At 43.4% G+C, this 206,947-nt stretch overlaps 11 protein-coding genes and 1 long non-coding RNA gene across 31 annotated transcripts; 5 read left to right on the top strand and 7 right to left on the bottom strand.

Annotated features, from left to right (window-relative positions):
* Positions 1-7,689: 7,689 nt before the first annotated feature.
* Positions 7,690-44,121, bottom strand: IFT122 (intraflagellar transport 122). Of its 4 annotated transcripts, none has more exons than XM_059715940.1 (30): positions 44,103-44,121; positions 43,263-43,329; positions 40,906-40,990; positions 40,094-40,172; positions 37,360-37,436; positions 36,759-36,825; positions 36,352-36,498; positions 35,066-35,251; positions 33,818-33,893; positions 32,050-32,241; positions 30,517-30,655; positions 29,706-29,908; positions 29,092-29,229; positions 27,434-27,598; positions 26,420-26,617; positions 25,595-25,735; positions 23,675-23,728; positions 21,578-21,739; positions 18,592-18,758; positions 17,914-18,085; positions 17,474-17,576; positions 16,120-16,260; positions 15,030-15,127; positions 14,333-14,433; positions 13,057-13,222; positions 11,942-12,053; positions 11,301-11,429; positions 10,399-10,478; positions 8,958-9,122; positions 7,690-8,244 (listed from the first exon to the last, which is right to left on the bottom strand). In XM_059715940.1, exons 7-30 carry the CDS (start codon positions 36,462-36,464, stop codon positions 8,155-8,157), a joined length of 3,291 nt encoding a protein of 1,096 aa, XP_059571923.1. In that variant the 5' UTR covers positions 36,465-36,498; positions 36,759-36,825; positions 37,360-37,436; positions 40,094-40,172; positions 40,906-40,990; positions 43,263-43,329; positions 44,103-44,121; the 3' UTR covers positions 7,690-8,154. The 4 variants fall into 4 exon arrangements, with proteins under 4 accessions (XP_059571923.1, XP_014460996.1, XP_014461000.1 ...); XM_014605510.3 differs by lacking the exon at positions 44,103-44,121 and adding an exon at positions 43,932-44,031; XM_014605514.3 differs by lacking the exons at positions 35,066-35,251; positions 44,103-44,121 and adding an exon at positions 43,932-44,031.
* LOC132244528 (uncharacterized) lies at positions 38,406-41,715 on the top strand. Its single transcript, XR_009456091.1, has 3 exons — positions 38,406-38,449; positions 41,143-41,227; positions 41,451-41,715. It is a non-coding gene; the product is annotated as an uncharacterized LOC132244528 (long non-coding RNA).
* Positions 44,122-44,264: 143 nt separating the features above from the next.
* On the top strand, positions 44,265-51,647 carry MBD4 (methyl-CpG binding domain 4, DNA glycosylase). Of its 2 annotated transcripts, XM_014605496.3 has the most exons (8): positions 44,267-44,395; positions 45,452-45,700; positions 46,259-47,127; positions 48,591-48,665; positions 49,394-49,528; positions 49,843-49,992; positions 50,500-50,603; positions 51,350-51,647. In XM_014605496.3, the coding sequence occupies exons 1-8, from the start codon at positions 44,358-44,360 to the stop codon at positions 51,425-51,427; spliced, it is 1,698 nt and encodes a 565-aa protein (XP_014460982.2). In that variant the 5' UTR covers positions 44,267-44,357; the 3' UTR covers positions 51,428-51,647. The 2 variants fall into 2 exon arrangements, with proteins under 2 accessions (XP_059571926.1, XP_014460982.2); XM_059715943.1 differs by lacking the exon at positions 48,591-48,665 and having other exon boundaries at positions 44,265-44,395.
* Positions 51,648-55,637: 3,990 nt separating this feature from the next.
* Positions 55,638-64,921, bottom strand: SEC13 (SEC13 homolog, nuclear pore and COPII coat complex component). The gene is made up of 9 exons (XM_014605492.3): positions 64,813-64,921; positions 64,693-64,737; positions 61,215-61,330; positions 60,350-60,501; positions 59,374-59,507; positions 58,967-59,100; positions 58,073-58,193; positions 57,051-57,197; positions 55,638-56,514 (listed from the first exon to the last, which is right to left on the bottom strand). The coding sequence occupies exons 1-9, from the start codon at positions 64,813-64,815 to the stop codon at positions 56,404-56,406; spliced, it is 963 nt and encodes a 320-aa protein (XP_014460978.1). The 5' UTR covers positions 64,816-64,921; the 3' UTR covers positions 55,638-56,403.
* A 3,625-nt stretch (positions 64,922-68,546) lies between these two features.
* Positions 68,547-97,475, top strand: LOC102561116 (cullin-associated NEDD8-dissociated protein 1). Of its 3 annotated transcripts, XM_019499618.2 has the most exons (16): positions 68,547-68,774; positions 72,688-72,834; positions 73,080-73,223; positions 77,201-77,355; positions 78,712-78,835; positions 79,469-79,725; positions 80,312-80,417; positions 81,142-81,293; positions 82,223-82,515; positions 87,183-87,324; positions 89,482-90,987; positions 91,479-91,574; positions 92,281-92,450; positions 92,670-92,834; positions 93,902-94,009; positions 95,828-97,475. In XM_019499618.2, exons 2-16 carry the CDS (start codon positions 72,791-72,793, stop codon positions 96,053-96,055), a joined length of 3,690 nt encoding a protein of 1,229 aa, XP_019355163.1. In that variant the 5' UTR covers positions 68,547-68,774; positions 72,688-72,790; the 3' UTR covers positions 96,056-97,475. The 3 variants fall into 3 exon arrangements, with proteins under 3 accessions (XP_019355163.1, XP_014460961.1, XP_014460974.1); XM_014605475.3 differs by lacking the exon at positions 72,688-72,834; XM_014605488.2 differs by lacking the exons at positions 68,547-68,774; positions 72,688-72,834 and adding an exon at positions 73,876-73,942 and having other exon boundaries at positions 73,134-73,223.
* Positions 97,476-97,955: 480 nt separating this feature from the next.
* RPL32 (ribosomal protein L32) lies at positions 97,956-101,804 on the bottom strand. The gene is made up of 4 exons (XM_059715696.1): positions 101,725-101,804; positions 101,238-101,338; positions 100,857-101,038; positions 97,956-98,137 (listed from the first exon to the last, which is right to left on the bottom strand). The coding sequence occupies exons 2-4, from the start codon at positions 101,331-101,333 to the stop codon at positions 98,008-98,010; spliced, it is 408 nt and encodes a 135-aa protein (XP_059571679.1). The 5' UTR covers positions 101,334-101,338; positions 101,725-101,804; the 3' UTR covers positions 97,956-98,007.
* An 18-nt stretch (positions 101,805-101,822) lies between these two features.
* On the top strand, positions 101,823-110,687 carry GHRL (ghrelin and obestatin prepropeptide). 4 transcript variants are annotated; one of them, XM_014604571.3, is made up of 5 exons: positions 101,823-101,971; positions 106,904-107,047; positions 107,470-107,580; positions 108,131-108,239; positions 110,309-110,687. In XM_014604571.3, exons 1-5 carry the CDS (start codon positions 101,921-101,923, stop codon positions 110,326-110,328), a joined length of 435 nt encoding a protein of 144 aa, XP_014460057.1. In that variant the 5' UTR covers positions 101,823-101,920; the 3' UTR covers positions 110,329-110,687. The 4 variants fall into 4 exon arrangements, with proteins under 4 accessions (XP_014460057.1, XP_014460079.1, XP_019355355.1 ...); XM_014604593.3 differs by having other exon boundaries at positions 107,467-107,580; XM_019499810.2 differs by lacking the exon at positions 101,823-101,971 and adding an exon at positions 104,609-106,691 and having other exon boundaries at positions 107,467-107,580.
* On the bottom strand, positions 109,372-120,031 carry TATDN2 (TatD DNase domain containing 2). Its single transcript, XM_059715683.1, has 6 exons — positions 119,865-120,031; positions 117,808-118,299; positions 115,641-116,555; positions 114,863-114,990; positions 113,321-113,504; positions 109,372-112,679 (listed from the first exon to the last, which is right to left on the bottom strand). Exons 1-6 carry the CDS (start codon positions 120,000-120,002, stop codon positions 112,539-112,541), a joined length of 1,998 nt encoding a protein of 665 aa, XP_059571666.1. The 5' UTR covers positions 120,003-120,031; the 3' UTR covers positions 109,372-112,538.
* Positions 120,032-122,894: 2,863 nt separating this feature from the next.
* Positions 122,895-153,594, bottom strand: IRAK2 (interleukin 1 receptor associated kinase 2). Its single transcript, XM_014605463.3, has 13 exons — positions 153,213-153,594; positions 151,349-151,528; positions 137,613-137,777; positions 137,052-137,152; positions 134,530-134,721; positions 133,914-133,978; positions 133,295-133,409; positions 131,938-132,047; positions 129,593-129,788; positions 127,071-127,133; positions 125,931-126,131; positions 125,290-125,788; positions 122,895-124,913 (listed from the first exon to the last, which is right to left on the bottom strand). The coding sequence occupies exons 1-13, from the start codon at positions 153,403-153,405 to the stop codon at positions 124,795-124,797; spliced, it is 2,199 nt and encodes a 732-aa protein (XP_014460949.1). The 5' UTR covers positions 153,406-153,594; the 3' UTR covers positions 122,895-124,794.
* LOC106737530 (uncharacterized) lies at positions 129,724-191,962 on the top strand. Of its 10 annotated transcripts, none has more exons than XR_002094159.2 (18): positions 129,724-129,797; positions 168,861-168,975; positions 170,413-170,794; positions 172,136-172,215; positions 172,896-173,013; positions 173,901-174,064; positions 174,814-174,887; positions 176,717-176,793; positions 177,289-177,372; positions 179,463-179,533; positions 180,032-180,109; positions 181,972-182,032; positions 182,126-182,198; positions 183,643-183,704; positions 184,791-184,925; positions 187,793-187,999; positions 189,136-189,170; positions 190,697-191,962. XR_002094159.2 is itself a non-coding variant. In XM_059715692.1 (18 exons), coding segments are annotated over exons 2-17 (1,590 nt in total). In that variant the 5' UTR covers positions 129,724-129,797; positions 168,861-168,904; the 3' UTR covers positions 189,137-189,170; positions 190,697-191,962. The 10 variants fall into 10 exon arrangements, 9 of the variants coding, with proteins under 9 accessions (XP_059571675.1, XP_059571672.1, XP_059571674.1 ...); XM_059715692.1 differs by having other exon boundaries at positions 187,793-187,851; XM_059715689.1 differs by having other exon boundaries at positions 187,793-187,907.
* On the bottom strand, positions 164,262-168,038 carry VHL (von Hippel-Lindau tumor suppressor). 2 transcript variants are annotated; one of them, XM_059715695.1, is made up of 3 exons: positions 167,858-168,038; positions 166,739-166,861; positions 164,262-166,266 (listed from the first exon to the last, which is right to left on the bottom strand). In XM_059715695.1, exons 1-3 carry the CDS (start codon positions 168,021-168,023, stop codon positions 166,082-166,084), a joined length of 474 nt encoding a protein of 157 aa, XP_059571678.1. In that variant the 5' UTR covers positions 168,024-168,038; the 3' UTR covers positions 164,262-166,081. The 2 variants fall into 2 exon arrangements, with proteins under 2 accessions (XP_059571678.1, XP_006264857.1); XM_006264795.4 differs by having other exon boundaries at positions 167,737-167,984.
* Positions 188,220-199,602, bottom strand: THUMPD3 (THUMP domain containing 3). The gene is made up of 9 exons (XM_006264794.4): positions 199,373-199,602; positions 197,689-197,766; positions 195,839-196,351; positions 195,034-195,164; positions 194,230-194,299; positions 193,677-193,792; positions 193,384-193,494; positions 192,674-192,797; positions 188,220-190,791 (listed from the first exon to the last, which is right to left on the bottom strand). The coding sequence occupies exons 1-9, from the start codon at positions 199,541-199,543 to the stop codon at positions 190,660-190,662; spliced, it is 1,446 nt and encodes a 481-aa protein (XP_006264856.2). The 5' UTR covers positions 199,544-199,602; the 3' UTR covers positions 188,220-190,659.
* Between the last annotated feature and the right edge of the window lie 7,345 nt (positions 199,603-206,947).

The raw sequence follows: 206,947 nt of genomic DNA, 5'->3' as shown, positions 1-206,947 counted from the left end.
TCCAGTATCTGAATTGTAGCTTCTCAAAGACAGGTGACAGGGATGAGTTGTGAGCCCACATCTGGGAACAGGAGCTCCTTTCTGTCCCCTTGCTTTAAGGAATGTGTTACTATAATCTAACACCTCAGCATTGTATGCAGCAGGTTGAGGGAACTGGTATGGAGAATTGCAGCCTTTGGACTCTGGGTCATATACTGTAGGTTGGCCCAAGACCATTGTTACAATCTGAAGCTGGCCTGGGTTACATGCGAAACAAACAGGTGGTCCCACCAGTTGCCACCACAATTGGTAAACCAGGTGGAGCCTGAGCAGGACAGAGGTCAAGGACTGAATGAGTTCTGTAAAGACTTCTGCCACAGTGCTACCAGCTCTTGCTCACAACTGCCACAGACCTTTTTTGCCCTAGTATGTACCTGTGAAAGATACATTAACCCTGCTTCTCCTGTTGGGTCATCCTCTCTGCTCATCTATTTGCCATCTGTACTGTGTTAACCATAACATCAACAGCCAACAAAGAGTCATGCTCATCTTCTCCCCTGAGATGTGCTCCCTCATACTGTTCAACACTGATGGGTACATTGGACAAGGCTGATACTAGGGTTGTGTTTAATCTGCAAGAAGACTGGAGCCTTAAAACTCTCAGGTTATCACTCTGGAACTTGTCCGAAGCATCCAGTTCAACTTATTAAATGGATAAGACAGGTATAGCTACAGGTGAAATGGCTGTTTGAAACTCCCACAGGCTCTGAACTTCTTTGTGTCCTCATCATCACTTAAGTCATTGTTTGGAACGAAGATCACTGGCCAGTAGCTTGCAAGAAAATAGGACAGCAGGTATAATGGAATGAAAATACTGAAATCAGTAGCAGACTATCCTGTGGAGAAGGCAATTTTCTTAAAAAATGATACACCAGCCCTAGTCTTTTAAACCCTAAAGATTTTTTCCCCCTTTGCCCTTTTATTACATCTTGTGTTACTAGTTAAGAACTTTAAGGTATGTAAGGGCTGAGCAAGTCTGAACTTATTCTCACATCTCCCCTGGGAGCTGGGATAGTAATCGACACCATTTTGAAGTGAAGGTTGAGAAGAGGTATGACTACTTCAAGGTCTTGCAGTTGGTTGTCAGGTACAGCCAGAACACCAGGCAGTGCCTGTCCAGCTCTAGGCAGTATCTAGTCTGTTTGCTCCATACCACGCTGCTTTTGGGCTGGGTTACCATAGTATAGGCAGTCCAGTTAAGAAAAATGGACATAGTTATATGACAGCTGCAGCCACCCCATTCTTTTATTGGGATTCGGCTGAAACTTTACATAGGAGCATACAGAAGACAAGTCTTCAGCAAAGAACAACCCTGGAACACGTCAGTCTGAGAGATGAATGCTTCATAAGGTTTTAAGTGCTTGAAGACAGGATTTTATCACAAGAACCGCTGTGGCTGACAAGAATACGGGAAGACTGAGCCATTTATATATAATAGAGCACTTGAAAAAGTAGGACAATAGGCACTTTGAACATTTGTACAGATGAAGAGACTATTAGTTTTAAACACACATTTTTATACAGTATGGTAACCTGAATAAAGACACCATGGTTCTTGCTAGCACACTACCCACATCAAAACTCCAGCTTAATTAACTTTTCACACGTGTTCCCAAGGCTACTTTCCAGCTGCACTGCAGTCATCTAATTGCAAATGTAGCTGTTAGCACATATATCCAGGCATACAGTAGGCTTAAAGGTTTATCTTCCGGATACACAAATGTGTCACATTAAGCTTTGATGCAATAAGCCATTGCTGAGGTAGCAACTGTTGTTCAGAGCTTAGCGCTTGAAGTGCATCACAGGTAGCAAGTTTCAGTGGAAGAGGCAAGCAATAGGGTAAAGGAAGTATGGGACAAACTTCAAGATGTGGTTTATGCTGTTATCCACACCATAGTGGATGGCAGAAGGCAAAGCAGCAAATGTCATCTATGGTGGCAGTCTTTAAGCTTCACCAGACACCTCCAAAAGTACCCTCTTACCATGAAGTTATGTAAGAACAGCCTCAATGTCAAAGGATAGTTTGAAATGATCAAAATCTTTAAAAAATTCACCAGATATTATTACAAACCCAAGGTCACATCTTGGTGTATTTTTATATAGCATCTTTCTCCCCTGTGGATCCAAAGGAAAGGAGTTCAGGATCCTGAGGAAAGGAAGGATGGAGAGCAGCAGAGTAAGGACCCTGGACTTCAGAAAAGCAGAATTTGACTCACTCAGGGAACTCATGGGCAGGATCCCCTGGGAAGCCGGTCTGATGGGGAGAGGAGTCCAGGAGAGCTGGCTGTACTTCAAAGAAGCCTTACTGAGAGTGCAGGAACAAACCATCCCAGTGCAAAGCAAGACAAGCAAGGATGGAGAAGACCAGCTTGGCTTAGCAGGGAACTCTTCAGTAAACTAAATCACAAAAAGGAAGCTTGGACAAATAACTAGGGAAGAATATAAGAGCATTGCTTGGGCATGCAGGGATGAAGTCAGGAAGGCCAAAGCACACTTGGAGAAGGGTAACAAGAAGGGTTTCTACAAGTATGTCAGTAGCAAGAGGAGGATTAGAGAAAGTGCAAGTCCCTTATTGAATGGGGCAGGCAACCTTGTGACAGAGGATGCAGAAAAGGCTGAAGTGCTCAATGCCTTTTTTTGCCCCAATCTTCACAGGCAAGGTCAGCTCCCAGACTACTGCACCGGGCAGCACAGTTTGGGGAGGAGGTGAGCAGCCCTCAGTGGTCAAAGAACAGGTTAGGGACTACTTAGAAAATCTGGACGTGTACAAATTCATGGGGCTGGCTGGGATGCACCCGAGGGTGCTGAGGGAGTTGGCTGATGTGATTCCAGAGCCATGGGCCATAGTCTTTGAAAACTCATGGCAATCAGGAGAGGTCCTGGATGATTGGAAAAGGGCAAACAATAGTGCCCATATTTAAGAAAGGAAAAAAGGAGGATCCAGGGAACTACAGAGCAGTCAGCCTCACCTTAGCCCATGGAAAAATCATGGATCAGATCCTCAAGGAATCCATTTCTAAGCACTTGGAGGAGAAAAAGGTTAGGTTAGATTAGGAACAGTCAACATGGATTCACCGGGACAAGCCATGCCTGACCAACCTGATTGCCTTCTATGATGAGATGACTGGCTCCATGGATGCGGGGAGACCGTCAGATGTGGTGTACCTTGATTTTAGCAAGGCTTTTGATACGGTCTCCCACAACATTCTTGCAAGCAAGCTAAGGAAGTCTGGGCTGGATGAATGAGCTGTAAGGTGGATAGAAAACTGGCTGGAGCATCAGGCTCATAGGGTAGTAATCAATGGATCGATGTCTAGGTGGCAGCCGGTATCAAGTGGAGTACCCCAGGGGATGGTCCTGGGCCCGGTTTTGTTTGGCGTCTTCATCAACAACCTCGAAGATGGCATAGAGAGCACCCTCAGCAAGTTTACAGATGACACCAAGCTGCAGGGTGCTCTCTATGCCATCTTCGAGGTTGTTGGACTAGGATACACTAGAGGGTAGGACTAGGATTCAGAGTGACCTAGACAAATTGGAAGATTGGACCAAAAGAAATCTCATGCGGTTCAACAAGAACAAGCAGAAAGTCCTGCACTTGGGATGGAACAATCTCATGTACCAATACAGGCTGGGGGCTGACTGGCTGGGCAGCAGCTCTACAGAAAAGGACCTGGGGGTTACAGTGGACAATAAGCTGAATATGAGCCAGCAGTGTGCCCTTGTTGCCAAGAAAGCTAACACCATACTGGGCTGCATTGGTAGGTGTGTTGCCAGAAGGTCAAGGGAAGTGATTGTTCCCCTCTATTCAACACTGGTGAGGCCACATCTGGACTATTGTGTTCAGTTTTAGGCCCCCCGCTACAAAAAAAACCATGTGGACAAATTGGAGAGTCCAGCGGAGGGGAACAAAAATGGTTTGGGGCCTGGGGGATCTGGACTTATTTAGTCTAGAGAAGAGAAGACTGATGGGGGAATGTGATAGTTGCAGGCTGCGACTACCTGAAGCGGGGTTTGAAAGAGGATGGGATTTTAAGAAAGGGAAAAGAAAGGGAAAAAGGAGGATCCAGGGAACTCCAGGTTTGAAAGAGGATATTCAAATTTTGATCAGGAATCACCGAGACATGAAAAAACACTGAGACTGTTCTCAAGAGTGACAGATAACAGAACTATGAGCAATGGTCTCAAGTTGCAGTAATGGAAGTTTAGGTTAGATATTAGGAAGAATTTTCTTACTAGGACAGCAGGAAAAAACTGGAACAGGTTACTCAGGTGGAGGAATCTCCATTCTTGGAGATTTTCAAAATCTGTTTGACTGGGATAATCTAGCTGGAGATGGTCCTGCTTTGAGCAGGGGGTTGGACTAGATGTGACCTCCTGAGATCCCTTCCAACTCTAACTTCCTATGATTCTATAAAAACCTTTATGAAATGTAAAATGCATTTACAGTGAGGAAAAATTGTTCTTTAAAAAAAAAATAGAACCTCCTTACTCAGTACATCTTACTCCTGTATTGTTATAAATTTTATCCATTTCTTCTTGCTATTTCTCACTCTTGTTGGCTTTGCAAAGCTGAGATAGTTATGGGAGAATAAGCTGAATTCTGTACTGACTCATGTATGAATGCCAATTATACAGTATTCATTGCAGCCTGTGATACAGGAGGCAGAAAAACGTAGCTAGACTTAAAGATCAGTCCCAGTTTACAAAACTGGTAGTCAGAACAGCATGTGGGGTGGGGGTTTTTTTAAGTTGCAAATAAGAAAATTTTGATCAGGAATCAGAGAGACATAAAAAACCATTATGTCATTCTTACAGAACTTTTCAAAGGAGTTTAATGCACATACAGGAATTGCTGCAATCACTTCTGAAATGCAGCTGCTTTATAATAGTTGTTGAACAGAAGACGGGAACACTGGCCAATAGTTTAGCACAGTAAGCAAAGTATAGCATGGCCCAACTGGAGAGAGAGACTTCTGCTAAACAGAATTGTAATAAACATGAATGCTGAAGCTGAGTATTTAAAATCTGCTTAAAATATTGAGACTTATCACTTCCAGGTGCTTAGCTATCCACAGCCGAGACCATCTGATGGCTGTTCTGCAACCAATTTGAGTTCAATAGTCCAGCAGTAAAATAATCCAGTACCCACAGCATTAAAATCACCATCACAATTAATCCAGATTGGCAAATTTAGCAGAAAAACAGGAGGTCTAAACTAACAAACAGGTGAACTTCTTCCTGACTTCCTAACATGGCTCTCCATGAGTTGGAGTTGAAACTTGTGCGTGCCGGGTCTGACCCCGGGTTGCTTTCGTCGCTCTGCACGCGGGCTGTGGCCAGCAGCCCGGGCAGGCCGGATCGGAGAGGGCGGGTGCCGAGCTAGAATTAGGCACAGACACGTAACGGTTGATTTTAAGATTATTTTACTTACACCGAGATGGTCGTGGTGTAGGCTGAGAACTTGCTTGAGTTGCGGTTACAACAGAAAACACGAACACACGTGGAGGTTGCAAGGCTCCACGCAGACAGAACACGAACAATCACGTGGAGCTTGCTAGGCTCCACGCGGACAAACTCCGGATGTCCAGGACAAGCGCGCATTAAACTCGTCGTTACGTCTTATAGTAGGCTCCGTTCGAAGACGGGAAGAGGTGGGCGGTGGATCAGGCCGCCAAACCCCTCTGAGCGACACACAGGGTTTCTATTACCCTGCTGCGCACACCCAGAGTCCCCACGAGATGGATGCGGAGTCCTCTTCGGCTTGGGCGGAAACTGCTCAAGCCTCTTATATGGTTAGCAGGCCAATCGCTAGCCGCCACGTGTGAATAATTTAGAACTAGCCAATTGCGGGGCACAAATTTCCATACGACGAGCGGGAACTCTTTGCACCGTGCATTTCTGTGTTGCAAAGGAAATGCACCCTGCAAAGATCGCTGCAAAGTGGCGGGAACACTCCCCTGCACGCGGGTTCTCTGCGCAGCAGAACTCCTCCGTGCAACGAAGCGGTAAACCCACGGGGATAATTTTTAGTGCCGAAGCGCACACAAAAAAAATCAGACCTTTGGGTCATGACAAAACTCACTGTGGAATAGCATCAAGAAAAAATAATCATAGAAAATCAGAGTTGGAAGGGACCTCAGGAGGTCACATCTAGCCCAACCCTCTGCTCAAAGCAGGACCATCCCTAATTAGATAATCCCAGCTGGACCTTTATCTAGCTGGGTCTTGCTGAGGGTGCACTCTTTACCATCTTCCAGGTTGTTAATGTAAATATTGAACAAAACCGGCCCCAGGACTTAACCCTGGGGAACTTCACTTGATACGGCTGCCAACTACCAACTAGACACTGAGCCGTTGATTACTACCCTCTGAGCCCAATGTTCCAGCCAGTTTTCCGTTCACCTTACAGTCCGTTCTTCCAGCCTGTACTTCTTTAGCTTGCGTGCAAGAATGTTATGGGAGACCATATCAAAAGCCTTGCTAAAAATCAAGATACATCACATCCACTGGTCTCCCTGCATCCACAGAGCCAGCCACATCATCATAGAAGGCAATAAGGTTGGTCAGGCATGAATTGCCCTTGGTGAATCTATGCTCCCTGTTCCTAATCACCTTTTCCTTCAAGTGCTTAGAAATATATAAAGCAACTAATTTTTAGGGTACGTCATTACTGCAGGGTTTACATGACCGATCAAGCTAAGATCAGATGTGTGCAACCACATTACAAAACCAGGCCCTAGTTGTTGGATCAACATAAAATGCTGCAGGAGCCTCCAATGGTGGTGGCAGGACTTCCAGGGTATTATCATCATGCTTCTTAATGCTGCAGTGAGTGTTACTGCTTTGCCATACTTGATAGATTGTGAGGGATAGTCTGTTCTTCACCCAGGTGGAAATTGTGAGATGGCCATGGAGGACCCAGTTTAGCCCTTGTCCCACTGCACAGTGGGAAGGTAACCAACCCATTGTAGGCAACACTTAGATTTGAGCCTATACTTTAGGATAGTTTAGCTAGCATAGCTTGAAAGCTCTACTACAGAGGTCAGAGGGTTGCACTTGGGAACGAGGGCAAGATTAGTGACAAATATCCTAGTAAGAGCCTGTGCCAACTCTGCCATGAAGACAAGCTGTTAACATAACAATTCTGTGAAAACAGGTCTTTGGTCTCCCTCCCTATTAACCCTGCATGTTTTATGAGTACTTCTAAATATTCAATTCTGTCCATTAGTCAGCAACCTTTTCTTCACTAGGAAAATCAAGTGAGTTTTTCAATAGCTGTTGGCTAACACAAAATCCTACCACAGACAAGACAACTTGCTTAGCATGTTAGCTGGTCTGGGCAGACCCCAGTGAATACACTAGGATTTGCCTTGAGCAGCTGACACATTAGAATTACAATTTATTTTGTTTGCACTAAAATTTTATCATCATGTTTATTAAGGAGCATTAGGCAACACAGATTAGAAAAATCACACCTTTAGGCTTCCAATACCTATAACTTCAAGAAATATTTCAATACTAATGAGGACAGTGCCTATTTAGATCACAAATGCTGTTCCCTGCCTATATTTTATTAAAAGGTGCAATCCCTAGGGCATTTCCATTTCAAGGAAAAGACTACAGCAAAATTCTCAAAGAAAAAACAAACACTGATGAAAAAAGTGCCCCTTTTATTTGAAGTTCTTTCAACAATGAAGTACACATTAAGGACCAAATCCAGTCCTACCATAAACAGATACAAAACGAATCATCTCACGACTGAATTTGACCCTGAAATATTCCTGTCAAGTCTGTGGCACTCTGGCATATTATGAAAAACAGGCATTTGAGAGGCCTAGTATTTGCCTTTAAAAATATATATATGTATATTTTTCCATTTAACTCTGATTATGTACAAAGCAGAAAGCAATAAATATAAATTCTGTAATACATCATTAAAAAAAATAAACATTTCGTTTGGAGAAGACAACGTTTGATATTTAACAGCTCCTCTATGTTTCTTAAGTAGCAGAAAAAGAGGGAGAACAAACATAGAACAAGATAACTCTACAAATCTCACAAGTATGTCTCGTAACAGTAGAGAAGTCACTGAGATGGTATGAACATTGGCCTTTTTCACTGGTTTGACTCGTCTATTCTCCTCCGACAGAATGGACAACAGTTATGCTGAAGCACTAGGAGCTCATAATCTTCAGAGTGAAACATCTGTGAATTAGGAAGATTTAGTTATACCCACTTATATTGCAATTGGTTCACATATGGGAAAAATTGAAATCCAAGTCAAGCCAATGTCATACGCTACTGTTATGATGGGGTAAGATTTTCATTCCCAGCTGTCTGTAACAGCTGTAATTTGAAAAAACAGGGGCAAATATTTAAAATAAAGTGTACAGACCACATAAGTCAGTTCACCCAAGGAGTGCAAACCAACTGTCCTCTGAAGATGGGCAGAGTTTAGAGGCTTTTACTATTATTACAATAACCCCCCACACCCACCAATCAGGAATTTTAAAAGAACGTGTCTCAGGAAGACGATGAAGATGAACTACAAAGGAAAAAAAACAAAACAGTCATTTTACTTGCTGGATGCCCTCATTAACCACTCAAGCAGGCATCAAATAAACCCAGAAAGAGAAACTGCTGAACTTCCTTTGATTCTTCAACTTTAAAGCCTGGTTTATGAGGGCATCCAGTATGTAAAATGACTATTGCTTCAGCTATTCCAAGCTCTTCTGAAGACATCCTGTTTTCTCCGAAAGTGGTTCAGACTGTTTTTCTATTTTACTTTTTTTTTTTTTTTTACTTTGAGACTCCAGGAAATAAATGACCAGGGTTAGAAATTAGTGTTTGGAAGTCATTTCAAGTAGTTTCACAGGAAGAATGATTTTTGAGGGCTTCCATCAAAGCATTACTCATACCTGAAAGCAGGATGGACACATGGTAATGGAGGCATCTGGCAGCAAGGACCGGTAGTATTGCCACCGTAATGGCTTTGGCCAGCGTTTAATCAGGACATCCCTCCGGCTCATTGAATGGAGAACTGCACGATTCACCACGACAGGAACAAATTCTGAGCCTCCTTGCTGCAGCAGACCATACCAAAGAAAGAAATGATGGTTACCAGTTGTAAGGCATTTTGAAAATTAGAGAACTCTCTGTAAAGTGAGTGAGCACACAAGGATGAGCTAGTGGTTTTTCCTTGGCCTTTTTAAGAGTAACAAAAAAGCAGCATTTATCAAAACTTGACAGAAAATGCCTCTTTTCCAGACACACTGCCCACACCCAGCCCTGTGCAGGAAAGAGACATCACTTTGATGTTATCAGGCTGCAAGTGGCTTCACCCCTCTCCCAGCCATGTGAAACTGCGGTAGAAAAGCTTTTGGAAGGAGCCAGCCAGGAACTTGTGCTGACAGGGAGATAAGCAGCTGTGCCAGGGACCAGGGGTTACAAATATTCAGTACCCCACTGATTCCTACAATTTTTTACACTTGACATTCTCTTCCCTCGCAGATGAGCTGCTGCTCCAGCCTTCCCAATCTCTTTGCCTCCACCTACTTTAAGTTCTCTTTCTCTCATATTCCTATTGTAGCCTGCTCCATTATCCCTTCCCATTTCCTGCTTAATTTTTTTTCCCCAGCAAAACCTCTTAAAAATATTGTGAAGCTAAAATAATACATGTAGACAATCATACTGATCCCTCTACTTGCATGCTACATTACCTCCCTTCCACCCTTTCATACATCAAATTTTTGGGGGCAAGGACATTCTATTATTTGCTCCGGTACAAATGCCACCACAATGAAGCCTGTGCGTTGGTCCCTACACAAGACCTTGATACAAAAAAAATACTACTTCCTCTGAATTAACCATATCCTCATCCAAATATTCAGTTATTCCAGTGTACCTTGAAAGTAACTTCTGTGAAATTTTAAATCTGTTTTTGCAGCGAGGGGTAGAGATAACCAATGGTGAAGGGACCAGAGAGGGAGGATTTATTTTAATACATTCAGATACAGCAAGGGGCTCTTTTGTTTTCTCTTATAAAGTGGTTGGTCCACAGAAGGTCACCATTTCCCTCAACTTCCAATTCATTCACTTTCCTTCATCTGTGATCTACAGAGCCTGGTAAAACTTTGTAAAGGCCTTGCAGATGCTACATTGTGTCAAACTAAACTTGTTAACAATCTGATCTGTAGCAAGATAGGAACTATGGGATGCCACTTGAACTGAGATAAAAGAGTGTGATGTAGAGGTGTTTGTGCGTTGTAGTATTGTTGCCTTCTCAGTCTTCAGCACCAATAACAGCAACATTTGACTGGACAAATGACTTATCTTGAAAAAGGCAAGAAAGCCTCCCACCTCAAAGCTCAATTTTGCTGTAAAGGGATCGTCTTCTTCAATAATGTCTGTGTTGTCATCCAGTCTCAAACTTTGAGCATCTAGGCAGATTGCTAAGGAAGAAACAAGGACTCCTCTAAAATCAAGATGCGTTACCTTGGTACTCACAGAATTTGTCCGATGGTTTAAAGTAAGGTCTCTCACCCCATAATTTCTCACAGACTGAGGAGTCCAGAGTGTTTAGATATCACTAAAGCAATACCTAGATTATACTAGATAGTGCTGTGGAAGGACCTTGCCCTGATCCAGGAAGAACAGTGCATCACTTACCTAAATAGCAATTGTTATGGAAGAGCTGAGCCCAGCAAACTATGAGCAATAACTAATCTACATAACTACGTGTGACCTTAGCATTACCCTCCTCCTCCAGTCTCTTACTCTTCTTTAGACTGCAATGAGCGAGCGTTTCAAAATGACATTCTAAACAATTTTAGAGCAGAGACACTGTTGTCTTGTGCATCTGTAAGGGTATAAAAGAATAATTTATTGCCACATACTTACCATCCTTTATGGAAAATACAAAGCAGTTACATGAAAAATATGTAAAAAAAAAAAAAAAAAGTTGTATTATTTTTAACCTAGAAATACTTGACAAGGGTATAAAACAGATTTTCCTAAAGAAAGGCTTTTAAAAAATCCTGGGTTTATTGTGGTTTTTTTTTTTTCCTTTTACTGCTTTTTTCAGTTGTTATAGCAACTTGAAAAGAAAACACATAATGGAATTATACTAACTTATGGCAACTGTGAATCTGTACCATACTCAAGAGACTAAAGTAGATTATGAAAGAACATAGAAGTGTTGCCTTGCAAGTTGCCATGCTTTTTCTAAAATCACCAAAGATAGTTCTGGATTGAAAGGATACTCTCACTTGTCATCTCTTGCCATTTATTCTCTCTCTTACTTAGTCTTGGTGCTTCAAGATCAATAAGAGCTACAGCTTCTTCATCTGTGATCCCTTCTTCCAAATAGAACTCAACTAGATGCAATACTTCTGAAGGACGTATGAAAAGGGAGAGAGCAGTTACCCACAAGAACTTAGAAAGGCGTGCTAGGAAATACCATGTCATATAAAAGAGATACATAACCTCAGACTTATGCAGTGGGATTCCTTGACCCATTCAAATTAGTGTACAGAAAATATAACTTCAGTTTGAATTTGGGTTCAAGCATTCAGGATGCCTCATCACAAGCAAAGCAGCACCATTTTGCAGACAGCAAACATATACAGCCTTGGACACCAAAATGTGTTTTATTCAAAAACGGGATACAGCTTTCAACCTCGTGCTCTATAACCCACCAATGAAAGGGCAACTCTCTAGGGTGGGACATAGCACTTTCTGAATGGTATCAATACCAAAGGAAAAGATCGTTTTCTCCAAAAAATGCTACATGGGAAATGCTGGGGAGGCAGAATTTATTGGCCATGGAACTACTGATTCAATGTTAAGAAAACGTACAACTAACACACATTTGTCCCCAGTCAAGGTTTATATTCCAACGCACCATAAGACGAAGCAGAGAAGACAAAAGGCTGTCTACAGTTAATGCAAACATTCCCCAGATTATTTAGCAAGGGATTGTTGGTAGAGCACCTATAACACAAGGGCACAAGCTCCTGCAAAGACACATAGAAAACAGGATAAATACAAGCACATCAACATATTCTGAATGCTTTCAGCCTGATTCAACGCTAGACTGCTTCAGCTTTCTATCAATGGAGTTACAACCAACATAATAATAGAACTGGAGTAAGAGAGTGGTGAAATCAGGCCCTTAAAACTTTCGCAATAAATTTCCACCACAGTAAAACAGCAAGTTTTCCCTTTAAAACTAGCTGTTACCTCCCTGTTGGGCTACAATCTTCTATTTGCTTCTGCTGTAGCAGAAGCAGAATCCTGTACCCTGTACACCAAAAGGATGTAAAATAAAGGTTACTGAAACAATATAATTTTTGCTTGAAGGTCTGGTCAAGTTTAGGTTATACAATTCATTCATCTCTATTCTTTTAAACTACACAATTATTTTAGGCACTTCTGTACATCTTAAGATTGTGTTTCTATTATTTCAGGTGGCCAGATGCACATTCATTTTCAGTTAAACCTTGGCACAATACAAATTTATTTTCAGCAAGCACCCCATCTGACAGGTTTTTTAGAACACTGCGGAGACAGACTTCGACCCAAAAAAAGTATTAAAAGTAAGATTTAAGGGAGGAAAAAACAAATCATTCAAAGCATTGGAGGAAGGGAGCTGTACTAGACAGACCAATTGAAAAAGTGACCTCCAACAGGATACAGACTCGGAGAAAGACCCAAGCCAACCGTGCAGTATGCTGATATGGAGTTGAGAGGGAAGGTTAAGCTAAGAAATGGAGCGAGCAAGGCAGGGTGGCAGGTGGCTGCAAGACAGAGACACAATAGGACTTGCCCATGGAAAGAAGGTTTTCATTTAGGCTGGAGAGAGGCAGAAACTCATGCATGAAGAACAACAAGGAATGTTTCCTGCAGAAATATAATTGCTGACCTCCGATTAATGTATTGTAGGCTTATTTGGACATGAGAATGGAGCTTCTTGCACTAGACCACAGAGTAATAATTAAACAACACAATATAACTTACTTCACTGTCATGAAATGGCTTGGATCGGATTGTCAAGCTGCCCAGCTCAATTGATTTCTGAAACCTAGCTGGGATCTGCAGTCCCTGCAACTTGTCATAGGCATGACGAGCCAATTTATATGCGCCCAGAGCTTTACTCTGCTTTGCCAATGCAAATAATGTATTGCTATAATCGAATTAAGGAATAAACACACATATGGCACTTGTGAAGAAACAAAGTTACTTTTAATCAGAGAAGTTGTGCATTGAAGCACAACCAAGCTTAGTTCTCTAGAAGCAGCCTTAACTAAAGAAACCTGTTTACATAAGTGTATTTACATAAGCATATTGGTTTAATTACCACAGTTGATTGGAAGAAGATAAAGAACCAGCCCATGGATAATGCAACTCCTACCAAGAGGAGCCGGACTTACCTCAATGTCTTTGGCCAACAGGTCTTTTCTCCCTCCCCCAAATGTGTAGCAGCTAACAAATAAAGCAAGCAACATTTAGAAAGGTATTTAACCATCCCTCTCAAAGCACTATATAAAGGACAGTGTTATTGCCACCAGCTTAGAAGAGAGGAAACAGGCACAGGGGAAGCTAGTGACTTATCTAACGTTATGAAACAAATGAATGGGGGAGATGAAGTGGAACCCAAGTCTCCTGACTCCCTGCACAGTCATATCCACTGGGCAGCACTGCTTCTTGATGCTGTTTACTGCAGATGCAATTACAGTTTAGTAGAGTTGTGTATACAGCTTGCAAAGCAATTAAAAAAAATGTAACATAAATGGATTTAGCAAAAAGAGTCACATAAAAATTAGTTGTTTAGATGCCACTCAGTACTGAATTGTTTTGCTAAATTCTCTGGGGTCTGATTTTTGTGTCTTTTTCCCATTTCCCTTTCAACGTGTGAACAGGGAACGGTCATGTTCATACCCAATCACTTTGTTTTGGTGCTTTGGGATGTCCAAGATGCCATTTTACAAAAGCAAAACCAGTCTAGATGGGTGGCACAGAGCAAGATTTGCTATCCCATGAGCCTATCCTAATGTACACAGATATGACTAGCTGACCTCAAGTGCGTGATTGTTTGGTAGTACTGATCATCCCCATCAGGGATTAAAGGCAATCCACCATAATATTACCGTTAGGTGATGGCAATGGGACTCTGAAACCAGGAAGCATACATATTGCAACACTGGGTCTGCGTATCGCAGATCAATGCCAAACAAATTCCTTTAATTCAGTTTACAAAATAACTTTTCGACATTGTTTTGTATTGGAAGGATACACTTTAGAGATGCCCAACGGAGTCTCCTTAGTTAGGTTATGAAGTAAAAACCTGGATATATTGAAGAGTGTTTCTGACAAATGGAAACTGAAGGGTTCCTCCTAGAGCATTAAAAAAAGAAAAGTGGGTTTTAAATTAGAGAAGCAATACTTCATAACACTAAACTTCAAGTTACTTCTACCATCTCCCATACTTTGCTTTATTAAAGCAACACAACCATAACAATAAGGCCTGAGAAAAAAAGACAAACAGCTGGATTTACATTCCTTTTATCCAATGCTCATACCCTGTCCCTGAAGAAAAAGGGAAGAGGGCTTCACTCAACAAAAGTTATTTACAGGAAAACCCTCATTCCAACCTTCATGGAAGAAGAGAGCCCAAAACAATGGAACCAGCATATTTCTACTAGCAAACAGAGCTCAGGATGGAAAGCCAGCTCTCTTCCTGCACACCGAGATGAGAAGCACAGCCCTGCCCAGGCTGTTTCTGCACCACAGAAAGACAGTTTTGGGGGTGTGATACTGATAGGGCCAGGAAAGTACAACAGAAAGTAAAATGAGAGCCAAATTAGATAGCTGCACTTCGGGAAATCTAAACATTAATGTAGGCTAGTAACAATGTTTCCAGTTATTTCTGAAGTGTCCACAGCAAATTACTAAGTAAATGTAAAACATAATTGCAGGTGTAAATATCTTACAGTGTATCTCTGAATAGAGTGATAGACATGATAGAGTTCTGCCAGGTGCTGAAAGTGATGAAACTTCTGTAACATTTCAGTCTTCTGCTGTTCATTTGCTATAGAAGGGAAAGGCATTAGTACAACAACCTTTGATATTTCTACAGTCAACGGTAAGAAGAGTTACTCCGCTAGGGAAATCATAATATAAACACAATTCTTCCAAAAGATTAATTTACCCAACTTACTAAGTGTGCTACAAAATATAGTTATGTAATTTTACCATTTTTATGTGCAATTTTCTGCTTTAAAAGCAAGCCTGTTAAGATCCAAGGCAGTTATGGCAAGCAGCTTTGATACAGCCAGAGGTTAATGGCTTAACATACTGCCAGAACATGTTTATCTTCCATCACTAGACACCTAGCCCCATCTTTAGAGGTTAAAATTCAAATCAGTTTGATGGTATTTTTCTTATCCACGTTAACAATCTAGAAGAATCTGCAGTCTCTGTACAGTACAAGAGGGACTTGAGAGCAGCACTACAGTGCATTAGGACAACTGAAGAGATGCTTATTCAGTGCCAGGCAACAGACAGTATCAATTCCTGTCCTCATTATCGCTACACAAGTGAAATAGACTTAAAATACTAACTTTCTTATTTGACTGGCTGAAGTGATTTATTAAGCACCTCCCCAGTTAATCTCCTCCACATTTAAATATCAGAAGTAGCTTACAATTTTATCTTTTATTAATTAGAATTTTTGCCCCCAAGTCATCACTTTAGCCAAGGTGGTATGCTGAGAGAACAGGCTTGAGGATATATAGTGGTCTTATAGGATGCGACTGTGATTCCGTTTTAACTTCACTATGAGGCTTGTACATAGTTTCTTTAAAAAAAGATAAAAATAATAAAGCAGCACAGATGAAAGACTAGAAAGAAAAAATTACAATGCAATCTAATTTTGGATTACAATAAAGCATAAACTCAGATTTATAGACAGAGCAAATAACAACTGAACAAGAGGTTTTAATTAAGCTATCACAGTTCATTAAGTGTTTGCTTGCATGCATGGAGCAGGTAACAAATGTAAACCGTCTTGCATTTACTTACCTTGGGCTATATCTAAACACTGCATGGAGAGCATCCAGTAATAATAAGCTGCGTCGTTAAATCGGCTTTCCACCACAGCATTGTGAGTTAGCTGCTCCAGCACTTTTACAGCTTCGCTCTGCCTGCCAGCCTTGTGGAATGCTACAAAGGAGGCCAAAACAAAGAAGTTTTAATAGCGTGATTATACCAATTAACTGAAATTAATTTTTTTCAAATTAAAAACAGTCAATGTAGTAAAACCAGGACAGGATGAAAGGGATTCTACTTCAAGGCAGCGATACTAATGGAACATGAGAGGCATCTGTAGGTACTTTGTGGCTTTTGTACCGTCTTGGAGGACTTGATATAGAAACACAACTGCTGCATATACGTAAGTTGTGCAAAGCCAGTTGTTTTTCTAACAAAACACCATTCTGATGACTAGACATTTGGATGAACAGGGGAAACTGCTGAACTCCATGGGATCAACTCAACTTTCAGATGTTCTTTGGTAACATTTCAAGGCAACACTTTGGTATTATAGTGCTGGGTATCATAAAGAACTCGGAGATAAAGAAAACCTCAGTAAATGCAACTCTTAAAATAGAGTTTCTTTACACTAGCCCCTGTGCCATTCAAGTTCAATCCTGAACTCTCAATATGTAAAATATGTATTTTGCAAATTCTGTATACTACTAGTTGCATAAGTGACAGAAATCCACAAAACAAAGAATTCTTGCAAGCAAGGATGAAACTTCAATTCGTATAAACTTCCCAAATAAAAAGGCAGAGATGGTGCCCCTTCTTTGTGTGTTTGGATAAAACCCACTGTGTTCTGAATATTACTGTAATAAAAAATTATTAATAATGCAATACATAGTACATCAGATCACTGTTTGGGCTCTTGTGGTATAGACAGGAAAAAATCTAGATGTTCTCTGATAACCCTCTCCTTCGCATTGCAAAAGCTCCGATTAAAAACCCCCCAAATCTGTCACTCCCCAACCACAGGCTCAATGGGAATGCTTGCAGCAACAGGGAGCCAGCACCCCTCCTCCAAAACAGAACTCTGCCAGCCTGAAGGGGAAACCCACCATTTCCTGTGTTGAAAGGAGAAAATCCGGGTTTTACTGCGTTTTTCTGTGGAGAATGGAAACCCCAGATCCTCAGTCATTAGGCTCATTAGGTCTGGTATAACAAAGCTAATACATAGTCTTTTAAGATTAGCATGAACACATTCCTTCCCTTTATTACACCCTTTGCCCATATTGTGTTCTGAAATTACAAGTGATCCAGGACAAATTGCCATTTTTGCATCTCCAAAGCATGTAGCACATTTCAGTTACTACCACCATATCAATAGGTGCATTCCTACCTTTTTGGGCTTCTTCAAATCTATCATTCTCTGCCAGCCACTGAGCATAAGGAACATAGACATCATCTTTGAATTCAGGATGCTTTTCACTTAAAGCAAAGGCCTGAAATACAGAATAAATTAATTGTTAAAAACACCATGCCGTCCCACTGGTTAAATCCTTTAGTTTTAAAATACAGGTGAATTAGAGTACAATTTAAGAGCCTAAAAAAAATATTTTTTTTCTTTACTTTGCTAACTGAACAGTCAAAAAGACTTAAGTGCAAGATCTTCATAAGCACCTATATGGTCTAGGAAGTGCTAGTGCGTTTTGAAAATGTAGGACAGTAGCTTATCAAAACATGCTCAAGTGATATAGGCATTTAGAACTGGAGGAATCAGAAATCATAATAAAATGGCAATTCTAAAATAATTCCGTTTGGAAATAAAGATATGCTTACTTCTTCCCAGCGCTGTGTTTCTACGTGGAGCTGTACCAGGGCCTTCAGGTCACCTATCTTCACATAGGTTTCTGCTGCATAACCATGGTTTTCAAGTTTCTTAAAATAATGGGCACATTTTGACAAAGGCTCACGCTCAGCTTTATCCAGTTTCCGTGCAATGTCAATTAACCTAGAAAAAGAAAAAAAATCCAGCTGATTAAATTGCTGCCTTTTCCTGCACGCATGTTTCACTGAAAACAAGAGAAGAGGGGTAACAATGCAACAACTTATCCTTTAACAGTTACCATGATGATAATGTTATAGTATGCTTTGCTTAGCAATCTTTCAGTGTGTATTCTAAGGGTTTATACCAAAAAGGCCAGTTCCTACAACCTTTACTCATACATGAAAGTTGTTATTCCTGTGAGCAATTACTACAGTAGCACTATTCAACTATTTATTCATGTGACTAAGAACTTGGAAGTCGGGTCTTACACAAGCCTTAGGCAAAGTCCAAATCATTAGAGACCACTATTATTCCAATTTTACAGTTCCTCAAATGGAGGCAAAGGAATATTAAGTGACTTGTTCATGTCTGCACCCTTTCCATCCAAGTCACCCAAATTAAAAGAGATTTTAAATTTCACATTGTACAGTGTGCACTGTGATAATATCCAAGAAAAAGCTAAAACCTACATATCAACCCAGCCATGATCCCCACTGATTTCTATGGCCTTCATGTGCTCGCCTGCAGAAATGTACATCTCCACTGCTGCTCTTGGTTCATTGATATTCTTGGCCCAATCTGCTTGTTTTGTGATTAGCATCTTTGTGTCTTTGGGGTCTCCAGACCCAAGGAAATCCTGTGGATGGGCAGAGACAACATTCTGGATTAAGGTTTTTTTTTTGGCAGCAATCATTATGTCATGTTTCTAATGCTAAAACAAGCCAAGTTATTTTTTATTAAGCCAAATATGCTTCCTCAGTTAAAAAATACAGTAAACAGAATACTATGCACAAATGCAAATGCAGGAATAAATCACTAGCTAATGATCAAGTAACACTGAAATCCCCAATCCAAAGAGTGATTATGCAGTCATGCACTGCTGTTCCAATAGCTACAGAGCATATGTATGTGCACCCATTTGCTGTCCTGGTAAATTCTCTCACTCTGTCCACCTTCTCACAGACTTCAAAAAGGAAGTATCTAAAAACAAGTCAAGGACCAGTTTCAAGAGTTCCAAACTTTTTTGGCTAGCCAAGAAAGGAGTAGCCTGTTCTAGAAGTTAAATTAGTCCTCTATTGGATTAGTGATGGCACATCAACTTCCTTGCATGCATCTAGTCTTGGGATGTGCAGCCACAAGGCTCTCAAAGAATAGGATCTTCTCTCCAACAAATACCCCTTATTCCTCTACAGAGACTTAGTGTTTTAAAGAGGCTCCTTTACATAGACCTTATGGTGACTACTTAGAATTAGTTGGATTATGACATTCTAGTCTAGTTGAATCTGCTGCATAATAATACAAATGTCAACTCTAAATACTATGTGTAGACACTACGATGAATACCCTACATATATTTATGGTAGAGTAAGCAATCTTTTCTGCCAGTAATAAAGCCCTAGCACAACGTGACATAGCACAATATAATGTTTCACATCTGTTGACATTAATAGGCTAGATAAAAAAAATACTCAGAATACCAGAAGACAGATTAAAAGCATTTCCAGCCATTAACAGAACAGGCTACTACATACTGCAACAGGCCTCCATCAATCAGAAATATCATCCAAGACTGAAAAACTCAGGAAGTCAAGAGGGCAGGAAAAAAAAAGGGAGAAAAGACAGAAAAGTCCTTTGGCAGATTTAGAGGTAAGTGAAAGCAAACAAACAAAAACCCACACCCCAAAGAAAAGGGAGAATTCTGGTACAATTCTTCACCAGGACTGGATATCCAAAAGGGACGTAACTATGACTTTAATGTGGCTGCTAAAAGACATGGAAAACAAACAAAAACCAAAAAACCCCAGCACTACTTTCAGCTTGGCACACCTCCACACCGAGCAGCACATGCCAAGAAGAGGAATTGCATTAGTTTGACCCAGCTTGTCCAATGTCTGTATAGATTGCACATTTCAGTGGGGCTTTTTGGCATTTATATTTAATAGCCAATTAAACTGAATCAGCTTTAGATAAACGTGCCAAAAAGCCCCACTGAAGCGCCCAATCTATACAGATGCTGAGGAGCCAGGTTGAACGAACATGCTTCCTCCCTCAGTAAAAGTGCTGTTTTTTTTCCCCCTCCCCCTCCATGTCTGTTAGCAGCCTTTGTGATTATAACGGAGCCAATAACGTTTTTCACAGGTGGATTCTGCTTAGGCACATCTATGATTCAGCTGAAGACAAGATCATCCGATTTTGTTTGACTGTCAAGTCAAAGCAAAGAAACAAGTGAAACAATTTTGTTTTCTAACTTAGACTTTTGAAATTCACTGTTTGGATAGATGGGACAAGACTTTGCTCCAAACTGGTTAAGAGGAAGTGATTATTGCCAAGAATAAAAAAAAAATCTCATAGAAGTAGTGATGGGAAACTTTTTAATCTAGGATTTAGATTTATGTTTCAAAGGAGCCAAAATACTGCAGCTTACAAAGATCCTGCAGCCAAGAAGAGAAGAAGTCAGACTAACATGAACAGAGCCCTGAAGTGTTTATTTTAGCATAGATTTCATAGGCTCCGTAACTCGAGTTACAGAAAAATCTTTTTCCATAAGCTTAATAGTGTGTGCATGTGTAATGGTGAAGCCTTTGTCTAGTGCTAGACAGAATGAGGCTGTGATGAGTGATGAATGAAATTAAACAGTGCATGCATTTTCAGGCATTTTGATAAGAAATATTACAACACTTAAAAGCCTAATACTGCTTTCTTATCGCCATATAAAAACGTCACTTTTTTTCAAACTGTGTACAATTTATTACTACATGGGAATGCAGTTAAAAATGCAAAAACAGATTAAATCTTAAATCTTTGTTAAACAAAATATCCTAGATTAGCAGTACATAAGACATACTAAACAGTAGTTAGATTCAAAATGTGAAAGAAAAATGGTTAATGAAAATATTTTTTTCAGAAAAGTAGTCACTTGGGTATAGTCCCCTTTCAATGCTTGTGGGTAACACAATAATTACCCTTGAAAGGAGAAAAGAAAAAGATAAAAAGGGCCCTTTGTAGTAAGATAACATGGAAGGAAGCAAAAACCACCAAAAGTAAAGCTTCAGTTCCAAATAACTATACTATCTAATCACAAGGAAAAAGGACATCCAATTAACATGATGTAAAAAACATCCACTAAAATGCTAACGACTCCATGAATGTAATGTTTGATATATACAACCTATACCCCTGCAGCATGTTTGATATATAGCTTTTCTCTGTACCTTCTACACCAGAATCTAGAGAAAGAAGCCACAGTGCACAAACAAGCTTTTCTACAAGAGATATCCATCTTTTTCACTTGTAAGCCAAAACTAATTTGATTCAAGTTACTAAGAGCTGGAGCCACAAGTTTACATTTTACCTAGGACTTTTTCAGAGTAGAATCACTCTTTGGAAACTTCTGCAATTAAAATCACCATCACATTAATTTTTGTGTTTTAATACTCGGCTGAAAACCAGGATTACCTTTGCATAGTCAAACATGCGTAAATCAGTGTACATATCAAGAGCTAGGTTGTCATGTCCACTTTTTTTGTATAGTTTAGCTGCTTCATGGAATTTTCCTTGGTAGGCATAAACATCTGCTAGAAAAAGCTCATTGTTGCTCTCTCCCCGCTTCTTCCTTTCCTGGAAAAACAAAGACAAGAATGGCTCTAGATGATCACAAGCAAGATACAAGTTAGAACTGGCCACAGAAAATGAAAAGTGAAAATTCTCAGGTTTATTTTATTAACAGATAAACCTGTAGAGTAATTATATTTTCCCTTGGTGTTGGGCGAATATACTTTACAAATAAAAGGAATAAAATTCATCATGATTAATATTAAGGAAACAAACAACAACAACAACATCATCAAATGGCAGCTGATGGAATTTAATTTCTGATGGAAGACCATGAAAACAACATATTATTAATACTTGTTAACAAACACTAATACAAGCGAATGAACCTTTGATAAATCCACCTCTTTGTCTACTAAACCAGCCCAAAGAATCTGGCCAAGCTAGCAGCGTTTAAGCAGAAAAGCACTAGCAGTAATTAACAAAGGTGTTTTTAGATGTTAAGTAGCTCAGGAACAGTCCGTCAGAAAGATAATACATCAACAATGCTTAAGAGCCTATTATTCAATACAGATATTTTTAATAACTTTAAAAACATCTGCATATATTGTCCTGCCAATTAAGGTACCAATTTAATGGAGTATTTAAGCATACGTTAGAACTTCCTAGTAATTACAAACTTAAAGCAGGGCCAGATTTAACTGACCAAGATGTACTGTTCCACTTATGCAACTTGAATTGAAAGGAGTTGTTACAAACTCAGTCTCTCAGAATTCAAAGTAATCTTGCCATAGAAATTTGGCACTTGCATTGCTTACTGTCACCAGTTAGACACAGGAATGTGTCAAGAGTGTGAGGAAAGCTCCATATTGATGCAACATGTGCTTAGTTGCCCCTTACCAACCTACCAAGGAGTCCCTAGATAATAGAAGCAGAAGTGAGCAGCCATGGAGTGTTCTGAGCTCTCTCTCTCTATGAAAGAATTTTGTCAAGGAATCCCAAGGAAAGTCTGTTTTCATTTAAAAGAGGAAGTCTGCTAGTCAAATAAATGAAGACTATGAAGGCTGCAGTACCCTGAACAGGACCAGCAGCAGCATGTAGAAAGGAAAGAGGATACAGCTGACCAGGGAACATGTCCCTTTTTCCCGGTGAGACTCTGGGGTGGGGGGGGGGGGGGGGAAGTAGGCTCCTATTGCAGTAGTTTGTTCTATGTCAGGTTGTGAAATGACACGTGGCATTGCATCACAGCAAGGATAGCTTAACAAAAAAACTGGAAGAAGTGGGGAGGAAGATGTGCTTTCCTTTCTGGAGACATACCTTTCAATTAATATTTGGATGTGTAATTTCTTTTATGACCTACAAACATTGTATCATTATAAAATCCTAGAGGAAGTTCAGAATAGCAACTGAGATTCTTTATGTACGCATATAAACACAGCTATTGTATAATTAAATATATCAAGTAGTCGGAAAAGAAGGCAAAGTAGTGATTAGAAAACAACGAAGTCAAGAATTCCAAATTCTACTTCCAGTTGTCACTGACTTGTCATGAGACCTTCAGCACATCATTTTATTCCTCTGGGCTTATTTGCCTATCTGCAAAGAGGAGATAATTATAATTACCTACCTCTGGGGAGGAGGTGGAGCAAGGTTTAATTAACTCATGTTTGTAAAGTACTATGAACAGAGCTGCAGGAGTCTATACTATTATACCAATTATTAATTGAATATTGAAGTATATTTTTCATATTTTCCTTTAAGAAGGTTTCAATATTCCCACACAATTGGTTAACTTCTTGATATTTTTTCCAATCAGAATTCAATCATAAGGTCAGCAACTTGAGTCACTACTTCAAATCAACATTTTTCACATTGAATTCCTTTGTCATTCCTTTAACAAATCAGGAATATTGTTCTGCAGAAGATCTTTCCAGGAACAACTTTCTTTAGCTTAAATGCATTTCTTACATACGGGTTAAAATTAAATATTTTTTGTTTTACCTCGATGCTGCTGATCAGTTCTAAATACCGAAGCTCTCGTACTCTGGTAAATGCCTGTTAGAAGGAAAAAGAAAAAGTAGCAACTCGATGGGTCTGAAAGTCAACTGATTTTTTGGTGCTTTATATGGCCCCCCCCCCAATAATAATAAAAAAAAAATTGGGGAAACAACAGCAGAAAAGAAACGAAGAATAAATTCACCTTCACGTCTACAGAGTGGACACAATATGCCGTTTTATTTCTACAGTGTGTACGCTGGTGAATTCTGACTATAGTAGGTGCTCCTAGGCACTACAATAAGCAACAAAAAAGCACTGTCCAAATTGTTCATTAAATAGAATAGCACCGAAGGAGTTCAACAGGCTTAAGTAGGTCAGTCCTCCACAGGATAGGAAAACACCAAGTAAAATATTGTGTATTTTGACTGGCTATTTTAGGGTCTTTCCATTTGAACAGCTAGGCATGCACACAAACAAATGCCAACATGAATGAAGTATACTGCATATGCTTGAGGTACTAAATCAGTTTTTAAAAAGTTGGCTATAAAAAAGTAAAAATATTAGAAAGCAGAGAGAAATGAAAGGAAGGATAGGATATGATAAAAGTACAGAGATAGTGTAACAGCATTTGCAAAAAAATAAATGTGCAACCAAAACTCCCAAATGGCAGTCATGCAAGAGTTAAGAGTGGTTTATTGGCCAGAAATAATTATTAAAACCCATAAATGTAACTGTTTAGACAGTAGCATCCTTCAGACCTCCAACTAAATAAATGCTTATAAGGACATACATATGCTGCTTACACCAGATCAGACTAGGAACTGTGAGAGTCTTTAATATCAAGAAGCTTCTTTTGTTCATGTTAATCTGCTCCAATTCTAAAAGGACATTACTTTAAAATTCCAACAAGGCACTGAGAACTTCTTCATTTTAAGGTTAGCAATTTGGATAGTCATCTACAAAGCTGCCTAGAAAGAATTTATGCCAATGTCTCAATTTGAGAAAATAACAAATAAAAATTACATTTAGCTTTCTAAAAAATCTTCTGTAATATAAAGGATGTCTATTGTTATATGCCATTTCTTATGCATTTTAAACAATTTTGTTTTTCATATAAATATTCATGGTGTTTTAAGTTCACTACTTTTTACTTTGCAGAATGTGGTGTATAGAAATGGACCAATAGTTTCCCCCCCACCCCATGGTAAAAAATGTTCTCTAATATCTAACAATTCAGCTGCCACACACCAAAACAGGGCAGTCTAGCCAGAAGAGAGGAAGTTGCCCTGCTTCACTAGTAACAAAGAACTGAAATAAACACTAAGAACCTCCCCCCTCCCAAATCTCTACATGCAAGATATAGTCTAGATAGGGGAAGAAAAAAAGATTGGGGCAGCATTAAGCAGCAGGGTATTATGGAAGGACAAGAACTGGGAGACAGATGCTACAGTTCAACTGAGCAATTCGTTGCTGCCACCTAGTGCTACACCTTGTAAAATACAACACTGAAATGACACTGAAGGCAAAAATTCTTGTGGGTGGTATCTTTTATTGGACCCATTGCAGAAGTATTCTAATTTATTAACACATTTACTAGTTTATCAAGCTGAAACTGAAAATCATTTGTATTCAGGAGCTGAAATACTGTAAATTATTTTGGTTATTTTGCATGATTTGATAGGAACAAAACTGAAGTACTGTAATTTTTCACTTGTATCATATGCACAAGGTCTAAAAATAACACTGTTAAGAAAGAAATTACAAAAAAGGTGATGTAGATATATGAACATCAGCTTCTAGTAATGTAACGGAAGAGCTAAATACTAGCAGAAGTTATTAATGTAATGTATGTTACTTTTTCCTCCACACATGGATTAATACAAATTACAAAATTTCTGCTATTCATCCAAATAAATGCTTTACCTTTTTAGCAGTTTCAAACTCTAGCCCTTCTAAAGCCTCCATAGCCAGCTCTTTCCAGTCAGTGTCAGTTACTCCCAAACAAGCAATCTGGTAGGCTTCTTTGAACATTTTCCGCTCCAGGTACTGATACATAGGTGCAGACTGAGGATTGCCATAGAGAAATATTGATCAAAAGCACAGTATTGAGATACACTAGTAAATTCTTAAGACTTACTAGATGAGGTTATTCGTTTATCAGTCCTACTATAATCCCACTACAGAACCTATCTACATTTTCTGCTTTAGAAGCAGAGTCTATAACATTATGAGAGCTTTGAAAAATAATATGGTAGTCTCTTAAATATAAACAGGGAACTAGATAACTGAATTCCAAACCCTATTTTCTTGTGAGCTTTGTTAGGTTCAGAACCAGTAAATATCTGGATTATTTTGCAAGAATATGCCTAACCAAAACCTAAGGAGGGCAGAAGAACGACGAGTAAAATTAGTTCCTACAATAAAATATATTTTTTAAATTAAATACATCTGCAAGCAAAAGTTGGCGTGTGGGGACAACTATGTTAACAAGGTCAGAGAACACCTCAGCAAGAGAGGAGGAAGAAGGTGAGATTCATTTAGAGTGAATGAACTTCAATAGTTTTAAAAATGGCTCATATTATACTAGCCAAAGTGCAGAAATAGCAATGAGAGATACAAATATCCTGGGACTTTGGAGAGCATTCATTCTGGTAAAATGATAAGTTCTTTTTAAAAAATACACTTTCCTTTTTTAAAATCTTCATGTTATTAAAAAAAAAAGAAGTGAAGACTGGCTTAAATGATTACCTGTGGAACTTCAACAGCTGACATAGAGAAAACATGAAGACAGAAGATCTTGGATCCATTGTATCCCACAACAAAGCCTTGAAGTTTTTGCTGATGGACAGGGAAGTTACTAGCTTTGATGTTGAGGTAACCCCCTCCAGAAAAGCAAAGCATGTCCTCACATTGTGTATTCCAAGCAACGCTATTAGCATTGGGTTCCTAACAAGCATATTACAAGAATAGTTAAACTGCTGTCCAACAGTTCTTCCCTAATATACGGCCTTCCCCCAGGGCATTTAATTATGTTATACCCTACATATGCAGTTCTTTTAATTAATTTCTGTATGATCTGATGTTTAAACTTAGAACATTAAAAACAGTTTCACTGTACTAACTTTATGTTTATTCAGTAGCAATAATTTTGCTCGTTATGTTTGTCATATACTCTGCTGATCACCCGTTTGATTGAAGTCTCTCTGCAATAAAAGGCTGCTGAGTACTAGAATCATTTAACCTATGGTTCTGTTTTTTGGCAGAAAAAGAATTTCATAGGGTTTTCTTAAAGATGTTGTGCTCTTTCTACCCAAGATCCTCTCTGAAGAGCGCTTTACTAACATTAATGGATTAAGGCTCAGAGAGACTGTGTTAAATACCCTCTGAGGAAAGTAGTATCGTCCCTTTGGGTGGGGAGAGGGGGCGTTACATGTAATGCTGCACAGCCCTAAAACCTAGTTCTCCCATATGGGGTACAGAAGCATGTACATATGGAACCATTTCAAAAGGGAAGCAGCTGTTATGTTCTAAGAGTTGTGTGTGGTCAAGCCAGGAAAAAATGTGGGAGAACTGGGTCAAAAGCACAAGTCTCTCTCCTCCAATCTCTTCTTCACTCACTAGACAATATATTATGTGAAGGGAGCATTTTGATAAGACAACTCAATAGATTAAAACCAACCATATTTCACAACTCATCAGGTTATGTTTATTCTGTGCTAACAAGTTTTTCTTTCCTTTTTTGTAATGGTTTTGAATTCTTACTTGGAACAGGAGCTCCTTGGTGTGAATATCATACACCAGACAGGTGTCATTTTCATCTACCACTGCCAGTTTGTTTCGGGATGCGCTCATATCTAGACAACGCACAGCCGTAGATTGCTTCAGAAGGACAATTGCAAAGACATTGTCCACAAATATCTTCAGAATCTGGATGCATTTTGAATACAGAGTTAGTCAAAATTACAGTTAGTAAAAACTAGCAATAGAATAGCCGGTACTAATGCTGTTGTTGAAAACAGACCTGTAATTATATACTCTATTGAATATTAAACTATCAAGCATGCATAAGAATTAAAGGCAATTTGAGAATGAATTAAAACATTTATATCCTTGTTCTGCAATATTGGCTTGTTTACAAACTAATGTAAAACATAACATACTCTACACGTACTCACGGCCCTAGATAATGTATTGTTCTACCTATAGAACAAGTACATTGATGTATTAATACTACAGGGACAAGCACAGAACAAATAATATAGGTCATTACACTTAGGCCAACAATCTATACACTTAAATAGAAATTTTAGTACAGCCCTTATTTAAGTTCTACTGAATAACTACATTTATAAGAAAGTTTCAACTGCTGCTGGCATGGTGTGACATTTTATAGTTTGAATGACCGTGTAGATGACAGATGACATCTTTGATAAACAATTTAGAATTTCTAATTGTACGATTCATTTACCTTCCCTAAAGTTGATACAGTAAAAGCTCTGTTATCCGGCATCCCCCAGGAACAGGGGATGCCAGATAACAAAATATGCTGGTTAACTGAGTGGCCCTGGCCACCGCTTCTCATGCCATGTCTGGGGCGTCCCTCTGCCCCTCCCACGGCGTCATCCTGCACAGCCCGTTATGCTCCTGGGCCGTGGGGGCTTGGCAGCACAAGCTGCTTTGCCCCAAGCAATGGGGGCTCGGAGAAACCGGAAGTGGCATGGCAGGCACTTCCGGTTTCACTTTATCTTACAAACCAGCATGCAGGTTCGTGGAGCATGCTGGCTTATAAGATGCTGGATAACAGAACTTTTACTGTATTAAAAGGGTAAATATGATTTATATACATTAAAAAAAAAAAAAAATCAGACAAGATTGCATGCAATTCTCCACTACAGTCCCATCAAATAGAATAAGAAAAAAAAAATATATAGTTTTCCTATTCAATATACAAATACAATTTTCAAATATAAATTTTCCCTATTCAAATGTGACTGTAGCAGAAATTACATGCAATCTTGTCTGATTTTGACACTGGTTATTGCTAGATTAGAATAAATGCCAAAAGGCCATTCTCACTAATGGCAATATTTATAAGGAGTTATCAGTGAACTGTGTATGAGATCTAGAGTCACCTAGGAACCATGAGTAATAAATAAAGAACAACATTTTTGTATTCTATGATAACCTACCAGGGCATAGCTAAAAATCAAGAACCTAAGCCCATAGGCAAAGGATATAAATAAACTAGGGTTTTGTTTTTTTTTCAATTCTGGATTAGACTCAATCCAGGCCTACAGTATCCAGGTAATACAAGATCACACTGCTTCCATGGTCAGCACTAAATATTTTTAGTCTCCTCAAAAGACTATAAACAGATTTTGTTTTGTACTTGGAGAGGTAAATCAGTTATAAAGAATTACCTGGCCATTCTTTAGACCTACTAAGAGGCCTTCTCTTCCAGGAGGTCCTCCAATTACTTTAATGTAACGAATAAGAGACTCCATCAGCCACTCTCGCTCTTTAACACCACTAAATGAGAGGCACTGTAATCTTTTCTCCTGAAAATCCAAGAGCATACTGTAGATCACATGACGATAAACAAATATAGAAGACTACCGTGTAATGCATATGTCCAGACATCTACTATACATGTAAAAATCAGAAATGGACAGATACACAGTACATCAATGTAACAGACTGAAAATAATTATTTTAAAGTCTTCTCTTGGTATGATGCAGAAAATACTAAAACCTTTTCAAGCAGCAGACATCCCTCAGAACTTTACAAACTGATCCCTAGGCTGTAGGGCAATGAAATACAGACCCCTGAAAGATGATACAGCTACTATTTAACAGTCTACAGCAGCACTGCAGATTACATTACTCCACACATCAAATTGTCTAATAGCATAAGCCGTTAAAGATTTTTTTCCAAGATACTAATCTTACCCTACTGCTTATTACGACCACTGCCTTCAAGCATGAATGGCACACTCTTTCTCACCCAGACTTCGTTCAATTTTCAAGCACGTACCTGGCATAAAATAATATGATCTGAACAAACAACCAACAAGTTGCACTCAAATTTCTTTACTATCTTTTCCTTCACACGGTAATGCATGTCTGAAGAGTCATCTGAGTATAACTCATAAATCAGGATTCTCTCTGGCAGCTGGATTGCTAGTCTGTTTTTATATATGGCAATTTTCTTTACAAGCTCTCTGCATTTTACTCTAACTGAAAAGAAAAAAAAATAAAAAGCATGGTGAAGAGAAGGCTGAAAATAAGCCAGTTTAATATCATATTAAAGACTAGTTACATTAAAATTTAATCCTGATGAAATACTTCTACACTGAAAAGTAGTGACCCCTATGAGAATAATCTTTGGTTCTACGTACACTATATACATAGCAAATCACACATTCTTTGCTGATTCACAAGTAATATCAGCTGTTATGACACACATTCCAGTTTTCATTTCCTGACGTAAAAAGCAGATAAAAATACTAAAAAATATATAAAGTTAGCACAAATCTGAGACTGTTAATAAGACCAACGGTGACAAATGTAATGTACCATAACAGCTTCTCACACTTTCAGAGAGGAAGATTTTATCTTAAAAGGTCCCTCCCTTTCTTAATGTTCTTTCAAATCCCTAGGTCTTTCACTAAGCCCTTCAGTGCTGATCCTCCAGAGATATAAGCACCAGTTTGTATTTGCATTTTCATCCTGTGAATTGTGTGCTTCAGCTTCCCTACTGTCAGGAAGCTCTAGGGGATACAGCTTGCGAAACATGGGACAGCTCTTAAAAGATAATAACAACAGAAGTGAAGCTGAGACTTTACCTTTTTGCTCAGTGATGAGGTGCTGAACAATAACATCAGTCATGCTGTCCCTATAAGCATAGCGATCCTTGTAAAGACCATGCACAGTGCTGAAAATCAGCTGATAAAAGGAAATTGTTCCATCCTGGCACCCTACTGCCTGAACAGAAGGAAAAAGGTCTAAAAACACATGATCACCTCTATGCATCTATTAATGACAAGCAAAAAAGACACATGACACTTCTACAAACAGAAGTTAACATTTACATAACGCTTGGATTCATGTTTTCAATAGCATAACTCTCAGACCTTTATAATGTAGGATGAGGGTTTACATGAGCAAGAATCATGCATGCTGTTTGTTAGCACACTGGCTAGGGACAGAAGTTACAAATAAACCGACTTAAGTGATCAGAAACTGGTTTAAACCTGTAACAGAACAGAAGCTCAGTGCATATAAACCAGTTTCAAAATGGCTGAAGCTGGTTTAAGATAAACCTGGTTGAATGTAGTATGAGATGTAACCGATCTGGGTCACACCGGTTTATGAAACTTGTCCTAGACCCCATCATGGTTCAAATTAATTCATAGTCCCCCAGCATGCTTACCAGCCCTGGGCTGGGCTGGCTGCTCCGAAGACAGCTGGCCCCACCCCTCTCTTCCCTAGCTGGAGCAGTGAGGGCTGGCTGACAAGGGGGTAGGGGACAAGCCTGGCTGGGGATGCATCCCAGTCTGCAGGAAGGGGAGGGAACTGCCCCCCCAGGCAAACCCCGGCTTTAGTCTGGGGCCAGGGAGGGGTTTTAAATTCTTCTTCCCCTGCTCAAATTTACTGCTGGCTGCAACTGTGGACTACAAATCCCAGAGGCACCTAAAAGCAGGAAACGGAAGTGATGAGCAACCCTGCAGAGTCCTGTTGCTGTAATTCTGGACTGCAAATCCCAGAGACCTCAGGGGCAGCATGAAGAGGAAATGAACACACAGCCAGAAAGCCATGCTCTATTGCCCCCTGGCTTCTGGTCTGAGCCACTACAGGCATGTGGCTGCATTTCCTGAATCAAAGGGAAATGTCTGTTCACTTCTGTTTCAATTTAATCTGTGCAGTTTTGACTAACCTGCAAAGACTAAAATTGATTCAGCCTCAGGCTTTTTGACTGTCTGTACCTAGCCACTGGGTCGGCTGATGTCAACATGAGTTCTGCCATACAGAGATTATAGGGTATACAGTCCACACATTCTCCACAAGGTTTATTACTAAAACTTTGAAATGCAGTGCATCTACGCATCTACTTCTAGACACAATGTGACAGTCACCCTATCACAAGAGGCTCCACATTTGTTTTAAGGCAATTAAGATTTTCAATCTAAAAAAAAGTCAACCAGGCTGCATTTCCCTTGACCATTTTAAACAGCAGTCAGTATTACAGTTGTTTACTTGATGCCTTTTGTATTTAGCGGTGTCATTATGAATTGAGATACCCGGATTTGAGCACCTTAAATGGCTAAACAGTTTCACAGAAAACAAACAAAAAATAAAAGTGAAATGAGTCTTCTTACCACATAATTGGAATCTGGTTTAACTTTACATGTCCACAGCCAAGTGCTCTGCTCCCCTATGGTACCGAGACGTACTCCATCCTTTGTGTACAGAGAGACTTGTTTATCTGAGCCTCCCAGTAATATATATTCTCCCTTAGAAAAATAGCTAACACAGCAAGGGTCAAAATTAAGCACCCTGTCCTTCCCAATCTGCAAGAGAAAAAGATCATAGAAGAAACAGTAAAAACAGGGGATAAATTAACCAGATGAGCTCCAAGGTACATGGGAATGTTCAGATGGCACACAGCTGGCCTTCATGTCTCGATACAACTCCCCTCCCTTCATCCAAGCTGGTGATGTGGTTTTTTTACATTCCCCAAGCATTGGCTGTTATAAATGATGGCTTAAAAATGGTATTTAAAGGCTTGCTTTTTGGGAACTGGCTTATAGGTGTAGAACAGGCAGCAGGGGTTAATTGATTTCTAAAAGCCTGGGTCTCGCATGCAGTTTTCCCAGCCTTCAGAAGCAGACAGGCTAACACAGCAAGACCAATGGATACACACACAGCCTGAGAAACTGGAGGCATGTACCACATTGTTCCATAACATGAATAAAGTGGCATCTGCTCACAAGACCAAAGAGGGGGGCCTGAAATTCCCATTTTGGGCAGGGTGTGCATGCGATGGGCTTGGAATATGCTGACGGAACAGAACAGAACGTAGACAGTGTGACAAACAGAGAAACCAATCAGTGATAGCCATGGATGAAAAGTCATCAGGAGTCGTCAAGAGGGAAGGAGAATACAAAAGTAGAGACTTGAGAGTAACAAAAGGGCCCAAGTCCTTCTCTCTGAGGCCACCATGGACAGAGGGCACACCACCAGCCTGTCTCATCCACCTCACTGGACAGTGGGGTGTGGGCCTCAACATCCCACCTCCAGACCAGTGACATGCTGACAGCTAAGAGAACCTCAGGGTGAAGCCTGCGTCCTGGCGAGATGTACTTTGACTCCGATGACAGCCGTAGAGTCAAGGGGGTGGGGGGAAGCTGGGATGGAGTGCCACCACCTAATGCCCCATGCTGCAGCTGTTCTGCCTCTTGCAGCGAGAGGGGTGGGGGAGCTTCGGAATCATGGCGGCGCTCCCCCACAATTGGAGCACACTTGTTTCCATCAGCCAGTCAGAGCACGAATATAGTGTTACAGACAGACAGACAGACAGACAGACAGGCGTAGGCTTCTATAATATTAGAGTTGCTTGATTGCTTGCATTGTTTCTTTTCTGTTATCACTGTGCATCAATAAATTTGCCCATTATTGCATGGAAAGTCGTGGTTGGTCTGAGGGTGGGTGTGTTCCATCCCCTCCCCCCCACCCCCCAAACAAGGCATCTGGGGTCCTAAATCCAGAACCGACAATAAAGACCCTTGAGAATTATTCCAAGTTACACCTGAAAATCAACTCCACCCAATAGATGTCTGTTCAAAACCATGGTGATCTTTACTGCAGTCACATGTCCCACACTGCAGCTGGATCTGGGACAGAAAATTACATTATAAAACTGAAAAAACTAAGCACCTATGTCTGGTTGGAACCAGAGCTGGAGGGAAGGATATTTCAATGCAGACTTAAAACAAGACTTAAGAAACAAATTGCAAAAAAAAACACCCAAAAAACAAAACTTATCATTGCATTTGACAACACAGAACAGGAACAAATATATCCTTCTACCCTTGAGTGTAAAAATTACTTCACTTTTCTGAGGTATTAAAATAAAAATCAACTTACCTGTTTGCCACTAAGTTGATAAAAGGAAAGCCTTTGACCCCAGTCGGCTACAGCCAAGATGTCATTGTGTTCATCTCTAACACGGATAAGAAACAAGTTAACAAGATGTGCAGTGAGATAAAGCAACTTCATTAAAAGAACTTCAACAACTACAGCCCCAGAAAGTAGAAAGTTAAAAAGCATAAACATTGAGGACAGCAGACATATGTCCTGGCTAATACAGGTACTCTTCACTTAACGTTGTTCCAGTTAATGTTGTTTCATTATAACGCCACTGATCTATTAGAGAACATACTCGTTTAAAGTCGCACAATGTTATTAGGCCACTGCCTGCTAAAAGGTAACTACTGTAATGTAATTGGATGCACTTAACATAGTTTCGCTTAAAGTCATGTTTTTCAAGAACGTAACTACGACATTAAGCGAGGAGTGGCTGTAATAAACATTTACAGCCAGGGAACTAACAGTTTGGGTGAGGGGGAAAGAAAGGTTCACCATTTCCACCACATCTGTCATTATGTTTCTGATTTTTTTCCCCTTGAAAAGGAAAATTAACAGATCATTTTGCATACTGTCACTGCACTTAATATCTGCTGAAGTGCTCAAGTTAACAGTCCCTACACTTACAGCTGAGGCCAGATTCTGATCTCCCCTAGAGTAGGACATATCCACAGCAACACCAAAGTAACTGTGGATGAGGGAAGTTATACCAGATTGCATACCAGCATATCTGAGAATAAAGTCTGGCCCTTCAATTCTTGAGGCAGAGCATTGTCTTAGAAGGTGCCTGAACCCTGGCTGGTCTGACCACTTTAGTCCTTGGTCATGCCCTCTCTCTCCCCCCACATGTACCTGCCTGGGGAAAGGGAAGATGCTACTCAAGCGAGAATTTGAAATGTGTAAGTGTAGTATAAATAAGGTATTAGAAGTAAGACAAAAAACAGTCAATAGTGAGCCCAACCATCCTGTCTACTGAATGCAAGAGAGTCCTTCACAAAAAAAATACCATGTAATTTATGCACCTAGAGATTATATCATAATGCATATGCACAAGGGAGTGTGAAGCAAGGTTACACAGAAAAACCAAATTCTGGAATTTACCAACTTTGATAGCTTGATTTTGCAAGCCTAATTATGTTTTTTATCATAGTGGCCTTGTTTGATGTATGGGCACATATGTCTGAATGTTAACATAAATATCTATGTTGTCTTTAGAAAAAAGTTTTGTTCCCTAGAAGTTTCACTCACAAGCTGGTGTCCCTAGGGCTCTCTTCTTCCTCATGCTCTTCTTCCTCTGTCTCACTACTCTGACTACTGCACATGCTGGACTTTATAGCTGGTATTTCCTTTATATAGTTGTGGATTGACTCGTCTTCCTCCTCCTCCATTTCCTCCTCTTCACTTGCTCTAGCATTCCAGAAATTCTCCCACCGACTGCAATATTAATTGTTCATTCATTTTCCCTAGAACTTACTGAAGCTGTCTTTAAATGCCACCCCCCCACCACAAAATCCTACTATTTTGAGATAACCGTCCCTCTCTGTAGAAACCCCCACAAAAAAATTCCCAGAGATTTTAATGGATTTTGTACCCTCTTTTTCTACTTATTGAACCTGACAGTAAGGCTGAACAAGGGAATGCATCTGCTATTAATGCATTCAAGGGTATCGGCTGGTATGGTTAAAAGTGCACCCCTAATTAACATATGTTTAAGAAAAATGAAAAAAAAAAATCAGGCACCCTGGTGAAATACAGCATAGGGCTTATATGGTAGAAGTGGGTAGCTCTAGAAACCAACCTTGGGAATTTCATCTTAGAATTTCTTAAATTTGTGTCTCTGTCTTAAATACAAATTACTAAGTATCCCCCCACCTGCAATTCTGGGTTAGAGCTTGCAGTAGGGAAAAAACAAAGGGGTAAAACAGAAAATAATAAAATTGGCCTCAAAAAAGTTACTAAACCTTCACCGCTGGGCTAGTCACGGAGGACATGTCTATACTGCAAACTCTTTGCACCAGGCAGCGGTCTGCTCAGACACAGCCCATGTTCTTCATGTGCTACCCACAGAACTGGAAAATGCACAGCCACGTTAACAGAGTACCAATGCCTAACACTGGCTGTGGTGTAGATATATTCAAAGGTATGTTCAAAAGGGACAGAAGGCAGCACATTCAAGTCTCAAGAAAAAGGGCAAAGCTTTCTTCAATCAGCAGCAGCCTATATGGAGATTTTAGAACATTAGGAAGGGATGCCTATAAAAGTGCCATGTAAAGGAATGTTAATGTTGTGGGGGGAGGAGGGTGGAATCTAGGTGTAGTTTGCTTTTCATTTACACCACTAAATCCACAGTATCTGCACTGATTTCTATGAATTCCAGATTTACACACATTTGGAAATGGAAACTGGCTACTAGCAAAGGCCCTCAGGATTCTGAAGAAAAGCCTGCAAGGACAAAGAATAAAATGATTTCTGGAACCAGTAAACCAGGGCTTACTTGTCCATTCCTCTTTTTTTGTTTTTCGCACTGAACTTACCTTGATGGATTCCAGCAAATTGACCATATTGGCGATAAAGCTCCACCTGGACGTTCTATTTTAACTTTTTCTTCACCATTTTTATTCCTTATGCTTACAATGCCATTGAACATCCCCAAAGCAAGGTACTGGCCATCATTTGTCCAGCTGATAACAAACAAAAAAGTATCACAGAGGATTCATTTGATAGCCATGTAGCTTACTGCACTACCAGCAACTACAATGATATTGCCTATGTAGGTATAAAGATTGTACATCAATCAATGGAGAACCTAATTCCCAACCCCTAATCACTGTCTCTGCATATTTAACTAATTACACAGACTCATGTTTTAATGCTTTCATATTCTTGTGATTAGAGAAAAAGACGTTTTAATGTGAATGTCAATCGATTCCTTAACACTTACCTACAGCAGGTGATTTTACTGTTTGATTTATGTTTGGAGACTGACTTCTGTTCAGGAGACCACAAACCTTTATAAAAAAAAAAAAAAAAACCACCAGAAACCCCCCACCCCCCACATTAAAATTATATTCCTCATCATTAAAACCACCTTTCAAACTAGTAAAAAGGTGAGTGAGCAAATAAAACCTCCCTTTCGTTGCAGTGAGACGAGAATTTCCCATGTTGGGGAAACTTATTTAAATAAATGCTTTTTATCTATGCATGGGGGGGGGAAAAAAGTAAACCTCTAAATAAAAGAAGTAGAAAGAAGCATCTCTAAAGGGTGGCAAAAGAAAAACTGCATTGCCACAAGACACACTTTGTTTTATGCCACTGAAGTACACAGCTTTTTTCCAACTGTGGTTAAGTGTTACTTGATATTAAATAAAATATTTTCTAAATTTTCATCATACCCTACATAATGGAGTAGCATCATCTTAGGTCTACATTTATCATTAGGAAAAAGAAAAACTGCACCTGTATGTTGTTCACGGATTATTAATTGCCCCATTTTAACCATACTCCCTAGCTTATAAAAATCATCTAAGAAGAAATAGACTTACCAAAATCACTGGAGGAGCAAGATGCTAGTTGGTGAGTAACTGGGTTGTATGAAACACACTGTATAGAGTCATTATGCCTAAAAACAAAGTAATCAGCACAATTCAATAAATCTTTTTTTAAATACCATATTTCTAACTTTTAACAGCAGATCTGAAATCCAACCTAATCCTTATGTCCCTCAGCTGATTAACTGCTTTGTTTACTCTTTCTGATCACCTCAATCCACCTTTCCCTCTCTGAGCAATGCCCCCTCCTTCTATTCCTTCCTCCATGTTCTTTTATCCATTGTATTTAAAATTACTTTATTCCTTTCTATTTAGTATCCTTCCTCTCTTCTAGTCCATTCATAACATCTGATAAAGTAGCATATTGCTTACAAAAACTTATGCATTTCTGAATGAGTTAGTTACTCTAAGGGCATGTGCAGGCAAGCAGGAATGTGAGTTTCCCCAGATATAAGCAGCAGCACACCTTCTGCTGCTGCTACTTGTTCCCAGGGAATGCCAGAGCCATACGTGCTCTGGCACGCGGCAAGTTATCCTGGGTGGCATAGGGGAGGCTGGAGCGGGCAACTATGCTGGCCCCAGCAGCCTTATCTGCCGTCCTGGGGGCTTCTGAGCTGCAGCCATGGCACTCCTGCAGCAGGAATCCTGGCCAGTAGCTGGAACATGACTCCGGCTGGCCAGAGCCTGATTTTGGGTGGTGTGTGCTGCTGTCACATGCTCTGCCCCACCTTCTTTTTTTGACGCAGGTTGTTTTGACCCCAGGATCTCCCGGAATCAACCTCCCATCCCCACGCTGCAAAGTAGCAGCATTGGAAATGGCTGCATGTCGATGTGTGGCACTGCAGACAGGTCTGCAGCACCACATACTACACAGCCACACTCATCTGGATGCAACCCTAAGGTGCCTGTGGCAGAGCACAGGGGGTGTCTGCCACTTTAAGGGCCTGGAGCTGGCAGCCGCCAGGTGCTTGACGAGGGCAGCCATTTTAGAGGCAAGGGCTGCCTATATAAACAGTGCAGTTTAGCTGCTGGAGGGCAGGCAACAACATTGTCTGGCTGAAGGGCTGCTGAGAACAACCTGGAGGTAAGGGGGAAGCTGCAAGGGCATGGTAAGGAGGCTCCTGGTCCTGGGCATAACCTGAAACTGCACCCTGCCGGGAGTGGGTGGCCTGGTGGGGCTCTCAGTGGCATGGGAGCCCCTAGGAAATGCCAGGCCAGTTACCGCACCAGTGAAAGATGGGTTGGGGGGCCTTAACCCCTAGCTCCCACCACCACTAGGTGGGTTCCCCTTGTGTTTGTTGGGGGGCCTGGAGGGCCAGTGTTGTGAGGGGCCCAGAGAGGGCGGATCCCGAAAGCGTGATTGAGTACAGGACGTGGTGCTGCGGTTGCCCCTAGGAGAAAGGGAGTAGTGGCACGGTGAGACCTGAGGATGCGAGTGAGCAGCTAGAGACCCAGCCCGAAGGGGAGAGTACCCTCGACTGGCCCAAGCTGGGGCCAGGACTACAGTAGTCGAAAGGGCTAGGGGCCCACCGCGAGGGACGCCCAAGAGCCGGAGGCCTGGGGTCCCGACCGGCCTGGAGGTGGGCCAGGGCAAGTGGCCGAAGGTCCCAGGGGGACCACACCCGAGAGGGGAACATGGCTTTGGGGGGGGGTGAGGTAGCCCGGATGACAGCGGAGTGGCTGCCTGATTGGAGAGGATCAGAGAGGGGTCCTGTGTGGATGATTCTGGGGCCCAGTGTGGGGCCGGTGATTGTGAGAACACCATGATGCCATCTGCGAGGCTTGGGCTGCGGTATTGGGTGGTAGGAGCCGCAGAGCGCCCCCTGGCATTGGGGCGTTACAATGGGCAGCCTCCCGCTTAATTGACATCAGTTTGAATCAATTATCATCGAAGGCATGGTGGACAAGATAGGCGGGAGGTTGCTCACAGTGACAGGTGAGCGGGCCGCAGACCTCGGCCCCGAGTGGCCCCCTGTCACGGTGCCATCCTGCCCCACCTTCTGGCAGGACAGATACAGTACCACTTAGTTCAATTATCTGCAGTATCACACTAACCTGCAACTATATTCACTTGAAAAGAAATGCTTACTATGTTAAAGATAGCACTCAGTCCTTAAAACAGAGCTTTCATCAGACTACATCAAGAATTACTTAAAACAGAGGTAGGCAACCTTCTTTGGATGTGGGCTGGAATGACCCATCCTGGGTCAGAGGCAGGTGGGCAAGTGCTGCAACACAGCCACTGCCACCACTCATCTCCATGGAAGCACCCTGCTACTGAATGTTACCAAAGCCCCAAGTGTGTTGACTAGATCCAATACAGCCAGTTAATCATGTTTTACAGCATGTTTTATTAATCTCATTTAAGTGTGATATGCCAAATTTGCACAGCAATATCTCTGTGTGCATCTTGCTGGCTTTAGAAAGTATTGTGTGTAGTTCTTTAGAGGAATTTGGCCTTGAATATGTAAAACCAATTACATGTGAACCTCTTAATAAATAGTAAATGCCACATTGATTACATGTATGCATACAAATCAGGGCAGAAGTCAGAACTACTCGGGAGGGACAAGTACCAGCCCTCATCTCTGAGCTGGGCTTTGAACTATAACTATATTAACTTAACAGTCCTCCATCTCTCCCAGCACCACTCACAGTCATTAAGAGCAGAAATCCACAACCAAATTTTGTAGGCTCAGAAGGCAAGGAAGTGAAAGGGCTCACTTACGTGTATTTCAGAATGCCTTCTAACTTGGAAGTCCAAATGATCACGCTTTTATCAGCAGAGCCAGATGCAAAACGTTTGCCTAGAAATTTAAATATAGTACTGAAACCCACACTTTTAAGAATAATTTCTCCAAATACTCAGTTTAACCAAAGTGAATGCAGGAAGTTCTTTGTAACAGTTTGAGCTCTAGAGCTCAAACACTAATGGATGCAATCCTTAACTGATTTCACATTGCTGTACTTCTGCATCCATATGAAGCTACCCTGATCTCAATGGGGCACTGCAGACATGAATATTATTACTCTCATGCAGAGCCCCACTTAAGTCCCCACTCAACTACAGAGACATTATGTTGAGACCTATATTGGTAACTTTCTTCTGCATCTAGGGTTCATAAAGTACTTTGAAACCACAGGATGAAAGGCAGAGTATGACTATTAGAACTCTTTGGTATTTTCACTGCTCAGTTTGCAATACAAAGAGGAAGAAACCAATTACTTTTCATTTTTATAAATTAAAGCATGTAAGGAAACAGCTATATCTGCACCAGGCAGTGCCATGCTGCTGCATATTCAATGGTCCTTGCTCACCAGGTCCTAAACCAGAATTGGGAGCAGCTGCCTTAGTTCAGGCTGCAAGTGGGCTCTTAGCTTTATTAAAACTATTTTCATCTGCTGCTGAATGAATTAACCCACCTGCTAAGACAGATACACTACTTGTGTTTCAGGAGATGATGTACACAGAGCAGCAGCTGGCACAGGAAGTTACTGGTATTGAGCATTCCCCAAGAAAGCCAGAAAGGTGTCACTTACCATCTTTAGCATAAGCCACACAGTACACTGTGTCTTTATGTCCTTTCAAAGGCTGAATTAAGGTTCCATCAGATGTATCATATACCTATATAAATAATAATAATAATAAACAAAGAATAATATAAGGCCCTAGTCCTCCAAGGAGCTCTGTGGAACTGGGGCCTAGAAGTATAAGAACTAAAGAACTAAACAAGAGTTTAAAATTTTCAAAGTGCATGTTTTTTTTTTTTTTTGCAGTTTCCCCATTTAGTCAGTTTCCCCCTGTTTGAATGAACCTTTTACATAGCAAAAAGAGACAGATCTTACTTATATCTACAAAAACGTAAGTAAGACCTTATTCTAAAATCTTCATACCAGATTTTAGTTGTGGTAGCTACAACTACTTGTCTTTTGAAAATGGCTAGCATTTAAGTAGATGCTGCCTTTTAATATACTAGAGCAGGGGTAGAAAACCTTTTCCAGCTGTAGGCCAGAAGGATTCACCCCTAGCCAGAAGCTGATGAGTGCTAGGGCCCAGTCACAACCACCACTTCTGTCCCTCTTAGTGACACAGGGAGAGGACCCACAGTCAAACATCTTCATGATTGAATACCAAAGCCCTATGTCTGTGGACCAGTTGCAATGTTTCCAGGTTGCTGACCTCAAGGTTAGAGCACGCATTTATTTCTAAGCACTGACAGCCAGGTATTATGTCATGGGAGAATAAAGGTTAAAGGATCATATAAACAAAGGTCATTTATCTAATGCTCTCAGGCAGCTAACTTGGATAGTCTGTTTTATACTAACCCCTTCCCTCATGTCATCAAAATCTTTTTAGGCCTAAAGCAGGGTCGAGCGAAATACAGCCTGTGGGCCTGATCCAGCTCAAGCACTGTCATCTGGCCCCTGGGGCCCCTCAACACATTGTGCCCCACCCAGCCCTTCCACCCACAAGGATCGGAGCGAGGCACTCGCATGTACACAGACCCAAAAATGTACCCTATGGCCTCGCTTCCACCCTCGTGACCAGAAGGGCATGGCAGGTCAGCGTGCAGTTTCCATGCAGAGTTGCTGCTGCTGCAGCTCCCCCCAGCTGCAGGTAGGAAAGCAGTGGGGGCGGGGCTTCAGCTGGGAGGGAGCCCCAAGCATGGGGCTGGTGGCAGTGCGGAGCCTGTGCCCAGGGGGTGGCAGCAGCGCAGAGCTGGGGTGGGCAAGTGTTTGGGTGTGAGGGACAGTATTGGGTGTGGGGGACAGTATTGGGTGTGGGACCCCACCCCTGCCACTCCCTATAGTGTGCAGCCCTGGCAGGCTGAGGGAGCAGCAGCAGGTGGGGCACTTAGGGCACAGGTGCCCAGCGGGACATGGCTTTGGCCAGTGCAAGGAGTGGCACAGCCTCCGTGCACCTACCTGTATAGCCAGTGCTCCCAGTCACTCGCTTGCAGCCCCTGCATTTGCACAGCAGAGGAGGAAGCCCCACGTACTGGAGCCAAGTGCCTTCCCTGTTGGGGATGCTCAGCATGGGAGAGAAGTTTCAGGCTCTGGATATAGGCAGCTGGGTGGAGGCTGTGCCCCTTGCTGTAATGTACAGTGCTGGCCAGAGCGATGACCCATGGGCAGTGTGGGGGGGGTCTCCACCCCCACCCTCTGCACCCACACCCCCCCACATACACACAACCCAACATACCCTATGCTCCTCCACACAGCCATACCCCCTCACAACCTCCCAAACACACATCCACACCCCCCCACCCCATAATGTTCAAAAATAAGGTTTTATTTATATGCAATATATACAATCGCCTCTATATACACACAACACAAACCCAAACCATGACAAAAATATTTTTTGTAGTAAAGTTAAAAGATGCTATAGTAGGCATTTGACTTCTAGTGTATGATTTTGGTTTTTTTTCTAGTTCTAAGATGGCACCCCACCTCCCAAAAGGGGGATTTCTGGGGGGCAAGGGGAAGGACTTCCAGTAGGAAAGGTCAAGGGTTAGGGGGGGTGGGACATCCAGTCCCAAGATGGTGACAAGGGGGCTGGGCAACCGACAAGGAGCTGGACTATCCATGGGGCCCTTGACAGCACACCAAAAAACTCATGAAGCGGCCCTCCACCTGAAGTAATTGCTCGCCCCTGGCCTAAAGTCACATGAAAGAGTCCTCATTTAAAACAAACAAACTCCAAAAAATGACACACTGGAAAATGTTAGTATATTTTGAGGCCATCTATAACTGAAGGCCACCGACAGGTAATGGCAGATTGGGAAGGCAAAGAAAGGAGAGCTCTCTTGACAGTTGTTTCAACAGATTAACTGAATGCACATCAAGCCCCCACCGTATCGCTGCCGTTGGGAAAACTTAAAGCGCTCTCCTACCAGCAGTCTGTTTCCCGCTGCAATGATCAGTTGCGTCCCATCGGGTTTAAACGCAAGGTCGTAGATGCTGCAGAGAGAAACCCAAAAGGGAAGGTTTACAGGAGCACGAAACAGGACGGGGAGCGATCGCGGAAACATGCCGCGGTCCAGCACGGCCATGGCCCAGCTCCACAGAGCAGGTCTCGCGTCCCGTTATTACGTGGGTGACGACGACCCATCTCCCCGAGCTAACGAGAACGTGCCCCAGGCCTCGCCTAGGCCGTTCTGCCAGCTGATGCCACCTGACAGACCAGGACGCGGGCTGCTCTCCGCACCCTCTCAGCCACCGCTCTTGGGGGCAGTGGCAGAACCGGGGCGGAGGGCAGCGCAAGGCTGAACCGGGATGGAAAACACCGCCAGCGAGGCAGAAGCGTGCAGAGCCACACCAGAGTGGACAGAAGCGTGCCAGTGCGATGAGAAAGGCACCATCGCGCTGAGCCCCGTGTCCCTGGGCAGGGGGCCCCAGCCCTCCAGGTCCCGGGCCGGGGTCCCCCAGGGGACAGAGCAACAAGCAGAGCAGAGGCTCGGGCAAGGGGCGTGGCCACCTGGGACAAGGGGGCGGGGTCACTCGAGGGAAAGGGGCGGGGCGCATGCCAACATTCGCTGCCCTCCCCCCAGCCCGGCTCTTACCACTGCTCCGCCTTGTCCCGCCACGTCAGCGCCGCCCTCATGCCGCCCGCCGCCTCCCTCAGCGGCCGTCCTACCGGTCCCCCCCCCGTCAGCCCTCTTCGCCCCCTTCCTCGCTCCCACCCCCCCCCGCCGCCGCGGCTCCCCTTCCCCCGCCGCCGTTCGTTTATTTACATGGCAGCGTCCCAGGCAACGCGCATGCGCAAGGGGCCCACTCGGCGCCGACGGGGAGGGGCGGGGAGAAGTGAAGCCAACGCCCACACCGCGCAGGCGCGGAAGGCGGAGCGTCCGCTGCGGAGTACGCGGACGTCTCGTCCGGGCGCATGCGCAGGATGTTTTTGGGCGGTGCTACTCGCTTTTGGCGGGATCGGGGCCGCGCGTGCGTCGCACGAGCCTGCGTGTCATCACGTGACGCTAAGATGCCGCGACATGGCGGCCCCGGAAGTAGGGGAGCAAGGAAAGGGCAGGTAGGGTTGCTATGGCTACAAGCGGGGCTTGTTCCCACCACTGTCCTCCGTAGCTTGGTGTCATGCGGTGGGGGGGGACAGGTGATGTCACGGAGCGGGGAGGGCACGCAGGAGTGACGTCACTGCTGTGACGTGCGGCTTCGCGCCTGCGAGGGGTGCTGATGGCGGCTTTGCCCCCCTGGCTCAGGGCCGCTCCCCCCTCCCCCCCACACAGTGCTGAGCACCCGGGGCCTGCACCCTGCGCTGGGCATCGCTGCAGCCCTGAGGGGAGGCTGGAGCGGGTGCTGGGCCAGGGGGTCCAGAGCCCCACATGCTGCTGAGGTGCCCCAACGTAGCAGCCAAGTGCCAGGGTCCCACAGGCATCTTCACTGTGATTCAAGCGAGGGGCATATGAGTGCCTTCCTCGCCCCTGTGGGGCCGTTCGGGCACCGCCTCGTCCGCCGGCGGAGCCACGCCAAGAGCCTGGATCGGAGAGAGGGCGTGGAGCCAAGCCAGCCGGTCCTTCCTCTCCAGCCCACGTGGCACGGGCACGCGTGTGTCATGTCTTCAAATAACAGCATGCTCACGTGGTACATGACAGACCCCTGGGCTCTCAGGAGGGCGACCGGTTATGTTCGAAAAGGATGTGAGGAGCACAGCTAGAAACCTGTTTTTTCAAAAGACCGGTCTCGGCAGTTTTTTCTGGAGGGCACGAGATGGTCGAGTCCCGAATCGCCCTCGTTTATCTCCTCATGGTTATTACAGAGTACAGGACGAGGGGTGGCTCGTGTCAGATCCAAGATCAGAGCAACCACACAGCTTTGCGTGTATGTGCATGCACACATACATACGTAGGCATACAAATATATGCTTGTTTCACATAGGAAAGGCTGATCGTGCTATTTCTGTAGCTCTGCGGACATCTGCTGTCAGAGAGAACGAGCTCAATCTTGCATATCAGATCGTGGCTGGCTGTTGGCTGGTTATTTTTTTCATTTCTCTGCAGCTCCTGAAATATAGCAGTTCTGATTAGAAAACCTGTCTGGAAGGATAAATTTTCTTTTTGTTTGCCTTCAGTGACCGAAGTGACATGCAAACAAAAGATGAAGGAAACCAGTTAGTGACAGAGACAGAAGAACATTTTGATTCACAAACCGAAGGTACTGAGACCATAGCCGAGAACAGTCTCCTGCGTAAAGAAGATGCAGCTGTTGTCTCTGAAGTGGTTGTTGCATGTCACAAAGTCGCTCCAAATGGATGGGAGAAGATCACAAAGCAAAGACAATCAGGCAAAACTGCAGGAAAATATGATGTTTATTTTATCAGGTAAACATTTCTAGCAATCCATCATGAAAGGGGAACAGTAATTTAAATGTTTGTGCCCTTGATTTATTCTACTAGACAGAAAGTATGTGTTGCAGAACAGAGGCCTTGCTGTTGCATGTCTTGGGTTCTTTCCCGAGTTGTCACACAGGTTACTGTGAGGCTTAGCTTAAAGTCAAGAGAAAAGTTCTGCATGATTTAAAATGAGTCATGTTATGACTTTGTGCCTCGTACTAATAAGATGCAAAGCTATAAATAAAACATTGATATGCCTTAGAAGCATGTTGTGAGACTGTAAAATGCTTAATCAAGTGTGTAGGATACTATCACACATTTTCTTGTTTTATAACAAGTATTTTTTGATCAATTATTAAAAGAAAGATTATCTATAAAGGCATATTCAGCTAACCTTCCTTTTCCTTAAATATTAGTTTAGATTATTTCTTGCAACATGAACCAGTATTTTAGCTTATGTTTAGAAAAGGAGGCTGCATTGCATATTTTTTAGATTAAGAAACAGAAACAGTAAGTAATCACTGATCATATACCTTTCTTTCTCAGTCCTGAAGGAGTGAAGTTAAGATCGAAACGTGCACTTGTAGAGTATTTTCATAAAACTGGAGAAACCGGTCTTAAACTAGAAGATTTTGATTTTACTACTCCTGCTCAAAGTAATACCAAGGTGAGAGCCAAAAAATGCAGTGCAAAAGCTGTGAAAACCGCAATACAGAAAAAGGAACATGACAATACAAAACAAGAGTTTAGTGCACAAAATGGTAAAGGCGGTGGTAGTGTTCAGGTACTTCAGACTATTGATGAAGAGCAGGAAAACATTTCTGTCACGTTCACCCAGGGAACAGAAGACTTGGTCGTTAAAGAATGTAAACCAAAGGATGATTCTTTGGAGGTTAAAGAAAATGGGATAATTGAAAAAAGAGTTCAAATTAAGAAAGCTAGAAAAAGGTCAGAAAAAAAGAATCCAGCTTGTACCCAGAACAAAAGACAGAGAAAAATACCGTGTAATAAACAAGAAGTTGACATAAATAAAAGCAAAACATTCCAGAGAAAGAATAATGCTTGTGCTTCTGATAGTGGTGATCAGAACTCAAATGATGTGGATACAGGAAAGTGTGGGGGAGACTCAGGAAACGCATTGACATCGGACTCCCAATCAGAGGTGAATCTTGGAGCAGTCTTAGCTCACTCAGAAGAGGCATCAGGAACCACAGTGGAGTTAGCCTGCTCAGAGAGGAGTTCTGATGATACAGCTACAAAAGACTCTGAGGAGAACTCTGCAGAATCAGAATTTGGGCAGGGGAAGGATGAAATGCTTTTGCAGAGCCAGGACTTCAAATCTAATGCTCAAACAGAAATCAGCAGTTCACAGCCTTGTGACAAGAAAAGTTTGACATCAGTTAAGTTGCTGAAAGGTATATACCAGTGTTTCTTATCTCTTTTGATACAGGACACCCCTCGTTAGACTCGAGGCAGGTCTTGGAATATACCAACTGTTCATTTCCTCTTGTTTTTTTCACTATGGAAAATAATACAGCAATTTTTCTGGTGCAGAGAATTCAGAAAGGCTGCAGGTCAGAATGTTTTTAACACTGTGGTTTCCTATTTGTAATCTTTGGGTTTCTCTTGTGAATCATATTTGCACACCTAACTGATGTTTGGCACCCTGGAAAGAATCTCCAGGCAACCAAGGAAAATGTAGCACCCTGGTGGGAAATCACTGGTAGATGCATTTTGGATCAGAGCGCTATTTTAGAATTCAGTCAAGCATGCTTTCTAAGTAATAATAAAAAAGAAGTATGTATTTCAGTCTTCCCTATTCTACGATTGGCTGTAGCTAATATTGTTGAGGTGTGTTTGCATGGAAGTCTATATAACCTTTCTAGCACTGGTGTTGTACAGTATCACATATTGCTGTATCTAAGGACACAGGTACACAAAAAAGTTACTATAAGGTGAAGGAAGACGGGGATATTCACGGTAGCAGCTTCTCTGTGGTAAAACCACATGAAACTAACCCCTGGTAACTTTTTCCTCTGAAAGAGACATAAGTTACTGTGGGATAATTTACCTATGCCACTAAGTCAGGCTGAACACACAGACAATTACTACACAGTAGCTCCTGTACATTAAATCCCTGACTTTGTTTTCCTCATGATAATTTGTTTGTAGTTTAGTACTGGAAGTGCTCTATTCATATTGAGAACTCGTTTTGAGAAGTTTGTCTACTTTTAATTCAAGTAATACAGCTAAACTTGTTCAGCTTTCTTCTGGTGATAATACAGTAATTCCTGGAGCAAATTTAGGTCTCTGGTGCTCCTTTGTAGTCCCCAGGGGCTCACTACATTGAAAATTTATGTTAAGGATGTGTCATTTAATTATTTTTTTTAGCAGATGTTGAAATACACTAGACACTGGGGTGGATCCACTGCTTTTGTCCATGCAGCAGTGCCAGTACAAGTGTTTGTATTTCATGCACAATATAGAGAGGAAAATAATGTGTGAAATATAACAGGATACCTCAGGGGTTTTTTTTAGACTTGAGGCACCCCTTATTAGACGAGTCATCCCTCATAAAATACCACTTAATTTTCCCTAGATTTTTTGACCATGGAAAAATAAAAGAACAGTTTTTTTGTTGCAAAGAACTCTGAGCACAACAGGTCATAACGTTTTTAATACTGTGGATTCCTATTGAAATCTGTTTACTTCATGACTGTGCATCTAACAGTGTTAATACTGTGTAGCACCCCACTGCACCTCTGAAAGGATCTCAAAGTACCTCAGAGTACCTGCTTGAGAATTAATCTCTTAATTCTGTCTTTCTCCATTTGATCTGAATGCACATGATAATCCCAATGTGTTTTCTCCATTTTAGAAGATTATGGCCCAAGAACACAGGTGGACAGAAGGAGAACCAGCCCATATTTTTCCAGTAAATACAATAAAGAAGGTACACCAGTCTCTATAGAAATAGACCCCTGTTTTGGGGAAGTAGATAGATCAAGAATGAGTATGGGGGAATAGAGTCTTTCACTTCAGTGTTGCTGGCTTAATCCAGCCACTGTTGGTCATATCTGAATATTATTCACACTTGATAGCTTTGTTGTGGAATATCTGAAAGGGCTTTTTCTAATTTTTAACTCAACAGCAGATCATACACACAATCATTTTCCTCAATATTATCTGTCCTTCTTGGTTACTGTCTTAGTTGAGACATCCTGCACTAAATGAGATACATTTTTGCCCTTAGAGCCTTTTCTTCAATGTCAAATGTGACAGCCACATCTAGCTACCCACTCTGTGCTTAGATGATGCAAATGGCTGTAGGGCACCTCTAAGGCCTTCTTCATAGAGAGCTTCTATGCCTTGATGCTGATCCAGGTCTCCATTACCTCCCTAGGGAGAGAAGATGGGTATATAATGAGGGTGGAGCCTGGGTAAGCTGCAGGATACATTGTTTAGTCAGACATGTCCTGGCAGCTCTATACTGCTGCAGTGTTGAAACAGGTGTGAATTATGGAAGCCGTCATGGCCAGTGCCAGGCCACAGATGCCCTCATAGTTTGTAAGAGAGAAGACATTAATTGCCTCCGTGGGTCTGAATCTGCTCCAGTATCCTTCAAGAAATATTTGCCATATACTTTTCAATAAAGGTTTTCTATGTTGCCTTTGTGTGTAGCTCCAAGCCCACCTAGGCGGAAGGCCTTGAGAAAATGGACTCCTCCTCGGTCTCCTTTTAATTTGGTCCAGGAAATACTCTTTCATGATCCCTGGAAACTCCTCATTGCAACCATATTTCTCAACAAAACTTCAGGTAAACAGAGTTATACAATGCAGAATTTAGCCTTGACAGAATAGTTTAATTTGTAATTGTCTGCAAGTTGTTTTTGCTTACTTAAGGCCTGAGGTGGGCTATAGAACGTGGCTGGTGTTACAGGATCAGAGCTTTAGCTAGTTAGGCTTTTATGACAATAATGAAAAGAGCAAAGAGGGTAACACAGTCCAAGCCGTATTAATATAAAGAACTTTACCTGATTTGTAGCTCCTCCCTGTCACTGATATTCAAAATAGTTAGGATAGTTGCAAATGGAAAGTACCATCTTTATTCACCACATTGTCTCTGGCTAGGTAAAATGGCAATCCCTGCACTCTGGGAGTTTCTGGAGAAATACCCTTCTCCTGAAGTCACAAGAACAGCTGATTGGAAGGAAGTGTCAGAGTTGCTTAAACCTCTTGGCCTCTATGAACTGAGAGCGAAGGCCATTATCAAGTTTTCAGGTAATTTTGAACATTTTGGTAGAATGGCTCCCCCCTGATTTAGGTCAACCTTTTTGGCAGGCAAGCCACAAATTAGCTCCAAACGCTCCCTGAGTGCCATTCTGATACCTTTCCTTTACCTCAGCTGCTGCTCAGCTTTTTGCTCCCTGACCAGGCTGTTGCTACTTGTCCTCTCCTCAATCTGCCACATGTCACATACAGAGGCTGCACATGATATCTGGTAGCACCTGTACCTCAGGTTCGCAACCACTGATCTAAATAGATGTCAGTAAGGAAATGGCATTAAAACCCCAGCTCTGGTTGTTTTGAATTCTCCATCTGTTGCTAATGTAAAAAACTTAGTTAAAGTTTTAGAGGTTTTATATAAAATGGGAACTTTGGCTGTTTTTAATGGGGAAAAAATCAAGGGTTTGTCCAGATTTGAAGTATTTATTGATATTTTCTTGTGAGGCTTTTCAATAAGTACATTTGTTTTCATGTGGTAAAGGATGGGATTATTTTCTCTAGATGAGTATCTGAGCAAGCAATGGAAGTACCCTATTGAACTGCATGGAATTGGAAAATATGGAAATGATTCCTACAGAATCTTTTGTGTTAATGAGTGGAAGGAGGTAAGTGATGCTGCCATTCAAATAGGCTGCATCCTAAGTTTGTCAAAGGCAGCAAGAGTCTTGCCTTTGACATCAGCTGGCTTTGGCTTTGTTTGGCATAACCCTGGGGATTAAAACAAAAACAAAGACAAAATAATAAATTTTCAGGTTGAAACAAGGAAGAACTTGCAGAATACTTTTAAGGCCCTGATCTTAGAAACACTTGCTCTTGCCCTAAATTTGTGACAGTTATCTTTAATTCCCTGCTTTATTTTTACATTTCTTGGATCCTCCCTGGGTATCCTTTCTACATGTCAGCTCTAATGCCTACTGTCTTCTCTGACTTGCCTTTATTTCTTCTGTCTTCACTCTGTCCAAACTCCACACCCTCACCAGGCCTTTCTCCTGCTCACAAATTGTTGGGCATGGCAGTTGTACTCAATACAGCAAGATTATCATATAACTTGGCTTCTCAGTTGGTGCAAGTACTATCGCGTAGGTGATCAAACATTACTCCCTTTATTTCAGGAACATGCTGCACTCTTATCCTTGCTCTGTAAAGCAGGTTGGAGTTGGGTGTGGAGGCTTCTCGGAGACATGCTTCAATGCTACAGTGTTTTAATACAAAACATTTTAATTAAACATTAAATCTAATGCCTAGATTATGGGTATGGAGGCTTCTCAAAGACATGCTTCAGTGCTACAGAATTTTTTAATACAAAACTTTTTGATTAAACATTAAATCTTATGCCTGGATTATCTTTCAGGTACACCCACAAGATCACAAACTAAATATATATCATGCCTGGCTCTGGGAAAATTATGAAAAACTGAGTCTTGATTGAAAACTGTGTTAACTAGCTTCAGCGTTTAACTCCTTGCCTCTTTCTTCATATCCCAATAAAATGAAGTGGAAATGCCTGCTCTACACACTTACAGTTCAGATCATTGAGTGCTTGGATCCCAGTATTTTTGTCAAATATGTTTTGCAATGTAGGTAATAATTGTAATTAAATGTTGATAACTATTTTTTTATATTTTTAAATAAATGTTTCTACTTTTTAATAGCAGTCCTTTCTTTTGATACAAACTCAACTCCCACTGACATCAAACATTTCACGTTATCAGGGTCCTACCCTTGGCTGAAAAGTCTGTGACTTTATTTTTCTAAAACATTGTCTGAGTTGCTTTACAGTCCAGGTAGCAGGAAGATCTTTGTCCAGGGAGCACAGCAGGAAGATGTTCTGTCTCTGTGGCACTATTTATCGCCCCCACCAACACCCCTGCAGAAGTCTCTCCAGGTGGGAGGAGCTGAAGTGGAGCAAGAGGTTAGTATGGAGCCATGGGACCTCCCAACAACCAGCCCTGAGGATCCTTGAAGAGCTGTGACTTGTAGAAATGGAACATGGAGCCAAGCTCAGGGGGGTGCATCTGCTCAGTTGCTTGTACCAGAGAGCAGAAAGCAGTTGGCAGCAGGGGACAACTAGAGGAATCGTTTCTGTGAACCGTGATTAAGGCTAGCACTTCCAGACAGGGAAACCCTTCCCAGGCTGCTGCTGGGTCCCACCAGACAGCTACATTTGTTAGCCACACACAGCCAGTATGAAGGAGCAGTTTGTCTTCAACTGCTTTACATTGGTCAAGTTTTGGAAGATGTAGGAGCCCCCACAAATGTAGTCTACCTCTTTAGTCCCAGGTTGCCTTCTCAGCCACAACTACCCTTCTGTTAGGCTGAACAGATTCAAGCTTGAAACAGTTGAGATAACAGTGCAGTGAGAGACTGACTTTTGCAGATCCATGTTTTGGAAAATACCAGCACTCATCAAACCTAAGTTTGAGACCTAAACTCTTGGACACTCTGCTTTTAAAAAAGAGGCCTTTGGCTGTTCTAAGTTTTTTCTGAATTTTGCAGATTTTAGATAAAAGACAGGAAGGTCAGGCCTTCCCCCAGTACAGAGTGGAACTGCCAGGGCAGCCAAAGATCTCCCCAGAGGTCTTCCTGAAACCACTGAAAAAGTTTGTAAAAATGGGGTGATCACCTGTAAGTGTAAGGCCCAATTTGGCGTGTGCTTAACTTGAAGCAGAATTTTAAGCTTTGTTAGCGGTAAAGCTAATTTATAAAGAAGATGGAGATGTTTGGGTTTTATTTCTGTGGCTGTAGGGGACAGGACTAGGAGCAATGGCCTCAAGCTGCAGCAGTGGAAATTTAGGTTGGAGATCAGATTGTTTTGACTATGTGGGTGGTCAGGCTTTGGAACAGCCTGCCAGAGAAGTTATGGAATCTCCATCCTTGGACATTTTCAAGAGCAGATTACACAGACTCTGGAATGGTTTAGTCAGGGATGATCCTCCCTTGAGCAGGGGGGCTAGAATAAAGGAACTTGTGACGTTCCAGCCCTACTTTCCCCTGATCCTACACATTGAATACCTGTGCTGTGAAAAGAACCAGCTAATATCAAAGGTATTTTAAAAAGGTGTGCAAAAATACACCCAGTTTGAGTTAAGATCAGTGTCAACTCAAGAAGGGGAATGCATTCTTTCTAAATGGAAAGATTGAAGGGAAATGTATTCTTTCTAAACAGAAAAATTTGTGATGTCACAGAAAATGTTGGTCTTGGGTAACTTTGTTCTTCCATACAAAAATGTATTCTGTCGCCACACAGAAAATGAATGGTACATATTTGTGTCAAGCATGACTTAGTCCATCCATCTGCAATGTCTCTGAGCAACTGGGGAAGGATTAACCAATGGCTGACCTTTTTTGACCTCAAGAGTGGGAAAATATAAAGAAGTCATGAGAACTGGCTTCAATTGCCTTTCAGCTGTAAGTATAGTCAGATGCTTGGGCTGCATTCAGTTTTAGTCTGGGGTTAATACATTAGTGGTTAGGGCTACAACCAAGCACTTACCAACAACCTGTAGTCCTTAAGTTTTATCTCCCCAGGAGACCACATATTGAAGAAAAAAATGCTCACAGGATGAGACAACCCAAGTTGAAAATTGCGTTAGATGAAGTGCACCAAGTTTTGTTTCCTTTCTCTGGGACTCATGGGTGGGTCCTTAGCAATGAACTGAAGCCAGTACAGGTACTCCTCACTTAACGACCTACCTGTTTAACGACCGCGCGGACTTACGACCAGCGAGAACTGGTCGTAAGTACGAGAACTTTGGTCATGGAAACGGCAGCGCGGTGTCTCAAGCCAAGGCACGCAGTATCAAGGGGCGGCTCCTCGCTTATTGACCAGTTCGCTTAACGACCTAGTCGCAGGAACAGAACTCGGTTGTTAAGTGAGGAGTGCCTGTACAGCATATGGTATTCAGCATGTCAAAAGGTTTCCAAGGAACCATCTAGTACAGGGGTTGGCAACCCCCTGCACGCGTGCTGAGCATGGCACATGAGACCATTTTGCTCAGCACACCACCACCGGCCCCGGTTCTGGGTAGCTGCTGCCAATCACAGAGCCTGGGCTGTTCCCAGCAGACGGCTGGGAAGCTGCAAGCCCTGTTGCAAGCAGCCCGGGCTCCGTGGCTGGCAGCAGCTACCCAGAGCAGGGGCTGGGTGCAGCAGGCAGGCTGCAAACAGCTGTGCCAGGCTTCGGCATCAGCTCTACCAGCGTGTGCACATGTGCCTTGGAGTGGGTGGTGGGGGAGGGGCCTGAGGCAGTGCAACCCTAGTCTCTTCCCCCACTCCTGGCAAAGAGGTAATGGCAGGGCTCTGGAGCCTGGCGCAGCTGTTTGTAGCCAGCCTGGGCTCTGGGCAGCCGCAGCAAACAGGCTGTGAATGCTGTGCCAGGCTCTACAGTTCTGGCATCAGCTCCATGCTGGTGGTGACTGCATATGCACCTCAGTGCACATAGTGGGAGGGCTGCGCTGCCTCAGGGCCAGGCCCTATCCCTCTTGTCTGTTCTGCGCGCAGTCATCACCAGCATGGAGCTGATGCTGGAGCTGTGGAGCCCAGCACAGCTATTTGCGGCTTGCCAGCTGTTTGCTTGCAGCTACCCAGAGCCCAGGCTGGCTACAAGCAGCTGCTCTGGGCTCTGGAGCCCAGCATCAGCTCTGTGCTAGCAGCAGGGGAGAGGCCAGGGTTGTGCTGCCTCAGGCCCCCCCACCCCTATCCACTGTGAGGCAGGCATGCAGCTGTTTGCAGACTCCTGGCGGTAGCCAACCTCAGCTCTGGGTAGCTGCTGCCAACTATGGAGTCTGGGCAGCTTGCAGCAGGGTTTGCGGCTGAGCCCACCCGATTCCTACCTGCTCCAAGCCCAGCACTGGCCCAGACCCTACTGGGATGAGGCTGGCGCTGCCTCTGCCCCTTGCCAGGAGCGCCACACCTTTGTGGGCTTAGCTGTGTGGAGTGGGGGAGTGGTTGGGCTGATGGGAAGACTGGGCCGGGGCCTCGGCTGGCCATGCTGCAGCCCGGGGGCTGGCTCCACGGAAGCATAGGAGCTCTGGCAGGCCCAGGGCATTGTTGGGTTGGACTTCATCTGGTGGCCCGGCAGCCCAGTTCTGTGCACCCATGCATCTGGTTCCGTGTCTGTGTGCACAGGTGTCTGAGTCTGGATGCATGTGTGCATGTATCTGTTCTAGTTCTCAGTGTTTGTGCACATGTGGTTGTGTGCGCGTGCATGTGCCTGGTTCTCTCTCTGCTCCCCTTTCTCTCTCTCTCCTCTTTCCCTTATTTCTTTTTTTCTCTCTCTCTCTCTCTCTCTCGCTGCAACATGCTTAACAAAAAAAGTACACAACAACAAAGGCAACATTTAAGATTATTAAATATACTAATATGCAGTGCGTCCTACCATGTACCACCCTGCTCCGCCCCCCTAGCCCCCCAATTTTGTTTTTCTGGCATGCTGGCGCTCCGGCACCTTCCAAGGTAGACATTGTGGGTTTTTTGGTACTCCGGCCAAAAACCATTGCCTGCCCTGATCTAGTACCACTGCTGGTCATAGGAAAGACGCAAGTATAGAATGGCTAAATGTGGACACTGTTGCTACACCCATGGCAAAGCTGCTACAAATATAACTCCCTTTTTTAAAGAGTTAGTACAACACACCAGACTTTGTAACCAACAGGACTTTATTCCTTTTTTTAATTGAAACCTAAACACAGTACAGTGTTACCTGAGGTCCAGTACACAAAAGTAGCTAAAAAAAGAAACAGTTTAACGTCTAGGTTTTAAGATCATTTAGAGGCTGATTTTTAAATAAGAGCTTTTAACCAAGTTAATGGACTGTAAATCAAAAACACTCTTGTGCACACCTCACTGCTCCTTTCCATGGGAAGGCTGTCTCTTGGCTTCCCTCCCTCCCAACTTGCTTTCATCAAAGAACCGAAATCTGAGTTCGTCTTTCTGCTCAAGGCCTTGGAAGAGTTGGATGGTGAGATCACAGCTGAAGCTGAAAGCTCTCCCAGCTCCCCAAAGAAGGGGATGCAGGACTTTGCATAGGTACATACATCATGTCTTTCTAATATGATCTGGGAGAGCTGCAACTCACAGTTCAGTGCTGAGCAGTGATGGCCCCACTCTCATGTGCCAAAGTCCTTCAGCAAAAAAAGAAGTCGGATCCTGGTACATCTGAGAGAACTCAATCCTGTGATGAGGGGATTACATATAATGGAGAAACAGTACAGAGTACTGCATTTTGCAGTGTAGTTCATCTTTAATTTCAGACAAATGTCAATTAAGGCTGATGATCACTGTAGTTTATCAATAATGGTTACAGAATGCTCATCAGATTGGATATCAGATTGAGAAAGGCCAACCAAATTGGATTTAGTGATCGTAGTCCCTCGCGTTGTGCCTAGGCTGCTGTTAATCCAGTTGTCACTGTTCGTTCTGCTGACCCTCTGTAATAGCAGACACAGCGCCCTGGCCTTTATTGACGTCACTGATGCACACCCACAATCCATCTACGGACTCCTTCCATAGGGTGACCTGGAAGCAAAACATGAAGTAGATCTTAACACAATACCCTCCACTCCCCTGCTTTGGAGTCCACTGCACAGGGGAGTTTTCCCTTCCTAAACCTTTTCAAAAAGTTTCCACATACTCCTGATTTCAGGTGATGCTGCTCTTTAATGAGCATTTGATGACGTCCCTAATTCTTACAGAGCAGCTGAGGAAAGAACCTCATTTACTGGTCAATAAGTATCTTGTTTATTGATCAAACTACACCCATGATCCCATTCCAGGTGCACTGGAATCCTGGAAAGATAATTTGCCTTCAAAATACTCAATCTTACCTTATTTTAAAAATATAGAACTATTTAAAATGCTTCTACCGCATGAACACAATTCCTACTTTCAAACTGGTGTTAAAAAGCATGCCATTAGGAAGAGTGGATTGTGCATCCCCTGGGGCCAAGATGTGGACAAAGACTTGATGCTGTCTGAGAGACTAAACTAGTACTGTCCACTGTGTTCACTTATTTATCTGCATGCAAGAGCCAGCTCTAAGATACAACACTCACTTTGTTGTCTCCTCCAGACACAGCAAGAATGTTTGCAGTGATAGACCAGCTAACGTGCCAGACAACATCATTGAACTTGTGTAGCAACTTTGGTGACCATGAGTTGCCAGAGGCATCATCGCATGTCCAGATAAACACTCTGCCATCCTAGATAAGGCAAAAGAAGTTGTTAGACTAATGGCTGTCCTTGGCAATGCCAAAGTGAGGCTATGCAGTGACATACTGCTTGTTTCAAAAAGCATCTATTTTGAACAAACACCAGTCACAGCTCTGAGTATTTTACATGGTCTAATTAAGAAATATAAAAAAACACATCAAGAGTAGGTTGGAAGAAAGATCTGCTCCAATAATAAGCCATATTATCTAACTTTTGGCCTGAATTAATGTCTTGCTACTCACTATGTCTGCTAAGCTTACAGAGCCAATCCAGCTACAGGAGAGAGAGATGGATTCTTCCCCAGCATGAGCAGCAACAGCTGCTTCAATAAGTACCACTACAGAACCTTTATTCTTGGTGAGGATGTCTGAGCCAGAAAGGTCTGGTTTCTCAGACCCCACCCTCATTTTGCAGCCCTGGAGATCAGAGGAAGTATTTTTCTCTGTGAATTGGGTATGTTTGACCCAGAGTCACCAAGAGCCTTTCAGCACAGAATGAACATTTGAAAAAGTAGGCATGAAAGGGGCCTTTGGAGGTCATCTTAGTCCATTCCCCTTCTCAAGGTATGATCATAGTGGAACCCTCCCTGCCTACAGGGAAAATAAGACTGCCAGATTCCACTGCAATTCCTCTCCTTTGTCCAATAAGGTCTCTTACAGATCTAAGCTCTTCAATTCTATAGATCATTTTCTTAAAAGAAGGGAAAGCCAGAAACCTACAAGTATAGATAATTGCCAGCACCTCCTTAGAATGATTTGTTATATCTACCATAGCTCTAACACCTCTTGACTTCATTTCACATGAATGGCTACACAGACGAGAGCATTCAGAGCCAGCATATTCATTGTTCCAGTGACAGTCTTACCTGTGAACAGCTAGCCATGGTACTTGTTGGCAAGCCTATGGAGGGTGCCCAAGCTACATCTCGGACCCAGTCACTGTGAGCCTCCAGCTTCTGTTCTTCCTTCCACTGGCCATCCTCCTCCCTGAAGGGGTAGCAAACAATCACGTCTACTCTGCCTCCCACTTTGGAACACTGTTTTGCAATGTACTCAATACTCCTGAAAGTGGCCATTTTAGCCACAAAATAAGAGAAACAAATGTTCCTCACCCACTTTCTTATGTTTAACCTGAAGGGCCTACCCAAGAGGTATTCAGTTTCAATAGCCTACAAACAAAACTGGAATTACAGGAAACCCTCACTATTCACAGGTTTGGTATTCGTGGTTTAAAATATTTGCAAATGCTGAACCCGCACCTTAAATACACTTACAGGAGCTCCTTGGGAGCTCCATGCTTGCCACTACTGGGCTCCTGCTGCTGCCAGCACAGCTGTGCCCCACTCCTCCAGCCACTGTGTTCATGATGTTCATGAACGTAGTGCCGTATTCGTGCTTTTTGCCATTCACAGGGATCTCAAGAATGTATCCCCCGTGAATGGCAAGGGTCACCTGTATATTGCTACTGCTTTGAGCACAGCCAGGGAAAATTAAATCACAAAGAAAGTATTTGCTTCCTAAGATACAAAGTGAAAGAGGATCTTTTGAATGAGAATTAGCCCATGAGAAGATGTAAATCCCAGAGAGCCATCTCCATTCAACGTCCTCTAAGACAGACACTTTTAAGTGACAGGGGAAAACATGGCATTGTTTAATTACTATTTGTGGTAAGTGGCCTCTAGCAAGCCATCTAGTGGATCAACAAAGGAACTGATCCCTTGGAAGGAAGCAGAATAGATATCAGATGATGGGACACTTACTTCCAGATCTTGACGAGGTTGTCACAGCCACCCGATGCAAACCTTTTAATGTAGTTTGGTTTTTGGCCTGATGGCTGTTCTATAAGGCTTCCAGGTACAACAGCAGGGGCCCAGCTAACAGCATTACACCCAATCTGTGCCAGAACAGAATCTGAGTGTTAAAGTTTTTACCCTTTAAAAATCTAACCTGCTTGGGGTCACTATGTTTTATCACACAGTGTCCACAAAAAGCAACTCTCCTCCTCCCCCCCCCAATGCTTACTTCTAACATAAAAAACTGCCACTCTTTTATCCTAGGAAACTTACCTATTGCCACCAGTACATCACTTTGTTCTCTCTTTACCTAGACTCTTTGGGGTACAGCATGTATCTATATGGCAACACATATGTTATAGATACAAACTTACGGTATGTGCATTGCTGATCTTTTTTACTTCCCACTGTCCGTCACCTGTGTAACCCAATAAGGAAATGGCCCCATCAGAACTCCCACAGGCCAGGATCAAGCCATAGTCATGTGGTGCCCAGCAGACAGAATTCACTGTCAGAAATAGTAAATACAAGATTGTCATAAAAGTGACCAGCTGCAAAGACACTGGAAACCATGAATGAGTGACTTGAATTAAAAAAATGTTAATAAAAAGTATTTCTTTAATCATCTAATCCAATGATTCTCAACCTTTTTAGACCCAAGACACATTGACAAACCTAAGGCGTCAGAGTGTTTTTATCACTATGGATTCCTATTTGAAAATTCTGCATGTGTCTTACGAATCATGTCTGCACACCTAACAGACCTAACTAACACTGCATGGCAACCAGTGGTACCCATGAAAGGATCTCTAGGCAGCCTGGTTGAGAATCATTTATCTTGTCTGACTTCGTGCTGTTAACAAGAAGCTGCCTTAAAACCAATAAGGGGTATAAAGAAGGTATAAGCTGGAGGGATGAGTTTTTAAATCAGAGTTCAAAATCTTAAGTTTCCTGTCATTGCTGAGAACACCACTGATCCTAGAAAAGAAACTGAATGTTCAGCATCAACTTGAGAAGCTGACCAAAGCAGACCTCTGCTATGAGATATAGCAAGCAACGAGGAAAAAAATCACTATCAGGTTTTTTGTTCTCATGTATTTGCACCAGATTGGTGCTTTGTGGGAGCACAACACAACACCCTGTGTATTTATGGTGTTTAGATTCCAAAAACTGTCCCTTCTTATCAGGACTGGGAAGCTATTGCCAGCATGTGCAGCCCTGGGAGAAGAGACAAAGAGGTGATGTTCTCCTGTCCCCAGAGAACACATGCATTGCTTACTACAGAATAGATGAAGAAAGGTTCAGTCAGATGCAACTTGACCCTCTGTGTCCACCTAGACCACCACATACCTGAGGAGTCATGACCTGTGTACTCGTATGTCTTTTCCCAAGTGCCATTTTCTTCCTTCCAGATGATAACCTTCCTGTCATAGGAACAGGAAGCCAGAATATTTCCATACATGGGATGTGCCCAGGCAACCTGCCACACAGGGCCTTCATGGCTGTAAAGAAAAAGGTGTCAGTTAAGAGAGAGAGAGAGAGAGAGAATCATTCCCTTTTATTCTTGCTTGTTTTACAACAATATTTGTTTGAAATTAATTCAAGTAAACACCTCTATGATGTCTTGCTGGGGAAAAAAGAGGGAACAATGAAAAGTATGCATTATTGCTAGACAATGGAACTGGTTTTAGGATACAGTAGTTGGGATAAGATCTCCAATGTTTGCTCACATGTCAGCTATTAGGAATATATTTATTTCTGGGAACATGGGGGTCAAAGTTTCAGCGAGATTAAAAGCTGAGTTACAAGTAACTCACTTTTCCCCTCTCCCCCATTCACTGTAATGCAAGTTTAAAGACAACCAGATACACTGCTTCCCAGGATACATACTGTATAGTGCAAGGTGGGTACGCTAACAGTGATGTAGTGATCACATGGGTCTACACAAGCTCACTAGCTACATCCCCATAGCGGCACACTTCCCGCTTATAGCGCACTGCCCACATGGCACAGTACAGGTGGTTACTGCACCATTGTTTAGTACTTCCAAAAAGTAGTAAAGCACAGCACAGTAACATCACTCTACAGCAACGTGGACATATTTGGTGAGTAGTTGCACATCAGTTTTTACAAACCCCTCCTCACTAGAGAGATGATTGATGTGTTATGCCAACAGTCAGCACATTACCTAAATTTTGATATTTAAAGCACTCACCCTCTCAGATCAGCTATGAGGATTTGCCCTCCATTCCTGACATCAAAGATTTTCACAGATCTGTCCGAGGAGCAGGTCGCTAACCGAGTACCATAATAATCCATCTGAGCATCATGCTGGAAGGGAATGGAAAGATTTCCACTAAGTTTCAAGAGTGGCTAGAACGCTCATGAACTGCCTACCAGGTACCAGAACGATAGGATAAAAAGACTTCAGTTATTGTGTTCATGCAGGTCATTTGTTCCAAATTATTTTCTTGCAGTAAGTAGACAATATTATATTTAATGTCTATAGTTTACACCTTCCTAATAGGGCAGAGGTTGTCAACTGGGGGTACTTGAGAAGGCCCTACGGGGTAGGTGCAGGCAGGGAGGGATGGAGTGCTGCCACGCACCATCCTGTGTAGGTGCTGCCTGCCTGGCCAGACATGGGAGGCAGGGGAAGTCAAACGTGGCAGCTGCTACCACTCCCCATCAGGCCACGTGCCACCCCCCTGCTTGGCGGCCTAGTTCCACGTTCAGCTGTGCACCACTCTGGCCCCCTCCTGCTTGGCGTCCAGCTGCACACCACCTCCTCTCTCCCTCCCCCCCCTGCATCCAGTCACTGGGGTACAGTGACCCAAAAAGGTTGAAAACCCCTGTAATAAGGTAATTACCACAAGTAGTCAAACCCAGTGCTTTGAGACAAGAAGTCAGGGCTCTGGGCTTCTATTCTCTGCCACTGACTCTTCTTGGCCTCAGCTAAATTACTTAATCTTGGTTCTGGTTTCTTTATATTTCAAATGGGAACAAAAATTTTGATCCACCTCCCCACACAATGTTACCAATCACTTATGCTTGTGTAACCCCTGACCTTGGGTTTTGAAGAGATAAGCAGAGTGGGGTGAGGCCACTCAAAGTCTAGGAAAACCAAACCCAAGGAGTTGGTCTGAACTATGGCCCTCTGCTGTTTTGAGGGCTAACAGGAGTGGAAGTGGAAAAAATAAAAGAGCTGCAACATGGAGGCCATTTTTACCTGGAGCCAGTGTAATTAGAGCATGGGAGAGGCCTTGTTCCCTGACATGCTCCCAGCACCATTAAAGGGGCCCCAGGGAGATTGTGGAGGAGCCCAGTCTGAGCACAGCTGGGAGCAGGATCAACTTCCCCACAGAAGAGACACCAGCAGGGAGAGAACCTGACTGCTGATAGAGTGGGTGCATCTACACATGCTGTTAGCACGCAAAAAACTCTGGTACATATCGCACTGGAGTGTATTGCTCCTGGGCACACCACCTGAATGTGAGCCTGAGTCTCCAGCATGCTAACCAGGTCAGAGAAACCCTAACTGGCAGGGGGCCCAAAGGTTCAGCCTGCCAGCCTGGGGCTGCTCCAACCCAGCTCAATGTGTTGTGGAGGGGCTCGGCTGGGCCATGAGTGTGCTCCAGTGTGGGGCTAGCCAGCAGGCAACCCCCACACAGAAGCACTCTCGTGCACCAGCCAGCCATGTTAGACTACACATGCAGTACTGTGAAGTAAAAAAACTCCACAAAAGGGTAGTGCTTGTAAATACTCTTTGCTGTGGAGTTTATTACTTTCCTGTAGCCTAATGGGGGCACACATGTAGATATAAGACATTTGCCACGCACCTAATTAGTCTACTCCACTGTAAGTGTCTCGTGTAGACACGCCCAGTGAATTGCACTTAAAAGGCCACAGAAGTTAGCGTAGTCAGTGTGTTGTGAAGTGCTGAAAGTCCTTGTGCCATCTGGAACAGCTCTTACCTGTGCACAAGGTAAAGAGCCTCAACCCAATGGGTCCGTATGAGACTGATGAGTTGAGGTTTTAAGTTATACTGGTGAAAAGGGAAATTTTGTTATCAGATTTCCGTGTGGGGTTTCATGGCTTATATTACACATTGTGTTCTAATGCCTACGCACATAAATTTATCTGACTTGTTTGTACCCTCTTCTTACTAAAGCAATGTTTGGGGACACTGACTTCCCACAGCCACACCAGGCAAGGGGTTATACATGCAAGTAAGTTTAAGGGGTTTTACAATATGAGGCAGCAAAGCTGTACAGACCACTGAGAGACAGACCTGCCCATCTGAAGACGATGTTTAGAGTGCTGTTTTATTCCCTCTTCCCACAAATTGACACACTGATCTGCCTCTTTCTCATCCCTCCAGCAATGGTGCACACTGTTATCTCATGTTTTCTAGCAGCAAGTCCCAGGCATTAGAAAGAAGGATCTAGAACAGAGATGCTCAATCTCTGGCCTGCGAGCCAAATGTGGCCTGTGGAGCTTTGGATTCCGGCCCTCACCAGCACCTAGGGATGATTCCCTAGAGGGGAATCATCACTTCCCTCGATCAGCTGGCAATGCTCCTACTGATGTAGACTAGTATGCTGCTAGCCTTCTTAGCAACAAGGGCACTGGTGAGGCCACATCTGGAGTACTGTGTCCAGTTTTGTGCCCCCCACTACAGAAAGGATGTGGACATGTTGGAGAGAGTCCAGTGGAGGGCAATGAAAATAGTTTGGGGGCTAGGGCACACGACTTCTGAGAAGAGGCTGAGGGAGCTGGGCTTATTTAGTTCAGAGAAGAGAAGACTGAGACGAGATTTAACAGCAGCCTTCAACCACCTGGAGGGGGGTTCAAAAGAGGATGGAGCTGGACTGTTCTCAGTGGTGACAGATGACATTAAGGAGCGATGGTCTCAAGCTGTAGCAAGGAAAGTTTAGTTGGATATTAGGAAAAAACTCTCACAAAGATGGTAGTAAAGTACAGGACCAGGCTACCCAGAGAGGTGGTGGGGTCCCTCTCCTTAGAGGTTAAGACCCAGGTGAACAAAGCCTTGGCTGGGATGCGATGAGGGTAGCCAGCCCTCCAGGATTGCCCTGGAGGCTCTAGGAATTAGAGACAAATCTCCAGGAGATGCCAAGAGTCACCCAGGAGATAAACAATAGACCATTCATTAAAATAAATATTAAATGCTGGAGCAGATTTGTACAGTAATCCCGTATGTTTTTTAAACATAACAGTCGCGTGCATTTTGCCTTCCTGACGTAAAGTCTACATATCAAAATCCATAACTGACGCATGCGGGCACGCTCGCGTCGCGTGTCACGGGTACACTGCCGTTCTGGAAACCTCCCCAAATAGATTAAACCGAGCCACAACCCTCCATGAGACAGCTGGGGCTGGCCCTGCTCGGCGCGGGGGGCTGGCCTACATGCGAGCCCCCAAGATCCCTGCCAAACCTGACATGATTGCAGGAGGAGGGGAAGACCCCCCTGCGGCAGCCGGGCCGGCACGAGGGTGCCCCTCCGCGCTCGTGGGCAGCTCCGACAGCCCGGCTGTCACCAGAGGCGCCCGCAGGCGGCACCGCGGGGCGGGGAGGGCAAAGCCTGCCCGGAGGATGAGGAGACCCGAGCGGGGTTATGGTAGGCCCCTGCCCCTGCCCCGGCCTGCGGGAAGCCGAGCCGAGCCACACTCACGATCATGTCCTCGTGCGACGTGTCCACGGTGTTGATGACCGACACCTGCGGGGAACAAGCGGGGTAGGGTCAGACCACCAGACTATGTACCACCACCACCCCCCCGGCCCCGGCGCCTACCATGGTGGCGGCGGCGACACCGGCCTCCTCCTCCTCCCGCTCCCGCGGCGGCGCTCAGACGTGGCAGCGCCCGGGTCCGCCGGCAAAGACGTCCCGGCCGGAAACAAGCGCGGGCGCGCCCGGCTTCGTCCTCCCCAGCGCCCGGGTCCGCCGGCGAAAGCGGCCCGGTCGGGAACAAGCGCGGCCGCGCCCGGGTTCCGCCCGCCCCCCGCGCCTGGGGTGGAGACGCACAGGCTGAGCGTGAAGCCCAGAAGCGGGGAGGTGCTGCGCCCATAGACTCACCCGGGAGCTGTTTCTGGCGGTGTCTCCTGCACGTGATGATTCTGCACAAGCAGCCTCAGCTCAAACCCTTGTGCTAGGTATCTTGATAGATAGACATCTATACAGACTGAGTAAAGAAGAGAGCTCTCTCTGCACATCTCTGCTTTGAGTCTGTAAGGTGCAAACCTCCGTGCTTGACTTCACGCAAACTGTCCTTGCACAGCAGCTGATAAAACAAGCAAACCTCCGCTCACAAATGCTGCTGTATAAATAGCAGTATTGATCGATGGATACAGATAAGGTGCAAATCTTTCTGTTTGATTTCAAGCTAGCCTTTCACTGCTATAGGCATATCTAGGTAGGTAGGCAGATATAACTCAAGCTTTTGGGGGCTAAGGTTCACTTCATCCTGTGAAAGAAGGTGCAGAAAGCTGGGAATAAGGAGAGAAAAATTAGAGTACAACATTCAAGGGGGAGAAGGAGGTGGTGCTGGGAGAGAGAAGCAAACAGGTATTAAGCCCATATTCAGAAATCTGAAGAGAAGTCTGCAAATGTGGCAGCTGCATTCCCAGGGCTTTTACTACTTCATGGTTAGCCACTTGACTTCCCCCAAAAGGCTCAGAGCAACAGCAAGTAAAAAAAAAAAAAGCACTAATCTACTTTAAAATATTACCTAAAAGACAGTTTTGCATCCTTTAAAAAAGGCATCTAATGGTAACAAGGAATATATCCATTCATCAAACAGTCATAACAGAGAGAAACTATTTCAGGGGCTAAGAGGGGTTGTGAGCTGATATTTAAAAGAAGGGAGGCTCAGAGAGATGTGCAAAGATGCAGTAATTTGCTGAACTCGGACAACAACAATGGGGCCTTCAGGAACTGTTTCAAGAAGGGATGGGATCTAATCTAGAGCCTTTGCTCTTGTTTTGTGGAAACAGCAGTGAGGACAATAGATTGGGGGCCAGATGCTTCTAGTTTTGACACTGCAGGTGGCTCCTCTGAGGTCTTGGGTAAGTAATTTTGTTTCTCCATCTCAATTTCTCTATCTGTGCACTGGGGAGAATGATGTCTATTTTCCTGTGTGACGTGCTTTGGGACCTTCAGATGAAAGTGTAAAAGTTAATAATGTTCCCCAGATGTTTAAAAGCCAAAAGGATGGAGTTAATGTTAATCTGCAACTTTACAGGCCACAGTGTAAAGATTGAAAGGCAGGTGCAATCTGATCATGGTTTACAGAAGACAGTGTGTCTGTATTTGGGACAGCTTGATAGGGAAGGAGATAGTGTATTGCTGTAGGAGAAAACCAGAAGCACCTGTTTTGTTCTCAATGCATTATGGCCACCTGAGTGCACCTTGCAGCCTCATCATCATCACATCCTCCCCCTCATGCATTCCCAGAGCTGAGCTTACTATCTCTGAAGTGCTCTGGGCTCAGCAAAACAACAGTTGGTAAAAGTGAACTTCATTGTCCTTTCACGATGAGGCACTTCCTTATGTTCGGACAGTGTTGGCCTGGCACACCAGGGTTTTGGTCCCTGACTGAGGTCCCTGAGCACAGCCACAGTGATAATGTAGCAGGTGGACTTTAAGGAAACAGATAGGTTTTTCAGCATTCCTGCCATTTAAAAGCAGTGTTCCTGCTTATATTCTTCCAAGTCATTTTACAGTGCAATATACTTCTTGCTATTATTTCTACTTGTCGACTTTCTTACCCAAGCTGCGTGTCTTGCAGCTTGGGTAAGAAAATCCGCTTGGCACTTTCTGTTTCTGATTCTTTTGCAATAGCACAGAGATGCAATGTCTGAGTTTCCAAAACATTTACATTCAAACAAAAAGCTTTGCTAATGTTTAATTTAAATGGAGAAAAGTTTCCATTCCAATTTTGGTTTGTAAAACAAACATATCTACAGCCCTGTCATTGCATATTGGGGCTCTGTTCCCTTTACAAGCATAACCATTTATAAAGTGGTATCAATGAGATCTGTAGATCATTCAGATGATTTGCTACTGAAAGGAGGGAGAATGGTCTTGTAGTCAAGGGCGTGGTTTTTATGAGATATGGATCTAATTCCTACCCTTGCCACAGACTTCCTGACTGACTTGGAACAAGTCATGATACAGGTGCAAAATGAGTTATAATGCTGTCTTTTTCTTCTAATTGTTTGTGTTGCCTGCTTAGAACGTGAGCTGTAAACGGGACCAAAGTAGCCTTAAGGATATATTAAATGCTTTGGAAATTGGGACCACGAGCTGCTCACAAAAACGATCTTGTGATGGAAGTTCTAATACGATTTGGCCAGTGACGGCCATCACTTCGGCAGTGGTGGCTGCTTGCCTGTTCTTTGCCACCATAAGTTCTGGTGCCATATACTGAATATAACCCAAGAGGCACTGGTGATGCCTGTGTTTCTCCTGTTCTCTTGTGGCATGTTTTAGTCCCCCTCCCTTTTTTTAATCAGGTGTTTTCTGTCTCTGAGGCACCAGAAGATGTTCTTGCAGATGCTTTTTGGACAAAGAGCTACCTGCGATGGCTTGGGAGACCCCTTCCAGTCCCGTGTTCCTTACAGGAGAAGTGTAGATGGAAAAAGGGAGGGAAGAAGGGACAAAGCTCACCAGGAGAAGAACATACGGTTGGATCCATTCGCACGTGCGCAGTTTGCAACGTTCGAGTCAAATTTTGAAATAGTCCCAACAAATGCTGTTGCTGAGACCAGTTGTTCCTGTGAGCTGCTGAACACGCCATTATTGCTTGGCAACTTACCATGGGCCTTGTGTTGTTCTCGGAGAGGATTTGACCGGCAGGGCTGGACCGTTTGGGTTAGGCGAGCAGGCTGTTTTGTCCCGAGGGAGCGGGAGAGAAGATGTTGCGGGAGAAGCTGGGCCTTGTGGACAGTGTTCTCGGAGAGGATTTGACCGGCAGGGCTGGACCGTTTGGGTTAGGCGAGCGGGCTTTTTTGTCCCGAGGGAGCGGGAGAGAAGATGCTGGTGGAGAAGCAGCCAAATAGACCGCAGAGGCCCAGGCCTGTTGGAGGAGCAGAGGAGACAAACCCACAGGACAGGGGAGGTTAATTCCCAAAGTTACTGACTCAGTTGTTTGGGGGCCCCCTGCAAGATGCAGTTTTGCCGTGAAGAAGCGAGGGGGTGGCGAGCGGACGCACACAGGAGACCCTCGTCTGCGGGGCCCCCTGCCGCCACAGGGTTTGGGAGGTCCCAAAAAGCAGTCCTAAGGGCTGCATTTGACACAGCGCAGGCGGAAGCAGGGGTCACTGGAAAGGCTCCTAGGCACGACGGGGAAAACAGCCATTCTTTCATCAGCCTAAGCTGATGGATACAAGAACAGGCGGAGTTTTTCCCAGTTAAAGCGCGGAGTTGAGGACGAGGCTGAGGGCTGCCAGCGCGGCTGTCCCCGGCGGCGGGCGGGGGCCGGGCCGGGGCGGGGCGGGCGGGCGGGCGGGCGGCGCGGGGCTATTTCTGGCGGCGCGGCCGGGCTGTTCCAGCGCCTTCCAGCCGGGCACAGGCGGCGGCGGGGAGAGGAGAGGGAGCCCGACACGGACACGGACCCCGGGCCGCGGGGCCTGGCGCCATCTTCTGCCGGCGGATCCCCGCAGGGCCCAGGCGGGCCGCGGCGCCGACATGACGAACGTGTCGTACCACATCTCCAACCTGCTGGAGAAGATGACGTCCACCGACAAGGACTTTCGGTAGGGCCCGGCCCGGCCCGGGGGGAGGGGGCCTGGGCCGTGGCGCTGCCCCGGCGGGGAAGCGGCGCTTGTTGTTCATATCATTTGTTTGCTTTTCGTTGTATATGTCACGATTTACATCTCGTTTGCGGCTCTGGCTGTGGCCGAATCGGCCCAAACGAGCGCCGAATCGGAGAGTTCGCCACTGTCCCCGCCCGCCCCCCGCCTCGGTGTCTCCCAAACTTTTTTTTTGTAAAGAAATGTTTGGTGTTGCGGCCAAATCCAGGAGTCGGTGCCGACCCGCAGCCGGCATCATCCTCCACCCGTGTGTGGGGCTTCGGATATCTCCAAACCGCGGGCGGGCGGGCGGCGTGCTGTGCTGTGCTGTGCTGTGTGCAGGCCCGAGCGCGGAGGCGCGGGGTTCATCTGCCCTCACCCCAGCGGCCACAGGAGCCTCCCGTTTCCATAAAGTGCTTTAAGCCCCGACACCGAACCACGCCAGAAGAGCAGTTGTATCCCCGGGAACGCTTGAGGAAACCTGCCTTGGTGGACCTGGATACGTGGTGTTTCCCCGGCATTGCGCTGTTTCCAAATCCGTTGGCGGGCATCCTACTTGCAGGCCTGGCTTGGGGTTCGGATGCCCCCGAGTTGCGCTTGCCCTCGGCCACGCGGCCCTTGGAGCAAGCGAGGGAGGAGACTCCCGTTTCCATAAACCGGGCTGCGCCTCGGCGGGTCCTGAACCGCGCCGGAAGAGCGGTTCTCCTGCGAGGCGGTTCAGGAAAACTGCCTTGAACGCAGATGCGTGGTATTTCCCCTGCCTGGTTAAGAAGCCTGTAGGCTTGATCTGAGCCTTCAAGAGGCCAAGAAGGGAAGGGGAAGCAGGTTGAAGCCTCTCGGCCGAGGGCGGGGGAACAGGTTGATCTCGTCTGTTCTGCACAACTGAGCCCTTGGTCGTTGCTCTCCGGTTGTAGATCCCGTGCGCGCGCGTGCACCCCCGGGGAAGTTGGGGTGAGGAGCACTGGACTGTCACCGCCAGCAAAAACAAAACAAAAAAGTCATTGTAGGCAGCTAGTGATCACTGGAAATCCTGTGCTGTGTATTCAGTGCTGCTCAGGTAAAATGGAAAAGGCCTCTGGTGGCTTGGTTAGGAGATGCCAGTGTCTGGTTTGTACTGGTGTTGGGGGGAGAATGAAGGAAGCCCACTGAATTGCAATTAAAGAAGCTCTGTAGGGCAGCGGTTTCCAAACTCTGACAGATCGCGCACCACCAATTTAAAAGTCTAAGTACCACCAGCAAATTTTTGTCATGTGCAATAATTATAACAAATCTGTTCGCGCGTACTGCTGACAGGCTGTCCACGTACCACTGGTGGTCCCCGTACCACAGTTTGGGACATTGGACGCTGAGATTGGCAGTGCACCCCGTGCAAAAAGTACTGCCGATGCTGCCAGCTGCTTGCCACCCCCCAACCACTGCCGCAGCCAGCAGCGTCTCTGGCAGTTCCCACTGGCCGATGCTGCGGGTGGCTGATGCAGTCACCTGCGGGAGCTCCCTGCTTGCTGTCACTGTGCCTCCCCAGCCTCCCAGGGCACACAGCGTTCATGGTTTGGGAACCAGTGATGTAGGGGAAACCCCTGAGTAGCCAGACCACTGGAGGGAGGGGGGGGGGATACTGGTAGGTAGTTAACATCTTGGGCAGGAGGGGCCTGAAGTGAAAGGGGCGAGAGGTAATTTGGCTGCCCCATGAAAGAGGAACTAAGAGCCCTTACAGTCGGATAGTTCAGAGGCCCCAAATACAGAACGTAAAGTTCAGAGGAAAACCATTTTAAATGCAGTTTTAAAAATAAGTTTTATATTTATACTTTATTGCAGCAGGTGGCTGTTTCAGGAACTGCTTGTAGTGAAATGGATTGGAAAAAAACATTAATCCAACTAGCCTTTCTTATTTGACAAACCACTTGGCAACAGGAAAAGGAGCTTAAAATAATTTCTCCCTTTTAATAATTGAAGTACAAACATTTTCCCTCCAGCAGCCCCTACTGATGTCAGTGGGACTTGCGCAGGGGTATCGGAGAGAAGAATTTGACCACAAGATATTATTAGTAGCGTTGTTCAGAATATTTAAAAATGACTCTAACTTGATGTCACTTAACCAACCAGTAGCTCTTACGCAGATGTACTACTTTACCATCTGGGCCTGCAGTTGAGTTTTAAAATACTTCTTTTAATTTACCAAGGAGCATGTTAATGTTTTTGATTGTGCTTTGTCAAATGCTTCCTATTTTAAAAAGAATTGTACACTTCCAGTGACATCTGGAACATGCATCTAAGGCTGTGGCTATTATGAGTACCCACCATGTTCAAAACCTTTATTTTGCATGGTAGGCTAGTATTTTGATGCAGCCAGCATTCCTCTGTAAACAGACTAACATGCCATGCTGTGCTTATTTTGTGCATGTTTGCTTATAGAAAATCAGCTAAAATCTTTTTGCACTTTAGAGTCAGTGGTTGGCATTGAAGATGCTCTATTTAAAAAAAAAAGTGGAATGAATTTAAAAAAACTAAAACTGGCTGTTTTTGACCCTGTATCTGGGGCAAAAGGGCTTGTACTACATTGGACCTTCCATGCAAAGTACTTTTACGTGGAAACATTTGTTTACAGCAGTTACTTCTATGTGTTTTCTGCAGACAAAACACAGATCCTTTTCCAACTAAAGTTGATGATGGAGCTGCTTCATTAGTGGTTGGCTGAGGATCTTTATGTGATCCAATGTTTTCTGCAGACTTTGCTTTCAAAGGAAGCTAAATAGCTCTTACTGACTCAAAAAATGTCAAGTATTGTTAACATTGTAAGTCAACAATTCTGCTTTTCTCCTCTTCAGTTTCTGGCAGGTTGTACAAGCTTCCATCTATCTAAGTCCAAATGTAGTTACTTACTGCTCAAGAAGAGGCTTATGCAGTAAAGATACGAGCATTAGACTACTGTGGTAGTTTTTTTTTAATGCTGAATGAGCTACATCAGAGGCCTGATTTAAAATGTAGTTTGTCACTTGAGAAAGAAAGGAGAATGGTTTCCCCGTATCATGAAATCGCACTTGCTCACTACAAACTATTGTTCTAAGGTTGGTATTGTTGCTGAAATATAATGCCATTGAAAATACTTGGTTTGCCATGTGGAACTTTAAAGCAGACCTAATAGTCAGACAGTGGATAAAGAAACAACTGACTTTCATTCTTATGAAAACTGAGGAACTGTCATGGTTTAGTGGGGAATGAATGTCAGAGGAACATCATTTTGGCATCACTGTTACCATCTGTGAGAGCTGTGACATAACCAGGGTCCTTTTGTTTGTCCCTGTATCATCTAAATGCTCACTGCATTTGTACCATTGTAAAAATGCCGATGCCCCACCTACAATAAAGTTCCCATTATTAGTGGAGAGACATTAGCACAGCAAAATGTCTAATACTTCTTTCTAGCTCCCAAGAGGGCTCTAACAGGAAAATTAGCAGAAGGAGATGTTAACTTTGAGGAGGCAGCTATTCATGCTAGTGAAGACACTCCAGAAGGCTATAAACAAACTGTCTGGGCTGAACAATAGAAGCTTATATATAGACCAGAACTTGAAAGCCTAAGGAGCCATTATAGAAAAGTGCCACTATTTACTCTACAGATCTTGTTTGTGTGATTTATGATGGGTAGAAACTGTTGCTCATTTTGGTGGCTAAAGAGTTCTTACTTCAGCCCTGTAAGAGGGTCAACTAGATGCTGTTTTGACTTGGGGGCATTGTCAACACACTTCTTAGCCAAGGTCTAGGACCAAATCCTGCCTTCAATTTTATACTTGGAGCAATGGGCAGTGTTTGGATAACAATCCGTAATACGAGCCAGAAAGCAGAAGCACATTTTTAGACACTATGCTCATTTTTGCAGGTATGACTGTTAAACACACATTTTTCCAGTGCTTGGAGCCAAATTGACCTGGATTCATTGAGACAAAATACAAAGGTGGAATTCCTTCCTGCTCGTTTTAGTCATGTTACAGAGCTATACCTACACTGTTAAGAAAAAGTCGGGGAGGTGAGGAGAGGAGTCACTTATTTCTCCTATATTTTGACTTCCTTTAGTTCTGGATCTTTTCCCACCAAGTCTTTCTGCTTAAATTCTCCCATGTGTTTACAGTGGGGGTCGCTGCTCCCTTATCTCACTTGCAGTTGGGTTGTGAGAAATAATAAATTTCTGTGTCAAGCACTCTCCATATTGCTAGGTATAAAGCACCTGGATCTACATGTTGTCCAACCTGTTGTTGATTTGCCTTGTTTCAGATTTATGGCCACCAATGACCTGATGATGGAACTTCAGAAGGACTCCATAAAGCTGGATGAAGATAGTGAGAAAAAGGTGGTGAAAATGCTTTTAAAATTGCTTGAGGACAAAAATGGGGAGGTGCAGAACTTGGCTGTCAAGTGGTAAGAGCCTTTATATCAGCTGCCATGCTTATTGTCAGGAACGAAACCATCAAAGAATCCAGAAAATGCCCTAAAAGAGACCCCTATATATTTGGTGCCTCTGGTTCTTTCAGCTCTCCCTTACAAATTCCGTGTGTCTGACAGAGCAGAGGCAGCCTCTAGTTATGGTGCACAGGGGTATAATGTATAAATAAGCATGTAAAAGTCTTCGTAGGAAAAGTTTGGAGACCTGGAACACTGTTAAAAGTTGGATATTGTGGACTACCTGTCTCCTATCTAAACTGGCATCTTTAAGATTTGATTCTGACGGATCAAAACTCAGGACCCACATGCTCACAAATTCTGGAGAGCTTAGAAATTCAAAGCTAAATTTTCCCAAAGGGTCCCATCTTTATAGTGTATCACACCAGAGTGTTGACATAAATGCTTCTTGAGCATTGCTGTTTGAATTCCAGACCTGAATTGTATCAAGTGACACTAAAATGTATTTGGTTTTCCCTGATTCTACTCCCAAGTGTAGCTTGTGCTGTGGATTCACTTTTGTTCATTTCAGAAAATCTTTTTCCTTTAAGTAGTAGAGGTCCCTGGATTGTAGGATCCTCTGTAAAAGTGATTATGATGCTGACTTGTTCTTCCTGTCTCTTTCCCCTAGCTTAATTGGAATGTTCACTCTAGCCATGACATTGAATGGGTCAGTTCACGCACAGGGTTCCAAAAAGGTGGGCCATTTAAAGACCATTTTGGGTTCCTGCATTCAACCCCACTGTGGATTTTCTCTCTTTCCCCTCTTTTCTCATCTTTAACTGCTTTCCTCCTCTATTTTTCCCTGTGACCTTGGATGTTTTTTGCCTACCGCTCTCCTGATCCTTCCCTAATTGTCTTTGGCCTTGTTCCTGTCTGTATTTAGCTTCTTTGGTTCCATTTCTTCCCCTGTTTTCAAAGTAAGGACACTGAACAAATAGAGATGTTTATTTGCCTGCTTGTCCACAATTGGATCAACTGTAACATGAGTCCTTACTCTTTTTGATTTCTGTCTTGTCTTTGCTGACTTTCTATTACATGCTGGATGAACCAACGAGGAAATGATCTTCAAACTGAAGGGAGAAGCAGTTCCTTTTTATTACCGGGGCTGGAAAAACTTGTAAAACTTAGCAGCCAATCGGTTGTTTCAGATCAGAAGGCTGGTATCTTTAATTAATGGATGTGGGCATCCCTTAGGATACTGACAGCCTGATTAGACTGTCTGACCTACATGGTCCATATAGGGCACAGGTTTGGGATTCAGTAGGTTACTTAAAATTGAAAGTCTTATAGTATAGATCTTACTTCAGCTAAAACTAGCATTCTTATGATTTTATTCCTACAGAGGGAGACTTAGCTTAAAGCCCTGGGCCCAAATACTCCCATATAGAAATCTGTTCTATTTTTTGTTCTCTCTTAGATTTGTTACGGGAACTGGGAAAGTTATATAACTTCTGTGTTTGTTTCCCTGCCTGCAAAATGGGGGTGGTGATAGGTACTCTTTTGTGCAGCACTTAGAAATTTATGGAAGAAAAGCATTTACACTATGCCAAACTATTATTGAGTATTGCTTTTTCAGGAATTTATATTTTAGGAAACTTGTCTAGAGTCCGAATGACTATTTGTTTTTTATCTTGATCATGGAATAAAATATCTAGGTGAGGGGGATATGGGGAGGGAAACATTTTACTACTAACCCAGACAGACACTGTATTTAGAGTGTGGTAAAAAGACCTGGGTCTTGGGTTTTTGGTGTGCTAGCAAGTCCATACAGATTTTGCAGAATTAGCATCAGGAGATGGAAAATTCAGTGTTTCCAAACAGAGGAGGAAAAAATGCATTTGGAAAAGATGTTTTCAGGCTCTCTTGAGACTGTATAAATGTTGGACTGAAGTCAGTGTTACAGCAGAGAAGCTGGCTGACCCTTCTTAGTAACAAAATCCTTAATAGCTGACAAAAAATGTAAGGTGAAAACATATCTTTGAAGGGAGCTGCTCAGCTCTCATTTATGTCAAAGGACAATTTGCCATAGGCTGTGGTGGGAGCAGAATCTTTCAAGCTGTGCCTCTGAGTAAGCTTCAGTAACATTGGAGTATGTTGGTAAGGTGCTGCTGCACTTCTGGATTCTCAAGAGCTTGTGGGCAGGCTTTATTCCTCATCTGCACGCACTGGCTTCGATAATCCCATGGCAACACTAGTCGCACAGTCTTACCCTAGTCTGATGTAGGATATCCCACTTAATGCCAACTTCAGTTTCAGCGTCTTAGAAACAAGTGACACACATGGATCCTTTCTTCATTTGCACCAAATTAAGTGTGTGCATTATGAGTGTGTGCTATTGCTGACTCCTATCTTTGGGGAGGGTCATCTCATACTTTTTGCCTTGTAATATCAACTTGGCAATGTTTCTTTAATTTTGGCAGCCTGTTGGCTTCAGTGTTTATCAATCTGCTGGCAGCTGCTAAATTTGGATTTGTTTTCTGTATACACTGTGCAAATTGCATGTTACTGTGTGTGAACAGTTCACTGTAGACTAGAAGAAAGAGAACAAATATGGTCTCCCCAAGGAATCAACCAAGCACAGTGACACTCTGCTCAGAGGTGGAATTGGAATCCAAATTGGCAGATACCTCACTGCTGCTTCTGCATCAGACAGGGAGACTCCTTTACAGCTAAGGATGTAGAATGATGTAATCTTTCATATCCAAAAATGAACTGATGAAACATAGGTTACACAAAAGGCACATATTATGGATCAAGTCCCCCTGCTTGTCTGTATGGCAGCTTATAGGAAATAATAGGGAAAAAAAACTTTGGGAATCCATAGTCAAGTCCTCATTCAGGATTCCCACTGCAGCCATTCCCTGTGTAAGGCAGGTAGAATCTGGTCCACATGAACTAGGTGCTTGGTTCTCTGAGTCACTTCCCCTGCAAGACCTGGGGAGGGGGGGAAAGGGTCTGGTAGTTAAGGCACAGGAGTGGGAATGACATCTATCAATGCGCTGTGTTGTATGATTAGCATTGGTCAGAATATTTTTTTGACCATGTTTGCATGAATAAAAGATGACTTTGCTTTGCAGCGTTGGATTTGCCCTCCTTCATGTTTGCTTTTCACAAATATTTTAGGCACTGAATTTGCTGGGGAAAGGAACTGATGGAAACACCAGTTGTCAGCAAACAGTGTAAAATATTCATGGCAAAATGAAGGAACATTGATGTGTACAACCCAAACTCTAAATACCAGTCATTTGTGGTGAACTGCTCACAAACAACCAGAGGCAAATTATTCCACATATAATTCTGCATAGTAGATGAGTTAAAGAAAATATTATGCTCTTAGCCAAGAGGAAAGTACGGGGGTTAATTGAAACCAGTGTTCACTCAGCCCTGAGGGTAACTGCACAGAGGCTGAGTTCTTTGTACATACAGCAAAGGGCAATAGAAGGTTAACTTCATCTGGAAACACTTACTCATTTTGGCTTTTGCTTTTAGGCTGGTCCATTTCTGACACCTTTTCAAACCATGACTGTAGATGCCTATGTGACCTCAACATTGTCTACCGCATATTAGTTATTAGGCTGCCTGGGCAATTAAATTAATCTTCTTCGCTCTAAAATGCACCAGCCTGCCCAGCTGCATTCTCCAATAGATGTACCCTATGATAGAACTGATCTGAAATCCATGAGCCTCCCCACTGAGTTCTTTGGTCCTTGCTTGGGCCTTGTGATGTACTAACTGGACAGGAATATGAAATATATTGAGTCTAGAATTGTAATGGAGACCTTAGGGCACCTGCTGTGAATTTAATTATGATTTGGTAATGAAGGCAATATCTTCAGCGTTAGGTCTGGCATACCCTTTAGCTCCAAGAAACCTGACCAGCGAGTGCTGAACCTTTTGTGACCAGGGGGACAGCCTTCTTTCCATTTGGTCTCTTTTCTCTCTGTCGTCTGCAGTTTGGGTCCTTTGGTCAGCAAAGTGAAAGAATATCAGGTGGAAACTATTGTGGATACGCTGTGCACAAACATGCTGTCGGATAAGGAACAGCTCCGGGATATCTCCAGCATTGGACTGAAAACTGTCATCTCAGAATTGCCTCCAGCATCTACAGGTAAAACATTTCCCACCCATTTCCTTCTAATGTCCATCATTATGATCCTTCCCTCTGAGAAGGCCATAAAGCCTGTTAAGAAGCAGAGGACAGCTTGGAATTCAGAGCCTACCTTTGTGTGGGAGCCCCTGCCCCGTGCCCAACCATGTTAGTAATGGGATGTAACAATTTAAAGATCATAGATCAGAATAATGATTTTAAGATAATAGAAATGGATATGCAGGAGTAATTCAGAGATGAGATGCAAAATAAAACTGGGTGTTGGATCTCCCGGGGTGTGTTTAAAATTTGAACTTGCATCTCAATTTTGTAAACAACCCCTTTCTATAGAATGATCCTACAGCATCAAACCCCATATCCAAGTGCTCTTGTTTGGATGATGCACTAAGAGAGCCCTTCTGGCAGGGCTGCTCCTGGTCTGGTTCCAATGAAGTATCTCTCTCTCACTCTCTGCTGGAATCCCAGCTGTGTCAGTTTTTTTACCACCTCCACATACAGCCTGTTTCAGTGCCTGTGTTACCTCGCTGTTGACAGCCTCTGCTGGCTGCCCCTCCTGCCCAGTTTTTTTACCCAGCCCAACAGTTGTATTGAGAAAATGCAAGAGCAGCTCTATACAGTAATATACACATATATCCCCAGGGTCCCATCATTTGAACGGTCTCTGCAGCAGCTCCTGTGCCTTATGCCATTGTTCATGCATCTGTTATTCCCTTGTAGCAGGTGGCCAGGGCAGCGTTTCTTGCCTTGATTTTTTTTTTTTTAATTGGCAATGATACCCTGTGAAATATTTTTTCATGAATATATTTCTGTAACTGATCATCGGTTCTCTGGTATGGGATATGGCAGGAGTGAAGAGGGGTGATTTAGCATTTGAAAAAGTGGAGCTAACAAACAGCTCTGTAAGCACAGTAGCTGTAGTATACTCCTGTCAAACATCCCCTTCACACAGGAGTTAATGATGTTCCTACTAGCACTCTGCTGCTCTGGCCCTGCTATGTGTTTACAGTGATGCAAAACAAGGTTCCACTTCATGTGAAAATTTTCAGAATTACTAAATTTGTTTCTGTTCCACATCAAGGAGTCCACACTTCGCCAAGGAGAGGAAGCTCTTCCGAGCGGTTAATGCAGTGGGTTTGTATGGTGTGTCCCATGCCCATATTTCCCCCTCCTTCCCTCCCAGTGAGTATCAGGTGACAGCTTCACTCCTCTCTGGTGATTCCTGAATGGGAGGGTTCCTTAGGCCCTTGTCGACTAAGCTGCTGGCTCTAAGCAGCCATTAAGTTGGACATTGGAACATAGGAAGAAAGGCAGATGTAGATGTTGTTAAAGCTAAGAAACACTTGTCTCTGTTCTTAGGTTCCACCATGACGGCAAATGTGTGCAAAAAGATCACAGCCCAGCTGACTGGAGCCATTGGCAAGCAGGAGGATGTATCTGTTCAATTAGAGGCTCTTGACATCCTGTCAGATATGTTGAGCAGGTACCAAAGGATTTCCTTCAAGCGGCTGTGTACAGCAGGGGGCTGCACGGAGGGTGTTTCCTTACAGCTTTTGTTTTTCTTGTACTGCTTTGAAGACTAGAATATAAAGGGTTTGGGGTGGCTGCCATTTGGGAAGAAGCTGGGAGGATAAGATGGCCCAGTAGAGGTAAGAGGCGCACAAATAGTTCCTTCTGTGCTTGGGAACAATGTAGGAACATCAAGAAGTTTGAGTTGAACTGAATGCCAGGAATGTTTGGGAGGGGTGGAGAATGGAAGGACAAAAATAAATCACTTTTAGCATGTCTGACTTGGTCTTTCATAGGGTTTTTTTTTTCTAGATTGACTGCTTCTCTGATCTATAACTAACATACCTCAGTGTCAGCATTCTGTGTAAACCTGTCCACTGTCCTCAGGATTTCAGTACCAAAAGGACATCATCAATATCAAACTCTTTGATTCCCAGAAGAGGGAAATGAGCTACTTGGAGCAACCTGAGATTTAAACTTAAAACACCATCTTTTTGTTAGAGATGTACTTGTCACTTAATTTTACTCTGTCCTTCAGTCTTACCAGCAAAGAGAGCCTCAGTTCTGAGGATTTAATTTCTCATTTGTATCTTGCCTCTGATTGCAGGTTAGGGGCAACCCTTTACTCTTTTCATTCCTCCATCCTGAACTGCCTCCTTCCTCAGCTCACAAGCCCCAGGTTGGCTGTGCGAAAAAGGGCTATCATTGCTTTGGGCCACCTGGTCTTGACATGCAATGGAAACATCTTCTCAGAACTCATGGAGCACCTGTTAGCTGAGCTGAAGAGGAACGAGTCTACTTCTACCACGAGGACATACATCCAGTGTATTGCTGGAATCAGCAGGCAGGCTGGACACCGCATAGGTAAGACCAGTCACTTAGAATGACAGATCCAGACATGTATACACACATTTTAAATCTGCTCCTGTTAAATCATAGAAGCAAAGGTTATTTACATTATTTCAAGTATTTTTGTAGCTAGCACTTCATAACTCCATGCAGCATACTGTTTCTGATTGCCACTCAGGCTTAGCAAGGGAAGTGGACCCCTAGCTGTACTTCTGTAGCACCTTTTATTTCAAGGTATTGGATGGGAAAATGCTGCACTTAAAGATTAATCCTCACAGCATCCATGATGGTAGGTTATCATGAACAGACTTATTTTATTTTCTCTCTCCATATCCCATGTGCGTCTGAGTAACTGGTCAGAGGTGCTGTCAGAGCTGGGATTAGATTTTGGGAGTTTTTCAGCTTCTTGGATGACCCCTCTCTCTTTGTAACTGCTTTGTATGGAAGCAGGAGTCAGTTCTGTTAATTCTTTGGACAGCAGCTCGCAAGACGTTACATGTGACATCCAGCTTAAAAATGTTGTGAGAGATACTGGAACAGAATGGCTAATGATTAAGTTGTGATTCAAGCTCAAAGTTGCTTTTTACTCTGCCCTGTTCAGGAGAACATCTGGAGAAGATAATCCCGTTGATTGTTCAGTATTGTAATGTGGAGGATGATGAACTGAGAGAGTACTGCTTTCAGGCCTTTGAGTCTTTTGTAAGAAGGTGAGTGCCCTTGAATATAATATATTTAATTTATTTCCGTTCCATTGTCTCCCTCCTGGAAATTCCTGTGCAAAGGGGTCGAAGGGAAAACCAAAACAGTCTAGACCATTTTTTGAGGTCCAGTAACAGAATCCTTTCTTAAGAGGCAGTTGGGCTTTTTATATAGAATCTTAAATATTTGTTTTAGCCAGTAGGTAAAAGGAAAATGTTCTTGACCTAAGGAGTCTAAGATGAAATGGGCAAAAGAAACATATTACAAATGGCAGTTTAGTACTCGTTCCAGCTGGATCTCGCTTAAGCAGTGTTTTTGGTGGGGGCTGAACAAGAGGAAGCCAGCTCAGACTTTTGATGCTGGGAGCAATGAATGTGAGAAAACAGTACTCTGAAGACTGGGACATGGCAGCCCATTCTTAACATGCTGAAATTCTCCATAGGTGATTTGACCTTGAAGGAAAGGGTCTTATGGAGAGGAGGCTTATTTGTGTGCGCGTGGTGGGAATTTGTTTTTCAGGAGAAATTTCAGGTAGTGGAGAATGGGAATTAGAAGCTTACTTTTCTGCTTATATTGTAACCTTGCTTTTGTGCTCCATGGCAAAGGGGAATGCTGTACTCTGTATAACTTATTTCAGCAATCTGGAAGGACTTTAAGATGGATGGTGCTGGTTTTACATAAAGCAGTAATTGTCAGTTTTTAAGGGTTTTTCTTGTTTGTTTGTTCTGCTAGGTGTCCAAAGGAAATGGGTCCTCACATCCCTAGTGTGATGGGATTGTGCCTGAAGTATATCACTTATGACCCAAATTATAACTATGATAATGAGGAAGAGGAGGAGGAAGAAGAAATGATGGAGACTGGGAATGGGGAGGATGAAGAACAAGGTGCCTGCGCATGTGTGTGCATACACGCACACACATTTCCCCCCCTTCCCTTCCCCCGGCCAAACCTGGAGTTCATTACTGCATCTTTCCTGATTTTTATGCTTGTTATAGATAAGGTGGAATTTGTTAGAACTGACAAACTAGCCAGGCAGGATGCTGAGTATCCTTGGATATGCCTTTGTTTTTGGGTGGGTGATGTCTACTTATTACAGCTATTGTATATCAAGCTAAAACCTTCCAATTTTGACATGATTTAAACGCGCTCATAACAAGAATTATCAAATGGACATGGGTAAATTTGTGGAACTAAGCATACTTCTAAAAATCCAAAGAAAGGGACATCCTTAAAAATATCCATTGGCCCTCTGGGTTTATCACTAGATATATCTTGATATCACAAGTGTCAAAGATTTTTTTTTTTTCCCTCCTCTTTTTTTTTTTTAATGAATGGGATGGAGTTCAGAAGGAAATGAGTGTTCAGGGTAAATGAGTTGCCCATTCCAGACCTGGATACATTTTTAGCAGTCAAGGATACTTAGTTATGGGTACTGCTTCCTCTTATTCCTGCTCTCTCTCAACTTGGGAACTGATTTCTACCTTCGAAGTGTAAATCCCTTACAGCCTTGAGCTGTAGGTATATTAAGGGTCATGCTCCAACCAGTACATGGCACCAGGCCTTGACACTGTTAAGGACAGGGCAGTAGGGATGTGCAGCAGCCATCATAATTCACTGAACGCTGATAATTGTTGGTGGAAATTGTTCAGAATAACTCGGATCCGACTGTTCCCTGATGCATGTTAGTTATTGGTATCTGTTTATCTTGTATTTTATTTTAATGCTTAAGAGAATGGGAAACATCAGGATGTATTGATTCCCTTGTGTTTTTTCTTGTAAGATGTGACTTGTTTCCTCTCCTCATCCTTTCCAGAGAGCGATGATGAGTACAGTGATGATGACGACATCAGCTGGAAAGTCCGCAGGTCTGCAGCAAAATGCCTGGAAGCCATTGTCAGCACCAGACACGATCTCCTTCAGGATTTCTATAAAAATCTCTCCCCAGTTTTGATAGGCAGATTCAAGGAACGAGAGGAGAATGTCAAAGCCGACATCTTCTGTGCTTATATTTCCTTGCTAAAGCAAACGCTTCCTATACAGAGCTGGCTCCATGCATCCGACTCAGCAGGCAAGGAAGATATACCCCTCACTATGCTTCAGAACCAGGTAAGTGAGGAAGCGGTAGGTTGGATTAAATGGAATAGTGAAGAGAAGCAGATATTGCACTTTCCATAATGTCCAGTAACGCAACTGAAGAATATGGCTAACTGCAGGACTGTGTGTTCATCTCTGGCTGACCATTGGGGTTACAGCAACATTTTGGAAGATGTGTAGTTTTTAGGGCTTGTGTCCAGTCCAGGTTCAGAAGATTCTAAAATTGTCACTGCACGGATGAGTTGTGTCTACATAAAGAAAGGTTAACATGGTTTCTTGCCCTGTCAAGGCTTTTTGTAATGTGACTATGTTGGGTTGTTCTGATTTGGTATTTCTGCTGTGTAGATGGGAAGACATAACTGTCTGCACAAAAGGGATTAGCCAGTCCTCCCACCTCTCGGATTATTCTGTGGGCGGTTATCCTAAAGTGCATTAATCCACATGGCAACTCTTCCCAATGTGTTATCCTTTGTTTTAGCACCTGGGTCAATGTGAGAAAATGGTCCTGAGTTGACCAGAATGTAGGTAGCCCCTCTTGCCACCCCCACCCCCCTCCCTCTGCCACCGCCACCTGTGGGCAGTCCCTGCTTCAGCCTATAAATGGTGCTGCACCAGTTGTTCATGGGATGCCTTGGAGCTGCCTCAGGGAGACATCTTTTGTTCTGGGACTTGTTGAATAGTTTACTGCTTAATTGTATCGGATCTAAACTGTTAGAAGCTGGAGAAGTGTCAGTGTATAGGTGTACTAGAACAGTAACACTGTGTATGCAAGTGTGCTCACGAAAGAATAACTAATGGCTTATGTAAAAACTTTCTGGGCCTGTTTTTTTTTTTTTTTTTTTTCAGCTACAGGGGGGATGTACTTCATTGCTAATCACATAAAATAAACATTCAAGGCAGCATTCACTTTTTACTTGTTTAATTCTGAAATATGTTAAAGGAATATTGTTGTTTGGATTAGCAGACCAGGGCTCCATCTAGCCCAACAACCCATTTCCAATAGCAGCCAGTACCACCTGCTTCATAAGGTAATGGCATACACTGGGAAAATGGCTTTTAATGAAAGCCCCTTCCCGGTCCCACTCGGTTAGTGGTTGTCTTATGCCCTGAAGCAGAAGGATTTGCAATCGTTCCAGATCTTAGTTTTCTCCTGCCTAGTGCTAACTGTTACATAAATAAGACTTAATATTTAAGTAAAAAAAATGTTCCATCAGTTATTAGCTGTACAAAGAACAGTCCTGTGTCTGGATCTCCTGTGTGTGAGGCTTTCTTGGAGCTTTACAGAGGTTTGCTTGTTCAGATATGATTCCAAGATCAGGGCCTTCAATATGAAATCTGAAAGAAATTCTAAGCCTGTCATCTACTTTCATTGTCAATTGTTTTGTTAATTCTTGTACTGTCAAGCAGGTGAGCTCGACTAGTTGGTTTGACTTCTTCCCACTTTTTAGAAAATAATTTTATGCTAATTTACCATCTCGCCCTTTTCCAACAGGGAGGGGTTGTAGGGCTGTAAAGGAAGGCTTTTTAAAAATGTTTTTAGTCCTTCTGATTCCTTTTTTTAAATGCCTAGTGTACAGTCCCAGTCATCTCATAGTATCTCTGTTCCCTTCTCTAGTGTCTCTCTCATAAACAGTTGGACCTGTTCCTGTTGGATCCGTCTGCTCTCTCACTGAATCAGTGCTTTCAGTGGAAAGCAGTGAAGTGCTTTGCTACAGAGCTCTGTACTGAGGAGGATTCATAGATTCATAGATGTTAGGGTCGGAAGGGACCTCAATAGATCATCGAGTCCGACCCCCTGCATAGGCAGGAAAGAGTGCTGGGTCTAGATGACCCCAGCTAGATACTCATCTAACCTCCTCTTGAAGACCCCCAGGGTAGGGGAGAGCACCACCTCCCTTGGGAGCCCGTTCCAGACCTTGGCCATTCTAACTGTGAAGAAGTTCTTCCTAATGTCCAATCTAAATCTGCTCTCTGCTAGCTTGTGGCCATTATTTCTTGTAACCCCCGGGGGCGCCTTGGTGAATAAATACTCACCAATTCCCTTCTGTGCTCCCGTGATGAACTTATAGGCAGCCACAAGGTCGCCTCTCAACCTTCTCTTGCGGAGGCTGACAAGGTCCAGTTTCTCTAGTCTCTCCTCGTAGGGCTTGGTCTGCAGGCCCTTAACCATACGAGTGGCCCTTCTCTGGACCCTCTCCAAGTTATCCGCATCCTTCTTGAAGTGTGGCGCCCAGAATTGCACGCAGTACTCCAACTGCGGTCTGATCAGCGCCCGATAGAGGGGAAGTATCACCTCCTTGGACCTATTCGTCATGCATCTGCTGATACACGATAAAGTGCCATTGGCTTTTCTGATGGCTTCGTCACGCTGCCGGCTCATGTTCATCTTGGAGTCCACTAGGACTCCAAGATCCCTTTCCACCTCTGTGCCACCCAGCAGGTCATTCCCTAGGCTGTAGGTGTGCTGGACATTTTTCCTCCCTAGGTGCAAGCACTTTGCATTTCTCCTTGTTGAACTGCATCCTGTTGTTTTCTGCCCACTTGTCCAACCTATCCAGGTCTGCCTGCAGCTGTTCCCTGCCCTCCGGCGTGTCCACTTCTCCCCATAGCTTTGTGTCATCTGCAAACTTGGACAGAGTACATTTGACTCCCTCGTCCAAGTCACTGATGAAGACATTAAAGAGTATCGGTCCAAGGACCGAGCCCTGCGGGACCCCACTGCCCACACCCTTCCAGGTCGAGACCGACCCATCCACCACGACTCTCTGGGTGCAACCCTCTAGCCAATTCGCCACCCACTGGACTGTGCAGTCATCCACGTCACAGCCTCTTAGCTTGTTCACCAGTATGGGGTGGGATACCGTATCGAAGGCCTTTCTGAAGTCTGAGTATACGACATCTACCCCTCCTTCTGTGTCCAGGCGTTTCGTAACCTGGTCATAGAAAGAGATTAGATTGGTCAGGCGCGATCTGCCCGCCACAAACCCATGCTGGCTTCCCCTCAGCATAATTTGTCCTGCTGGGCTCTCACAAATGTAAGCCTTGATAATTTTTTCAAAAACTTTTGCCAAGGATGGAGGTGAGACTGACTGGCCTATAGTTGCCCGGGTCCTCCTTCCTCCCCTTCTTGAAAATGGGGACCACGTTAGCCCTTTTCCAGTCCTCCGGGACTTGGCCCGTGCACCACGAGCGTTCGAATATTCCCGCCAGTGGCTCTGCAATGATGTCGGCCAGTGCCTTCAGCACCCTCGGATGGAGCTCGTCTGGGCCTGCCGACTTAAAGGCATCCAGTTCTTTCAAGTGACTCTGCACCATCTCAGGATCTACGTATGGAAGTCTGGCACCTTGCTGCTGCCTCTCTACAACCCCAGTGAGAGACTTGTCGTGCCCCTCACTTAGGAACACTGAGGCAAAGAACTCGTTGAGGAGTTCAGCCTTGTCCCCCCTGTCTGTCACCAATTGTTTCTGCCCATTTAGCAGGGGTCCTATTCCTCCCTGGGCCTTCCTTTTACTCCCAATATATCTAAAAAACAATTTCTTGTTGTCTTTTACTTGGGTTGCCATCCTCAGCTCCATGGTAGCTTTGGCCCGTCTAACTGCCTCCCTACAAGCACGAGCAGAAGAGGTATATTCATCTTTAGTGATCTCACCTTGTTTCCACTTTTTATGTGCTCCCCTTTTGGCCCTTAGGTTGCCCTGGATTTCTCTGGTCAGCCAGGGAAGCCTCCTGGCCCCTTTCCCTCTTTTGCCTCGCTCGGGGATCGTCTTGCTTTGTGCCCGAAGGATCGTTTTCTTAAGGCACAGCCACCCTTCTTGGGCTCCCATCCCTTAAACTCCTACTCTGCAGTGCGTCCTTGACTAATCGCCTGAGTGCATTGAGATCAGCTTTCCTAAAGTCTAGCACTTTCACCCTACTAGTTACCTTACCCACTCGACGTCTTATGTTGAATTCTATTATTAGGTGATCACTGACTCCCAAATGGCTACTGATCTGGAGGTCCCCTATCATGTCATCCCCTGTTGCCAATACCAGATCCAGTATGGCATTCCCCCTAGTGGGACCATGCACCTCCTGTGTCAGGTGGAGGTCCTGTACACAGGTTAGAAACCTGCGTGAGCGATGGGACCTTGCTGTCTGCGTCTCCCAGCAGATGTCTGGGTAGTTTAGGTCCCCCATGACTACCGCCTCTTTAACTTTTACGGTCTCTGAGAGTTGCCTCGGAGCCCCAAATCTATTTCTTCCCCTTGGTGTGGGGGTCTGTAGCAGACCCCTACCACCAAATCCCTTTCTCCTTGCCCCCCATGTAGCCTAACCCACAATCCTTCTACTTCCTCAACCTTGGATTCTGTCTTGATGAGGGTTGATGTATATTGCTCACTGACATAAAGTGCAACCTCCCCCCCCCCTTTCTTCCCCGACCTGTCCTTTCTGTACAATCTATAGCCCTCAATATGTACCGCCCAGTCGTGGGATGAATCCCACCAGGTTTCTGCTAGCCCTACTAAGTCATAGGTGTTTAGTGCAAGCAGGAGCGCTATTTCATCCTGCTTGTTCCCCATGCTCCTAGCATTAGTATATAGGCACTTGAGCCCTGCGACTGGTGCCTTTGCTGCCCCCCCCGCTCCGAGTCCCAAGGGGCCCAAGGATGTAGTTCCTGACTTCCCTCCTCTCCCTGCAGGTCCCTAACATCATCAAGGCCTTGCACAAGCAGCTCAAAGAGAAAAGCATTAAATCGAGGCAAGGGTGCTTCAGCCTTCTGACAGAACTGGCCAGTGTTCTCCCCGGCTGCCTGGCGGATCACATCCCTGCGTTGGTGCCTGGTAAGGCTGGCTCCTGGGCTGGGGCGGTGCCATGGGGACATCTCATGTTAAGGACAACCCTGTTCCCATTCTGTATCATTTCTAGGAGATGTATAAGCATCGCCTGCTTTTTTTTTTTAAACTTATTTCTGGATATTTATATGTGCTAAAGAAACAAAGTCCACTCTTGCTCCTGTTGAAGTCAGCTGGAGTTTTGCTAGTGATTTGGGGTCAGTATAGAGATCGGTGATATAACATTTTCAATCCTTTTCCAAATTTTGGTGTGTGGTTTTTTTGTTTGTTTGGTGGGGGGGGGTTGTTTTTTAAATGGAGAGGGTTTTACCTGCAGACCTGTATCTTCCTTACTTGACTTTTTCTCCCTGGAGATCAAAGGTATTTAACTTGCTCAGCCCATTGGGCTGGATGAGGGGCATGGAGCTGGTCTGTAAGCTGGGATCAGGCCCACAGATTGGCCCCATGCGCTGGATCCTGTGCACAGGGTTGGTTTGTTGCAGGCACCATATGCAGCACACACCCTGGACCAGCCTCAGGTGTTGCTTATGGCACACAAGGCCCAGAGGTGGCACTGCAGGTCAGATCCTATGGCTCTTTGGGCTGTATCTGTGACACCGCTGCTGTAGAGCAGTGGGAGGTGCTCATCCAAGTAAGGTTTGAAATGCCCAGCTGTAAGCTCCTGCCTTGCCCTCAGGCTTGATCTCACTGTAAATGTTTGGGGAACTCCCTAGTCAATTCCCCATAGCTTTGATCATCCTGGGATGCTGACTCCCATATGTTTACAAGAGGCTGCAGAGAAAATACAAAAGCAGCAGCCATTTTTAATTGCTTTGGGATGGAAAGTAGAATCCTTGCAAATAGCTTTCAGATGCGCCCTCTTTTGAAAAACGTAAAAATTATACAAATCAGAGGTGGCAAAGACCCTTTATATTTTCCAGCCCACTTCCCTGTCAGTGGGTGTGTCTACACAAGATACTTTACTGCACAGTCTACACGCGCACATGGTGTGCAGTAAACTTCACTAATAGCAAGTAAATTTTGCTACCTGCAAATGCAAGTAGCAAATTTTACTTGTGATTACTTACTGCACAGTAGTACTCGTGTAAATGCCTGACAGGGGAAAGAATCTGCTTCTGGCTTGCTCTCTCCAGGGGGCAGGAGATTGCTCTCTGCCCCTGGGAGTTGCCTGCTGCCGGGGTGGGCTCCAGTGGCAAAGCCTGAGTGGAACTATGTCCCCCTGCCCCAGCAGCAGGGAGCTCCAAGCCCCCTGTTCTGAGACCGCAGTCAGGGAGTGGGGACTGGGAGATCCTCATCTCCCAGCCCCTGCTTAGTCATCATGAGTGGGGGAGGGGGCTCCACTTCTCTGCAGATGCCTGCCTGGGAGTGTTTACTCTCAAGTACAGTAAAAGCTTTGTTATCCAGCACCCACAGGGAATGGAGGATGCTGGATAACTGAGCGGCCTGAACAGGCATCTTTGCAACCAGATTACAACTTCTGGTGATCAGTGAGGTGAACTATGGAAACTACTTTGATTGTATCCAGTTATTCATAGATGTTAGGGTCAGAAGGGACCTCAATAGATCATCGAGTCTGACCCCCTGCATAGGCAGGAAAGAGTGCTGGGTTCAGATGACCCCAGCCAGATGCCTATCTAACCTCCTTTTGAAGACCCCCAGGGTAGGGGAGAGCACCACCTCCCTTGGGAGCCCATTCCGGATTTTGGCCACTTTAACTGAAGAAGTTCTTCCTAATGTCCAATCTAAATCTGCTGTCTGCTAGCTTATGGCCATTATTTCTTGTAACCCCCAGGGGCGTCTTGGTGAGTAGAGCCTCATCAATTCCCTTCTGTGCCCCTGTGATGAACTTATAGGCAGCCACAAGGTCACCTCTCAACCTTCTCTTGCGGAGGCTGAAGAGGTCCAGGTGCCCTAGTCTCCCCTCATAGGGCTTGGCCTGCAAGTCCTTAACCATATGAATGGCCCTTCTCTGGATCCTCTCCAGGTTATCCACATCCCTCTTGAAGTGTGGCACCCAAAACTGGACGCAGTACTCCAACTGCGGTCTGACCAGTGCCTGATGGAATTGTTAGAATTGTTTTTTTATCTTTTGCTAAAACTGTTTTGAACTGCTAAAATGGTAAATGCAGTGTCTTCTCTGCACAGGTATTGTCTTCTCTTTGGCTGATAAGTCTAGTTCCTCCAACATGAGGATTGATACACTGTCTTTCCTTCACGTTCTTCTTTGCAACCACCAGCCAGAAGTATTTCATCTTCATATTAAGACATTGGTTCCTCCAGTTGTGACTTGTATTGGAGACCCCTTTTATAAGATCACTTCAGAAGCTTTGTTGGTTACTCAGCAGCTTGTGAAAGTCATCCGGCCTTTGGACAAGCCTGGTACATTTGATGTTAAGCCATATGTGAAAGACCTTTTCTCTGGGACTCTAAAGAGACTGAAAGCTGCAGATATTGATCAAGAGGTGAAAGAACGTGCTATTTCTTGCATGGGGCAGATTATTTGCAATCTTGGCGACCATCTCAGTAATGATCTCCAGTCAACCTTGAAGATATTTCTAGAGAGGCTTAAAAACGAAATAACCAGACTGACAACAGTCAAAGCGGTAACCTTAATTGCTAGTTCTCCACTTAAAATAGACTTAAGACCCATTTTAGGGGAAGGATTCCCCATTTTAGCTTCCTTCTTGCGAAAGAATCAACGTGCCTTGAAACTGAGTACACTGACCGCTCTGGACATCTTGATTAAGAACTACAGTGACAGCCTCAAGCCAGCCATGATAGAGTCTGTTCTCACAGAGCTTCCTGCTTTAATTAATGAAAATGATATGCATGTTTCCCAAGTTGCTATTGTGTTTCTTACCACATTAGCTAAGGTTTATCCATCATCCTTATCCAAGATAAGTGGCTCGGTTCTTTCTGAAATTTTCCAGCTCGTCCACTCCCCTTTGCTACAAGGTGGTGCGTTGAATGCCATAATAGACTTCTTCCAAGCTCTGGTTATAACGAAGACAGCCAACATGGGCTATACAGAACTGATGAAGCAGCTGACTGGTCCTATATACTCACTGAGTTCTGCTGGGGCACCTGTAACTTTACATAAACAGGCTTATTACTCTGTAGCAAAGTGTGTGGCTGCCCTTTCAACAGCCTGCCCAAAAGAAGCCGCTGGGGTAGTGAACCAGTTTATTCAGGATGTGAAGAATCCCAAGTCCAGCTCAGCTGTTAAAATGCTGGCCTTCCTGTCCCTGGCAGAGATGGGGCGCACCATGAACCTCAGTGCTCAGAAGGAGCTCAAAATGGTCATTCTGGAAGCTTTTGCTTCTCCCAGCGAAGAGGTGAAATCGGCAGCTTCTTATGCCCTTGGGAACATCAGCGTTGGAAACCTTAAAGAATATCTTCCCTTCATGTTGAAGGAGATTGGAAGCCAGCCCAGGAGACAATACTTGCTACTGCATTCTCTGAAGGAAGTCATCAGTTCTTCCCCAGCGGATGGCCTCAAACCTTATGTGGAGGATATTTGGGCTCTGCTTTTCAAACACTGCGAGTGTGCGGAGGAAGGAACACGCAACGTGGTCTCGGAGTGCTTGGGGAAATTGACTTTGGTGAATCCGTCTCAGCTGCTGCCCAGGCTGAAAAAACAGCTGTCATCAGGTAATGGAAAAGTCAAGGCTTGACATGGTAAAAAGCCAGGGCATACTCTGTTTGTTGCTTAATCACCTAGTGAATTAATTTCTGTCGCTGTTTTCATATACTACAGTTTGCTACAGTATACTACAGTTTCTGAGGGAACCAAGCCAGGCTGGGTGGAAAGATCAGTATTGGGAGGTTAATTGAAAGAGGTATACGCTGTGGAGGGAGCAAAGGAGCACGAAGTTGCATGGTGCATAGTATTAAGGAGAATGTTAGCAGGGACACAGTACTGCATGAGAAGATACTGGAGACAGAATCCAGCCATGTGATGTGATCCGATCCATTATGGAAATCCTCTGTTCCTTCATCTCTTATACAAAGAGAATCTTTCTCCTGTTTCTGCTGAATAGTTCATTGTCTAGTACAAATGTGTAAAGAGCATATTGTATGTGTTCTTGCACTGTACTGTGTACACTTCTGTCTGGTCTCTTACCCCTTTTCCATCTCTGCAGGTTCCCCGCATGCACGAAGCACTGTCGTAACTGCAATCAAATTCACAATTTCAGATCAGCCTCAACCTATAGACAGACTTCTAAAAGGTTGCATAGGTGAGCTTCGGTTCCAGTAGAAATCCTGGTTAGCTGTGAATGTTGGCATGTTGTCAGCGACTCTGTAGCTGATGTCGTTTGTTTCATAAGTAAGATTTTTGTATCTGTTTGATCCGAAATAGGGTTGTTCATCTGTGTTTCTTTGTAGCAAGAATTCTGCACTGGCATTACAATGCAAGCCCCATGTGAAACGTTTTTGACTTCCTCTTTCACGCAATAGAAACGTTACATTCAGAGAAGAATGAACTCTTCTGCTCTTTGTTTGGAGCTCTTCTAGGACCTGGGCTTCACAGATGCACACCTTGTAAAATATGTTTTCAGTTCAAACACCCATATGCCTGATGGAGTATGCCCTTCTGTTCCAGAGAATCAGACAGATGAGCAGCAAGAAAATATTTCCTTTACCTAATTTTGACTTTGTCAAAATGAGAAGTCACTGGTGGCTAGCATCACATTGGTATTTCTATACCCAGATACAGCCTGTTTCAGATTGTTTAAATAGTACACTGCAAATCACCTAAATGCATCACTATACACAGGTTTTGACTTAGTTGTTTTAAAATTATTATATACAAAATATTTTTCACATCCATACTTCTTGAAATACATGATGTTGCTTTCAAGACCAGAAGTCAGTAGATCTTGGAAGACGGCTAGAATACTGCCTTTGGTGCCATCTATCTGACTATGTGCCTTTATCCTGCAGGAGACTTCTTAAAGACACTTCAGGATTCTGACTTGAATGTCCGGCGTGTTGCTTTAGCCATGTTTAATTCTGCTGCTCACAACAAGCCTTCGTTAATCAGAGACCTGCTGAACACTGTCCTACCCCACTTATACAATGAAACTAAAATCAGAAGGGAACTTATACGGGAGGTATGTTACTATGCTGTCTTTTGAGTTCTGTATGTCAAGGTCCCAGTCATCCTGGAGATGAATGTGCTGTGATGCTCTTACGAGTAAAGAGTTGGGTGGAATTCTCAGGGTTGGATGGAGAGAGAACTGTCTTTAAGGCATTAGATTTGTAGGCTAGCGCTCCTGAAGTGAGACTTTCATTACTGGCCTAATCATCAGTAATTTTTTTTTTCTCTTAAGGTAGAAATGGGGCCATTCAAACACACTGTGGATGACGGCCTGGATGTTAGGAAAGCTGCTTTTGAATGTATGTACACACTATTGGAAAGCTGCCTTGACCGACTGGATATCTATGAGTACTTAAACCACGTGGAGGATGGACTGAAGGATCACTATGACATTAGGGTAGCTGATCAAGTGTATTGGAAATAAAAAGTTTTGATGTTATTTACTGCACTTAGTAGGATTTAGGCAAATAGGTTGGGCAAGGCATGTAGCTTCTCTTTTTGTGCTGCCTTTTTGTTCTTTGGGGGGTCTTGGCTTTTTTTTGCTTTTTTTTTTTTTTTTAATTCAATAGATTAAACTTTCTAGTTTGTTGCTGATGTGGCCTTGAAAACGTGACCTTAGGCTAATTGATTCAGTGGTGTGTGCAGAGGCTTGCAAAAACCCAAAACAATAATGCTAGAAGGAGTGGGCTCCTTTGTTCATTTTGGTAGGTGCTAACTGAGGTGCCCAGTGACGGTGTTTGAACTATCAATATTGTACATGATTTTGCTGCTCGTTATGGCTTCTAAGGCAGTAGAAATATGCTGGCTTCTAAACAGATGTTTTTGTAATACAGAAGCTCTGTATAGAGCAGCTCTAAGAAGGAAGAATCCTGAAGATACGTCATCTCCTATAAATGGCATCTCATGTTTGTGGTTTCCCTGTATCACTACCTTTACTAGCTTAGGTGCACATGCACTTGTGCCCATATACATGTGTGCACGCACATATACGTGTACACACACACTCAGAATTAACTTGTGCAGGGGGTCTGACTTTTATGGTAACAGCAACTGATTCAGGGCAAAGCTACGCACTCCTTCGCCTCATAGTAACTTGCTTGCATGCCCATGCCTTTAGTCGAACAACTCCTGTCAAATGTTTTTAAAATGTTTGCAGGAGGGTCCTTAGGCCTGGCAGGATTCTGTTTTCTAGATCTGCATTGTGCATTCATTGACACAATGCAATTCATCACGTAATTTGTCTTCTAGAACCTTAGCTTTTCCTTTTAGCTGTGTTTTATAAGCACAAAGCAACCCGTCCATGTAAGAACAGCAGGAGGTGGAGCTGTAATTTCTGACCAAGTCCACAAACAGTATGTAGCTGCAGGATGTGTGCAGCAGAGAGGGTTCTGTGTGTTAAGCTTGGGAAAGCAGGACCTGAGAAATCTTTTTTTTTTTTTTCTTTCTCCCAACCTCTTCCTCCAGATGCTGACTTTCATTATGCTGGCTCGACTCTCCACCCTTTGTCCTAATGCAGTTCTGCAAAGGCTGGAGCGGCTGATTGAGCCACTGCGAGCAACCTGCTCTACTAAGGTAAGACTATGAGATTGCTGGCCCACAGTTAGTGGAGGAGGGAGAGCTAGTGCAGTGCTTTTGTGTGCAGCTGGTGTTTTCCAGGAGCTGGGGAGTTTAGCAAGCCCCACTGCCCTTGTTATGATAATCAGGTCTTAATATCTGCAATAATTTTATGTTTTCTGTAACAACAAGAACATAGCAGCTTTCTGAAATGTATAGTGCTTCACCCTGGTCAGATCTTACTAACAATGGGCTGTTTTGCTTGCATATATTATTTAAAATATGTATTCTGGAATGGGCTTTTGTCATAGCAAGGAGTGTTGAAAAAACAAATTATGCATCTCGTGGGTGTGTCTACATGTGCACTTTTAATATGCATTAGCCTATTTTAATGAACATTAAGGCAGCTGAAGAGTGCTCTTTAGTTAATGGGTATACTTGGTAGCTGTGTTGGTCTGAGACAAAAAGACACACAAAAAACTAGAACTCTTGGTTCCAAATACCTTTTATTCGACCAACTGGAAAATGGCAAGAAAATTGTCCTTTTCTGCAAGCTTTCGGGATCATAGTTTCAAAGGGATCAATTTTCTTGCCATTTTCCAGTTGGTTTAATAAAAGGCATCATTTTGGAACCAAGAGTTCTAGTTTTTCTTATGTCTTTAGTTAATGTACATTAAGACAAGCTAATGCACATTTTCTTAGTACTCCACACTAAGAAAATGCAGTACTAGATTTAATGTAAATTAACTAAAGTGCATTAATGCATGTGTAAATGTGCCCCCCCATGCATCTCCAGGGATCTTGAAGTTAAAACTCTGAACCTTCTTTAGTGTAACAGCCTGCTGGCTTTCAGCCTTGAAGTTTGAAAGGTTTCAGGGCTGTTTTAGTTTTGGGACTTCCATTGCGAGTCTAGTCTGGAGAAAATGATTGTAAAATGTAGGGGGGAGGTGAAGGGAGCATGTTTATGGACTTTCAATGATTTCTACATCAAACTTGCTCAGTTACCAAGTGGAAAGGATAGGCTTTCTAATTCTCAGCACTGACGACTGTCTGTGTTGGGCACTTCCCGGTTTGCCATGCTGCGACCTGTAATCAATAGTCTGTAATCGGAATGAAGTTTTGCTAGTGTGCATGGAACAGCAGGATGCAGTTTATCCTTCCTACTCCTATACAAGCTTTCCACAGGTAACCAAACTGGTTTTTCCAGTGCATGGGATGCTTGTATCAGGCACTACTGTAGATTTTTAGTGATGAGGCATTTTTAAAGCGAGCCAGGAACAAGCAACCCCAGCTGTTAGCATAAAATGAAGTCTAGCTTCACCTCAGATGAAGGGATTAGAATTGAATTCATGAAGACACATACTCAGCATAGCTATCAATAAGACTTGACTTTGGTTATTAATTTGGTGGGGCATGTTGTGTATGTAGCCAGGCTAAATTATTTTAGGTTTCAGATACGTTCATCATACATTGTGATGTGCATTTCTGTCATGCTTTAATGGAGTTTTTGCTGAACTTTATCAAGGGAGATAATCGCCCTTTGTGAACACACACACACATTCCAGCTTGTTCCTAAGCATTTCAGATAAGCTTCTAGATACCATATTTGTCACTGGTATAAGATGTTGGGTTTATTTTAAATGCTTGATGTTGGCCTCATGCTGATCTCTGACTGGATGAGTCTATGCCACCAACTTTTGAAAAGCCCTCTTGCCCATTTCCTCTCTTGTTAGAAAACACAGCTCTCAATGCCCACCACTCATATTTCCAGCATGCATGTATGTGCTTCCTTTTCTAGGTCCCCCCATTAAAGTTGTTGCTGTTTTGGACTTTCAGGTAAAAGCTGGTTCTGTGAAACAGGAGTTTGAAAAGCAGGATGAGCTGAAACGTTCAGCAATGAGAGCAGTTGCTGCTTTGCTAACCATCCCCGAAGTGGAGAAAAGTCCAGTGATGGCTGAATTTTCTTCTCAAATCAGAGCCAATCCTGAAATGGCTTCACTCTTCGAGAGTATTCAGAAGGATTCTGCTTCATTGTCCACCACAGAATCCATGGAGATGAGTTAAAGTTTGCCCCGTCTTTCCACCTCCCCGCCCCCATCACCCTCCTGCCCCCATAATGCGTTGCTGAAATGGATTTCTTGTAGGCAGGCTAAGAAAAAATGTCTTGGAGCTGGGCTCAACTGCAGGAGCCATATAAACCAAACAGAAATTGGCTATGTAGTTCCAGCTGCCCAAATACAGGCGTCTGCTCCCTCTTGCTGAATTCTAATCTTGCAGATGTGGCTAAGGTAAAAAGCCCTTGATAGGAGGGATTGAAAAATACAGTGCATTAAATTCTTCAGCAAGTTGTTAGATGGGAGGAATGAGACCATTTTAAATTTGTTTTAGTACGGTGCTGCAAAATGGAACCCTTCTCCCAGAATGATTCCCCACCACAGCGCCTTGTTTGAAATAGTAGCACGAGGGGGGAAAAAGCTTCAAGGTGACTTAGTTCTCACTTTTACCATTGCACATGCACTTTGCACCCCAATTGCCCTGTCAACAGAAGGAATTTCTGTATCTTTTCACTAGAGAACAGTGGCTAAGCATCTTAGTCTTGTGACAGAACTGGCCACCAATAAAGTTTCACTGTCTCCTGGTTTCAAAATTGTTAGGTCTAAAGAGTCTTCATCCTAAATGAATTGTCTGCTATAAGCTGCACTTGCTATTTATTACTTACAATTTCTTGACTTTCCCTGTAGGTCAATGCATAAAACAAGAGAACTGATCCTTGGTTACTTTTGTGGAAGCAGGTGGATAACAAGGCTTTTCCCCCTTGATTTCACTGTCAAGGAGTTTGGCTGCACAAAGTGTCTCTGAAATCAATTGTCTTCCAAAATGGAATGTCACCTGCTAATTACATTTTAACCTTCCAGAGTCTTCTTTACCTTAATCTGTATGTGCAACAGCCTCTTTACCTTGTTTAAATTGCCAGCAGTGTTCTTCTGGGTGACCATTGGATGCCAAAGCACTGATGTATTCCAAATTTGTCATCTTAGAAGTAAAATACAGCATGTTGCTGTCAGACACCTGCATTCAGTACTCTCCTATTTTTGCTAGATATTTTGTATTGGGCCACTAAATGAGAACTTGCAGGAATGTAAGTACTTTTCAGAAGACTAGAACCTTTGCACATCACTTGACATTATTTTAATGGTTTTGCTCAAATCCTACCCTGTCCTAGGAAGTGATGGATGCAGGGAAAGTTCTTTAACAGTAAGCGATGGATAGAGTAATAGTAAACTACAGAATGAAGCCACCATGACATACCTCTTGTAGCCATGGATTTGTAATAAGCTTTCAGTTCAGGGTTTTTCTCCTTGTTTTTGACAAGAGTGGTTGGTGTGAAACATTTGAACTGGTCTATTTATAGTGCGGAGTGTGAGAATTTCCATGCTGTATGAGTGGCATCCAAAGAAAATAAAGAGATATGATGAAGCTGTTACCCATCTGCTACTGAATTTATGTGGGGGTAAAATAACCACCATTACTTATTACTTCTGGATTGCATGTTTATCCTAATAGAAAGCTTAATTCCATGTAGCACGCTTTGCAAGAGTACAGGCTGTAGCAGAGGAAGTGGCATTACCACCACTGCATGCATTAGCCTTAACAAGCAACAGGTAGTACTACAGCAGTCAGCCACCTCCATAACAATGGACTAGCTGGTTCAAAGAAGGTGTATTTACAAGCCTATTTTTTCAGTGCAGTTAAAATAACTCCAAGACCTGCTCAGCTTCAAAACATAGGATCACAAAGGGGGAGGAGAGTACCTTCCCCTCCCCTGCAGTCTCTAGTATGACCTTGTGTAGCAAAGACTGTAAGCGATTGTCTATCTCAGTCTCATTTTTCAGGATGTTACAGAAAGGAGTCTCAACATTCTAGTTCGAGTAGTATAGAGACATTCAACCACCCCACACCACACTTTGGGTTTTTTTACATTTTATTAATACATCTGCATTAACAGAGGAGCCAACTTATTCGTTTTCCTCACTGCGCAGTCTGGCATTTGGATTGGTGATCTTGATTGCAAGCTGTGCTGCTCTCTCCACAATTACCTTGCGGTTCTTAGAGGAAACGTTATGAGCAATCTCTGCACAGTACGACCTGCGCAATAACAAAAGTTAATCTAGCATTACAAATGCCTATCAATACACAATAACCAATATCTTAATAGCAGACAGCAAAGCCAATTCAAGCCTTGAGAAAATTCTTGTTACCTGTAGCTAGCAACAGCCACTATTTATATAGTGGAAACCAGTGGTTCTCAGCCTTTTTCCTACTGGGACCCATTTGCAAAGGTTCGTGGCCATCCCTGGCCCCGCTGGTGCTCCTCACACCCAAGCCACTGCCCTCTGCTCTCCTGCCTCCAGCCCTGCTGGTACCCCTCACTCCCAAGCTGCAGCCCTGCTGGGGGAGCCCCCAGCTGCCCCAGTCCCATTCGAGCCAGAGAACAGTGGCTGCAGTGGCTCCAGCTCATGCAGGCAGCAATGGAGTGAGCTGGAGGGGAGGCTTGTGGCAGCCCCTGCCGTAGGCTGGGACTACCACAACACGCCATGCCAGGCAGCCTGGTCACAGCCTATTCTGCCCCCCAAGCAGTGTCTCTCTGCCACTACAAACACCCAGCCTGGCCTCATCTCTCTCATGCACCCTTCTCCCTGCCACAGTTTCAGCACTTTCCCAGGATCAGCATTTCTCAACCTGCAGCCACAACTCTCTGAAATCTTGCAGCCCACTTTTCGATCATGACCCACAGGTTGAGAAATGCTGGTGTAAACTACACACAGGATACCTGTACTTTAAAAAGGCAAATACAGAAGGTGAACTGAGCACGTAAGCTCTGCATGAGAAGAGAACAAAGTTTCAGAGTAAATTCTAATAATAGGGTCTGGGTTTTGCAAAAATATTTTGTTTCAAGAACTGTACATTCAATACGCAGTGTTATGCGATGCTGATCTCAATATGTGATTGACTATCTGCCTTTATCAGCCATGCACAACTGCATGTCTGAGTTTAATAGTGCTACTAGGACATGTCCACCACAGAATTTCTCTTATAACAAAGGGAGCTTGACAAGAAACATTCATTAAAACTTAGAATTTAAAAGCATTAGTTGAAAAAAAAAAAAAATAATTACTGCTAGCACCAGTTTAGATTTGAATGTCATATTTTAAAAAGCATTCAAACGTTTGAACAGCCCTCATGTCATTTTCTCATCTACACAGATGAGATTAATGCCAGGCAGCATTAATCCTTATAGCAGAAGAATTAAAAGTCATGGAATAGCTCATGACAGCCTTCTCCCCGAATACTACCACCCCTCTGTGCCTATTATCCATAGTTGTCTCCTTCAAATTCCAACTGCATACCGTTTCCTGATCCCATTTCTGCACATTTTCCCCTAGGACAGCCACCAAGACAGGCTAGTGCTGGGCTAAGCAAGCACAACTCTACTACAGACTGCTGAGTTGTATCCATTTACATCAGTGGTGACTTAAGCAGAGGAGTCTGTCCTCCCCTGGATAGTTCCAGTTCAGCGAGTTTGTTTTCTGCTCACTTTCACTATAGCGGTATATGCAGAAGCATGGATAAAAACCATGTCCTGTATTGCTGGAATTATCTGATCCATTTAGGAGGTTAAGAAGTTATTGTTTAACAAGTTCTATGAGACTTGTAAAATCTATTAGAAATAGGTTGCGTATATTAGTGCCTCTACGCTTTTGCATTTTTAATTAAAGAAAAAGCATGCTTCTAAAAGGAAACTTCATAGTTACTGTTTTTTAGCTTCTCACTAGGACTAGGCAGTCAAGGTAACCACATTAGAATTGATCTCTAGCACTATTCTCTCTCAAAGCACAGTTTGTAGGCAAGACTGATGTGAAATTCAGCCCATTGTAAAAATCAGACACTGAATCCAGATGTTACCCAACACTCCACCATCGTGAATTACTCCATTAATACCCATCTTCAAAACCTGATGAAAAACAGAGCGCTTTAAATACAATCTCTATTTTTTCCTGAAGAGGACCATGCATGCTGACTAGAACTATTTAATGTACTTAAGACAGCTCAACAGGAAGCAAGTCAGGGTGATCCAACCAAGTTCTGCTGCTTTCAGGCCCCAATCTGTCAAAGTCATTCCAGCAAAGACCTCCTCATCCCCCTCAACTAGCCACCGTTTTTCTACCCTAACACTGAAGGCTTCTCTGGTCATTATTTTGCCTGCTTCCAAGAACCATGGGCGTAAGTTGGCAGAAGCCACACTTCGGTTGTGGCTGGAGAGTAGCTTGAAATGGATACGATAGCAGCAGGGATCTGACAGACTGCTGAGAAGCAGGCAGAGGCATTAGGGACCATGGTTTGGTACCCTTCGAGGCCTGTCTCCCACTTTTTGCTCCAGGGTAAGTGCTAAGGGAGCAAGGAGGTCGAGTATACTTGGACAAGTACACTTGTCTCTAGGGGCCTTGCTACTGAAATTCCCTGTATTTATAGCACGGTAATGCCTCAGGGCTGCCACTCCTGGGTAGGCTCCAAACGCTGTATAATGGCAGGCTACTTCCCTGGAGTCAAGTGCAGTACAGGGAGGTAAGAGCAGGGCCCAACCCATGTAAAAGCCAGGGGAGCAGCTTCCTCCCTTCAGCATTTGCTCAACTGCTGCTAGATTTTGGTCATTTCACTGTATCCCCCCCCCCCCCGATTAGCAACTTACCTCTGGCCCCAACCTCCTGGTCTGACCGCTGCCACTGACCAAACAGCACTGGCGTGTCTAGGCAGGCAGCTACCCACCCACCCCTCTTAAAGGGGCCGAAAGCTTGTCTTCACTTACTTGTTACTCATCATAAGCACTTCGAGCTCCTTGACGTTGTGGACCAGGAACTTCCTGAACCCAGTGGGCAGCATGTGCTTTGTCTTCTTATTGCTACCATAACCAATGTTGGGCATCAAGATCTGGCCCTTGAATCTCCTGCGGACTCTGTTGTCGATACCCCTCGGCTTACGCCAGTTGCGCTGTGAACGATGCGAGAACAATGTTTTGACCCAACAGCATGCCCAACACAACAGCCTGGGCTTAACTGCACATCGCTCTTTGCAGAGCCAAGCCCCCCCTCCCCCCAATGCGATTCTTAATCGCCCCTTCACATACAGTGTTTTCTGGGCTTTAACTCTGCATCGAACAGCTCCCTGCGCACGGGAGAGACAGGCCTACCTTGATCTTGACATAGCGGTCGGACTGGTGGCGGATGAACTTCTTGGTTCTCTTCTTGACGATCTTGGGCTTCACCAGCGGCCGGAGGGCAGGCATGGTGTCTGCGGGGTGGCCAAAGAGGTGAGAAAGGGGCAGAGACTTCCCTGCCCGCACCCCCAATCTCTGCCCTAGCCCAGCCTCTGCAGGGCCCCGTGTCCCGCAGCCCCCCCAGTCGCAAATGCAGCCCTGGTGCTAAGGGGGACCCCAAAGAGCCCGTACTAACAGCGCTAAACACCCGGGCTCCGCAGGGCCTGAGTCCCGCAGCACACACTTAGCACCAAGGCGCATGCGCTGCAGGGCAGCAGAGAGGCCCGGCCCGGCCCGGCCCGTGGCTCTGCTGCGGCAATACGGGGCGGCGGCAGCGGGGGGTGCCGCCCGCAGCGCGGGGGAGGCGGCGGCAGCGGGCTGCGGGCAGCCCCGGCGCAGGATGGCGGCGGATCGTACTCACCGGCGGGAGCGCTGCGGCCACCGCGGCAGGCAGCGCGGAGAGAGGGAGGGGGTGGCCCGCGGGGGGTGATGGGAACACTGCCGCGGGTCCTGGCAGGTCAGTGCAGCCGCGGGACGCACTCAGCGGAGGTGGGGTGGGCGGCCGCCAGGCAACAGGGGAGCTACGCGCAGCTTCGAGGCGGTTTGCTGCAGGGGTGATGTCAGCCGTGGCCACGCGTGGGTTTTTTCCCCAGCTACAATATCATCAGGTAAGTTATACCGAGCTGCCAGGACCTGGCCTTCAAGCACTAGCAGCCATTTGTGCGCAGGCGCAGAGGGCAGTGGAAGCCATTCCGCCAGTACTGCTGCCAGTACCTGAAGCCCCCTAGTGGCATGGTCTGGGTAGTGCGGCATGGAGCCTGCTGGGTGCGGTGTTCCTCTCCTGCACCCCTCGCTGCTCGGGACGGGAGGGGTCGGTGCACTAAAGGGTGTTTGACGTAATTGCTTTTAACAGTGACGTGATAATGAACGTTACTCTTGACACAATCAATACCATGTGCTGTACTGGCTTCAACTGCTAGCTAAGGACCTGCCGTGGGTGAGTCCTCGCACAATAAATGTAGACCAACCATGGTGCAAAGTAATGATCCTCCTGCCATAAAATGGTCACCCAGCCATAAAAAGAGCCAGCCTGCTACAGAGTTAGTGCTTGAAAATGGGTGACAACTTTATAGCTGGTTTCTAGTCAGCTTTAATTTGAACTTGTGGCAGGGCCCTTGGAGAGAGGAACAAAACTTGATAAATTTCATCTAATGCAATTTTCAACTTGGGTTGTCTCATCAGAATATCATTTTATATTCTTCACTTGAATATGAATTAAGGTCTGCTGAGGATCAGCTTGAGGACTAGAGGTTGCTGGTAAGTGCTTGGTGTTTGCCCTAACCATAATGTACTATGCCCGGACTAAAATACAGTAAATACAGCCCAAGCATCTGGCAAAATGTACAGCAAAAAGGCTGCTGAGTCCAGTTCTCGTGATTTCTTTACATTTCTTCAATATTGAGGTAAAAGAAAAAAAAGACCAGACTTTTGTTAATCCTTCCCTGGTTGCTCAGAGATGCTGCAAATGGATGTTATACTTATTCATGCCCCACAGATATGCCCCATTCTTTACCTGTGTGGCAACAGAATACATTTGTACAAAAAGGAACAAAGTTATCTAAGATCAACAACATTTCCTGTGACATCGCAAATAATTCCTTTTTTTGAAAGTGCATTCCCATTCTTGAGCTGAGGCTGATCTTTACTCAAATGATATGCATCTTTGCACACCTTTCAAAATACCTTTGTTTGAATGTGAGCTGGTTCTTTTCAAACCACAGGCACTCAGCGTATCCCTGCCTCGCTCCTCAGGTGTACAGATGGAGTAAGTGCTTGGTTCAAAAACAGGCTAATTTGGGACATGAACCCTGTCATTCCCCACCTAACAGCATTCCAGTGCCTGCCACCAGGCTCAGCTCACCAGGAGAGTAGGTCTGCAAGGCACCGCGTGCAAGAGCATTTCAAACTCCCCCCTGCAAAACTCTGATAGTTCTTCAGCCCCATCCCAAATTGAAAGTGAAAACATACTATTAACAGCAGCCTGTCAGCATCGGAGCTGTGAACTCTTATTTGTCCCATAGGTGCCATGCAATGATTTAACAGTTCTGGTCATCCAAAACAGAGTAGACAAGGTCTCTATAACCAGAACATCCAACAGTCTGGGGTCCACTACAGCAGCAGAACAACTCCAGCCCCAAGCGTGCAAGTGAAAACAACTGTCCTAATTAACCTAACCTTTTTAGGAGCTATAAGGTGAGGTACCTTCTCAGGGGAACCGGGCTTCAGATCATCCTATACTATTTTATAGATCAGGGATTATAAATACAGGCATGATGCTCCTCTCCCTTCCTCACAAGTCAAAGCTTTACAGCTAACCAAGCTTACAATTGTGCTTGAAGTTCAGCATGTGACTGGGCCTTACATTTACAGCTTATCACCTCACATTTACAAATTCCTCTTCAGTGGTTTCAGATGGAGATGGTCAACACTGAACTAAAAGCTGTAATTTAGCAAAGTAGAGCTACAGGGAAATTTCAAAGCTAGAAAATGTTTGGCATGGCAGTATTTGTTTAAACAAATGGATTCAGATTTTCCTCTATTTCTTCACTTTTTGTGCCAGTGGAAAAAAAGGAGGGGAGATAAAACAGTGCAAAACAAAACAACCCAACACTCTCCTCTTTTTACTTCCTCTTGAAAGTTTGGAAATATCTAGGGAATGGAAAAGTAAGGGGAATCCCACTGCTTCATTTTTTCCATGTGTAAGTATGAAAAACACTGAAGTGTTAAGTGCTTGATACAATGATACAGGCCCCCCCCCTTTCCGAGTACACAATCCAAAGCATCCAAACAACCTGATTTAAAAAACCCTTCCTATTTCAATGTCTTATGTCTTAAGATCATGTGTTAGTCACCCTAATTCACCAGCACAAACCTGGATGACAGAACTTCATTTCTGATGCAGAGAAACACCAGAGCTATGGGGAAAATTAAGTTGGTATTGTTAGCTAGGAAAAAGTTTGCCAAGGAAGGAAGACCTGTATCATTGTGTCAAGCAGTTAACACTTCAGTTTTTTCATACTTACATATGTAAAAATTGAAGCAGTGGGATTCCCCCAAAATTTTCCATTCCTTAGATGTTTCCAAACTTTCTTCCAAGATGAAGTAAAAGAGGAGAGTGGGGTTTTTTTGCATTGTATTTAATTTCCCCTCCTTTGTTCCACTGAAACAAAAGGTGAAGAAGTAGAAGGATATTTGAATCCATTTGTTTAAACAAATACTGTAATACCAAACATTTTCTAGCTTTGAAATTTCTCTGTAGCTGTACTTTGCCAAATGACAGCTTTTAGTCCAAATCCCAGAGGCAGCTGGAAGTGGGAAGAGGGACTGATGAGCAACTGTGCAGAGTCTTGTTGTGATTCTGGACGGCAAATCCCAGAGATCTTGGGTGCACACGAAGAGGAAGTGAACACACAACCCATGCTGGCCTATGTGCCAGAGAGCCATGCTCTAGCACCCCCCAAGCTCCTGGCTTCAGCTACTGCAGGCATGTGGGCTGCATTTCCCGAATGAAAAGTGAATGTCTGTTCATTTGCTTATTGGTTCAATCTTTGCCGCTTAGACTAACCTGCAAAGACTGAATCAATTCAGCCTTGGGTTTTTTGACTATCTGTACTTAACCCAAAGAAACATAATGGCTGTAGGAACATAACAAGGACTTTGCCCAGTATTTCAGAACAAGTTATTTCTTACTTTAATACAATGCAAGACTTTTATTATAGGCAAAAATATTTTTTTTTCCATTTTCCTCCTTTGTTTTCTTCACTGCTTTGGTACCTGTCTTCAGTCAGTTTGGTCTGGTGCCTACACCTCTTCTGTAGCTCAGTGGCTGTTCTCTGAATAGCTGACCTACCCACCCTGCTCCAGGTAAGCTTGTATGACCATGGCTGGCCCCACCTGTTAAAAAAGGATGCTTCTCCTGCCCCCAGTTTCCCACCAGATTCAAAGAGTCTGTGTCAGAATCTGTAATCCTAAAAATAGACCATGCTAAATCTGGTTGAATTCTTGGACACTGGGTAGTGACCCAGGTGGTCTCTTCCAGTTTTATGCCCCTCTATTCCTGTGACCAATGGTTTCCTATACCAGTGAGTTCCACAGCTTAACTGCATCTTGTGTGAAGATGAAATATTTCTTTTATTGACGGGTTTTGTCTTTTTCACTTTCAACAACAGTGAATTTCCACTTTTTCGTGTCTTGCAAACCTGGGAGAACAGAAGTTCCCAATCTACCTTCCTCAGATCATATGCTTATGTCCCTCCTTATTCATCTCTTCTCTTAAACACCCTGGTCTTTCTATAGTCCATAGGAGAACTGTTCAGGAAGAGATCATGAAGCTTTTTTTGCCACAAGGCTGTGAAGTGCTGGTTTCTGTTTCAGATTAGATTTGAAGTCCTGGCTTCCCAGAGGCATTTTGTTCTTTGTTCGCTTGCCCAAATTCTGACTCTGCTCAGTCGGCTGTAGCTGTGTCATCAGCACTCTTCTCCACACGTGCTACCTCCACTGTGGTTCCTAATCCCCTTTCTGGCTGAGCTGGGAGTCCACAGGAGAACTGTCCCAGGCTTTCACCCCTTCTCTGTTCTTCCCTGAACCAATGTCCAATTTGGCAAACGTGGAAGACTAAACAAGCTCCCACCCCCATACGTCATGGCTGAAAACCCCCACTATAGCCTGAGGTCTTTAACAAGGGAAATTTAAAAAAGATGGAATAACCCACTTAGTAAAAGAACAGAAAAACATTTTCTAGAATAGGTCACATATAAACTTAACTTCTCTATTTCGTTACTGAGCTATGCCAGTTCAGGTACCGATTGAAAAGTATTCTTCGGAGAATTCAAGCCACAATCATAGATTTCATAGACATTTGGGCTGGAAGGGACCCTGGAGGATCATCGAGTCCAGCCCCCTGCCCCAGGGGCAGGAAGTCAGCAGGGATCATAGGATCCCAGCAAGGTAAGCATTTCACCTGCATTAATGAATGGAACATTCTCAACGTCTGGATCTTTTTTCAGAGAGTTGCTATCTAATCCCCCAGGAAAGCTAATCCAGCGACAGATCTATGCATTGTATTCCACATTTTGTTGATTTGGTTATGACCTAAGCAGAGCAAGTTTCCAAGGAATTCCAAATACGTATTAGGTTGTATTTCAAGGGGCACTTTAAAACAAAACAAATATTCCAGTGATAGAAAAACTCCCCACACAGCCATTTGGTGAACCAAATCTAGGCAAGCAACCTTTCAGGCTGGTTCCACCCTCACCACCTTCTCTCTTGTATACTTCTTCTCTCCTGTCCCATCTTCAGTTCTGTCATTTTTCCACTTGTGGAAGAAAGGTAAGTGAAAAAGGTAAGAAAAAACATTCTAAGTAAAAAATAATAACTTCACTTTTAAGGGGGATTCTCTCTATTCATATCTTTAATACCAATCTCTTATGTTTTCCAGGCAGTACAAAGCCTAATTCAAATCAGGGGAAACTGGAGGAGCTGTATCCAGATTCTGCAATCAAGTGACACTGCAAAGTTTTTAACTTCTCCTCTTTGTTAAGTTCCCAGGTTTGGTTCAGCGCATGCCCAAGGCGATCATGTTTCTCAGAAGTGCTCTGCTGGGAATTCTCCTTTTCTGCATTCTCTATACAGAAACTACTCTGGCTGGCTCCAGTTTTTTAAGCCCTGAATACCCAAGGACACAGGTAAAATTAAGAATATTCTTCTCTTCTTAATCCAAACCACTTTCCCTTAGAATTACCACTTGAAACCAAATGACTTTATGTTAAAGCAATACTCAGAAAAAAAGGTCAATCTGCCTCAGTATCACGAGGGATAAGGCCTTTGAGATTTATCTCAAATGAACATGAACTGTTAAGGCTGTATCTGCACTTGAAAGATTGGGCTCCTGAAGTGTCTCCAGCGGTAATAAAGAACTAGAGTGTAGATAGGATTCTGATAATGTTGCCACTGTCTATCCCCATTCAAACCAAGATAAAACAATGGGAGAAGAAACAACTTCCATTAGTGAAAAAGTCCGTATCGCAAACTGCAAATTTTCCAGCACAGACCAGGGTTGTTTGCCTATGGAAAAAAAAAAAATTTACACTGGGTTACTTTTCAGCAGCAGAAAGATGCTAAGAAGCCTAACACCAAATTACACCGCCGGGGCACAGAAGGAGTTTTGGATACAGATGAAAAACAGGCAAAAGGACACAGCAATGAAATTGAAGTTAAGGTCTGTATTTTGCAATGGATTCAATGAGGCTGGGTGGGTGGGGTGGAATTGTGGCTTTTTGTTTTATATCGTCACACAGTACAAAATGGAAGAAAAATTTGTCACGAAAGGTAACATATATTCATAGCCAGTTTGAGCAGTTAAAACGAGCACTTGAGACTAAATTGTTGATAATCTTAAAATCTGAAGAGGCTGAGAATTATTGCAAAGAATACACCTGCAACCTGCTACCAACTTAATACCAATATTTATTTTCACTGTAGAATTCCTAGTATTTTACTTTAGGATTGTTTTCTTTCAGTAACCTCATACTTTGTTGCAGCATTTGCCCATAACAGCTGTCCACTGCAATCACTGTTGCTCAGGTAGTGAGTAATAATTATTTCAGGACAAGCTGATGTTTGGAGAAGACAAACTTTCAGGCAGTTCAGTTACCATACTTCTTTTGAAGATAGCATACAATCTCTGTGCACTCAAGAGCAGAAAGAATTTGAACCCTCTTTAAAAGGAACAGTTAAGCCATTCTTTTGATTTGGTGTTTTCATTTTAGTGCAATGTCCCCTTTGAAATTGGTGTCAAGATAACAGAAGGACAGTACCAGGAGTATGGACAAAAGCTCGAAAGGATCTTAGAGGACATGCTTACAGGGGAGCCAAAAGGTATTTTCTGCACCATCAAATCTTTCAGAGAAAGATAAGATTGCCAGGCAGGCTTGCCAAAAGGCCATTACCTATTGTGGGATACTAAACCTTTACACCAGAGATCAGCAGCCCCTGGCACACACACCGGAGCATGGCACGCAAGGACATTTTGCTTGGCACACCACTACCCACCCGGACTCCACACAGCTACTGCCAGCCGCGCAGCCTGGGCTGCTCCCAACAGGCAGCTGGGAGGCTGCAAGCAGCCTCGCTCCATGGCTGGGAGCAGATACCCAGAGTCTGGGCTGGTTGCAGGGGCAGCACCAGCCTCTTCCTGGTGGAGGGGCTATGCTGCTGGTGGGAGTGGGGTGGGCTCAGCTGTGCGGGGCAGGTGGTGGTGGCCCAGGCAGTACTGGGAGAGGTGGGCTCAGCTGCACGGGGTGGGCTGTGTGGCCCAGGCAGTGCTGAGAGGTGTGGGCTGTGGCCCAGGCAGTGCTGGGAGTGGTGGGTGGTGGCGGCCCAAGTGGCACTGGAGGGGTGGCTACAGGGTGGGGAGCCTAAGGCAAATTTGGAGGTGCACGTGCAGTCACCGCCAACACAGAGCTGGAGCCATGGCTCTGGAGTGCCGGCATCAGCTCTGCTGTTGGCGATTGCACGCGCACCTCGAGGTACAAGTTGGGGAAGGGGCCTGAGGCAGCGCACGCATGCATGCCTGCCTCCACATGGACGGCAGTGGAGGGGCCAGGGTTGCACTGCCCCAGCCCCACCACCCTGTGCCCCACACCTCCAAGAGGATGGTGGGGGAGGGACCTGGGGTTGCGCTGCTTTGGGCTTCTCTTCCGCCCCGAGGGGTGCGTGCAGCCATCACTGAGGCTCTGGAGTGCAGGGCACAGGGGCACTGCTGGGAAGGGCTTGGGGGCAAATAGCCACTCCAAAATTCACCACAGGGCCTCCCCCCCACCCTGCACCACCAGGGCCGCCACCACCCACCCTGCCCTACTCCCACTCAGGCAGTTAGTGCTTTTCTCTTCTCTGTTTTTCCTCTCTCATCTTCTATTTCTTCTCTCTTCTCTCCTCTTTCCCTCCCTCTTTTTCTCTTCTTTCTCTTTCTCATCACAACATGCTTAACAAAAAAAATACACAACAGAGGTAGTATATGAAATTTTATTCATTGTCACCAGGTTTGGAATTTTTAGAAAACCTGGTATTTACTGTAAAAAAAATCAACATTTGTAATTATTAACTATATTAAAATGCAGTGTGTCCTGCCATGTACCTCCCGCCCCAGCTTTGTTTTTCTGGCATGCTGGCACTCCGTCTGGCCCCTTACAAGGTAGACATTGCAGTTTTTTTGGCACTGGCCAAAACATTGCCTACCTCTGCTTTACACTATGATTTTAGATGGCCACTAGCCATTTTGGGTGCCCACTATGAAACCCTGTAAAGAGGCCTACTTTTCAGAAATTGAGTAAGGAGGCTTTAAGTAACCTTATGTTGAGCACCAAAATATGAAAATACTTTAAAAAAAATGAATCACAAGCCACTTTTGAAAAGAGTCAGTATTCCCATATGCTTTCAGCCAGTATCTTTTTTTTTTTAAACCAGTAAAAGGCAAACAAAATAATTTTGGATGCAAAAGAGGCAAATTGGCTGACTATACCACCACATCAAAATCAGTCATCTTATTTTTGTGTTTGAGACCCTTCATATTTCTGCATTTCCCTGCTCATCCACTTGTCCTTATTGTGTTGGCTCTTTACCCCCTATTCTGCCAACAATGCCAGCTTTCATCACTCAGTTGTTTGTTCTCGCTATAAATGTCTTTTCGCTGTTTGCCAACACCTCCTATAAATGGATCTGAAAAGCTACTTTACTGTCCTTCAGATCCCTTCTCAAGCCCTACATCTTCCAAGTCACATACATGTCTGCCGCTATAATAACAGCAGTAAGCATACACAAACCCAAATCAGTGTCTTCCTCTCCTTCCTCTTCTGACAAGACTACATTGACAGAAGCCAGATCTTGGTTGGGCTTCTGGGAATTACAATATAAAAACCAAAATAAATCTCTGTCCTTTGCCCTTTCAGAAATCCAAGTGGAAAACTGACAGGAGTTGAAGGACACCAGCAGCACATGATGACCGTTATTACAACAAAACTCTGCTTTCGAGTTGTACACCTGATAATATTCTTTTAAAAAACAGATGCCTGGGGCTGAATAGTTTACATTTTTAAACCATTAGGGTGAAAACAGACCTTTTTGGGAGGAAGGCAAGAGATTAAATAACTCGGTAAAGAAAACCAGCAGCCACCTGACTTTTAAGTTGTTTTACTTTTATTTTTTTCTTAATTGTATCACAAATGTTCTAGGATGTGTTTGTAAGCCATTTGGACCTTTTCTACCAATGGAGGGAGAAGACTTGTGTATGCTTCTACAGCCGAAAATAAAAGTAGTATTGAAACTGCAGTAATTTTTTGCCATTTCTAAGATTATGTGAAGAAACTAGATGCAAGTTTCAGTCTCTGTTATACACATCAGCTTAATATGAGGAGCTGCACATAAAAATAACCCTCAATTAGCCTACTCACTTTACTCTGTTGTTGATGCATCTGTTTCAAAGGGTATCACACCCTCTCATACCTCTTCTGAAGTTAGTGAGGATCTAGCTGTCATTTTCATTAGAGACAAACTAGTGCCCTTAGTGGTTCTACAAAGAGAACATCAAATTATATTTTCACAATGTAATTTTTACAGTGTAAAAGGTATAAACTGTCCCTCCCTTGAATGCATCAGGCAAATTCATGAGCGACAGCTGCCCTAGGAGCAGGCAGTCCCCACTACTGAGATACACTCTCATGCAATGGTGAGGATGGTTTCCCACTCAACTGTTTCTCTCAATTGGCTGATTTAAGAGAGACCATGTGTCTTTAACAATATTTTTAAAGGGAATACTTAAAAAAAACAACCCTATATATTCCAAAACCTTCATATAAAACAGGAAGCAAGTGCCTAATTGATGCTAATATCAGAATGGAAAGTCTGTGAAGCAGAGGGGTGGAATGGAACTTGCCTTCATACCATTATTTCAGGGTTCGGAGATGGGTTTGGAATTCCTGCCTGGAATGGAGGCTAAGCAAACAGGCAGAATCAATTTACAGAAATGCATTTAGTTTATAGAGATCCATGCTCATGATTTTGCAGTCTTTCTTAGAAATTTTTATTTTACATTTTTAAATATTTAATTTTTTTTAAAAAAAGTTTCAACTGTAGTTCCAAATATTATTTAAAAAGTTACTATCCCTTGTTAAAAATGTTAAAAAGTCTTCTGAACGCAAGGATAAAAGTTGACATGAAATAGTAAAAAAAAAAAAAAAAAGAAAAAGAAAAAAAAAAAGAAAGAATTCTACAAAAAACCCCTGGTTTGAGAACTGTATTTATCAAGGTTTTTGGCACTTCTTTCACAGAGGCACTTGTCTTCATAACAGTTTGATCGCAGCCCCACAGAACCACCTTTGGGATGGGATTCCACAAAACAAAATACAAGTCAGGTTAAAGAGGGTTGTTGTAATGTGTAGCCAAGCTTCGTTTCTCCTGAAATTAAAACCCACCGCAGCCATAAAATTATGTGTAGGTGGATCAGCTCTAGCAGTCATAACATTTTGCTAAAAAAGGTTTAAAAGCTTATTTAGTACCTATAGCACATGCACTTCATTATACCTTTCAAGGAAAGGGGTCCATACCTAAACAACACCAACTTAACTGTGTACAGCGTTTTCATTGTGTTGTGCAAGGAACAGGGTACAGTTTTGCATCAAATTCTCTGCTTCAGTATTTTCTCTTTACTGCATGGTCTCAGCAATTAGGTGCTTTTAGAGGCTATGGTTGATGCCCATTTACCCTTTGGGCTCTAGCTGTCCTCGAATCATTCAGGTCAAGAATGGTTCAGGAGTTACAAGCTATTTACTCTTTTGAATGGACCAATACCTATAAAACTGGACAACATTCCACATTTCCCAACACTAGTTCTCCTTGTCTTCACCTCAAGGAAAACTGATCTCACAGACACTGGCACCTTCTCTGGGGGTGTGCTCCAAGGGGAGGTAAGCCAGCAGGAAATTAAACGGAGATGTGAAGGGACATGGATAAATAGAAATGTGTAACTCTTATGAGGCAAGTGGAAATGACAAGTCAGGAGGGGCTAAGTGTCACCACTGGGACCAGAGTCACAGGATGTGATATAAGTGTCCCTTCAAAGTTTCTCCCTGTTTAACAGCAGTCTTCCCAACCTAGGGCTTCTCTACCTTAACTAGCACCTTCCTAGACATCATAGAGACTCTTTGTGTTCTGCCTTAAATTAGCCAGGGTGAGGGAGAGTGGTAGGCCTTTCAGATGGGTGATTTCTCTCACTGTGTGCAAGGCGAGTCCTGGGTGAGAATACTGGCACATGCTTTTGGGAACCTGCGAAAACATTAAAGAAAGGGCAGAGTCAGGAACAGTGAATCTCTTCAACTCTGCAATACTCAAGACTAATCAGGAGTTACCTTCATGTTAAGCCTTTTATTTGGGCCTGGACACTTGCCAGCAAGCATCTTTCCATAATGCTGTTTGATGCTTTGGTTCAGCCTTTTTTCCCAGAGCACTTCATAAAAGCAGCGGCCAGCAAATAACCCACATAACAGCACAAGAGGCCATAGAGGCTGGAATACATCCCTGTCTTAAAAGGACAGCAGAGAAGACAAAACTTCCATTTTTAAAGTTCTGTCTGACAGACCAGTGCAAAATTCAGTACATCAACCATAGTTGGACAATGGGCTGATTTGGTCCTGCTGGAATCTGCATCTAGGATGCAAGAGTGTCTACAAATTCAAAACTGAGGCTTGGGTACTACTTGTAAAGAGAAGAAGCTACTAGGCAAGAGAGGCTAAAACTTGCCTTCCCAGCCATACACTTTTTGGAAACCAGGGGCAAAATATAGGCCTACACATGCTTCTAGCTGCTTGTTTGTAGGTGTCCTATCAGTCAGCCTCAACATGACGGAAAGACCTTGTAATCAACACTGGAGAGAAGAGTTACTGAGCATTTTATAGAAACATTCTTACCTGTCTTGGAAGGAAGTATGGAGCATCTGTTTCTACAATTATTCTGTTCAAAGGGATTTTCCTGACAGTCTCTCTTGCTTCAGCGGCAGATGAATAGGTCAGCAATGCAGTGAATCCCACCGAAAGATTTGGGAAATGCTTTAGCAATGGCTCTAAGACATTGTAACTGCCAGTAAAACAGTGCCTAAAGGTTAAGAAAGTGTTGGTTATTCTCCAAGGTAACAACTGTCAGTTCTGAAAGAAGGTGACAGAGAGGCCAAAGAAGGAGATTGCATAGTAAGGATCCAAAGAATCCTGTTTGTGTGTTTATATATTTATTTTACAAATCCCATTTCAAGTCTCAATGTTCCAGTGGAAATGGATTCTATCAGCCACAGACTTCCCATTTTGCCATTCCCTGCAATAGAATTCTGGTTTAATTTGTGATTTGTACAAGTGTGATTTTTTCTTAAAATAACCAAGCAAACGTTTTAGCATAAAAGAAATGTGATTTGGCGGCACTTAAATGAGTTTTGGTATCCTCTAGAGGACCACACTTCCCTCTCTCTCTCCCCCCTCACCCTGCAACCTGATCTCCACCCCACCCAGAGCTGCAGCACACCCCAATGCCCACCCTGCCCAGAGCTGCAGCATGCCCTGATTCACACCCCACCCAGAAGTTGCTGGCTGCATCCATAGCTTATGCCAGCACCCTCCTGATGTTGTGGAAGCAGCCCCAGGCAGGCGCTGGCATCAGCTATAGATTCATAGACGTTAGGGTCGGAAGGGACCTCAATAGATCATCGAGTCCGACCCCCTGCATAAGGGTCGGACGTGGCCAGCAGTTTCCAGGTAAGGATTGGGATGTTCCCACCCCGATTGGGGCTGCAGCATGCCCAGTCCCCACCCCACCCGGAACCTGCCAGCCACATCCACAGGTTATGCCAGCACCCACCCAGCCCATTGGAAGCAGCCCCCGGCAGGTGCCAGCATCAGCTGTGGACGTGGCCAGCAGGTTCCTGGTGGGGATCAGGGCATCTGCCCAGGTCCACAGCTAACACTACTGTATCAGTCCTGGGCAGAAGCAGTCCTGCCAGCCCGACCAGCACAACAGAAACAGCTGTGCCCACCCAACACCATGCGGCAGCTGGAGCTACTGGCTGTCTATGGGCTGGACCCTGTGAATTTGTGGCCACCTGCCTGTGAGCCAGGTACAATCAGTTGGTGGAATGGATTCAGCCCACAAACTGTATTTTTCCCCACCCCCCAGCCTAAAGGGAATAAATCACTTCTACATATCTTAATTTAAAAATTAAGAAAATCAAAATGGATTAGAGAAAAAAAGTTTCCTCTCCTCACATATTTTTTTACTTTCACTCTGTTTTCAGTTTCCACCCCCGGCTCAAAGTCACATTCTTCTGTGTAAGTGAGGGAAAGAAAACCTATAAAAACCTAGTTAAATTTCTACACATTTGATTATTTGTCATTTTATTCATGGCAGTATTAATGCTGACCAATACTGAATCAAAAGTGCTTTTTAACACAGTGAAGAGAGCTAGCTACCTGTGTATCTTGTAGTCACTGGGCACAAACTTTTTCATGATCTTCAACAGATCATCGTCTGCCTCTCTGCAATGTATTACTAAGGGTTTCCGTAAGGACACTGCCAGTTGCAGCTGCCTTTGAAATACCTGAATAAAAAATAAAGTCAGAATTAAGACAGCCTTAAGTTTTACTGGAATTATTATAATAGAAAAGAAAATACGGAGGCCAGGGGGACAGAGGGAAGCACTTTATCGAACTCAGTTGATTTCTAGTAATTCTACGTTTTAAGTCAGGACCTTATCAGACACGGCACAGAGGTATGATGGTAATGGGTAGATTAAATTTCTATTAAAAGAAGAGAATGATTGAAATTTCAATTCCCTGAACCCAGCCACGTTACATCTACACTTTCAGATACACTGCCCCACAACTGCCATCCTCATTTAACAGATGGCACAACTAAGGTGCAGAAGCGTTACCTGATCTGCCCAAGCTTCTTAAGGAAAGCACAAGCAGCTGGGATGCAAACTGACTGTTCTTGATTTTCACTGTTGTCCATTTAATCATGTTGCTCCCCTGCTGTATTATAGGACACTTTATCCAGATATCCAGGTACTGACATCTTACTCATGGTCCAATTCACACAATGCTATCATGGTTTTCTCCTACCCTAAAGGCAATATAAGGCTATAAAGTTATCCTACCATATGTATGGGGAAGAAAGGGCTTGAAATTCACAGGCGGAACTTAGAAATAAGCACAAATAACGTAATAAACTAGAAGTTCAGCTCCTTACTTTGTGCTGTGTGGATACATCTGTAGAACATTTATATGAATAATCCAGTCCCATTTCTCCAAAGGCAATAGCTTTAGGGTGCCGCATGGCTTGTAGGAGGCTTCTTTCATGAAATTCAGTGTAGTAACGTGCAAAGTGTGGATGACAGCCAAATGCTCCCCAAACCATGTCTTCTTTTAACAAGTCCTCCCACAAAGAGTCCCTCAGAGTGCGAGGGTCACAGAAGTCAGTTATACAACCTTGAAATTCTTTGGGAAAGGAGCTGTGGTAAACCCCTCTAAACTTTGCAAAGGTCCCCTTAAAAGACAGCTTGGAATACAGCATATCCAGATGGCAATGGGTATCAACAAAGCCTTCCTCCAAATATTTAGGCAGCTCATCAGGCACTTCCCTGTTCATGTATTCATTACTAAAAGAATCTGACAGTCGGACTCTACGGACAACGGGAGCACAGGATCCCACTTCCTCCCTAGATGGTCTACTTCTTTCCCTACAGACCACAGAAGAATCACGGGAACGTGATCTCCAATGTCCACCTTCAACTGGTGACTCTACATCTTCAGATGCATTGAAAGAAGCATTTGTTGCAAGTTCTACAGAAATGTCACAGAGAGAATTGGTACCCGAGCCAGTTAGATAGGAAGTATCCTGGCTGGGGCTCAAAAACGAACAACACTCAGGTGGTTTGGGACTATTTGTCCAGGACCCTACAGAGTCATCCCACATGCAACTATTCACATTAGTAGGATATGTTAAGTTATCACTTAAAGTTCGTGAAGTCTCCAAAATTCTTGGACTATTAAGCTGTGGAAGTGAATCCTCCTGGGAGAATCTAGCCAAAGATTCTACATCTTCCACATCAGACCAATCGCTTCCTACAGACGGGTTCTTCTCTGGCATTTTTTTCTGTTCAAACTGTAAACCAAAAGGCAAAAATCACAATCGATCAACAAAATAAACTTAATTTTGTGGACAGTGAATTGCAAGAATATCAATTAGGGCCCCGCTATGTGTTCATATGCAAGCTGGAGAGAAACCAGCTATAGAATTGTTACATTTTTTTGTGATAATTACTTTGCATGTGTGGCTGGTCTAAATGTATTGTGTGATTAACCAATTGGTTGTACGATAATTACTTTGCACATGTGGCCAGCCTTACTTGGGATGTGTGGCCAGTCAAATTTATTGCATGATTAACCAGTTAATTGTATAATATACGTGACACATAGCAGGGGCCTTAGACACTTAGCTTTATAGACCAGCTGTATCTTACCAAGAACAGAGCAATTCCAGCAAGCACATCAGTTTCAGGCTAGACTAGCATATCTAGGGTAGAGGCCTAGGACAATGGGTAAAAAGGAGCAGCAGAAACTTCTTTCCTTTCTTGTGTCCTTGTAACAAGGTATTTTAACATAATTCACAGATTCATTGGAACCTGATAGAGTCGTGCTGTGAGCACTTCCGCTATGTCTTCACACTTGTGACCTCTGGGCTGTCAACTGTGCGCTTTGGCACCCACTGAAATATACTGACAATCTTTAAATACTGTACCTTATCACTGCCTAATGCAGAGAGGTATACTTTGCCTTGAGTTCAGCTACTCTGGTGCCTGGAATTTTTCCAGCAGAAAATAGCTCATCCAGGAACTGAGAAACTAAGAAGAGACTCCTTTTGTGCAACCGTAACTCTTTGTTGTCTATATCTTCATAATTAGCATTTCAGACTTCTACACTGCTTAGACTACATTAATGTAGAAGACAACTAACTACAGGATTACACATAATATGAGAGGGTATCAACCAAGGCGTGCTGGACTCTGTGTATTACATGGCAGCATGGCTAAACTTCACTGCATGCTAACAAGGGCTACCTTCCAAACCTGTCCTGAGTCAAAGATAAGTGACCCTACATTCATATTCTTTATGTATTGAGGAAATGGAGGACAGCCATTGATTTCTATCCTAATGACACTATTATCTAGTGGACAAATCAAGACAAATTTTCAGTAGTGGTCACTTACTAGATTGCACCCTGTTGAAAGAGTTCTTCATTTTGTCAGAACTTTTATTTTGCTCATTTAAGATTTTAGCTAGTAATATCTCCAATCCCATGCCAGCGTGTCTTACTCAAGAAACATTATTTCACAGCTCAACATGAGCACTCTCACCTCAAGGCCATCTTCTGAACTCGAAGAGGGCTCATCAACAAATACAAGCTTCGAAGGGGGTTCTGCAATAACCGTCCTCTGGAAAGTCACAGGCTCTTTTCTGGGGTCACTCAAAATGACAACTGACCTAGCACAACTACTTTCCTCTGTGGCAGTTTTCTGTCCATCTAAGTCTAGTGGGAGATGCTGATCTTCTTCAACCCTTGGAGCTGTACAGAAGCTTCTTGAATTGCCACCCAACTGGCAAGGCTTTTTTCTATGGTCAGGGCTTTCAGTCTTAACTTCATCCGATGGAGGTGCCGCCCTTCTGGGCAGTTGGTTTATCAATTGCCCAAACACACCCTGGAGAGCCTTAAGATATATTACTGTTGATCCTTGGTCCTTCATTCTCTTTTTCCTGTGACTTACAGTCTCCTCTTCTTCTGAAGCACCCTTACTTTCAGTCCTTGGTGCCAAGTTACAGTCTGCATCATCCTTGGACTTATTCTCAATCTGTGTAACAAATGAAAAAATGATATTACTCAGTTGTTCATTAAATACCAAGTCATTTTATCAATCACAAAGCATTTATGTTTGAGGAGTACTGAACTAAGAATTCCTCTCAGGATATGACAAAGGTGACTAATGTGAAACCTGTTCAGGGAAGCTAATGGATCTGGCATCTGATGGAATGTCCTGAGACCTATGGTTTGGAGACTACGACTACACCTACGAAAATCACAATCTGCTTCTTTTTCTGAAAAAAACATGTGCAGCCTCTTGGCTTCCAGGTAACTGCAAAGCCAGCCTAGTTGGCAAAAGCAGAAGTACCTCTCTGGAAGAGGATTACTTCTCGCCATTGCCCCTCTATACACCACATACTGTTTTCAGCTGAAACACTTTTCAATAAATTTCTATTAAGTCCCTAGTAGCCAGTTCTCCCCATCACATTTTCGTTTCGCTCCTTTCTGCAAACTCAGGGGACTACTACATGCTACACATTCCCCAGGGGGCTGTTACTCCCATCTCCTTCAGCACGTCTTGCCTTTGGGGTAACACCACTGGGGTTTCTAAATTAGCTCGTCCTAGTGAAGCCACGATGATACTATTTGGAACGCTGCATCTGATGAAATGATCTTGGGTCCACAAAAGCTTGTGCTCTATACACACACCACATATATATATGCATGTACACACATATACTATGTATATATATGTGCATGAACACACCCCCACACCATGCATATACACGTGCCTGTACACATGCACACACGCCACATATGCGCGTGCATGTATGCACACACGCCACATATGCATGGGCATATGTACTTTCACGTGTACACATACACTATATCACAATGGTGGGCAAAACAGAGCCTGCAGGCCGGATCCAACCCACCAAGTGGTTGTATCGAGCCCACTGGCAGCTGGTGAACTTAGCCAAATAATTACCCATATATTATATACACGTGTGTGTGTGTGTGTGTGTATATATATGTATATATACACACACACGTGTTTATGTGCACACACATGCATATATGTATGCATGCACACACACATTGTGTGCATGTATATACACACGTGCACCACACACACACATTCCCCACAGGGAAACATGTCTGAGCTGCAGTAGAGTCTGCCCATCCGGGACAGACCTCATCAGCCCTCTTTGGACACCCAGATGTGACGATCACCGAAGACAACCATCCTCAACTGCCAGGGATTGCTGAAGAAGACCTGCCCCTCCCCATATACACACACACACACACACACACACACACACACACACACACACACACACACGCTGCATATGCATACATACACACACACGCATGCAGGCGAGTGTATGTGCATATATATGTGTATATGCAACAGCATCCATGTGTGTGCTCGCGTGCGCGCGCGCACACACACACACACACACACACACACACACACACAGGCCGGTAGCGGCCTATCCGGGCGGCTCTGGCTCCCGCCGCACGAGCGCCCTGTGGGGGCAGCGCGGGCCCTGCAACCGCCGGGCGGCGGCAGCGCTGGGCTCGGGGCGGGCGAGCGGGCGGGAGGGCAAGTACCTGCGAGCCCCGCTCCCGGCCTGGCCGCCCCCATCGCGGGGCGCTGCCGCCGGCCCCCGCGGGCTCCCCAGTGCTGCCGGGCCGGGCGCGCTTGCGCTGGGCGCTGGGCGAGCCGCGAGCCCCGCGCCGCCCCTCCATCCCGCCGGCTCGCGCTCGCGCCCGCTCCGACTCCGGCTCCGGCTCCGCTCGGAGAGGGGGCGGGGTCGCTGGCCCCGGGTTGGACTGGGCGGCGGTCACGTGCGCTGGGCGGGGCAACGGCCACCTCCCCAGCCCCGCCTGGGGGCGCGAGATGTTTCCTCTCGGCCCGTGCCTGGCCGCCCTCCCGCGGTGCGCAGCGCACTCCTGCTCCCGCTCCCGCTCGCCCTCGCACGCTGCGGTCCGTGACTAAGCGTCGACATTTCACCTGCGCTCGCAGGCGCCTCGTGACGGGGGCTGTACGCTGCCCTTTCCCTGCCGTGCTTGGGGAACTCCAGCCGGCCCCAGGGACGGGCAGCGAAAGGCCCACGGAAGCACAGTGAAGCTATAGGAACCGAAAGCCGTGGCAGAGGTGATCTCGTTTATTAGATCAACTAGATATTTGCAAAAAAAAAAAAGTGTCTGTATTTGCAAGGTTTCGGGCACCGGCCGCGTGTCAGGCGTAGGGGATTGCAGCGATTGTAAAAGGTCCTAGGTAGAAATTAAAATTCATATTGAAGGCTACGAGGTTTGCTAAGAAAAGACGGTGCTTAGAGGTTACTCGTTCACTTATTGCCACGCTTAACTTCCTTCGTCGTGCGTGTGGTAGTACGTATTTTCCCAGCAGTGTAAAAAACGCCTTACGGGGGTGCGTCTACCTGTGAAATGAACGTGTGGCAATAAACTGGTGCATCTTGTGCAGGAGTTTATTGCTCCTGGGCACCGTGTTTACATGTACACCCTAGGAGCGCAGCACGTTGAGCTGGCTCAGAGCAGGCCCAGGGGTCCACCTGCCAGCCTGGGGCCATTGGTGACACATAGGGAAGGGCATGGGGGGGCATGTGCCCCCCCTCAGATTGACCCCTGGAAATGGGGCGCTGGGAGAAGCACTGTCGTGCCCTCCCCTTGCACTGACTGAAGCGCCGGCAGCAAAACCGGAGTGCCACTGGTACTTCTGGTTTCACCGCTGCCCCCTGCAGTCAGCGACCAGCAGCTGGTGCTCCCCCAGAATCAGGAGGCACCAGTCGCCCGTGCCTGGAGCTGCTCTGACCCAGCTCGATGTGCTGTGGAGGGGCTGGCTGGGGCAATAGGGTGTTCCAGTGCAGGGGTAGCCAGCAGGCAGCCCCCTTGCTAATGCACCCCCATGCCCCACCCAGCTCCATCAATGTCTATATGTGTGTTGCGGCATGAACGACACGTGCCTCCGGAGGCTGGGGGAGCACGGCAACTGCCCGCAGGCAGCAGCAGCAGTGTTGGTGGTGGAGGCATGGCGGCAGCAAGCGGGGAGCTCCCACAGGCAGCCGTGGCAGTATTGGCAGTGAGGAGGTTGGCAAGTGCCAACAGGCGGTCAGCGACCACCCACAGATGCGGTGGCAACGGCCAGCAGTGATCAGCAACCACCTGCAGACTCCACAGGCACTGCTGGCAGCATTGGCAGTGCTTCTTTTGGGGGGTGCATCACCAATCTTAAGGGGTGCACATGCACCTACGTGCACTCCCTCTAAGCGTCGCCAGTGTCTTGCAGTGCACTAAATAACGCCAGCATAGAATACTTGTGTTTACAAGTACTGACCTCTGGTGGAGTTAATTTTCCTATGGCCTAATAGGGCTACATGTATAGACACTGAGGGCATTTATACAGGTGCTCCAGGAGTTGGGGGGGGGGGGGGGGCGGGGAGGGGGAGAGAGACTTTAATTAGATCGCCTGGAGTGTGTGTCCCCATGCTGAAAAATGGCAGTAGGGGTGCTAAAGCTTGTGGGTAATTCCCATGCTTCAGCAGACTCAATTGAGTGTGCTCCAATGCACTGTAATTGCTGTGCATCAGAGCAGCCTCACTGCTCGTGTATAGGCGCCCTGAGACTTCACTGCAGAGCTAATTAGGCAACTCCACAGTAAGTGTCTCATGTAAATGTGTCCACAAGGGTGAAATATCTGCTTACTTGCAGATACTCCTTGCTTAATGTCACAGTTATATTTTTGAAAAACACGACTTTAAGCGAAATGATGTTAAGCGAATCCAGTTACGTCACAATAGTTACCTATTAGCAGGCGGTGGCCAAACAACATTATAACTGAACATTGCGCGACTTTAAATGAGCATGTTCTCTAATAGATCAGTGACATAATAATGAAACAACGTTAACCGGAACAACATTAAGTGAGGAGTACCTGTACATGCATGTACGCTCCAGTTGAAGAATTAGGCTTAAATGTTTAGTTCATTAATAACCAGCATCGTTAATCATAAATGAATGATTTATGTAGTTCAGTTTCCCTTGGGGGGGGTACCCTGATTGTACTGTAAGACTCTACAACATATTTGTGTTTCTCACCCTCCAGAATTCATAACCAGTTTCTAAAGCAAGGCAAATTATGATGGTACAATTTATAATGCTAAGTTTGGCTCTTAACAAATGATGGGTTGTATAATGTGCACCTATTCTACCATTGCCCAAGGAAAAAAATTCTAGCTTGTTGTAAGATGTATGTTTCCTGACCCTAAAGTTTAATTTTAAGATGTAAAATGTTCTAGTATAAAAGGCACATGAGATAGCTGGTTGCTTTTCTGATACACAGCAGGCACGTTTACACGAGATGCTTGACTGCACAGTAGAACTAATTACTGGCAGTAAGCAGCTGTGTCTGCATGTGCAGAAAGGCTCCCCCCCATTTTATTTATAAATATAGCAGTTCACCATAAGAAAATTATAATGCACATTTCACTAGGCAAGTTAAACAGAGATTCAGCAGATACATAACCCTGTACCATTTTGTCCTTTAGATAGTGTAGAGCCTGTTAGTGGATATATTTTAAAAAGTATAATACCAGAGCTGGCTGAAGAATGATCACTCTATTTTGCAACAACTATTTAGATTTTAATGTTTTTTTTATTTCTACATTGGAATGAGAACAACACCTTTCAACAGCATTTTGACATAATTATCTTTTCTGCTAAAGGACAGATGTTCAGTTCAGCTTTCTCTCCCTGGCTGTTGGAAGAGATTCCATTTGGGCGCTCAGTAGCTTTTTTGATGCAAGTGAAATTGAAATTGATGTATCCTTTCAAAACGTTTCCACCTCCCTATTTCTCACTGGAATAAAATATAGTTAAAAATGTTTTCACCTCTAATAAACAGAATGGTAATTCTTTATGAAACTGTCAGCACTGCTTAGTATTTTCTTTCTATACTTTAAAACCTAGAGCATACAGCAATTTAAATATAAAAAAATATATAAAAATATGCATCAGTATAAGGCTTTGGATATCTATGCAGTTAAACTCAGGAACTTAAGTCAAAAACTAGTGTAAATATTTACCTGAAAAACTAGTATAGAATTGTGATGTCCACAGCACAAGTTAAATTGTCATTGTTTGCTTTGGTGTGCTGCATACTTTATAGCTATGGAAGGCACAGAGCATATTATATAATAGACTATGATCAATCTAGAAGAATTTCACCTTTCAGTAATTCCAAAGGAAGAATAACATATAAAAGCCAATCCTACATTCCTTACTAGAAGAAAATTCCTGCTAAAGTTGAGAAGATATATGATTAAATCCATACTCAGTCCACATCAAATAAGTCAAATGCTGTTTGCTACAGTAGCAGTAACTTGAGAAATACAATTCTGGTGATCCTTCATGTAGGTTATAAAGTTATTTTCCCCTTTGGTTAGAGAGGAGATCACTAGTGGAGAAGCTGATGCTAAAATAGATACTATTGGCACTTGTTATAACACTTAGCTTTTTCCTCTTCAAAGGATTATAAATGCTGAACCTCATTCTGCAGTTCATAGCTAATTCACACTGGAAGCGGGTACTTTCCTGGCAAGATAATGTCCATTAAAAATCTTTTTAGCTAACCGACCCCGCCAGAAGCTTATAAATCCAAATTCAAGTATCACATGAAAAATTAAATAGGTTTTAAATTAAATATTAAATTGCACTATAATGCAAAACTTATAACAAAAGCAAAAGTATGAAACAAATTACATTAACAGCCATCATAGCACTTTACAACAATGAGTTAACACTCAAAATACCCCAGGAGGTAGCCTTTCAGGCAATAAACGAGACACAGAAAGACTTATACAGGACTGAGGCTTCAGAGACAATTGTATAGTTGCAGAGTTTACAGAAAACTCTTTTTAGGTCAGTGTAATTTGAGATTAAGTCATATGGAGTTTAGCAGAGGCTTAATTTAAAAAAAGGATGGATCCATTTTCCAAGATATGAAACACAGTCGCATAAAATTAGGTACACTGGGTTTCTTTGTTTTGAAAAACAAAACCAGTTTCCTTTTCTTTTAAAGTCTTAACTTCTTTTTTTTTTTAGATGCAACTGGCAGTACAGAGTACTGTCAACTACCAAATGATCAATTCTTACCTCAGAGATTCCAGGATCCTAATTTTTAATACAAGAAATACAGTACATACAGATGGACTTGCAAGGTTCAGTGACAAGACTCTGGATCCAGTTTAAACAATTTAGCTTCCCATACTCTTGATTTCCCAGCACCGTCATGGGAGAAGAAAGAGGCTGTTGCTAATTTACAGAGGTCCTAGTACATTTTGCTTTAATCTACACTGTAGCTGCCATTTTCTTGGAATAATCTCATATGTGATCACATTCTTTTTCTCCGAAGAGGGCTAAGGTATCTGAAGTGTGCAGTTTGGCTTTTCTCATCTTGCTAATAGAAAAATGTTCTTAATTTCTTCTTTAGAGACGGCCATTGCAGATAATTTTATCAAGTTTAAGATTCAAAGAGTTCAGAGCTGTTTAATTTGTCATCTTCATATAGTAAAATATTTTCCATAAGCTTCTTTTTCTGATCATTGATCCTTATTTCCCAAGAGGTTTCTTTGGTTAATGCTGAAACACAAAATCCCCCCAGACATTTAGCAAAATTTCCACTTATGGCTAACATGTCAACATTACAAGAAACTTAGGTAATGTGTGGGTGGTGATGGAATAACAATTCAGATAGCTTATCTCTGGCCTCATAAGAAAGAATTAGATCAGAAAACTTTGGTGAAATTAATAGACTGTTAACATCAGAACCAAGGAGACAAAATTTGCTGAAAGGTCTTTGAAAAGTCTGTCTGTGCAGTCATTTATACTGTGCCCATCACTGTAGTACTTGAGCACCTTACATAAATATTGTGGTCACTGTACCAGGAATGAGGGACTTCTGTTGCAAGAATACTGAACCCTTTTAAATCCCATCCCTAGAATTATCTACATTTACCTTGTGAAGAACATGAAGGATCGGGGTTTGTATTTCTGTTTGCAGGAGACGCCATTTCCAAGCGGTTCTGACTTCCGTGGCATACTGCATTTCTCTTTTGCAAGCTTTCAGCACATACTTCATCATTTTTCCTGGATTTAGAGGGCATGGCATTTTCTGGATGGGTGCAGCCAGTAGCAGATGGGCCACAGGCAGAACCTTCCATAGGATCCCAAACAAAACTACCTGATTCGTCTGATTCACAAGGGACCCTTGTCATATGTCCATTGTAAACTTCAGGAGGCCTAATTCTTATTAAAGGTGGGGATGAATTTGCACAGTTCAGGGACCTTGGTCTTGCACTGTCCTCACTGTTGTCACTTGAGCCATTGAGGCTGAGGCAGGCTGTCTCATCATCGGTTTCTTCTGGAGTATTAATGGAGAATCCAGAAAAAGCGCTGTCTTCAAGTAAGCTGTGATCTCTTGATTTATGTTCAATCATTTCCATGATTCCAAGCACCTGTTTGTGACAATAATATCAGTTAATTAATTCCCTTTTCAGAACATTAAGAAGAACCCCTCAACAATAAATAAAACATATTTAGGTGCTGTGACCTTTTGGTGTCTAGGTGAGAACTCCTAGCAGTGCCCTCGGCATTTACCTCTGTGATGTTGGAATTCTTTTTCCGCAAACAAAGACAGAGGGCAGTGGCAAAAGGAACAGCAATTTCTTCTGGCACATGTCCTGCTTTCCCATCTCGATATTTAGAGCATATTTCCTTGGCAGCTAGCTTTTCAAATGCTCTGTCTTTGGAGTGTAACTGTTCCTTTGCTAGTTGAATTTCCTCAGCAATTATGTCTTTCTGTTCAAGGGAAAGAGACATGCCAACAATAATAGGTTTGTCAAAGAACATTATTAATTTCCGTCCAAGCCACTACATTTTAAGAAACTCCCCTATGCATGGTGTAATATGTAGGCTAGCAAATGTATGCTATTGCTCTCCCTGCTGTTTATGGATGGATTGCAGAAGATAATGGAAGTTCTCCTTTAGCACAGGTGGTAGAAATCTCTGCTTTCAGATCAGGAAGTCCAACAGAGCATCTTGGAGGAGGGCTGTAGATGTGAAGCCACCTATTTATTACCTGAGGCCCTAGATAGTGTAAGTAGGCCTCTTTGTATTAACAGCATATTGATAGTTGTCTTTTAAGAATTTTTCTGATGCTGTATATGGCAGCCTTCTGATCTCATTTCAAACATTTATGAAAGGACCAGGAATTTTTCTCCTCCCTTTTCCTCATCTTAATTTTCCACATGATAATTACTGTGATGCATTTGGCAAGGACAGAATGATAAGGCTCAATTCCTCTTCTCTTCCCTAAAGGTTTCAGGAGCATGGCAGAACAAAAGGAGAATGCCACACAGATAGATGGATAAAGGTAGGGTCTGCTCATTTATTAAGATACATTTTATCTTACTATTCAGCCTGTCACAAGTGCGTGGCTTCAGGCCAAATATAAGGGTTTACTAAAGGAATTTGCACAGTTCCAATTTCAGGTTGTGACCAGTTCCTGTGTTTAACATATTGCAGTACTATATAGTCTGGCCTGTTTGCTCTCATTGAAATCAGTTAGAGTATTGCCACTGATTTTAGTGGGCACAGGACAGCAGCTCAATGGGAGCTGTAAATATAACTTTGCAACAAACTGCTGATTTGGTTTTGACTTCAATTCATTTTATTACAATAGCACTAAGTGTAATAGTAATATTAGGCAAGTGCTCTTTTTTTCTGTCTTTCCCTTACCAGGTATATGGGGTGTCTTCCTTCATCTGTTGTCCGAAGACCAGTCAGAATCTCCGCTAAAATCTAGAAAGAACATATTTTAGCTAAAATTGCTTGTGCAGAATGTATTTGAAAAGAATAAAGACTTTGTAGCCAAAGGAATATTTAACTACTACTGCATTTTTTTGGCTATTTCTCCTGCATTCTTTAAAGAGATGGGCACATACCAAAACTCAGATCTGAGCAAAAATCATGACATCCAAATGGGACTCGTGTATGCAACTCAGGACAGGATGTGATGTTCTTGCTCTGGATACCATGTGAAATGCTATAGATTCATAGATGTTAGGGTCGGAAGGGACCTCAATAGATCATCGAGTCCGACCCCCTGCATAGGCAGGAAAGAGTGCTGGGTCTAGATGACCCCAGGTAGATACTCATCTAACCTCCTCTTGAAGACCCCCAGGGTAGGGGAGAGCACCACCTCCCTTGGGAGCCCGTTCCAGACCTTGGCCGTTCTAACTGTGAAGAAGTTCTTCCTAATGTCCAACCTAAATCTGCTCTCTGCTAGCTTGTGGCCATTATTTCTTGTAACCCCCGGGGGCGCCTTGGTGAATAAATACTCACCAATTCCCTTCTGTGCCCCCGTGATGAACTTATAGGCAGCCACAAGGTCACCTCTCAACCTTCTCTTGCGGAGGCTGAAAAGGTCCAGTTTCTCTAGTCTCTCCTTGTAGGGCTTGGTCTGCAGGCCCTTAACCATACGAGTGGCCCTTCTCTGTACCCTCTCCAGGTTATCCACATCCCTCTTGAAGTGTGGTGCCCAGAATTGCACGCAGTACTCCAACTGCGGTCTGACCAGTGCCCGATAGAGGGGAAGTATCACCTTCTTGGACCTATTTGTCATGCATCTGCTGATGCACGATAAAGTGCCATTGGCTTTTCTGATGGCTTCGTCACACTGCCGGCTCATGTTCATCTTGGAGTCCACTAGGACTCCAAGATCCCTTTCCACCTCTGTGCCACCCAGCAGGTCATTCCCTAGGCTGTAGGTGTGCTGGACATTTTTCCTCCCTAGGTGCAGCACTCTGCATTTCTCCTTGTTGAACTGCATTCTGTTGTTTTCTGCCCATTTGTCCAACCTGTCCAGGTCTGCTTGCAGCTGTTCCCTGCCCTCCGGCGTGTCCACTTCTCCCCATAGCTTTGTGTCATCTGCAAACTTGGACAGAGTACATTTGACTCCCTCGTCCAAGTCACTGATGAAGACATTAAAGAGTATCAGTCCAAGGACCGAGCCTTGCGGGATCCCACTGCCCACACTCTTCCAGGTCAAAACCGACCCATCTACCACGACTCTCTGGGTGCAACCCTCCAGCCAATTCGCCACCCACCGGACTATGTAGTCATCCAAGTCACAGCCTCTTGACTTGTTCACCAGTATGGGGTGGGATACCATATCGAAGGCCTTCCTGAAGTCTAAGTATACGACATCCACCCCTCCTCCTGTGTCCAGGCGTTTCGTAACCTGGTCATAGAAAGAGACTAGATTGGTCAGGCACGATCTGCCTGCCACGAACCCGTCCTGGTTTCCCCTCAGCATAATTTGTCCTGCCGGGCTCTCACAAATGTGAGCCTTGATAATTTTTTCAAAGACTTAGCCAAGAATGAAGGTGAGACTGACTGGCCTATAGTTGCCTGGGTCCTCCTTCCTCCCCTTCTTGAAAATGGGGACCACATTGGCCCTTTTCCAGTCCTCCGGGACTTGGCCCGTGCGCCATGAGTGTTCAAATATTCCTGCCAGTGGCTCTGCAATGATGTCAGCCAGTGCCTTCAGCACCCTTGGATGGAGCTCATCCGGGCCTGCTGACTTAAAGGCATCCAGTTCTTCCAAGTGACTCTGCACCATCTCGGGGTCTACGCATGGAAGTCTGGCGTCTTGCTGCTGCCTCTCTACAACCCCAGCGTGAGATTTTTCGTGCCCCTCGCTTAGGAACACCGAGGCAAAGAACTCGTTGAGGAGTTCAGCCTTGTCCCCTCTGTCTGTCACCAATTGTTTCTGCCCATTTAGCAGGGGTGCTATTCCTCCCTGGGCCTTCCTTTTACTCCCTATATATCTAAAAAACAATTTCTTGGTGTCTTTTACTTGGGTTGCCATCCTCAGCTCCATGGTAGCTTTGGCCCGTCTAACTGCCTCCCTACAAGCATGAGCAGAGGAGGTATATTCATCTTGGGTGATCTCTCCCTGTTTCCACTTTTTATGTGCTCCCCTTTTGGCCCCTAGGCTGCCCTGGATTTCTCTGGTCAGCCAGGGAAGCCTCCTGGCCCCTTTCCCTCTTTTACCTCGCACGGGGATCGTCTTGCTTTGTGCCCGAAGGATCGTTTCCTTAAGGCACAGCCACCCTTCTTGGGCTCCCATCACTTCAAAGACAGTTATGACTGTCTTATGTTTCAAAAACTTAATCAGATAAGTAAGAAATGACTATGAGCACAGATATAACCAAGTGTCTGTAAAATCTAATAGGAAAGGAAAAAAGGCAACCTACTATTCCACATCCAAATATGTCAATTTTTTCTGTTAGCCGTCCATGCCTGACGAAATCTTCTGGCAGGTAAGCAAGGGAAGCTTGCAAGACTTTGGTTTTCATCACAGCATACTCTGATTTTTTATCCGCAGGATACAGTCGGAGACCTGAATGTCCAAGCTTTGCGGTAAAGTTTTCATCCAACAAAACATTGGAGCTGTGTAAGGTAAGAAAAATACCAGTGCTGGTTAGTCAGTCCTTACCTGAATGTTGTTATATATGATTTTAGAGGTAACATCTAAGAGCTCATTCCACAAACTGTCTTTTAGCTTCTCAGCACATGTGTGTTGAAAGATGTGACAAATTAAGATAAAAATAAAATTTCCATATATACAACATAATTTTATATCAGAATATGCTTTTTTTTTTTTTTTAAGCAAGCCACCCAGTACCGCTGGTTTTTTCCTCAGCCTAATCTATTTTGACATTAGCTGGCCATGTACATTCATTTTTATTTGCAGTGCATAGCTGGTAATATTCACCACTACTCAAAGCCCATTCAACACCAGAGAGCTAACACCAGGGATGAAACCAAGCTATTTGGTTTAGGGTTGAAAAACAGCTGTGTGAACCTCAAGAAACTCTGTTGCTGAAGACTTCTGAACATATGCTAATTTTCTGAAGTTCTCTGAAAAGCGTGTAGCAAAAGCTGACAAGGTAAAATCCTAAGTTCCTTCCTCAGGCTTTACTCAGTCAACCAAATCTCTGTGTCCTCAACTGGCTCTACTTGCTCTCAAAATTGAGTTTTGCTTGAATCAGAGCTGAGTAAGGAACTCTTGAGACAGCTCTTGGCATTAAAACAAAACAAACATGATATCCCAACATTTCTGTATCTTCAAACTTTTCTGCCATTACGTGGTACCAGAATGTGCTCTTTCCACAAGTGTGGTAATACAAAAAGTATTAAGCCTGACAGAAAGACATGTTCTTGATGATTACTTGAGATAGACTATACAGTACTTACAGGCTACTGACTATTGCATATTCAGATATGTGGAAGGCTGCATGCTGCGGAGCACACGCAAATGGACATTTTGGTCTTAAAGGTCTTTTTTTATTCTTAAATTCTGAGTTTCCATGAAAGAAAAACATTGAACAGTGGGGGCTGGGCTGGGCTAGGCCATGCAGCACACAGTGTGCAGACTCTTCCCCCTGCTGCCCAACATCCATTCCACCTGCACCGGCCCCCCCCAGCTTCCTGCTGACGCTGCGGCTGTGCAGTCCTGATACCACAGCCACTGTCAGATGGGCCTGCACAGGATGGGGCGTGATGCAGCATGCTCAGTAAATGTCTTGCCCACCCACTGCAATTAGCTGCTGCCGCCTCAGAGCCACTAGGAGATGAGTCCATGCCAGCCACGGGGGTGCTCAGCCTGGGGCAGCCACCCCTGACTTTCCTGGTGTGGCACGGAAGCAGTGGCTCATTGCAGCAGGTGAGCATGCAGGCAGGATGGGTACTTGGCATGTTGCATTACACCCTGTCCTGTGCGGGCCTGGTTGCCAGCAGCTGTGATGTCAGGACTGCACCGTGCCATCAGGAAGCTGTGTAGAGTGGGGGATGGAGGGGGTCTCTGCACTGCACAGCCTGGCTTGGCCCCAGCTGTGGCAGAGCAGAGTGGTGGGTGCAGCTTTCCTTCCTCAGCTCACCAAAACTCATCAAGTGGCCTCCAACCAAATAATTGCCCTGTACTAGTATGATCTGATTTATGCACAAATTTTGTCCAACAGTGTTGGTTATAAGGGCATGTTGTATATAAATATCTTTGTAAATAAAATAGTTAACTAAGTGTAACTGTTGTTGACTCATAATTATACCAGTAACTGATCTAGAACAGCATACTTGCCTTCTTATTTGCGAACAGCTATTTCAGTATATGTGCCTTTTATATAGCAAAAACTACATCTACACTAGAGGGTTATACCATTTTAACTAAACTGGTAGAGGTAAAGCTTTTACTAGTTAGGCAAATCTTAAACATTTTAAGGAACAGGCAACTCCCTAGCACAGACCTGATGTGGAGAATATCTGAAATTTCCTATGGGGAAAATGGGAGGGATTATACTGAAAAAAAAGGTGCTTAGGATATATATACTTCCACCATACTGAAAAGAGACATGAAAAGTGAAGTGGAAGCCATGCAAAAAGAGTAAGAGGTAGAAAGAAAAAAAAAAGATATGCATTGGAAACAAGTCAAAGAACATATACAGGTTGGAAGACTTTTTGACATTTCTGCTTCACAAAATCCTAGGAATGACAGGATAATGATGGAGCACTGTAGGATGTGTTGGGAAGCCAGCTCCCTCACCTCTTGACATTCCCGTGGAGAATCCCAAAGTTGTGTAGATACTGAATGGCCCGGATAACTCCTATAGCAATGCTGATGCGTTTCTCCCAAGTTAATGGCATGGAACCACCCTGCAACAGAATGAGGAAGAGGAGGATTGGTATTTTGCTCCTTATGGAATGAAAACGTAACATATCATTTAGTAGTTTCGCAATCAAGAGGTCTGTTCTTCCTCCTACAGCAGTCAGTTACAACCTCTTCCCCCCTGCTAAATGAAAATAGATGGCAGTAATCAAATTTCATGCACCAGGGCCAAAGCAAGGATCAGGAAGGAATCCTATTATCTCAGTATACAGCATTGCACAATTTGTTTGGAAACTTACACAGTGAGGGGAAAGGCAGAGTAAACAGTTCTCTGATGCATTAGGTACTGGCTACTGCTGGGGCAGGATACAAGACCTGAACTACCGCTCTGATGTGATATAGCAAACCAGGGGCTGCCTATACACATGCTCAGAGGTGGAGGGGGGCCGTTTTAATTCGAGTGATTCCCAGATAGCGACTGTAATTAAAACAACTCACTATCGTGTTTATTAACATAGGTACATGTTTGAAAATGGCCATGGGACGCTTTGTCTAAAGCTCATTCAACGAGCTTCAGATAATGCGCTCCTGCGGCCATTTTCAAATGTGCGGGGCTTAATACATGTGGTGTTGAAGTGACGCAGGAGCATTCTAATTAGAACGTGAACGAGCACATCTACAGGCACCCTTATATTCCTGATGAATAGTACTTAAGTGGAGTTTTGGTTTTCCACTGCCCTGCAGTTTCAGCTGCCCAATGCTCTAATGATGAACATGAACGAACACAGCAGTAAATGTTATGCCTTATTTGAGTGCAGGGCTTTGACAGAATTGACCATTATAACATTCTCTATAGCAATGTATTCCCAAATCCAATTAATATTGTGCCGTATATGTACACATTTCACTGTTGCAAGGCAGACATGCCCTCTACTGCTGATCTTGTGGCAGAAAACAGTCTCTTGTACAAAAAGATATGCGCCCTTTTCAGTGCTTGACCGATGCATATTCAGACACCTTTTTCCTGTTGCTCACAATGTGCAGGGGTTGAGAAGGGGAAGAGAGAAGAGAAATTGCTTTTCTGGTGAAAAGGAGAAAAAAAGAAGTTCTCCCTGACAAATTTCTGACAAGCACATAGAAAATGGGAAGACAGATATTGCTTAAATTGCAGGGACCTGGTGCAAAGCCTAGTGAACACCATACAAGAGGTCAAGGAGATTCAATTGTTTTTCAAACAATACTTTAATAGGACTCATTGTCAAAGACAGCAGAAGTACCCGGCTCCACTGCTTACTTGGCACTGTAATCTGTTTTCCAGTGATCCATTAGGCAGGTATGGATATATCAGACAGTGGAATCCAGTTTCTACTGAGAACCCCAGGAGCTGTAAAATGTTAATGTGACAACACCTGCAGGCAAAAATCAACAAATATTAGTGAGTGAAATAGCAACAGACAAAAACAATTTAAAATTCCAGCACTGAATCAAGTCTTAACTGAGAATATAGGGTTAGGCTGGGTCTTGGATTTGGATGCACAGAAGCAAAGCCAAACTATGCCTCTTGCATGGCTCCAAACATGAGGACTGTAGGCAGGCAGAGCTGCAAGAAGGAGGGCTTATAGTGCCATTCCCTTACAAAGTAGCTGGAAGGGATAGTTAAAGGCAGAAAGGATCCCTCTGCTGTTATAAAGAATGGCACATGGGCTACAGTTGCTCAGCAGGGAAGTAAATTTGGGAAGCAGCTGCTTCCCAGAATTCCTGTGGGACAGTTCAGGTCCTTGTTGCCTTCAATACAGTGCCGTGCCTATATAAGGCAAAATTTAGTCCTCAACACAATCAGCCTTTAGTGTTTAGAAGAACGGATAACTCAGGGAATGACTGTCATCAGAACCAGCTTCCAAAGAGCCGCTTACCGAAAAGAAATCTGTACTTCTGTATGAAAGAATCTTTGGGTTGAATTTGGACTTGTACATTCCATCTGCAAACAGAGACATAAGTGCAGTATAATATAACAATATTAATAATCAACAAGATAAAAGTATTTTCTAAATTCCATCTCTTCATCTCAAATGGCTTTACAAAGGAGGCAGAAGGCAGGGTAGATATGCATCTCATAGACTAACTAAATCAGAGATACATAGCACAAGCTTTTGTAAGCAGCAGCTTAATTCATCAGGCAATGTACAGAGAAGGCTAACATCATTCATATCAACTGCTTGTCCCACAAAATGGCTTAATTTTAAAATAGAATCAACTGTTTTTTGGACATAGAATAAATAATTAACAGTTTAATTGTACCAACATTTATACATGCAGGAATCTTTACTCACAAAAACAGGACCATATTAATGGGGCTAATTATTTTTTCACACACGTTTCCAGACTGCAGCATTTCCTTTCCTAGAAATACTACAGTGTGATATGTCTGATTTCTAGCTTAATGTTATTAAATGGTAACCACTGATGCTTAAGGAACATTAACAAATGATTCCTCTTCAAACTCGGAGGAAGAAAAGCTAGGGCACTTACCTCTTTAAGCCTTTTAATGACGTATACTGCATTGTCTCTCTGACCTTTGTAGACATCAGCAAAAATGCCTTCATTAATTCTGTTTTCTTTCCAGAAACCCTGGGTAGCATTTATCACCTCCCCTGAAGTCCACAAAAGGCTTTCACTGGGGAGATCAACATTTGTTTCCTGCTGAGTGGTTGAACTACAGGGCTAGAAATTCCAAAGAAGAAACAAGTTATACACAAGTTTCACACAGTGGCTACCTGTGGTTTCTTTCTCTGCTAAGAGTTTCAGAAACCTTTTTGATATAGCCAAGTCATGGGACCCAGATACAACAACATAATTCCCCCCCTCACCTAATTACAACACAGTTTCAAAACCAACTGATAGTGTGGATAGTCTCTAAGAAGTCTAGCTCTGTATATTTAACACAGATAAACTCCTTATGTCTTATTGGACAGCAGTGTTATCATCACCATAGTTCTGATAACAGACCAGCATACCAGAATTATGAAATACACACCCAGGGCTCTTTTCCGCCCAGCCTTTCAGGTGACGTTTCTACTCCCACATTTTCTACCCCCACAACTCTTCCGTGACTTAACTGATGATCAATATGATCTAAAAAAAAAAGGCTTGTGTGACACAACTTTCCCACGGACTCACTCACAGTGTGTTCCCCAGTTTTGTTTTGGCAGCTCAGTTCAGAAACTATTTTTTCTTGGGTATTTTGCATAGAAAACAATTTAAAATGTATCTTTTACCCAAGTTCGTTGTAGGTCCAACTTTGCTTAAAAGTGAGACTTAGTTTTGCTTGAAATATTGCTCAGTTTTGAGTAGAACATCACTCTCTTGGCTCAAGAATGGATCCTTTTCACTGAAATGTATCTTATTTCCAAGTGAAAATTTCTTGACTTTGTTGAGGGTTTTTTGTTTTTGTTTTGTTTTGTTTTTTGAAAACAGGGCAATTACAGAGTTTGCCAAGAGATATAAGTTTGGACATGAAGTATTTTCATTTGCATAACTAATATTTGACAGAGATCTCAAACAAATGTCTTATCCTTCTTCTACCTTGACTTATTCTCAATAAATAGCTTAGCCAGCTGGATTTGTTTAAAACAATCATATGTTTTATGTAAGAAATTAATGGCATCTAAAGAGGCACTAGGGCAGTGGTTTTCAAGCTGTGGTTTGCAGATCCCTGGGGTCCACGGACTATGTCCAAGGGGTCCACAAAAGATGACTGAGCAATCAAAATTATATGAATACCAACACTTACAATTCAAAGGGGTCCATAACTCCATTCAAAATTTCCAAAGGAATCTGCACCTCAATTCAAAATCTTTTAGGAATCAGCAAATGAAAAAAGGTTGGAAATCACTGCACTAGGATAAACTTAAAATAACCATTAATTCTCAGGTTTCAGGACATTAAATAATCAGCAACTGGATCAGGAGGAAGTTCTCCTAGGACATAATATTGTGTGTATAGGTATTTCATTAGAGCATTACACCGATGTCTGAAGCATCTGGACTTGGCTGAAATTTTTTTTTGTCCTCCCCATGCCCATTCCAGTCTGATAATTCCTATGCTCCTCTTCTACTGGATGAACAGCTACACTGGCTATTATAGTCCCTGCATATGTAATGATAAATAACTTTAAAAGCATGCAGCTTTGGTAAATCAGCTCCTCATACAAAGCTCCTCCTTTATACAAAGCTCATTCCTTATCAGGGAATGCTGGATTTAAACTGCTTGTATTAACAGCAGACTTTTCTTATTCCAGAAACTCATATCCTGCTGTGCTGGGCACTGCTTATTGGGCTAGAGGCTTCAAATGGAATTTGCTTTAAAAATGTCAGGATCTAGTGCAAGGGTGGGCAAAATGTGACCCACGGGCCAGATGTGGCCTGCCATGCCATTCTATTCGGCCCATGGAGCTCCTAAAAAATTTAGAAAATTAATATTTATCTGCCCTGTCACTCAGCCCTCAATGGCTTGCCAAAACTCAGTAAGTGGCCTCTCCACCCAAAATTGCCCGCCTCTGGTCTAGTGAGAAATGTTGATTAAAGCTTTTCTAAAGATTAAAGTATTTCTAATAAATGTCCCCAAACCCACTGTATTGTTAAGAACGGGTCTTCACATTCTAACAATCAATATTCCACTCTTGCAGCCGCTTGTGGTGTGGTCGCAGCACAATATAACATGAAAGCATCCTCAGCTTCTCTGCATCCAGGTCTACCCTGGGAATTCTCTTGGAATCAGTTGCCATCCAGATGCATTTTCAATTATGCTTGGCTTTGTCCTATGCAATGGACTTAATCATCCTGTTTCTTTTCTTACAATGGCACCAATCAGAAATAACCCAGTTTAGAGCAGCAGTTATACTGATATCAAAGCTGTATGACATCAAAATCAGGGTCCTTGTTTTCAACAGGTTCCTGTTTTATACAGCCCTACAAATTCTCCTTAAAGGAAGGCAGAATGGCATGAAAGGCATTTTAACATAATCATCATCAAATCAGTACTATGTGATTTACCTTTACGCTTGATGGGATGTTTGAGTGTAGGGAGTTCATAAGGTCATCTGGGGGAGGTGGTGGACATGGGAGTGAGCAGGTACTTTCCCTAAAAACAGGACCTGAAAACAAAGTTCATGGGGGAATGTGTGTTATTTTTATGAGGTTACAAGCATGGTGTCTAATTCAGTTTCCTCATTTATTTTCCCAAGTTCCCTAAACCAGGTGAAACCTTTTAAGAGGGCCTGTCAGGATTTGGAACCAAAGATGAACATGTAGAGCTGTTCTGACTCCCAAATGAGAAGGACAAGTAGTTCAATTTCAGCAATATAAAAACCTCAGGATCTCTCAAAGAAATGAGAGAGGCAGAGGGAGGGATAGGATGTTGTGTGGTGAGAATGATAGGAACAGACAGGTCAGAAAGGAACTTGAGTTTTTGTTACCTAAGAATAAAGGCAAACAACAGGTAGTAGTCATTTTGGAACAAGCTACATTTGCTTGTATGTTATTGATAGTCTGTATGAACCAGCTCTACAGATTCATTCCCCCTTTAAAAAACATATCTCACATTATTTTACTTACTAGCTGATGGTTTTGGCAGGTATGTCAAGTATGGTAGGGAAGATGATCCAATCCCATTTTCTTTGGCTTTACTTTTGTTTTCTGTGGGAGATAAAGATATGTTCTCCTGCTTAGGTGGCTCTAATGGAGCTTTCACAGGATCAGTAACATTGGAGGATGAACTCCCTGCAAAACAGCACAAAACAAAAAAGAGAGAGGTTACTAAAACTTGATGTATAATATATTTTTTAAACTATTGAACCTACAAACTGTGAGACATGCAGCAGTACACCTCAGGTAAGTAACAAGGGGCCCTTTGGGCATCAGAATGGGGGGAGCACCAAAGGCACCATTCAGAGGGCTCAAGTGCCTCTATACTAATGCTAGGAGCATGGGGAACAAGCAGGAAGAACTCACACTTCTGCTTGCAAATAATAACTTTGATTTAGTTATTAAAGGAACTAACGGGGCTAACAGAAATCTGGTGGGACCCTACCCATGACTGGGCGGTACACATTGAGGGCTACAGGTTGTACAGAAGGGACAGAGTAGGGAGGAAAGGGGGCGGGGTTGCTCTCTATGTAAAGGAGCATTATACATATACCCTAATCAAAATGGGATCAGAGGAGGAGAAAGTTGAGGCATTGTGGATTAGGATACATGGAGGTCGAGGGGAAAGGGACTTGGTAGTGGGGGTCTGCTACAGACCCCCACACCAAGAAGAAAAGCTAGACTTGGAGTTCTTGAGGCAGCTCTCAGAGGCCATACGGTCTAGGGACGTGGTTGTTATGGGGGACCTAAACTACCCTGACATGTGCTGGGAGGAGCAGTCAGCCAAATCCAACCGTTCACGTAGGTTCTTAACCTGCGTGCAGGACCTTCACCTAATGCAGGAGGTATACGGGCCCACTAGGGGGAATGCCTTACTGGACTTGGTGTTGGCTACGGGGGAGGACCTGGTAGAGGAGCTGCAGATTTGTGGTCACCTTGAGGACAGTGATCACCAATCAACTGAATTCACCATATGGCTTAGAGTGGGTAAGATAACTAGTAGGGTGGAAGTGCGTGACTTTAGGAAGGCTAACTTCAGTGGGCTCAGGAGCTTAGTCACTGCAAAATAAGAGTATTGGCGAGATGGAAGTCCAGGAAGGGCCGTCGTTTCTAAAGGAAGTGATCCTTCGGGCACAGAGGGAGACTATCCCAGTATGAGGGAAAAGGGGGAAAGGAGCCAAAAAACTTCCTTGGCTAAACAGGAAAATCCATGGGAGCCTAAGGGCAAAAAACAAGGCATATAGGCGGTGGAAGCAGGGAGAAGCTACCAAGGAGTATACCTACTTGGCCCGCACTTGCAGGGAGGCAGTTAAAAAAGCCAAAGCAACTACAGAGCTGAGGCTGGCGACACAAAATAAAAACAAAAAGTCTTTTTTTAGGTATGTAAGGAGTAAAAGGAAGGTGCAGGGCAGCATAAGACCCCTACTGAACAAGAAGGAGCAATTAGTGACAGACAGGGGAAAAGGCTGAGCTCTTCAATGAGTTTTTTGCCTCGGTGTTCCTGAACAGGGCTCAAGATAAGTCCTAATGGGTTCTTAGATGGGCATCAGAGTGACACCAGCCTACCAACTGTTGACTCTGACTTGGTGCAGAGTTGCTTGGATGGACTGGATGTGTTCAAGCCAGCAGGCCCAGATGAGCTGCATCCAAGGGTACTGAAGGAATTGGCTGGTGTCATAGCAGAACCACTGGCATGGCTGTTTGAGCGCTCATGGCGCTTGGCGCAGGTCCTGGAGGACTGAAAAAGGGCCAGCGTGGTCCCTATTTTCAAGAAGGGGAGGAAGGAGGATCTGAGTAATTGTAGGCCAGTCAGTCTCAACTCCGTCCTTGGAATGGTCTTTGAAAAGATTATAAAGGATCATATTTGTGGGAGTCCAGTGGGAAAAATAATGCAGCAGAGAAACAAGCATGGATCGTAGCAGGTAGATCATGCCTGACCAATCTGGTTTCGTTTTATGACAGGGTCACAAAACGCTTAGATGCAGGAGCAGAGGTGGATGTTGTTTTCTTGGATTTTAGCAAGGCCTTCGATATGGTATCTCATCCCATTCTCATAAATAAATAAAAAGGCTGTGACATAGATGTTTACATGGACTGGTGGGTGGCAAATTGGCTTAGCAGGTGCACCCAGAGAGTGGTAGTAGACGGGTTGGTATCGACCTGGAAGGATGTGGGTCGTGGGGTCCTGCAGGGTTTGGTCCTTGGACTTGTACTCTTCAATATCTTCATCAGTGACTTGGATGCGGGTGTGAAGTGTACTCGGTCCAAGTTTGCAGATGATACTAAATTGTGGGGTGAAGTACACACCCTGGAGGGTAGGGAAGGATTGCAGGGAGACCTGGACGGGTTAGAAAAGTGGGCAGAACACAATAGGATGCAGTACAAGGACGAGTGCAGAGTGCTGGACCTAGGGCGCAAAAGTATCCAGTACACATACTGGCTGAGAAGCGACCCTCTCAGCAGCACAGAAGTGGAAAGGGATCTTGGAGTCATAGTGGACTCCAAGATGAACATGAGGTGATGAAATCATCAGCAAAGCTAACCACACTTTATCGTGCATCAGCAGATGCATGATAAATAGATCCAAGGAGGTGATACTTCCCCTTTGTGTGGCATTGGTCAGACCACAGCTGGAGTACTACATCCAGTTTTGGGCACTGTACTTCAAGAAGGATGTTGATAGACTCAAGAGGGTCCAGAGGAGGGCCACTCGTATGGTCAGGGGCTTACAGGACAAGCCCTATGAGGAGAGACTGAGGGGACCTGGACCTCTTTAGCCTCCACAAGAGAAGGCTGAGAGGTGATCTTGTGACTGCCAACAAATTCATTAGGGGGACGCAGCAAGGGGTTGGAGATGCCCTGTTCACCAGGGCGCCTCTTGGGGTAACAAGGAACAATGGTCACAAATTGACAGAGAGCAGATTTAGGCTAGATATTAAGAAAAACTTATTCACAGTAAGGGTGACCAAAATTTGGAATAGGCTTCCAAGGGAGGTGGTGCTCTCCCCTACCTTGGGGGTCTTTAAGAGAAGGCTGGATAGGCATCTGGCTGGGGTCATCTAACCCCAGCACTCTTTCCTGCTTAGGCAGGGGGTCGGACTCGATGATCTGTTGAGGTCCCTTCCTACCCTAGCATCTATGAATATATGAATCTATTACATTCAGATTTTAAAACTAGTAAAAAACAAACTGATCTGCATGTAACATTACAACTGTTACTTAATGCTTATGAAAATGTATTTTAATCCAGCTGTACAGTCATAACCGTGCAGTTGATATATTAACTCTTAAAAGATCTGATAATGGTAACACATTGATCTTATCAGACTCAACACAGTGGCTGCGTATACACAAGACATTTACTGCACAGTTGGCTAATTAACTGTGCAGTAAACATCTCAGTGTCTACGTGTGTGCCCCTTTTAGAGTGCATGCAACTAATAAACTCTGCAGAAGGACAGTACTTGTGAATACAATTTACAAGTGCCTCAGTTTACCCACCAATACAATGGATATGATAAAAAGATCTATGAAAAGAGCTGCAATGGTTAGTGCAGATTTCTTGGTTTCATTGGTAACTTGTCTATTAACTAGCTGCATGACCTTGAACAAATTGCTTAAACTGTGTGCCTCATTTTAAGTGCAAAAAAATGCATAAAAAACTCTGCAGCACAAAAAAGCACAATACTTTTTTGCAAGTAAATATAAGTGCTTGTAAATACAAGTACTACCTTACTGTGGAGTTTTTGTTGCACAGCAGAGCACATGTAGACACTGCCCCAGCTGGCTGGGGCACAGGGTGTTCAGTGTGGGGCAAGCCGGCAGCCAGTCCCCACACTGAAGCACCCTCATTCCCCAGCCAGCCCAGGGCTACTGCAACAGGGCTGTACGTGCTGTGCATGAATAAACTCTGGAGCAATATGCTCTGGAGCTTTTTATCCCAGGTGTATGTTCAAATGGAGCACCTGGGAGCAAAAAACTCTGGAGCAATAAGCTCTGGAGTTTATTTGTGCGCATTAATTGCATGTATAGATGCACCTAGTGTCTTTCATTTAAGTATCTTAAAGCACTTTATGTGCAACAAATAAACCTTCCAACACTTTAGTAAGAGCAATTTGTTCAAGGTCATGCAACTAGTCAATAGACAAGTTACTAATGAAACCAAGAAATCTGCACTAACCATTGCAGCTCTTTTCATAGATCTTTTCCTATAAGGAACATATAGAACCTAACAGACAATTACTTATTGTATAAGCTTTATTAATCGTTCTACAGCATTTAATAGCTATTTGTACTCTGGCTGGTTATAAAAAATAAAGAAAGTGCCTCATTCCTTACTGAATTCCATAGGATCTAAGCATAGTTTCTATAAAATCCTGTTGGTTTCACCCTATGGGTCTTACCAAAGGACTTGTAAAATGCAGGGATAATTTGTCATCTTGATGTTATAATTTAGGGGAAGATCAGTCCCTCACCTGACAAAAGTCTGTATACAAAGAAGCATTTTGTCTTTGTTTTTATTTAAACCATATGTAAAATAAAGGTAACACTTAGCTCTTCTGTAGCAGGGGTCAGCAGCCTATAGCCTATGGGCGAGATCTGGTCTGTGGAACCATTGGATCTGACTGGCAGACATGGGGCTGTAGTGGTATTCAGCCATAGAGGGCTTTGGCTGCAGGCACTCCATCCGTGACCCTCAGGAGACAAGCACTGGTTGTGGGTGCTCTCCCTGTGGCTTCGTAGAGACAAGTGGTAGTGGTGGCTGGGTTTTAGCACCCACCTGGTCCTGAGCTGGAACAAGTTGCCTATGCCTGTTCTAGAGCATTGATTACAGCAGTGAGGCCTAGGTTTGTAGCAGGAGTGCCACAAATTAGTCCCACATTCTCCCCAACTTCCATTTGGATCCCTTTCCCTTCCCTGATCTGTTGCTCTGTTTTCTGCTTCCTTCCCTGTGCCCCCCTGCCCGTCCAATTTGCTGCTTTCCTTTCTGCTCCCTGAGCTGGTTGCTGCAGTGCAGCCTGTCCCCTCCCCAGTCTGCCGTGTGCCACACACACAGGCTGCCCCTGCCACTTGTGGCACCCATGCTGCCCCCTCCTTGGATTACAGCATGTTGCAATCATGGGAAAAAATAGCCCCATATTTCATAGATTCATAGATGTTAGCATCGGAAGAGGCCTCAACAGATCATCAAGTCTGACCCCCTGCCTAGGCAGGAAAGAGTGTTGGGGTCAGATGCCTATGCAACCTTCTCTTAAATACCCCCAAGGTAGGGGAGAGCACCACCTCCCTTGGAAGCCCACTCCAAATTTTGGCCACCCTTACTGTGAAGAAGTTTTTCCTGATATCTAGCCTAAATCTGCTGTCTGTCAGTTACTAATTAAATTCACAGGCAAAACTCCACTTGCTTTTAATGGGTCTAGAAATGAGAGAAATGCCACATGGTTTTTCTTTTCTTTTTCTATGAATGTGTCGCAAGAATAAAATGTAGATGTAGTGAACTGTTAGGTATTAGACTGGATCTGAGAGGGTGGCAAGGGCAAACTTAATCATGGGTTAAGTTACAATTTTTTTAACCCAATTGTCTAGACAAAGTTATCACCTTGTAATATTTTTGCATTTTATTCCATTTCCAACACACACACTTCAGCAGGTAAAAACAGGAAATCACACTCTAAGTGTGAAATTAGAGCAGAACTAAGTAGATTAATCAACAAGATGAGTAACCCCAAACGCTACCCAAACCATCCCAGTTTAGTGCATGCTTCATACTCCTACTAGCTTATAATTTATATCAAAAACCAGAATTCAAAAAAGGACTCTCTATGTGTTTATAGTTCTCAGATGTCTTGTTGATCCACTGGCGCCGTTCTTACTTGGAATGCCAGCAGACCGTGGTTCAAATCGAATATTAATCGTCCAGGCACATATTTCCTTTTATATCTGTGGGAGGAGGTTAAACTGGGTAGCCATCCCTATGTGGTGGATTGTGTAGTTTTAGGAATAGATTAGACAAGAACTTGTATAGGATGGTTTGGATAGCAATAATTCTGCCACGAGCAGGGGGTTGGACTAGATGACCTCCAGAGGTCTCTTTGGACTGGGATGGACAACAAACTTGGAAATGCTTTCATGTAAACTAAATGATCTACAGATTTTTCCATTCCAGATTTCTAGGGTAGGCCTCTATAGCTGTTTTTGTCAATCTGGCAAGTTTCTTCAGGAATACATTTCCTACAAATGCAAGTTACTGCTTCATTTTCAATATAAATAATGTTTTATCACACTATTTTATCAGGTTTCTTTATCTTAAAGATAGTTTACTAGTAATCCAAGCCACAGAAGTCATTTTAATTATAAAGTAAGGTAATCTCTTCGTGTTTTTCTATTTATGTATACAGTGGTTAGATGTGAAGCCATCAGGAAACAGGATATTTAATTTATAATCTCTGTTCTTTCTCTATGTGACAATCAAATGTTCCCTCAGCCTCAGTAGAGAGAGCATGGGGCTGCAGAATTAATTTCAGATGCATGTTTTCTGTGAACTCAGTCTGCCCGGAGCTTGCATTTGTACAGCTGAATTTTGATTTGATCCTTTGTTTCAAAGAAGCCAAGCGTTCATCCTAAAACTCAGGCGAACCCACTACGTTTCCTCTTACTGTCTGTCAGCAGTGTGCGAAAGCACAGGTTTCATGGTATTTTAGTACGACATGAGAAACTGCAGATGAGATATCTGGATATAACTCCAGTAGGGCCTGACTATCCTCACCTTATTAAGGGAGTTTTTGCTTTAACGACATGAAAACTCTAAAATTGGAGCTGCTTCCCTCTTTCACACTGCTTTTCTGTTGGTTTTTTCTGAATTTTGAAACTTCCTGCTGAACAGTCAAACAGGTCAGCACTGAAGCTACAGAAATGACGTAAGCATAAGAGCCCAGAGGAGTTATCAGAAATGGCAGCTGAAATGTGCAGCAACTAGGTCAGAAATAGCCCTTTTGACAATGAGACTCTATGAGTTTTATAAATTGCTCGCCTAGTAAAAAAGGTAATACACCCTCCTCTTCCATCCTGCTTGAGGAATAACAGCGGAATAAACCTATTCAGATACTAGAGTGCCTTTAAAGCCTTGCTTTTTTTCTGAAAATTAGAGCAGGCTGCTGGAAATTGGTTTTGCTCACTGCTGAACTCACTATGGAAATCCCCCAGTGTAATAACAATACTAACCACTTAACTATTGCATGTTCAAAGAAAAAACAATGGCCCAGCTTTTCAGCTGTGGACATCAGTGGGAAGTTTCCCCATGGGCTTAAGTGCAGGGAAGCCTGTTGGAAGATATTCAAGAACTGTAATGGCGCTACATTGCAGTTCTGCACTTTCCTGCATTTGAATTACAGTGGTTATTGAACAAAAGTGAATATTGATCAAGCACAGTGTTAATTATATGGTCATCAAAGCACATATAAGCTTGGGCATAACTTCCCTTCTGAATCTTGCTGTCCTCATCATTTTCCTCCACAAATTAACCCTTTCTTGCCCCAGACTGTTTCTTTTCCCACCTTTTGGTCAAAAGCTAGACCAGTCTCCATTTGAAGCCCATCTCAAGTCCAGCAGAAAGGACAGGGGCCAAGCAACAGCTTTTGCAGTATTTTTAACCCCTGCTGATCCTTACAGGAAGCTGTAGTGAGCAGTGGAACCTGAATCTTACACACGATCACTGGAAGTACAACCACAAGGTCACATGACACGATAGGGGCTCTTTTATTTTCCAGCTGGCACTAGCATAGTTGGTTTCTAGATATCGTGCACGGTGGGCGGTACAGTTCCTCTTATGGTTTGTTTTATCTCAGATGTAAGTCAGTTCAGAAAAAAGCAATGGAGCCTGAACATCAAGTACTATCTAGTAATGAGATGGATGGGATTATAACAGCTTCTCCATAGACCTGGGAATTTAGGACTGGACATGACTGCCTGCATCACTGAGTGCAGTTCCCAACTGTTGCAGACTACCATAGAATCCCATCCTTAACCTGATTGACCCCCTCTTGAAAGTTGCTAGGTTTATCAGCCCTCCTCACTCTTTCTGGAAGCAGTTCTGGAACTTCATTGCTTTGATGATGGAACACTTCTAATTTCCAGTTTAAGTCAATTCACAACCCAGTTATACCAAGTGGTTCTCATGCCAACATTATGATTTAGTTTAAATACTGCTTCTCTCTCCCAGTTTCTTGTCCCCCCCATGATGTCTTTGTAGAGAGCAACCATATCTCCTCTCAGCCTGTTGTTGCTAGGCATTATACTACATGGCTGGGCATCCTCAGATGGATTCAGTTTTGCTGGCAGAAAGAGTTTTTCTGTTACCAGAGTGACACCAGCTCCCCTGAACAATTAAAGCCATGCTGGTGGAAGCTACCACACTGGCATAACCATGTCAGTCATAGGATGGGAGCATTCACACCCTTTGCCAGCACAGCTGAGGTAGCAGATCTTTGTAATGTAGCTAAGAATTTATCCAAGGGGAAGGGTGGAAGCTGAATCCCTTGGGTTTTTTAGAAACAGGTCTGCATGCCATGCTACAGGACACATGGTATAATTCATAATTTAAGTGCTTACATCCCATTGGCTTCTAATGTGCCTAAATCACTTGTGAAAATGGAGTTCAGGCTCCCGTGGGCAAGTCTATAGTAATAATTAGGCCCACACCTGATTTCACTCTCAAGGCCAGACCCCTCCCAAAACATAATCACTACGCAGCCCTATGTGCATACCTGTCTGCACTGTCACCTACGCATATGTGGGAGTTCTTCCAAAGTTCAGAACCTGTATGTGCCATAGCCTGCGCTCAGCTTCCCTCTGCAAGTCATTTAGGCACTTCCAAAATTCTGTACAGGTCAACTATTAAAATAAAGCCCTTTTTGCTGTATGGCCCCAGGACTATAGCATATGAAAACCTCAATAGATGTGCCTTAAAACACTCTCCTAATTAAGCTGTTTCATGTTGTTCTCTCTTTAGGTGGGATGGGGCACTGCAGGTTGCTCAGTGTCATGTGGGAAATCTGTGGTGGAGCAAGGGACTGGCTTTCGATTTCTACTGTGCCTTACCTACAAGACCATCCTTCCTGACTCTCATTTCTCTCACAATTATAGCAGGCTGGAGATGAACCCTGAAGTTCAGAGCTGAATTTCAAATTTGGTTCCTGATCCAAATTTGGTTCCTGATTTTTGGCTGAGCTAGTGTCTGCTGCTAAACCTGGGCCAAAGGGAGGTCTGTATTCCCTCTCTCTCCACCTGAATTCAGACTGGGATTCTTGTTCCAGTCCATCTCTAAGATAGGAAGGTCCACTGTCTCATTTCCCTGGATCATCTGGCACTGCTTTGCTACTCTTGGCCTTCAGGCTGCTCCTAATTCAAGTATGTTCTGCTTTCACACCAATGGCTCAAACTTGATTTTCTTAAGTCCTGATGCAGCTCATGGAGTCAAAAGAAAGACTCCCATTGATTTCCATGCGAAGGAATTGGACAAATTCATTCTTTTAACCAATGTGTCCAATAGAGTTCACAGACAGCCTGTTCTCACTGAGTTTGGAGGAAGTTGTTTTGATTTTTATTCTTAATGGGGAAACCCTTGGGTTTGTTGCTGTTTGCTGAATAAACATTTCTTCAGGAAGTTCAAAAACATTCAAATATATGGCAGACCATAGGAGCAAGGCAGCAACTTTCTCAGGCAAGACTGAGATCATACGGGAAGGAATTTATTTTGATGTAATTTCGCTTGAATACTTGGGATTTAACAATGTAACACAAGCTACTGTAACATTTTCATGCTATTTAAAAGAAAAGTCACTATCAAGAAAGAAGTTGGTGTTGGAGTCTGCTGCTGAATGCAGGGGTCAGTTGGAAAAGTGATGCTCTATTGTTTTATGTCTTGAGTCTTCAGAGATAGTAGTTTTATTTGGACTTTTTTCAGGCAAGATTTTTGTGGACTTTCTGGTGAGTTTTGGTGAGTGAGGATGGAGTAAATGCAAAACACAATGTGTCAAGGTTGCATTCAGTGCTGCTTTCCATTTTCAAACACTCACGAGAATATATCTAATGAGAATAGTTCACCACACAGCACATGGCTTTGCCCCATGTAGTTCCCCTGATCACTTCTGCAACTGGCGGTGAGTCTTGTGGTTCCTTGCTCTCTGTGACAATAAACTGAGCTTTCTGTGGCCTGAGTCTGTAGGAGTAAAACAGCTAATCTAGCTGGAAATCAGCTCTACCTTGTTTTGTGGAATGCCTTGTTAGAGAGCTGCCAAATATCTCTACCCTGGAAGAGAAGTGACATCATTGTAGCCGATATTGTAGAATTTAACACAGCTACTTCCCTACACTCTTTGAATCCAACTTTGGCAACAGTGATAAAGACAAATAACCTGGGCAACCAAAACACATCAAGCTTAGCTGAATGGTCAGACTGCACCCATACAAGATACCAAATGTGGTTGGCAACTGCTCCTCCTATGTAACTGAAGAGAGTGTTTAATAGTTTTTGTCTTTGGTCGCAAACTGCTGTCTCCCAATTATGGGATTCCTTAAACATGCTAGTAGTTTGTGCTCAGGAAGGCCCTGTTTGTTTTTGAACAAATACAAAACCGAGGTGGATTCCAGATTCCTCTGTTGGAGCCCTGGGATGGAGTTCAGTGCTTTGCTGGTTGTTTCTAATTAGACGAGGAAGTGCAGTCTATTATTATTTTCTTTTCATTTACTGTAGTGCCTGTGAGCATTAGTCTTGGACTAGGATTCCATTGTGCTAGGTGCTGCTGAACACATACAGAACAACAATACAAAATAATCTTTGCCTCACAATGCTGAAAAGCTACTCTGAAAAGTGACTCTGAAAAAGCGTTCATGTTTGTGGTCTTCCTGATCAAATGGATTCCTTGAGAAATCAATTTCTTCTGATTGCCAATCCTGCAAAATCAATCTGGATGCCAAAAGTCACCGTTACTGTGAATCAGCTAAAAATTAGGTGGCTGATACAGGCATGTCAGAATAGACTTTACCTTACTTTCCCACAGCTAGGTTGGTTTTGAGAGTTGGTAGGAGTAACGGGTCTCTGACTCATGATGTAGGTAAACATGAAGCTGAATTTAAACAGGAGGTTGATCTGATGAGTAAGAAGGTGTTATTTTTGTACAGGGCCAAAACCTGTGACGTTAATTGACCAAACTTCCTATTAACAATGAACGATAATTTTGCTTGATTAAGGAAGGTAGAGTTTAGCCCTGTGTCAGTTTTAAGAGAAGAACTGCACTAGAAAGAAAAATTTAAAAAGGACTCCCCAGGCTGCTTCACATGTGCCATTCATTCTCCTTTCACATTAGCTGTTTATCCCAGAATTAACTCAGTTTCCAAGTACCTGAACCACTGTCACCTTGTTCAAGGAACAGAAACCTGAACAGTAACCTGGCCTATTCCCCCAGGGAACTTTGAAATGAAATGCCATTAAACTCCCTGAAATAAATCATTCTCTTTCCCTGACTTTCTTAGGGGTCTGAGTCTGTTCTCCATCTGGAGTTCTCTCTTGTAAAGTACAGAAAATGCTATTAAAAATAAACTAATTCAGTGTTTAAAATGTGGCTTAACTGAATGCTAGTACCTACAGCACTGGTTCTCAACCAGGATTCCTGTGCCCCCAGATCCTTTGAAGGATGACATGAGCTGTGAGAAGATAGGCAGATAAGCTAAGTATATACAAGGGCAGGCTCAGGCTTGCCCCTGCCTGAACAATCCCTCACCTCCACTGCCCAGCCCCTCTGTCCATACGGTGCCATGCTTTAATACTTCCTCTTGGAGATAGGAAGTACTAAAGCATGGCACCGTATGGACTGTTACTGCGCCGTGTGGGTGGCGCATACTTCGATTTTGCAGCTACGTTGCTGTAGCAGCGGCACTATAGCTGGCGAGCACACCACTATGGCAACATAGCTGATGATCACATGTAGACACATGTGATCACTACACTGCCGTAGAGCGCCGTACAGTGATGTATAGATGCACCCAGCTATACTAAATGATTCTTCTCCAGACTGGGATGCCTTGGTTTGCACATGTAGTGGCTTATGCTTACTGGTGTGTATCTAGGGTGGCCATCATAGAGGACTGTCCGGTTGTCCTCTGTCCTCGATACAAAACCGGATGCTTTTATGCCTTTCTTTACGAGAAAAATAGAGGACATAAAGGTGTCGGGTTTCGTATCAAGAGAGGACGGAGGACAGACTAGCAGAAAACCGGAATGTCCTCTATGATGGCCACCCTATGCATATCATGTAGGAGATAGGAAGTACTAAAGCATGGCACTGTACAACGTTGTGCAGCAACGTGTAAATGCACCCACTGATGATACTTTAACTAGGATTAAAATGAGGAGAGAGAAAAGAATTATTAGAAGGGGAAATATAAACAGTGAGCAAAATCCTGGAAATTTCCATTGAGAAGGCATCCATGGAGCTTTCAAGCAGTAATTTCTAAGTATATCTCTGGTTGTTATTATAATTTGCCCTGACACATCCAGTAAGACTGTCATGCATCTGCAGATTTTGCAATAGTACTTCATCATTCTGCTAACAAATCATGTGTCAGAAAAAATTAGATGTGAGGAATGCTTCAGGACATTGTGAAAGTTTGTGTCATTGCGGTGCCTATCTTTTTTCTGCATTTGCCAGGATATTTTTTTTTCAGGAATCATTACACATTAGCAGCTATCTGCAATTATTATTATTTCCTTCATAAAAAAGGAAAATTGTTATAGACACTTAAAGCTCAAATAAATGTGTTTTTGTGTGGAAGTGCATGAAGGGAAGAGGAATGAAAATTGCCCATAACTCCTCTATACTGAATCACCCCAAGACCTCAAGTGACTTGTTCTGGGTCACAAGGAGTCATTGGTAGGTGGAGGTAAGAACTCAAGGATCAAATGCAATAATAATAGAGGGGCTGCAAAGTGACTGTAACTTAAACACATAAGGGATGGCAAGGAAAACAATCATACCATAATGCCGTTTTATAAGGCAGTGGTTTATCCTCAAATGCTAGCTGACTTCTCAAAAGTGATATAATCAAAGGAGAGGCAGATCAGACAGATGATAAAAGTGGTTTGAGTCAGAGGAACACTTCCATATCAAGATACAGCAAAGAGTAAGGGGTAGCAGAAAATGTATTAGAGATGCAAAAATTACTGAATGGGACATAGAAAAGGCAAATCTGACAACCAGGCAAAACTCTTCTAAATACCCATCCTCTGAATACAAGAGCAGGGGGATATGCAACGAAACTAAAAGGCAGCATTAACCTGTAGCTTCCATTGTGATCAAGAGTTAAAAAAAAAAAGACCAGATTTTTCTATGGAAAGGAGAACATTCACATTTAAAGATTTAGATTGTATTAAAACCACTGCTTCAGAGCATCAGTGAACTTACTTGTACCTTTTCTTGAAGCAATTTGCATTAGACACTGTCAGAAATAGGACAGTATACTAAATAGATATGTGATTTGGTCTGGGATGGTAATTCCAATGTTAATGCTTAGCATGAGTTGTGACATTACAAAATCAGGCAGTGAATTTTAAAACAAGGTTTCTCAACTAAAAAAAGGGCTTATTTTGGTTTAGGTTAGGTTTCCTAACATAAAGGAGAAGTCTCTCCATGCAAGAAGGAGCATCTACTCACAGTCCAGAATGACCTGTGCTGCTCGGTAGAGCTCCAGTCCCTGCAGTAGTTCTAGTAGTTGCTGGACTGTTGCAAGCCTCACTCCCCACCACCACATGAGCTCTCGTGTGATGCTAATTCCCGTCTTCTCCATGCACTTGATTTTCCTCAGCTCTGTCTGATCCGTTATCACATAAGAGGCTAAAGGTAAACAAGAGATATTCATGTTAAAGAACTGGAAAGGAACAAAATAAGTACAAATGGACAAAGCCCAGGTTTGTTACACATTTGGTTTACATTTGCAAATCTATTTAACTTTCCAGTACCCCTAATATTTTGCACCACAGAAAAAACTCATTTGAATTGCTGATGTTTGATTCCACTGAAATTAATGAATACATTCAGTGCAGTTCCTTATGGTAGACAGGTAAAGCTGCTAATTTTTACTGCTGTAGCTGAGCCTAGAGTGAAGCTGGGGCAACCTGCATTGTTATTTGTGTTTTAAAGTGATTTTTGCCTGTCTGTGCTAGCACCACTGCAATTACAGTTGTTTGTGGTCACCAGCTGCTGTGGCAACTCCTTTACACTTAATAATTGGGTCTAACTTAGTGAAAGGGAGTTTAAATTATACTGCTTACACATGAACCCTTAATTTTTCATTTGTTCTAATAGTCATTACAGGCAAGTATTTTAATTCAGAATCCCCTATTATTGCAGCCCGTGTCCTTTCTCAAAACTCCCTCTTTCCACTAGATTGCAAATTCCAAGCTTCAGGCATCTTCACTATCTTTGATCTGATACGAGAGGTATCTAATAAGTTTGGGGGATACAGATAAATGTTGGATAACTGGAGATGTGAACATCCAGGGTTTGGCTGATCAGGGCATGCCCATCTTTCTAAGGACATCTCCATGATTGTATAAATAATCACTTCAGTAGAGAAGAATGCAGTAAGCATACCATGACAAGTGCTGAGTGAAATCAAATTAAGTAAAATAAAGTGAGATCAGCCAAGCAAGAAATCTGGTGAGAGTGGTTCACATCTGGGATTTTTTTTCAGGTTCTGAGTCATCTCAGTAGAAATGGAATCAAAAGATAAGAGGTAAATTTGGCATGTTTCCCTAACTGGATAATAAGATTAAGAAAAAAGACAAATCATGTGGATCAGTAAGAAAATATAGAAACAAGGCAAAAAAAAGAGGTATAGAATCTGAGAACATAGAGTACGATAAACAGGGTTAGAAAATGGGACCAGAGAAATACATAATAAGAAAATAGTGGCAACTTGTTCCAAAAATGGATGGGTGGGGCTTAGGGATTGGCCAGTCAAATATATTTTTGGGATCAAGTCCTAAATGTGTCAGTGGCTCCAATAAATCCAGAAAGCACAAGGAGTTCCTGATACTTAGTCACACTTGTGGAATTCCTGCTCCCTCTCTGCCTCAGGTCACTGTGACCTTCCCTTCCCTTCCTGCCTCACTGCCATCATCTTTTATTTCCACTGTTGAGCCCGTGCTCTGTACCCATTAGTCACAATCTCTGCTTGGCAATTTTTGCCCCATTTCTCCATTTTAATTTATATTATTTGTATAGTTTTTTTTCCCCTTAATCATAGTATTATCCAGCTGGTGAAATGTGTGACATTTACCATGTCCCTTTAATTGAGACGGAGCTGAACAGAAATCTCCATGTGAGCAAAACAACCTGATCCCAGAATATTACAGTTCACTGCCTTGACTTATATCCATCTATCTGTGTTTACACCTCACTTTGTCCTTAACCCTGCCACCCCTTTTCCCCCTCTGTCAGCATGGCTATTAATCAAGATCAGACTTCTTTAGCTGTTCATCCCTCCTTCTCTTGCCATCGTTGCGCCCTTGCTCACCGAATCGCATCCAGTCATAGTCACTCAGGCAGTCCATGTTCTGGCAGAAATCCTCCAGCACCCAGGCAGGCAGGCTGTAAATTCGGAGGGACTGGAGGGAGCTCCCTGTGGACGACAGTGAAAGCGGCTGCAGGTCCATCTCTTTGCTGTCACTTGCCAATGCAGGTGTCGTCCCGTTCCCCCCGCCGGCCATCAACAGCAGCTGTGCATAGCAGCTGGCTGGGGCTGGCTCTCTTTGCGCAAGAGCAGTGACTCTTGTGTGTGCTGTCTGTTTCCTTTTGCTATGAGGCAAGGAGTCACACTTTGCTAAAGTGTCCTCTCCTTGGGAGGGGCTGAGGCTGGCACTCTGCCCTCCCTATCAGGACCGGCCCTAACCAAGAAGGCGGGTATAAGGAGGCAGGCAGACTCAGCTCAGGCCTCCTTGCTTCCTGCCTGGGTGATGTCAGGTCCCTTCAGCCCCAAAAGAAAAGTAGCTTTTTCTCGCTAAGGTCACTGTTATTCCAGCCACGTTGCTTAGCTACATGCCTGATCTGAATGAGAACAGAGCCCACGTGTTACACTGCACTTGGTGTTGCCAACAGGGTGCGAAAGAGCTCGATTGTGGTAAAAGACACAAGTTTAAGGTAATAACAGGCAGTCAGTGGAACTGTACTTGCTTGCGCTGGTTCAGCTCAGCCGACTGAATGCTCTGTTACTGTGACTGATCTGCATTTATTACAGCAGCTAGGAGCGCCGGGCCTGGACCAAGACCCCCGCTTCATTCAGAGATGTACAGACACAGAACGCAAAGACAGTCGCTGCCCCAAAGAGCTTACAGTTGAAGCGTAAAGCGCGAGAGGGACAAGGGGGCGCAAAGAAACAATAAGCTGATATTGGACCTGAGTCGCAGCATGCCAGCTGCCTAGCCATTATCAAATTGTTATAGGCTTCATGGCATTAGAGATTTCATGAGTACAGTTCATATTATGGTAGCAAAGCAAAGATCCAAATCGAGATTGACACCCCATTGTGTTAGGTGCTGTTCAAGCATAATAGTAGGAGAGCAGCAGTATAACAAGGCCATGTATAAAGTAATGAAAAGGTTGGAGAATCAAGAAGGTCGAGGCAATGCTATGCCCAGGAACTATTGGTTCTAGCTTTATTTACAATTTATATTTAACGTTAGCCCCATAGATATATAGATATGGATATAGATATATGTTTCTGGATATTATAATCCCCCTTTACCTTCTCTGTTGCATTTACTGACTGTATTGCTTTATTATTTTTTAAATATATTTTTAAATATGTCTCGGACGGCCAAAGCCGACTCGAGGTGATTTAATAATTGCTCGTTCATCGGGGCAGGCTGGTGAATAGAGAGGCCGAGAAAGCTTTATGGTTGTAAAACTTTACTTACGTCGCTTGCGGTTGCAACGAAAACGGTCTGGTCGTCTGAACAACTACGTTAGTTGTTCCAGCTGGCAGGGCTCAGGCCAGCATGTCCGTCCACAAATCTTGCCGGCAGGGAAAAGGATACATCTGGGATTGCGCTCGGCGACGGGGAGAAGAATCGATAGGTGATCAGTCTATCGATCAGATCAGCCACGAGTCAGATCTCTTCAGAAGCACTCTGCAGCATGCTCAAAGTTCTCCGACTTGGGCGGAAGTCGCGCAAATTTTTAAATGGCTAGCAAGCCAATTACCAGCCGCCACATAGGAATAATTTAGAGCTAACCAATAGCAGGACACAAATTTACATTCGAATGGCGGGAGCTCTCTTGCACCGGGGGTTTTCTGCAGCAACAGAAAGCCTTTACTTTGCAAGAGGCTCTCATGTGGCGGGAAAATTCCACCGTGCCAAGGCACCAAAATCACTGGGTTGTGACAAAATATATTTTTATTTTATATTTTATATTTTATATTTTTATTTTTTAACTCCTTAAAAGTATTTTAGTGTTGCATTGTGTGACATTTTAAAGTATTTTCCCCTGAATTCTTTGTTTCTTAAGTTTACATAGCTCCAGCCTTTTCGGGATCTTTACAATGATTGTAACATTGCCTTCATGGCTAGGTACAAACATTCAAAAAGCCTGAGGTGGAACTGACCCAAGTCACGTGGTTGTTTGTAAGTGGCATCGTTTATTTAGATCAGTAGCCAACAGAACACACATTTGCCCTTTGGCGGGGGAAGAAAATGTTAGACTGGGTTCTGCCATTTTTTAACCAGTCTGTGCGTGCCAAACTTCTGTTCTGTTATGGGTATAAACTGGTTTCCAATCACTTATACTGGTAAAAGTGTAATGTCTGTACCTGGCCCATGTGGTTGCATTGACTATCTGCATTCACTGCTCCAGTCCTGTAAAGTCACCTACCTGGGCAATTTTTTATACCTTCAGAGAACCTCACTCCCTCCTGATTGAACAGCTTATATAATACAGAAAAATATACATATACATATGTAAATTTATATCCTTTCCTTTCCCTATTCTTTATATTCATATTTAACTCTAATATTTTCTCTTCATTTTAAATATTACTATAGATACTTTAAATTGACTGTTCTTTTACTTTGCCTATATTTTAAGTGATATTGCCATGCTCATAATTTTATCATAAGCCTGACAATCTTTAATTGCTATCTGATAGCTCCTGGATGTGGAGTCATGTGAATCTTACCTTTCATTAAAAACATAATTAAGTTTCCTGCCTTCATGTGCATGAAAAAAAGCTGGAAAAATGCGCCCAGAATGTAACCTAAAAACCAGAGAGCAAAGAAAAGCCACCACAAATGGTTCACTATTAAAATATGATTTTCAAGCTAGTCGCATGATGTGTACATGGGAGAGGGTGAGGGTTGGGCAATACTGATGTTATGATGATTAAATAATGATGCAGTCCATTCCACTATCTCTCTCTTTTTCATATATGTGTGTGAGAGACACAAAGACAGGGTTTCCCAGCCAAGGGATAGCAGCCCTGGACCTTTTATAAATTACTTAAAAAAGGGAGTTGGGAAGGAGACCTTTGCAGGCCATGGGACTTAGAAGCCAGGGTTGAGAGACCTTTGGGGCTCATTGCCTCACAGGGCAAGCTAGGAAATAAAATAATAAATTTTACTCATCACTGAAATGTGTCTACCTCTGTGAGGGAATGTGGCTTTGACTTGGTACTAGCCTCTTTGTACAACTGGGTACTTTGGCAAGCAAACTGAAGAATATTTTTTCAGGCTGAGACTATGAATGACTTTGCATGTGTTGGGATCACATTTTATAATGCTTTAAAGTAATGGCATAGTATAAAGTATATTACTCTTCTCAGTCCCTTGGACAGTCACCATTAGGAACTTAGTAAGAGTAATTAACATTTCTGTAGTGCCTTTCAATTCCAAAAATTCAAATGCCCTTTATTAATATAGGGACCATTTCACCCAAGGCTGCAGTGCAACCACATCTCAAGGGGGAGATTGCAGCAGCTGTATAGCAACATGCAGCCAAATCAGGACTATTTAAATTAAGAAATTAAGACACCTTGAGCATAATATTTTAATTGGTTCCTTGAAATCCTCTGCAAAATCCATTACTAGTAAAAATTAATCATCTCATATAAAATGATAATGAATATGTGACTTCAAGTAGGTGGAAATGTGGGAGGTCAACTTTAAGACACAAAATTATTATTATTTATAAAATTATTGTGTGTCCAACTGAAACAGCAGGAAATTTCAGGAGATCAAATGTAATTACCTCTGCTGGGATTTGGTCATGACTTATGTTGGTTTAAAAGATTTGCTTTGTTATTGAGTGGTTGGCAGCCATTCAGTATTTCAAACCTAACTGCCCCAGCTATTAAAGGAAAGTCTAGTAGCAGAACTTCCAGAGGAACTGGATCCTCTCAAATCATTGTTCTTCTGCAGTCAGTCAACAGTAGTTTCAGTTGTGTCATTGTCTTTTAAAGTAGTGAAATTACGAGCAGAATTGAGAAACACCTTCTTTCATTTCATAGCCATGGGAGTTACAGCATTTCATTCATTACTGAACTGGCTGAGTAACTGAGGACTGAAAGGCTCCATATACAATTACCAATTTACAGAGCTGAGGGGAAGGGGGACAGCCTTAGTTTTATGTTCTCATATATACAGGCTTACTTAAATATTTTTCTAACATATCTTGGAGTTGATGTCAGATGATGTTACTTACCATTGTACAACATGGCCATATCCCATATGAAAATGTAATTTTGATCAAACTGATGTCATTATATATGGCTAATATGTGCTTTATGTATCCAAGCTGAAAAATATCACCTCAACCAGCACAGGAAATTTATTTTCCCAACAACTTCCTTATATTTGAAGTTTAAAAAAAATAATGAGGCCAAGAGCTTAGGTAACAACTGAAATTGATCTAAAAGGAGGACTATTACAAAATATGCCACTTGTAATTCCAATGACAAACAACACATGGGAGAGGCAGGAATTTTTGTGGCGTATATTTTTCATTGGGCCAACTTGATGGTTGGGATAGAATGACACTGGCAAGCTTTTGGGTATCACAATACCCTCTTGCCTCTCACACATTTATTCTTATGCCAGACTGTTTCCACGTGTGGCAGGGCACTGTTGGTGCTTGCCACTTTAAGAGCGAAGCCAAGCAGCCAGCAGGTGCTTGATTGCGGTGGCCATTTTAGATCTCCGGCTGCCTATATAAAGAGGGCAGTTCGCTGCTGGCAGTGCAGGTAGTAATGTTGTCTGGCTGCAAGGCTCCATGCAACATCCTGGAGGTAAGGGCAGGAGCTGTAGGGGATGGTTTGGAGGCTCCTGGTCCTGGGCATGACCTAAAACTGCACCCTGCTGGGAGTGGGTGGCTTGGTGGGGCTCTCAGTGGTGCAGGAGCCCCCAGGAAATGCCAGGCCAGTTTTATCACCCCGGTGAAAGGCAGGTAGGGGTGCCTTAACTCTAGCCCTCGCCTTTTGGGTGGGTTTTGTAACATTGGAGGGAGTGGCGCCAGTCACGGCTGTGGCCACCTGAGCCCTGTGGGGTGCAAGACCCTGAGAAGCGAGAGTTGGGGCCAGGCACAGCTGTGGCCATCTGAGCCTGTGGGGTGTAGGACCCTGAGGAAAGGTAGCTTGGGCCAGGCATGGCTATGGCCACCTGAGCCCACTGGGGAGGGAAGCCTCGTAGCCCCAGTGAAGGAGGCGGTTTGGAGCCCCAGTGAGGGGAGTAGGCCTAGGTATGTCTTCAGATGTCCAAGGCTGTAGTTTGGGCCAGAGGCCGAGTAAGGGGGCCCAGTCTGAGAGAGAGGGGCAAGTCCTGACCCTGGCAAGTCCCCCACTGCTGGGAGGCCAAGCGTGGCCAATGGCAGGAGGGATAATACATTATCCCACAAAAATGAACATTCATCCCTGTCATGGTGCGGGGCAAGACCTATAGTGTGCACAATGACCTGCTGCTCTGGGGGGTGGAGTGAGAGTCCCCGTGAGACCCTGGAACACCAGTCGTGGTGTGAGTTAAGAACGCCCCAGTGAGGGGTGGCTCTAGGAAGGGGGCAGAGAGGAGGGACCCCTATACGTGTGAGCGTATAGAGTTGCCCTGGAAGGGGCCAGAGCAAGCTTAGACCGGGTTGGGTAATTGGCTAGCCACTACCCCAGTGAGGGTCGCAGGAGAGGCCCAAAAGACGATATGTCTGCCACCCAAGGTACGAACTAGATAAAGCCTATGGCCTAAGGAGCCCGCTCCAAGAGGGAGCAAGGCAGAATAAGCTGTCGATGCATGAAAGAGACCCTGTGAGAGAGAGTAGAGTGTGAGAGGCTCTAGTGAGAGGAAGGCGGTATAAATGTGTGTGACCTGAGGCCTGATGACGAGGCCTAAGCTTGGTCCGGCTGTAAGCCAGGAACAATGTGTCATCTGGATGCATCTGCAAGGCTTGGGTTGTGGTGCAGGGGAGGAACGGAGCCGCAGATAGCGCCCCCTGGCATCGGGGCAAGAATGGGCAGCCTCCTGCCTTAATTAATATTTTAATTAATTAACAACAAGGCATGGCAGTTGAGTCAGGTGGGTGGCATGCCCAAAGGCAAGTGGGTAGCACTGTGGCTAGTCGGGGAGTCCCACTTTGCCACACTGAGCTTCAAAAATGAGATACAATCTGCAGTAGTTCTTATGATCTGAACTTGTATATGGCAGGGTATAGTGATTATTTGATAATAAAAGCCAGTATTACCACTACATTATTATGACTAACTTGGTTAAATGGAGTGGCATTTAATACAGAAAATAAATTCTGATGTGACTTATAGTGATAGCAAGTGTCACAAAGACGTACCATGGCACATTCACGCTGTGGTAACAGCATGTGTGACTCCAAGTTCAGTATAAAAAATGTAAATGAATATCTGAGGGAAACTTGCATTTCTCATTTTGAAGAGGAACTAGTTGTTCTCTTATGTGCTAGAAAAATATGATGTTTCAGTCCTTTGGCAAAAGGAAAACAGGATTACATCAGCTGAACAGTCAGAAGCTGAAAGTACTTAAAATCTTAGTTAATTCAGACTATGTAAGAAGTGCCAATTCTGAGGAGGGGTAGGAAGAGAGGTTGCAGGCTTGCAGCACTGAACCAGAACCTATGATCTGGGTTCAGTCCTTTGGTCTCCTGGACTTCATGTGCAGTTTTAGACAAGGCAAGTTCACCTGTAAAACAGAGCGAAGTAGTTAGCCATCAAGAAATATCAAGGAAGGCCTATCTCTAGGACTAAGGCTTATCTCTAGGACTCCAAAGAGTCCTCCAAGTGCCTCAATCCACTTAAGACCCACTCCCCAGAATCCTCAACTGAGATCAGGCATCTTTTTGTCAACAAGCTGAAAGGGAAGAAAAATGCTAGCCATTTCTTTTTTGCTGTAAGAGGATACATGATTGCATGGCCTAGTGATTAGGGGAGTCTCCTGGGAAAGGGAAATCCTTGGTTTTAATCCCTGCTCCCGGGGCTGGCTTTGCATTTAATTCAGTGGCTGTTGATGTAAATAGCGCGTCTACAAGTCACTGTATGGCAGTGTTGCTACGGTGCTGTGCTTTGGCACTTCCTTCAGTAGCTACTCCTAGTTGTCGGAGATCAGAGCAGCGCCGGCAGCTGCTTGCTGACCCCCCCACCACCGGAGCAGTAAAACTGTCGCCTCAACAGGCGGGTGATTAATGGATGGAGTGGAATTAACCAGGTATAGACGCGTGTTGGTTATAGGAGATTGTTTACTTACGTCACCCAGATAGTGACGTGCGACGCAGGCTGAGCCTTTGTTTCGTTGCAGTTGTTCCGGTTACAGCGATTATAATCAAGCGTACAGTTTCGGGTTACAGCTAACGATACAGCGATTACGATCAAGCGTACAGTTTCGGGTTACAGCTAACGATGACGGATGTGGCGCCGAAAAACCTGCTATCGTGCCTGCAGGGCTTTGATACGTCAATATTTACGCTGGCGGGGAGCTATTGACAGCTGATCAGACTGTCAATTTACTCTGGTGATGGACTCAGGTTTCTCCTCAGAGATTTCCCCAGAAGTCTCCGACTTAGGCGGAAGTTGCTAAACTATTTATAGACAGAGGTGTCTCTCAGAGATATCCAATGATGAACTGCTAAGTAGAATCTTTAATTTTCTGGCAAGCAGCAGTTCTTTGTGCTCTCAGGTTGCTATCAGGTTACAAGGTAGTGGGTTAGGTTTTCCTGCCTGTTACGTGAGAGGGGTCTGGGCTTGTTTCTTGACCAATCGCAGGGATTTATGGCAGGGCTGTCCCCTTTTACTCTGACCAATCATAAATCAAGCTTAAGTTTCTTTTCTTGTTTGTGATGTGGGCATAAATTTAAGTCTCTGGCAAGGATTTCTTTTTAACCCTTAGTTGATCAGATAATGGTCTGAATGGTATCTCTTGCAAGTGACATGGGCACTGATTAACTGGTTTGTGACACTAGTGTACCATGCACATGGCACACAGTTATATTTTGCAGCTATGTTGCCATAGTAGCGCACAACAACAGGGGAGTGTGCCGCTGCAGCAACACAGCTGCCGATCACACGTAGACTACGCGATCACTACATTGCCATACAGCTTTGTACAGTGACGTAACGCATCACGACGTCCCTGTTAGACACCCAGTGTCTTTTAGGAGCAAAGACCAGAGCCCAGAACTTTTGCCTTCTGAGTACTCGGTAGACTAAAGTCAACCTCCCTCTCGTTCTTTCTCTGGTCCAACGACTCTCCAAATCTTTACTATGCATACAACACTTCTTCAGTAGATGTTGAGAAGATCTCCATTCAGAAGAGGCTCTAGCTTATGGGTAGGGCAATTTCCTGAGACGCAGCAGATGCGATGTTGCATGTCTCCTACCTCCAACAGATTGAGAAGAAAATGAATCCATAATCTGTCACTTTCTTGATGAGGGTTCAATCTCTGCTGGGATTTAGGTGGAGAATTATAGGTGTCTGGATCCTGAGTGAGCACAGATGTGAGCCAGAAGCTGAGCAGCTCAACCTCATCACAACTAGGGAAGTTCTGGACAGGTACAGAGGTGGACTCTAGATATCTAGGTAACTTAGTCAAAAGAGTTTAGATGCCTTGAGTGTTGGGCAGGGGACTAAGGTATTTCAGTGGGTAAAACTTCCATTAACATAAAGCTCTGGAGGCTCATGTAAAATAGTTATTTCCCCCTTTATGATGCTGGAGAGATTGCCCTTGCATAGATTTCAAGATTATATTTTGGTCAAACTACAGCTTCAGGGACAGCAGCACTGATATGCTCCACTGCCTTCCACCACTCCCAAAGCCCAGTGAATCTCTATAATTCTAATCAGTTTTGTATAATTCTAATCAGTTTTATACCAAACTATTACATCTTAAATAGGTTTATATCTTAAATAACTACTATGCATAAACATGGTTAGTCACAAATTAGTAGAGCAGAATAATTTAGAACTAAAACTTGATAGTTATGTGAGTACATGGACCCTATATGGCTTTGAAATATATTAGACAGACTATCAGATCTAATACTTGTAAAAAGTACATTCTAACCTGATGTATAATGAACATCGACTAAAAAAATAGAAATGTTTCATAGCTGGTAGGGTCGGAAGGGACCTAAGCAGATCATCAAGTCCGACCCCTTGCCATGGGCGGGAAAGAATGCTGGGGTCAAACGACCCTGGCAAGGTGATTGTCTAGCCTCCTTCTGAAGACCCCTAGAGTAGGAGTGAGCACCACTCCCTTGGAAGTTGGTTCCAGATCCTGGCCGCCCTAACTGTGAAGTAGTGCCTCCTGATGTCTAGCCTGAATCTACTCTCCGTCAATTTATAGCTGTTATTTCTTGTTCCCAGTAGTGCTCGGGGGAATAGGGATTCTCCCATTGCCTTCTGGTCCCCCTTGGCAAGTTTATAGGCGACCACCAGATCCCCTTTCAGCCTTCTCTTGAGGAGGCTGAACAGGTTGAAGTCTCAGTCTCTCCTCATAGGACCTGCCCTGCTGCCCCCTGACCATGCGGGTGGCCCTCCTCTGGACCCTCTTGATGCTGTCCACATCCCACCTGAAGTGTGGCGCCCAGAACCGGACGCAGTACTCCAACTGCGGCCTGACCAGTGTCACATAGTGGGGGGGATCACCTCCCTGGACCTGCTCGTGATGCATCTATGGATGCATGACAAGGTGCAGTAAGCCTTCCTGATTGCCTCCCCACATTGGCGGCCCATGTTCATCTTGGAATCAATAGTGACTCCAAGGTCCTTTTTAGCCTCTGTGCTGACAAGAAGAGAGTTCCCCAGTCTGTAGGTATGCTGCTGGTTCTTCTTTCCCAGCTGCAATACCTTGCACTTGTCAGTATTGAAACTCATCCTATTCTTATCCGCCCACGTCTGTAACCTGTCCAGATCTAGTTGTAGCCTGTCCCTCTCTTCTAGCATGCTCACTTCGCCCCACATCTTAGTGTCATCCACGAATTTGAACAAGGTGCTTTTCACCCCCTTGTCCAAATCACCGATGAAGATATTGAACAGTGCAGGCCCACGGACCGAGCCCTGGGGAACCCTACTGGTTGAAAATAACCCGTCTACCACCACTCTCTGGGTGCTGCCCTCCAGCCAATTTGCAACCCATCTGACTGTGTAGGCATCGACACCATAGTTGCCTAATTTTTTAATGAGGATGGGGTGAGAGACAGTGTCAAAGGGCTTCCTAAAGTCCAGAAAGACTACATGCACTGCAGCACCTGCATCCAAGGCTTTTGTGACCTGGTCGTAGAAGGTTGGTCTGACAGGACCTGCCTCGAATGAAACCATGTTGATTGCCCCTAAGCATAATCTCCCTTGCTGGTCCCTTGCCGATGTGCCCCTGGATAATTTTCTCAAACAGCCTTCCCAGGACCGAGGTAAGACTAACAGGCCTATAGTTTCCTGGGTCCTCTTTCCTCCCTTTTCTGAAAATGGGGACCACATTGGCCCTTTTTCAGTCATCAGGCACCTTGCCAGAGCACCACAAGTGCTCGTAAAGCTGTGCCAGGAGTCCTGCAATGACCTCTGCCAATTCCCTAAGCACTCTGGGGTTGAGATCATCAGGACCTGCTGATTTGAACATGTCTAGTCCAACCAGAAGTTCCCCGACTAGGTCCTCACTGATCCTGGGCCTGGCTGTCTCCCCTGGGTCCGTCTGGGATCCCAGTGTGGCAGATGTCCCTGTCCCTGCTCAGAAAAAATGGAAGCAAAGATCTGTTAAAGAGGTTAGTTTTGTCATCTGGTGCAACCACCAGATTACCAAGCGTGTCCTGCAGAGGCCCCACATTACTTGGTACCTTCTTTTTACCCCCTATGTATGTAAAAAAGGACTTCTTGTTATCTTTGATGTCAGTCAGCTTGGTCTGTAACACATCTCCGAGTACATAGAATGGGGCAGAACATTTGATCAAAGTATCTCTCAGTATTCCTAGGATTAAGACTTGAAGCATCAACTTACATTTTAAGACACAGAAAGGAAGGTCAAGGATGAAATGTTATATTTGAACTTGAATCTAGTATATAGGACACGATGTACAACAGGCTTAAAATTTCTCATTTAATACCTTTATTAGAGTTCCACTAGTGATAGATGAGTGTGTGAGTTCTAGTGTAGCCTTAGGGTCACTGGGGCTTCTTGCCACAATATTATTCTCATTTCTTATCAGCAAAAAGAGAGCATGGTACATATTTTGGTAACTACCAGTGCTTTTGTCTATGCTAGAACACTTATCACTGTAGCTTCATCAGCAATAGCTGGGGCCACAAGTTGGAGTATGCAAGGAATTTCAAGGGAAAATATTTAGCTACTTTCATAGGCAGCGTCTGTACTAATTACATTTTCATAGATTTCATAAACATTAGGGGCTGGAAGGGACCTTGCGAGATCGAGTCCACCCGCCTGCCATAGGTAGGAAGTCTGCGGGGATCAAATTTTGTCACCAGCAAGACTGATAACTTTTAAAGCGTACATTTTTGCTTAAGTTGCTATCAGTTATTCTTCAGTAATGCAAAAACAGGAGATGACTATGAAGGTATTTGACAAACAACAGAATCGTTAAAAAAAATATATAGATAATACATATTTACATTTTATAACAGAGAATAAAGAACAGATCAGACACTTGATATTTTAAGAAAAGCTAACAAGTTTACAAAAAGTGGAAGAGACATTTAAAAATTACTGTACAGGCTATATCAATCATTTAGTTTCACAGCAGTTTCCTTGGAGTGTATGGAATTCATAGGAAATAAATGTGCAATATTAAACACTGACAGAATGGTTTCTTTGGAGATCTGCTCCTAACATTGCATAGTGCTGTTTGATGAATACCTTAATATTTGTTAAACAAAAAAAATATAGTTTGTGTGTATCCAATCAAGAAGGGGGGGGGGGGGAGAACGGGACGGGGACAGACGGACAGACACACACGACACAATGCTGGTTAAGAAAATGGTGTTCTGTTCATTTGGTGCATACCAATGTATGGAACTAGTGTAGATAAGATCCAACAGTGAAAAGACGAACAGGAAACCTTGATAATGGCCTCTATAAAAATAGTTTAAATTAATCCAGAAATGTTGTCCGACACTTTGTGCTAGCCTCAGTGCTGATACATGGCATGAAGAAAAGGGGCAAAAAAGCCCCCATATACTCATATGAATCTGCTTTCCACTGATTTCAGCATGTTTTGGATCAACTGACCTACAAACGACATGGGTAGGATATTTAATTCACAAGTGCTCTGTATCCCTGAAGGGGTAGCACTAGGATCTGAACTAGGAGTAACTTAAAACCCTGATGTGTTTAGGTGAAACTTCACTGAAGTAAAAAGAGTATTAGGTTCTTAATCATTCAGGCAATTATAGCCTTCACAGCCTAGGTCAAATTAATCTTCTGTGTAGCTTATTTTCTAAGCCTGTGGAAATCATCTGTATTTGTATCTTTCAAAAGAGAATGATAATGAGCAAACCCATTTTATATTACACTTACTGTATCAGAAATGCATTCAGCTATGTTTATTCTGAGAAACAACAAGATCTTGTTCTTGGTTCCACCTGCACAAGGCCACTAACATCAGTTAGCTCACGTGTGTACAAAGGGCAGCAGGATTTGGTCAGTTGCCTTTGAACAGCTCCCCTTGGCATTTTACATATGTATACTGTTTAGCCTCCTGAATCTGGTCCATCCTAGTAAGTGTTACATATTGAAACCAACAGAGCGTAGACACCCTTCAGAGCATGAAATGCAAATGTCTACTCAGCTCTTGAAATGGTTCAGTGTGATGAACACCATTTAAACTTAGTAGTTTGCCAGGGAAGATTTCTTTCCTGTTCAAGAGTTTGGAATGAATGATGTTCAGTTTTATTCAGGAGCTCCATTCCTTAGCATTTCACTTCTTTCCAGAGACAGCCGAATGATATCCTTCCTAATGTTGGGATGATCTTCTAACTCTTCATATAAAGACTGAACAATGTCCAATCTCCTGTAGTCCACTGGGTTTACCAGACTGCGAACAACCTGAAGGCATCTCTCTTTCAGGGTGAACACTGCAGAGAGAAAAGATTGGCTGAGAAGTGCTAGAGAAGCTCATTGTATCAAAATGTGGAAGTATTTTTACTGAAGTTAGCCCACAACTCATGTGAGAGGTATTATTTTTCTCACATTTTTATATAAAGGGAAAAATCAGATATTGAGATATTACCTACATCCCATGGAATGACTGGCCAAGCTAGAAATAGAAATGTAGCAATTGAACCACAAAACCTTATGCAAGATATAGTAAAAATGCTGAATGAAGAGCTTAAGTCAAGGCCCGATCGTTAACCACCATGCTGAAGAGAAAAATCAGCAATGTTGCTTTAGGAAGTCCTTCAAGAACTTTTCTGCTTTAGAGATAGCGTCTACCAATTTATTGAATTTTTAATTCAGTCACCCATTTTTTATATTAAAGTAGAATAAGGTGTGTGGTCTTAATTCACTGGTTTCCCCTTAAACACTGCCAGATTTAACTTATTTTACCAGGTAGTGTGATGTCTGCCAATATGTAGTTCCCATCCACGTTGCGAGTAGGCTCAAACAGCTCCATCTTGTTGACAAGAAGTCTGTCATCTGTCCCCGCATCTCTGAATAGCCAAAGATGCCCTAGAACAAAGCAGAGATCAAATGTAATGCAGGAGACGTACATCCAGTTCATCTGAATGATACCTTTCAATAATATACGAATGAGCACAAGATAGTGTACAGTATTATTCAGCTCTAGATTTAGCAGACTCAGAGCTTGTGCAGGATCTCGGAGGATTGGAGCGGAGGAAGAATTTGGATCGGCGATTCTCAACCGGGGTGCTGGGGGCTCCCCGGGGCGCTGCGCGACCTTTGGACGGGCGCTGCCAGGTGTGAGGAGGTAGGGGCAGGCTCAGGTTTCTCCCTGCCTGGCTGGGCAGTGCCCAGCTCCCTAAGGAGGCAAGTGCCATAGCGTAGTGGGTCCTGACCTTTTTAGATGGCAGAACGGCAAACCGCGGAAGTGACCGTGGACCAGGAAGCTGCAGATTAGAAGAGACCGGCATACCACAGACCGGCCAACCCTTGTTTATACTCAGTTTTATACTCAGTATAAAAAAAAAGAGTTGGCTGCCGGGACACAGTATGCGGGCCACTTCTGGACACACGGTCTGGCTGCCAACCCTTTGTGGCCTGGGGCTTGGGAACCTCTGCCGCAGCAGATAAATTCGTTTTACGAAACGGGGGTGCCGCTCAGTTCGCACAAGCTGGGGACGGAGGGCCTCGAGTTGAAAAGCGAATGCCCGGGTCCGCGCAGCTCGAGGTCAGCGCCTCTCAACCCACGTGTCGCGACCCAAAAGGGTGTCACAAGAAAACATACGAAAAAGGCACGGCCAAACTTTAAAAAAAAAACGGGTGTTGCTTGAAAGGAGAAGAGCAGGGGAGCTCTGCCAGCCCGCAAGGGGCTGCTCGGCCTCCCGTGCCCCACACCACACACCCACAGCGGGGCTGGCACCCACCCACGTAGCTGTGCATGCGGCGACCGGTGCCGGGCTGCAGCACGGGGTAGCTCTGCGGCCTGCCCTCGAAGTCCAGCCACACCGGCAGCACCAGGCGCGGGCTCCAGTTGCGGAAGATCACCTGCGCCGGCTCGCGGCTGTTGGGGGAGCGCAGCGTCCCGCGCCCGCCGCCCGGCGCCGCCACCGCCACCGCCGCCTCCCCCGGGCCCTGCGGCATCTCCGCGCCGCCAGTCCGGCCGAAGTGCACGCCGCCCCGCGCGCATGCGCAGAGCAGCGCCGGCCGCCATGATACTCCGGCGGGCGGGGGGGAGCATCTTCTTTGCGCATGTGCGGGGTGGTGCCCGTTGCTCGTGGCCCGCGCTGGTGCTAGGTGCGCATGCGCAGCGTGTTGGAGCTGGGGTGGGCGGGTGATGGCTGTCCCAGTCCCTAAGTCTGGTCCTAACTAAGCACGAGCCTGAGTCTTAAGCACTAGGGTCTGCAGTGAGACGAAATGGAGAATAAGGGGTGCTGAGGGCAGGCAGATCAGGCCCAATTTTCCCACCCCTTTTAGGCTTTCTGCACGTGGTGCCCACGCGTCAGCGGAGCGGGTCTGTCTGGTGCGGGGCCCACGTTGCAATGGAGGTTCGAGCGTCGCGGGTTTGGGATGCTCCCACCCGTGTTACAGACGTAGCTTGCAAAGCCGGCAGCATCGCGTTGCGTGGGCTGCCAGCACAGTCTCTTCAAAACATGTGTTTCTGGGTTGCTTCCTGCTCTGAGACGCGGACACGGCGTTGCCCCATAGGTTGCCATCGAGCCACGTTGCCTTTCATGTGGAACAGCGCAGACGGTCACTTGTGTCACCTGCAGTTTCAGAGAAAAACCCCGTGATTTCTACACGTCAGTATTTGCTATGGTTTTTCCAGTGAGCCGTACCGAGTGTGTGAACGCTGGCAGCGGTTTCAGCTCTTGGCAGGCAAGTATGACCTAATATTTAAGTGTCTGTGTTGGAACAGCGTTGTTCAGGTTAGAAAGCCAAACCTTTGGAAGTTGGAAAACATCGGAGTGTGGTCGTCTCTGCGTCCCCTCGGGCACATGCATTGTGACAGGTTTTAATTAAGTAACTGGAAAGTATTTTTTTTTCTTAGGCAGAGCACAGCGGGTATGCATTGCTGTATCAAGAAGTGGTTGGATGATGCAGGAAGGGAGAGGAGCGCTGAGCGTGCTTTCCAAAAGGATACAGCACAAATTTCTGTTTTCTAGGTGAGGATCAAGCCTTTGCTAAAAGGAGTAATTTTTCTTTGTTTTAGAAATAGAAATGTGCCGTGGAAAATACAGTACAACCCCTGGATTAATTGCATCAGGTGCCTATACGCAATACAGATTAATCAAGTCTGCTCTGTGTTCTAATTAAAACACTTTAGCGTTGTCTCGTCATCGTGTCTATTAAGCCCCCATGTGTTTTAAAATGGCTGCTGGAGCACTTTAGCTAAACCTCATCAAATGAGAAATTTTAATTAGGGTGGTTGCTGAAGAGCCACTCCAATTAAAATGCCTCATCGTCACATCTGTTAAGCCCTGAAAATTTAAAAATGGCCACGGGATGCTTAGCTAAACCTCAGCTAAAGCGGCCTGTAGCCATTTTTAAACATGCAGGGTTTAGCAGACATGAGGATGAAGCATTTTAATTACAGCGTCTCTCCGGGAACTGCCCTAATTAAAATGCCCCACCCTGAGCATGTGTATAGGCAGCTGATATCATTTCTAGAGTGTAGGCACTACTGGCAATTTTTGCGCATGTATGTGTTTTGCAGGATGAGAAGGCTGAAAGAGCTTGTATAGATCATGTTTATTTCTGATGACTCTGTAAGTATATAATATAATAATGGTGTAAAATAGAAGTAAATGATACTGTGCATGGGTAGGTGTAGGTAGGAGGGTCTATGTGAGGTGGTATTACAGAAGTTGATTGTTGACATGGTGCTATGTGAGTGTAAGTGGTAAAAATGCATATCTGAGGGAATGAATATGTATAGTGTGCATGTGTGCAGAAGTTTCCAAAACGGACAACAGTCCCTATCTCAAAAGCACCATGCTGCACTCTTCTGAGAGGAGTGAATCCGCTTCAAATGATGCAGACATCACATCCTTATGTTAACTGCATTTCCAAGGATACTGAACAGTAACTTTGAAAGCAATAGGAAAAAAAAACTTGTGAAGATCCGCCTTTCTGACCACCTTATTGGACAACGTAATCCAGAGCCATTTGACACTGGCTATGTTTGTTGTCGGTATAAATTAGCAAAGCAGTAGCACGGATCGGTGACTGGAAGAGGCATCGGATGTTGTATTTATAGTTCCCTTTTCACAGGCCGGATCTATTAGCAATAATTGACAGGTCTCCCTGCAACATTTAGTAACTTACTAGGCTACTTGATCCTTCAATTTTGTTCCCACATTTAGGATTTAGCATTAAGAAATTGGATAGTAATTGTTTTTAATTTTTGAGCATCAGTCTTTTGCACTGATCTATTTTAGTGTTTTAGGAAAAAAGGAATAATTATTATTTTTCCCAGTAGAAACGTTGCATGTTCTTCTGCATATACCCCCTACCTCCATGAGAAATGTGGTGGTGGTTATAGCAGCTAAGTGTTCTTAGGTATTTTTTTGACAGGCTGTTTATGTTGTCTTTCATTCCAGCAGTGAGATGCTACTGGACCAAGAAAAAAGGAAAGCTAGCATCATAGCCTCTCTGCAGGCACTGGGACAGGATTCTGCAAAAGGGAGAAAGAGTAAGAATTCCAGAAGAAAGATGATCTCAGATTTAAGTCCTTCTCTGTGTCATTGCCTGCCCCCTGGGAAACTTATGCCTGGATCCAACTTCAGTGATGAAGTCCACTGGAAGGGAAATCTCCCCACAGGACCATCTGCTCTGGGAATATGGAAGCTGACAAATCTGGGAAAAAAGCCTCACATTCCTAAGGGCAGAGGATACAGCACATGGACACCTTCCCAATCTCTGCAGCACATCCTATCCCCACCCCTGGGGCACCAGGCAAAGGAGAGACCCAGCAGATTCACGGTGAGGACTATCAACAGTTAGTCTTATAACACTGGTTCTAAGGAGCAAATTCAACCTAGGTATAATAGCCCTGATTTCAGTGAGCTTCTCTTAGAAATATAGTTGGCCCCTATCTTTATAGTAGGAGGAAGTATTTCACCCAAATGTAAGAAACAATATTTGTTTTTCTCTTTAATTTTCACAAATAAACTGATAGCAGATTGTACTGGTATAATGATGTAATTTGTACCAGCAGTAACAATTAGAGAGGGTTTGAGAAGTGAGCATCTGAAGTGTGAAGCCTTATGTTAAAATTCCAGATGATATTTTATTGAATTTTAACATAAGGCTTAACATCTTTTAACCAAAGACTTGTGACCCCTTGTGGAAAACTCACTTTCCCATTTTGTCTGTTAAAAGTAGAAAGGGTTTTGTTCTGAGCAAGTTATTTGCTGCTGCCACTTACTCCCCATTCAGTATAGGGTTCCTTCACTTAGCTACTCCTGATTTACACTGGTGTACGTGAGAGGAGAATACACCAGGAATTATCTTCCATTAAAGGCATTTCAGTTGTGAGCTTTGGGTCTTATTATAGGATCACACGTTAAGGGGTAGCAGGTAAGACATGTTTATTGCCATGGAAAGAGTGAGGGAAGGATGCAAAGAAAACTCGCTCGCTAGTCAAATGTTTCCAGCTCTTCTAATGAAGCATTTCAATGTTTTGTTCAGCTGAGACTGGTAGCAGTCAAGCTACTACCAGTGGGTCTGTGTAGTTGTGCATCCTTTTGCCTTGGAGAAAATGGAATTTTCCTTTGTCCTGGTCCACTCCCTGTTTCCCAGTGTAGCCATAACCATGATGGTTCTATTGTATTTCTCATCTTTCATGCATCCAGGGGTTCAAATTTGCACCGGTGTTTACTTGAACTAGGCTAGCTTAGGGCGATTCATACTATAAGCCATAATTTGATTGCAAAATAAGGCAAGAAAGAATCTTTCCCGAAAGGTCGGTATTGTCCAGTTAACACACTATGAGGTTTTTCTCTGAAGGATCTGACATTAATGAAATCAGGATATTAGACAATCTGTGATCTCAAGGCTGTTCTGGTATGGTAATTTCTAGGTTCCTGTAAAAGGCAGGATAGGGAACAGGAAGATGCTGCTTTTGCTGTAATAGTATCTGCCATGAATGTACTTCTGCAGGGAAACATGAGCCTTTTAGTGAAACAGCTGTAATAAGGGGTTTCAAGTATGAAAAATATTCTCCAGCAGTAAGATTTTTATCAAAATACTTAATCATGAAACTACAAAACTACTGGAACTAGTAATAAGAGTAACCAGCTATTGATTACTGTCTTCTTTCAGTCAGATCTTCTGTTCAGGTTTAAAAAAGCTGCTAAATGCATTGTCATGCTTTGCTCACTTTACAAAGAACACCACCTTCGGTGAGTAATGATGATTTGTAATATGTCTATTTTATATCCCTTACAGTGGTATCTTGGCATCTCCTACTTAATAACAACACATCTGTCCCAATTTTGAAAATGTTATCTCTTACTTTTCAAACACACAAATATGGTCTGAGATATTTTGGAGGTTAATTTTGAAGCAAGTAAATGAAAGTTTTGGTACTGTCACCAAAATTATGAATGAATTTTTGTGCAGTTAATAAGGATCCTGAAGACTACTGAATCCTCCCTTGTGTCTTCCTAAGTTTTTTCATATTTGTTCAAATGTAGTTTAATACACAGGCATATTAGTGATGCTCTGTGATCAGAAGGGTCTGCAGTTCCAAAGTAAAAGCTAAGTTAGGAAAATAAAACATTTTTGTTTTGTAAAGAGAGATAATATTGCAGTTATGAAAATAACCCAGGTCCAATCCTGCAAATGCTTACTTACTGTGACTTACTGACATTACACAAGACTAGTGAAGGCACAGTGGGGGTTGCAAGCTTCATGTAGGAAAAATATCAGCAACTTGAATTGCTTAATTAAGATACAGTCATTAAACCTATGTTTCCCCTTTTGCATGTCATGCATTTAAGTATTTGGAAGTGGGCAGCTGAGCCTTAAAATTGTTTGAATGATTTTGATCAAATAAACATAATATTTTTTTTTTGGTTAGGGCCAACCTCAGTTATGGTATTGAGAGAGTAAGGAGATTGCAGCCCAGCTCAAGCCACATGGAACAGTCTCAGGAGGAGATTCTTTTCGATGTGACATTATTCAGGGCTAAGAAACCGGTAATGAGAATGGCAGACTCACCACTTCTTGGACCAAGTCCTCCCACATGCCTAATTTTAGTGAGACCAACCTAATCAACAGGTTTATATAGAGACAAAGGTGATTTCAGGGCCCTTGAATTTGAATGGAATGCTTGAACCTAAGCATAGGTCTTTCAGGTTTTAAGGAAGCTGTCAAAGTTGCAGCTCCTAGGAGTCTCTAAATTTTGTGTCTTTTTCTTTCTTCCACCTATGTATGCAATTCACATGGTGGTGAATGGGAGATACAGATCACTGTATTCCCTGAAGTTTTTCCTTTAACTTAATTGTTTGAGTTCTATAGAATGAATTAAATCTATATAAGCTGGTACATTAGATTGACTCAAATGCAAAGTATATCATAAAATGGTAATTAACAAAAATTAATAAATCCACCACAGTCTGGCACTTAAATTTATAACCAGCATGGCTAGCCTTTACTGCTCACCACCCTATTTTGAAAATAACTAGAAAGATAACTGTCTCCTAAGGAGATGAAATATATTTAGTGTATCACTTCACTGTGGAAGGACTGGACACGGGGTTAAGATATTCTATACCGGGCTTTGTTACTGAGCTGCTGGGAAAACATAGACCAAATCAAGCCCCAGCTCTTTGCCTCATTTTCCCAAATTACTAAATTGGATTAATGATACCTCCTGCTTTGTAAAGAGATTTGAGATCTACTGATGGAAAAAATCAGCATAGAAACTAGCTGCTGTTCTTGTTATAATTAACTACGACCACAACATTCAGTTCAATGACACAGGCCTGACTGCCATATACTGATTTGTTGACACCTAAATAGCATCTTTGCAGAGGGGAACTGTTCTGGTTTCTGTATGTTAACTGTCTTTCCCATCTTGAAGGCCAGGATTTCTCAGCGTGCCATCTGTATTCTTCATCGGTGCCCACAGGAACGAAGTGAGAAAGACATTAGCTACATACGAATTACCTTGCAACCTGTAAAGGCATTTGGAAATTACTCCACCAGGATTCAGAAGGAAGTAGCAAAAGTTGCATGGTACTCCAGGTAATGATGACTGAGTTGAACTCTTTGCTGTGAGGCATCAGCTCGGTAAAGTCAGGGTCAGTTTGACTGAGGCAGAAAGGTAGTTATCTAGGACAGCAGTCATCTGAGTTATTGTAGGGAGGGACTGACCTCTAAACTGGTTTGTGTTGGATAATGAACACCTTAGAGTTGCTGCTGGGAAAAGAGAAAAACATCCCAAAACTGGTTTTTTACCATGATTGATGGTCTTGTATAGAGACTACACTTTTTCTGTGCTAGAGAGAAACACTTGCACTCCCACTTTCAACTTAGAGCGTGTTGCATTGAACACACTGTAGTTTTGCTGTAAAGCCAGCAGCAATGGGGTGGACTCCAGATTCCGGATTTCAACCACCCTACCCCTGCTGCTGAACATTGAATATGTATGGATTAGGATCCAAATCTGCATCCAATTTTGCTGCTTATCCCTGGGGTCAGTATCATTATCTTCAGTTTACATATGAAGAAACTGAGGCATAAGCAGAGTAATTTGTCTGAGACCACTATGCAGGTTAGTAGCAGACCTGAGAATTAAATTCAGACCTGAGTTGAAGTCCAGTACTCCATTCCACTGTGCTGCACTATACAAAAGACAAGCCCAAAGGCAAGATGTGTGTCTATGCCACAGCAATGAATTTAAGGATTTGAAGGCCTGAGATGTTAAGAACAGTTTGGGACTGGCACAGAATTGGGGAACAGTTGCTTATGTTCATGGGATCTGTCCTTTCCAGATACGAATCCTGCCAAGTAATGATCCAACAGGGCTATCCTCCACATTCCTTTTATATCTGTCTCTCAGGATCTGGTAAGTGTGTATTTATTGCTTTGCTCCAGGGAAGCAAATTAAATTAAGGTTCAGCTTATTTATGGGACGGGTGTTCAGTGTTTCCCCCATTCTCTCGCTATAAGAGTGCTGTTCTGTAGTGTTGGGTGTCAGACATGTGGCCTTCAAGCTGGATCCTGCCTGTAGATGTTGGTCATCTGGTCTGCAGGGCTTCTCTAGTGGGACATATCACCTCTGACAGACCTGTGGGGCTGCTTTTCACAGCTCTCTGATCTGCTCTGCTAGCAGGGCTGGAATATAGATGGTTAATGCTTTCTCCTCCTCCCCAAGAATTTCAGGTTTTCAGTCACAGATCAGCACGTATTAACAGGATGGTGAATAATGACAGTACCAATCCAGGATGGCAGCTGTGTAGAGAAGCCCTGTGGTCCAACTCGTTTTTGACACCTTTGATACCCTACAGCATTTTAAAATGGACTTTAAAGGAGTTATGCAAGTAAAGGTAGCAGTGTTACGTGAGGGAAGGGATGTTTCCTTTGCTCCAGCTTTGCTGTGCTGACAGAGAGACTCCTTTGATCAGGAACAATGTCAAGTTTCCGTTCCTTTTTCAAAAACAGATGGGGCAGCAGAATTTTTTATTGTTGGAAAAAACTAAGGATTATATAATGATTACAAAGCGATAACTCTTCCAGGAGTTCCAGCTCTGGTAGAGAGAAGATTGAAACCTCACTTGCAGTGGGATCCTTTAGAATTTACAACAAGTCCCTTGGTTTAAATCTGCTTTATTCTCCATTTCTCAAAAAACTCACCCTTGCGTTCTCTTGAGTTCCCAACCAGATTGCATTGGCTGTGATCCTGTGAGGTGCTGAACATCATGGTGTTCTGCTTCCTGCAAGATTTGTCTCTATGAAAAGAAAGTTTTGCCACATAATTTGCAATGTAGAATCTAGGCGGACAAGGTTCTTTGGGTAATTTGTCACTGAAACCTGTCCCCCTCTTCTGCCCCCAGATCACAAGGAAGATAATGTTCAGTAAATCTGTGAGAAATTTTGTGCACTCAAATTTATGCACACATGTTGATAGAAGGAAGGACTGGAAAAATAAGCTGGAAAATCAAGCTGTCACAAGAAATGTATCTGTTCTTCTCGCATCATTACTTAGGCATCGGTGGTTGGGGAACACGCGTCCTGTGTTTGCTCATGATAACTTGCCTACAGCTATTAACAGTGAAAGAGCTGTGTGCCCTGCATATTTGTGAAATGCTTCTTTAAAAAAAATAATTGTAATTCCATGAGTTAGATCTAGACCTCTCCTCAAGTCAGCAGCGCAGTCTTGACACTTGTGTTTCCTTGGAAACCTCTTGGGCTATCTGAAATATGTTGCCACTCACTTAAGACTCTCCTCAACTGCGTATTTGTTGGTTTCCAGGATGTGCCTGTGTTACACAAGTAATTAATCCTTAAGGTTTTAACACCAGCGTACTCTATGAGGAAATGTTCCAGACCTTTTGTGGTCTTTAGATAAGTCAGTCTGTGCCATTTTATAAAGTTCAAAAGCAAACTGTGATGGTGTGTTCCCACAATCTGTGATACTGTGTAACTCCACACACCACACCTGCATTTTGTTTTTTTTCAAAACATGCATTTTAGATTCGACTGCCTGGAAGTCTCATGTTAAAGCTTGCAGCAGTTCGGGTAAAGACATATGTATCTTTCACACTTAAAGACCCTAACACCTTATTTTCAAGGAATTTTTAGAAAAATGCCAGGAGTTTGTGACTTGTTTGCCCAAGATGTCCCTGTTTGTTTCATTAGGTAACAGCTAATTTGAGATGATGTTTTATTTTGCAGCAACAGTTATCAGGAAGAACCATGACAATGGCCAGTTAAAGCCTGCCTGGTTCTTTAGTCAAGGGGATGCATTTGGGGTGAGTTTCAGAACAAAACAGTACATCTGGTTTTGGAAAGCATCAACTCCAGACAGGGAAGACACACCCTTTCGTTCTGAAGCAGATAAATTGAGTTTCATGTAACTTACTGTATATGCTGTACTGATGAGACATAACACTGGGACCCTGTGTACTTGTGCATATTGAAAGGGCCACATACTTTTCTTAAGAGCTGGGGGTTTTCCAAGTGTCCTTGGCCAATATTTTATTCCTTGGCTCTATAACGCAGCATTTTGTGTGCCAGTTGAGTATTGCTTTGTGTGCCACAGATTTGCTTTATTTCAGCTGTGCAGTGATTCTTGTACTGTGGGATAAAACATACTGTTGTCCACATAGTGTATAACTTGTTATTGTAAGCTGATTCTTTAAAATTAACAAGTATATTTTTATTTGGTTAATTATATGCAGAAGGCAGAGAGAGAAATTTTAAACATCTTAACATTCAACCTTTTTCATCTCTATCTTGATTTTCAGGATCAAGAGATTATAAATGGTGACCCCTGGCAGGGAACTGTTATTATTCAGGAACCAGCTGAGTTTCTCTGCATTGACCAAGAGGTAAACATTTCTTAAAATCAAACATGTGCACATTGGAGCAAATATTGTACCCATTTGCATCCTCTCGTTCAGTTGAGGGGCCTTCTGCATTCAGAGGCATATCAAAGATGGCTTTATGTGCAGAAGAAGTTACCACCACCAATATCGCTTTCAAGGCCTATGCTTTGAAATCGTGTTCCATCTGCGTATGCATGTGCATCTGCTATGAAACTGCCTTGGATAACAGTGGAGAAAACACTAACTGATGCTTTCTGTCACGTAATTGGGTCCTTTGAATTAGTGATGTGCATTGGGTGTGTCCAGCGCGTAAGATGACACTGATATTTCAGTCAGTACAACATAATTTATGATTGGCAAGCCATATGCAGTGCAACAGTGATGGAACTTGGATAGAGCATGAATTCCTCAGGTGTTTAGTTCAAATTTCAGGCACTTAATTTTTGAAGGCATAAGACATTTATTTTACGTTTCTTTCTGCTATTCTTAGAGATTGTTGTACTTCTGGGATTTGGCTGGGAAAGGATGTAACCATTCCCAAAAATTGTAGTAAATGTTATTTTTGTGGCATTTGTAGCGTCACTGCAACCCAGAAACTCAGGAATTCCATGCAAGTCACCAAGTGTTGAAGGCCCAAGAGGCTTTGATTGTTCAGATAAATATCTAAGCAACCGTAACCTTCTCCCCTCTGTCTTTGAAAATGTTCCCAGTTCTGGTCTTGCTATACACCAATGATGTTGGGGATTTAAGGTATATTGGGCCAAATTAATCTCTGATGTAAAATCAGTGACCGGGTTAAGGATGAATTTGACCCAGTATTTTTTTAATCAAGTACTTGCAAGTCATGTGTGTATGACATCAGTTGCCACACGTGAAAACAGAGCCTGTGGTAAACTAAAATATCTGTCTTAAATTTTGAGGAAAACATCCTTGCATTTGTGCATAAGTCATAATGAGTGTGCAGGTACTGGCTATGCATGTACATAGACATACCTCTAAAAAAAAAAAAAAAAAGTGGGCCTTGATGCCTGTGAATAAGCAGAGTGCTATTTGTTGCATGGGTATAGAATACTAAGTAACACAGCACTGTATATTTGAAATGAAAAACAGGCACTTGCCATGAAACAAACCCATACACTCTTCAGTCTGGATATATATGTTAAAGCAGGAACAGGGGCCATGTTTGGATTTGCATTGCAGATAACTTCACTTTTGCAAGTGTCCCATTTGGCACTTTATCCTTGGTTGATCATTGTTTAAAGCCTTGTGGAAAATGTCAGCTTTCAAGAAGGACTGGAATTCAGAGAGTAAAGCCTAAAAAACAGGGGGAAGACAAAAGCAGGAGAAAGATCCAAAATAATTTAAGAGGGCAGGTTAAAAGGCGTGTGGGTGTGATGGACTTTGTGCTAAGGTCACTCAGCTTGGAAGTACTTCTGAAGTGTGGTTGGGCATAGGTAATAAATAGTGTTAACCCTTGAGTTGGTCACTTTCTTTTAAACCATATCAGGATGGATAATGGTTATTATTGTAGTGAAGTTTAAAACTGGGAAATCTTGTTCTTTCCCTGACTCTTCTGCAACCTTACGGTGACGCTTGGAAAATCATGTAAAATGGGATTTTCAAAGGATTCCGAGGGAGCCAGGTACCTAAATACCATGGCATTCCAATAGAAGGTGGGTGTCTCACTTTTACAGTTCTTTGAAAACCCACATGTAATCTCTATGCTTCAGTTTTGGGAGAACAAACTTTCTCTATCTTGCAGGAGAGGCTATAAAGTTCAATCATTAATATTTTTGAGATGCACTCAAGGCTTACACAGTAGATTTTTTTTATAAGGAGTCACTGCAGTATGTTCTCTTTGCTTTGGGGGGCAGAAATATCATGAAAGGAGAGGAAAACTTCTGCAAAGGAAATATTGCTTAAACTCTCCTGGCTGGGCCTAGATCGTTCTTCAGATAACATTATTGCTACTTACCATTTTTATCAACAGTTTAGAGGGAGCATTTTCAGATAAGAAAGGGAATACATTTAGGTAAAGTGAGAGAGTTTCTTGTTTTAAAACATTTGAAAATGTATTGAATCTTTTAATGAAGGACTTCATCAGAATTTTCCTGTCTGATGCGAGAAAGGTGCTTGGGGACCCTGAGCAGCTGCTGTTTCTGAGGTAGGGTGCAAGAACTTCATTTCGATTTATCGACTACTCCATGGTGAATGAGCTGTGCTGTTAATTGGGGAATTTCAGAAAAGCACTACTGTCTTTTAGACCTACTGGTTTTCTTTTCTCATCATTTCCTTTTGCAAGTCACTTAATAGCTTTGTATGTTGTTTTTGCCATGTACAGATGGATATAACAATAATAATGTCTCTCAGGAGGACTGAGTCTTATTTGTCCAGGCTCTAAGATCTTCATATGAAAGGCATTATATAAGTAATACTGCTGTTAGTAATTAGTAATGATGAACCATTTGCCATTTAGTAAATGTTGTGAGGCTCTTATTACGTGGGTTTACCCAGGTTCTGAGGATCTGAGAATTTTTATGCTATCGTGTTGCTGAGCCCTCCATAAGATGAACAGGTGTACTGTGGAATGCTAACAGTACTGATGTCATTATACTTCTGCAGTTGTGCTCATCTTTATGGCTTCTCTTTTTGATTTGCTTAGAAGCCTTCGGTGTTTTGAAGGTTGGCCGGTTCATCTTTTGGAAGGCAATCCTGGTAAATACATTGTCTGCCACTACAGGTGAGGAAACTTCATTCAGAGTAGAGCATCAGCATTACTCAGGGGTGTAATTCACATAATTATAAAACGTTTCCTATTAAGATCCTTTATGGTTTTCAAAATGAACGGCAACTACAGTGGGCTCACTCATGGTAATAAGCACCATGCCCAGAAGCACGTTTTGTCAGAACTGGGACCACAGAAATTCCCTGCCCCTGAGGCCTGCATTCATCCCACATCTAGATCTCCCTGGGCAGATTCCTGCGCAGAACTGAGATCTCCCTGGCTGCAGGGTCAGCTTACGCAAATGTGACTGCAGGTTCACTGTCGAAAGGTGGATGTACAGGTGGGTGCATGCTAAAACCATTTGGCAAAATTAAAGTTTACTTAGAATATTAGTGTTTTCTCTCCACAGTAGACAAAGGCCTTAATCAAATGTTCCCTGAAGACAGTGAGAATAGTTCCAATGAGTTCAATGAAACTGTGATCAAACCTGATTTCTGCGATACACAGTTAATTGCAAATCCCTTGATTTGCCTATCACATAGCAAGACGAGTCAGCTGGCTCTGTTCATAGCACTTAATGAGGGTCCAGACACTGACACATTTATTCTTCAAATGTCTTGTGCTGAAAACTTAGCCACTCAGACCAAGCCTCTCGATGGCATTCTTAGCTGAGAAAGAAAAAACAGGTGGAAACGCTGTTTAAGAGCTGTTTGCTCCCCCTCTGCCCCTCACCACTCCATGCCAAGCAGGAATTCCCCCCTCTCCTCTGCCTTGCTGAGGAGGTGTCTGTGTATTAGCTAAAAGACCTGGGTCCCTGCTGAATCAGCAGGTAGAATCAACAGTTTTAATGGGGTGATAAACACTGAGATAAGGGTGATAATCACTGTTATCACTGCTCCCCCAACCCCAGCTTGCTTGTCTGTCGGTTTACAGAAATGCAGCCAATATACAGAAGCAGGGAGGGAGAGTGAAAAACTCTGTATCATTAACAGATGCACGTACCCCCTTTGCCTCAGAGTGCTAGCCTGGGACTGCAGGCTGGCAACACTCCCGCCCCTTGAGCAGCGAGCAGAAAAGCCTGGGACTGCAGGCAGGCTGGGGGTTTACACCCCTCTCTAAGCAGAGCCCTGTTGGGGTCTGGCCATGCCCCCACTCAGCTCAGCTCTGCAAGGGCAGGGAGGGCTGCTCTAGCACCCCTGGGCTTCCAGCCTGAGCCACTGCAGGCATGTGCTTGAATTTCCTCAGTACAGAGGGATTGTCTTTATGGTTGGAAATCGGTTCATCCTAGCTAGGTTAAACTAACCTGCAAAGACTGGATCAATTCAGGGTCAGGCTTTTTGAATGTCTGTCTCTAGCTAAGGTCTCATCTAAAATTCATTAAGTCAGTGGAAAAATTCCCCTTGGCTTCTTCAGGCTTTGGAACAAACCCTCTGGTTTTACTCAGGCCTTGACCCATTGCAGTTCATTATTATTTTGGCTGAATAGGACCAGTCATATTTGGCCTTTTGCTAACAGAAATGTTTTTGTGAAAGAAGCCAGCCAGCACAGAAGTCAGTCAAACTGACTTAAAAGACTCAAACACAACAGTGTCACTGTTGTTCTGAAGACGTGAGCAATGCAATGTTAAACTAGCTTTGTGGGTCAGAGTGAAATGCCCAAAGGAAACAAAACAAGTAATAAGATTTTAATATTCTTTCCAGTGCAACAACACAAATAAATAGGTTTTTTTTTAACATAACATCACATGTGGCAGGGATCCTCTCAGCAGTGCGTACAGTAGTACCCCTGGGAAATATCCTTTGTTCATTTGAGTTCTGAAACGTCTTGAATCTCGTTCTCTTTCTATAGCTGCTAATTTCCACTTGTTCTTTTTGTAGAAGGGGATCAGTTGTTCTGAGAAACAGTAATGTGACCAAATGGATTTACATTGTCAAAGCAGTAAGTTTTTTTCAGAGCTGGCATGGGATGGGGAGCTCTGGAGAGTCGCTGCAGAATTATGTCTGTTTTAAATAACATTTAATGTTCTTAAAGGGAAGTTGTTCTGTCCTGAAGGTTTTTAAAGATGACCTCCCCACCGCCGGAGTAATGCAAGCAGGAGCTGGCAGTGAGTATGGAATACATCCTGAGGATTCTCAGTTAGATCATTAGATAAGCCATTGAAGTTATTATTGGTGGTGGGATATTTTTTTCCCCTTGAAGTAGTTATGCTAGTGTTACCACTATCAGGGATGCATTTATATTTATGTAAGTGACTTATACTGCACTATTTTCTTCCCCTTTGATAAATGGAATAAATAGGCTGCTATATGCATATTTATACTGATATAACTGCATGAAATCTGGATGCTTGGACTTATTAATCTATACCAGAATAAAGCCAAAGGGCTGCACCATGCTTAGCAGCCCATAATGGTTAAAGCATGTCAATTTCTGTTAGTATCAACACACAAAGGACTGATGGGGCCAGCATCACATCCAGCTGCCTTTGATTCCCCAATCGGACCCAGTGGCTACCCACGTATAATTGGATCAGCTAGAAGCAACCTTCAGCACAAATCCAGGACAGGGCTTGAACTCAAGCCACAGGAATGATAAGATACCTTAAGCCTTGTCCTATTACAACCCTGTCATCTCTAGTGAACCATTACAGTGCTTCTGTGTGGACATGGCCTAAACTACTTTTGCACCTCTAGACCTCAGGAAGTGGAATTTAGACACAAGGCAGAGGTAGAATCATAAATTCATAGAAAATGAGGGTTGGAAGGGACCACAAGAGATCATTCTAGTCCAACCCCCTGCTCAAAGCAGAACCATCCCCAACTAGATCAGGGCTTTGTTGAGCCAGGCATTAAAAACCAAGAATGGAGATTCTACCACCTCTCTAGGTAACCTGTTGCAGCGCTTCACCACCCTCCTAGTGAGAGAAGGTAGATGCATTTAGGGAACCTGATTATAGCAGTTCCACTTTTAAAGTGAAATTCTTGAAGTGCTTCACCAGGTTTGTCCAGTCAACTTTCATTTTCTTCTTCCATTCCTGCTAGACAAGTCTTAGACCCTCTTTAGGTTGAAGATTTTTCTCTAAGTTTCCCATTATGACTATTACAGTTCCAGAAAAACCTCATCTTTTACCTGCTTTTACCTGCTTTACCTCAGAATATTGGCATTTCAGTTGTGGTGTTATCTTGATTTGCTCTGGGAGGCAGATTGAGACGTGTTTCTCCTTGGAATCCCAGGCAATTAGCAAATGTCATAAGAATTAATAAACTCTGTGGCTGTCACAAGGCAGCCAGGTGGCTGTTCTCACTTTTTCAAGGGGCCAGTTCAAGCCATGGATTCAGAGAGGTGAAAGGGTGCTCAGTGAGAGGCTGGTTTAACCAAAGATCCAGCTAATAACATATATTTATAAAAAGGAAATTAAGAAGCAGTACATATTTTAGAGACCCAAAATGATAATGCAAAATGAGTATCAGATCCTAATGAACATTAAGCTAATGGTTTTCTCTCTCCTTTTTTTATTTTTATTTTTACTGTTTGTAAATCATTGTCAGGAAGCAGCATGGTGACTCCTATGATCATTGCTGTAGACACCTTGCTGCAAGGATCTGTATTTGTGAGTATTTCATATAGAAAGCTGCCCAGAAAGATGGCTGGTGCCTTCAGTGCCATTCAAAAATGCATGTGGCACAGCCATGGGTTGCAGTATTTAAGAGTTTTGTGTATTTAAAGAAATATGTCATTCTGATTTATCAGTTAGCTGGGTGGGGGAAATCCTGGCTTCCCCAGCTGCTCCAGTCCCACTCTGTGGGGCTGGGTCAGTGGAGAAAAGTGCCTCCCTGCTCTGCTGGCTCTGCAGGGCTGGCTGGGGAGAGAGACAGCTGGTGTCCCCCATTGCCTCAGACTCCCCGGGGTTCCATGCTGCCCCAGACCTACTTTCTCAGCTGAATTGCTCCATTCTGTGACATTTATTTCTAGCCTCTGAGTCAGAAGACGGTGGTTACAACTTTGTTCCCTACCCAAGCAACTAAATGTATTTAAAATGTGTAAAGTGAACAGTAACTAATTGTGTCTCTCTAATTGAACTGGTTCTTTGAGCAGTCCAAGATTATCGCTACATGGTGGTATATGAAAAGTACTGGCAAAAAATGCTTTCCTTTAATTGCTTCTCCAGACATGTGGATGTGATCATTTCAGTTAGGTTCTTATTCAGGTCAGCCCTGTTAACCAGATGCTACTAAAACTCTCCTAGAACAATCTTGCACTGTACATTGGATGGCCTGTTTGAACTCTGATTTTTGTCTCAAACTTACTGTGTTAAGCTGGTAATAGATTCCTCAGTGCATTCTGGTGAAATATATTTCTGTGTGACAATCCTCAATACAGCACTGCAGAGGTGACATGACTTCTCACCAGATCAGATCCGTGGGAAAGCTCCCATTGACTTCCCAGGGCCCAGAATTTCTCCTGGTATATTTTATTAAGCTCCACATTGCCCAAGGCCTCTAAGCTTTTACTGCAGTGTAATACAAATATTGTTACAAATAAGAGAACAGTGTAGACAACCATTAAGTGGGTCAGGTACAGCAGTGGCAGGGGAATTTACAAGGTCAGAGTGTAAAGAGCATGGCTGCTAGAACTGCTTAGAAAATCAGTATTAGGTTTTAATACTTTTTGCTGGTTTTATTTTCCTGCATGTAAGGGGCTCTTGGACTTTCTCTTTGAGGATCAGCCAGATTTGTGTGTGGTCAGCAATGGAGCGGAGTGCCTTAAGATTTCAAAAAAGTTTTTCCTGCATCATGCTTCAAAAGACCTTCTGGAGAGACTGCGCAAAGAGGTGAGCGTATGTTTGTTTCTTTTCATAGCTGCATCTTTGCTTAATTACTGTAGCTTTGCATATCTGTACCTTATACAGAATGCACAGTTGTACATGGTTTTAATACTAGCCAGGACAACTAGAAGTATGCTTTTGAAAAACTGGTAAATCTGTGACAGAGGAAAACCTTAATTAAAAGCACAGTAATGATTACTTGTTATGCTGGTTCATGTGCTATCAAATCAACAACAGAGCAGCCTGGCAACACTACTACAAGTTTCCCTTGCATTATCTGGGTTCTGTATATGCAATGACCCCCCCCCCAACCAGGAAGAGCCCGGTGTTGATGCCAGCCCCAGCCTGCAGCGGCAGCCTGCCCTCATTCTGCACGCAGATCCAGGGGCACATGCCCCCATGCCCTCCTGGGGTGCACGTAGCAGCAGGAGCCGCATCCCCCATCCCGTGCTCCACCCCGGCTGTGCAGTGCCTGCTCTAGCCCCAGCTCCTCCCTCCCTCACCACCATGGGAACATATCCCTATTTAATACCTTATATATACTGAGTTCCCTTTATGTGAATTTGAGTTGTATGCAGTTTTCCTGAAACGCATGTATAGCATATAGCAAAGGAAACCTGTGTATGCAGCAGAATTAGAGCCTCTAATTCTGCTGTATACACAGGTTTCCCTCTCATTTAGAAGGACACTTAAGGTGAGGTTCTGAGGCCCTCACTAAACTCATCACTGGCCTCTGTGCCAGGTGAAAGGGTGGAAGAAGGTTCTGTTGGATGGTATGTTGGACAGGCATCCCTAGTCTGTTCCTTGGTTTTCCCATTGGAAAAATGGAGATAACAATACAGGCCTCTTGTGTGAAGTGCTTTGAAATCTGCTGCTGAGAAGTGTTTTACATGCCAGTTTTGGTCTGCAGCTTTTAGGGCCTTCACAGTCCCTGGTCCCACAACAGCTAGCCTGAACAGAATGGCTCAGCTTCAAGTGATTGTAAAAGTGGTTTAAAGTCACTGGAGAGCCCTTTCTCCTGAGAATTGAATTCTTTGCCCATTGGTGATGTGTAGGGGGTGCGCCCCCTGCGAAAAGCACCGCTGGCCTGTGGGCGGTCGCTGCTTGCTACCGCCGCTTCACCCCCGACACCGCTGGCAGTGTTTGCGGGCAGTCCCTGATCACCATTGGCTGCTGTTGGCAGCATCTGCAGGTGGTTACTGACCACCAGTCTGTGCCCCCTGCTGCCGCCACCACTGTGGCTGCCTGTAGGAGCTCCCCGCTCACTGCTGCCGCGCCTCTGCCGACTGTGGGTGGTTGCCGTGTCCCCCCAGCCTTCGGCAGCACGCAGCGTTCATATCTGTGCCTCTTAGAGACGCATCAGAGGGGCTCACCTCCAAAGTATTGAGTGGTAGGCATGTGATGGTTATCAGCATGGCTTCAGCAGCAGGGAGATGGCCTTGTTGGACTGAGCAGGCAAAATGAGCTCTGTATGATTTCTGCCCTATATAATTAATGTTAAAAAGATAGAGTGCAGTGAAATAGAATCACACACACTGCAAAAACTTCAGTTGGGTAGGGGTTCACCTTTCCCTTAAATAAATCTCCCACAAAGGCTGGTTTCAGTTATGGGAAGATGGAAGAATCATCATATCTTTGCCCAGCCTTGTTGTGCAAATACGGTAAAATGATACAGTCTGGAGTTAGCTGTTTTTTTATTAACATCAACAATACAGTAGCCAAATACAAGTTTTCCTGCTTGCATGTGGAGAGCCTCATTCTGAAGTTGGATTCAGAAAAAAACACTGTGCTCATGATCGTTTCCAAGTAAACTTGAGCTTGTGAGAACAGGTAGTTGCTGTGGGCTAACTCGGAGCCTGGGAGCTTCCCTGTTTTCAGAGCGTTTTGGTGGCGTCAGACAGATGCTGGCACTGTAGAAAGGTGCTTGTTTGCAGCAGGCAGCTCATGGTGACCTGAAGGATGCTAGCTGTCATGACTCATACAAGCAACTTCATAACTGGGGATTGTTTTATCTGCTTTAGTGAAATGAAACTGTTGCTTGGACAGCTGTTTGTACCAGCCTTTGAGTTAAGAATGGGATTTTGACTTTCTATTGTGCTTCCTGGACATAGTAAAAAAAACCTTATTGCAGTTCTTGACCATAAAAAGTTTATTCAGTTTGTTTTTTCCTTATACTGCCCCAGGAAAAAAAAAGTTCAGAGGCTAAGACTAGTGCTACAGTAGAATACTTAAACCAGTCATTCTCAGCTGTGGGAGCTGAAGCCCCCCTTTCAGGGGCGCTGTTACGCAGGTGTTGCAGCAGATGAGTAAAACTACCCCACATGTAGGGCTGTAGCATGCATGCGTGCTTTCCTGCATTATGGTTCTCTGATAAACGTATAGCAAGCGGGAGAGCTGGCTAATGTTGCAGCCCTTCTAGATCCAGTTCTCTCATACACCTCCCAGAAACACACGCAGACAGGACAGTTCTGAGTTCTAGCCTCGTGCCTTAACATTTGCACAGTCCCTTTAATCCATGTTTGTTGTTACACTTTTATCTGAATTTTGCTTAGGTGAAATTCAGGTTTCTAAGTTTTGCTGTAGTAAACATTTGACCATGCTGGCATTATTTCTGTTCCCTGACTGAACAGCTTAAGTAAATAAGTATTATGGCTGTTAGAAATCAACATATAGACTGAATGTGTAAACACTCTGCCTGTAGACTTTGCCTCTGCAAAGCAACCATGTAGTCACAGTCAGTATCATTGCTTTGTTGTCGTTGTTAAACGTAATGAATTCATATTGGCTTACCATACACACACTTCTGTAAGCGTATTAGTGCGCAAAGTCTTTTATGCCTCGGATTTAGACTTGGTCGTGATTCTTTTCCACAGGAACATTCCTACCCCAGCGAGGCCAAGCTGAAGGAACAGCTACAGCGGGTAGTGCGGTGGCAAGTTTTTCGGAAATCAGCTTTGGCAAACACAATTCAAGGGATTGAACTGAAACGCAAGTTGCTTCCACGTTCCCCGAGTATAGGGCTCTACGCATGCTCAAAAAACTAACTAACTCATGTTTCTGCCAAAAATGGAGGGATGTCAGTGAGTACATGCTGGAGAAATAAAAACCTAAATCCCCAGACCCCCCTCCCCAAACCGTTTGGGAGATGGTAATATATTAAATTAGGCCTCTAATTTTTCCATGATTATGATAAATTACACAATGAAATGTCAGAGAAGCATATTTCCCACTATGTCTTAATAGTGCCATATACTCTTTCCTTTACATTAGAGCATGTGGTGAAATAACTGCTACACACACTTTATTGGTTTCCATGTAATTTTTATCCAAAAAATCTCAACAAATGAAAAAGAATGAAGTAAGTGTCTCTTGGGCAGTGAGTATACTCTGGGAGTGTCACTGCAGAAGGTTCTCTCAGGCACATTTACTCTAATACATGTATAAGCATAGTCAAAACTCCACTGCCTGTTTCTGAAATCAGTCAGAGGTAGACTTGTTTGATGCTCTTTTACAAACAGCATTATTTCACTGCAGAAAAAGAATCAAAAGGAAAGAGCAAGGAAGTCAAAAAGCATTTACTTCAGATACCTATATTTAATCCAAACTTGTGGATTTCTAGAGCCTGCATGAACAAACAGGCTGACTGTCATGAAAAATAGCAAACGGTTATATTGTGTCTTTAGTAATTTCTTACGATACTGAATCTTACCTGTCAAAAGAAAAGCCTTTAAATTAGCTTCTTTAATTAGAAAATCGGTTTGTGCAAGAACAACAGTTGCATCTAACAGTGCACATTACCATCTTTTTGCATATTTTCAAACCCATTTTGAATTATTTTTCCATGATGCATGTGAAACTATTTAGCTTATTTTGGATCAGATATGTATTCTTATCTCAACAATGCAGAGTTTCACTTTGCAATTCTAGTTACTGCTTATTTTGAAGTTGCCTAATTTTTACAGGTAAATGCTTTTTATAATCATTTAAGTTATAAAATAATTGTGTTTTGGCTTTTGACATAGATCAGTTAGGTACCCGTACCCAAGAGCAGGAGCTCCTATTTATGTAGTTAGCTGGAGTTTTCAAAAACAGATCTTTATTTGAGATGACTGGTAGCTTACCAGATTTATTTTAATCTTAAGGAAAATGTGATAAACATTTTAAATGCATGAGACTTTTTTGCTTTTTAAGTGATTAAGCTTGTTCTTTATTACAGACAACGGTAACAAATAACCAGAACACAAATCCAAGGTAATCCATTTTAAGACTCTAATATTACATTATGAATCTGGATGTAATAAGAGTTCAGTTCAGTACAGAATGCTTGAGAAACAAATCACTCATTTCATGCAAGAACTGTCACTGGGCATTATAGCTCAGTGTGGCCACATGGGGGACAAAATGTCTCTAATACCTTCTTTATTACAATGGTAACACTGCTGGTGCTTTACTTTCTATGTGAAGAGACTTGCACAGTAAGCGCAAGAAAACCTTGAACTTAAAACCTAAAAGATGCATGAAAACCTCAGTGCAGTAGAAACAGTGAATGAATGCGGTCAAGAGGGAAAATTTCTAAGGAACTCAACTCTTATTGGAAACATCTAGAACTTGAATATTCATTTTTACTTCTAAAAGCATTTAAGAGAGGAAATGTGATGTAAACATATGCACTGTCCAATTAACTTGAATTTTCACCTCTAGTAAAATAATGTAAGTAGTTTCTTAATATGCTGTTTACAAAAGGAACAAAAATCATGACAGTTTGTGTTTATTCTGCTCTTACCACATAACTGTAAGCTGTGTCACCATTTCAACAGGGATCTAGTTCAACTTAACTGTATTACAACCATCTTAATCTGCTCATGCTAGACATAGGAAACATATAGCAGTATATTAGTGCTACAGTATTTCTCTAGAATTATTTTTATTCAGTTATCACTAGACACGTTTCATTAAGGCGGACTGTACACTTCACCACCCAACCAAAAGTAATGGTACATAAATATATTAAGGAAATGTTTACTGAATTAACAGTTAGTTGAGGTAGCAGGATCATAAAAACAAGCAGCAGGATCTCCGTACTGAAAAACAGATGCCAGTTCTTTATCAAAGCATAATCAGAGGAACCATTTTGTTACTCTTATGTTTTGGCAATACTATGAACTAAGAACAAAAAGGAGAGTTCTCTCTCGGCAGGGAGGGGAAGGGTGGGAGAAAAAAAAGCTTTCCGTTAAGTTATATCACCCAAACCCCTCAAACTAAAGAAAACTGTCATCAGCAGTCTTGTACATCAATGATCTTCGCACAATTTCTGCAAATTTTGGGGGGGTAAATAAAGGCCAGCCTGCTACCTCTCAAAATGCTTTAATGATGTTTTCAGTTGTGAACATCATATATTACCATTTAACTGAAAAACAAACAGTAACAAACTCAGGCACATGGAAGTATTGCTAATTCCACTACTAGATTTGCACTCTTTCTTTCTTTCTTTCCTTCCCCCCCCCCCCCTTCCTTATTTGGCTTCAAATCGAGAAGGTTCCAGAGCACAGCGTGGAACTGCCACTTTCCAAGTTGATCCCTGGATCAGTATTCATTAAACGGAATCTATATATGCATTTTTTTTCAGTGCTCTCTTCAATGATCTTAAAAATTGGTAGACCTGGCACTTGCTTTACCTAAATAGCTTTCCAAGAAATTTAGGAAAGAGGATCACATTTATCATGTTCTCCACCACTTGTGTTTACCAGCGTGATCTGTTCTCTCCCACTTCTTCTAAGGTACGTTTCAGAAGATACACTGCAGCATGAAGTCCCCCTACGTTCACCCAGACTGTCTGACTCTTTCGCCATAAGCGTCCCATTCCTGACAAGGCCTATGTGCAAAAAAGAAGACAATTATTATTGGTGGAGCTGGTTCTGAAACTTATGATTAAGGTTGCTTAACATTGTCTATTATAAACCTTTTATTCAATAACCAAAGTGACTATTCAAGGCTAAAACTTTCCATAAAATTTTCTCTCTGCCTCTAAAAACTAGGATTTAAGTCTCTGAAAGCCCTTCAGCCTTTTCAAAGAGTGAGGTTAAGTGAACTTGACAGTTTTACCAATGTTAAATTTTCCAAGTTTTTCCCATGCCTTTCTTTGAAAAGCTCTAACATTTCCATGTTTTGGGACAGGAATTCAAATGTCAAAAAATGTTAAGGCTGCCTTTTACATGTACTTATTTTGCTAGTTTTTGATGACATGAGTGCGCACTGTTTTACTGAGACCCGTAGCTCATTCTCTGTATAAGATGGGCAGTGAAGTAGGAAGAAGGTTGCAAGAACACAAATCATATTCTAATTTTTTAAACATTACATTCGGACTTAAGAGACCTGTTTCACGCTTTGCTGGGCTTCCTATGTGTTGTTTGATTAGACTCCCTTAAAGCATGTACTCAAGGAAACTGAATTAACATGGCCCAAGCAATTCTGCTATTTCCTAACTTTGTGCTTGACTCTGCAACCTAGCTGTAAATTTAGTTTAACATGTATTCCAAGTTTAAAACCACATTGATCTGCCTTAATTTCAGGGGTCCTTTTAGTGCACAAATAACTGTACTTACAAGTGCTCTGCTAGGCCATCTGAAGTTGAATATCACACACCATGTATTTCATTACACCAATTCACTTTGCTTCCTACATCTGCTCACCTTAGTGTTAGGGACATTCAGAACATGGAGCAAAACACAGTTGTTTTCCTTAGTTTTTTTCTTGGGGAGGAGTAACGAGCTGAATAATGTGTGTATCTGGGACTGAAGTTTAGGAACTGGAAAGGTTTTCCCCCCACTCTGAAGGATACTATGTATATATGATACATTACAATCTGCCTGGCAACTGACTCCCCAGCCCAGCCCCTGGCTTCTTTACTTTTCATTCCATCCAGGAAGAGCACACACCAACTGCTGAAGCTTCCTTAGCCTGACGAAGGGTTTTTGAACCCGAAAGCTTGCTTAATAACTATTCTCCAACCACTTGGGTTGGTCTAATAAAAGATATCAAATTCACCCCTTGTCTGCCTATATATATATAATGATAAACTCACCATCCCCAGCAGAGCACACTGCACTGTATGCATTGCTCTAGGCTGCCTCTTGAACCAGAAGCCATGTAGCTGCTACTGTAGCAGCCTCATTTAGTTTAGAGACATGCTAATCATTCAGTAGAGCTATTTACCATGCCTTCTGTGCTAAGTGGTGGCCCTATCTCCAGTGATGGTGAGCTTACAATGTAGACACGGACAGTTTTTTCTAGCGTTGTTTCAACATGTTTCAATTAATCTTTTTGCTTTTAATGTTGGCACATGCTTACACGTTTGATAGAAGAGAGTTGAATTAAGTATGTCAGGTGGATTTTCTAAGGTTTTATTAAAAATTCAGATTTGACCCATGAAGCATCAGAATCTCTAGACAGGTGGTAAACAGAAAGCAGGAAATTCTGTATATTGGCTACAGTTTTATTAAGTTACATGGATAAACTTAAGTCTAATTCATTTCTGAAATTTATTTAGATAGCAAAAAACCCACATCTCAGAAAATGATCTGAGCCTCTACTGTGGGGAAAATAAACCTTGCATGTTTTTAAGGTGGAACATTTTTAATTCAAGTACTGGTTTATTTTTAGTGCTGTTCTAGGTCTAGTACATAACTTGATTTTTCTGCATCTTTGGAGATGTTTTATGACCATCAAAATCATGATTAATGAACGAAATGGTGTACCTTAGCAAAGCACTTCTTGTCCTGAGTAAGTAGCACGGCTCTGCCTGTCCCAGGTCTGCAGATCCGACTCATTTCCTTAAGGCAGGCTGGATAGAGATCCCAGTTTTTCTTCTTAGATCCTATCCTAGAATGAAAATTTGGATCGATATAGTAAATGTGCCTATGAAGTACAGTTGAAAATAGTTCATTTTCACTTAGCATGAGTTAACTTGTTCATGATCATTTCTACTACTTGTTTCCACCTACACCTCTCATGTATCAGTTTGGCTCCACTGGACTCATTGAGTAAAGGCAAGAAAAGGAGGTGAATCTTAATGTCATATAACCATACACATTAAGGAAATAATGTTTTTTACTGTTTAGTATAATGAATCAGAGCATCCTATGAAACCCTCAAACATGTCTGATATTCAAAATACATCAAAGAACCAAAGAAAACTGAAAGCCTTTTTAGAACGTGTAAAACTGCTGAATTGATTAGTTTGAAAATATATAACAAGTCATTTTACTTCATCAGTCAAGAGTGAATCTGCAACGTTGTCATAATTCTCGGTACTTGTGTATCTTTGAAGCACGTACAAAGTTAAAGATTCCAGAAATTCTAACAGATCTTAAGCTTTAGCAGCAATAACAACGGTTGTTCAAATATAGCTTAAAAAAACAAAACAAAAAAACCACAAAAAAACATACAGAGAAATTATGATTCTCACCTCTTTCCAAATGGCATGTCTGTCACAATAACATCCACAGATCCAGTCCTCAAAGGGAGACTGCAAATATCCCACTGGACAGTATCAAGGGATACACCCCAGGAAGTACTACTGCAAGTGCAAAGGTATTCATTTCAAGTGTGATCTATTATTTCAAACACTTTTTTCCAACTCAAATGCCCTTGGCATCATAATGTAATAGGAAAATATGGAAAACCAAATAAAGCAAGTTTCTGAAAAATAGATTTCTTAATACAAAGTGTTGTGACCATCCCTTTTTACACTTTTCCTACCTTTCTTGATTCTGATTTTTCTTTAGTAGAGAGCAGATGTTACTTGCTATTCTCTTCATAGCCTGTGGGTTGTTATCACCAGCAATATGGAAACAGTTTGGCCACTCAGTAGCTCCCTGAAAACAAAAGAAGCTATGATAGAAGTCTGTTAAACTTGAATTGGTGGATTAAGAAAAAAGTTTGGAAAACTACCTGCACATCGGAAAACAACGCAAAACAATTACAAATAGACTTCAACAGCTTAAAAATTCCTATTGTATATGTATTTCAGAAATCAGAGCTCTTCAGGGGGCTGACAAGACTGACATTTAGCTACTTCCTGCATGAAGAAGGTGCAACCATTTAGGAAAAGTATATTTGTAATTAAATTTAAATATCTTTCTTTGATATTTGGCTATTGGAACTGCAGAATACTAGTGAAAAAGTCTGCATGTAATCTACTGCTGTGAAGTATGCAGGATTTGGTGAGACTTGCTTTTAGGTAAGGCTACAGCCTAGCTAGGTTTTCTTTTTAAGCTAAAAACCCAGAAATTAAAAACAAAGGAAGAATTACCTCTATTGGTATCGCACCTGTTCCACACATTGGATCAACTATTATGTCACTTGGCTGAGCATCACAGAGTCTAAACAGAGAAGGAAGAAATATTCATGAAAAGTCTTAACAGGAGTTTCTACAGAGACGTTAAACTAAACTACTATTTAAACAATTCAAATTCTACCATTCCTACAAGAAGAGCAGACTTGAATAACCATTTGTAAACAATGTTCAGGTTTTACGCACAGTGGGCACGTGCCCGTTTCTGTGCTGTCCTTTAAAGGAAATGCTAAATGACATCACAGTACCAGCTGTTACTGCACTGTGCCATCAACACAGTTATTTTTAGTTGCTACTTCACCATAGCCACACACTATAACAAAGGAGTGCATCACTATGGCAACATAGCTGTGGTGTCATGGATTGTGCCTGCCGATGCTATGTCATAGGGCTTTGCTACAATGACATAGTGGGTGCTTCTACACGAGATGCTGATGGGGAAATATTAAAATATTTTGATGGATGGCATAAAAATGTTTGAAAATTGTTATGGTCAATGCAAAACATATACTTGCCTGGCCTTACATTTAAGAAACCATCAAACCCATCATTGTGACTATTAGTAACTACAAAATATTTGTGATATCTGAGCTCTTTATTTAAAGTTAATAAAAAGGGCTAATCAGGAAAAAATGACCAAGAAAACAACGCCCCCCCCAAACCACAAACAAGAAGTATGCGCATGTATCAGGGGCTAACTGGATTTAGTTTCCAGAATATTACACAGGAATTTAGAAATAATCCATAACTACCTGTACTGACCTGAGCATCCCATAGGCAAGAGTAGATCGAAGAGTTGTGGGTCCAAAATGTGTAATATTTCTTCTGTGAAGACTCTCTTCAGTTAATGCAATACCCACAACCACTTCATTATTATGAATGTTCAAGAGGACCTGGAATGAATTTTGAACAACTGAATGCATTCATGAAGCTCTACATGTTCTTAGGAAAAAAAGTTTTGCAGTATGTAACATTTCAGCAACTGAGTCTAATTTTTTCCTCAGACATGGTATATTTTCTACCCTATTTTCCAAAATGTCCTAAACATTAAGCTACACGTTCTCTTTGTGCTGTCCTAAGTTTATAGGTAGGAAAAGGAAACAGAGACAGGATAAATCATCATAGTCCTAGGACATCAGACTGGCAATAAATACCACTAGTTCTGGTTCCCTGAACTAGAGAAAACTACAGACAACACTGAAAACTGGCCTTAACGATACAGAGCTGGACATCTAGAGATTCACAGGACAAATTCACTGTATCTGTCAGCTTTTCCTCCATACAAAAGCCTGCCGGATCTCCTTTACAAATCTTCACCCTCCCCATAAATGAGAAACCTCACATTAAAAATAACTGCTCGCTGCCTTCTATCCTGGTCAAGTATGTGTGAACATACCATACCATTAACTGAAAAGCAGGTTTGTGGTCAAACAATCTCATACAGATATAAAACACATTGGATTAAACCAAGATGCATGAAGGCCACAACATACAGCAGCACTTCCATTTAAGCTAAGCATGTAACTACTTGTAAGTGGGTATTTCTGAAGTCTCTGGTGTGTAATACCTCCACATCAAAGTTGGTCATGTCAGCCTTCCACTGGAAATGTTCTTGCACTGCTCCGCCAAAGTCTCTTGCTGCATCATTTGATGTAAAATTATGTTTGTCACCAGCTCTATTGCATGTAACACGGAACTTCAGCACTGGGGCTTCATTTTCAGATTCCTTGCAGTCACCAGCTCCATTTTCACTTCCAGCAGTAGCAAGGAATTCATCTTTAGCATCAGATTGTTTGCCGTTATCTACTGAGATAATGGCCTGGGTCTCCTGTCCGCCAGCAGATTCCAAACCTAAAGCATTTTGTGCCTGATCATCTGACTCCTTATCAGCAACTTTTGTATCTGTTTTCTCCTCCCCTTCTCCATCACTCAAGTTTTCTTTGCTTGCACTACCCTGTGGGTTCTGTTTTTTACGTTTTGTCTTTTTCTTCTTTAGGTTGGTGTTTAGCTTCCATACTTTCAAAGGGTCTGTCCAAGGCAGTTGTTTAACCAGGTCTTCCAAATCCTTTAGAGACTCTTCCTTTAAAAGATTCAAAAAAGTCATTCTGTTTGGCATTCTTTTAATGGTAAACCTTCCCTTTTCTAAAATCACCTTACCAACCAGATATACTTTTTTTTTAACCTAATGCATATTGTAAACACTCATATCTTATCTGCCATACATAGTACCGTAACTGATAATGGAACTGTACTCTAAGGCCGCATCCACATGAGCAGGGCCATGAGTTTGCAGCAGCGCAAAGTTGTGCCACTACTTTGTGCTGCAGTACATGTCCCTTGCTCATGTGGTTTGCAGCAGGGCCCATTGTTCCACTGCTCCATGTGCTGCAGCGGGGGCTGGCTAGGGCACAGGCTGCCTCTGCCAGGGGTTAGCCAGCAAGCATCCCCCTACACTGAGGCACCCTGTACCCCAGCCAGCTGGGGAGTGGCACATAGAGATGGAGGGAGCTGGCAGTCCTGGGCTGTTTGCTCCCCTGTCTGGAGGCATGCTGCCCCAATGAGCCAGGGAGTGGCTGGCTGGGGTGCAGGGTGCCTCAGGGCAGGGGCTCCACAGTGCACTGAGACAAGGGAGCAGGCAGTCCACTCCCCAGGTGGCTGGGGCACAGGGTGCTTCAGTGTGGAGGATGCCTGCCACCCCTGCATCACATGGAGCAGTGGGACAGTGTGTACCATTGCAAAACACACAAGCAGGGGTGTGCACTGCAGCTCTCCCATCTCCGCGTTTCTCCTGGCACACAGCACTTTGGCATGCTTGGTGCTGCCTTTTTTTCCAGGGGTTTTTTTTTTGCTACCTGGAAATCCTGATAGTAAATTTTGCCCCAGCACTGCTAATTAGCAGGCACCGTGCATAGCTTAATATGCAACGTGTGTAGTTTGTGGTGCCACAAACTACACATGCCTGCATGTCTGAATCTGGCTTAAGAGTCCCAGGAGCACCAGAATACTTAATAATTTATCTTGGTAGATGTTATGGTTAATCTTAATTTAAAAGTCTAAGGACATGGTATATTCTGGTCACCTCCATACGAACTGCAGCATCCCATTTTCTCCACATCTGAATTTTCCTAAGCAACACGTGCAACTGACGTGTTACACTGCATTGTTGCACATATGTGCTACACTGTATTACTGTTCTTTGATTTGAACAAATGTTTAAGAGAAATCTGGCAGGAGGGGGAAATAAAAAATAATTCTGCCCAGAAGACTCAAAACACTTCTAAGTCTAATTTTACATTAAAACAAAACAAAAAACAAACTCCACACAATCTTTCAGGAATTCCATGCTTAGTAATAATTAAAAAAAATAAAAAATAAAAATCACACCTGCCTGAAAATCCAGGTACAAAGTTAGCTCACCTTGGTTTCTTTAAACTGGTAATCTGTAAACTCTTTCACAACAACAAATAAGTTATCTACCGATCTTAACTGATGAACCTAAAAAAAAAAATGGAAACAAACGTGGCATGTTCCTGGTATTTGTAAATACCTGTAATTAAAGTTTCATTCAGTTACATTTCAAATTAAGATAGCTGGATAGCTATACCTCACTGAAGTCTGAATGCTTTAATATTACAGAGATAAGCTTCCGGTTTCTTTTTCACTCCTTTTTGTGTGCACACACCTAGCTTCTTTTTAGTACATGTGGTCACCAAGACTGAAGTAGAACAAGGAGAGTAATTCCTTTTCTTAAAGTTATTTTGCTTTTGACTTCATCTAGTGTTACAAAAGCAACCCCCCCCCCCCAAAAAAAAAACAGCCTGAACTCAGCTCTTGAACAGTGGCAGAGACAAATTGTTTAAAACATATTTATACATAAAATTGTATGTAAATATGCTACAAGCATATAAAACATAAATTGTTATTTATAACAAGAATAATTTGCCAATAATGGGAAGGCTTACAGTTAGTTGCAATTTGCCTTTGTTTTTAGGTAAAAAGGCCAAATGAAGACAAAGAATCAGGATACAGTTTTGTGGTTTGTTTGTTTTTTTAAGAGATGCTTAGAAGTTGTATAGTTTGCTGTTTAAGAGCCAGCCCATTGAAACCCGGAGACCTCTGCGTGTCATGAAATGCTGGACATTTTTCCTTAGGTCTGTGCTGCACGCTGTACCAGCATTTACTGCTCAGACCTGAGGGAGAATGTCCTGCATTGGAAAGCTGGTCTAACTCTTTCTCAACTATGCAGCTGGTCCAATAAAAGATCTTACCCTAAGTCTTGCCTCTCCCAGCCTTCTGCGACATGCACAGGTCTCCGGGTCTGAACAGGCTGCCTCTTGCAGCTTGCCAGGAAATGCAGCCATAAGCATGAGCATTGACATTTCCCGGGTCAGCCTGGGTCCATCTCAATCAGTCTCGTGTTGCACAGTCCGGCGTGCTCTACTTGGTGTCCCCCCCAGCACGCTGGTTTTAAACCTCTGACTGTCGCTCCCACCCCTGTTATGTCTTTAGCGGTCCCAGGCAATCAGTTGTTGCCTATCCAGTGGCCTCCCTTCCTAAGCCAGGCGTACAGCGTTTTGTGGTGGGCCTCGGCCAGGGTCAACTAAGAGGCCTGTGTTCCCCCACTTGGCGCACTCGTTTTGAACCTACGACCCTCGGCTTTGCTGTTTATTTATCCCCAGGAATCAACTGCTGTGTCCTCAGTGATCTCTTCCGGCTTATAGTTACGGGTCTATCTAAACCACGGTGCAAGCTTGCAGTGCAGCAAATCTCACGTCCCCCCCACCCCGGGGGCTCAATGGAGAGGGAAAATCCCTCACCATCAACTGTCCCTCGGCCACTCCGTGGCTGTGAGGGAGGAGTGCGGTGACATTAAAGTCCCGCTGCACCGGAGGATCAGGTAGGTCCCTGCTTGCTGGGCCTGGGCCTGGGCCGGGGGCGGTGAAATGGTGGCTCCAGCCGGACTCAGCCCTGGCCGGTTTCCATGGAGACCCTGAGAGCAGCGCGGGGGCGGGGTTCCCATGGAGACCGGGCGCGGAGCTGTTCGGGGGCGGGGACCTGGCGGCTCTGCCCCTCGCAGCGGGGCCCCTCCCTCCCCGCGCACCTGCGCCAGGGCCTGGGCGGCGACGGCGAAGTAGATCTTGCCGCGGTCGCGGCGCACGCTGCAGCGCGAGCCCAGCTTCTCCTCCACCTCGGCGGCCGCCGTCAGCTCGAAGCCCGTGGGCACGGTGGCGCCGATGGTGACCGCGGCCGCGGCCTCCTCCGCCTCGCACATGGCAACGGCGGCCGCCGGACCTCGTTTCCGGGAAGCAACCGTCTACTCGGACGCCTTTGCTGTCACTTCCGGTTCCGGCGGAAGCACTTCTAGGTGCGAAGCTGGGGCAACTGCGCAGAGCTTGGGGTGGGTTGTGGCCACTGCGGGCTTTGCCACAGCGCCCTCTAGCGCGGCGCCCCGAGGCTGCAGAGCCCGTCGGGTGTGGGCGGGAGGGCGCGGCGCTGGGTCGGGGCAGCCGTACCGCGGGGGAACAGCTCCCCTCGTGGGAAAGTTTTCTAATGCTTTATTTTTCCGTGGGAAATTTCCCATTTCTAAAAATTCATTGTTTCATAAACTCCATTAGTAATAATGAATGGGTGCTGACACAACATTAGGCAAACTTGGCAGTTTCGAAGTCATAATTAATGTTTTCAGGTGATTGTCGCTAGCAAGCGTGCGAGAGAGTACACAGATGTTTTACTGATGTGTAAACATACGCTCACATAAGAATCCACACCAAAAATCAAATTATGAATTCACCCAATCCGCCGTGCGGGTCAAATCAAAACCAAAGCGCGGCATATCACGCTCAGGTTTTCGGGTGTGCTAAAATTAGTGTCTCAACAGCTTTCAGTGCCTTTGGCTTTTTTCTTAAATTTAAACAAACAACATAAGGGAAGAGCATGCTATCGTGTGTTGTCTTTACATTTTTACAAGTATTCCTATGAAAATAATTTATTTCCACATAAAGCTTTGAATTTATTTGAATATAACATTTAAACCACATTAAGTGTGCTGTATTTAATTTTTTTTTCCTAATCAAATATTTCAGTTCAAATATTTGTGGCTATTGGGACAAAAAATTTACATGGGGGTATTTTTAGTTTTGTTTGCTAACTAGAAGTCAAAAAAACACGCTAAATCAGATCGTGCTCTGTTTAGGGCTTTGGAAAATTTTCCCGAAAACCCACATCTCTGGGAATAAGGACTGGAGTAAGAATAGGAACAATGAGACTGAGAATGGGAATAATGTGAGTGGGACGTTGCAAAGCGGGGTGGTGGGTGGCCAACGACACGTGTGCATGGGCGGCCTTGTGTGTGGGGCAGGCAGCCTAGCCCCAGACAGGGCAGGGAGCAACAAGCAGAGCAGCAGACTGCAGGGAACCCCCCAGCCTGAAGCAGAAAGTAGAGCAGCAGATCATGCAGGGAGCATAGAGCTTGAAGCAGAAAGAGCAGCAGGCTGGGCAGGGAGCACGGAGTATGGAGCAGAAAGCAGAGCAGGCAGGGAGCACAAAGCCTGAAGCAGAAAGCAGAGCAGCAAGCGGGGCAGGGAGCACTGAGCCTGAAGCAGAAGGAGCAGCAGAGCGGGCAGGGGAAGGGGGTGGGCATGGCACTGGGGGAAGGTGCGGGGCTCATGGTGGCTCGCCTGCCAAAAAGTTTGGCCCCACTGCTCCAAAGCCGTGAGCACCGCAGCATCCTTCAGAAGGATTCATTCTTCTGTAACCCAGCATCTCTACTGGGAGTAGCAATATCCATTTCTTGTGCGTCATTTCTGGATGCAGGGATAAACGTGCTCTGTTAGTGCATGAGAATAAGCCAGGCCTTGAAGGCATGCTGATAGTCAAGGCTGACCAGGGTCCGGTGGCTTCGGTGGCTATCGTATTAGCTTATCCATATTATTAAGGGAAGAAGAACCTTCAATCATTTTTGGTGAGGTGTTCCATCCTGCCATCAGACAAACAGGTTAAATGCCACCTCAGTGGCAGTGGCAGCCACCATTAGTTATCAGGCAAGGAGATGATTATCTTTCACAAGAGTCATTGGAGAATTGGGCTAGCATTTATCACTTCAGCTACAAAACCAGTACAGAGATGGATGAGAGGGGTAAGCGTTTCTTTTAATACTGAGCATTACAGTTTTCATGCTTGCTTTTTACCAAGATAGCTTTCTGTTTGGCTGAGCATTTGTCAGATAGATAGAACTAGATTTTTTGACAGAATATTTTTGGCAGGCTGACTTGTCCAGTCAATTTATTGTTCATTCATAGGGGATGGGATCTTTGTTACACGTTAAACACAATTGACTTAAAATAAAGTCTTAAAAAACTGACTTGTTTTTAAAGTAATCCAGATCTTCCTAATGATACTAAGAAACCACTCAGGTGCTTGCCTGATGAGTTTTGCTTATGTCCTCAGGATGAAACCAGGTGTGGAGTTAGGAAGGGATTTTCCTCCAGGAAAATCAGTAAGGACTATGGAGGGTTTCACTGCCTCCTATGGACGCATCCCCACAGCCGCGCATGTGTAGTTTGCGGCACCGCAAACCACAAATGGCACACATGCAAGCATTCGCTGCACTGATAATTTGCAGTGCAGCATTTTTTTGATGCTGGGAGATCCTGGTGTAAAAAAAAAAACAAAACTGCTAAAAAAAAGCACAGCATCCACGGCAGCATCACGTGCTGCCAGAATCCAGAGCCTAGCTGGGCAAAGCCACACTCTGGCTGCTGGCCAGGCTCCAAGTGGCTGGATCACTGACACTGATGCTCCGGGAGGCCCCCAGTTAAGGCCGCTGGGGCCAGCACAGTTTCTGGCCTCAGCCTCCCCTACTCCACTCAGGGTAACCTGCTGTGCATCAGAGCATGCATGGCATGGGCATTCCCCGGGGACAAGTAACAGTGGCACAAGGTGTGCCGGTCTGTCCCTGGGGCAACAAATGTCCACGTTCTTCTGGACACCCCAGAAATGGCAACAGAAAATTAGTGTGCATAGCCCAGTGTTTGTGGCCAGCATCACAGAAACAAACCAACGTGCATAGTTCCATATCCATGACTGAGCCTGCAATACTGAAGCCAACAACAAAAAACAACAGAAGAAAAACAGTTATGGTATTCAGAGCCATGTTTCCAGTGGATTGTTACAAAAATGAGATTACACATCACTTGAAAATTAAATGTGATTTTTAACATGATGAAAAATACTCTGAGCATCATTTGAAATCAGATGCAGTAGCAGTGCATGCAGGGGTGGAATGAACTTTGAGTTCTTGTCCAGTGTTACGTGGCATATGTTACAGCCAAATCAATTTGCAAGAGGATATGCAATAATTTTATTACCACTCTACAGCTGATTTGGATGATAAGATGTAATTTGATGAATGTTTTCTCTGTTCTGCTTGTTGTGTTGCCTTTCTCTTCAATCATGTTCCAATTCACATTTTGCAGGTGAGCAGATTATCGCTAGCAGTAGCATAACGACAGTACCAATGCCATAAGTGACCACATCTTGACAAGATTTATAGCAATGAATCAGCCTTACTGATTCAAGGAAGACCTACTGATTTGGGGAGTGAACATAGACAGCGGGTGAAATTTGGGTGCCATTAAATGTGAACAGGAGTTTTGCATGTGTTGTGGATGTTGCCTGCATGCTAACAAGATTACTGAAGTAACTCATGATGGTGCAGGAAGAGGCAGATTTTGTGCCTTTGTCCTCAAACAGGCCTTTTAAATGGTGGTATTCCAGGACAGAATGGCCAGGTAGAGGGAAACAGAAGCTTGATCATACATAAAAGCAAAAACCCTTGCATTCATGGAATCCCTTTGGATCTGCTAGATCACATATATCCTGGGCATAAATTCAACAGTGGTTTTGAGAAAAACTTAAGACAATTTGGATCTGATTGTTCAGAAGCTCTGATGGAGGCAGCACTGATTGATGTCAAGATAGTTGGATTCAAAGCCCAATTCCATTCACTATCTATTATGGACTGGTTTGTGACCCTGGGCAAGAGGGTTGATACCTCTTCTAGAATGAAATTATATCATCTAGCATAAGTAGGCACATTCGAAGCTTGTTAATAAGAATGTGCCTGCTAGATGATATAATTTAATTCTAGAAGAGGCATCAACCTGCTTGCCCGGGGTCACAAACCAGTCCATAATAGAAGGTGAATGGAAGCAATTTTATCTAAGACGAGGTTATTCCATGACTGACTCCAGCAAAGTTTCTGCTGCTTCTCCCTGAAATGAAAGATCCAGAATGAAAGGGGTCATGACTCAAATGGGCTCACAGCATGTAATGAGTGGGCTTGCAAGACCCACAGACAGCTCTTGTGCTTGGGTGTGGACCAGAAGTGGGATTGTTGGGGATAAAGATTTGGAACTGGTTCCCTGAAGCATTATGTGCTGGTAGGAAACTAGCTGGGGCCACCCCTGGTCAACTGTTACAGCAGTTTCTGTCCCAGAATAGAATTGGTGATGCATCTGGGTTTATTCCACTTTGATTTGTAGGGTATCAAACACAACTATAACTTTGGCATAAGACGTTCCTTCTTTTGTCTAAACCATCTGCATATGAGACCCAGCTGGATTCACCCATTTTTTAAAAATAAAATCTGCTAGTATTTTACAGAAATGTGGAGCCAATGAAAGGAGGTGCCTTCACTAAAATATTTAGTTCTGCACCTTTGTCTTTTGACTAGGATGTGGCTCTTTCTTGTTTACAGACCTTAATGCTTAAATAAGCCCCCTCCTGCTAGGTATAGGTTGTTTTCAGGAATATATTCTACTTCGGTTCCAGCACCTATCAGTACATAGATCCTACAGGGAGTCACCCTCGAGACCTGCTTCCTCATGGAAATGAGCTGGTTAGATGCCTGTGCAGCTGACAGAGGCAAGCAAGTGGAACTGTGCCGTGCACGTAAACAGCAATCCACCTCTGCTTTGATCTTCAAGGCCGGCAGGCATCAAACTGAAGAGCACTTCATATTTCAGATATGTCACACGGTGGAGTATGGAAGGAGCTTTTCTATTAAAAAGTTACTCGCAAGCGCAGCCCCACTACAGTCAAAGGGTCTGATTTTCCAGTGTAGTCCATGACACATTGGAAGTGGTTCTGGAAAGGGAGTGTTTTTTTTGCACTGATGTGCACTATTTCCCAAGGTGCACAGCACTGGACAGTCAGGATTACTGACTTCAGTGGTCATTTTGCCTGAGTGTGGACTTCAGTTTTGCTAAGCCTGTGTGGCTATTTGGTTCAATTATCAGAATGACATATGGAAATAACAATTTTATTGTCTCGGGGCCTGGTTTTGCTCCACTACAAATCCTGTTCTGTGGCTTATTTCTCCTAGAACTGTAGCAGGCTAATTGCAGCCTTCAAATTGCCTTGAATTTCTACATGTTTGCATTTCTATCCAATTTGGTAATAAGGACAATGAAAATAGTTTAAAAAAAATCTGTTTATTAAAACAACACGCTCCAGCTCACACAACCTTGTCAACAGTCTTTCTCTTCTCCACTCCTTTGCTTCACGCATTTGTTTAGAATATTTTTTTCAGAGCTCTGACTGCTCACAGAATCATTACGAGCGCTGCCGTGTTCGAATCTTCCTGGTTGTCTTGGCATTCAGTATTATTACGGAAAACAAGTCATATATTTTCATGTGATGCTTTAGGTTGTAAGTGTTAAATATTGCTAAATAAATAGTTTTTCCCCATATATTTATTTCTGAGAGTGAAGCTAATTGGTCCAGTAGAGGGCAGTCATAGACGTGAATGTGTTAGTAAAAACTTATTGGTAGAATGATGCATTGTTCTTTGGCAAGTATAAGTTTAAATTCTTTCTCACTTATGCAACATAATTAGCTTCAGTGGAGTGCAGAATTAAGACTGAAAGATCTCTTTGCTTATGTAGTCTGTCTCCTTTAGTGTATAGCATAGAAGTATGCAGGAAAACCTAAATACACAGAGCACTTAAAATAATGCATCTTGTTTATGACCTACATTAGATTTTAGTACCTGGGTGTTGGCTGACATATATATAAGATTGCTTCTGACACTCCTATCTTAGTGCCAGTAAATTGAGGCATTTCAAAATAGCCTCCGAGAATCATAGTCTTCACCGATAAAGCCGCACAATTCTATGGTTTCCTTGATTATTAGGGGTCCATGCGATAGTTTGACTGCTGATCTTATCATAATTGAAATACTGCGATGCATGCACAACCTAATCTTTCTGATCTCCAGCCCAGCTGTTTACTTGAAGGGGTTCTTACTTCTGTCTAGCATTAGGTTAGTTAAACAGGCATAAGAGAAACGGAAGTTAGGGTTGTGAGCCGTATTTGTAGGATTTGCCTATGAACAATTCCTGTTGGTGAGGCAGAAACTTTCATTCCCATTCTTGCACCTATAAGAAATGCATTTGCTTGTACATAGTGATAATAACTAAGTAAAACGTAAAGGAAACTAAAGAGATTTAATTATGCAGGTTTCAGCTCATTGAGTATAAAAATATTCATTTTTATGTTTATGTCATGTCCCCTTTACTTTTTGGAAGGAACTGGTGACAGTTACCAGGACTCAGAGCACAAAATTGTTCATCAGGATGCTCCCTTGGTGTAGCACGCCTTCTATGTCTCTGAGCAGCTTCTAGCAAGACGGGCATTAGAGGCTCTGGAGTCTGGACAATACTGGGAATATAAATATTAAATAATCATTGCAAAAGTTGGAAGTCAGTCCCCATCTGTGCAATGGGCTTAATACCAGCTTTGCAGAAAGTGTGATCCGTATTCATGTCTGTAAAGGGCTTTGATGGAAGGCACCATACAAAAACAAACTTTTGTTATGTGAGGCCAGTTGAACAGTTTTTTTGACTGTAGAGTACATAAGCTTGCCAGTTAATCCTATATGGTGCACACAATGTGATTAGTGCAGAAATATATTGGCTTCTATTACAAATGGCCATTTTACTTGAGTTTCCTCTTTTCTTATAGGCAGTCCTGAATTCTTTTAATCTGCTGGCTCTCACCTTTGTCATGCTTCCAACACTGAGATTTAAACTCCAAAAGACTTCCAGCCTGTAAAAGGCAAGGCATATTTTTACGAGAATAGTGTTTAGGAGATACTGGCCACATCAGCTATTTTTCCACGTTCAAGGTTAGGTCAGAATGAGAAAGCACACACATTTTCCTCCTCTCTCCCAGCCTTTACCTTTTCCTAGGCTAGATCTATAGTGGAAGCTAAACACAACTAGTTCCTGCAAGCTTATTCCCTGCAAGCTTATTCTTCAGCAGATTCTCTGCTCCTCTGCATTGGCAGCAGCACTGTTTATTTTCATTTTCCCCATGTACATGCTGATACTGCTGTGACATTTTAATAACAAACATGATGCCTGAAGCACTGCAATTGCCAGTAGGTATCATTTTGCTTTTACATAGAAGTGTACGTGTGTTAGGGTGGGTGGGGGTGGTTTTGTTCCATCAATTTATTTTTAACGTTGCTATGCAAATCGAGGGAGCGGGGAGATCACAAACCATGGAAACTGGGTCATAAACACATTGGAGACATTTTCAGAGAAGAGGATTGATTAAATAGAACTCAAAAGTAAAAGGAAACTGCAGCAACTAGAAACTCTTAGGCAGACAC

Source organism: Alligator mississippiensis, chromosome 12, assembly GCF_030867095.1.
Source record: "Alligator mississippiensis isolate rAllMis1 chromosome 12, rAllMis1, whole genome shotgun sequence".
Taxonomy (NCBI): domain Eukaryota; kingdom Metazoa; phylum Chordata; order Crocodylia; family Alligatoridae; genus Alligator; species Alligator mississippiensis.
Note: the sequence above shows the minus strand (reverse complement) of the source record. Positions and strands in the feature narration are given on the sequence as shown.

Coding starts and splice junctions, on each gene's coding strand:
- LOC106737530 (XM_059715687.1), top strand. CDS start 168,905: ATGATGCAGGAAGGGAGAGGAGCGCTGAGCGTGCTTTCCAAAAGGATA. Junction 168,976..170,412: donor CACAAATTTCTGTTTTCTAG/GTGAGGATCAAG, acceptor CTTTCATTCCAG/CAGTGAGATGCTACTGGACC. Junction 182,033..182,125: donor GGATTTACATTGTCAAAGCA/GTAAGTTTTTTT, acceptor ATGTTCTTAAAG/GGAAGTTGTTCTGTCCTGAA.
- IRAK2 (XM_014605463.3), bottom strand. CDS start 153,405: ATGGCCGGCGGGGGGAACGGGACGACACCTGCATTGGCAAGTGACAGC. Junction 127,134..129,592: donor ACATATTTGGATGTGGAATA/GTAGGTTGCCTT, acceptor TGTTCTTTCTAG/ATTTTAGCGGAGATTCTGAC. Junction 124,914..125,289: donor TCCTTCATGTTCTTCACAAG/GTAAATGTAGAT, acceptor TTTGTGTTTCAG/CATTAACCAAAGAAACCTCT.
- THUMPD3 (XM_006264794.4), bottom strand. CDS start 199,543: ATGTGCGAGGCGGAGGAGGCCGCGGCCGCGGTCACCATCGGCGCCACC. Junction 193,495..193,676: donor AAAAATCAGAATCAAGAAAG/GTAGGAAAAGTG, acceptor TTGCACTTGCAG/TAGTACTTCCTGGGGTGTAT. Junction 190,792..192,673: donor ACAAGAAGTGCTTTGCTAAG/GTACACCATTTC, acceptor TTTTGCACATAG/GCCTTGTCAGGAATGGGACG.
- MBD4 (XM_014605496.3), top strand. CDS start 44,358: ATGGCGGCCCCGGAAGTAGGGGAGCAAGGAAAGGGCAG. Junction 49,993..50,499: donor GGCCATTATCAAGTTTTCAG/GTAATTTTGAAC, acceptor TATTTTCTCTAG/ATGAGTATCTGAGCAAGCAA. Junction 50,604..51,349: donor GTGTTAATGAGTGGAAGGAG/GTAAGTGATGCT, acceptor ATTATCTTTCAG/GTACACCCACAAGATCACAA.
- RPL32 (XM_059715696.1), bottom strand. CDS start 101,333: ATGCCTGCCCTCCGGCCGCTGGTGAAGCCCAAGATCGTCAAGAAGAGA. Junction 101,039..101,237: donor ACCGCTATGTCAAGATCAAG/GTAGGCCTGTCT, acceptor CATCGTTCACAG/CGCAACTGGCGTAAGCCGAG. Junction 98,138..100,856: donor GTGCTTATGATGAGTAACAA/GTAAGTGAAGAC, acceptor GTTATTGCGCAG/GTCGTACTGTGCAGAGATTG.
- SEC13 (XM_014605492.3), bottom strand. Junction 58,194..58,966: donor AACCTCGTCAAGATCTGGAA/GTAAGTGTCCCA, acceptor CTACCCCTTCAG/GGAGGAGGATGGCCAGTGGA. Junction 56,515..57,050: donor TGTCTGGAGGAGACAACAAA/GTGAGTGTTGTA, acceptor TTTTGCTTCCAG/GTCACCCTATGGAAGGAGTC.
- IFT122 (XM_014605510.3), bottom strand. CDS start 43,972: ATGAGGGCGGCGCTGACGTGGCGGGACAAGGCGGAGCAGTG. Junction 21,740..23,674: donor AACTGATCAGCAGCATCGAG/GTAAAACAAAAA, acceptor TTGTTTTTCCAG/GAAAGGAAGAAGCGGGGAGA. Junction 18,759..21,577: donor GCATGTTTGACTATGCAAAG/GTAATCCTGGTT, acceptor GCCCATCCACAG/GATTTCCTTGGGTCTGGAGA.
- LOC102561116 (XM_014605475.3), top strand. CDS start 68,707: ATGACGAACGTGTCGTACCACATCTCCAACCTGCTGGAGAAGATGACG. Junction 77,356..78,711: donor ATTGCCTCCAGCATCTACAG/GTAAAACATTTC, acceptor CTCTGTTCTTAG/GTTCCACCATGACGGCAAAT. Junction 87,325..89,481: donor CATCCCTGCGTTGGTGCCTG/GTAAGGCTGGCT, acceptor TTCTCTGCACAG/GTATTGTCTTCTCTTTGGCT.
- TATDN2 (XM_059715683.1), bottom strand. CDS start 120,002: ATGGAGGGGCGGCGCGGGGCTCGCGGCTCGCCCAGCGCCCAGCGCAAG. Junction 118,300..119,864: donor GCCGGGAGCGGGGCTCGCAG/GTACTTGCCCTC, acceptor TTTGTTACACAG/ATTGAGAATAAGTCCAAGGA. Junction 116,556..117,807: donor GTTCAGAAGATGGCCTTGAG/GTGAGAGTGCTC, acceptor TTTGGTTTACAG/TTTGAACAGAAAAAAATGCC.
- GHRL (XM_014604593.3), top strand. CDS start 101,921: ATGTCAGCCGTGGCCACGCGTGGGTTTTTTCCCCAGCTACAATATCAT. Junction 101,972..106,903: donor CCCAGCTACAATATCATCAG/GTAAGTTATACC, acceptor CTCTTTGTTAAG/TTCCCAGGTTTGGTTCAGCG. Junction 107,048..107,466: donor CTGAATACCCAAGGACACAG/GTAAAATTAAGA, acceptor GTTACTTTTCAG/CAGCAGAAAGATGCTAAGAA.
- VHL (XM_006264795.4), bottom strand. CDS start 167,953: ATGCCGCAGGGCCCGGGGGAGGCGGCGGTGGCGGTGGCGGCGCCGGGC. Junction 166,862..167,736: donor CCGCATGCACAGCTACGTGG/GTGGGTGCCAGC, acceptor GCTTTGTTCTAG/GGCATCTTTGGCTATTCAGA. Junction 166,267..166,738: donor GGCAGACATCACACTACCTG/GTAAAATAAGTT, acceptor TTCTCTCTGCAG/TGTTCACCCTGAAAGAGAGA.